We start from the raw sequence: 240,000 nt of genomic DNA, 5'->3' as shown, positions 1-240,000 counted from the left end.
TGTACTAGAACTAGAAAAAGGAGCGAAGGGCCGTCAGAGCAGATGATAGCAGAGTCGGTCTCATTTCTGTCCAGATTGTGTTCCTGTTCGTTGGAAAATCACCATGTTCTGAGTGACGACAGAATGTGGGTCCACATCTCCTCTGGTTCATTATAACACCTCTTCATGGACAAGTGAGCCGCAAAGGCTTCATCTGCAAGTAACTAAGTACTTTCCTTTTGTTAGTAAGCAGTAACTAAGCCTGCAGATACTTAGTGTCATAAAAATGAAGGGATGCTGATCTATGTTTGCATAATCCCATTAGCCGCATCGCTTTGTAATCTTCCACCATTTGAGGAAGATTTCAAGAAGCAGAGCTGTTTCTGTGTGGAAAACCTACACAAACCTTTTGTTGTGGGAAACTGGTTTATTTAAGATGCTAAAACAGCTGACATGTTTTAATCAAGGAAAAAGAAAACAAAAAAAAAACATTCATTGCAGTCCATTGATAAGAATTTTAAAGCATTTATTTCCACTGCAATACTTTAACCCTTTCTTTTTTTCTATTTTTTTTTTTTTTTTGTATTTCACTGATTAATGCTTGATGGTTATGCTTCAAACAATGCTCAAGTTTGCTCAAGTTGAGGTGTGTGTCTTGGAATAATATGTGGTCACAAAGCTCAAGTAATTTTTTTTTATTTTTATTTTTTTATTTAATCAGATAAAATCCCATTGAGATTGAGATCTCTTTTACAAGGGTGACCTGGCAAAGAGGTCAAACAGTACACACCATGCCATAAAAAAACAGGTTCAAAAATTAGTGATAATAATAAAAACTTTAAAAATAAGCAATAATTTAGTGATAACACAAAATAACAAGTGCTGCCAGGTACAACAAACCCCGCCCCTCGCACGTATTACAGCTTCTTTTGGCATCGATCCAGCTGATGTCATCATGTCTATGCATGTGCTGATGTCAGCATATCAATTACCTCTATATATGTGCCAAGTCTGAAGTAAATTTAAGCAAAATTGATGGTTTTATAGACTTTTGAAATTTTACCCATTATTGGTAAATGGGAGAAAAAAAATTTGAAAAATGCATAAAAATTTGAACTTTGACCTACTTTTCCCAAAATGTAACCACATCTATTCTGGATCACTGGCAATGTATAAACATAATTTGGTATGAATTCAACCAATAGTTTTGCCGCTACAGAGGTGACAATTTGGCCATTATAAGTAGGCTAAATGGTGAAAACAAGGATTTTAAAAATTCATAAAAAATTTTAAGTTTGACCTACTTTTCCCAAAATGTAATCAGATCTATTCTGGGTCACTGGCAATCCATAAACCCAGTTTGGATTCAACCAATAGTTTTGCTGCTAGAGTGTTAACAAACAAAAAATAAAACTAACAAACCAAATCAAAAACAAGGCCCTTGCCTCCCCTTCAGGGGGCGGGGTTATAATGACGGTTTGACCAAATTTTCAAAGTGTAGAGTAGTTTAGGTCACCAGCAATTTTTTAAAGTGGAAGATCTGGTTGAGGTCAGCAAATAATTTAAAAACACAGGCACTGTCCACAGAATTCTTACTGTCCAGTCAGTAAAATGGTCCAAAAACCTTGTAGTGAAATGAGCTCTGGTATTTTCAGCTCCGACTCTAGTGTTCCAGGCAGAGGGGGCGGCAAAACTGAAGGCTCGCTTCCCTATTTCAGTTTAAACCCTGTATTTAGCCTGGACCCTCCGACACAGTCCAACCTCTTTAATTTTGTCATAATTTTGTAGTTCTGGCTGAAACATGTAGGCTTGTGAACATTGTCAGGTAACAGTGTGTTCTCTCTAGCACCATACAGTAAAAAATGACCTAAAGGCAGGAAATAGATTTAAACAGAAGTATATGAATAATACACAGGCTTAAACCACCTCCTGTATCATCACAGACTTGAAGATTTAGCAGTGGTTTTATGTATGGTTGGCATAAATCACATCAAACATACTGATATCTACATCCACAGTAAAAGTGGATATTAAATGTTTTTTTTTTTTTTTTCAGTTAGATCCACTTACATTATTGGTGTGTACATTTGTTCTGGTTAGTTTTAGTTTCTTATTCTAATTTTGTTTGTTACACAATGTTGTGTCATCATCAGACTCTAATACCTTAATCTGATGACTGACAGACTGGTAATCACTAGTTTAATTTGATCTTTATTTGGTTTTCTCTATTTTCTTGTGCTGAAGGAGAAATGAAATTCCCTGAAAGTTAAATAAAGTTTATCTGTATTTGTCTTCACCAGTGTGGGTTGTACTTCCCAGTTCTTTACATTGGTTGGTTTGTTGTCAGTTTGGCGAGTAACCTTTCCCCCTGAATTTAGAAAACATTTATTCATTTGACAACCTACAGACAGACAGACAGACAGACAGACAGACAGATAGACTGTTTATTTTTGCATGTGTTCTGGAATGACAAAGTGATCGACTGATTCATTGATCAATCACTTTGTTATTCCAGGACACATTCAAAAATAAACAGTGCACTAGAACAAAATTCCATTGCATGACTCTCGAACACAGTATCAAAAACAAACTGTCAAATATTCAATCACAAATATAAAAATAGGACCAAGGCTCCTGTAGACCAACGGCATACTTAAAGACATTTGTAGAAGCCGATAACGTAATAATGACACATAACGTAATAAGTTTGCCATTTTTAAAATGTAATAGGCCAATAATGTAATAACTGGCCAATAACGTAATAAATAAAAGTTCTGAACCGATAACGTAGTAACTTTTGGCCAATAATGTAATAACTTATTAAGAATTTTTTTTTTACCAGGCCAATAATGTAATAACCAACTGATAATGTAATAAGTTATTATGTTATTGGCCAAAAGTTATTACATTATCAGTTCATAACTTTTATTACGTTTACTGGCCAGTTTTTACGTTATTGGCATATTACATTTTAAAAATTACAAATTTATTACGTTATGGGTCGTTATTACATTACGGGTCGTTATTACGTTATTGGCCTCTACAACATTCAATGACATTCGTTTGACCTTTCAAGGTCACTCAAGGTCAGATGTCATGGCACCAAATGAAAGCCCATATGCAACTTCCTATCTATTGTCAATAGTAATTATATCAATATCTTCAACTGTTTTCAAGTTATAGCACTTTGAAATTTGTCCTATTATAAACCTAACAGGATTTTTTTAAATTTCAAAAATTCATAAAATATTCAGAAATCAATATTTCTCAATTCTTTGAACAAACTTGGGAGACCTTGCACCAAGGAATCTCTTTTATGAATTTCATTTGATTGTGGCTGACGGTTTTGGAGAAGACGTTTCTTGAAAAATTGTTTACGGACAGACAGACAACGGACGACCACTGTTGGCCGTTGGACTAAAAAGTGCTGTGTGCATACTATGAAAAAAAATCTGTTTTAATTTCTATTAACAACCGGTCTCATCCTGTCCATTCGCTTATTTTTCTTTATTCCTCCTGTTTTCTTTCGCCTGCTGCAACTTCCTGACTTTGCTCCCAAATTCTGAAGCATCCCAAAAACAGTTTCCACACTAGAAACACACATGGTTCACTTAGGAGTGTTAATGAGTGCATAACACAGTGATATGGTACATTAATGGGGAGTTTGTTAAACGCTGTAAAGCTCATTGTGAAGATCTGCACACCCATATCATGTAACCTTGTGATGGAAATACTCAGCGCAGTCTCCTGTCTATGGTCGGCCTTTAAGTCTGTGAATAAATCTATGTCATCCCCTCTTCAACACAACACTGATGCTCTGGAAGATACTTTTTTTCTTCATGAAGACAGCAATGATGAATGGCAATCATTCACGTGCTACTGATTAATGGCCTTGTGATATTTGTTAGCATTTTAATTAAAGTACCGATGTGTCGTACTAAAGCCTCACAGAGCTCATAGTGTGGTTAGACTTTATTTGTACATAATCTAAAGAATCTCAATGTTTGAAGGATGTCATTGCTAATACCACAAATTTGTTTAGGCATATGCTCCATATGTTAGGAAACTGACAATTAATGCACACATCTGACAAAAATAAGATCAACTGAAATATAATCCCAATTTGCTAATGCAATAGGATATTTATTGGCACTGTTGCTAAAACTGACCCCCAAGGGTATAACACACACAGCTAATGAGCATTAACAGAGACAGGCTCCTAATCCAGAAATATTACACAGACAACAGCAACTCATGAAACAAGTGGTTCCAGGCACAACAAACTCCGCCCTCACACATATTGTAGCTTATTTTGGTATCGATCCAGCTGATGTCATCATGTCTATGCATGTGCTGATGTCAGCATATCAAGTGCCTCTATATACACTATATTGCCAAAAGTATTTGCTCACCTGCCTTGACTCGCATATGAATTTAAGTGCCATCCCATTCCTAGTCTATGGGGTTCAATATGACGTGGGTCCACCCTTTGCAGCCATAACAGCTTCAACTCTTCTGGGAAGGCTGTCCACAAGGTTTAGGAGTGTGTTCATGGGAATTTTGGACCGTTCTTCCAGAAGCACATTTGTGAGGTCACACACTGATGTTGGACAGAAGGCCTGGCTCTCAGTCTCCACTCTAATTCATCCCAAAGGTGTTCTATGGGGTTGAGGTCAGGACTCTGTGCAGGCCAGTCCAGTTCATCCACACCAGACTCTGTCATCCATGTCTTTATGGACCTTGCTTTGTGCACAGTCATGTTGGAAGAGGAAGGGGCCAGCTCCAAACTGTTCCCACAAAGTTGGGAGCATGGAATTGTCCAAAATGTCTTGGTATGCTGAAGCATTCACAGTTCCTTTCACTGGGACTAAGGGGCCAAGCCCAGCTCCTGAAAAACAACCCCACACCATAATCCCCCCTCCACCAAACTTTACACTTGGCACAATGCGGTCCGACAAGTATCGTTCTCCTGGCAACCGCCAAACCCAGACCCGTCCATCAGATTGCCAGATGGAGAAGCGCAATTCATCACTCCAGAGAAGGCGCCTCCACTGCTCTAGAGTCCAGTGGTGGCGTGCTTTACACCACTGCATCCGGCGCTTTGCATTGCACTTGGTGATGTATGGCTTGGATGCAGCTGCTCGGCCATGGAAACCCATTCCTGAAGTTTGGAGGTCTGTAGCGATTGACTCGGCAGACAGCTGGCGACCTCTTCGCACTATGCGCCTCAGCATCCACTGACCCCGCTCCGTCAGTTTACGTGGCCTACCACTTCGTGGCTGAGTTGCTGTCGTTCCCAAACACTTCCACTTTCTTATAATACAGTTGACAGTTGACTGTGGAATATTTAGGAGCGAGGAAATTTCACGACTGGATTTGTTGCACAGGTGGCGTCCTATCACAGTTCCACGCTGGAATTCACTGAGCTCCTGAGAGTGACCCATTCTGTCACAAATGTTTGTAAAAGCAGTCTGCATGTCTAGGTGCTGGATTTTAAACACCTGTGGCCATGGAAGTGATTGGAACACCTGATTCTGATTATTTGGATGGGTGAGCGAAAACTTTCGGCAATATAGTGCATCTGCCAAGTTTGAAGTAAATTGAAATAAAACTGAAGTTTTTATAGACATTTGAAATTTCACCCATTATTAGTAAATGGGAGAAAAAAGATTTGAAAAATGCATAAAAATTTGAACTTTGACCTACTTTTCCCAAAATGTAATCACATCTATTCTGGGTCACTGGCAATCTATAAACCAAATTTGGTATGAATTCAACCAATAGTTTTCCTGCTACAGACATTTGAGATTTCGCCCATTATAAGTAAATAGGAATTAAAAAAAAAAAAAAAAATCATTACACAGCAAATTTTTGGAGTAAAATAATCTGGAGTTAGGTAAAAAAGAGTGAAAGACTTTAATTTCTGGAGTTCATTCTGTAAGTTTAACTCCAGCTTGTGTCTTTGATGGTGTCATTTTTCGGGGTAGATTTACCAGGTGTTGAGGAGCATGACTGAACACCATAATGGGTGTTGATTTCTGAACAGAGCAACAGAGAAGACCAGTGTGCTCATGGACGTCATATGAGGCGTCGTATAAGTACCATTTTACTTCTGAAACAAGGCTATTTATTAGGCTGGAAGGAACTTTTCTGTCAGCTCTGTCAGTATCGTAATGTGTATATTTCTGTTCAGACCAACTTGCTAACCAGCTGCTAAAATTAGCTCTTACTACAAACTTAGAATGTCGAACATGCTAATTTTAGCTCAACGGCTTCTTGCATTGTAGTCTTAGGTAATTCATACAAGAGTTGAGAGCAAAGCTATTGAACAAATCATAAGTGTCATGGTGCAGTCCTGCGTTGCCACAGACCCCTCCCTCAGACTCATTATCACCTTCACCTGCTGGCACCTGTCACACCTGGAGCAGATCTGCATTAGGAGCTCCTAGAAGCAGCTCCTCTGCTCTGCAGCAGATCATTGCTGCTGCTGTCACTGCTTCATGCTTCCATAGACGTTCATCCCATTTCACTTCAGAGCTATAACCCAGACACCTGGAAAGCATTTCATGCAAGAGCATGTTATAAGCATCTATACAGCATGTGTTTGAGCACACTTTAAAAAAAAACAAACAAACAAAAAACAAAACAACTATTCATTATATGGTGTTTTTTGAGAGTTTCAGAGTTCACATAAAATGAATTCCAGGCGAGTGTTGTGTTTTAGTCTACATGAGATTAGTTTTTGTAACTCCCAGAAGAGTTAAATTTTAACTCCTGAAAAGATCAACTCTCTGAAAAGAGTTACTTTAACCCTGCTCTAGAGTGTTTTTAATGGTCTCACATGTACACTTAAATCGAGTTGATTTTAACTCGCATGGAGTTTATTCCAAAGACCAGAATTTGCTGTGTTAGAAATTTGAACTTTGACCTACTCTCCCCAAAATGTAATGACGTCTATTCTGGGTCACTGGCAATCTATAAACCAAATTTGGTATGAATTCAACTTTTTCAACGTTTTGCTGCTAGAGTGTTAACAAACTTGCCTCCCCATTGGGGTCGGGGTAATAATGAAAGCAGAGCTTTGATGAGCCATGTGATCCACATAGTTCCCTTATAAACCCCTTAAATGTATTAATACAGTATTGCTACAAATGAACAGTTTCATTATGTACACTGTTGTGTGTTTGTTACTGTTGAGTCTGAAACTAAGAGCTAAAGCTAAAGCTAAGACCACTTCAAGGACTACAGTTACATCCCAGACCTGCTGAGTGGCATCCTGAGTGGGCCGATGACATGGAGGTGTCTAGAAAGAGAATGACATGTTCCCGGCTCAGTTAGGTCTTCAGAGATGGCGACAGGTGTCCAGGTTTTCAGCGACAGCCCATTAGCAAGGTAAGATGAGAATAGACTTCTGTAAGGAGAGTCTATACAAAGTGAAAAAATATCCTGCCATAAATGTGAACCCGGTGTGTAGGGTTGATTTTTCTGAAACTACTGTAATGCAGAATAAAGTACCAGTTTGGCAGTAAATCTTAACTGAAGCTTCAAATGTGAGGCTTTTTGTTAATTGCTTTCAAGGAGATGTTAATTGAAGCGTATAGTTGTTTTGGAGGCAGTTGTTTGAACAATATAAAGCAGTTTTGGGCAAACACAGAGAAGTAAACTTCCACTCACTCTATATGAAACAAAACCTCACAAAAGAAATATGACCATCTAAGATACACCATCACAGAGAAAGTAATTTCATTGGGACATAGGAAGTTATACACTCCTGATCTGTGGATTCTCCTTTTTTATTTCAGACTTTATTTCAGTACAAAGCTCTGCTGTGCTTTGAGCTTCACAAATTAAACACGTAGCTGGTGTGGACTCACAACTTGATCAATAACAGAGATTTAGCACTGAGAAGCGGTTCTGATCCAGAAAACAGTGAAGAATAATGGAACAAAAACTGAAACAAAGCACAACTATGGGTAAAACCATGTCAGAGTTTTTATGAACCCATTTGTAGTATAGATTTATTTGATTTTAATTTCTACTTTCTACTCAAGGTCTTTAACCTTTATAGGGCACTCATAGAAATACTCTGAAATTCAACATTTCAACCTTACTGTGTTGTTGGAGGAGCTAACAAAAAGATCTGAGCTTTAACCCATAAAGAACCAGAGCTACTTTTGTGACAGTTCACAAATGAATTTTTTTTTTCTTTATTTAACCTTTCTTAAATGACTTAACCCCATTTATTATATTGTTCTGTTTGACTACCTGATGAAATGCATTTAAGTGTTTTTTAAGGTCTATACATGACCATGCTGTGAGAATAAAGGCATTTTAATGCTTAAAGAGAGTGCCTTGGAGTTTTCTTCCTGTTCATCTACTTCATGAATCTCTTTCTCCAAAGAGCACCTCAAACAAACTCTTGTTTGGGTCCTAGAAGCATTCCTTCCCATGAATTTTTTTTTTTTTTTTTTTACAATTTATTATATACGACGGCATATTAGGGCAAAATAAGAAAAAAAAAAAAAAAACGCTTGTCACCACAAGAATAAAGTTGTTATTTAACGAGAATAAAGTTGTAGTTCTAAAAAAAAAAAGTAATTATTTAATGAGAATAAAGTTGCTAATTAATGAGAATAAAGTCATTAATTAATGAGAATAAAGTCATTGATTAACGAGAATAAAGTCGTACTTTTATGAGATTAAACTCGTAATATTTTGAAAATTCGACAGAGTTTCTGGCTTTACGGCGAAGGCAATAAGCAAAGCAGCAACTTTCCCTTCTGTTGGACTGAAAAACTCACAGGAGAATCCCCACAGTTTGTTCAGAAACACCAAACCCTCTCTGTATAGTTCCCTGGTGTTTCCACTGATAACCCTACAGCTGACCACTTCACCAGTTTCTCCTCCACAAAAGAGGCAATTTGCTACAAATCAGTTCGGTTCTTACAACAAACCCAAATGTGTGCAAACTCACTTCAAAGTCCTTAGACTAATGTGCTGATAGAGGATAGACTAATGAAAGCAGAACTTCACAAAATATTCCAAGTTCTACATCAATGATTAGATACAACTTCTCATTATATTATGACTTTATTCTCGAAATATAACGACTTTATTCTCGTTAAATAATGACTTTATTCTTGTAGTGACAGCAGTTTTTTTTTTCTTATGTGGCCCTAAAACACCGTCGTAATTATACATTATCGTCTGTATTTTGTTTTTTTTTAAATGAAAATCTGGTATTTTATTATATTGAATCACTGATCCTGTAGATGTTCATAAAAACTGAGATTAAAGTTGAGGGTTATTAAATCAAAAATGGAGAAAATTGAAGAAAAACAGACTTATTCAGTAAAATATACTATTGTTGTCAGTCTTTTTATTCAAGACTTTGTCACAAAAACATCCATTATTACAATTTGTCCTTATTTTGAAAAATAAACAGAGTGAACAAACTAAAACTACAACAGAGGAGAGAAAACATAACACACATTTTAACAACCCTCATCCACCCCCCCCTCCTTATAGATAGCCCCTCCCACCCCTCAGTCCCAGGATTTATGGCGTATCACACCAAGGGAGTCCACATAAATTCTAATTATATTCAGGTTGAGTTATCAATATATTGTTAAAGAGGATGCCAAACCTGAATAAACTGGTGTAGTTTATTTAATTATAAGAACTGGATTCTCTCCAGGTAAGACAGTTTAACCATTTCTTCCAGCCATACTTAATCCTTTGATGCATGAATTATGAGAACCTTAGTCAAGAGTTTTTTTTCTGAGTTTTTTTATACCTCTTTTGGCATGAAATTTGATTTAAATTTTGTTAATAAATCTATTTTTTATGGAGTTGCAAAAATGTCCTCTCAGCTGGACACCATGCGTTTAATTTTTGAAGCAAAGAATCATGCATTCACTGATATACTGTGTGAAAACTATGAAATAAAAATATTTTTTATGCCACTAATCTGATGTTTTCTCACATTTTAGCATACTCTAATACAAGTTATTACTCACTCCATGGAAATAATACGCAAAAAACCCTTTTGTTTTAGAAAAATGTTAATCACAGTCTAATGACAACTAGCAATTAATTTACACTCAAACACGTTCCTGCAGATCAGGTTTATCAAGAAGAGCAAAGTTACAGTAATGGTATGAATTGCAGTGTGTGAGATGGAGCATTAGTGTCCATTGTTTTGGCTGATATGGAACTAAAACAACAAAACCCATGAATTTACAAGTGAACAGATGTAGAATAACTGTCCACTGTAGTGACCACTATGCATGACAGGGTTAATTTAACCGAAGGAACTTCTGATTTTTTCCAGAACAAAGAAACAAGCTTTTTTGCTACGATAAGTGCATAAAATAGCAGTTGACGGTGGTGTTTTTTAAGTTGCGAAAACTGATTGGAGGCTCTGAGTACAACCATTAAAAGCAGATCAGCTTTCAATTCTATATGAAGCATATCTGTTAAAGTTTTAAATGTTAGTCCAGTATGGAATTAATTTAGGACTCAAAACATAACTATGGAGAAGAGTGGCTTCTTCAATAAGGCATTTGTCACATAATGGGGAAACAGTTGGAAAGAGTTTGTGTAACTTTGTCTTTGAGTAATGTAGTCTGTGGATGATCTTAAACTGGATAAGATGGTGCCTTGAATTAACAGAGCACTAGTGAATATTTTCTAAAACATTATCCCAAAGGTTGCATCTAACTCCATATTCAGATCCTGTTCCCAGCACGTTTTTATACCTTGCACAGAGGGTGATATTCTGGGTAATAGTGACTTGTAGAGTTGAGATTGTAAGTGCTCTTCTTGCCTCCCAACTTAAAAAATTACACACAAACAATAACACAAACAAGTGTGTCCATCCACTGTCATTGATCCAACTCCATTGGCTTTACTGGTGAATCAATGTTGTCAACGATGCCAGTGTTTCCACGGTAACTACACAGCCTCTGAACGTCCAAATGGGTCATATCTGATGACCATGAAAAGATGACAAACTGTATTTTACACCAATTATTTACATGTATTGATATGACTAGCGGCATTGTACCCGTGGTGCCATTGTACGATAGCACCCTCCCGTGGTGCAACAGTGGCATTGCACCCGTACGCCCTCCCGTGCTGCAATATCTGGACATCGATCGGACACGTGTCGGACACAGAACGCCCATTATAGTAGGATTAGTGGATCAACAGGTATTAAACAGTTTAGATGTAGTGGATGTTAGGGTCTTTATGGGTTAATGAACATCAACATGATCAGTAAATTAAATATAGGAAAATAGATGATTTTTAATTTCAAAATGCAACATACAGAGGATAATATTACAATAAATGGTAATAAAACACTTGAGAAAAGTTGAATATAGGGAAAATAAAGTATTTTGGAACTGCTGCAAATGAAACACAAGGTCTTTATGGGTTAATCGGTGCAACCAGCTCCTTCCAGACCTTCTGTTCTGCTCAATAAAACGTCGAAATAAGGTTCACATTTTACGTCAAGTGTTGAAGCAGGTCTCATAAATAGAACTTGTGTAATTCTGAGAGAATCTCTGCTAGATGACTAAATCCTTAAAGGGATGAAGATGATCCTCCTTACATATAATGGAAATGTGGAAGAACAAGTCAATCATATTCAGCAACAGCAGCTCCTGCTATGAATCCGTTGCGATGAATTACTGCAATGTGCTTTCACTCTCACATCTCCCTCTGAACGTCCCACTGTTAATACCGTTTATCTATATTTATATTACACTGAGCTCCATCTGTTCATTCTGTGTTTGCACTTTCACATATGTAGTGTAGATTTAGGTTGTTTTGATAGAATAAGGCAGAGTATAGTTTAATTCGTGAACGTCTTGTGTACTTAAACACATCGCTCGGCTTAATTCTCTGGTTCACGTCGGAGAACTCTTGTGTGCTTCATCACACTGTTGTTCTAAAGGTATGTGTGTAACCAAGTGTGAAATTAGGTTCCATAGACTTTTAATGGCGCCTGTGTACTTCAAGTCTATTTTTAAGTTGAAAAATGGACCCGAAGCATAAAAAGGTGAAAGAGGTCGGAGTGCTGAGTTTGTGACTGCGCAGTGGCTGCAGAGTTTTATAATTTGAAGAAACGCTAAGAATATGGAAGGATTTACGTGTGTTTTCATCATATGTGACAGGAAGCACTAGTTTATCATAGCCAGTCAACAAAAAAATAACATTCAAGCTGTTTATTGCAAAAAACTTTTGCAACACTGAACATTTGTTTTCATTTCTCTTGAGTAATTATCAAACTGCAGTTTAACATTATCGAGTTTACAATGCACATTTCCAACAGTTTCCCCAGCAGCAACGTTCAGCCAAAGACGGGGTATTTTTAGAATAGCACTGCTGACGGGATGGCAGTGTTGGATGTTTGGCCCGTTTTGTTTGCAAACAGAAATCTCTTATTAACTATGGATTCATAACTGGTTAAGATCCAAATTACAAAGACTTTGTCTCTTTGTCCATTATTTTCTAAACATTTGGAGCTTCTTCTAAAATACTGTGTCAAGAAAAACGATTTTTGCAATTCTTAAAACATGGCTGTTCACAATACTCAGACAGGAATATTACTTCTATCTAAATCAGTGTTTCTCAAGGGGGGTGTTGGGACACCGTCAGGGGCTGTTTGGAAGGAGAAAGCTGAGAAGGGGGCGCTGAGACTGAAATGTGGGCGTTAGTCTCTATAAGTGTTTATATCAAGCTGCATGTTATGGCAGTGGCGAATTTTTGTGCCCCCCCCCCGTCCTCTGCAATAAGGTACATCATGGTACTCCCCCCAGTGGCCCGTAATTGTCAGAGGGAGGGGGATAGCGGATCATGAGCCCCCTGGGAATGCTGGGCCCCATGAATTTGTCATGTTTAACCCCCCCTAACGGCGCCCTAGGCAACATATATGAGCTGGATCAGAACACAAACCCTCCCCCAACAATTAGTTATGTAGTGCTATAGCCCGCCCCCCCCACGGCAGTTTTTTCGGGGGGGGGGGGCGGGGGGGGTAGCAGGGTCATGATAACGTAAAGGGCTGTTTGCTCAAAAAAGGTTGACAAACACTGATCTAAACAAGAAAAGCACTCAGAGAGCACAGACCTCTGCCAAGACAGATCTGCCCCCCCACCCCCCAATCACCACCAAAATGTAATCATTTCTTCCTTGTGCCAGTATCAACATTTCCTGAATATTTCATGAAAATCCGTCCATAACTTTTTGAGTTATCTTAAACAAACAAGCGCGCAAACACGCACGCATGCACGCAAACACACAAAGCAAAGTGATCACAATACGAATACGGTGGAGGTAATGAATGAAATACAATGTTTATTCCAAATGCTACTCTGTTTTGTAATTGAAAAGACTTTATGCTTCTATAATTTTGACAATTCTTAGCATATTCTTCAAAGATCTGATGTGTTTGGCCCTTTAAACCTTCTAGTATAGATATGAGGGAAATTACCATAATGACCCAATAAAACCTAAAAAGTGCAACATCTCAGGTTTCAGACACCATTGGAACTTTTCCAATCGCACAAACAGTTAAACAGTTACAGCCATCCAAACTGCGTATGAACAGGGTGTGTCAGCGATGACACGTCAAGTTTTAAAGAGTTAGTTAATATTTAGGAGACTGACAAAGAATGAAATATAACATTTACAATTACATTTTCATTGGTTTCATTGTTATCATGTGATAAGTCATTTATATCAACAGAGGGAGGGGTGGATGCCTCTAAGGAGTCTGGGACATTTTACTGCCAGTACTTAAGAATATGGGTTTCCTCTTGTTTTCTATATTTATGCTGGGTTCTGTTCAGTGTCCATTCTCTAATTTTAAAAATAGAATAAACAACCCAAACACTAATTCTCATGAGGGTTTCTTTCTTTGGGACCACCTTTTGGGAAGGTTGGCTATTTATTCAGTTCATTCCAGCCTGCAACTTCACCATAAAAGATACCCTTTACCTTTTTTTGTATTCAGCCATCATCATGCATTAGCTTTGTGTGAACTATATTTGACACCGACATGACTAATAACACTGTAAATCTGCATTTAGCAGGAATTAATGATATGTTTTATATGTATACATATCAAAATAGTATACCCAATGAGGACTTTGTGTTGCAGATCACTGGAAAAGGGTATTGGACGAGTATAACCTGGGGACCTTCAACAACTTAGAAATTAACTGTCCATATCTGTGCCCTCACATAAGACGTACAAAGTCTTTTTACTTGAATTTATTGACATCATTCCCTTGTTCTGACGTCAAGGGCAGGTTTACCACTTACAGACAAGTGTTGAAAGACAGAAAAATGTTCCTTATTGTAGCTGTCACGCATGTCATTCATCTCATTATCCTTTGAGATGTTGCTCTTCTGAAGGATTTAAGAGTTAAGTTTGCTCTTTAATTGAATATCCATGTTCTATCACGACAATAGCCTCCTCAGATTCAACACAGAGCACTTTGAAAACTATTGTCATCATCAGTGCAGCCTTCGTAGTCCTTGACCAGGAAATAGGCTGAATAAATAAAGACAGGAACAAATATGTTAATTTGCATGAGACTAATATTATCTTATGACCTGTGTTTACTGAAATAGGGTAGGTAATTTTACTTTGCTCATTCAGTCAGTCTGCACTAAGACGGCAATTTACTCAACACTCACTGGTTGTATTATTCTGATGTAAATAGAGCTTTTGTCAGTATATGGAATACTGCGGCCCTGTCTTCAGAATGTGACTGTGAGCAGCATTAGGTTCTCATAACATAAGAAAAAAAACATGGCCACGCTCATGTACACTGTTGTGTGAAAGTTTCACATTGCAAGCATCACAGTCCTACCACGCACCAAAAATTTCCTCTCTAGTGAGTCGGCGAGCTTCTGCTTCATATCACATGATTGCACACAGCGTAAATGGGACTGGATTGTTGTGAAGCCATCACTATTCAAGTCACCTCAAGGTTCAGACACAACTTAAAGCTTGTCTCATAAACAATTCAGAAATGTTAAACTCTAAAAATTTGATTGCATTTCATGTTCTAGTTGTGTTCTTAGATCAAAAATAAGACAATATATAACCTTATAGGAACATTGTTTGAAACGATTACCTTTTTGTATTGTTCTTAGATTATAACATTATTTCTTATATCGTGTAACTGTTTCAAGAAATGATTTAGAGCAGGGGTCTCAAACTCATTTTAGTGCAGGGGCTGCACACAGTAAACCAGGACAAGTAAAATAATAACATAATAGCCTATAAATAATGGCAACTCCAAAGTTTTCTCTGTGTTTACAAGTGAAAAATGTACAATTACATTATGAAAATGCTTATACTTACCCATTATCCTTTCACAAAAACTTTGAAAAACCTCAACAAATATGAACAACCTGAAATTTCTTAAGAAAAATAAGTGCAATTTTAACAATATTGTGCTTTAGCTTATTTTTTACACAGGTGCATTACAACTTACAGATCACAGTGGATCTACAAAGGCACAAAACATTTAGAAACAGACATAATATTGTTTAAATTCCACTTGCTTCTCTTAAAGGAATGATATTTTACTTTAACCCTTTCATGGATAGGGGTCACTACAGTGGACAGCTATTTTACAGCTGTTCTCTTGTATATTCATGAGATTTGTTGTTTTAGTTCCATATCAGCCATCACAGCGGATACTTATGCATCATCCCATACGCTCCAGTTCATACCATTACTGTAACTTTGCTGTTCTTAATAAACCTGATCTGCAGTAACATGTTTGAGTGTAAATCAATTGCTTGTGATTATTATTAAACAGTGTTTTGTTCTGTTTTTTTTTTTTGCTAAACATAGGGGTTTTTTTGTGCATATTATCTCCATGAAGTGAGTAATGAGTAGTATTGGAGTATGTTAAAATGTGAGAAAACAGATTAGAAGCAGTATTTTATTTATTTATTTTTTTAAATTTTATCGTTTTCAAGTGATGTATCAGTAAATACGTGTTTTTTTGCTTCAAAAATCAAATGCATGGTGTCAAACTGCATGGACATTTTTGGAACTCCATGCAAAATAGATTCATAACAAAATTTTCAATGGCATTGTTTTTTTCATGCCTAAAGAGGGATAAAAACACTCAAGAAAATAAATCTTGATTAAGGTTCTCACAGTTCATGCATGAAAGGGTTAAAAAAAAAAAATGGAATTATGCATTTTAAAACATTTCCCTGTGGTCTACATTAACTGTAAATGCTATGCTTGGGTCTGAATTGTTCATTAATTCAACTCCACAGGTCCATCTTCAACCCTATTTCTGAGTAATGACACCAGAAAGGTTGTTTTCAGCGCTGGCCCTTTAAATGCAAATGAGCCACTTCATGCCCCGCCCCCTCCAGGTTGTTGGCTGTGCTGCTCTGTCCCGTTCAACCAACAACTGAACATTTTAGGTAATCGGCTCAAAGTTTGGCCATATTTTCAGTACAGACTAGAACCGCTGCTGCTGACAAACAATTATGTCGTACTTGGAGAAATGTTCGATGGGAGTCTGGAAATGTTGTGACGTAACTAGTTATAAATTGTAACAAATTAAGCAAGAATTGAAACAGGTTGTAGAAATCCACAAATTTTTTGTCCAAATGAATATAAAGATAGCTTTGCAGCACCTGGAGGGTTCATATTCAAACTTTAAGAACTATTAGGGTCCACAAATACACAAATAAATGGACCAAAGACTAATAAAAGTGGGTTGAGCAAAATATGAGCCCTTTAACACTGTTCAGGTTGTTCATATTTGTTCAGATTATTCACATTTTTGTGACAGGAACATTTTCCTGTAATCTTACTTTTTTACACTAAAATAAAGAAACATTTGGAGTTGTCATCATTTATAGGTTAATATGTCATTATTTAACTGATCTGATCCACTTCAGATGGAATTGTTCTGTATGTGGCCTCTGAACTACAATGATTTTGACTCCCCTTATAGCTAATATATTCAGTGTCATTTTTGTATTTCACAAATTCATGCCACCGGCCAAATTGGACCCTTTGGCTGGCCGCTTTTGGACAGTGAGCCGTATATTTGACACCTGTGGTTTAGAGGATAAAACATATTATCGCCAAAGGACTTTTTATTGAGCTGGGAATGGGCTTCATTCTTAAAGAAGGAGTGGGAGTGTGAAGACGTGGAATAAAGACTGAAAATGAGTGTGTTCAGCGGTGTCCAAAATACACCTACCTACACCTTTACAGCTCACACACTGCACTTTGTTAAAGCATGAGCCTGGTTTGGATCAGGACCAGGCTGCTTTTAAGAGAAAATATCAACATTATGCATTAGAAAATGATGTGTGAAAGGTTTTGTCCATACATTGGGCCAAGAATGTAGACCAGCAAAGCTTTTGTGCCAATTAAAGACAGAGGTGCTGCTAATTGCTACTTTATGAGAGCTGAGTGGGAGTGAGGTGATCTCGTGGTTGGCACAGACAAGAGAAAGCGGGTGTTAAAAGTCTGAGGAAACCAAGTTAGTCAAGGATGAATTAGAGCTGGCGGAAGATGAATTTAGCATTTCTATTTTTTTTATGCGAGTTTTTCAGCTGCTGCAAACTTTTTAAGGGCAGGAGACAGGATGAAGGAGAACGAGCGAGTTTCCATCTCTAAAAATCATTAGCAGGCCAAGTGACTGTGAGAATCCCCTTTCTTAATTATCCACAAAGATAGGCTGGTGTTTTTGGCCATTAATGAGATGCAAAGCCCTTGTTTTGGAAGTCACAGTTGAGCTGCTTTTACTGAGCTACATGCTACACTGTGGAAAAGAGACAGGAGATGTGATTAGTTTGCCTTTTATTCAGACTTATCAAGTTTACTCATGTGCACTGAAATCAGAAACACAGCATGTGATTTAACTGATATTTCATCAGTGTTCAATACTGGAATGTAGTGTTTCTCAAATAGTGCATCATTAGGCACGGCAGAGTGTCTTGTTTGATTTTATTACAATGATCTGCAATTTTTATCCCGCGCCCCAAAGGGGAGGAACGGGGTATTGTTTTGGGCTCGGTTTGTTTGTTTCTTTGTTTGTTTGTTAACACTCTAGCAGGAAAACTATTGGTTAAATTCAAACTAAATTGGGTTTATAGATTGCCAGTGACCCAGAATAGATTTTGGCAACAGTACATCAAAGTTAAAATTTTTAATGAATTTTTTAATATCTTTTTGAATATTTACATTTTTTCCCCTCCATTTGCTTATGATGGCTGAAATTTCAAATGTCTGTATCAGCAAAACTATTGGGTGAATTCATACCAAATTGGGTTTATAGATTGCCAGTGACCCAGAATAGATGTGGTTATATTTTGGGAAAAGTAGGTCAAAGTTCAAATGTTTTATGAATTTTTAAAATCTTTCTTTCCCTCCCATTAATTTATAATGGGTGAACTTTCAAATGTCTATAAAAACACCAATTTTGTTTCAGTTTACTTCAAACTTGGCACTTATATAGAGGTAATTGATATGCTGACATCAGCACATGCATAGACATGACATCAGCTGGATCGATGCCAAAATAAGCTATAATCACATGCAAGGGGCGGGGTTTGTTGTGCCTGGCACCACGTAGGAATGAAACTTACAATATCAGTAGTTTGTTCACAGAGTCTGAAATTCAGAGAATTAACCTCTATAATTTACCATTTACCATTGATTTAATAGTGTCCTCTGCTTTTTCTGATGCAGTGAGGGACATTCAGATGTTCTGTGTTAAGTCAGAAATCTGTATTATGATGGTGAACACATTTTCACACCCACGTCAGCAGATACCACTGGGCATCCTGTCATCTGTTTTCATGTTCAGCATGTAGGGTAGCAAACAGAGGACTGTGGTGTTTATCTTTGTGTCTTATTTTAGTTCCCCCCCTTGTCCCTTCTCCTATCTCTAACCAAGTTGTTCTTAGGAATAAATCTAATGTAACTGTGGAATTGTCTGGACATCTGCTGGACCACTCTTTTCGCTGCAGTACCGTTAATGTCCACTAGGGGAATTGGCGGCTCTCGGTGATCTACTTATATCTAGTTTTCTTTATTGGCGATAATTTTATCTTCATTTCAGGAGCAGGACCACACCTCTAAACACTCCCCTTCCCGCCAAACACCTAAAAATACTTACTTTCACTTCATCCAGACCACCACCACAGTCATTCATTTCATATGACAAGGTTCAAGGTTGGAGTTGCATTTTAGTGACATTAAGGGCAAAAATTCAAGTTCTTGGTTATGGACTGAAAATATATCAGTTTAGGGTCAACTTTTCTCAGGAATCTGAAATTATTTATGCAAGATCTGTTGTGGTTTTCAAATCACTGAGCCTTTACTGATACAAGGGTGAAACAAAAAAATCATGAAATTTGGCCTATACACTACTGGATTTAACCATTTAATTTCTGTCAAAATCAAACATAACATGCTTTATTCTCTTCGTCTGTGAGCTTTGAATCCTCCCCAGGAGGCCTTCCTTCCTCCACCCCTGGATGGCTTTCATCTTGGCATCTTAGCCCTATTCAGTCAGTCTGAAATTAAAAAAAAAACCAAAACATATCAATTAGGCATTACTCCATAACATGTGTAAGAGTTGTTTTATTAGTTTACGTATAAATTGATATTTAGAGGCCTTCCTAAAGGGATTCTGGCTGCTTAAACTGGCTTCATCATTGACAGAGTAAGTCATAATCTAACAAATTGGTGGGCAGTTTCAAAAACGAATATGACAATTTGGTTGTAAAAAAAAACTTGATCTCACTTTAGGAAAGTAAATGGATAATATAAATAATTTTATAAATAAATAATAAATAATATAAACTAATTGTAGTCCATGTAGGTGGGCATAATTGATTAAATTTTGGAGGCTAGATATTGAAAATTGAATGAGTGCAAGTTTTTTTTTTTTTTTTTTTACAATGGTATGTATGTTTTTCACAAACTAAAAACTGATGGGGGTAGGGTTCGTAAAAGTAATGATTTTACTTGTCTAATATTAGAATATACTTAATTATTGGGTAATGCTTTATTCACAACAGAAAAGAAAGAAAGTGGTGTATAATACACACAGATTTATGATAATATCAACTCTACATAAAGAATTATAAGTCAAATTCTTACCTAGAAGCCAAAAAATCCAAACAAAATTGTCACAGGACGTCTTCTGAGGAACTGGCTGATATGACGTCACTGACTTTAAACTGAAATCACTGAAACTGATACTCATTCAAAAGAGCAGACCATAAGCTCTTCTTCTAAGGTTAAAAGTAAGCAAGTTCAATGAAAATTTGCAAGCAGCAACAGGATTAATATGGGTTTTCAAATTATTTGTCACTGAAAAAGGGTAATTTTTGCCCTTTTTTCAGCAAACATCATGCAAAAAGTCACACAAGGACAAGTGATACACATAACTTAAGGTTGTATTCTGAAACTACACAATTTTTTCAATAAATTCAACACAAGACACTGCATGAAAGGTATACATTTATTTCACAATATTTTTTTTCACAATAATGTCACAATAAGGATACATAGAGTTTCAACCTTGTCATGCTGAAATAAATAGATACTGTAAAATCTTTCTTCCAATTTGAGGTTGTGGTCTTTACTCATGAATACATCCATGATGTCACCCTCTGCTTCTCTCTCTTCTCCATATATGGTCACTTCTGGTTCCATAACACCAAGATGGCAAGAGATAAGGCCTTCTAAATGTGAGTGTACATGGGTGACACCACAGGGGATGTGTCCACTTGTGTACAGTTTTATAATGGTCACCACGTAACTATGGCCTGGTGTCCTCTTTTCCAGAATAAATGACTGTGCTCTTCCACTTACACAGAGGACAGCAGCTCAGTGGGTGGTCTCAGGATACATTTCGGGATACTGCTAAAAGAACATGTCCTTCTGTGGCACTAAGCACCTCTAAATATGGGCTGATTTCATTTACTGGTTTCAGTGCATCCTTGAGCGAGTTCACACTTTAGCATTAGAGCTGTTGTGAATGGATTAAAGAGAAGAAACGTGGGAATGAGACCTGGTTTGTCACTTAAACATACACATGCTTGACGTCACCAAGCAACAGGATGTAGGACATAACGACAGTCTTATTTATGTCTTTGTGCATAAGAAATAAATCTAAGTGAATCCCCAAAGGAACTTTGTGTTGGTAAATGCAAGTTATACAAATTTACAGGATTTCAGTTCTGTTGCAACATGTTGATGGTCATATGAACTATGTTTTCAGGTCAAAAATGTCCAATTTCATCACAATTAATGCTATATTTTCATGTCACAAATGACCAAGTTATATTTTAACTGAATTTACTTGAAAAACAAATATTCTATTCTTTTAGATTCCCCAGTTTTTCTTACAAGATTCTATCCTACATATCACGTTTTATTTTTACAGGTTGCAATATGGAGTATGATGCTGATCCATCCTGTTTATGTTACACCAATACATACATTAAGAATGTCACATGTCACTTTTTAAATCAACAGTTTTCTAATAATAAGCATTTTGATAAAGAAATAACAATTCTATATTGTTATTTACTCTTTAGTATGATGATAAACTATACAATAAATAATTCTGATACTAGTTTTTGCACAGGGATCATTTGTGGAAACGGTGACATGGCTGCCGAGCATCAGTATGATGGGATCTGTAACAACCATGTCACATCCGTCCACTGCCACATTTTGTGTTTTTGTGTCAGCTGTTATTGTTTTAGATCCACAATACTAACATTTATGAATAAGAGGATAGTTAGCAATAGTAAGTATATAAGTTTATTACTAATAAAGTACTGGTACTGACCAGATCATCATGGGTAATGTCACGTCCGTCCACCAGCAAAAGTTTTCACATACATGTGCTATTCAAAATCTAATATTTCTGAAAATATAACTTCCACTGTCAAATAATATCAGTAGTCTGTGCACAAATGTATTAGCATTATTTCAACACAGTTCTATGCATTTCTTACAACTTTTTTGGGACAAAAATGGCCACTCATTTGACCCCTTAAGTAAATTTTAGGCACAATGTATGAGGACGGGCTCTGTGTTTACAAAACCAAATATTTACAGAATATAATAGGAGTCTTTGAGATTGTGTGAGTCTGAGTGAAGTTCAGCACCTGTCGTGATCCTCATGACATGGGGCATTAACCTGCAATGTGTGTGTGTGTGTGTGTGTGTATGTATTTAATATTGTGACCAAAAAGCGATACACCTGCTCAGGGTCCCTGCATCGAAACACCGTTGCATACAAATGATGTAAGGCTGATTTAAGGTGGGAAATATATGCCAAGAAAAACACATTTTCAAATCTCAGATAGCAGATGGTGCAGTTAGTGTATGGCATTTACTTTTGACGCCAGATTCTCTTCCCTCTGAAAGCATGATGAAAGAAGTGAATATGTTTTAGATGAGATTTTTTTTTCTCTCTTCTGTTGCTAAGTTTTGGTGTCTACAGCCTATAGTTATTCCTCTATCATAGTCCCAACATATTTAACATAAGAGGACCATCTCCCTTGGGACCCGAAGAATGAAATACCTTAAGAAAAAAACACCAAAACTAACCAAAGTAAAATTTTTATTTTGCCTGTTTCCTTTCAAAAGAATTCAATATCATTAGTTTATTTTTTACTTAGTTAACCCTTTAACTTCTGATGTGTCTGTGGTGAGCGTTCTGAATGTAGGATGTTTTTTTTTTTTTTATAATATTCATAAAAATTCAACTGTTTGCTCAATAAGAAAAGTTTCAAAACAGGCTGATAGACTAGACCTTGTTCTTTCCATAGACATCTGAGCATGCTCAGTGCACCCCCCCGAACTACCTGTGGAAAGGGGGGCAAAAGACAGAGCAGTGAGTGAGACTGCTATAAAATTGACAATTTGGGCTTTTTTTTTTTTTTTTTTTTTTTTTTTTTTTTTACAATGCTTTTCTGTTTTTTTGTTTCAGCTGTTGTTTTCAGTTGTGATTTTCCTTTATTTATTTATTTATTTATTTATTCATTTATTTATTTATTTACTGTCTTTTGACCATGTAACGAGGAGTGTAAGAAAATATCGGTCCTGCAATATATCATGATATTTCATTTCACAATACTGTATCAATGTTTAAAAAGTACAGTATCAGTATTTTTAGGTATTTATTCAAATGCAGATATTGTGCAGGTTCATTTTTGTTTTTTTTGTTTTACTTTTTTGTTTATATTTTATTTATTATCATTTAACACTCTTTTGTTAAATAATGTTAGTTCCTTTATTGGGATTGCACAAAAATAATGTTATGATGTTAGTTATGAACTAATAGAATATGAACATTTGAACAGGATCTTAAACTGTAATGTCTGTAAAACACAATTTAACAGTTTTAACAATGGAACATTTAGTGATATAGCATTAGATCCTGTTGCGATCAAATAAAAATGTTTAGTATTTGTGCATATTTCTGGTGTAATTCAATTCATCAAGGAAAAAAAATCATTTAAAAAAAAGAAACAAACAAAAAAATGGCCTTTTCAACAGTATCATGACATATCGTTTTATATTGTAGTATGATCCTGTAGTGTGATCCTAGTATTGTGATTTGTATCGTATCGCCAGATTCTTGCCAATACACACCCCTATGTGTAACTGCTTTTAAGAGTTCAACCAGGTGCCAAAAAGCAGCTGGACTGATTTAGAGAAAAAGTGCCCAAAACAAAAACTACTGGGCCCAAATTCAAAACTTGTTCAGTGTGTTCCAGTTCACAGTTCATGTTCAACATCCTAAACCTCTTACTGATGTGTATTCTGAGTGCCTTATTTAGTAAAAACCTGTCAAAATTCAATTCCTCTCTTTGTCTTTTTCTGTTATTCCACCCTGTTTTGACTCTAAAACACACAGTAAAACAAAACCACCGAAGAAAAGGAACACAAACACATCCTCACAGCAGCTTTTATGAAACTGAAACAGACACAAATTCACAGCAGCACATTTACCTGGAATAATGTCTGAGGGGTTAAAGGGTTAATTCTCATACACAAGCGGAAAATCAGCAAAACATCATGTGAATTTAATGTACACGTCAGGAGTTGATACATGAAGTAGTGTTGTAGTCAAGACCGCACCATCCGAGACCAAGACATATCTGAGACCAGAGGGTTTCCAGACCAAGATCAAGACTTTGAAGGGTCGAGACCAAGACAAGACCAAGACCGTACATACAATGAAAAATTATTAGAAGAGTGAAGAAAGTAAGAATTCTCTATTTTAAGATTGATTTACAGTAACAGTGACAAACAGTCTTTGCTCTTTTTTCAAAGCACCACAATGCAGGAAATCTTGATTCTTAGTTTATTTTTTCTGTGTCAGAAATTCAGCATCAACCGAACAGCAGCTGTTTCATTCACAGAATTACAGCATTAAAATGCTGGTAACGTACCAAGCCTGAATAAAATGCAATGACAAAACACTCAAACGTCTTCACCATCCAAAACAACCCCATGTTTAGCTTTATTTTTTGTCACAGTTTTTGGTTCAGTTTGGTTTTGCATGTTGTTTTACAGATGTATTCTTTGTGGTTTTGGAAATCAAACCTTACTTGTAACGAGTTTGCAGACATCACTGCTACCGAACACATTAACACCTTCTCCTGGTCTTCCTTCACTCTCCGGGGGGGTTACTTTAAAATAGATCCCTTTCCGCTCTAATCAGTGGTGTGAGCAAATACCTTAACAGCAGTGGTCTCAACCAATATTGTCTTAAAATCCAGAGTCCGCACAGTACGAGACCATGTCAAGACTGAGTAAAAATGCACCCGAGACAAGACCAAGACGTTAAAAAATCAGTCTGGAGACCAAGATCAATCTGGAGTACTACAACACTAACATGAAGATCAGCAAAAATCATTAGCAACTAGAAGCACTCGGAGAGCGCAGACCTCCGCCAAGGCTGATCAGTGGCGCCCCCCGTGGGCCCCCCCACCCCCGATCACCACCAAAATTTAATCATTTCTTCCTTATCCCAATTCCAACAAACCCTGAAAATTTCCTCCAAATCTGTCCATAACTTTTTGAGTTATGTTGCACACTAACAGACAGACAAACAAACAGACAAACAAACCCTGGCAAAAACATAACCTCCTTGGCAGAGGTAAAGATGGCGACAACCGATAGTTGTAGCTCCTTCCCTTTGACTTATCATTACTTTGATGGAATACACTATACATTGCTCTTATTGTGACTGAAGGTTAGTAGAAACTTTGCTCTGTAGGTGTAGTTTTCATACAATTACATACCCAAGCTGTAGACCACGTGTCAAACATTAGAGATGCGCCTCTGATATCAAATTAATTAAGTATCGGAAAGTATCTGAATATGACATGACGTCGCTGAGCTACCTTCCGATACAATAGTATCGGAATAGTAAAATAATAACTTAGTAGTAGTGAGGCCACGTCCACACATTTGCGGCAACTAGACGGAAGTGACTTCTTCTTCTTTGAGATAGGTGAAAGTCACATCCGCTTAGTTGCCATAAATGTGCAGCGCGCAAAAAAGAAGAAAGCATGTCCTTAATTTGGAGGTACTTTTCGCTTGAGACACAAAAAAGTGCCACGGCAAAGTGCAACATATGTGAAGCCAATGTTCCGAGGGGTGGACTAAAACCTTCAACGTTTAATACCACCAATTTGGCCAAGCATTTACGAAGATGCCATGCAAAAGAACACGAGGAGCTGGAGCAAGCTAAACAGCAACAACAACAAACGCAGCAGAGGATAACCGAGTCATTCAAGGGGCGTGAAAAACTTCCGACAGACAGCCCGAAGGTTCAAAGGATTACAGAGAAGGTGATAAATTTCATTGCACTGGATGATCAGCCTCTCTCTGTTGTTGATAATGTTGGCTTTCGTAGCCTGATAGAACACCTTGAACCAAGGTATTTGATCCCCGGTAGAAAATACCTAACAGACACTGCTTTACCAACACTATACAAAAGAGTGTCATCGCAGCTAATGGTGCAGTTAAACGATGTTAAAGCTATGAGTTTTTATTTATTTTATTTGCTTTATTTGCTATTTTATATGCTTATTTTATTTATTTTGTGTTTAATATAATTTTAAGAAGCAGCTATGCTCATTATTTTATTTATGTAGGTATACTGTTATTGTATTTATTAATATTGTAATTGCACAATATTAAGTAAATAAAAGGAGGCTGCCACTTGTACTGTTGCCTTTTGTACTGACTGCACTCATTATTAGTTCAATTAATAAATGGCTTTAATTGAAAGGTAATGCATTTTTTTTATACTTACATTTTTTGCTGTGTAGTCTACTTAAGTATCAGGAAATAACCAAATTAATACAGTACAGGCCAAAAGTTTGGACACACCTTCTCATTCTTCGCATTTTCTTTATTTTCATGACTATTTCCATTGTAGATTCTCACTGAAGGCATCAAAACTATGAATGAACACATGTGGAATTATGTACTTAACAAAAAAGTGTGAAATAACTGAAAACATCTCTTATATTCTAGTTTCTTCAAAGTAGCCACCCTTAGCTCTGATGACTGCCTTGCACACCCTTGGCATTCTCTTGATGAGCATCAAGAGGTAGTCAGCTGAAATGGTTTTCACTTCATAGCTGTGCCTTGTCAGGGTTACTTCGTGGAATTTCTTGCCTTATTGATGGGGTTGGGACCATCAGTTGTGTTGTGCAGAAGTCAGGTTGATGCACAGCTGACAGCCCTATTGGACAACTGTTAGAATACATATTATGGCGAGAACCAATCAGCTAAGTAAAGACAAACGAGTGGCCATCATTACTTTAAGAAATGAAGGTCAGTCAGTCTAGAAAATTTCAAAAACTTTGAATGTGTCCCCAAGTGCAGTCGCAAAAACCATCAAGCGCTCCAACGAAACTGGCTCACATGAGGACCGCCCCAGGAAAGGAAGACCAAGAGTCACCTCTGATGCTGAAGATAAGTTCATCTGAGTCACCAGCCTCAGAAATCGCAAATTAACAGCAGCTCAGATTAGAGACCAGATGAATACCACACAGAGCTCTAGCAGCAGACACATCTCTACAACAACTGTTAAGAGGAGACTGCGTGAATCAGGCCTTCATGGTCAAATAGCTGCTAGGAAACCACTGCTCAGGAGAGGCAACAAACAGAAGAGATTTATTTGGGCCAAGAAACCCAAGGAATGGACATTAGACCAGTGGAAATCTGTGCTTTGGTCTGATGAGTCCAAATTTGAGATCTTTGGATCCAACCGCCGTGTCTTTGTGCGACGCAGAAAAGGTGAACGGATGGATGCTACATGCCTGGTTCCCACCGTGAAGCATGGAGGCGGAGGTGTGATGGTGTGGGGGTGCTTTGGTGGTGACGCTGTTGGGGATTTATTCAAGATTGAAGGCAACCTGAATCAGCATGGCTACCACAGCATCCTGAAGTGACATGCCATTCCATCCGGTCTGCGTTTAGTTGGACCATCATTTATGTTTCAACAGGACAATGACCCCAAACACACCTCCAGGCTGTGTGAGGGATATTTGACCAAGAAGGAGAGTGATGGAGTGCTGCGCCAGATGACCTGGCCTCCACAGTCACCGGACCTGAACCCAGTCGAGATGGTTTGGGGTGAGCTGGACCGCAGAGTGAAGGCAAAAGGGCCAACAAGTGCTAAGCATCTCTGGGAACTTCTTCAAGACTGTTAGGAAACCATTTCAGGTGACTACCTCTGGAAGCTCATCAAGAGAATGCCAAGAGTGTGCAAAACAGTCATCAGAGCTAAGGGTGGCTACTTTGAAGAAACTAGAATATAAGAGATGTTTTCAGTTATTTCACACTTTTTTGTTAAGTACATAATTCCACATGTGTTCATTCATAGTTTTGATGCCTTCAGTGAGAATCTACAATGTAAATAGTCATGAAAATAAAGAAAATGCAAAGAATGAGAAGGTGTGTCCAAACTTTTGGCCTGTACTGTATATCGGATCGGATCAAAATTGAAAAAAACATAGATCGGAGCATCCCTATCAAACATGTGGCTCGGGGGCCAAAACCGGCCCACCAAAGGTTCCATTCTGGTCCGCAGGATGAAAGTGCAAAAATTTACCTGAACAGTCAAGGTTGTCCAAATCCTTTTATTTCAGGTTCCACATACAGACCAATGTGATCTCAAGTAAAAATAACAACACAATAAACCCATAAATAATGACGACAAAATTTCTTTGTGAAAAATTATGTGTTAAAAAACATAACATTACACTGTGAAAATGTTTACATTTACAAAACTATTCTTTCACAATAACATGTAAATAAATACATAAATAAAAACAAAGATGAACAACCCAAAATGTGCAATTTTAACAATATTCTGCCTGTTACTAAATGTTTGGCGCATTTATGGATCCACTGTGATCTGGAGTTGTGTTAATAATAATAAGAGATGGAATATTGTAGAAACTGTTAAAATTTTAGTTCCAAACTCCAAAATTTTAACAATATTCTGCCTGTTACCAAATGCTTATGTAGCACTGTGTTTAATGTACAAGTATAAATATTAAGTTGAGGCATAACATTGTTAAAATTGCACTGATTTTTCTTATGAAATTTCTGTTTTTTCAGGTTATTCACATCTTTTTTTATTAATGTAAATATTTTCATAATTTAATTGGGGGGGTTTTTGCACTAAAACAAAAAGAAAACTTGGATTTGTCATTATTTATAGGTTATTAAGTCATACTGGTCTGGCTCACTTGAGATCAAACTGGGCTGAATATGGTCCCTGAACCAAAATGAGTTTGACACCTGTGCTGTAGACTGAAGAGTCAGTAAATGCAACCGAAAGTCTGTGACCCAAAGTTTTGTCCAAAAACCTGAGCTCTGGCCTCTGAAACACTCGTAGGCGTCTGAAGTTTCTGACTCATAACTTTGTGCAAATACAAGTGGACAAGTTCAGAGCAGTTTCAATCCCCTTCACTTCTTTGCAGTGTTATATGGCATTTGTTTTTGTTCTTTGGAAGAATTCAGTGAACAACATCCTCTCCTCATCGGTCTGCACTTTAACACACATCATTTATTTGACAAATCTGCATTGTTCCTATTTGCGTTTATCTTTTACCAATAACTTTTCCACCTCTCCCAAGTGTAAAAACATATTTGCACATAAAAAGCCAGATGGTTAATACAAACTGACACTTAAGGAATGTGAGAATTACTTTAACAATGATGTAAAACTACCGTTTTTTTTTTTGTGTGCAAAACTCTGTTGAGAAAGGCCACGTTCCAAGGCTGGATTTCGAATTTACAAAAAGTGCAAACAGGATTTTGAAGTTTGTATTCAATGTACTCCTGTTTCTTGGTTGTTAATATATTCATGTGAAGAAAAAAACAAATACAAGGACATGCCGGTATGATACAGTGCAATAAACATTACACAAAAAGCTGTGGAGATGAAAAGGTAATGCTTGTATCTGTGAGAGCGAGGAAGGCATTTTAATCTCAGTTTTACTTATCGTGGCAAGTGGAAGAAGTGGATCTGCTTCAGCAGGTCACCAACTCACACAAAGAAAAGGTCAGGTAGTGACCATCACACAAGAGTGAAGTGCTGAAAAAGAAATAGAATAAGCTGGGGAGGGATTTTTTTCTTTTTAGATGGGATTATTGAAGTATAGAGGCCACGGACAGACTCGCAGCTTAGCATGCTAATGAATGTTTCTTAAACCTTCCTCTAGATTGTCGAGAGAGCAGAGAGTGGCCCAAATCCCAAACAGCAGCCCCTGAAAAGTCCTGTTATCAGCCTCCTGCTTCACAGGCAGCGGAGGAGCAGTGATGAGATGAAGCATCTGTTTCATCTCCTGCTGAATGACTTTCTTCAATTTTGCATAGGGAGCGAGGAGCTACTGCCCCGCTGCGAGTGGGAGGTGAGTGGAAAGGTGTCCGGGTCAAACATTTATCTGCAGGACAGGAACCTGGCCTCTAGCATCTACACACACACACACACACACACACACACACACACACACACACACACACACACAGATGTGTTCAGTATAACTTATATCCTTCATTTTCCACTAAACTTCTCTGCTGCTGTTTTCATGTTTATCCATTTAACATTTTCCTGTGAGACGTATCTTAAGTTAAATGAAGTTCAGTGTGTGACTTTGAATCTTGCTTTAAAATGTCAGATAACCATCGTACATCAGGGTTGTTTCAGGTTCATGTGTGCTGAACGTGGAGAAAAGGTCAGATTCTAAGAAAAAGATCTTATCTTGCAGCTTTGTGGTAAAAGCAAGCTGAGTTAATCTTGATTATGAACTTAGGGACTTTCTGTGGTCAAGAATTGCGCAAGTGTTAAGTGTAAGGGGCGGCTGTGGCTCAGGTGGTAGAGCGGGTCGTCCAATAACCAGAGGGTTGGCGGTTCGAATCCTGTTCTGTCCTAGTCAGTCTGTTGTGTCCTTGGGCAAGACACTTCACCCTCCCTGCCTCCAGTGCCACCCACACTGGTGTATGAATGTTTGATGGTGGTCAGAGGGGCTGTAGGCGCAAACTGGCAACCACGCTTCTTTCAGTCTGTCCCAGGGCAGCTGTGGCTACAGATGTAGTTTACCACCACCAGAGTGTGAATGTGAGAGCGAATGAATAATGGGTCAATGATGTAAAGCACTTTGGGTGTCTAGAAAAGTGCTATATAAATCCAATCCATTATTATTATTATTATTATTATTATAAGTGTTAGAACTAGACGTACTTACGGAAACTCTTTGTGGTTTAACTATGCAGTGTAAGCTAAATTGTTGGTGCACATGTCAAATCAAGGTGTGATTAACTCAAGTGGACTTTCAAATGTGGTTTTTGTCAGAATTAGCTTACGTGGAGTTATTGACGTAAGCTGTGACATGTTTTACCCAGCAACAACTGTCAAACCAATTATATGTGACTGTTGAGATTATGAACCAAATATGGAAGTCCTCCAAGTGACTGAAGACTATAAAATGTAATGAAGAAGATTTTCATGTAGATGAGACAAAGTCAGAGACGAATAGTGTGTTTGATGCTAGACTAACTGATAATTGACTTCTTTCTTATTTTTGTAACTTTTTCTATTTTTGCCTGAAGCAATAAATCAAGTTTTGGTTTACCTTCTTAAAACCTCAACCCTTTCTTTTTTGGTGAATTCTTCATTTCTCCTGGGTTGATCCTTCCATCTAAAACATAATTGGTGAGTTAATTTAAATTATGCGACCACCCCCCCCTCTGGGGCAGCCCGGATTTAACCAGACAGCTGTTTTTACGGAAGTATTGGAATAAGGTGGAGAAACACCGGCGGTCATGTATTTCACATGGGCACACAGTTTAAGTCAGAGCAAAGCGAAAATAGTTAGCTGGTGCATAAATTATAAAGATATCTGACGCGGTAAATTCATTAACCGAAATTAATTGTGGTTTTTGAGATTTACTGTTACTGGCGTGTTCAATATACCCTTTCCATTGAACTTACACTTCGGGACAGGGTTAGTGATGTTTGATACCAAATTTCCTTTTCTATCCAAGACCGAGTAAAATTCAGGCTGGTATTGGCGATACCAGTCCAATACTGATACGTTGTACAAATACACTTAATGTCTGAAAAATTTAAAAAAATAAAATAAAATAAAAAGTGTATTTCAAATCATAACTTCATAAAGAATACAAGACATGAGAGTGATTATTGTTTAATTATTTAGAAGTATTATACAAATGAAAACTTGCATATTGAATGAATGAATGAATGAATGAATTAATTAATTATTTATTTTTGCTTTTACATCAATCATTGTATTCAGTACATTAATCGTAATAAACATAAAAACCAAAAAAGGAATAGGCTAGAAGCAAAAGCTTATTTTTTTGCCTATCCGTTTCAACTCATACACTGCTTACATCAGCTTAAATGTGTACAGCATTGAGCATTCACACCATAATAATAAAAAAAAAAAAAAAAAATTAAAATCAACAACAAAAACATATGTACCATCTCAATTCAATATTTCTGAATAATTTTAAACTGAAGGTACTTTTTTTTTTTTTTTTTTTTTTTTAACTTCGCCAAATATTAATTCACGTGACATCAGTACCTTTCAATCTTTTTCTCTCAGACCCTCCTTTGGTGGACGAAAAATCTACAGGTCCCCCTCACCCCCAACAACATTATAACAGTGGTGTAATTATTACTTTTATTGAAAGAAACATCAGTATCGTAACAATACTTGATTTGTTGTGCAAATTGAAAATAACTTAGATTTTTGCTTCAATAATATAAATAAGCTCAACCAGACTGCTCCCTGAGACAATATGTTTCCAAATAAAAATAGGAAATGCACAATTATCTTACAACTATGACAATAAAGTTACTTTTTTTCAGAACAACAACCACATTTTGGTAACAAAGATGAACATTTTAACAATATCAGTGGCTGCAATGAGCCCGTTTACGTTGCACATCTCAGAACATTAAAGTGTAAACTGTAGAAACTGTGCAAAAACAGAAACATTGCACATGTTTCTTTTCCAGTCCAGTCCTTGTCCATTCTCCAAACCTAAACTCTTTGTTTAGTCTAGTGACAGATCACCATGGCAGTAGACGGGTTTGTTGTACGTCCCTAAAATGAGTCCAGGGTGCTCCAACATTAAAACATTAGTTCCACCTGCTCCATGTTCTAACCTGAAGAAAAAAGAAAAACACCCAGGAGTGATCCCATGACCCCCCTGGCAAGCCTTTGTGCTCCATCCCCTGGGGGGCCGCCCCACAGTTTGAGAAACACTGTGTTACATGAACGTGTTAACATGAAACATGAAAACACTGAACATGTAGCACTTCAACAAAAGCATCCAACACTGACACTTTCCCTCATTCACAAAGATTTTACCAAGGAACAATAGCATATTTACTGTTTTCCTCTTTAACCTGCTCTGTTTTTTGCTCAGTATAGACTGAGTCAGAGTTGACTGACTGAGAAGCATGACATAGTACACACTTACCCAGGTGGAAGAAGAAGTAGTTCCCACCAATCGCATATCATTTGGACCAGATCCCAATAGTTTAACTACTGTCCACTGTGTTCCTGATATACATTACCTCAAATGACTGAAGTCCGTGCAAGCTCTCATTTGCTCAGGTCATTGTTCTTCTTGGTAGTTCTTCTCGGTTCAGCTGGATGGGTTTAGCTGTTTGGAAAACGTTTTGTCTCTCATCCAAGAGACCAAGAGAACTAAAGAAGTTTATTGGATGAGAGATGAAACGTTTTCCAAACAGCTAAACCAGGCCAATTGAACTGAGAAGAACTACCAAGATCAAATGACCGAAGTATCAAAAGTTTCGATATTCTGATTGTGAATTGATTTTGGAGTGTAAAGATCTGGTATTGGAGATATTGATATTTCAGTATCAATCCGCACATCACTCAATAGGGTTACAACAGAAGAAGTGTGAGGCCTAAATGCCAGTACTGGGCTCCACTTAAAAGAAGACGTCCTCTAGTTTCTGTGTTTCGAAGGTTTAGTGAGTAGCCGATGTAACCTCCTCCAAGCTTTTCCCACCAATCAACACAAAACTGTCAAAACCAGTTACAGTCGATCTATATTTCATGTCAGTCAGCTACATTCTGCAGTTCTTCTCAGTGAACCGTCTCCTGCTCCTTCTGTCTGTGTCGCAGTTTGACAAACCCAGACATAGACCTGTCACAGTTATCACATAATACTCATATTGCAATTTTCGGAGATTACTGCCGTTACTTTGCCTTCAGTGACAATCACCATAAGTCACCTGTATAAACACAGCTGAAAAAACTAAAAGAAATGCAAAATTTCATCACTATTTCCTCATTATTTTCAGTATCAGTTATTTGAATATTTAATTAATAGGCTCAGTACACATATATATATATATATATATATATATATATATTCATGCTCAGTATATGTTAAATGTTGTCTGCAATTTTTGTTAACAAAACCTAAAGAAAAGCATTTTTTTGATTTTTTTTCCTCAGCATTAAATGTCAGTAAAAGGCTCTAAGTCTTCATTGTGACTGTGGTGTAATGTGTATATGTACAGGATATATATTTACACACAGAGTAATGGCCTTCATAATGCATTCAGGTGAATCTCAAAAACATGATAATTGACTTGACTTGTATGGTATTTACGGCATACCTTATCCTTCTGAAACATGATGGCTGAATTTTTTTTTTTTTTTTTTTTTCTTTTCTTTTTTTTCACTGCATCAGATCATCAATTAAATATTGAATTTTGTTGTCAGCCCAGTGCCAAAGACACAGAACCTGACTGGTCCTCATGTGTACATTTAACAGGGTGCTTGCACAGGTCTTGAAAGTCCAAAAAAAGTACGGAATTTTGAAATGCTGTTTTTCAGACCTTGAAAAGTTTGGAATTTTGTTTTAATAAAGTATGGAAAAAAAGTTTCTGTCATTGTCGAATTTTAGAGTATGCTCAAAGGCACATAATCTTGATAATAAGAAATACATGAGGAATGTATAAAACGCATGGGTCCGAATAATATGTATATTTGGAGATACATTAAATTAATTGGTTAGGGGTTACCTTCATATTAAAGAGGGAAGCATTGGTCATTAGAGAATGAACTGTGGACAAATTGTGATCAACTTAACATGTTTATTCAGTCACTGAATCCATCCATCCATCCATCCATCCATCCATCCATCCATCCATCCATTATCTTCGGCTTCTTCCGGGGCCAGGTCTCGCGGGGGTAACAGTCTAAGCAGGGATGCCCAGACTTCCCTCTCCCCAGACTCCTCCTCCAGCTCTTCCGGGGGGACCCAGAGGCGTTCCCAGGCCAGCCAAGAGACATAGTCTCTCCAACGTGTCCTGGGTCTTCCCCGAGGTCTCCTCCCGGCAGGACATGCCCGGAACACTGCTCCAGGGAGGCGTCCAGGAGACATTCGAAACAGATGCCCGAGCCACCTCAGCTGGCCCCTCTGGATGCGGAGGAGCAGCGGCTCTACTCTGAGCTCCTCCCTGGTGGCTGAGCTCCTCACCCTATCCCTAAGGGTGCGCCCAGCCACCCTGCGGAGGAAACTCATTTCGACCGCTTGTATCCGGGATCTTGTCCTTTCGGTCATGACCCAAAGCTCATGACCATAGCTGAAGGTAGGAACGTAGACTGACCGGTAAATCGAGAGCTTCGCCTCTCGGCTCAGCTCCTTCTTCACCACAACAGACCGGTACAGCGACTGCATCACTGCAGACACTGCACCGATCCGTCTGTCAATCTCACGCTCCATCCTTCCCTCACTCGTGAACAAGACCCCAAGATACTTGAACTCCTCCACTTGGGGCAAAGACTCCTCACTGACCCGGAGAGGGCAGACCACCTTTTTCCAGTCGAGAACCATGGCCTCGGATTTGGAGGTGCTGATCCTCATCCCGCTCGCTTCACACTTGGCTGCAAACCGCCCCAGGGCACGCTGAAGGTCCAGGTTCGATGAGGCCAAAAGGACAACGTCATTTGCAAAAAGCAGAGATGAAATCCTGTGGTCCCCAAACCGGACCCCCTCCGGCCCCTGGCTGCGCCTAGAAATTCTGTTCATAAAAATAATGAACAGAACCGGTGACAAAGGGCAGCCCTGCCGGAGTCCAACATGCACCTGGAACAGGTCTGACTTACTGCCGGCAATGCGAACCATACTCCTGCTTCGGTCATACAAGGACCGGACTGCCCTTAGCAAAAGGCCCCGGACCCCATGCTCTCGAAGCACCCCCCACAGGATACCACGAAGGACACGGCTGAATGCCTTCTCCAGATCCACAAAACACATGTGGACCGGTCGGACAAACTCCCATGAACCCTCGAGCACCCGATGGAGAGTATAGAGCTGGTCCAGTGTTCCGCAACTGGGACGAAAACTGCATTGTTCCTCCTGGATCCGAGGTTCAACAATCGGTTGGATCCTCCTCTCCAGTACCCTGGAATAAACTGTCCCTGAAAGGCTGAGGAGTGTGATCCCCCTGCAGTTGGAGCACATCCTCCGGTCCCCCTTCTTAAAAAGGGGGACCACCACCCCGGTCTGCCAATCCAGAGGTACTGTCCCCGACTGCCACGCGATATTACAGAGACGTGTCAACCAAGACAGTCCCTGCACATCCAGAGACTTAAGGTACTCAGGGCAAATCTCATCCACCCCCGGAGCCCTGCCACCGAGGAGCTTGCCAACCACCTCGGTGACTTCAGCTTGGGTGATGGACAAGTGCACCTCTGAGACCTCAGCCTCTGCTTCACTGAATACAGGTACTCAAAAATTGAAAGTGTCATCATTCAGTATTGGTTGTGTCTACCTCTGGATTCCAAACAAGCTGTTCAGCGACGATGCATGGAACTAAGTCTCATGATCCTGAGGGATCCCATTGCTCAGACGACTGACTGTACTGCGATGACAGCGCAGATGGTGAGTGACTTCACCAAGGCTCAGACCTGCTCGTAACATGCCAGTGGCATGTTCTCTCTGTTGTATCGTAAGTCGTGGCATTTTGAGCAAAAACATTTCAGTGTTTTCTTTGCTGCCTTTATATCAGCTGTTGACCACAGCTACAGTTACCAGTCAAATGTGACTCTGTACAAGACATTCAACTCAGTGTCCAACATTAAGGGATCAGTCCAAACGCCAACGTCACATGCGTCGGTTATGAAAAAAATACAGTAGTTAACTGTACAAAATAGGCACCTGAGCAAATAATTTTCTGGAAATTACAGCTCATGTTTGGACTATGCGTTTTTAATGGCGTTAAGTATTCAAACTTGAAATAATTTTGTTTACTGGTCGGTACTAGAATGATATGACACAAAGCTTGTGTCGCCTACGTGTTCATCTTGAGGAGGTCGTCATTCTTTATGTGTCTGACCGCTGGAAGTAAACATTACACTTGTGGGAAGCAAACCACCATGCACTCCATGAGAAGATGTGACATTCATCCATCTGTACATTCATGCTTTTATACCTCTGGTTGTGCTCTAGTGAAACTTGTTTGTGTGATATCCATACACTCCATGTTTTGAATAATGTTTTTGTCAGTAAAACATAATTTCCTGTGAATTATGCACTTTTTCATTCATACATTGATTAAAATGAACTTTTCTACAACACACAACAGGTACGGTCTCAACCAAAAAAGTAGGCACACAAGGATAAAAGTACAGAAAGTCAAATTATTGGGGGAAAAGATAGCAGTTTTGAAAAAGTCTGGCATTTTTATTTGGATAAATAACAAGCACCCTGATCCAAGGCCCCATTATCTGTTCCCTTTAAGCTTTGTTTGATTTGGTTGAATGTCACTGTAAGTCAGTAAAACCTACTTAGTACTATATTGGAGTAAAATGAAAAGGTCACATTTCATTTTGGCACCATTTCATTACCACTGCCATCCCATAAGGTCAGCAATCCATAAAATTGTAAAAATAAATAAATAAATAAATAAAACCTTTCTTTACAAGTGGTCTATGCATCAGTTGTGTTTTAGAGGTTGTTGAACCACAGTTTGGTGTCTTTTTAATTGCTAAAGTGTTGTATTTGTGTACTATCAGCTGTGTGCTGGTCATGTATTAGTACAGTGAAAATATGGATGCAGTATGTTTTTCTGGTTTCCAGTAGATCAGACTTATATTTCAGTTGGTATGTGATCTGTCTTCATCTAAACCCAGTGCATTTTATTTTATTGTGACATTTCGTGGTATTCTCAGGTGATTTATCTGGCTGTGATTATAAAAGTTGTTTTTTTTTATCCTGTTAAGTCCAATGTGTATTAGCGAGATGAGTGTTATCAAAAGGCAACATGATATCATGAATTTCGTACAGATAACACGCCACTTTTAATTGGCGTATTATCTGTACGCATTATAAGCTTTCTGCATGTATGTTCACACCGTGTAAAATAAACCATGATTAGCAGTTAGGGTTAGGGTTAGGGTTAGGGTTAGCAGTTAGCGTGATTAGCGGTTAGGGTTAGGCTTAGGGTTAGCGGTTACGAATATATAAACTGGAGATCTTAGCGTACATTGACACGCGATCAAATGGCGCTGAATAACACGCAAAAGGATGAAAATGCGCACGTATCAAGGTTATTATCTTTAACGAAAACTAAAGAAATGACAAAAACTGGAATTGAAAAAAACATTTTCGTTAACTGAAAAAAATAAAAACTATAGTTAAAAGAAAAAAACAATAACTAACTGAAACTGTATTGTGTCCTGACAAAACTAACTAAAACATATAAAAATTACGGCTAAAATTTCCTTAGTTTTTGTCTTTGTCAGCGTCGGATTGATACGAAATTGATTAATTTAACTCGAGCAATTTTAGTCAGCGGCCCCATACGCCACTTCACTGTCCATCACTTCTTGTTTAGAGTCATCTTCTCGTCCCCACACTTGCTGAAAACATGGAGACTAAAGTTGGGAGAAAGCAGCAGAATCTTGTCTGGGATTTATTTGAATATGACGGCGAAGAAGATGAAAGATAAAACTAAAATTTATACTAAGACGAAACTAAAACTAAGCATTTACAAGAAAACCTATAACTAATAAAAACTAGCAAACCCGCTCTAAAAACTAATTAAAACTAACTGAATTGGAGAAAAAAAGTCAAAACTACACTGAACTAAAATATAAACGCACCACTTTTGTTTTTGCTCCCATTTTTCATGAGCTGAACTCAAAGATCTAAAACTTTTTCTGTGTACACACAAGGTTTATTTCTCTCAAATATTGCTCACAAATCTGTCTAAATTTGTGTTAGTGAACACTTCTTCTTTGCTGAGATAATCCATCCACCTCACAGGTGTGGCAGATCAAGATGCTGATTAGACAGCAGGATTATTGCACAGGTGTGCCTTAGGCTGGCCACAATAAAAGGCCACTCCAAAATGTGCAGTTTTATCACACAGCACAATACCACCGATGTCACAAGTTTTGAGGGAATATGCAATTGGCATGCTGACTTCAGGAATGTCCAGCAGAGCTTTTGCCTGTGAATTGAATGTTCATTTCTCTACCATAAGCCATCTCCAAAGCTGTTTCAGAGAATTCATGAAGAAGACTGCGCGAGGAAAATGGTCACACCAAATACTGACTGGTTTTCTGACCCCCCTGGACCACCCAATACAGTGAAAGTGCACATTTTAGAGTGGCCTTTTATTGTGGCCAGCCTAAGTCACACCTGTGCAATAATCCTGCTGTCTAATCAGCATCTTGATATGCCACACCTGTGAGGTGGATGGATTATCTCAGCAAAGGACAAAGGAGAAGTGCTCACTAACACAGATTTAGACAAATTTATGAACAATATTTGAGAGAAATAGGCCTTTTGTGTACATAGAAAAAGTTTTAGATCTTTGAGTTCAGCTCATGAAAAATGGGAGCAAAAACAAAAGTGGTGCGTTTATATTTTTGTTCAGTGTAAATCAAACTAAACTATAATGAAAAATCCAAAACTATTATAATCTTGGTACGTATAGCATGCCAAATGCCATAAGAACTGGTGCGACATACAACGCGATTTAATGAGATCAGTCTGTAGAAGGCGATAAAGTAACGATGAGCTTTCAGCCACAACTTGGGACTGACTCTTTCCATGAGTGTGGTACCTCTTTAGGGTTATTACAAACTTATACATAGACATTTCATATTTCACAAGAGACTCAAGTGCAGAGCTCCAGTGCTTTTCTGCAACAACCACGCCCACTTCGAAATTCTAACCGATCACACGAGAAAAAAAGTCCGGCCCAGGTGATCTGTTGATAGCAAGCTGTGAGATAAAGAAAAAAACTAATAAAAAATACGTAAAGTTTTCTCACAGCCCTGAGCAAGAGGAGACATTTCTGTGTTCTTGCAGAGTACGTAATAACCTTGAGTCGCCCTGTATCGCACCAGATCACTCCACACATCAAACAAGCACAGTGCAAAATACCAGTGTGTGCTGCAAGGCCGCCAAGGACGACAACACAGCAGGGGTCGGGTTTCATCACAATGAAATAATAAAATAAAAGAAGGTACAGGTGGTTCTGCATTTTCAGGCTTGATTCATGGTTTTTACACTGGAACTAATGCAAGTATTATCTGTAGTTGTTTTCAACGCTGAAAACAACAGCAGTGGAAGTCTTTAGGATGAAAGACGACACAATATTCTTCCAAAAGCCCACACTGTCTTTGGTCAGAATTCCTTTCATTTTGCTGCAGAAATCCCTTGAAAACTCCTTTAAAGTTTCAGCTCTCCCATCACTCCGTATATTTTAAACCAGGGGTGTCAAACTCATGTTAGTTCAGGGACCACATAAATGACCTGCAGTGGGCCGGATCATTCAAATTATAACATAATAATACATCAATAATATCAATTCCAAAATTTGTATGTCTAATTTCTATGTTTTAGAGTGAAAAAAGTAAGATTATATTATCAAAATTTCTACATCTACAAACTATCTTTCAAAAAAAATATATGGAAAAACATGAACCATGACCAAAATGAAATTTATTAAGAAAAAAGGTGAAATTTTAACAATTTATGCCATTATTTGGCGTCAGCTTGTCGGTTTGACATGTTCATGACAACGTACAGATCACAGTGGATCTCCAAATGCACAAAACATTTAATAACAGACAGAATATTGGTAAAAGTACTCTTAAATCTCTTAAGACATTTCAGGTTGTTCATATTTGTTCAGGTTTTTCCACATTTTTTGTAAAAGGCTAGTCTGTAAATGTTAACATTTTTGTGTAATTTTACTTTTTTTACATTAAGACAAAGAGAAAAATATGTGGTTTTTGTTATTTATACTTCATTATGATAGTATTTTACTGGTCTGACCCACTTTAGATGAAATTGAACTAAATTTATTTTGACATCCTTGATTATTATCTTTAGTGTAATTTTTGTATTTCACTAATTCATCCCGCGGGCTGGATTGGACCCTTTGGCGGGCCGGTTTTGGCCCCTGGGCCGCATGTTTGACACCCCTGGTTTAAACAGAAACTACAACATTCCCTAGTTGACGGTTGCACATGTTGACTCCCCTTGTGCTCTCTCCCCATACACTCCAGTAGTTATTTATGTTGTTTTAACTTCAGTCTCTTCACCATTGGTTCTGAGTCTTGGATTCATCTGTAGTGTTTCCTTTTATCTGTTTTTCTTTTGTTTTGTTTTGTTTTGTTTTTTCTTCGTCTGTTGGGGCTTCTTGCCAGGTTATCATTGTAAATGAGAAGCTGTTCTCAATTGATTTTACCTGGTAAAATAAAGTACTGAGATTGTCAAGAACAAAATCAGTCCAATTGAACTTTGAAAACAACTGAGAATGAAAAATAAACTGGACAAAAAAGAACTCCCATAGACATACCCTTATATACCCTTTATTGGGAACTCAATGAAATACCCTGAAATTCAAAATATCAACCTTAGTGTGTTATTGGAGGACCTAACAAGACTTTACTACTTTGGTGAAATTTTTCAGTTTTTTTTTTTTACTGTTACATAGAAAATTAAACATGAAGTTACCATATTTGGTTCCTTGCCTGTAAGTGGCAAAAAACACAAGAAGTAAATATAAGAAATATAAGAAGAACACATGTTAGGTGAAAGGAACATGTGTTTTAGAACATTAGAATATTACTTTTTTGCAAATTTTTAGTTTTTTTTTTTTTTTACTGTCATGTAGAAAATCATGGTCAATAAAGTCACCATATTTGGTTCCTTGCCCATAAGTAGCAAAAAATCCAAGAAGTATATATAAAAAATACAAGAAAAACACATGTAAAGTGAAAGGAACATGTATTTTAGGACATTAGAACATCACTTTTTTTGCCAAATTTTTTTATTGTCATGGAGAAAATCAAGGTCAATAAAATTACCATATTTGGTTCCTTGCCTGTGAGTGGCAAAAAAAATAAAAATAAAATAAAAAATCCAAGAAGTATATATAAAAATACAAGAAAAAAACACATGTAAGGGGAAAGGAAAATGTATTTTAGAGCATTAGAACATCGCTTTTTTTTTCAAAATTTTTTACTGTCACGTAGAAAATCAAGGTCAGTGAAGTTACCATATTTGGTTCCTTGCCTGTGAGTGGCAAAAAAAAAATAATAATAATCCAAGAAGTATATATAAAAATACAAGAAAAACACGTTAAGTGGAAGGAACATGTATTTTAGAACATTAGAATATCACTTTTTTTTCTCCAAATTTTTTTACTGTAATGTAGAAAATCAAGGTCAGTGAAGTTACCATATTTGGTTTGCTGCCTGTGAGTGGTGAACAAAGAAAAAAATCCAAGAAGTTTATATAAAAATACAAGAAAAACACATGTAAGGGGAAAGGAACATGTATTTTAGAGCATTAGAACATCCCTTTTTTGCAAACTTTTTCAAAATTTTTTACTGTCATGTAGAATTAAAAGGTAAATGAAATTACCATATTTGGTTTCTTGCTCATGAGGGGTGAAAAAATCCCAAAAACTTGACCTGGAAAAGAAGAATATTTACTGTGGGGTAAAGACAATGTGAATTAGTATGCACATCATTACTCTTGACATTTGTTTGGTCATGAAAAGATCCCAAATCCCTCTGTTTCCCACAATAATATCTCAACAGATGTTAATTAAGTTACTCAGGCTTTTTCTCGGGCACGTAGATACGTTCTGAAACCAGCGGATCAAGAAAAGGTCAAAGACTTTCAATAAAAGAATGACAGAAGGAGCCGGCAGTAAATGCAGGGAAACAGTATAAAGCAGAGAAACTATGAGCCGGCTGCACAGTAATCATCCCAGTGTTTACATTCCATCTCAGCCGACTGTGACAGTGGAGCTGAGAACTTACAAGCATCAATTGATCATTACACCACTTTACAAAAGCTGGAAGAGCCGGTGATGTTATGGACCCTGAAGGAGACGACAGTGCAGTATCATCAGAAAATTTAACAAGGTAGCTGCCTTCTTTACAGCTCCTGCAGCTGTCACGCTACATAATAACAAGTAAAGGAAGTAAAATATCCCCCGAAGGGAAACCTGTGACTGTCACTGCAACACTCTGCTGTTTGTCAGTTCAAATAAATCCCAACCGTTAGAACATGTTAATGAGGTTTAGTGGTGAGCACAGACGTTGGAGGGGGTGTTTGGAGGAAATGTTTTCTCACAGCATTGAAACTTTTTTCATCCACTGCACCAACTTACTGAAAGATTCACCTGTATTAGAGTGTAGGGGCAGTGTACTGTCAAAAGTTACAGCTACAGTACTTTCATTTTGGTCACTTATGGGTCGAGACTATTTTGCGTCGAGTTAAAAACATTGGGTACGGTTACATGATGTTTTTTAAATCCGATTTATTTTTCCAGAAGAAATTAACCCTTTCATGCATGAATTATGAGAACCTTAATCAAGATTTTTTTCCTGAGTGTTTTTATTCCTCTTTAGGCATGAAAAAAATAATGTGATTGAAATTTTTGTTTTTATGAATCTATTTTTCATGGAGTTACAAAAATGTCCACTCAGCTGGACACCATGTGTTTAATTTTTGAAGCAAAAAAACATGCATTTACTGTCATACTGTGTGAAAACGATGAAATAAATGTTTTTTTAATGATGCTAATCTGATGTTTTCTCACATTTTAACATACTATAATAGTAGTTATTACCCACTCAAATAATATGCAAAAAACAACAAAACACAACAACTTAAAAAAACAAACAAACTGCTAATTACAGTCTAATAACAATTAGCAATTGCTTTACACGCAAATACGTTGCTGGAGGTCAGGCTTATCAAGAACAGGAACAGTCATGGTATGAATTGCAGTGTATTATGGGATGGTGCATAAGTATCCACTGTGTTGGTTGATATGCAAGTAAAACAACAAAACCCATGAATATACAAGAGAACAGCTGTAGAATAACTGTCCACTGGAGTGACCACTGTGCATGAAAGGGTTAATTCGGAACTAAAGTATTTTCTCTTCTGTTTACATGGAAATGTTAAACCCAAATAAAGGTTTACATGAGGTATTAATGAGGTAGATAAGTGAGCAAAAGGGTTTACGCTGCAGTGCTCACGTTGCCTTGTTCTCACAGCCCTTCTGTTAGCTTAGCTTAGCATAGTCACTGCATTTCCATGGTCACATATAGCCAGTTTTTTTAAAGGTGATTTATTGTCTTTTGATAGTGATTTTGTGAAATCCGATTCTCCCTAATTATTTCTTTAGATTTGCGACTTACTGCACTCATACAATCTTGGGACTGTTGTGTTGACGGAAGTTGGAAAATCTTTTTGTAGGAAGGGATGCATGCGCTAAATTAGCTTTGCTTTACCATTTTAGCTTTGCATTAGTTTTTATTTCCCAAGATTTTATTAGTGCAGTAAGTCACATCACCATGATTTGAGCCTCAATTTGTGATCATATTGACCCCACCGGACTAAAGTAATGATTAGGGAGAACTGAATTTCACTCATAAAATACTCCAAATCACCTATAAAAGCCTGGCTACGTCTGACCATAGGAATGAAGCGATTATGCTAAGCTAGGCTAACCTAAGCTAATGGAAGGGCTGCGCTACAAGAACAAGGCAGTCGGTGCACTGCAGTGCAAACTGTTTTGCCCACTTATCGAACTCATTAGTTCATGACAAATGAATGAATAAAAAACAAGCGATGAACTATTCCTTCAGGGTTTTCCAGGCTGGTAGATCCCATCAGAATAGCCCACTGGAACAGTTTGGATTGACTAGACTGCATTGAATATTCTTCCGCCAGCGCAGAATGTGTGCGTCATTGCGACAGGACAAGACAACGAGCATGTGCAGAATGGCAGGAATAAAGTACAAACGGAATAAAGGGTTTACATGTCCGAGGAATAATTTAGTTCGGAATTAAAAGGGCATTAAACCAGTGACTTTATTCAGGTTTAAATTTAATCCAAACTTTTCTTTTTCAACTGGAATAAGGTGTTTACATGGGCATCTGAAATAGGATCTAACCTTTAATCAGATTAAACTAGGAATAAAAGTTGTCATGTAAATGCATGGATTGTCATTTTGTCAAAGTTCGCAAGAAACTGAACACTGACCAGCTTATTAACATGGTTTGGACTTTTAATAGGGTATACGTAGACCATCCTCAAAAAGTAGTCACATATGATGAAATAAATAGAATATGCTACAAGGAGACTACTTATTGATTGATGGATTTACTCAGGATTCCAGAGTGTTATTACCACCACAGTAACAACTCATCTTCCTGGTATTCACACAGAAAACGATAAGAAGAGAAGGTATTTCATTGTTGGCAAACTGTCATTCTTGACAATAATTATAATAATAGTATTTAGTTCATATCCAACTTAGTCTCACGTCAAAACTAACTAAAAAAACAAAAACAAAAAACAAAACATGTTAAAGGTAATATTTGTAATATGGAAAATTCATATTTTTTTTTAACTCTTGCCAGCAGGGGGCAGTAGTAACCCAACATCTTCTCACCAAAACTACTCTAAGACTTATCAAGATAAAAGAAGAAGCCGGACAAGATGTATAACATAATGATGACACTATGATATAATACCTACAGTCGCAGAAAAAATGAATAGACCACCCTTGTTTTCTTCAGTTTCTTGTTCCTTTTCATGCCTGGTACAACTAAAGGTACATTTGTTTGGACAAATATAATGATAACAACAAAAATAGCTCGTAAGAGTTTAAAATCAGTCAGTTGAGAACTCAACAGTCAAAACTGGTCTTTCATGTGAGTTTATTGCTTCCTGCAGGAAGGACTCCCCCCGAACGAGTCATAGGAGAGAGTAAGTGAGATTGGAGCAGTGAGTATTATATACAGAAGAAGATAGGACAATGAAAAAAGCAAGATTACAGTCATAGTCAGCTGACAAGTGGTCTAAGTCATGAGGTAATCAAGGGTTCTGTGGCAGGGTCAGGATAGGTTCAGAGGCCCTTCATGTGGAGGAAAACAGTGATGGGGTGATTTGGCGCTGCTCATGTACATCAGCGTGAGATGCTTTGTGTTCTCTGAGACACATGGCGTCTGCTGTGCTCGATAACAGAATGTGTTGTGCAGTTAGATACAGATAGTGTAGAATGTTCTGTATGCTGTGACTGTGCGAGTACAGTAAGACCAGAGGTGTGAAGTTAGCTAAGAATTATACAAGTGATATAAGCTAGCCTAGTTAGATAGGAATTACACAAATGGTGCATGAGTGATATGGTTTCGACAGTTACCCAAGTACAGCCGCACAATATTGGAAAAAACTGGCACTGTGATTTTTTTAAACCTGCGATATATATTGCGATATGAAAAAATACTCAGGAGGATATAATAAGTGTGCGATGCCGATGTAAATGGTCAAACAAATTAGTTGTGGCAACACAGAACACGTGTTTCAATACCATCCTTGTAGCTGAAATAATTCCAGATAACTGAAGTTGCTTTTCTTTTTGGCACCAAGTCTTCATTTTCAGTGATTTTCTCTTTGTTCATTGCTCATTTTTAGCTTACCGGCCAACAGGCCGTAAGCTGTTGTCGTCATGCGGCGTCTGGTGATGTCGTCTGTCGTGATCAGTTCAACAGTTCAACACAAGGCTGACATACAAACAAGTGCCTGCAGAGAACCCACACTGACACAGGGAGAACATGCAAACTGAAAGGTCCATGACGAATGGAATTGAACCAGTGTTTTTCAACCTTGGGTTTGGGACCCTACATGGGGTCACCTGGAATTTCTAGCAACTGATAAAAATTAAAATTAAAATTAAAACTTACTAATAAAAAATATATGGTGAGTTGAGAGAGACAATCGCAATCCATTAAAGACAAACTGTGAAGCTGAAACTGAAGCACTGTGGTACTGTTTATCTTTCAAATGTTCATTGTGGTCGGTTTCAGATGCTGCAGCTCTTTCATAATTCATAGTTTGAGTTATTTGTTCAGTATTAATTGTCAGCCTTGTAAATCCAAGCTGGACTGACTGTACATATCCTGACCAAGGAAAATAAAATCCTCACTTTGTGCAGTAATCTACACCTGGCTTTTCTGCCTCCGTCCATAATAATATACATTATATAGACTAAATGTTGTCTAAAATGAACGTTTATTTACAACATAATATAGCAAACTATTACATGATCAAAAACAAATTTTAGAAAAAAAAAACAAAAGTCTCCGTTTTAAATGTCTGGGAATTTGTGATGTTAAAACGGGGTCATGAGCTGTAATGTAGCAAGTCCATTACAGAATAAGAAGACACGCACATTATGTTTGAAAGTGTTTATTGTTTGTGGTGTCGCTCTTGGTGGCGATATGTTCTGAAAATGGAGGAAAAAGACTTGGTAAATTTGTAGATGGATGGGGTAATTGTGTGAATTAACTTACCTGTGTCTTTTGTGTCAGGTCCCAGGTGTTCCGGCCAAAAGAGTCCCCAGGGAGCCGGAGCACCTTTAAGAAAGTTCTGGGAGGGACCACTGGTTCTGGATTTGCAGGGGTGTTTTAATTGAACCACTTATTAAAATTATCTTATAGATATTTTAAAAATGTTCATTGTTGATTTAATAAAGTATATATTTTTATTTGTTGTTAGTGTTGTACATGGGGAAACTTTTGGGGAATTTTTAATCTTTAAATAATTAATGGGGGGGATGAGAAACCTACTTGTATTGCCAGATTAGGATAGGCTGGGGGATAGGGCAGTTTATAAAAGGCTGCTCTTTTTCATTGTGTGGGGAATGCTGCCTGGACGGGACGTGAAAGACACTTTACACTGACAGCATATTTTAACTTCTTATGGGTGTCTTTTTTTGTAAATATCTTTTTCCCTGCATGTTGGGCAAAAATGAATAAAAGAAACTTTGGTCTGCACCTGGACATGGTGCCTCAGCTCTGCTCTGTTCCTGCGTGCCACTAACCAATAGGCCCACCGATGACACGACCCAAAACAGGTTGGGAACTATTAAACTGAGCCCTTTTGGTATAAAGATAAATATTTTCTTTGTGCCGCAGCAGCAGTAGTAAGACTGTCTTTCTCATTCTCTATGTTATATGTGTGATACACCTTTGAACACTCTGAAAATGACAAGTTTTGACAAAGACATTTTTTTTTTATGCACTTTCTTTTGTAGAAATGTTGTCATTTTAATACCTGGATGCACGTCCTCATGTACTTATGCTCCAGCAAAACAGCCTCTGTACAGATGCTATTTTTCTAAATGCACTGTCACAGCATACACTCAAAGAGCCCAGGTAACATTAACCCCTATTACAGAACAACAGAGGAGTGCCAGACCTATCTACATCTGTGAAGATAGGTCTGGCTCTGCAAGAATAGCCTTAGATATTAGACTAAAATTGACATTGGTGTGTGAATATTATGATAACTTTTATGATATGGTCACTAAAGCACATTCCATTTGAACATGAATAACATTACTGCTTGTAGCTACAGCGGCTGCTCGGTTACATGCATTATCCTCCTGAAAACGCAGGTAAACAATGAAGTCTAACATGATATCACATTAATCTGGGCAACTGCATAAACACACAGAAGAATAATTCCAGTTTTACTTCTCATAATGGTCAAAATGCTGTTTCAGTGAGAGCAGTCTGTGAACCACACTCCGGGGAAATCACATTTTGGATGTTTAGACGAACAGAAAGCTGAGAGATATTGAGCCGCAGTGGAAAGTTGCAATGATCGGCAGTTTCTATTGAGAGGAAGCGGAATTTGTAAAAACCCCCCTACAATACATCAGTGTGGGAAAGAAAAGGAGAAGACGGAGGCTTGTACAGGAAATAAAGAAAATACGTCATGTAATTCATTTAAAACCAGGATATCAGTTAGAGAAGCAGCAGAGGGACACAGCTCATTTGACAGTTAATAACCCGAGTATTACCGCTCGCATTTTAAAGACCAAGCTCCCAAATTCCTCCTTGTTCTGACAAAAGATGTTAAATATCATATGAAAAAAAAAAAAGCTCGCCAGATGTTTCACTAATCGATGGCAACATCTGTTTTTATCAGCTCATATCAATCAAAGTTTTTACACACACACACACACACACACACACACACACACACACACACACACACACATGTACAAGTAGCCAAGAGAGGAAGACAGCAATAGAGAAAAGAGAGGATTAAGATAGGAGCTGTGTTGTACGTTTATCCCCTGAGGAGTTCATTCTGTTGGGTTTTCTCAGCCAAAGCTCAGAGCTGAGAGGTTTATTTGGAGCCTATCTATTCTGCAACACCTTCAGCTGCTATTGACATGGGAAATGCAAACAGCAGGCAGGGAGATGTTACATATCATACTGCAAGGACATCACCTCATTAGCTTAAATATTTGTAAATACTCGCTCGGGAATGTGAGATTAAAAATGGAGATGAATCTGAGCTATTTTCCTATAAAAACTGAGCTGTTAATGAGTGTAAATTGGATTTGTAATTTTTATTTTATTTTATTTATTTATTTATTTTTTTCCCCAACTAAACATACTGTGGTTTCAGCTGGAGAAACTGAATTCTTAAAAAAAAAAAAAAAAAAAAACAATTAAAGGATAAGGCTGTATATATCCTGAAAGACAAAACCTGGGGTAAAGAAAGATTGCAAAGCACGCATTGCCGGCTGACAAGATTAATTGCTGTAGGTGCATAATAAGATGAGCGAAGCAACATTTTTATCAGTTCTAAGTTTCTCTCATTTGAATTATGGTGGCTGCAAATGAGAGACAGTTTACAGGGATTTTATGGGGTAAATCAAAGTACAACTGTAAAAGCAGAGTTGACAAAAATGAGGGGGCACGACTCTGGATCTACACGAGAAAAAAAAGAAAAAAGTTGTGTTTCTCAGTTTAGAAATCAGTTTGCGTCTGTCTGTCATTTCTTACCTGTTTGTTGTAATCAAATCATAGTCTGTCATTATTAGTGGAAGTATGAACACATTATTTGCCATTTGGTTCTATCCATGAAACTGGGTTTATTTTAGTATCTTTGCCAGCTTTTTACACCCAATAATAAAAGAGAAATGTAGACATGTAGACATTTACTGCTGTTTAAAATAAGCTTATTTCTTTTTTATTCTAACTAATTCAGATATCATGGCCCTTAGTGCACACTACCTCTTTGCTCTTCTACAGTCGCAGCAGTATTCGACCTAACACCCACTACTGTTTGTAAATGGGTACTTCTATGAAACTGGGTTCATTTTGGTACCTGCCAGCTTTTTAGACCCAATAATAAAAGAACAATTTAGACACATTTCCTCTCAGGATGTACCTAATGATGACCTCAGATAAAGGCTAAAAAATTATACTCTTGCTCTGAACCATCCCAAAATTAATTAATGTTTAATAAAATATTGGGGCCCAAAATAGGACCATTTGATCTCGAAAACATGGCTTGAAATAGTCTTATATACCACTATAAATAAAAACACTGTGTTAAATTTGATGATCCAAGTGGTTTTTCTAATCCAGACATGTGGGTTTTTCATGAATCTCAGTCTCATTCCAGGTTTTGTGTGTAACCCATCGTGTCCACTGGCGTTACATGCAGAACTTGCCCATTTAAACACAAATAAATCGCCAGTGATTTTGCAACAGCGGCCATTTTTGTGAAACACTGCACTTGCATATTTACTTCGATTCCCAAAATGTACCTGTGAGAGAGTAAATAGATATTCAAAAAAATAGTAGAGCGTAATTTTCGTGTCCTGTTTATCATGTTACATGCGGATTTTTTGTATAAAAATAATATGAAAATGTTTTATCTGAAAAACTGTTTCTTTTATCTCAGTAAATATTTGTTTGTAAAACAGACCCAAAGTGCTTCCAAACTTGCTTCCTAACATTAGTCTACATCTTATTTGAATTGTTCACCCCTCTGTTCTGTTTTTACGTACCAGTTTAATAGAAGGACCCATTTGTGAACGTGCAAAACAAAAGCCATCAAGAAAAACTATAGCTGCAAATGGCAATATTCTGTTTTAGCAGAATTCACAGAGGTTTTCAGTCAAAATGAAATGTAGTTTTTCCTGGCCTTGCCTAAATTAATTAGAAATGATGCCAATCTCAGAATTTCCTATCTTTTCTTTCAGTTGGCTCAGGCTTTGTTGGACAGACCTCCTGCTCTGGCACAACACGGTGTAAAGTGTATTAATTTTGGACAAGTGGAAGGAATGATTGGTTATTTGCATTTATTAAACAAATAGCACACTTCAACAGCAGCACTTCACTGGATATATTAGTTTTTAGAGGAAATTTACTAATGGACTGAGCCCAAGAGTGGTACAGATGGGCCTCTCATACATATATTTTAACCGTCTGATATTTAATTTGCTCATTAATTCATTCATTTTCTCTGAACGCTTAATCCTTTGTAGGGTTATGGGGGAGCTGGAGCCCATTCCAGATGAGGTGAATTTGGGGTACAGCTTAGACAGGTCACCGGTTCATCATAGGGTTGATGTACAGACAAACAACCATTCACTGTCACATTTACACCTATGGGTGAGTTAGACAGAACAATTAACCTGTTAACCCTTTATCGGGAGAGTGACTATTTTTGGTAATTTCCTCAAACATTAAATATGGGGCCAATCCTGTGCCTCAGTAGGGTCAAGAAGCATGTTGGTTTTTATAACATTATACAGTGATTCAGAGAGGTTTTATAGATAGTTTGAAGCTGTAAATAGTGAATAGGAGTGATTTTTGTCAGTTTATGACTTTCTAACTGTTGTTTTTCTTTTTTTCCATGTGTTTACCTTTTTGCAAGTGGTGCTCGGATGTTTTATGGCAAGAGGAGGGAGACTGTTGTCACGCCAACCGACAAGGAGGTAGATGACGACGTGCAATAATACATGAAGGTTGAAGTTTTGAATTTCAGAGTATTTCAATGAGTGCCCTATAAAGCGTTAAGATGCATGTGTTTGGACAGTAGGAGAACCTGAGGACATGAAAAGAACATGTAAAGTCCACAGAGGACAGCCCCTGCCAAAGCAAGGGCATCACTGTGTGTCTAATATTTCCTTTTTTATGAACAAAATATTAGATAATATTATCCAATCTGTCAGTATTTTTTAAAGCACTTTAAAACAAACACAGTGGACCAAAGAGGTGTACAGAAGAAATAAATAGAAATAAAATACAAGAATAGACTTAACGACATAAAACTGTACAAAAAACAAAACAGTGCTGTACAGAAGAATAAATAAAACCAAAATACAAGAATACAATTAGAAGACATAAAAAGCTGCACAAATAAAAACAATAAAAATAAGAACAATTAACAAATACCAAATAAAATAATAGAATAAAAATAATAATAATACAGTCAAAAATCTCACATGGAGTCAAAAGCCAAGGAAAAAAATTTGGGTTTTTAGAAACGATTTAAAAAGGAGACAAGAGGAGCTCTGATATGGAGAGGCAGATGGTTCCATAGTTTAGGAGCAGCTGTAGCAAAGGCACAGTACCCCTGAACTGGTGCTGAGGCTTTTTATTATTTATTTATATTAGACACAAAAAAACACTTTTGTTGGCCTCCCTTGGCGTGATACGTGACAAGTCCTGGGATGGGGGGATGGGAGGATGGGGGGGTGGATGAGGGTTGTTAAAATGTGTGTTTGTTTTGTTTGCTTTCCTCTGTTGTACTTTTGGTTTGTTCACTCTGTGTTTATTTTTCAAGATGTGTACAAATTGTAATAATGGATGTTTTTGAAACTAACTCTTGAAAAAAAAGATTGACAATAAAAAAAAAAATAAAATAAAATAAAAAAACACTTCTGTGCTATGCTAGGCTTAGGACACCATGTGTTACAGTTATAGTACAACTGAACTATGCTAATTCGTGCTCCAAATAAAGGATGAATTCTAGAAAATGTAGTGAAACTTAAATATTAAGTTAAACACTCGTATTTTCCCCATATTAAACAGTGGTGGGCTGTCAGGGCCCACATGGCCTACTCTGCTGGTGTAAACATAATCAGAAACACTGACCTACATTTACAACCTAAATTCTAGTATTTGTTCCATGAAATTGTGTTAATTTATTCCCAATAGACGTTTCTCTTCATTTCTTAGCCTTTCTCTCGGCTGCACTGCCTCCAGTACATGTATGTGGATGTAAGATATTTGGTCCAATCAGATTTCAGTCTGTATGTGTTGCCAGGGTTAATCTAATCTGCCCTGGACCTTCACAATGAACAGTGAAGGCTCATGTAGCTTAAACTGAAAAGCAACAGGACGGTGTCTGTAACCAATCAGATTTCACTTTAACTTCACAGGGCCATAAAATAGGACATATTTATGGAACTGGAATGCACAGGTACTGGGGACAGAGCAGCTCCACGTGTGTTACCATAGTTATGCTACGTGAAGCTTGTAGCAGCATCCACGTAACCAGATGAACATACTCAACAAATCCACTGTTTTATGTTTCACTGAAATGATTCTGACTGGAAACAAATGATTCAGGACTTAACAGTTTAGCAGCGCAGATGAGATTAACCCTGGCAACACATACAGACTGGGGTGACACGGTGGTGCAGTGGTTAGCACTCGTGCCTCACAGCAAGAAGGTCCTGGGTTTGATTCCAACACCGGTTGACCGGGGTGGGACCTTTCTGTGTGGAGTTTACATGTTCTCCCCGTGTCTATGTGGGTTCTCTCCGGGTACTCCAGCTTCCTCCCACCATCCAAACACATGCACTGATAGGTTAATTGCTTAATCTAAATTGCCCATAGGTGTGAATGTGAGAGTGATTGTTTGTCTCTATATGTTCAGCCCTGTGATGAACTGGTGACTTGTCCAGGGTGTACTCCATCTTCGCCCATAAATAGCTGGGATAGGCTCCAAGCGACCCCTGTGACCCTAGTGAGGATAAAGCGGGTTCAGAAAATGAATGAATGAATGAACAACAGCTTAAATGATTTTGTCTTTAGTAGTTTTTTTTTGTAATAATACAGTATGTGGTTGGAGATTTTAACATTTAAAACCTAAACTTGGCCAACACCTGAAATTTTGCAGTAAAATCAGTCAAGAATTAATTGATGTCGCCCTGTAACCTCATGCTAAAAAATAACCAATTACATTTATATTTTTCACACAAGGGCAGTGTTTTTCAACCTTGGGGTCGGGACCCCACATGGGGTCACCTGGAATTCAAATGGGGTCACCTGAAATTTGTAGTAGTTGATAAAAATAAAAATAAAACTTACTAATAAAAATATTTGGTGAGTTGACAGAGACAGTCACATACATAATAGACATGACAAACTGTGAAGCTGAAACTGAAGCACTGTTTATCTTTCAAATGTTCATTGTGGTTGGTTTCAGATGCTGCAGCTCTTTCATAATTCATAGTTTGAGTTATTGTTGGTTCAGTATTAATTGTCAGCCTTGTAAATCCAAGCTGGACTGACTGTACATATCCTGACCAAGGAAAATAAAATTCTCACTTTGTGCAGTAATCTACACCTGGCTTTTCTGCCTCCGTCCATAATAACATACATTATATAGACTAAATGTAGTCTAAAATTCACATTTATTCGCAACATAATATAGCAAACAATTACATGATCAAAAACAAATTAGTTTTAGCAAAAAAAAAAAAAAAAAGTCTCCGTTTTGAATGTCTGGGGTCACCACAAATTTGTGATGTTAAAATGGGGTCATGAGCCAAAAACTGTTGGGAACCACTGCACTAGGGGAATTCCAAATAAGGACCTGCACCTTAAACAAGTCTTCTTCAAATAAAAAGTGTTACCTTCTGCAGTCGAGGTAAATAAAGGCCTCGGCCACTATCTGAGGAAAAATGGTCTGTTCTTATTTATTGAGGCGTTATACTGCTGCAGTGTTTAGTGTTGTCGTCCCCTGACAGCAACAAGGATTTGGGCTATTGTAAAAATAATGCAGATACCTTTTAATACCTTTTTTCTTTTTGAAAACACTGCTTTTTAATTCTCAGGCTCATGCGTCTAAGCCACACTTATTGCTAACAGGTGCATTAAACCCAAACACTCAGCCAAGAACACTTCAGTGACAAATATTTACAGTGAGTCATACTAAAGTGCTGAATGAAAAACGCAGCATGTAAATAAAGACGCAATCATGTCAGCTTAACAAAGACCAAAACCACAGTGTGTTACTTTGTTGTTTATCTTTCTAGCGATGATTTATTACACTGACTGCACTGTGTGTTCTGTGATGGTCAAGACAATGTGGCACCAGGACACAGTGTCCTAAATTCAGTCTGACTGATCACATGTGATATGCCTTCTCTGTTTAGATACATACATGCATCCCAAAGTGATGAAACTGTCCGAAAGAAACCACAAAAATAAACACTGACACAACACTGACATACAAAACAAGACCGTGAGATGCATCCATTCATTTTTCTGAGAACGTTTGTCACTACGTTTAAAAACACAGTATCTCAGGAAACATCTTAGAAACATGTCATAAAATAGTTCCAACAGATCTGATGCCTTGTCCTCGAGAATATATAGAGAGAAGATATTTTACATGACATCTATCTGTGCATTTGGGCCTCTTACCCCAGTGTAAATAGTATTTTAGGTCCTTAAATGGAGATTTTTAAAAACACCTTCCAAAGTAAAGATTTGTAAATACTCGAGTATATATCTGTACATTTTGATAAGAAAAATGAAGAGTGTTGATGTGATTTTCCTGAATTTTTCTGAGTGTGACTCTGCAGCTTACACTACTGGTCAAAAGTTTTAGAACACTCCAATTTTTCCAGTTTTGTATTGATATTCTAGCAGTTCAAGTCCAAGGAACAGCTTGAAATGGTACAAAGGTAAACGGTGAACGGCCAGAGGTAAAAAAACAAAAAAAAAAAAAGGTAAGGTTAAACAAAAGTGAAAAATAATGTACATTTCAGAATTATACAAAAAGGCGAACAAGAAATGGGTTAACAACTTAAAGCAGTTCTGCAGCAATGGAGGCTGATCAAACCTCGAAAGTTGGTGCTACCAATTCCTACAGGTGTCCCAACATTTGTGAAATCCTTCCAGAGCAGAGCCAAAGACACAACAGAATCAGAAGACAAGTTTATGACATTCAACAGCTGGAGTGAGAGGAGACTCACAGGACAACAGCTTCAAGCACAGTGAAGATAGTGGTCGTAGTAAGCAAGTCTCAGTTTCAACTGTGAAGAGAAGACTTCCAGTTGCAGGTTTGATGGGTCGAGTTGCAGCTAAAGCCATTGCTGAGACTTCAGAATAAGAAAAAGAGGCTTGTCTGGGCCATGAAACACCACCAGTGGACTACTGAAGACTGGAAGAAGGTGTTATGGACTGATCAAACCTGCAACTGGAAGTCTTCTCTTCACAGTTGAAACTCAGACTTCCTTACTACGACCACTATTGAGCTGTTCCTGAAGCTGTTGTCCTGTGAGTCTCCTCTCACTCCAGCTGTTGACTGTCATAAACTTGTCTTCTGATTCTGTTGTGTCTTTGGCTCTGTCAGACCTCTTCCTGTCAGCATTTCCACCAGTTTCTGAGTGCCTTTGGATGGTGAAGGAAACTGAACTTACTGACACCTGGACTTTCTTGGACATTTCTCTGTAGGACAGACCTACATTTTTAAGTGTTCTGATGGTCTGTCTCTCTTCTACCGTTAATTGCCTTTTCCTCTTTTCCATTTCTATAGTAACACACTACTTTCTGCAGTACAGTACTGTTCAAATAATGCTCACAACGGTATGGTAACAAAGTGTGTCCTAACACTACTTTTATGCAGACACAGGGGGCTGGAAGGAATTCACAAACATTGGGACACTTGTAGGAATGGGTAGCACCAACTTTCGAGGCTTGATCAACCTCCATTGCTGCAGAACTGCTTTAAGTTGTTAACCCATTTCTTGTTCGCCTTTTTGTATAATTCTGAAATGTACATTATTTTTCAGTTTTATTTAACCTTACCTTTTTTTTTTTTTTTTTTTTATCTCTGGCAGTTCACCACTTACCTTTGTACCATTTCAAGCTGTTCATTGGACTTGAACTGCTTGAATTTCAATACAAAACTGGAAAAATTGGGGTGTTCGAAAACTTTTGACTGGTAGTGTATATTAATTTTAAGGTGGATGTCACTGCCCAGTTTTCATCAGGCAAAATGTCCAAAAATCAAAGGGTTGGCAATTCAAATCCTGCCTGGTTCTAGTCATGTCTTGGGCTGTTGTGTCCTTGGGCAAGACACTTGATCCACCTTGCCTCCAGTGCTGCTACTCACACTGGTGTAGGAATGTGTTTGGTGGTGGTTGGAGGGGACAACATAGTGGTAGCCACACTTCCCCTACAAATGGAGTTTACCACCACCAGAGTGTGCATGTGACAATGAAAGAATGATGGCTCCACTGTACGCACTTTGAGTATGTGTTAATAGAAAAGCACTATATAAATATCATCCATTATTATTATTATTATTATTATTATTATTATTATTATTATTATTATATAAACCTTAAAACGCAATAGAGGTGCAGTTAATAATATGGGGCCTTTAAATGTATGTAACTTGTCATTGCTGCTCAACTTCAAAACAGACAAAATCCTATGAATCTGCTACATCCAATATTATCTGAAGTCCACATTTAACACAGTTTAACATCTGTTGTACCTGTTTTGTATTCATATCAGTGTAGATAGGGTGTAAATGTTCTCAAGGATGAACTGATGAGACTTAGGTCAAAGGTCAAGGTCGCTGTGAACTTGCTCAGCACGTTTTGGGCCATAATTCATGAATTTATACTCAAATTACGGCAAAAAATTCATAGACACATATACTGGAATGGCATTTTAATATCCAGAGGGTCAAAGGTCAACTCCTTGTGGCATTGTAAAGTTGTGTAAAAACACCTTTCGGTCCATTTTTCAACACTGGACTCCTCTGTATTTTATTCTTGGGCTTGATATCGTCATGTTGTGGGGATGTTTTTCCCTTCTTACACTGCTCCATGCAGGACAATACTGGCCTATATCAGAAATGTTGACATTATGCAAAAGTTGCTAGAAAAATTTCATAGTAGTAGCTGAGTTGTAGTTGCCACTTATCAGGTTTCTCTTACTAAAAAGTCTGTCACTAATTGCCATTTGCTGTTATCTGTAAGAACTGCATGAACAGATTACAGAGAGTGGACACATCTGATTGAAGTTCCGCTTCTTGCCTCTTTCCTCTGCTGTCATCTCTCCTCTGCCGCAGTCTATTAAAGGCATAAAATGTATACATAATGAAAAAAGTGGTCTTCTTCAATCTACCGTACCCAACGCCATGTAATGAATTTAAATATAGCACACAGGCTGAAGTTTTTACATCAAGTACAGTATATGATATAGCCGGTGGAGAAAACGGCTGCCGTGCATCTCCAGCACTTGGACTCGAACAGCCCTATGTAATATCATAGATGGAGCAATATTCCTCACAGCCTAATAACTTTACAACATAATGTAAAACTATTCTATTAAACTCTATTACACCCGTAGATTTGGACATAAAAAGACACCCGTGAACCTTTGCTTCGGTTCAGATAATGAAGTTGGAGGCCAGTTATTACATCCATAGTGACAAGCTTTACATTTTCAGATTGATGTCCGCAGCTGTGTGTGATAAACACCTTATTCTCAGTGCTCATCTCATAGTGACTAATACCATCATTAGTCACATTTAGATGTCTTACTAATTAGATGACAATGGCTTGTGCGTACTGTAAGGATGTGCTCTCAATGTGTTAAAGGGTGGTTTTACACGTTTAATAAATGCTACAATGATACTTTGTCCATTATAGAATGTTTACTATATAGTCAGTGAAGGTCTGACTGTGAAATGCCTTACACTGAAGCATGGCCTTTTCTTTTATATTATACCCGATGAACACAGTATACTGAGCTCCTGATGACTCAACCGCTGATACAATGTGCCATATTTCTGCAGGCTTCCATGCTTCTGTTTTCAGGCCCCAGAGAGAATGTGCATTGGAGACCTCCTGACTGCTCTCTGCAATGGCATAAAATAATTAACTCATGTGGCTTTTCAAGTATTTCCAAATGTTACTGAATAAAATGAATGAATTCTTCATGTAGAGGCACTGATAGTGGCAACTGATGCTCAAAAATGTAGTTTAAAGACATGATATATGGGTTAATTCTCCTGTTAGTGCTCTTGACCATGGTGCTGGTTAGGGATGGGAATTGATAAGAATTTAACAATTCCGATTCCATTATCGATTTTGCTTATCAATCTGATTCCTTATCGATTCTCTTATCGATTCTCATTGGGTGAGGGAACAAAAGAGTACAAACGGGTGTGTTTGCATTAACTGTCTTTTATATTTCCATCTCTGCACAGAAAATATAACATATACCATATACAGCATGTACAAATAATAATAACAGATGATGCCATGCTTGGTTTGTGGGGGGGGGGGGGGGGGGGGGGCGCGTACAGTGAAAGTGAAACCAAAGACGCTTTACTAATTCCTCTATTGCCGCATTTCCACTACATGGAACTGGTTCGACTCTGCCCGTCTCCTGTTGTTGTGCACCTCATTTCCTCTCCCCTACCTTTGGAAACTCGTATTAGAGGGGGTATGAAATTTGTTGCCCGCACCGGAACCGGAACTGGACCCAGAGGACAGTCTGGTGTTCATTCTGCCGCTAGATTCACAAGCGCCGCTAAGTAGCATATCAAATGATTCACATGCTGTGGCCAAATGTTTGAGCAGATTGGAGGGATTCCACTCTTTAGGAGAAACGGAAGCTTTACAAGTGTTCCAGTGGACCTGGTGTCGTCTTTTTAGACCGTCTCTGCCCCAACACCATGTTGGCTACGTTCTGACCAAAACAATGGAGCATACGTGTGACATCATCGCACAGAATCGCTAAGCAGAATCATTAAGTCGGCAAGCAAATGATTCCAAGGAATCGAGCTCCTGGGATCCGGTTCTCAAAAAGAACCGGTTCTCGATTCTCATCCCTAGTGCTGATAAACATCTAGTGTTGGTCCCTCAGTAACTTCAACGGCAGCTCACTGCTCCTAATATATGCCAATGCTATTGCTAATGCTAATGCTACGTATTGTGAGTGAGTGAGTGTGTGTGTGTGTGTGTGTGTGTGTGTGTGTGTGTGTGTGTACAGACCATTTTGATGTTGGTAAACAGTGATGACATATTTTGTGGGCGGGGCCTAATGGCAGAAAGTGACATTTGTGGTGTCAACAGTACATTTAAGCCAGTGTCAGGAGAAAAAAAAACAAAAATCAGGAGAGAAACAGAGTAATAGAAGATACAGAGGCCTTCTCCGATTATCGGCTTCTACAGTGTCTTCCAAAGATAAGTTGACCATTCACAGCGGTGTGAGGTTTCCTGATCCATACTCACTGTCGGCTCAGTGGGTCACGGAGTCAACGAAATGGACCAAACTACAGTGGAGGGACATATTTTTAAATCTTGTTGAAAAACCCAGTGTTTACACAAAAGAAAAGCTCAAGGAAGACAAATCCCTCCATGTCTATAACTTTGTTGCACCGGACATTTTAAGGGTAGGAATACCGTGGTAACTCGCAAAATTCATAGGAGAAAAATCACATACACTTGTCACTTTTGATTAGTGAATATCCTGTTTGACCCTTCAGAGTAAGAGCACAAAGAGCACAGAACAGGTTGGAATATAAAACAAACTTTGTATTTTGCGGTCATGTCCAGGATATTGAATACCGAGATTTGTCTGATGGTTCTGTGTATTGAGAACCATCGTGCTGCCTAGTCAGTGACAAGGACATAAAATACAGTTTTACAAGATGTGGGCGATCATGGACAAGTGGACCAACTCTGTACTGACAGACCATCTGCGCTTCATGGCTGGGTCAGTGTTGTTTAATGTACATTAAAACAATGTCAGTCACTGCTGATTCAGTCAGTTTCATCAGTCCATTCAGTCCATTTAACGGCTTCAACCATAAGTGTCTACAGTTTGCCTCAAAGGGCGTCTTTAATGACGACATTCTGTAAAAGTGAAGGTTGCTTTATTTTAGTGTTTCGATTCTGACGACCTACAGCACAACAAGACATTTTCCTTCCTCTTTTCTCTCTTTTCTCTCTATTCTCTCCGATATCTCAATTCACCTCTGTTGATATAAAGTGTTTTTCTGCCACCAGATTTCGTGTACAACTGTGGTGACGTAGGCTGTGACCTCGACTACAAAGTGGTCTATATTAGAATGGACAGAATGGAATTTTTCAATAGGATAATAAAGGAAGTTAACCTTTAGCCATAACCTTAATAATTGTGGAAAAATGAATTGGGGTCACAATTATGAAAAATAATCAACATTATCACTTGTACTTGCCATTATGATATTTTGATCAATTTCCCTTATAACTAAGATTGCTGTATTGTAATATATTAACTTGTGTTTAATTAAATGTCTATTATGTTACGTACATTTTCAGCATAGATATATAGTTATGGAGTGCTTTTGGTTATCGCTCACAATTTTATTGCAAACAAAATGTGAGAGAAAGCTTCATACATTTTTCAACAATTCACCAAATATTATTCATGCTGACATATATATTTATAGAACAAGCATACTTAGTTATCAAGTGTTCTGTTTTTTGTATATTGTTGAGTTATTAGGGCTGGTGAACAATGCTGTGTCAACAACCTATAGCTAAACCACAGTGTCTTTCTCCCACTGTTACTGGGTTTGATGCTTTACAGTGAACATGCAATGACATTTTTCAAGTTTTGATTGTTATGGTGGTCTTGGTATTATTTGTAAATGTCAGTTATTACAGATGTGATTTGAGAGGAAGTTGTGTTTGTGCATCTTTCAACAATTTGTCCTTCTGAACTACTACATCTCAATTTTTATTTTGTGTAAAAGAAAGGACCTTTAAAGGCGATGAGACATACATGTATTAAAAACACAGTATCTGTTTTCAGGGTCATAACAGTCAGAGTCTGATTTCTATGGAGAGATTTCATGTCAGTTTTCTCTACATCTAGTGGTCTTCCTTCTGTTCAAATGACGCCATATGAGCTGTAGGTACACTAACATAAGTCTGACAAGAGGTGTAATCTGGTTAAATAACACTGTCTGATCATGTTCATGTGCTGCATCAGCTGATAGTTTATATTATAGCTCTGTTAGCTTAGCTCTGTTTTAGAAAGAAAGAAAAGAACAGCACAGTAAAACCACAAATCACCTGTTTTTTTTGTTTTGTTTTTTTTATTTTTATTTGTGTTGTCAGTAGTTGCTCTAATGATCTGTTTGGAATCATATAAATAACATCAGGACTATGACAGTTTAGTCTGAACCGTGGATCAATGAATAGTGAACTTAGCAAATATAATAACATCACATATACCGTCATAAGCCTCATAATCAAACTCACCCATGTGAACAAAACACTGTCATTTTAGCATCAAACTCCATTTTTTTCATTTAGAGCTGTGTCCACTGGTGAAAACAACAACAATGTTTCTAACTTGTATCACTTTGTTCCTTTCTTTGACTGTAAAAGTTATTTCTCATGAGCTCTCATCCCATTTAGTCACTTTCATATGCTCTGTGGCGTTTGTTTTCAACACCATGGGAGTATATAGGAGTAGTAATAGCTTCAGTTTATATAGTACCTCTACACTCCAGTACATTGGTGTCTGTGGAATAACTTCTGTGCGCTTTATTCTCACCACTATAACGAAAGTTTTAGGTTATTTTTAAAAGTAGAAACACCAGATATGAATAATTTACTATGAACTATGAATTTACTGCTGTTTAAAATAAACTTGTTAGCTTTTTATTCAAACTAATTTGAATATTATGGCCCATTGTGCACACTGCCTCTTTGCTCTTCTACAGTCGCAGCAGTATTCGACCTAAACTTAACACCCACTACTATTTGTATTTGGGTGCTTCTATGAAACTGGGTTCATTCTGGTACCTGGCACTTTGCTAGCTCTTTAAACCCAATAATAAGAGAGAAATTTAGAAATATTTCTCCCCAGGATGTACCTAATGATGACCTCAGACAAATGGGAAAAAAATGTATATATATATATATATATATATATATATATATATATATATATATATATATATATATATATATATATATATATATATATATACTCTTGCTCTGAGCCATCCATTAATGAATTTTTAATAAAATATTGGGGCCAAAAATAGGACCAAAATTTGGACATGAAAAGCTACCCAGGTGTCACTGCATTTGATCTGGAAAACATGGCTGGAAATGGTCTTATATACTGCTATAATTAAAGACATTGTGTTAAATTTGAGGATCCTAGTGGTTTTTCTAATCCAGACATGTGGGTTTTTCTTGAATCTCAGTCTCATACCAGGTTTTGTATGTAACCCATTGTGTCCACTGGTGTTATATGCAGAACCTGCCCATTTAAACACAAATAAATCATGAGTGATTTTGCAACAGCAGTCGTTTTTGTGAAACACTCTGCCTTGCATAATTAGTTTGATTCCTAAAATGTACCTGTGAGAGGAAAAAAAAGATATTCAAAAAAATAATTTTGTCTAATTTTCATGTTCTTTTTTACTGTGTTACATGCAGATTTTTGTATAAAAAACAATATTAAAAAAAATATAAAAATGTGTTTTATCTGAAAAATAGTTTCTCTTTTATCTCAGTAAATATTTCTTTTTAAAATAGACCCAAAGTGCTTCCAAACTTGCTTCATAACATTAGTCTACTTCTGGTTTGAATTTTTAGCCCCTCTGTCCTGTTATTAGGGACCAGCTTCATAGAAACACCCAAATGGATTGTGCTCAAAGAAACAAACAAGTTCTAACAGAATAATTTTTCTGACTGTTACAAACTACACTAGAGTGAAATTTTGAGGTTTTGGCCATTCTTTAGCTCCATGCTGTACAGTTTTGTGATGTTGATTTCAAACCTCTTCACACTTTCAGACAAACAGTGTGAACATACAGTCAGCGGTGTAGCAGGCGGAATGTGTTTGTCTAATTGTGTGTGATCTCAGGAGAGGGGCTTGGGTTTTTTTCCCCTGTTTTCTCTACATTTGTTGCTGCTCTTCTGCCTGTGTGGATGGCTGGCTGCTGGGGAAAGATACTGCTGACGTGCCCTTGGGCCTGGAAACTGCAGACACTCTGTGTGTTTCATGTTGAGTTGGAGATAAAAAGCTGGAGGAGGAAGAGGAGGATTTTAAGCTGCCACAGAGAAGTCAGATGAAGCTGAGGACTAGACTAGGACAGACGTACTGAATACCAATGCTGGGATATGTGTCGGTCTTCAGCTTGTTCCAGGGTTATCTCAAGAGCTGGTTTTAGCCCGTTCATAATCTGCCTTCGGTGTGATTCAATCACTTAAACCATTTCATTCTTACCCAGGCATTAGGTGATCTGCAGCCCATCATGCACTGACTGAGAGACGGGCTTTAGTCTGGACAGTCAATCACAGCGCTGACGTACAGACACCGCAGGCATTCGGAGATGTGTCCTAATTTTAGGCAGGATGTGGGTCACAGAGAACCTGAAGGCTGGATCAGAACCTCCTCCAAACACTGAGAAGTCCATTCTCCAAGAGACCCCAACCTGAAATTTAAAATAGCTTTTTCAGTTGACTGTAGCCTACATTAGATATGGTAACCTGCCAAACCATGGCATGATGTCTGTCTGTGTTTTACTGAAGATGACACTGGTGGTCCTATGATGACCCGCTACACACACACACACACACACACACACACACACACACACAAAGGCATTGGACTGCCTTTAGTCTTGATCATGGGGTGCATTTGTGGTGACATCATTTATGCAACACAATGCTAAGGCAACATCACAAAGACTGTGGGTACTTCTATGAAACTGGCTTTTTAGACCCAATAATAAAAAAGAAATGTAGACATATTTCCCCCCAGGATGTACCTAATGATGACCTCAGATAAATGCAAAAAAATATATACTCTTGCTCTGAGCCATCCTAAAACTAATGAATTTTTAATCAGATATTGGGGCCAAAAACAGGACCAAAATTGGGACATGAAAAGCTACCTGGGTGTCACTGCATTTGATCTGGAAAACATCAATTAAAATGGTCTTATATACCACCATAAATAAAGACACTGTTAAATTTGAGGATCCTAGTGGTTTTTCTAATCCAGACATGGAGGTTTTTCATGAATCTCAGTCTCATTCCAGGTTTTGTATGTAACCCATCGTGTCCACTGGTGTTACATGCAGAACCTGCCCATTTAAACACAAATAAATTGCGAGTGATTTTGCAACAGCGGTCACTTTTGTGAAACACTCTGCCTTGCATAATTAGTTCAATTCCCAAAATGTACCTGTGAGAGAATAAAGAGATATTCGAAAAAATAGTAGTGTGTAATTTCTTGTCCTTTTCACCGTGTTACATGCAGATTTTTGTATAAAAATAATACAAAAATGTGTTTTATCTGAAAAATAGCTTCTCTTTTATCTCAGTAAATATTTCTTTTTAAAATAGACCCAAAGTGCTTCCAAACTTGCTTCATAACATTAGTCTACAACTGTTTGAATTTTTAGCCCCTGTGTCCTGTTTTTGGAACCAGTTTCATAGAAGCACTGGTCAAAACATTAATTCCATCCATTAGTTTCTTCAGGATCTTCTATTGATGAGGGTAAAGTCATCATGAAAATGTCATCACATGCTCCCTGACCCGCTCTTTAACAATTTGAGCCAAGTAAATCCTGGTGCTGTCATCTTGAAATACACTGGTATCATCAGCAAAGAAAATATCCACTGATGTTCAGACCTGGTCATTCAGTATATTCAGGTCATTTTTTGGATGCGTAACCTAGACCTGATCGATTGAATCAACCCCAGATCATAACACCGCCCTCACAGACTTGTGCTTTAGGCACTAGGCATGATGGGTAATCACTTTCTCAATCGGTATGGAACAGAGTCAATTTGGACTCATCAGACCACATGATCTTTTGCTATTGAAATACAGTCCAGTCTTTATGCTCTCTATCAAACTGATGGTTGTTTAAGAAATGACAAAATACTCACTGCATCAGTTAAAGAACTTGTTGCAGCTGAAAAATATCAATCACTGCAGGAAATATCTTACCGATTTCCTGAGTTTGCAGAGTTAAATCCAGCTGGCTGTTCTATTTACATCTGCAGTAGAATGCTAAGATGAATCAAGTTATTTAGTAAAATGCAATAGAAAAGTACCAGTTCATGACATCTTTATTATACTGTATGTGTGGTAAAGTGGAGGTGGAAGTGTCTGAGACCACCTTGGTTGATGTGGTTTGTGTGATTGATTCACAGCGCTGGCTGCTTGTAATAACAAACACATAACAAAGATATATTTAACTTTCCGAACACTATGACCTCAGTTTCATTTAACCCATAAAGACCCAGTGCTACTTTTGTGACAATTCCCAAATGAATTTCTCTCTATGCAAGTTTTCTTAAGTGATTTATCTTCATTTATTATGATATTATCCTCTGTATTTTAAATTTTTTCAGTGAAAATTTGATATTTTCCTGTATTTAATTCACTGATCATGTAGATGTTCATTAAAGCTCAGACTAAAGTTGAAGGTTATTGAATTAAAAACAGAGAAAACTGAAGAAAAAGTGACTTTTTTTCAGCAAAATACATCAGTAACTAAATATAAATCAAGTGTGTCCATGTGGTGAATCAATGTTTTAGAAGATGACGGTGTTTCCATGTTCAGTACGGAACCTCTGAACATCCAAATGGGTCATATCTGATGACCATGAAAAGACGATATTTATTAGATAGATAGATAGATAGATAGATAGATAGATAGATAGATAGATAGATAGATAGATAGATAGATAGATAGATAGATAGATAGATAGATAGAGGGTGGGGAAGCAAAATTTACAATATTTTGAGGCAGGGATTGAAAGACAGTGTATGACCAATTAGTTTATTGAAAGTCATGAGAATTTATTTGCCACAAGAAAATTTACATAACAGAAAATGTTTTTATTCTATGTGTCCTCCTTCTTTCTCAATAACTGCCTTCACACGCTTCCTGAAACTTACGCAGGTGTTCCTCAAATATTCGGGTGACAACTTCTCCCATTCTTCTTTAATAGTATCTTCCAGACTTTCTCGTAATAGTTTTGCTCATACTCATTCTCTTCTTTCCATTATAAACAGTCTTTATGGACTCTCCAACTATTTTTGAAATCTCCTTTGGTGTGACGAGTGCATTCAGCAAATCACACACTCTTTGACGTTTGCTTTCCTGATTACTCATATGGGCAAAAGTTTCTGAAAAGGTATGGATAATAGTGTTAGGTATGATTATGACATCAATATATGTTTGGTTTCAAAACAATTGACGTAGTGCCTGCTGAGAAAAAACTAAATGTTCATTGTAAATTTTGCTTCCCCACCCTGTAGATAGATAGATAGATAGATAGATAGATAGATAGATAGATAGATAGATAGATAGATAGATAGATAGATAGATAGATAGATATTGTCTGTCTTTTTTTTAATGAACTGGAATGTGTATGGACTATGGAAGTCTCATAACTTTTATAATGTTAATGTATTTATAAGTATTTGTATTTACTGTCACCAATCACAAGTGTTTGCTCCTGGAGGATTCTGTTGGGTTTCTGTAAATTTGATTTGATTTTGATTTGATTTGATAAAGCACTTTGTGACTCTGTCTGTGAAAAGTGCTCTATAAATAAAATGTACTTACTTACTTATAAGGTGGAGCCATTTTAGACTTTCTACCTCTCCCTGCACCTTTACTGTTTAATTATGTCTTTGATCAATGTTATGTATGTGCAAAATAAATCAATAAAATCAATGACAAACTGTATTTTACATCAGTTATTTACATGTATTGATAGGATTAGTGGATCAACAGGTATTAACCAGTTTAGGTCAGTAGATGCTTTTGTTCGCCAGCAGCTGTTTGGGTCTTTATGGGTTAACGGCCACATGTGGAATAAGGTGAACACACCAACCCGATTTTCTGCAGTTGGACGTCGTCGGGCAGTCTGGCGAGGTCGGTGACATGAGTTTGTTTGGTGTTCCATGCGATCAGCTGTTGTTAATGCTGTCGCCAGTCTTTTTGGCCGATTTAACATGCGTAGTCGGCCACTTCTCGTTGTTCAGTCGGACCAGTCTGATTGGTGGAGGGATAGCCCTAGACTAGTGAATCAGTGTAGGAGAAGTTTCCATGTGAACACAGCTATGCCAAAGTACTTCACACTATTACTGTCTTCTGTACTAGTCCATTCATTGCTTGTATTGTATTTGAATGAATGCCAGTCAGTGTTTACTATGGACTTCATTCACTCCATGAAGTGAAGGCTCTTAGCTGTTAGTTTTCACCTGCGACATCTTTCTTCTTCCACAAGAAGAAGCCTGAGAGCTGACAGCGCCGGTATCTTCTTATTACTATCCATCCATTCAACAAGTACAACAACAACAACAACCCTTCTGGACTACTCAACACTGCTGACAACTATGACTGACGACAGCGAGCTCTGGGTTTAGAGAGATGTTCTGTCATTTCTGGTTTTACGTCTCGCGCAAGTGCGTAACTTAGGCTGAAGTCGGTAGTTGATTTGGTGAATTCTTGACGCTTTAAGGGAGACGGGAGCCGACTGATCCATGGGGCTACCTTTTCTGGCCACGACTGGCAGTCGGGTTGGTGTGTTTCCACCCATAAGAGGAGTACTGATGACACATGCACTAAAGAGTAAAATGAACACGTTGTCTTCTAAACCTCTCATTGAGTACGGTTACATGTTTTTTTAAATCTGATTTATTTTTCCAGAAGAAATTAATCTGGAACTAAAGTACTTTCTCCTCTGTTTACATGGAAATGTTACACCCAAATAAAGGTTTACATGAGAAACGTTTATTCAGTTCTCGCAGCCCTTCTGTTAGCTTAGCTTAGTATAGTCACTGCATTTCCATGGTCACACGTAGCCAGTTTTTTAAAGGTGATTTGTTGTCTTTTGTTAGTGATTTTGTGAAATCCAAGTCTCCCTAATTATTTCTTTAGATCCGCGACTTACTGCACTCATACTATCTTGGGACTGTTGTGTTGACGGAAGTTGGAAAATCTTTTTGTTGGAAGGGATGCATGCGCTAAATTAGCTTTGCTTTACCATTTTAGCTTTGCATTAGTTTTTATTTCCCAAGATTTTCTTACTGCAGTAAGTCACATCGCCATGATTTGAGCCTCAATTTGTGATCATATTGACCCCAGCGGACTAAAGTAATGATTAGGGAGAAGTGCATTTCACAAAATCACTCATAAAATACTACGGATCACCTATAAAAGCCTGGCTACGTCTGACCATATGAATGAAGCGATTATGCTAAGCTAGGCTAAGCTAAGCTAACAGAAGGGCTGCGACAACAAGGCAATCGGTGCACTGCAGCGCAAACTGTTTTGCCCACTTATCGAACTCATTAGTGCATGACAAATGAATGAATAAAAAACAGGTGGTGAACTCTTCCTTCAGGGTTTTCCAGGCTGGTAGATCCCATCAGAATAGCCCACTGGAACGGTTTGGGTTGACTAGACTGCATTACATATTCTTCCGCCAGCGCAGAATGTGTGCGTTATCGCGACAGGACTAGACAACGAGCATGTGCAGAATGGAAGGAATAAAGTCCAAACGGAATAAAGGGTTTACATGTCCGAGGAATAATTTAGTTCGGAATTAAAAGGGGATTAAACCAGTGACTTTAATCAGGTTTAAATTTAATCCCAACTTTTCTTTTTCAACTGGAATAAGGTGTTTACATGGGCGTCTGAAATAGGATCTAACCTTTAATCAGTTTAAACCAGGAATAAAAGTTGTCATGTAAACGCAAAGATTGTGTTCACGTCTTCTCATTCCATATCAGCTTTGCTCCCTGTTCTTAAACCAAATCTTCATAATCACACTTATTTCTGCTTCTCAAGGTGGGATTGAATGGAGGAACGTTACACCTGCTTGCAACATGCCAGTTTTCTCATTGTTATAATGTGTGCATGCTGATGTTAGCATTTATATCTAACCACTGCTCTGCCAAAGCACAACCCCCCAGGGCCGTTAGCATTGCTGTCGTCTGTTCGTCTTGTGAAAAACTCCATTCATCTTTTATACCATTGAAGTACATTTTGGATGAGGACCGAGCCATCTCTTTGAGCTTTGAATGCTGTCTTAGCCACAGCTGAGGACTGCTTGTACGAGTGTGCCTGTGCAGCCGACATTATGTGCAAAAGATCTGAAAAATACTGTTTTCCCATAATGAAAAGATAAAAACATGCAAAATTTTTTAATTTGTAATCCAAATTACACATATACAAGGATTCAGGATATTAGCATAGACCACAGCCAAAAGAACAACAAGAGAAAAAATACAATCTGTACATATTTCAGTTTACAGTGAGTAGCCAGTTGGAGAGTACCAGAGAACACTAAGGCAAATCATCAGCAGACAGAAGAACATTGCCTTTTTTGTATGTAATCCACCACAGCAGAGTATCAAGAAGTACCTTTGCTACAAAAACAAGGACTGGTGACTCCCTTTATTAGCAATCAGCTGCATAAGTTACATTGTGATAAAAGCAAAAACAAAGAACAAAAGGTATCTATCTAAAGTCTAGCATTCTAGCATTACTGTACATGTCTTCTCACTAGCTTTGGAAACCACACAAGCAAAAATATGCAGCTCTTTTGTACAGCTCTGGGTTTTCGCCACCGCCTGCTCCTCTCTAACAATAATAATAACACAGGGTTTGACTCAACGGGAAAAATATGCTATTCATACAGGGCTACCAGTCTGCAACACTGGACCTGAGAATGCCGCTGGGGTCGTTAAAATAAAAAAAAAGGATTCATCAGTTTAGAAGCAAACACAGATCAGAATAATAGAATAATATATGTAATTAAATCAGCAAGCAGCAATGATCGGGCCCTCACACCTAGAGGGGTTTTATTACAGGCATGCTGGAATTTTCAGCTCTGGTGTTCTGTTAAATGTTATACAAAGGAGCTACATTTTTACCTTGGAAATGATAATAAGGAGGAAAATGAATAATCAAACTAAAATGATGGACTTCCTGGGGGGGAATAGAATGTGGGTTCAAGAGGCTTTTGAAATCTGATATGTCTCAGTAACAATGTGGGGCTTTTTTTTTTTTTTTTTTTTTTTTTTTTTTTTTTTAATTTGTGGCCATTTTGCTGCTTCTGTGTCTATTTTTTCGGCCAATTCTTATGCATCCATGAGTGCTTTGTAAGAATAACATAACATTTTCCATTGACCATCTTAATATTCATACAGGCCCTTGTGGAAAGTTTTCATATAAACTCATTTTGGCCCAAACTGCTGCTTAGACAATTTTTGCTAATGTGACAATTAGAGCATTTTTGTTAATGTGGCAAAAAGTATCCCCAGATGGTCTAAAAATAAGAAAGCACAGTTACAACATATGCAATTGTTCCACTGCAATGAGCAAAATTAGTGATGTTACATGAAACAAAATTCCCAATGTAGTGTTTGTCAGACTTAGTGCTTTAAAATGATGCATCGGCAGAGGAGAGGAGTATCTTTCTTGTGCAAACTTTCCTTCTCCCCTCTGATTTTACATTCCGGTCTTCCACCTTTGCACCATTTTGCAGGCAGACGATCCAGACATTACAGAGGAAAGGTGGGCTGCATATTAGTCACCACTCCCTCACTTTATATTCTGTTTACAGCATATGTTTTCATCAAACATAAATATTCATCTGTAAATACAACATTCATCCAGAATGAGTCGGCCGAACCCACACTGGGAATAAATTCACTCTCCCTGTCACATTCATTAAATATTTCATTAGTCATTTTGCTTTCTTCATGATTGGAACATTAATTTGCCATTTCATAAATCACACAGTTTGCCACTAAAGTGCTTCCAATATTGTTTAGATTGGCTGCTATGTTTTTTTTTTTTTTTACTCTCCGGTTTCCTCTTCTGTCCAAACACTAAATAGAAATTATTTTCCTTCCCTACGTCTTTGACCATCCAGCTTCTCTACTTTGTCATTCAGCAAATTAGCAAAGCATTCCCTTTAAAGTTTTTTATTTGAAAGCACAGTAATGACATAACTGTAATGTTTAAAGTGAAGCAAAAATAATATTTCCGCTTGTAAAAACCTTTTGGATTCAGAAACGTTATTTAAATTAACTGTCAGTCTAAATGGCCTTGACTATCCAAGATAGTTGAAAGCCAGGGGAGGAGGCCATTATTTATAGCAATTCAATCAAAGCCTTAACGTGATGTGATGTTGAATGATCAGAGTTTGCGCAGAGAAACTGTTGAGAGACAGCAGAGAGGAAATTAAAACTTCTGATCTCCTCGGGCTTTGTTAATACAGACAGTCATTCTCATTAATATTTGCTTCGAAACATTTCAAAAAGCCATGGAAACAATGTGACAAATATATCCACAGCTTTGCACAAAAGATGGCCTTTCAATGTGTTTTACGTTCTAACAGCCACGAGAGGAACCTTTAGTTAAAAGAGGAGTTTCAGCTCGTAATCTGTGGGATGTTACTTATTAAAAGAGATACTTGTTCACATCTGATGAGGGACTGGAACTGTATTGGTTCTGCTGTGATTTTTATTCTTCTGGTAAAAAAGTATTTGTGGGAATTTAATTAAATGTGATTTAGAGAGATACATTTTAATAGAACATATAAAAAAGTGGGGGAAAAAAATCTTGAACCACAAGGGGGCAGTAGAAAAGGCTTTTTTTTTGTTGAACAATTCCCATACCGGGGTTAGGACTTGCTTGTTTTTCTTTTATTTCTCAACTGTCATTTTTAGGTGAAATACCTGCTTTGCCATACAACCTCCAAATGACATAAGATTCAACTAAAAATGGAGCAAACACACCTGTACAAGCCCCTGTAGAAGCAGTAAATAGGTCCTTTTTTTTAGTCATTTTCTTTACAGTATGTGCAGCTCAAAGATATAACAATAGAAATTGATGGATTTCATTTTTGCAAAATTGTGAATTGTCTTGAAAAACTTAACGAAGAAAACATGATCTCAGTTGCATTGCCGTGCTTAATTTATTTTGTCATGGCTTTGAGTCTAAATTAGATGGAAGTGCTTGGCCGCTGTTATACTCTAATTTGTTGGTTACTTTTCTATTTTTGACTGCTAACTGAACTGATCTACTGTAAGTACACTGCAGTACATTAGGAGTATAGCTGTCATTTTCTGACTGAGTCAGAGGTACAACAGAAAACCCTCTAACACCCAGAGCTGTACAGATAAGCCGTGTTTTTGCTGGTAGGATCATCCAAGGCTTCACATAGTAGGCATTGCCCTTTAGAGTGTCCATCCAGTGTGTCTCTGTGGAAATTACTCACACACTCTGTCACACACATACCGATAATGAAGTGGAACTCAAGCGCACACACATACATACTCATTATCATGGCGAAGCGCTCCTCCAGTTGCCGTTGCAAAACACTGGGAGCTTTAAAGCAACGTACAGAATCAAGACTGGGAGCTTTAAAGCAACGTACAGAATCAAGACTGAACACAATCAAAAAGAATGTACAAAAAGGCACATTTGACCCCAGTGCTCCTGTACTGTGAGATTCAAGTGTAAATGAGCGTCTGTAGCATGGCTGTCGTAGCTCTTAACCATCGTAGTGACAACATCCCGTCTGAGTGCACTGTTCTGGTTGCTCACATTTGTTAGCATGGGGGCTAACGTCCAATGATAATGTTCTTTAGCCTGAATGCTAGCCCAGCCCAGTCAGGCCAGGAGTCAGCATGGTCCCAAGAGTAATCAACCGTCCTCAAGAGGCAGCAGGTCTCTTTACAAGCTGTCCCGTGGTAATACACAAGTGCCGCTTCCAACCCCATAATGTTTAACCCTATATCCTCTCTCTATCACCACCCACCACCTGAGTATCGGAGCATCGGTGGGGTGGGGGTGTGGTCGTTGTTGTTAGGGGGGTCGAGGGCACTAATCATCCCCTCCGCCGTACAGGTCGGCCAGCTTGCGGAAGCGTGGCCCCCAGTCACCGAGGTAGTCGTAGTCCTGGTCTCCGCAGCTTGAGGACGAGTGCAGGGAGCTGAGGGAGCCGGCGGTGGAGCCGCTGCCCTCGTAGTCAAACACCAGCAGGGAGTCGTAGGGGGGGGCGGTGGGGTCGTTGTCCGCTGCCTTTAGGCCCTGGAGGGGAAAACGGAGGAGAAAGGAAGGTGAGTGCAGAGTATGGCAAAGGCAAATTATACAGAGAACCCCCGGTCTTATTCTGTGGTGGAAATTTAATTTATTACTTGAGAGGCTGGAGTTGAAGGTGTGAACTTTATAAATTAGGCATCTAAAATTCACTTTCTGGACGTTGTTTGACTGGAAAAAGCCCGTCAGGTGGAAATTACACTCACAGAACAGAAAAGACTTTTTATTGTCATTGTACATAACATTGTACAATGACATTTAACCTTCATCCTACCAACATATTTCATATCCTAATCCTACCAACCAGGGTCCATGTGGACCCCGCTGTGATATATGGTGATATCACATCTTAGTAACAGACAGAAAACGTCATTTCATTTTGGAATGTTTTTATTACGTATGAAAACAGTTTGTATCGTAAACACCGTCACAATAACTAATTGTGTAAGAATGAGGGTGATACAAATTATCAAATCACCCTGATTTTTAACAATCGGATGTCTGGGAACGTTCAGCCTCAGAGCTGTCCTCTGCCTCTAACATAGACCTAAGGGCTTGTGCAGCAGTGGACCTCGCTCTTCTATTTCTATTCGCCATCACTTACTGAAACAACAAGTTGAATACAGTACCCATTATGTCAGATTGTTTTTGGAACTAATATAAGCAATCGAACATGGACATACAGACAGACAAACTCCAAGCATAAAGTGATCATTCAATGAATGATACAGCAAAGACATATAAAAATCATGTCCTGGGGTCCAGTTGGACCCCAACTGGTGGGATGAGGGTTAAATATGGAATCATTTTTATGGTGCAATGTTGGAGGAGAAAAAGCATTCATACAGTTGTGGAAAAACACCCCATGCATTTGTGATATATTACATTAAGAATCACTTTTAAGTCATTGAACTCTTGGAACAGTGTTGATTGTCCATTGTTGAATTCCTGGATTGCTGAACTCTCATCCTGCATAGCTATTGAAAGGCTCACATACAAAATTAAATGGAAAACTCATATCTTCCACAAGATATGGAATTCATTTCTAAAATTTTTAGAATCAAGACCTGATATCTCATCATCATAACCTAGAAAGTGAGACCATACCCCTTTTTTTGTTAAATGATGTTTGATTATGTATCAAATATTTAAAAAAACAGTGGATGTTGAGAAGTATTCAAGTCAATATAACTTATATTGTCTGTCAATTATTATTTTATGTTATTTACTTTCACAGCTGTTTCAAAATTCAGAGGTGGTCTTTGGGGGGGGGGTTCTGGGGATTTATGCTCAAGGAAGACCCACACAATATTTTCCATTTCATGTCAGAAAATATATGTAATATGTTAAAACCTTAATAAGGATATGTGTTTAAAAAAAAAAAAAAGTCATTGAACTCTGCCAAGTTCCATTCCATTGTTCCATTCTTTAAACCCACATGCTCCCTTCTGCACATGCTCTGTCCCATCGAGGTCAAAACTGAACGTTTCTCCAAGATAATGAAACACATCCACGGCCTGACTGTCAAGGATTTAGTTTTGTTATTTTTTCTTGTTAACAATAAGCAAAAAAATAAATAAATAAAAATAAAATTAAAAAAACCATTTGTTATTGTCTGTCTGATGCAGCCTCAGCTTTTGAAACACACACAAAAAAATCAGTAAATATTCCATGATAATATTTGAGATTGTGTAAAATTTTGAGGGTGTCTAAAAACTTTTTTTTCCATTGCTGTCATAAGAGTATACACTACCCCCACATACTATGAACACATTCACACACATGAAGAAAACATGAAAATGCTGTCTTTAAATGTGTTTGTCTGTGTTCATTGTTCTGAAACACATTCCTGCCAGACTGGGACAAACCTTGGAGGACTAATTTAAGATTAAAAACAAACAAACCAAAAAAACACTTCATAACAAAATCAGGACTGGTTTTATTTTGTGGTAATGAAACATAATTAGTATTTTTCAGTCATAGTAAGGAGGTGGGTGGTATGGGTGGCATATAGGTCTTGCATACTGAGACTAATAGGTTTTAAGATTTGAACAGAAAGGCTCTGGGGTTAGGTTTAGGAAAAGGTTGTGGTTTGGATTAAACCTCATGTTATTCATGTTCTGTGGTCAGACTATAACACCTGACTATCACATAGCCAGTTTTGGTGTAGCACCCCCAGGCTGAAAAGTCTCAAACTTACAAACACTTCAGCCTTTGCTTCCCTGCTTGTACGCAGACTCATACTTTTTAACTGGAAATCAAATTCAACCCCATCATTTCTGCAGTGGTTGAGGGATGTACTACCTTTCCTACCTTTAGAGAAGCTGAGATAAAAGATATGTAAAGGCCGCAAAACTTCACCCTGACCTGGAGTCCCTTCATAGAATTTGTAGAAGATTTTCCTTTTCAATGGAAAATCTTCTACATCTCGATGGTTATAACTCCTTACAACATGTTCAAAACATCAGTTCACCCATGACATGATGAAAAGTTCCTGTCTATTTTTTGTATTTGTTCTTGTATTTTTTGTTTATTTATTTCTTATTTAAGAGCCTTGGGGATGGGGGGGGGGGGTATATATTTTTTGTGTCTATGTTTGTAAGTTGTATGCTTGTTAATGAAAAACTGCAAAATGAAGTAAAAAACCAAACCAAAAAAACCCCTCATGTTATGTTCTGAGAAACTTCCCATGTGAAAATAGTACATTTCATATCTTTACAACACCCCCCTTCCTTTTAATATGACAGATTATGATCAGATCAGTGTGACTCTCATCAACCACAGACATGTTACAGTGTTTAACTGCAAATGGGTCAAAAATGTCCTCTGTATTTCCAATGTTCATTAAAAAGAGTGAACAAATGTTAAAAAAAAAACCACTGAATCATCCTCACAGAACCATGATCTGTGAAAGATGAATAACATCACTGCACTAAATATAGACTGACTTGTTATTAATGAAGTGATGTACAAATAATGTTCACGAGGATTTCTTTTTTTTTTTTTTTTTGTTTCTGACGACCTTTGGATTATTTAACAAACTGATATGAAAATATCATCAAAATTACTTGGAAATAAACATAACAGGAGGTTTAAATATTTACTCAACTTAAAACTAAGTAATATGCACTGTTATTTCTATTTATTTGTATTTATTGTATATTACACATTAGGTTAGATTAGGCTTGAGTTTTGGTTACTTTAGTTAGTTTTAGTTGTCTTAACTTGCAGTAACATTATGTCAAAAATATTACCATGTACAATGTATGTATATATATTTGTGTTAGTAAACATAGATTTTACCATAAATTGTAAATATTGTCTCCTTAGTTCCTATGACCTTTATGTTAAGTTCCACAAATATACATACTATACCACCGATCTCCTTAACATATGTTTTTGTATCTTATTGTGCATGAATTATAATTGATTCTGACTAAAATGAATTGGGATGCACTATGACTTGTTTACTCAGGTTGTTATTTATTAAACCGAGCTCTGACATCTTTTCTGAACTAACCATGAAACACTTGACAGAACTGGTTTTCATCACTGCCACTTTATTTGTAAATTGACTTGGTGGTTTTATCGGTGGAAAACAAACAAAATACATTGCTGAACAATTTTCATGATCAATGTTTTTGCCGCTGGAAATTATATTCATTAACAATGTTTAATTATTCTGTTGACAAAATGCAGGTGGTGTTATGTTCACAACAAAATCTATTTTCAGTTGCAATTCTGGGAGACGAGGTGGGACTGGATGTAAATGTAGAAGGTGTGGAGGATAAAAAGACAAAAACATTACACATCAATATCCGTATACTTTGAGTGCAGGTTGCTCTACACACTGATTGAACATATATATATATATATATATATATATATATATATATATATATATATATATATATATATATATATATATATATACCTTTGAATTACTAGATTGTTTTTTGTGTTTTACATAGTCTTTAAAGAAATGCAATAAAAAGTAATATAAGTAAATGTAAGTAAATGTGAATCTGCATATTTTTCTTGTTTCATGTTGTTACATGATGCAATGATTTACTTGATTTAATTATTCCAAGATGTATTTTATTACCCCTTGCCCCCCTAAGGGAAGGCAAGGGGTATTGTTTTTGGTTCGGTGTGTTTGTTTGTTAACACTCTAGCAGCAAAACTACTGGTTGAATTCATACCAGATTGGGTTTATAGACTGCCAGTGACCCAGAACAGATCTGATTACATTTTGGGAAAAGTAGGTCAAAGTTTAAATTTTTTATGAATTTATAAAATCTTTTTTCTTCTCCTATTTACTTATAATGGGCAGCATTTCAAATGTCTATAAAAAACATAAATTTTGTTTCAACTTATTTCAAACTTACCATATATATAGTGGCAACTGATATGCTGACATCAGCACAAGCATATACATGATGACATCAGCTGGATTGATGCCAATATAAGCTACAATACATGTGAGGGGCGGGGTTTGTTGTGTCTGGCAGCACTTGTTTTATTTTACTTTACTTTGGTTTATTCTATTTCCCTTTTTTCGTTTCTTCTTTTTTTTTTTTTTTTTTACATGTACCTATCTATTTTCTTTTGCCACTTACTCAGCCATATTTAGGCAGCTCAGGCACATGACCAACCTCACTCGTATCCCATGATGCACTGAGGTTTTAAAGTTGAGCACATGTCTGACAGTAAGACAAGACTGTAATCAAAGTGAGCTGGCACTGGTGTTCCTGTAGGTAATAAATGACTTCTTTTTTGTATCAGAGTGCCTTCAACATGTTTCTGGCTGCTACTACTAACGTCCATGATTGATTTCTTTGCCCTTTTGTTGGTCACTTATATTGGATGGCACTTAAGGCAGGGGAGTAATATTACTGGCGGAACTTTCCTGCACAAAGCCAAGTCTGATCTGGGAGAATGAGCATGCACACCCACACCGGCCTCATGTCATAAGTTAATCCCCGAAGTTCCATGCTCATCACTTCCAACCTACAGAACATTGTATTAAAATATTTGCGAAGCAGAGCTGTTAACCTTGAGTTCATTATAAATGGACACTGCCGTATTTGCACCGGAGATTTTCCAACCTCCCGTACACCCAAGTATCTCTGAGAAAAGCAGAATTTATGGTTGAGGGAGCTGCAAGACTGACAATATCTAGCGCAGGATTACAGTAATCCTACAATGTTTCTATAGTAACAGAATAGTAATCCTATATGCTCTCACACAAAAACAGACTGATGTTAACTGCCTGAAACCACACCCGGTGACCCATGTTGACCCATTCGGTCCAGTCCTGAAACAAGTTTCACAAGTGGAATTCAAAATGTCAACCCTCCAATGATGATCCAGCATCTCCGACCTCTACATTACCCCCTCCCCTTTTACTACAGCCCCTAGAGAGCAGGCTGTGGATGAGATCAGAGGAAAAGAAAGAGGTTGGATGGATTGGCTCCAGGGAGTGAAGGGGGAGACGGAGGGAAGGAGGGATTATGGACGAGTGGAGAAGAGACAAGGATTTGGGTCAGGCTGGACAGATGCTGCCTCTATCTCTAGGAGGAGATTCTGCAGATTACTGAGCGTTGCCTGAAGTTAAAACCCCCACTAACGTAGTTCCATGCGCCGACACTCAGTTTTTAGAAATTCCCTCAAATAAATACTACCTGGCGGAATAAAAGTCCCATCTAAAATTAACATCTAAAATTGTTTTTCCCAAAATAACTGTCCGAAAAAACGTCGGGTTTTGCCTCTCGCTCTCATCCTGCCTGTTGGAAATGAAAGCGGTAAATCTGATAAGCTGTGGAAATATTTTGTGGGCCACGTCTGTCGTCTGACTGAAGACGGTCCCGTCATTCTGGGCCTCAACGGCAGGACAGAATTAACGCCGAGAGAGCACGAGGCACAGGCAGGGTGAGAGGCATCGGCTTGTCATGTCTGCAGGATTAAGATGTCTAGATCAGCTTGCCATGTCTGACAGCTCCTGCTCATTATTCAGAGCTCTGTTTGGCAGATGTCTTTATGCAGCCTGACCAAAAAAGACACACACTCACCGGCGTGCGCAAACAATAAGGAAGCAGCAAGCACACGGAGAACAACGGGCTCCACAATGATGACTCTCCATGCCCGAGATGCCCCTCTGTTTGAGCACCGTGCACTCAAGACGTGGAGACAGTTATCAAGTCTGTCTTCAGGAAGCCTATCTGATTAACTCTGAGAGTCGTGTTAATCCATCTGAAAGAGTGCGTCTCTTTTCAGGGTGCTTTAACCGACGCAGACCAACAGCACACTCCTGCTGAAATGAACTGCTCAGAATGCAATTCAAATAACCCTGACACCTTTTATCTTTACAATCAGTACTGGGTATGCTTTCGAGGGGCTGAAAATGTGCTCCATTATTCTCGTTTTTAAGAGTCATCATGTCAGGACTACAAAGACACAGTGGTCTTGGGTGGCAGCTGGATGCAGTCACCCTGCCTTCAACATCGCCTTTCGCTGAGGTTTAAACTCTTTGGCCTTTCTGAAGGGCTACAATGGCTTTACCTCTTTTTTTTTCCTTTTATCTCTAGTCTCTAAAGGGACAATCAAAAGTGTTTTCTTTCATTTCATCTTTATCTTGTTTGTAATGAAATACACCAGATTTGGAATGTGCAAGACACCAGTGTGGGTTAGCCACGGAGTAACTCACAATAGACCAGTAGTTCGCAAACCTTTTTGGTTCGTGACCCCATTTTAACATCACAAATTTCTGGTGACCCCTAGACATTCAAAACAGAGACATTTCTTTTGCTAAAATTAATTTGTTTCTGATCATGTAGTAGTTTGCTATACTATGTTGAAAATAAACATTACTTTTAGTCTATATAATGTATATTATTATGGACGGAGGCAGAAAAGCCAGGTGTAGATTACTGCACAAAGTGAGAATTTTATTTTCCTTGGTCAGGATATGTACAATCAGTCCAGCTTGTATTTACAAGGCTGACAATTAATACTGAACAAACAAGAACTCAAACTATGAATTATGAAAGAGCCGCAGCATCTGAAACCGACCACAATGAACATTTGAAAGATAAACAGTACCACAGTGCTTCAGTTTCAGACTCACAGTTTGTCATGTCTTTTATGGATACGAGGGCCGTTCAATAAGTTCATGGCCTCACCCAGAACAGAACAACATAGACTGATAATTTATATTTTATTTTTCAACATAATCTCCATTTACAGCAATGCACTTGGTCCATCGATGTTCAAGCATCACTATCCCATCACGAAAGAATGTAACACCCTGTATTATAACAACCAGTATTTCTGGGTGAGGCCATGAACTTATTGAACAGCCCTCGTAGGTATTGTCTCTCTCAACTCACCATATATTTTTTATTTACAAGTTTTTGTTTTTTAATTTTTATCAATTACTAGAAATTTCAGGCGACCCCATTTGAATTCCAGGTGACCCCATGTGGAGTCCAGACCCCAAGGTTGAAAAACACGGCTCTAGACTTTGCTGGTATTTCACAAATAATATAATATTCCATAAAGTAGGGCATTAACAGAAAACTGGTTTGTCGATGCGGTGAATTCTGTGGCACAAGTCGACGTTACTTTGGAGGAGTTGACTCGTCGTGTGTTATTCTCTCTCTTCCCTCCATCACCTGACAGCGCATGAGCCTTCATTCAGCTCATGTCGATACTCTCATCTTTCTACATGAAAATATGGAGCGCAAGGTAGTGATGTGTGGATCAGCGGACCTGGGTCGATCTAAAAAATGTCACTTTATTTGCGCGGCAGGTGAAATAAAAAGCGGGTTAAAAAAAAAAAAAACAGCTGTGCATCACTAGCGCAAGGCCAAAACTGAAGGAAGAAGACGACTCAGTAGGATTACTAAACTGACTGTGATCTAGAAAAACTCTGGTCTCAGTAATGTTCTGTCAACCATACAAGCACGACCAATACTGAATAATAATTTGGACAGACTGTGTTTGGATTATTCTGTTCATTTATTTCATTCAGACAATGCATTCTTTTCTCTGACATGCTGTGTGTCTTGGCTGCTTCCCACTTTATGTTGTTCACTTCAATTTAATAGAAAATTCAAGGCTTTAGTCTATGTTTTGTTTGGTTAAATGTCTGAGAAGGACTGCTGATGCTTGTGTCTTGCAAGTTTTTTATTCTCCCCTTTATTGTATGTTGTTAATGTTACAGTGAAGATTAGTTCAAGTTGCTCATTGTTGATCCGCTGCGTGTCTGTGTTGTTCTACCGCTGTCAGTGTGATGACGTCATCACACGACTATTCGACTCGACTTTGACTTTATTGACAAATAAGTCGATCTGAAAAAAATCTGAAGTTACTAATGCCCTACCACAAAACACCTACAACGTGTTAGAAAAGGGGAACAAATACCCTTCCAAAGGCATAAAATGGGAATTATTTATGTATTTATTCACCGTGTTGAGGTGTCAGTCTGCTGTCATTCCAAGAATTAGTGACACAGGTATGTGAAATTGGCAACGAAATCCATTTGTTGCACCCACATGTGTAATCAGCAGATAACAGATTGCAGACCTGTATCCCCCTAAATCATACCCACTGTGCTGAATAATACTACTATACTGTGAACACACCAAAACAAACATGCACTATATATGTTACAAATCAATTCCTTAAAGGAGTTATATGTAGTACTGATGTTTCCAACTCAACAGCAGGGGGAAGTCGAGTATCAGAACACACCCAAACCACCAACGAATCAAAACTATGTATCCTTTTTGCCAACTGTCTTTCTTGTCACCTGCCTAGGAACTACAGATGGAAATCAGCACTGCTGCTACAATCTGGCATATTTACAGCTGCAATTGTTGTAGATGTTCATTAATATGCACTGTCCCAAATAAATAAATAAATAAATAAATAAATAAATAAATAAAAATAAAATCCACAGACCTTATCACTCACTGAATAAAGAATAAAGCTCATTGTTTACACACACCTGTATTATGGTATCACCAAATTTATTTCTTCGCACAAAAAGTCATCATTCTGTCAAAATACCAGTGGTTTGACACCTTTCACATGATGCAACAGCTGAAAGTTTACATTACAGCTCTGTTAGCTTAGACAGAAAACAGCCACAGTTAAACCACTAATCTTATCACCATTTATTATAACATTATTCTCTGTATTTTATTCACTGATCATGTAGATGTTCATAAATGCTCAGATTACAGTTGAGGGTTATTATATCAAAAACAGAGAAAACTGCAGAAAAAGTGACCTTGTCAGTAAAATATATCATTAAATGAACATAAACTAAGCATTTCCAACCACTGGAATTGATCCAACTCCATAGGTTTTACTGGTGAATCGATGTTGTAGAAGATAACGGTGTTTGCACGTTCATTACGGAGCCTCTGAACGTCCAAATGGGTCATATCTTATGACCATGAAAAGATGACAAACTGTACTTTACCCCAATTATTTACATGGATTGACAGGGTTAGTGGTTGATTAGTGCCCTTTTCAGGCATATAAACAGAACTATTGTGCTGTTCTTCTGCATAAAATTGTTATGATTGTTGATATTTATATTATTATGTATGCTTTGCTTGTTCGCATATATGTTAATTTTCATTGCTTGTTCGGAATAAATCACTAAGTCAAAATCACTCAAATGAAACGGGTATTGAATAGTTAAGATCAGTCGACGCTTTTGGTCGATGATGGTTGGATCTTTATGGGTTAATGTTCCTATTATTCATTCATTCTTCATATAACACCTGTTCAAACTCAGTAAAGGCACTGAAATCAAAGCCAAAAATGAGTCATTACTCTTATCATCTTGAGCAGTAAAATACAGCATAAACATTCCCGTTTTTACAGTATGAAAGAATGAGTCTGTTCCAAATGATAAATATTGGTCACCTTATGAACCTTATTTACTATATCTGAATCAATAAAATCAATCAGTCAGCCTCTATAACACATGGAATAGACTAACTTTATTGTTCCATAATTGCTCAAAGGGCAATATTTTCGCAATCGGCCACATATCTCAACATTAATTATTGTATATATCTGCATTTATTTTTGCTGCTTGCACGACTGCTTCTTAAAAGTTTCTTGCAGCAGTGCAGCAAAACCCTCTCAGAACTGCCAGAAGTCTTTTTGCTCATGATGACACCCTCACTGATACACTTCTATTTGATACTTAAAACACTCTTACTTTAGACTGTAGTACCTGGAGATGATGAGAAACCACTTACAGTCTGTGCCCACATTTTTTTTCCCCCTTCAATATACCCATTCTGATCATGTTTAACACAAAGTGCATTCAGTCTGTTCCACACATTTGATTGTATTGTTAATGGCACAATGTGAAGGCTGAGAAAGTGCAAAAAAGTTTGAATAACGAAGCAGCACAGGCTTCTAAAAGTAAGAAATGAACTTCTAAAAGCTTTCCTCACTTTCTTTTACAAATATATCAGAGTATGTCAAATCTTTGTGTGTCAACTGATGCTCGGTTATATCACTTAGAACAATGTAATAAGCAAAAAATACTTTATTTGATGGATTTGTACTTTTAGAAGAACATTTGTCTGCATTCAATACACACTATCAGGTTCATTCTGATTTGGAACAAGCCCCCAAAAAATCATGGAAAAATCAAGTAGAGTGTAAGGATTCTAGTCTTTATATTGTCCTGATGTTGCCACACGTTTTCTCAAAGTTTTTTTTAATTTTTTTAATTTAATACTCACACTGGCAGTTGATGACTACAGTAACTATGGATACTAAACACACATTCACAGCTCACATTTTCTATTTTTATGTATTGTAATGACTTTTTTAAAATCTATTTGTTTACTTCTTTGTATTTTATGCACTGCCTGTTTTATTCTCTGCTGTACAGTGTCCTTGGGTGTCCTGAAAGGCGCTTATAAAAAAAAAAAAAAAATGTATTATTATTATTATTATTATTATTATTGTTATAATTATAGACAGGCCCCATCACTTCTCATGTTCAAACTAGATTACAGCCTGAGTGAAAGGACTATACAGAGCTATCCTTCTGCTCACAAACAAGTTGTTTTTTTGTTTTTTTCTCGACAAATTGATCAGGAGTCAATAATCAAGAATCATACTGAAAAACTGATAAGGCAGCTGGGATCAATGCAGTCTTATCAATCAGGGTTTCAGCCATATTTGAATGTGTTTTAGACACAGACACTAGAAGACATAGAATACATACATTTTAGCCATATACTGTTGCAGTTATGGTGCTTGATCCATGCAAAATGCAGTTGTTAAATGTGAATTTCCTAATATACATGATTTACACAGCAGTAAATCTTGATAGTGCACTGTGCAGCTTCTTTTTGCTATGCTATACTGTGTATGTATATGTATGCTGTGTGTACTGTAAAGCTGTAGCACTGCATCTTTGAAATGACCTGCCTTTACACCTACGGTCCATGGACGCTGTAGAGAGTTTTAAAAAACATCTTAAGACACTCCTGTTCGAGCAGGCTTTTTAATTTCCTAACTGACCCAGGGCTGCTACAAACTGATTGCACTTTACGTATTTATCATATTTAAATTGTATTTTATTGTATTTTTAATGGTATTTTAAATTATTTTATTTGTATTTCGCACTGTAAAGCACTTTGTGACTATGAAAAGTGTTCTATAAATAAAATTTATTACTTACTTATTTTGTAGTTGTTTTGTTGTCTGTTGTGTATCATGTATGTGTTTTATATCCTTTTGACTTTGTATGCCTGCTACCTTGGCCAGATCTCCCTTGCAAAAGAGATTTCTAATCTCAAAAGGACTTCCCGGTTGAGTAAAGGTAAAATAAAATAAAATACATTTCCTGACAACAACTGACAATTACCTCTACTGCAAATAATTAGAAACAAACTTCCTAAAACTTCAAACTGTCCCTTTAAGGAGCTGAGGATGGCCTGCAGCCAGTCTGTGGGATTAACTAAACTCAATGGATTTACCTCCAATTAGGTAGCCAGGCGGTGACTACGTCTGAGGCCAACTAATCCTGACCATTAGCAAAGCTAATTAAGAATTACAGACACTGTACTCTGTGTTTTCCTGCATTTCTTTTGCTATGGTGTGCCAGTTTCTTAAACAAACTAGGGTTGGCTGATCTTCATGTGATCTTCAGCCGATGCGCATTTTCCTGCCAGCTGGCCATCCCAAATATCACACATATGTTATGTGATCCTTAGGTGTGCTATCAAACCGCGAGAGCAGACGCAGTTTGAAAGTCAGACTTCGATGTTTAGCATGCATGTCTTTACTGCAGTGGAGGCTGTACACTCTGTTTAGCAGTAATCACATTATTTTGTGGCTTCGGTGGAATAGTTTCTATACTGGTGGATGCAAAAGGAATGTGTCTGAATCCCTAAATCCTCCAATGTGATGAGGTAACCTGCTCACACCCCGGACGGTCTTTGATGCTTTATACCAAAGGATAGAAAAGAGATGAGAGAAGCAAAAGATCTAACGTTGGCAAATCCAGCTTTTTCCTGGACACTGAGTTCGCTTACTGCTGTCGAACAGTTTGTATTTCACTCAAAATGTGATTCATCACTTCCTGTGTGCTGAGAGGTGCATGTGGCCGACACCACGATCTAATTAGAGTGAACAGACTGAATTGGAGGTGTCTCAGTGAGTGTGGATGTGACATGGTCCTCTAGACTTTCTGTGTGTGTTGGCGTACCTCGTGGATGAAGTCTCCAATGTCTCCTGGGTGGGGGGCAGCAGAGCGCATAGGGTACTGGTGGTCATGATGGAGCGGCCTCTCATCCAGACGTCTGATCCCCACTTTGACACACTCAGGCTCCAGGGCATCAGGCTGCTGCAGCTGACTCAAATCGTAGTCCTGAACACACACACACACACACACACACACACACACGCACACACAAAGACACAAGGTCATGTTTGTATCACAGCAACTATGGAGACATTGACTGCACCGATCTAAAATACTGCATCACTAACACCACTCTACTATCAATATGATCATACACTTCATTTTAAACCAGGCATTTTCACCAAACATACAAAATGTAAAGCGCTTTGGGTACCTTGAAAAGCACTATAGAAATGTAATCCATTACTATTATTATCATTATTATTATTATTAGTTTGGAACTCTAAAGGTTCTCCGCTGAAACAGTTGTGGACAGGTCATATTACATAAGTTGAAAGAGTGGATGGCAAAGACAAAGACAATGGAGAAGTCTGATGAAACCTTGGGCTTGGTAGCATTTAGTCATCTACTGAGTTTCTCCAAATTATAGTGAGAGTAAACTGTAAGACAGACTGTAACAGCTGTTCCATTAAACACTGAATTTACTGACGCAAAACAAGTGTTTTATTAAGGAAAGAAGAAGCCAAGACTATTTGCAGAACACCTTGTAGATGACCATATTCCTACTCTTCCCCATTTGGCTGAGATTTCTAACTGCCAGGGAGTTCTGCTGTGGTTCATTGTGAAATGACATAAAAGTGTGGTTTATTATGTATGCAGACGTGGCGACCTCTGGGCTGTTCGGAAATGTCAAGTCAATCACTCACACTTAAGAGGAGACACTGTTTGCCCAAAGGCAAACTATTAATTCACACTTAAAACAAAGGCATACAGAATATAAATGGGTTTCTCAACAAAAGCTGGATTCAGCTGCATAACCAAGCACATCAACATATGATTATATGACAACAGAAGCCCTGTAGACCTCATCATTGTAAATATATGGAACACAACACTTTTAGAGACAATATAATATATAATGTAATATAGAGAAAGAAAATTCATAGTTTGTGTAATCCAGTTGAAATGATCAGGTATCAAAGATGATAAGGTAGCAAATCACACATGTATTTACAAAAAGACCAACACTGAACACTGTAATGGCCTTGTGACTACCTCTGTGGACAATGGGGGCTGCCCTCACCTATACACCTGGTACTCCCTGTTCTCCCACCAGCATCACTGTCACTTCATCTGTTATAGCTTCTCCTATCTGCCCCCATGACCATCCACTGACCCAGAAAGACCACAAAAATGTAGGTCAATACTGTGTCCAAATGTGATGCATCCACCCTGATTTAACCTTGAAAATGAAGGTCAAGGTCAGTGCACAAAGAGCTCATCCCAGAGCTTCCTACATTGCACCTAAATACCAAAACATGAAGGAGATCAGTTGATTTGGTGAAGAGTAACCGTGCTGGCACTCATGTTAAACCTTGACAGTTTGTGTTGTATCCAAAATATGTAAGTGCAGGAAATCAGACTGTGAGCTTTGAAGTGACTAATAGAATAGAACAGAGTAGGCTTTACTGTCATTGTGTGTACAATGAATTTAGGAGTACAGCTCCAGTCAGTGCAGTGGTATTTACAAACACCAGCACTACAGAAATAAGAATAGAGCAAATATAAAATTACAAAAACAAAAAAATAAGATGAGAAAATATAATTAAGTTAAAAAAATTAAAATTTTAAAAAGTAACATTAGAATAGATCTTTGTAAAATAAAAAAATAAGGCAATGGCTACTGCCACAGTACTGTGGCATGAAATATTGGTTTATCTTTTACCACAGAGCCACTCAAATGTTAGCGTTTGTACTGTGACAAGAAGCAGTAATGACATTTTGTTGCCACAGAGTTCCATGAACTCATTAGCCTCTTGTTGCCACAGAACTCTGGTGATATATGACATATACGCCCCAACAACACACAACAACAAAATTAGCAACCGCTGCTGCTGACAAAAAATTATGGCGTACTTGGAGAAATATTCATTGGAAGTCTTGACCTTATATGTGCAAATGTTGTGACGCAACTAGTTATAAAATGTAACAAATTAAGCAGGAATTAAAACAGGTTGCAGAAATCCACTCGATTTTTGCCAGAATGAATATAAAGATAGCTCTGCAGCACCTGGAGGGTTCAAGTTTAAACTTAATGAACTATTAGGGTCCAAATACACAAATAAATGTACCAAAGACAAATAAAAGTGGGTTTAGCAAAAATATGACCTCTTTAAAATGACTTTGAATGTTTTTAAAGAGACCAGTTCCTTCAGTTTAATCTCCTTCTGTAAGTTGTTCCAGGCAGCGGGAGCAGAACATTTACTGTAAAAGCTTTCTTTCCCAGTTCTGTTCTGACTTTTGGAACTCGTAGAGATAACAGATCCTGTTATCTCTGCTGCACCCCCGTTCATTATCCCACCATGACTTGCTTAATTAGCATTTGTTTTTTTTTTTAGAGTGGAATAAGAAAAGCATAAACACACTGACTTGCACTAAATGAACCTAAGTCTTAACTAGCTCTATTTAACAGTGTCTGTGGTGAGAACTTCAGTGACTCCAATGAACACAACAAACCCCTGTGATGCAACGTCCTCCTACATCATCTGTCCTGAGGGAGGCCTGAACCAGACTCTAATGCTATCTAATTATCCTCCACTTACTCGTACAGAGTGTCTTTCACCTTCCCTTAGAAAGAGGCCTGCGGTCAGTGGGCAGGGGTGAAGTGTGTGTCACGGCCTATGATCTGCTCCAGCTGAATGGTTGTGTTTGAGTCACTGCAGCAACCATGCAGAAACCATTCGGCACTCTCTGGTCTCCGGGGAAATCGACTAAAGCAGCCTTTTCAGGACAATAGCAGCATGCTGGGGACTGACCTTGGGTTTTGTTCACAATAATGGCTGACCAACGAAATACTGTTCAGTGAAGAGCTGCTGACAGTCATGCAATAACCTAACCGGAAGAAAGGAAACGCTGCATGTTTGATGTGGAGCGTCTACATTCACAAAGACCAGATACAAGCCTGTCCTCTCAAGGACACTTTACCTGCTCTCAACTCCTTTAAGTTTCCAATTCACAGAAGTAAACAAGCATTTATGTATGAGCTATATAAATGTAACAACCTTCCTACGCAACAACAATAAAGGTAGACGGTAGCCACTAGAAGCTGGTTTCATACAAACTCAGCTCAATTCAGAAATAGCATCTTTGCAATAAAAATTATTCTATTTATTTAAAACTGAAGATTATTGAGGGTTGATGACATATGACATAACACACACGTAAGAAGTACAAGATAAAAATAAAATAATTAAAATAAAATAAATGAAATTAAAATGGATATGACAGATTAAAAAAAAAAACAAAAAAAACAATTAACCCACAAAGACCCAGAGCTACATTTGTGGTACTTTCCAAATACATTTTTCTTTATATATAACCTTTCTTAACCCATATTGACCCAGTGTGACTTTTGTGTCCTTTCCCAAATTAATTTTTCTCTCTATTTAACCTTTCCTAAGAGATTTATCACCATATATTATAATATTATGATTTTTTCCAGTGAAAATCATGTATTTTCCTCTGTTTAATTCACTGATCACGTAGATCAGTGTTTCTCAACCTTTTTTGAACAAATGCCCCTTTTCGTCATCATGGGCCTCCTGCCACCCCCCACCACCCAAAAGAATTTGTAGCTAATAAAACAGTTGTAACGCTGTTATAAGTTGTGATGGGGGGGGGGGGGGCATGGAAATTCGCCATTGACATAACATACTGCTTGATATTGATACTTATACAGAATAACGCCCCCCATTTTGGTCTCAGCGCCCCCTCTCAGCTTTCTCCTTAAGGCGGCCTTACACTGTGCGAGTTTAGAGACGATTTCTCACTTGTGCGACTCTTTCTGGGATCGGGCCAGATGTGCCTCTAATCGTGTGTCGTGCTTCGTGCAGTGTACATGGGGTAAAGAGAAGCGATTAGCACCTCACGACCACCTCACGACCAGCAATTGTGTGTTCGCAAGGAAAACGGAGCTGTTTGAAATCCTGCTCGCTCCTCGTGAGCGTATCGTACTGTCAAAGCAGTGCCACGAACCGATGTGCCTCAAATTCTCACACTGTGCATGCGCGAACACAGACGCGTACAGTAGCGTACAAGCTAACAGTAGCTGGCTATTGTCCTAGTGCAGTTTAGCTGTTGCAGCTTACCTCTAGTTCCTGGATGACAGCCCATACTGTCCACGTCTGGACAACCAATGCCTGCACCAAACACATCGTTGTCTTTTCTTCTTTTTTGATTCCTCACAGATAATGGTACATATTACCAAAGCAGCTCGTTGGTTTTTGTTTAGCACTACCATTTCGTGACTCACGCCAATGCACAATCGTCTGTATGCACTTTTACGGATTCCTTGGTATTTTAACGTTGTATTTCCGGATACAACACTCAAACGTGTGGTGCGTCCTGTGGTGTATGGTCCTACAGTGTGAGCAGTCAGGTCGCATACGAGCGTCGGTCCGTACAGTGTGAGAACAGGAATCGTGAGCCTGACCGTACGACTGATTCGCACAGTTTGAGATGGAGCTGCGTGCAACGATCAAAATAATCGCACAGTGTATGGCCGCCTTTACAAACACCCCCTGATGGTGTCCCAACACCCCTTGGGGGGTGGTATCACCCCTGTTGAGAAACACTGATATAGATGTTCATAAAAGCTCAGAGTAAAGTCAAAACAGAAAAAAAACCTGAAGAAAAAGTGACTTAAAAGTAAAATTTATCATTGACTGAACATGAACCCAGTGTCTCCATCCACTGTCATTGATCCAACTCCATGGGTTTTACTGGTGAATCAATGTTGTAGAAGATGACTGTGTTTTCATGTTCACTACGGAGCCTCTGAACGTCCAAATGGGTCATATCTGACGACCATGAAAAGATGACAAACTGTATTTTACACCAATTATTTACATGAACTGATAGGATAAGTGGATCAACAGTTTAGATCAGTAGAGGCTTTTGGTTGACAGTGGATCTTTGGGTCTTTATAGGTTAAGTGATTTATCACCATTCACTATAGTATAATCCTCTGTATTTTGTGTTTTGTCAGTAAAAAATATGTATTTTCCTATATTTAATTTACTGATCATGTAAATGTTCATAAAAAGCTCAGTTTAAAGTTGAAGTTTATTATATCAAAAACAGAGAAAAAACAGAGAAAAGATATCATAAACTGAATGTAAATACAAGCATCTCCATCTACTGTCACTGATCAAACTCCATGGGTTTTACTGGTGAATCAATGTTGTAGAAGATGACGGTGTTTTCATGTTTGCTACGGAGCCTCCGAAAGTCCAAATGGCTGATATCTGATGACCATGAAAAGATGACAAACTGCATTTTACACCAGTTATTTCCAAATATTAATAATATTTCAATGCATTAAAAGTTAACAGTGTCTCAGAAGTTATTAAACATTTTAGATCAGTAGATGATGCTGGTTGGTCAGTGGTTGCTTGGGTCTTTATGGGTTAACACACACACACGGAGAAGATAAGTGACTTCTGACTACGAATTTAATTCCTCTAAATTTCAATGAATTTAAAGACTCTTGGTACTGATCGCTCTTTTGTAAATGATTCCTCCAATAATAACATTTCAGGGAAAGTAGACAGTTTTGACGTCTACTGTGTGGGCAGTGATTGGCATATGTGATAGGCAGTTTGCTCTCTCGAGTGGAACATATAGAACAAGTTCCATTCTCCTAACAGATGGCTCTACTGTAGTTCTGTGCCTATATTAAACACACATGTCAACACATTCATATATGTGTATGACTGTAAAGACATTCACAGTAGCCATGACGACTTATGTTCGTAATGCATTTGGGGAATTCTCTTCTACTGCGCTGTTTGGAGTCTGGGCTTGGAAATACCCCATTTGAAGGACCGTTTGGAGGGTCAGGTGACCACTACCCCTTGACACTTGGAAAAAAAAAAGGGGTCAGGACTAAGTGGGGGAAATGAGCGCTCGACTAAAGCACCAATAAATCACTGCTACCGAATGTGTAATCTCATACAGTATTATTACATCTGCTTTGAATGTGTTATTTAATTTTTCACACAGTAATGACTGAAGTCACTGGAAACTACTACTGCGCTGTTATTGCAGTGTGTAGGCACATCTGCACAAGCACCGTTATGATCTGAAGTGCAGCTCAAACTTTTCCACCACTACTTTATTCTCTATCAATTATAAACCTGGGCTGATATTTATAGGCCACAGTGTGGTCTGTAAAAGCAGATATATACAATCCTCTGCATTATGCAAGCTTTAATAAGATTGTAAGGTTAAAGTAATATTCGTTATGAGTGCAGATTAGAGGTGAGGGAACAGTAACAGTGACTGAGGGTCTAATAATACCTGTGTGTATGGGTATTTCTCCTGCTTAGCATACTTAAAGCATGTGTGTGTTCCTGGAATCAGAGTCTGCTTTTTATCCACAGCTTAAACCCAGACAAATAAAGACCCAGCCTGCCTGAAGGAGAAAAAAAAAAAAAAAATCATAAAATCTAATCAAATGAAATCGAGCCTGGACACTATCCAAGGCTGTGAATTGTGTTTCAACTGTAGCAGTAATAAAGAAGAAGCAAACCCAGAGTTTGTTTCATTAGCTATGGAGTTTGTTTTTACTGCTGTGAGATTAAACCCAGCCTGATTCCTGGGATTCTCTTCCAGGTATTGAACCATGTAGTGAGATGAGCTCCGATGGTTTCGCAGACGAAGGTCAAACATTACGTCATATTCTCACCACTTCATCAAGCATTACTCTAGAAGGGGCTTCACTTGTTCTCTCATGATATTTCTCAGAAACAGTAATCACACATGCTACTCTGGGTTAAGATCCAAATAGTGACTATAATCCTGGTTATGTTAGGTTTTAAAGCTATTTTTCAATTCCGTCTAAGGTCGGTTTGTGTTTCTTTTATATTGTATAAAGTGAATGTCATCCTTTAAGCTGGGCAAACATCTGCAAACTAGCTAAAAACATTCTGAGGAGGCCAAAGCTGTGACATTTTAGAGTCATTTCTAAACAAAGAAAAACATGAATGTTGCACTTGAAGTGGAGTCAAGGATATGATCATGTCAGTATTTGATGAGTCTAAAAGGGCTGATGTTGTAATCTGTCACAAAACAAAGGCTTGTATAATCGAGGATGCTGCTTTTTTTTTTTGTCAGAGGAAGACGTTATGAACCTAGACATAGCCCTGACATGGTATGATTGCGATTTATAGTTTAGAACAGACTCTGAACTTGGGAAAAATCCATTAGGCTAATACAAAGAAAACCTGGCTCACAATAATAGGGGTCAAAATAATAATTAATACGGCTGCACATTAACAAGTATCTTTTAATATATACTATATCACAATGCAGAGGCTTTTGCTCTGTACAGTAAGACAATATACTGTGAGTCATGATATGTTGTATAAATCACCATTTAAGAATAAAATCCTGCTGTTTGACTGGTTTACATGACTGAAAGGCCTGGACACATAATGAACGACAATAAAATACTGATTTAGGTGTTTTTGATGATTGATACACTGTAACAAATTTCTTTCATTTCTACAGTAAAAAAATCTTGTTCTAACAATTTACAAAGGTGTAACTGTATATTGCAATGCATTATAGGTAAAAAAAAAAATTTACAGTAACTTCAAGCATTTGTTCACAGTATCACATTGTAAAATTACAGGGTGGTTGTGTTTTCACTTGGTCTTGACTGTAAACGATACGAATTACAATTACACACTGTTAGCATTAGAAGGCACCAAAGAGGACATGAAGGCCGACACGGGGGAGCGAACCCCACGTCCATCCACTCAATAAAGTGTAAGTAAGACATTAGCCCATTAAATTAAAATGTGATTCAAGTAGTAACTTCATGCAAAGTAATTTGACCGTGTAGATGTCTATTTTAACTCGAAGTGTAGTGCAGACATGTCAAAACCAGCGTTATAGTTAGAATAATGTTTTATTATTTGTGCGAGTGACTGTATTTCACATTGTTTTATTTATCTTAGTCGTGTTTCACACAGAAGTTACAGGGTGTTGGACTCAGAATGCACCATTTTTGCAAATGTTAGCTGGTGAAAGACTGGTTAAGTTAAGCTAATGCTAGCTGCGTGCATTAGCCCCATTCAGAAATACCAATAGCAGAGTTTCTGCAGGAATCAGGAAACCTAATTTAATGCTGTTTAATACCCTTTTTAATGCCACTTTAAACACATTTAACACCCACATCCAACTGCAGATACAGTTTTATATATAGTTTTACGACAGTTTACCGTTGACAGGCTTTAAGTAGGTTCTGAATAGTTCCTCCTTCAACCACTTCTGCTGAAACTTGCATTTTCCCATTTTTCCAACATTTGCTAATTTTCCCTCTGCTGTTTCGCTACGGCAAAAGCACGCTCACAGCACGTTGTATTCCAAGCATCCGGTGTTGTGACTTCGTGTATCGGACGTAAACAATAGCCAATTAAAGGGTTCCGCCTGTCAATCACACTAAACTTCCGATCAAAGTTATTAAATGTTTATATAATCAAAATAAATCGTGAATAACGAGGCTTTTTTTCCCATCAAGTGTATTTAATTTTTTAATGCCTCTGGACATCTAATTTAATTCTTTTTAATGCCATTTAAGGCCTTAATTTTCACAAAATCTATTTAATGACTTTTAATGCTTTTTAATGAAACACATAAACCCTGCATAGTCTAGGCTCCGTTAGCGCCGTTAGCATGGCTACAGTTAAACTGGAGCAGTCAAAACTAAAAAAAATAAAATACAATTAATGGTCGTTTCTAATATAAAACAACAATATAATGCTGTGATTTACATACAGCAAAAACCTGTAAAAAGTATCCAGTAATATATTGTATTTTACAGTTATTAGCAAATAATTTTACAGCACTTTATTGCCAACTTTTTTGCCTGGGATTTACTGTAAATTATACAGGAAATTTGTTGTAAATAGTGTACACACACCCAAATAATATTTCAATAAACAAATGTGTCCATATTTACCTCCTCCAAGGAGGTTATGTTTTTGCCGGCATTGGTCTGTCTGTTTGTCTGTCTGTCCGTGTGCAAGATAACTCAAAAAGTTGTGGACGGATTTGGATGAAAATTTCAGGAAATGTTGATACTGGCACAAGGAACAAATGATTAAATTTTGGTGGTGATCGGGGGGTGGGGGGGTGCACTGATCTGCCTTGGCAGAGGTCTGCGCTCTCCGAGTGCTTTTCTAGTGCTTTATGCATTTATCTACACCATGAATAGCATCTTTTGTTTGTTATAAGGGTTGTGCTACATAGTTCTCTGTGCGTTCATCGAACAGATATTTTTAGGTTTTTATTTAAAATGGGGAGATGCAGCTGAAACCAGAGGAAAACTGGCTAGAGTTCAAGAGCAGGAAATTACATTCGACAGTCTATAGGGGAAGGTTGTTTGGTGGGAGGTATATTCTATATACTGAGGATAATAAGCAGCAGGGGTGTGGAGAAATGGGAAAACTATGGGCAGGTGGAGAAGCAGAAAACTAACAAGTGACTGAGAGTGTGATAGAGCAAGAGAGTCCACGAAGTCAACAAACACTCAATTACTCTTAAACAAAGTCCTTTCCTGTCATCTAATCGCCTTTTTAGAAGAGAAACCAACAGAAAGTCTGATATCAGCCAAGTCTAGTGCTATCTTGTAAGTTCAATGAAGAACTGCCTGTCCGCAAAAACAGTTTTAAATACAAAAACAACTCCAAAAGAAAAAGAAAGGTACATGAAGCAGACTGTTGTTGTGGGTGTAGATTAACTCCAACACAATATCTCTGACACACTAGAGGTGACCTGCAGTGATCTCACAGATGTTCCAGTCAGTCTGCTCATGTAGAGGGAAACCGATCAAAAGCACAGTTGTCGTTTCTAATGTTGATCAGTTATAAGGTTTGACCCCGGATGCTCCAACCGACGCACCTTATCTCTGTCACATCTGCACTGTTACTAACTACTGCGACAAACATCAGGCACGCCATTACAGTGAAGAAGAAAAGAAAGACGGAGAAATCGTACACTCAGATACTCAAAGTGATTTGAATTCTGTGGTCTCGCTGTTACAAACCGTTCATATATTACATTTATGACCACATCAGACAGGAATCCACTGTCTGATTTATGTGCTGCCATTAATGTGGTGACCACTGCTGAACTCTTTTCTCTGTGAACAATGGCTTCCACTGATGGAAAAAAGTAGTGTTTGCCCATCAGTGGAATTTAATTTAAGAATGCTATTTCCTCTCCTTATTTACAGTCACTTCATGTCTAAACCAGGCCTCGCACATATTGTTTTCAGAATATGTTGCACGCTCAAACATGCCACTGCATTTCACACCCTATATGAGAGTACTTTCATTGTGTGCAGAGGGAATAGTGTCCTCCTACATGAGATTTGATAAGCAGAAGGACAATTTTTGCTAAAAATTTTCTAGTCTTTGCAATTTTTAAATTGTGCTTTTGTGTCACACTGAATTTTTCAGATAAGTTTTGACCAATATATGAACTGGTAGATCTCTAAGGTAGCGTGGATTGGCTGCATGCCACTCAAAACAATGTTTTAGCTGTTCATTTGTCGTCTATCCTACCTCTGGTGTTTGTCAGTTGATTGATGTACAGTGTTCCAAGTGATCAATGGCATGAACTGCTGCAAAACTAACTAGCCAAGTGACCTACTTTACCCACTAATTTATAAGTACTAAAGAAGGGCTATATTAGCACGAGAGCTGAACCATGTAAGAAACTATGAACTTACTTTGCAAATGTTACTTGAACTGTTACTTTGCAACTGTTCATGAAAACTACGACACTGACTTCCATCCAAACAGTGAGCTGAGAAAGAGAAAGGTGACGGAACTAAAGTTACAGTTTATTGGACAGCAGTCATTTTTCTCACATCAAGATTTTAACCCTTTAACAACAACAATCTCTCTAGCGCTGCATTTTGGACTTCACAACACTCAGATTACTGTAACTCCTGGACCGTTTACGTTATCCACAAAATTCAAATGGCATCGGAAAGCTGAGATTCTAAGCTTTACACTATGTAACACTTTACGACAGCAATGTCGGACTCTAAGAGCGTTTCTCAATATCAAGAACGCAGAGTACGGTCTTATAAACTCGGCGAGTACGGTCCCAGAGAACGGACTTCCTAAGAAGGCAAGTCTATTTGTAATTGGAACGGCTGCGTACTTGTGAACTTTCCTCCCTGTCTCTGCTGTATTTCTGCCATCAGCTCCCGAAAATATTTCCCTCAAATCACCATAATGTCACTTGATTTGATTTAAATACATTTGCACTAGTATTTACATGTCATTTATACATTTTGTATATTTTTCAAAACTGTAATACATTTTGTCGGTTCAGCCAGGCAAAGTTGCTCGGTGGGCTCATGGCCGGGCCAGCATGAACTGCATCTTGGGAATTATTTCTCAGCCAAGTCTACACAAGTCACCAACCAGTGCATCCTTGTTTTAAGCTAGCAGACTAGAACAACATCCAGATATTTCATGAGTTCTTGATTTATGCGAACTTGCAAATGGAACAGTACTTGGGTCGCGACTGATGATGTGTCATGAGAACAGAAGAACAGACAAGAACGCGTATCGAGAAAGAGCCAATTACAAGTAGAAGGGAACTGTTTCAGAGACTCCCACACAGGCTAAAAAATGCCTGGAAATAACAAAAAATATGAAGCCATAATATGGATACTGAATGTTCAAGACCATGTTCAGGCAGGTGTAAAATTGTTGAAAGTGTATTTCTGCAATCTCAAAAAGTTTTGTTATGGACATTTACAGTTGTTTCTGATAATAAATACGTTAAAAACTTCAAGTTAATTTTTTTCTTTTTTACTAAAACACTGTTTAAAGCATTTATTATGTATAATAAGGATAATTAATGGACAGTTATTGAAAGTTAAGTTCTTCCTGAAAACGGAGGTGTAAAAGAATTGGCAAAAAAGACATTTTCTGACACTTTTACTACAAAGAAAACATGAAGACACCTAGGCAGCCTGTTATTAAAGCAGTCTTAAAAGGGTTCAATCGAAATTGCATTCGACCATGACTGATGATCATGAAGCTTGGCCTCCCCTGCTTTAGATACCGAGGAAAATGTAATAATTGTGTGAATTGTCCTGCAGTTTTTACATTCATTAGGTCCAGAAACACAGTTAAATGAATGCTTGGGTGTTTCATATTTGTTCAAACAGAAAAGCAGCAGATGTGTCATATATTCTGCAAATGCCATTGATTAAGCACAAAGAGTTACTGTTAGATTTATACTGAGAATGTTTCTGAAAAGAAAAATGACATCAAATGGCTGACCTTCTCCACAGGATAGAACTGAACTGAAAGTACTTTCTATTATTGTAGATAAAATCTGTAAATCTTAAGAATTTATGATTACCAACAAAGCTGCAAACTGAGATGAAATATTCATTTCAACAAGCCTGAAATCATTAATCACAGATCTGCTCTCACTTTGCTAAGTTCATTTTCAATTTTAGAGAGAACATAAAGATTTAATTAACTGAAAACAAATTAAATAAAACGCAGCTAAGGCTTGTGCTCTCCATTTTAAAGTTTCTGTGATGATTTTAATGTTAAGTTGACTTTTTAGCACCTCTTGCATAATTATTTCAATACAATTCTTTTATTCATTTATTTATTCTTAGCAAACAAGAAAGAACGTTAAAATCTTCCACTTCCACTTGATGACGATGGCAGACAGTCAGTAAAAGAAGCCAAAACTAAATCCAAACATGTTATATTCAGCATAGTTTAACTCTTTCATCAAAACTACTGTAGGATTGGGTGAGACCGAATAATTATAATTTGCATTTATCTTTTTAGATGATGTGTAAAATGTCGTGACTGCCAGACGAAGACAAAACCTGGAGTTATATTTGTTCGTGTACTTCATTTTGCTTAAATTCAAATGAGCCGCTGCAGTACAGAACGACACTCGTAGCTGAGTGCCGGTAAAACGAGGGTTAAACATTCTTCCCGCAGAAGAGTGTAGCAGCTTATGTGCTTGGCACCGACAGAGCCGTTGTGTGGAGGGACACAGGAAATTGTTCTCCAACAGAAAGCAATTAATCCTGTTTCGAGGTCTTCTTTTGTAGTGCACTTAATCTTAGCTGGAGGATAGATGATTGAAAACTGTACAGAAACAGTGTGTGTGTCTGTGTGGCAACATTACATGTCTTATGGTTTGTTTTTGGGGGGATGTGTGCGAGTGAATGTGTGCGAGGGTGTGTGTGTATGTGAAAGGCGGAGGCAAGTGTTAGTGTGAATTGTTAAGAGGATGTGTGTATTTTCAGCACTGATAAATGTAAGGGGAACTGGAGGCCAATTTCTGTCACAGGCGTCAGTGGTAGTGAAGGTAAAACAACCAATCAGAGGTAACCTTACACTAACCTGGAAGAAATAACTACAACTACAGAGACAGGAAGGCAAACGTATTGAGTGCGTACTATGGATAGTGTCTTATTTTTTTTTTTTATATCTATTTATTATTTTACGTGCATACCTGGTCCTCCTCTCCGCCTCCCTCCTCGTCGTATTTAAGGATATTGTCTCGGACGTCATCCTCCGGGTCAATGAGGAGCTGCTTGGCCTGGCGCTCCTTATCCCTCCTCTTCATCCACATCACAAACAGCAGCACCAGCACTGTAGTATGGAAAAAGAAGATAAAGACAGAACTTAATATGTGAGACACAACGGGACATGGGAAGGGTTTGTTTCCGAAAATACGATACTGTATGGGATGCTCTAGTATCGCAGTGTAAGGTTGCTGGGTCACATTAGCCACAGTAAAGCAAAGGCTCAGTGTTTGTTTATTGTGCTGTGGTAGATACCGGGTGTGGTACATATATTTACTGTTGGTCTAAATACGACTGATATTCTGTGCTGATTATAGAGTAGTCATCATGGGTTGTGTAAAAGAGGTGGATGCTGATACATTATACATTTCGCTGACAGGAAACTAAAAGATAGAATGTCGTGCGGAGAAGGGGTGGGATTAAATAAGTTATACTCCCTCCTACTCCTTTTCAAATATGCGAATGAAGTCATATTTTGTTTCATGTATCTGTATAGGTTTTTCATGTTTTCTTGCAATCTGTTTTATTTATAAGGACTAAAGTAGGGTTACTTTCTTTGTTTTGTTACATATTTAAACTGAATTGAATTGATGTAGTTACCATGACGTCACCCATTGGGTTGTGGCAAATGACAACAGCCTACAAAATGAAGCCAATGCTGAAGTACGTTAAAGTTGTAAAACCACTGACTGCTGCACGGGTTGGTTCCAAAAAGCCCCTGCTCTCATTTGCTTACACTTATTATTATTTACTTTTTCTGTGACCCATTCCAGTCTCATTCTAACACTATAATAAGGGATCAGGTGGTCCATCTATATGTTTATCATCTGTTAATAAGATTTCAGGTTAGATAGAGGCTTTCGTGTCTGACATGTCTGGATTTTTACTGACTACCTCTATGACAGCTCATGGACTTGCTGAAACGGGTTTTGATTGATTTAATAAAACACATTCTTTCTTGACAGTTAGATGTTCTGCAGTTGTGCTCAATAGGTTCAACTAACAAGACTATACATTGATTTTGTTACACAATGCTTGATGTTTACCATTTTACAGAGTCACTAAGGTAATTCTTAGCACCTATAGTAGTGCCCTTTGTGTCCAAATATGGTCACTTCTGGCTCCAAAAAAGTTAACTACTGGTACCTACATTTATCCAACCAGTCATTATCTATAATCTATGATTTATAGTTTGTGTCACCTTGAAACCTCTATGTTATTTATATGAAACCACAAGTCAACACATTTAGACAGGAAGGTCAAATCCACAAAGTTAATATTAAATGTACTGCAACCACTGAGCAAACTGGTAACAGTACAAACAGCTTAGTGAGTTTGATTCGTGGTTCAAACAAGGAATTTACATTTTCTATCATGCACGTTTCATCTGGTTTGTGCCACCATTAAAACACATATGCTATGTTAAGTCATTAGTGTCCTTGATCAAGGTGCTATTTAGATCTGGAGTTGGTGCTGTGTCCCTTCAGTGGCAGCCTGCTACTCCTAATGATGTAGAAAAGATTAAATGCAATGGGGTAAATGGGGTAAACATGACAAATTCACTGCCCCCCCCCCCCCCACCACACACACACACACACACACAGTTGTTTCCACTGACTCTCTTGTAGCAAGGGCCTAACATTATTATGTTTCAGGGAGCCCAAAATTGATAGCGGCACCCCAGTATGTTGCATGTACAACCAAGGGGGGGGGGGGGGGGGGGGGGGGGGGTGGACTTTACCACCAAAGATGGGGGGAGGTACCATGACGTACCTTATTGTGAGAACTGGAAAGGGGGTAGAGGCACGGAAATTCACCATTGATATAACATGCAGCTTGATACTGATACTTATACAGACTACCGCTCCCATTTCGGTCTCAGCGCCCCCTTATCAGCTTTCTCCTTCCAAACGCCCCCCGACCGTGTCCCAATGCCCCCGTTGACAAACACTGTCCTTGTGTTTCTTAGCAACTGTCATCGATCAAATACACATCTAATAAACAATGTGATATTTTTTTTATTGTAATCAATATCAAATTATTAATCTAGAACAATATTATGAATGGTATATACTCTTAAATCTAAAGTTCAAAAATAAAAAGTTGACCTAACCCAACTCTTACCTAACTACTCCAGACTTTCTGAAGTACAACAGAACATAATGCCTGAATGTTGTGTCTTATAGGCTGAGCACGTCTCACACTTTTATACTCAAGTTAATGGATGACTCTTGTCATTAATTTGGGCATATAATTTCAGATAGACTTTGCTTTCGGGGATAAAGAGTAAAAAACTTTGTAACTATTGAGACGTTTACTGTATAAAAGTCAATAAATCCATGCATTACTTAATTTCTGCCTCATCAAATCAGGCTGTTGCTAACTTTAACACCTACACTTCTTCAATTCTCCTTTGAATACACAATCTGCTTTGTCTGAGTTGTTTCTACATTAAGACCACATACACTAGCTTAAGTAGACCTGGTTCATTATTATTAAGATTTGTATCAGAATCGCAAAGCTTCTGTTATCTCCTCAAGTACTTTGCAGTCTGTCACAGCTCAATAACAAGCTGAAATCCTCTCAGATGGGACGGAGTATTTCAGGCATTGACTTCGAAACAAACAGCTCTCGTTTTGAGATGACTTCTGCTTTTTAAAACGCGAAGTGAATCTCTGTGCTTTTGATCGTATTAATCTGAGTGGATTTACGAGGCAGCCGAGATTCGGGTGTGCGTGTGCATGTGTTTGTAAACTGCCATTGCTTTACCTGTAAGGGACAAAATACATTAGGAAGCTGAGAGAAAGTCTAAGTGAGGACAATTTAAACCCCAGAGAGGCGATGTGAAAAATGGCTTGTCACCATTAGTAACATTTCTCTGTGAAGCCAACGGGGAAGGCTGGCTTCTAGCAGCCTCGCAGCCTTTCAGTGAGACAACAGATCTAGTCGATTTAAAATAACAAGACTGCTGCTTGTGCCTGATTCAAAGAACTGGCCCTGTTTCAGCATGTTCAATGTGCCACATACCTCTTCTGTCTTCAGGACCAGGCCTACGGCTCGGTAGTCGGTGTTTGTCTTTTTTTTCTTTGTTCGTTTTTCTCTGTTCATTCCTTTGTATCTGCGATCTCATGAAATAAAAGGCATCGATGCATGGATTTCTACAGCTTTCAATAGTAGAGCAATATGTATCAGCAATTCTCTTTTAACATGATCTGCAAATGTGGGCCTTTCCATCAAAAGTCAGTACATGCATAGACTTCGGAGACAGATGATTTTCTTTTTATTTCTTACATTCCTAATCTTTGTTCTTTGTCATAAATGGATGACTTGAGTATTTCCTTAGAATATTACCCTCATCTCCAGGCTCTGCATTACTGATTTATTTGACCAAGAGTGGTTGTAATACAGTGTTTTGTGTTTTAATTACATTTGTCTTAAATTTTTATTTTAACCTTTATTTTGCCTGGCAAGACATTAAGAACAGTATTTGCCAAAATCACTTAAAGGGGGCAGTAAAAAGAAGAGAGGGGTCAAAAATAAACCAAGAATAAATGATCAACAGACAGAACTGAGGCAGAAACTAAAGTAAATAATGTGATGACATCATAAAACTGTTCATCAGAAATTAAGCATTTACAGGTATCATTGAAAAGGCCCTTAAGTAGGTGCTTAAAGGAGTGACATTTTGCTTTTTTAAATGGAAATATGCATTTTAAAATATTTCCCTGTGGTCTACACAAACTGTAAATGCTATGCTTGGGTCTGAATTCTACGTTAATTCAACTCCACAGGTCCATCTTCAACCCTATTTCTGAGTAATGACACAAGAAAGGTAGTTTTGAGTGCTGGCCCTTTAAATGCAAATGAGCCACTTCACGCCCCACCCCCTCAAGGTTGTTGACCGTGCTCTCTGTCCAGTTCAGCCACTTGTGCTCCTTAATGCAACCAACAACTGAACATTTTAGGTAATCGGCTCAAAGTTTGGACATATTTTCAGTATGGACTACAACCGCTGCTGCTGAGAAAGAATGATGTCATACTTGAGAAATGTTCATCGGAAATCTTGATCTTATATGTGCAAATGTTGTGACGTAACTAGTTATAGATGTAACAAATTAAGCAGGAATTAAATCAAGTTGTACAAATCCACTCGATTTTTGCTGGAATTAATATAAAGACAGCTTTGTAGCACCTGGAGGGTTCAAATTCAAACTTTATGAACTATTAGGGTCCCCAAATACCCCCCAAAATACACAAATAAATGTACCAAAGACTAATAAAAGTGGGTTTAGCAAAATATGACCCCTTTAAAAGCTGAGACAGAGGCAAACTTATCAAGTGTTTTTTCCTCTGATGTGTCGTTTATCACAGCTTTGATATGTTTCCTTCTCCATCACCATCCATTTTTCCCTGTACTCAAAACTGATCATCAAAATCAATGAGAAAGACGACGTGAATGATTGGTACACCTTCACTGTAGAACATCTAGTGTCGTCTCAATTTCCAATGAAGCTGGTGAGGATTAAAATGTGACGTTTTCATCAAGACGTCTCTATTGCCAAACGTCTCCCACCACATTGATAATCCAACTGTAGCTCACGGCAGTCGTAGATGTCAGTCAGTTTCACTAAATCCAGTTGGCCAAAGTGCTCTGATTTCAACTGTCAAATCAAAAATTTCTTATTGTATCTCAAACAGCACAAATCAGCTGAAACCACGTGTAAGTCAGATCACAGTCTGATTGCCCTCCCTAGAAATGTGATGCAACCATTGCATTTCTATAGCATCAACGCCGGAGCTGGTAGTTTTGTAAGCGCTGAGCAGTAAGCCTTTGAAAAAATGTGTTTTCTTTTATCACTGATGCACCTGTCGTGGAAAAACTGCCTGTAACTGTTAAATGTAAAAGCACATAAAACACTTGCAGGTCGTTGGTAAAAGAAGTACAGTGTATTATGCAATATGAAGACAGAAAATCCTTCAGCTAGCTTTTTTTTTTCTATAACACAGATGAATATGAAGAAGAAGATTATCAAACAATCATTCATGTGGATAAATGAATTAAATACGAATAAACTGCAGCTAAAATTTACTTAGGGGGTCAAATGAGTGGCCATTTTTGTCAAAAAAAAAAGTTGTAAGAAATGCATAGAACTGTGTTGAAATAATGCTAATACATTTGTGCACAGACTACTGATATTATTTGACAGTGGAAGCTATATTTTCAGAAATATTGGATTTTGAATAGCACGTGTATGTGAAAACTTTTGCTGGTGGACGGACGTGACATTACCCAAGATGACCTGGTCAGTACCAGTACTTTATTAGTAATAAACTTATATACTTTCTATTGCTAATTATCCTCTTTTTCATAAATGTTAGTATTGTGGATCTAAAACAATAGCAGCTTAACAAAAACACAAAATGTGGCAGTGGACGGATGTGACATGGTTGTTACGGATCCCATCATATTGATGCTCGGCAGCCATGTCACCGTTTCCACAAATGATCCCTGTGCAAAAACTAGGATCAGAATTATTTATTGTATAGTTTATCATCATACTAAAGAGTAAATAACAATATAGAATTGTTATTTCTTTATAAAAAAGCTTATTATTAGAAAACTGTTGATTTAAAAAGTGACGTGTGACATTCTTAATGTATGTATTTGCGTAACATAAGCAGGATGGATCAGCACCATACTCCATTTTGCAACCTGTAAAAATAAAACATGTGATATGTAGTATATAATCTTGTAAGAAAAATTGGGGAATCTAAAAGAATAGAATATTTGTTTTTCAGGTAAATTCAGTTAAAATATAACTTGGCCATTTGTGACATGAAAATATAGCATTAATTGTGACGAAATTGGACATTTTTGAGCTGAAAACATAGTTCATATGACCATCAACATGTTGCAACAGAACTGAAATCCTGTAAATTTGCTTAACTTGCATTTACCAACACAAAGTTCCTTTGGGGATTCACTTATATTAATTTCTTATGCACAAAGACATAAATAAGACCTCTAAGCAAATTTTAACTGATAAATTATTCAAATTAATTTAAAGTTCTCCAGTTCACTAATGCCAGTAAACAGAACGTAGACATAGCATCACTTGATCATTCTCCTGTATTACTGGTCAGTAATGGCTGAGTTCCGTTTGTTTTATTCTTTTCACTCCTGGGATTCATTCTCACCTTGCAGCATTATGATGAGAATGCAGTTTAAAGGACTGTACGCAGTGTCCAAGCCTATGAAGTGCTACTCGTTAACAAGCACATAATTCATGAAAAACGGCAATCAGCTTGACACTCACACTTGGGATTAGAGGCTGGGATTTCTGCCATGGCAAACCTATGCTTTACCAAACAAGCCACTCTCTCAATGACTGATGCTGCCTCCGCATGCTAATGGGAACAAGTGGCCATTCCTGTCTGCACATATAGAAATGATGCATAGCTATTTCAAGAGAGGTTCATGGTTCATTCCCCGGCTCGTCCTTTTCATATGTCTGAAGCCGGGCTCATCCCAACTGATGCTGAAACTGGGTTGCAGCACAAACATATCACATGTTCTCATAACGGAATATGTAACAGAATCTCATTGGTGATGTGCGTTCAGGCTATGCTTCAGCTTCAGGATAGAAAACAGGTCAGGTTACTTTCATGAACATTAACAGAATAGTGATTACCTTGGGGTTAAGATGGGACAGGAACACTGGTCTCTTGTGTTTTAAGTCCAAAGACTGATGGGCTTTTTTAGACGCATCCACAGTGCATCTTTGTAAGAACATCTGTCTGCGAAAGTCCCCAGTGATGTCTAAAATGTGACATCTCAGGAATAGTTTAATACAACGTCGCAAAATTTGGCACAGACATTCGCTTTGACTCAAGTATGAAGTCTTTAGAGCTTTATGATAAAAGGTCAAAGGTATAGATTGCTAATTAAACACAAATAAGTGGCACAACAAACCCCGCCCTTCGCACATATTGTAGCTTATTTTGGCATCGATCCAGGTGATGTCATCATGTCTGTGCGTGTGCTGATGTCAGCATATCAATTGCCTCTATATATGTGCCAAGTTTAAAATAAACTGAAGCAAAAGGGATGTTTTATAGACATTCGAATGTCACCCATTGTAAGTAAATGGGAGTAGAAAAAATATTTAAAAAATTTGAACTTTGACCTACAGGGTGGGGAAGCAAAATTTACAATATTTTGAGGCAGGGATTGAAAGACAGTGTATGACCAATTAGTTTATTGAAAGTCATGAGAATTTATTTGCCACAAGAAAATTTACATAATAGAAAATGTTTTTATTCTATGTGTCCTCATTCTTTCTCAATAACTGCCTTCACACGCTTCCTGAAACTTTTGCAAGTGTTCCTCAAATATTTGGGTGACAACTTCGCCCATTCTTCTTTAATAGTATCTTCCAGACTTTCTCGTAATAGTTTTGCTCATAGTCATTCTCTTCTTTCCATTATAAACAGTCTTTATGGACTCTCCAACTATTTTTGAAATCTCCTTTGGTGTGACGAGTGCATTCAGCAAATCACACACTCTTTGACGTTTGCTTTCCTGATTACTCACATGGGCAAAAGTTTCTGAAAAGGTATGGATAATAGTGTTAGGTATGATTATGACATCAATATATGTTTGGTTTCAAAACAATTGACGTAGTGCCTGCTGAGAAAAAACTACTAAATGTTCATTGTACATTTTGCTTCCCCACCCTGTACTTTCCCAAAATGTGCCCACATCTATTCTGTGTCACTGGCAATCTATAAAGTCAATTTGGTATGAATTTAACCAATAGTCTTGCTGCTATAGACATGTGAAATTTCACCCATTATAAGTAAATCGGGAGAAAAAAAAGTTAAGAAATTCATAAAAAAATTTAAGTTTGACCTACCAAAATGTAAACTCAATTTGGTATGAATTTAGCCAATACTTTAGCTGCTAGAGTGTTAACAAACAATGAAACATATACACAGAACCAACAACAATACCCCTTGCCTCCCCTTCAGGGGGCAGGGTAAAAAGGTTGCTAAAATAAAAAGTACGAGGGCCGTTCAATAAGTTCATGGCCTCACCCAGAACAGAACAACACAGACTGATAATTTATATTTTATTTTTCAACATAATCTCCATTTACAGCAATGCACTTGGTCCATCGATGTTCAAGCATCACTATCCCATCACGAAAGAATGTAACATCCTGTATTATAACAACCAGTATTTCTGGGTGAGGCCATGAACTTACTGAACAGCCCTCGTACATCACTAATTGTAGGTTGCTGATCATTGAGGGAACGGCATAAATACATTATGATACAAGGATAACAGATAAAACAGACTTAATATTTCTTGTTTTTACACACTTATTCATACAACCAACAGATGTGACCAAACAGTCAGGAGAGATCTGTAAATACTATTGGTTTTCAGCTGCTTTAGAAATCAAACATTATTGTTGTTTTTTTTTTAGGTAAGGTCAGAGTAGAGACATGAGAAGAATCTTCATTTATATTCTCTCTAATCTCAAAAATAAATACATAACAAGATATGAAAATAAAGGTGCATCACACACAGGATGTTGACTCGCAGATATCAAAGTCTGTGAGTACTCAGGGAAGTTTAGGACTTAGATCTGTTGACCGCTCACATGAACATATAATCTGTGCAGAATATAGGTACCAACCAAGATCCCAGACCAGATCGACCTGGTGCAAATCAGCCAGAAACTACTAGAATCTGCCATTAGCTTAAGTGTCCTTGAGCAAGACACTGAACCCATAGTTGCTCCCAGACTACCACCTTTAATCGGCAGCTCTGTTTGTGCATGATTGGTAGGTAAACTGTGAAATGATATGTCCAGAAAGTTAGAAACACACCTTGTGAATGCTAATATGTGAGTGTGAGTGCAATAAAAATAGAGAGGTTAAAAGAAAACTGTGAATTCTTACATCTTTAGTTGTAATTTTCATAGCTCGAGCTCAAGTTAAGTTATTAAACTTCACACGTAGTGAACCTGAAGCTGTCGGGGCCACAGGGGATCTAGGGCCTTGGGCAGTTAGCACAGGGTTGATTTTGAACTTAAGAAAACTGAATTCCACTGAACTCCAACCAAACTCACCTTATCTTTTTGTTTGTCCTTCTTCGGTAACAAAAATGCTCTTCTGAGTAAATCTCAGTGTGCACAGATCGATATGGGCAGGTGCTGAGGTCAGATGGGTAAGATGCCCTGGATGTGGATCCATATGGAGTAAACTATATTCCAAGCTCTGGGAGGGTATATTTGTTTGATTTTGGTTGGACATAGAAATAAGTTTTTCTGCAACAACCAGACTTGTTTTAAAGCTGTAGAGGACTTGGCCTGACATACATAGCTCTACTAGTCCTTGCTTTCTCCTTCCCCTGAAACGTTATATCAAAGGTGAAAAGTGCAAAGTCAGTGCCGAAATAGATACTTTTATAGAAAATGCACACGGGTTTTCTTTAACAGCTATAGCTATCTGAGATTTTGAACACTCCAGCTGCATTGGGCTTCTAAAATAACAATAGCATATACTGTTTAAAAATGTTCATAGTCCTAGTTTTTCACATTTTGCAGTATTTATTTATCTATGTATGTTTCTTATGTACGTATATATTTCTGGCCTTAAAAGTATTTTCATACCTTTAAAAACAGAAACATGTTCATGCCTCTTTATCCTTTTCTTATCTACATAACTTAAAATTAGGGCTGTCAAAATTAATGTGTTAACACGGAATAATCCATCGCCGTGATCAATTTGATTAAAAATTTTGACACAATTAACCCATCTGCAGCATAGAATGACTCTGAACATCTCTGGCAACGCATTTCAGGCAGTTTGTAGAGTTAGAGTAGAGTTAGCGTCGCGCATGTGCAAATGGGCAGTTGATCCGGTAGTGACAGGCAGCAGAACCAACCCATAAAGATGGAAGACACTTACCAGCCCTCTGAATGGAAATTTGAGTAAAAAAAAAATCAAGACGGCACAGTCGACTGACAAAGTATTATACACACTCTGCAAGAAGGAGTTTTTTCACCGAAGCACTTACATCTTAAAATACCACATTAATGCAAAGCATACACTAGGCAGGGATTCTGCTAGCACTTCAGCTAACACGTTTCCCAGCTTGTGACGAACAGGTTAAGTGCATATATATTCCCTTCTTTCTTGAGTCCGTTTACTCATGCAAAATGAAACGCAATTAAAATAGCATATAGAAGATATTAAAAATGAATATTTAAACATGATTAATCAAAATTAATCCACAGCAACCCTGTGATTAATATGATTTAAAATTTTAATATTTTGACAGCACTACTTAAAATACCATGCTTGCAGATCAAAATGCAACAACCAGAGTTTGAAATATAAGCCAGTGCTAAAGTATTAGCAAAGGTAGTAAAATGGGCTGACAACTCTACTGTGGTTGGGGTTCAAGAATTAAACTAGGACAGCTGGATTTTGTTGGATTAAATTTGGTGTTTTTAAAATATCAGTTAGAGACACTGTAATGCGAACTCATTTATTTTCCCAAGTCAATACTCACTCTTTTTCATTTACATATCATTATTGAAACACTAAAAAGATTTTAACGATTACAAAGCAAACTTTGAAGCAAAATGGCAGTTATTGTGTCCTCCAGTAGTGACTGTATTTGTGGGTTTATGCATGTGTAGAGCTCACCTAGCAGTATAATGATACAGATCAGGATGGCAATGATGGCTCCAGTGCCCAGTCCAGCAGCGATGATCCGCTCCATATCCACACAGTCGCCATGGTGATCACACTGGCAGACCTTGACCCTCAGGTAGGATGTGTTGGACATCGGCAGGTTGCCTGAATCTGTGATCATGATGGGAACCTCGTAGATCCCGCTGGGCAGTGAACCGATCCTCAAACGAAGCTGGGCATACTCGCCTAGCAGGACATGAAGATGATTGGCAGGTGAATGGATGAGGGGAGGTTCCACTGCATGATGCCACCTACACCCTCCATCATATTCATGCACTTCTTCAGCTCTAACTCCTCTTTAATTCAGCTCATTGGTAGAGTAAGACTGACCATAAAATGCAAGTTTTCCTCAGACAGTCGACTCCAACCAGCTACAGTTTATACTGTTATTTAGTACTAAACAGATAGGAGAAGGGTAATTTCACCTTCTTGTATAGTGTCACGAATGGAAACAAAGAAAGTGGCCTGAAAACAACATTCAGTGAATAGAGGACGTTGTTTCCTCTGTAAAGTTTGAAGAATAAAAAGACTTAAATGAACCTTGACATTTTCACTGAGGCCAACAAAATACTGGTTAACAACCAAAACGTGTCTGGTGTCTTACATTCCTAGGATATTCTCTCATTTTATTCTTTTAAAGAAAACTCCCATCTCAATAGGGAGTCACATCTCAGCCATTGGAGTCATTGTACCATCACACAAGAGTCTTTAGAGGAGTTACCGCAAACAGTTTGACACATTAAAATCTGTATTTACTCTAATAACAGGATATTTTTATGCATTAACATGGGTCCTTATAACAACAGCTAATACATGAATTACACTTATCTTGTACTGACCAGTAAGGCGACTGAGTGTCCAGTTGCGGCGTACATCTGAGGGACGACTGGCCAGTTCAAAGGCAAAGGGTCCAGCATTGGGGCTGAGGTCACTGTCACTGGCGGTGATGTTGATACCATTGGGGTCTGGCCTCTCACACATTTCCACCTCCGGGGGAAAGACGTGTGGTGCATTGTCGTTTATGTCCAGCAGGTACATCTGAAGGGTGCCTGTACCACTGGCAGGGGGGATACCTGGGAACAAAATGGATCCATGATTGGTGGATTCCACACCACACCAAAGCCTCTTGGCTATCTCCCATTTTTTAAAGGTTCAGTAACATCAAGTAGTTTAACTGCAACCCGCAACAAACCGAATACCCAATTCACTTGCCCTTACAGTGGCCACTAGTGCTGCAACAATGAATTGAGTAAATTGATCCAAATCGATTCTTAAAACAGTTGGCAACGAATTCAGCAGTTGATTCGTTGGGTCTTGAGCATGTTAGTATTGAGGCATGTCCGCACGCTGTGTAGTGTAACAGAGGAAAACAAAAAGCAACATGGCTGAGGCTTTGGATGCCAGATTTTTAAAGCTCGGTTTACATTTTGTTGTTCTCGTTGTTCCCATTATGCTGTTCCCATTGTTCCCGGTGGCCACAGCAGCCCCGTTTGGCCCGAATGTAGTGCACTATTTATGTAACAAAACTTGAATACGGAGAAAAAAATGGCCGAAATCCCACGGCGCACTACATTTTGGGCAAATGGGGCTGCCGTGGCCTCCAGTAACATGATATGAACCTTGCTTAAGATAACCTATGTGTCGTGATTACTTTAACCTGCTAGCTAGTAAGACGTTTTCATCCATCTCCGTTTATCAGGCCACCAGACTAACATTACCTATCACTGACTGGAACTAATACATACAACGGTAGTTTGATGGACTATAACCGGAGCTGGTTGAAGACTATATCTTGCTAGTCTCTAGCCATAACCAGTCTGGGTAGTAGGCTAGTGCTCACTAACTATACCTGAAGCAATTACAGGGACGTAATCATTAGTGACTTCTCTGCAGCTTAAACTGCTTTGGGTAAAATAACAATCTTTGAGAACTGAGTCTTTTGTGCTTATCCAATGAATCGATTAGTTATTAGAAAAATGTACAGATTAATCGATTGTTAACAGTATTGTTAGTTGCAGCCCTAGTGGCCACAAAAACACAGGTGGTCACACAGACATAGTAGATGAGAATAAAGCATCTAAACACTGGATGACGCTCCCCATAAAACTGTAGAAACAACATGACAGAATCTGTGGAAACAACATGCTCCCGCTGTAAATATAAAAAAAAGTTCATTCTAGGATAAGAAAAACAAAATGATTCTTAGTTTTGTATGTTTATACACTAATGAAAACATAATTATATTCTGTTTATTTCAATTAGATCCTCCTAAATCTCTCTAAATCTTACTCGTTGGACAATATTTGCCTTTACTGAAGTAGAAAATCATAGTGAATGTCATTCCAAGCAGAATGCGCAACCTAGAAATCTAAATCCCTATTTGTTTTCTGTATATGGTAAATAGAGTTTAATGAACAATGCAGTTATTGAAAAATAATGGATGCAAGCTGCAGACTGTGCATAGCCTTCCAGCTATGCATATCATGTTCAACAGTGACCAGTGACCAGTGACCAGTGACCAGCGCTGCATCAGAGCTGTGCCCTTATCTGTCTTTAATGCACACCCTCTAGAAATATATTCATCATGGTCACACAATCAGCGGCAGTATGTTCAGTGATAGATGGTCACTTGTGAACATATGGTGAATATAAAAAGCTGCAGACACTGGACATGTCCATGTGTCTCCTTGTGCTTTAATGTGGTTTGCTAACAGTAAGAGCCTTGCATGCTGCGGTGCAGTGTGTGTGCGCTGGACAAGAGCAGGGAATTTGCTAAGACAGTCATTTAGCAGGAAGCCAGGAGCACAGCAGGGTCTCTGTGTGGATGCAGGGTGAAGTGGAGGGATGGAGCTGCGCCTGCTGCTGAATAACATTCCTCTTGAACAATTTTCCACTTTGAACAGAGAATCCTCTTTTCCTGTGCCTATAAAGCACATTTGTGATCAGAACAAGAAGACGACTTTGGGAATGCTGCACTAATAGGCAGAAAAACATGTAGTGTGCAGTCCTTATAAACAGGAGCACTGTGTGGTAGGAACATCCCTGATCAGGACATTCGGTCAAGAGTATAGTTAATTCAAATGTCATTAAAGGTGAACAGCACTAACTTTTGTCTTCAGGAAGACGTCGTCTCCCTTTCATTAGGTGTAATAGGAGCTTGACTTTGACTTCTGGAAGTACCCAAATTACGTCAAAGCTTCTTAAGTTAAGCATGAACTTAATACTATTATGAAGCTGTACAGATGTGTTCTATTACATCATGGATACAGAACTGATATGAACTTTTTTTCACAAATTCTCCATTCACCGTGGCACTGGCTTGTATATAGCCTTAAAGAGGTCATATTTTGCTAAACCCACTTTTATTAGTCTTTGGTACATTTATTTGTGTATTTGGACCCTAATACTGTACTTTCCGGACTATAAGCCACTACTTTTTTTCTCGTTTTGAACCCTGCGGCTTATACAGCGATGCAGCTCGAGTATAGATTTATACGGGCTAACGGCCACCAGGGGGCGCTCTAGCAGGAAGCGCAAAACTGACACAGACAGGTGGAAGAGGTGATGCGGAGAGGAGAAGTTTTAGTCTTAACTTTTAACAATCATTTTGCGTGTCATGCACAAACCCTCATCATGGAAAACACACAAAGAAATGCATATTTTGCAGCTTTTAAGTTAAAAGCAATCGATGTGTCTGTCTAAGAAGGAAATAGAGCTGCAGCACGGAAGTGCCATTGAGCAACAACGGAGGAGAGACATAGAAAGTGTGTGACAGAGCCTTTCTGAGGATGTTCAGCTCCAACACTGAAGATGATGACTGCAGTGGTTTCAGTGACAAAAGGAGGATGAAGATAGAGATCAATGATTTTTCTGGGTTTTTGAACCAGCCGTGTTCCTGCCATTTTACTGCCGTGTTACAGGCACTGCTTGGAAAAAAGCAGTTAAGGTGTGGAAATAAATATTTAAATAATCTTTCTGTTTACCATCTTTCTGTGTAAATATATCATGTCACAACGTGGACACCTGCGGCTTATAGTCAGGTGCGACTTAAAGTCAGCCGCGGCTTATAGTCAAGTGTGGCTTATATTCCGGGGCGCCTTATAGCCCGGAAAGTACGGTAGTTCAAAAAGTTTACATTTGAATCCTCCAGGTGCTGCAAAGCTATTTTTAGATTAATTTTGGCAAAAATTGAGTGCATTTCTGAAACTCGTTTTAATTCCTGCTTAATTTGTTACGTCTATAACTAGTTATGTCACGACATTTGCACTTTTAAGGTCAAGACTTACGACGAACATTTCTCCATGTACGACATAATTGTTTGTCAGCAGCAGCGGTTGTAGTCCATACTGAAAATATTTCCAAACTTGGGGCTGATTACCTAAAATATTCAGTTGTTGGTTATATTAATGAAAACAAGTGGCTGATGGGACAGAGCAGCACAGTCAACAGCCTGCAGGGGGTGGGGCATGAAGTGGCTCATTTACATTTAAAGGGTCAGCGCTCAAAACGACCTTTCTGGTGTCATTATTCAGAAATAGGGCTGAAGATGAACCAGTGGAGTTGAATCAATGAAGAATTCAGACCCAAGCATAGCATTTACAGTTTATGTAGACCACAGGGAAATGTTTTAAAATGCATATTTCCGTTTAAAAAAGCAAAATATGACCCCTTTAACACATGATTGTGATTGGTTCAGCAGCTGCTACTATACTGTCATACATTACTTAAAGGTAAATGTCTAAAAGACTTAATGATCATCATTTAAAGGTCAATGCAATGTAAGCATACACTTGCTATATAGGCTTAGCTGATTGTTAAATATTATATCAAATTGTAAATAGGCTTTAGGAACCTACGAAGCCATGATTGATGGCAAAAAAAATTAGTTAAACCTTTATCATAATAATTTCTATTTAGATAAGTAGCTGCATCTGAATATGGATGTTGAAGCTGTATTCTTTGTGTGATCCAGGTAAATATAGCGAAAAGTGTAACAACCAGTCACAGTGTGTAACAGTGTAAAAGCCAAACGTGTACTAGATCAAGTTGAAAGTAACTACAAATCCTACAAGTCAGAGGTGTGAATGGAATCACACCTAGACTGAGTGCAATACCCAATAGCTCTACCAGTTGTAGCCAGATTATCTATTTATAGCAATGTAGCTATCATTTTTTGCTATCTGGATATGGAACTTCACCTCTGTTTCTGTCATATTTATTATTATATTGTATTATTGTGTGAGACTGCATACATGATGTTGTTTTACTGCTGCTTTTCACAACCAATTGCCTAAATAAAACTCTTCTTACTGTATTTTGCAGATAGAAACATTTCCTTAGAAGTCACTTTTCTGTTGACCCTCAAATTGTGCAAATATAACTTGCACATAAAAATTTACCTAATGGAAAAACGACAGTTTTGCCAAAAGTCTCATTTTTCCCTTAAAAGTTTTTGTGCTGGCAAGAGGTGGTTTTTCAGGTGTAGCGCAAATGGTATATCACGCAAAACTGTAATGGAAAGACCTTTTTTTGCAACTAGAGTCAAGTGAATTAAAAAAACGGATGTTGACGTATGTTACAACAAGCAAAGAAGAAGAAGAAACATGTTGCGGTATATGTGGACACACCAAGAAACCCAATATTTTTTAAATTTAATACGATAGAGGGGTAATATATAATAATTATGAATATATCTGTAAATCAACGCTATATTTACGTTTGTCGTCATGTTTATAGAATGACTTCTAATGTCATCTTGCGATAATAAATAAACAAATCATGTCATTTGTGATTTAATGGAAAAACTGCCATTACACACTTCTGTTTTTTTTGACATTTAGTAAATATCAGTAAAGTTTTGCCCAAATGTCCAATGGAAAAGCAACTACATACAGTTTGGAAAACCAGTGTGTAACAGGACACAAGTGAAACATATGGGTGCAGTATATTGTATTTTGAAGTCAAGATTGTACAGTTTGGTCCGACTATGTGACATCCTGGGTCATTCTAGTTAAGATTTCCAACTGGGAGGTCAGAAATTCCAAATTCCCAGTTCAAAAGGGTTCACACCAATACTCTGCAGAAGACAGAATACAGCACTGACTCTACAGTGAACCAAGCACTACAGCAATTATCGAAGAAACACCGAGGCACCGTGAACAGAATCCACCTCTGTATGCGAAAGGGAGGTTACTACAGGACACCAGAGCAGCCCTCATGTCTCACCGTTATCAGACGCCATGAAGGTAACATTGTAGAGGTTGTTCTTGACGTAGGGAGACTCTCTGTCAAGGATAGCGATGGTGGAAATGCGACCGTTAACCGGGTCAATCTCCAGCCAGTTGGCAGGGTCATACATCTTGGAGTACCTGGATTTAGACAGAGAGAGAGAGACTCCATGAGAAACCACCACAGAGAGGCTTCTTTATCTGCTTCCCTGGCTGCGGCCCAAATACTGTAGCTACAGGGAAGCTGATATATGGAGGCTGCAGCACTCTCACAAGGCAGCCACAAAACATTCATTTACATCCATCCTCACTGGAAATGATTTGAAAATTATACGAAAAATATTTTTGATGGTGAAAAGACGTTAAAAAATATCTCTCCTTATTTATTTTCCAGACTTGGAAACGTGCCCATTAACACAGTCAGGCTTAGCAAATCACGGTGACTTGCCAATAAAACGTATTTATCTGACAGAACCATCTGCAATGCTGCAACATTAGAGAAAACCATGCATCAAACGGCTAACACAAACAGAAAAAGCCTCCAACAAAAATGAGCCCAGGTGACCGAAAGCCTCCACGAACTGCGCATGAATAAGAAGAATTGTCAGTTTTGTATGTTTTTAATTGGTGAGATAAAGACTAGAAAAACACAGTTATGAATAAATGTACGAGCGGCACCAACAACAGAATACAAAGCAACAAAGAAGACAAATCACAAACCAAAAATGCTCTCCCTGGCCTGCTCTATAGTGCAAAATACACTATGCTTTATGTGTGTGAGTATGTGTGTGCGTGAGCTTGCATGTTTTTTTGTGAACACAGTGTGCGTCCACCATTGGCTGTTGCTAGGTTACAAAGACTTCAGCACTACATTTAGAAACAAATAGTGGGAAGTAAAAGAAAAGAATGGTGGGGACAAAAAGCAGCAGTCCTGCAGGCTTTCTGCGCTCTGGTTGGGTTGTGTTTGAGCTGTTAGCTCAGTGCTGCAGGATCTCTAAAGACATACGTTCACTTCTGACAAGATCTATTAAGGAAAATTAAAGAAAACAGCAGCAATCTTATCAGCTTTTATCTCAGAATGGCGCTGCGACAGAACAGAACAGCATGCTGTCCTCACTAACTGAGAAGGAAAACATTCACACTATTGCCAAAATTAAATCATGTTGAGATTATTCATCTGGGGCAAACCTCAACAAAGAAAAGGAAAAAAACAACAACCCAGTCTAGTTTTTGAGTCCAATATCGTATCGTCATATAAGGTCTTTATGGAATGTATTGTCTTCATATAATGCACAGGAAGTGAGCGATATATTCAGGGTTCCCACTCTTTCCCGGAAATTATTTTCTAGACATTTTCAGCCGCTACGGAGACAAGGTATCACGTTATACACTAATACATTTGCCCTCATTCTTTGGAAGTGTTCTTTTCTTCAGTTGTAACTTACATTTACCCAGATTGTTTCTATGTTTATTACTCAGACATTTGATGTGCAGTCTATGGCTATAATTTATCTGTGAAAAATAATTATGACAAATGTATCATAGAATAATGCAAACATTCCCACAGATTACAGCATAGCACTTCATTAACCTGACAAACTGGAGTTACAATGTTCAACTGGACAATTCCCAGCTCAACTTTCTCTTCTCTCTTAGTTTCTCTCCTGCACTTCCTCTAAAAATATTTGTATATTTTCAGTAAATCACTGAAAAACTATTTCCTTTGTTTCATCTCAGTTTAGGCAAACAAGGTCACAAGGCAGGGGTAGGATAAATAATTTTCCAGGATAACGTAACCATTTCCAGGACATTTTACCTTTTTTCTCATTTTCCTTATGTTTTCCATGACTGGAAAGTTGGTCAGTCAGGTTTTCCAGGACACGTAGGAACCCTGACGTTTCATTTCAGTGCAGTGAGTTTGAAATAATTAAAATTGCAAGCAATGACAGTGATTAAAAAGGTATTTTTTTCTAGAGTGAAACCTTTGCCTCTACTCTTTAGACCTCCTCTTTAGCTTTTTGCGGCAGACACATCCTGTGACATAACAACCATGTCCGATTGTTGTTCTCGTCCACTTAATTAATAACATCTTATTGAGTCATCATATTGACATTATTTGACCAGTTTTATACAAGATGAACAAAAACAACAGTAAGTCAAACATCCTGGATATATCGCTCCTTGCATTTTTAAATCCTCAGTGCAAGAAGGAGAGATACCGCAGGTCATTCCTCCCCACAGCCATCAGACTATAACAGTTAATAAAATAATAATAATAATAATAATAATAATAATAATAATAATAATAATAATAATAATAATAATAATGATAATAATAATACATTTTATTTGTAACACACTTTACATTTGACACCAAATCTCAAAGTGCACAATACAAAAAGAAAAACACAGAAACAGCAACAATATACAATAAAAAAGAAATAAAATCAGATGAAAGCAGTTCACAGTATACCCCCCAAATCACACCACGGACATGTGCAACCACAGTGTTAATATGTTAACTTGTTAATAATATTCCATTCTAATTTTAATTCAATTCTATATTTATATAAATATTCATATAAATACCAAGTTTCTTATTTTTCTCTTATATTTATTTTTCACACATTAGTGTTTTTTTTCTGCACTGGCTTATTGTATGTTGCTTCTGTTAACTGTTAAATTTCCCCATGGTGGGATGAATAAAGTCTTACCTTATTTATCTTATTTTATTGACTCCTGGGTCGATTTTTATGCACTTTTATTGGTTTGAATGCACTTATATATATATATATATATATATATATATATATATATATATATATATATATAGAGAGAGAGAGAGAGAGAGAGAGAGAGAGAGAGAGAGCAAGAGATAGATAGATAGATAGATAGATAGATAGATAGATAGATAGATAGATAGATGTACGTGGCTTTTTTAAATAGAATTAGGTGTTTTTTCTTGTATTTTTAATCTGACTCTGAATGACCGCACAAGAATTCCTATGTGTGTGTGTGTATGCACAAATGGTAAATAAACTTTAGAATCTCAATCTTTGAATCTTATCTTATTTTAATCCTTTTTTTTAATGGTAAATGGAGGTGAACGAAATTAGCAAATGTAGCCTCATACAAACACCATGTGGATATAAAGTATAGTAACATAAATGTGTTTATGAGTTATTCAACAAACACACTAAGTTTGACTTGTTGACATGATGTGATTTTTTTCCTGAGAAAATGTTTCAGGCACTACTTTGTCCTTTTAAAATACAAGATTAACACCTTCAGTTCAGTCTTCACAACCACGCAACCAGCTTTACTGTCAGAAAAAAAAAGTCCAGGTTCAACTTTGTCCTAGCTTTTTCATAAAATTAATTACAGTAAGCAAGAGAATAAATCTGAGCTCTGTATAAATAATTTTAAATTACAATGCTGGAGTCTAAGGTTGCAAAGAGTGATTCAGTTTCCTTTTACCATCTAACCTTGACAATGACAAACACTGACAATCAATACAGAAATCTTTAATTAAAGGTTTAAAAAATGAAGAGCATATACAGGTAGTCAAATGTTGTTTGTATGGAGACATTGTTATGTGTTGATTGAATTAAACATGTAATTTTGATGGTGGTTTTCTATTTCGACTTATGTCATGATATATAATTTTCTGCAGTAAAAATCCATGGAAGTGTTGGCCGCTAAGGTTCAGCGGCTATCTTACCGGACTGTTTGTCTCATGAAGCGGTCTGGATCCTGGGCAGTGAAGGTGGTGAGCAGTGAGCCGGCAGGCAGACCCTCCTCCAGTTTGATTGACTTGGGGTTGGGGCTGAATTCGGGGCTTTCGTTGATGTCTAGGATTCGAACAGACACGGTGGCGGTGGACTGGCGAGGCAGGTGGATGCCGCGGGCCAGTGGGACTTCATTCTCCGCCTCCACGGTCAGCATGAAAGAGCGAGTCAGTTCAAAATCTATGGGCTGGAGAAGGAAAGGTACAGGTGAACGGATGGTGAGACGTTAGTGGAAATAGTACCTTTTATTTATAGGGCATTTTTCAAAACATCTCACAAGGCTTTTACACATAAAACGTCTGAAAGAAAAAAAAGGTTTATTGTGGATATGTTGACTCAGACAGGATCTAATCTAAACCCGAAGTGATGAATGTGTTCATTATTGTGTGTAGATTGTTGGTGGATAAAAACCTGACCTGATTCTGACTTTTCTTTATTGGCTGGACAACAGATGTAATATAATAGCAAATAACAGCAACGGTTAAACCACAGTTGGTGATATTAGAAGAGAGGGGGTCAAGATGAGTGGAAAAAAGATTCTATGTGGAGTGTGGACCAGAAACAATCATCTAGGACTTCTCTGTGAATATTTGATGCTATACATTTTAACTGCTTAATGACAATGGCGTCCTGGTGGTGCATTGTAACTACGTCACAGAAAGAAACTTAAGTTCTAGTCCCAGCTGGACCATGCACTTTCTATACAGAGTTTGTATCTTCTCCTGATGCCATGTGGATTTCACCTGATATCAAGGATTACTAAATTCATTCTCCTTTCAGTGCCTTTGATCAAAGTGCTGGGAAAAATCTGGAGTTGGATTCCAGGAGCCTTGTACCACACCATGTACATGTGCAACCACAATGTAAATAATGTACATATGTAAATACCATTTCAATTTAATTCGAATTCTGTATTTATATAAATATTTATATAAATACCAAATGTCTTATTTTCCTTTGCATTTCACTCTCACTTGTGTTTTTTTTTCTACCTGTCTTTCTCTTTTACTGGTGCGTTGTATGTTGCTGTTGTCAACTGTGAAATTTCCCCATGGTGGGATCAATAAAATCTTGTCTTATCTTTTGTTAAGTGGTAGCACATTACTGTTTATTTGTGGTGTTGTGTGTGCTCAATGATTCAATATCTGTACAGTAACAATAAAAGTGAACTTCATTATTGACAAAAGATAAATAAAATGTTGTATTATGAGTCTAGACAAGATAATTGGCATTGGGGATAATTTCATATTTCCAGACAGAATAACCTCCCTGAAAAACATGAATAAAACCAAACATTACATTCCACCCACTTTTATTCACAGCCAAAATCATGGCGACATTAAGGACAACACAAAACATTTCAGTAGGCTGTGATTTTAGTAAAAAAAAACAAAAAACCACTCACTTAAGATAACTCTACATTTTCATGAGTTGATAATTGTATTTTCTAATATTCTTTTATCATCCAATATGGTACATTTTAATATCTGATATGTTTTTTGTGCATACAGTTGTTGGATCTAAGGTTCCGGGTTCCAAACTCACTTCTATGAAACTACAGTTATATCTTAACAAGACGTTTTTACCTCGAAAGCAGTGCTGGAAAACTTTTGTCTTTTGAACACAAGTTAACTCTGGTAGCTACTAAAGATGACAGGAAGCCAGTTGTGACATTTGGTTCAAACCACATGCAAATCTTTTGATCATGTCTGAATACTTTAATGCACTAAACTGTTGCAATATAATGAGGTAGACGAGGAAAAAAACAGATTGTGGACAGCATATTTTATAAAACTGAGTCTATAGCAAGAGATTCTATTTCAATTCTCCTCCTTTCATAACTCAGTCTCACAGAAAACATTGTGTCTTTCTCCCAAATTTATCAAATAAAATCTACCAGAAAAAAAGGTTCCTTTCTAAAGCAGAGTTTTTCATCATCCAGCCAAAAGAAATCAACATAAATGGAGGACGTTTTACACATACTACATCCACCTAGACAAGACAAGACAACACAACAAAAACTATCCCTTCTACTGATTTCTCTTTCTCTGGAGTGGCATTAAACAATGACTAATGACACTGGGATTTTTGTCTTTTGTTTAAATTCTACTTTCATAGATTAGACAGTAACTTTATGAGATCTACATGGCAATTTTTATTATATAATAATATCAAAACATATTTTGCCATAAATCTTCTGATCTCCTACTTTGATCACAAAATAAACTGTTATGGAAAATTAATGCGCATATAATGAAATTCCTAGAAAAATTACACTGTTAGTAAAAAAAGGATTTAAACTCATTAGTCCAAGGCTATTCATGTGAAATACCCCAATTAAATATCTTTTTAATAAGTATGAGAAATCATTACAAGTCTTTTCCAAAGTTGAAGCATCTGACATTCATCTCTGATGTTTGAGGGGATAAGTCTTTCTCTATATTATGGTTTGAAACCCTAGTGATCATGGTTTGATTGATTCGTTGAGTGATTTATTCCGAACATGCAATGAAATTTAACAGATACGTGAACAAGTAAAACATAAAAAATAATACAAAAATCAACAATTAAGAGAATCTTTGAAAGAAGAACAGCACCATAGTTTCATTTGCACGCCCGAAAAGGAAGGAAGTGCAACTTACTTAATCCTACCATTTCTCCATAAAATATGAATAATATATATTTGTCTCCCTCTTCCTTTTACATTACTCTTTTATATTTATTCACACACATACACGCACATCCGCATACACACACATATATTTATACATATACAGACATCATGGGGCGCCGATAAGGGAGGGTAAACATGACAAATTCGTGGGGCCCAGTGTTTGTGTGTATGTGTGTGTGTGTGTGTGGGGGGGGGGGGCATAGAGCACTGGAGGGGGCCCAGTGGATATAGAAGTTGTGAAAATTTCGTGTCAGATCTGCCATAGAAGAGAGGTGTAGAAGTCGGGAGGCGAACGGTGAATGAATGTTAAGTTTTGTTTTCACAGTATAATAAGTGACGTTGTTTATGGAGCGCACCCCCACATACAACCCCCCCCAATCCTGATAGATTGAGAAGATAGGCAATTTATGTAGGGTCCACAACAATTATGCTTTCATGGGACCCATAATTGGTAGCGGCGCCCCTGCATACATCATATAAGTACACATACACACATACTCATATAGTCTTTTACCATCGCATTTCTTAATTGTGCTGGGAGAAAATAAATAAATAATAAATAATAAATAACTCAAAGAAAGCAATATCATGGTAATGCCCTGTCCAGTTTTTCTGATTGTTACTGTATTTCAGCTGATATAGAAACTCTGAGTGGGGTGAGAGGGTTAGAACTCCGACAAAAACTACAAATATCTCTAGAAGTATTCGTATATAGTGCATTTTCCACATTTACTGAGATGCACTAATCAGTCGTTGATCAGAATTGGACTGTTTTCAGTTTGTTCGGCCATGACCGGTCGATAAACCTCAGAAAGAAACATCAAACACACATAACTGTCGGAGTAAAGGCTCTTCACTCACAATTTCTATGTGAATTGGCACTGTCATATACAATACCAGGCAGCTAAACTGGGCTATGAGTAATCATTCATATGCTTCTTAGATAACATGAAACATACTGCAATTTATTTCTGGCTGGAATATGGAAAAGCTCAGTGCTTTATTTTGATATTATGAATGACAGCGAGTCCTGTAACCTAGTATAGTAAGAGAGAAAATTGTACTGTAAAATATAATGCATTGGACTCAGCAGGTCAGAATTTAAAACACTGAAACTGGCCGAGAAAACTGCAACTGGAGCATCTTTCTACACATGCATTATAAACCTCCCTCTATTAAATCTTGCTGACTATTTCAGAGATTAATAAATGGTTGGTTGCCTCAAAAAAAAAAAAAAATGAATAAGAGTGTTTATTTTAAGTATTTGCTTGCATATGTGTTCACTTTCTGTTATCTACTCATGCCCACCTTGACCACAGTCAGCAGGCCCTCATTGGTAGTAGGATCAGTGGGGATGGAAAAGCGTCCAGTGGGATCTCCTGCTATGATGCGGTACACAGCGCTCCAGGCTGCAGTGTGAGGCTGGTCTTTATCAGTCACAGTCAGGTTAGCAACGATCACATTCACCCTGTTCTCGTGGACCTCACCGTAGAACTGACAGAGACAGACACAAGAACAGGCAGCATTTTAGCGTCAATACGTCACCGAAAAAATAACAGCAATTCATTAACAGAGATGTGTGTCGAGGATCGTCTCAGCGTTACTGCCTCTCAAAATAAAGATCACATTTCCCACGTACAACTGCTGCTTCCTGTCCAACTTGTTAGACTTTACAGAGGGAGATAAACATACTGGACGTTTCATTGGCTTTTCACTCCTCCGCCATCTGCCGCTGCCAATAAAACCTCTTAGAGCTTTAGTGCTGTTTAGAGAACAGTGCCTCGCCCCTGTCTGCTGTTTTAGAGTCGTTTGGTTTCTTTAGTGCGTGCGGACATACTGTGTCTGTTGTGAATTCAGGTGGATTGTCATTGACGTCGGTGATCCTGATGACAGTCGTGGCTGTGTTGGACAGCCCATAAGTCGGGTTTCCCTCCATATCTGTGGCCTGGATGATCAGGGTATACTGGGTGACTTTCTGCAAACACAAACAGAAACATAATATTACTCAACCTTTCAAAACATCTCATATTTTCTTGGAACCTTAATCATAAGTGGAGTTTCATTGGATTAAGTAACAGGGATTTGCTTTTAGCAGACAGCTGACAATGCATGTATTATGCTGCATTCCAAAGTGCTGGGAGATGGGAAGTTTCTGACGTCCAACTCGGTAAAATGCATTGGAATGCTTGTCCAAGCCGGAGGTCCTTGTTGCAAAGTGAGGCCAGATAGAAGTGCCCTGACCTCACCATGAACTACAATGTGACGTCAACACAACAATGGTGGCACACTGTGTGCAAGTTCGCAATGAAAAAAACTTCACAATGTATAATTACACTGCAAAAATCAAAATCTTAATCACATGGAGATCGCAAATCTAACCTCCTATGTGCTTTGTTACTGAAGAGGCATTTTGACTGTCGACACTAGAGTGTTCTCATACAAGATGGAAGAAGCAAAATGACGAATGAGGTACACTGCAAAAATCAAAATCTTACCAATGGTATTTTTCTCATTTCTTGTCAGAATATCTCGTCACACTTAAAATAAGACATAATGACCTAAAGAGCAACTTTTCAGTGAGATATAAGTACTTATTTTTAGACAATAGATCTTGAAAATTTTATTTCAAGAAATTTTACCAAAATAATTTTCACTTGTTTCATTGGCAGATTTATTTTGCTTGAATTAAGAAAAAAAAAAAATCTTGAATTAATCTTAAAAAATCTATGTGCTATAGGAGCTTAGATTTGCGATCTCCATGTGTCTTGTTTATGTTAAACATGGATCACCTGGAATACTTCGAGGTGGGATGTGGTAAACTCCAAGTAAGATATATTCTACCTCCCAGCACTCTGGAATGCAGCATTAGACCACAAGTCAGACGACATGAAGAAGACTTCAAAAACACTACTTAACCTTCAACAGTTCATACATGGCTCAAAATAACCCTAATTTTAACTCTACATGATGATCTGCTGAATGTCAAGAGGTTTTAATCTAAAATCATATTGAGTAAAAGGCCTCATTTACAATATAATAAAAAGAGTTGAAATCTTAAAAGACTAGTGGAGATCAAAACAACAAGCCATTTTTCCAAGGTCAGCCAAATCAGACAGTTCTTGCAATATAATGAAATAATTTGAGTGTGCTCTGTGGTGCCGCATGTTAAAGTATAACAATGCAGAAATATAATGGGGTAAAAGACTGACAACTTCCTTATAAAGTGTCTGTCATGTCTTAAAAGATCCCTTAAATCCCAGGATTTAATAGTGGAATGTAAAGCATCAGATACAAAGAAGACAATGTCATCAGCATATATATATATATGCACATTATACCATATTACACCCTGTTACAGCGGACACATAAGAAACCTTTTTGCAATTTTCACAAACTCAGATTTAACATTTATATCTCCACATTACGACCTGTCCTTTAATGAAACAATGGAGCTGTTTCATCAAATCAAATACTAATTAATTTATCACTGGTAGTTTCAAATGTCTTCAAGTTTGATAAAACGATCTGCGATGTGTTTCTACCAATGAAACATATCATACCAAGCAATTATTGTGCTGTCTTTTGTCACTATAATCCAATGGTAGGCCATATCTTTTGAGGTCACATATTCTATCACCTTAAATCTTTGGAAACAGATAAAACAGGTACTTTCTTTTTCACATGTCACAAAACATTTGTGGGTGTTAAAGCAGTGCAATTTAATTGTTGGGTAGATATGACATTTGTATCAAAATTAATTCTTGTAACAAAGATCATATTAAGATATAAATCTAATTAAAGTCATTTGGCACTTTCAGGAGGTCTTTCTGTCAAAACACCATTAAAGCTGGTGACTCAATCGGTATTGCTCAATAGAACTTAGAGAGCTAATGACTACATTCAATAAAAGTTTTGCACATTTCCCTCACACAATTTAATTACCTTTTTAAGACCTCAAAACGAGAAATATCATTTAAATGCATGAAAGGGATTTCTTTCAGCTTATGACAAGCAGAAATATATACTTATTCAGTCTGTCCAAGGGCACATTAAATGACTCTCCATCTGAAATTAAAAATACATTAAAGATACAAGGATCATTGACTATAGTTTTAACTAGAAGTAGGAAAAGTTGTATTATTACTGTAATCCTAAATCCCGGATGGGTGGTGGGTTGTGGTCTGGTATGTACCAATGATCAATGACAACATCATCTGCAGTTCCATTGTTTTGCTTGGTAAACGTTGTCATTTATTTTCCTCTCTTCTCATTTTCTAACTTTTCTCTGCTTACAGGAGTTAACTATGACACAGAAAAGCCACTAAACATACCTTAAAAAACCTCATTCCTGTTCATTTAGTCTTGGCCCCAGAAACAACAGTCTGCAACAGGCAAATGGGTGTTTATGTCCACTTTCTTGCTTGTTTTACACATTTTTTAGTGTGTCATATGACAATGACTCCATTACTTTTTCAGCACAAACTATGTGAACTCCAAAATTAACTATAATATGTAACTTTTAGGCTAATATGTTGTTAACCTAACAAGCTAGAAAAGTAGAATTTCTGCTGTGACACCGTTTTTCAGTACAATAGAATATTATAATCACTGGTTTCTTTTAAATTCAGTTTTATGTTAAAGTTTAGATTCTCTGGATACTGTACAGCAGTGAGCCTGCCAGTTTTCTATCTGCTCCACAGATTATTAATACCTTTAGAAAGTGTGAAAAAGAAGAAAATGTATTTAGAGGATGTAGCAATTTGTCTTCCCATACTGCAGCGACTCTAAAATCAGTTGAGATGGAAATTATTATTATATTGAGGAGAGAAGTAGATGCTAAAGATATTATAAATACATTTGTCAGGTTATTATCAGAGAGCAGCCAATACAACTCCCTGCAAGCATTTTTCACCAAACAGGACACAGAAATACAGTGTCAAAAGCAGTTAAACATTTCCTCTCACTAAGGAATGCTTTTTGGAGCATATGTCTGGAACTTCAAAGTTTTCCCATCACTCCTCAGTGAACAGCGTCCTTGGTGAAGATCTGAGAGCATTTTCTATTTAGGCCTAAGTACCATCCTATCATTATATTCCCTCATGTTCCCCTCAGTTTCTGCTTAAAAACATTTAGGCCCTTGGACAAGGGTAGTTGAAGACCCTTGTTTGTTTCCAGTTGTATGTACGTGATTGCTCATAGTCTTTCTATTTTCAAAATTAGGCAGTCCAGTAAATAATATTTAATAGAATTGAAAATGAAAAGTGGGAAAACTCATTCTGCATCTTGAAAACTAGTTTTACCATATCATTTAAACTTAGCATCAATTTGTAAGCTTTTTTTTTTCAGAGCTAACACGTAACCCATGTCCATCCACTTAATAATAAAAATAATGATTAGATTTCTATAGTGCTTTTCAAGGTACCCAAAGCGCTTTTACATTATTGATCCATTATTCATTCACTCTCACATTCTGGTGATGGTAAACTGACCGAAGCGTGGCTGCCAATTCGCGCCAACCGGCCACTCTGACCACCACCAAACATTCACCAGTGTGAGTGCAAGTGAAGTGTCTTGCCCAAGGATGTAAGAGACTGAATAGGACAGAGCGGGATTTGAACTGCCAACCCTTCGGCTATTGGACAACCCATTGTACCTCCTGAGCCATGGCCAACCCTGACTGATTTAATGCATAAAGACCCAAAAAGCAACTGTCAACCAAAACCATCTTCTGACCTAAACTGTTTAATCCCTGTTGATCCATTAATCCTATCCATACATGTAAATAATTGGTGTAAAATACAGTTTGTCATCTTTTCATGGTCATCAGATATGACCCATGTGGGCGTTTAGAGGCTCCATAATTACCATGGAAACATCGTCATCTTCTACAACACTGATTCACCAGTAAAACCCATGGAATTGGATCACAAACAGTGGATGGAGACACTGGGTTTATGTTCAGTTAATGACAAATTTTGTTGAAAAAGTCATATTTTCTTCATTTTTCTCTGTGTCTGATATGATGACAATCAACTTTAAGCTGAGCTTTTATGAACATACATGATCAGTAAATTAACGATGGGAAAATACCTGATTTTCATTGACAAAGCACAAAATACAGAGGATAATATTATAATTAATGGTGGTAAATCACTTCAGAAAGGATAAATAGAGAAAAAATCATTTAGGTACTGCCCTAAAAGTAGCACTGGGTTTTTATGGGTTAATTCAGTATACCACTTGTTTAGTTTTGTCATCTGTGAAACACTGAACTGCACAAACTTATACAAAGGTACTAAACAAAGTAAGTTTGACTGAGTAATGAACATATTTTGGCCAGGACATCACAACAACAGAGCAAAATCCATCTGCTAATTAAAACAGCTAGTACTTGAAATTCTGCGAAAAAGCTTGTACATGAACCTTGGCTTGATGATGTTGTTAAAGAAAAAAAAGCCCATAATGACCCTTTTACAATTAGTGAGAACCATATTTGATGAAAGTACGTAATGTGTTTAATGTGTTGAGTCTTTCGTCTTACTGCTCGAAAAAGATTAATCTCCTTGGCATGCAGCAAATGCATGCATAGTTTTGGACAGTATATGGCGTTTTAACTATTGGCTGCAGGATGCTGTGACCTAAGAACAGAAACCAAATCTTTTCTCTGACGTAAGAACATTAGTCAAAAAAAGCTACAAGCTGTCTTTCCTCTGCAGGGGACACTGGAGGCGAGACAGACACTCAGAGCAGCTGCTCCATATGGGTTTGAAGATGAGCCTTACAAAATGTCCAACCAAACACACACACACCTCCCGATCAAGTCCTGCTGCCACCGTGATGATGTCACCCGTTTTGTTGTTAATGGTGAACATGTTGGAGGAGGGGCTCTGGGGATTCTGGGAAAGGATCTTGTAACGCAGCATCCCATTGGCTGTTTTTGGATCATCCTTGTCCACCGCTGTCACTGTCATGACAAAGGATCCTGCAGGGGAAACACAGCAGCACAAGTCAGTGCAGATATATCAGTGAAACGAGGATTAAATCGCCCAGTTAGGAAGTTAGAAATGTGTGTGGGTGGACATGGACGTCTTTTGTTATAGGGATATTTAGAGCCACTTGTAGAAACCTAAACCTAATCCTTCCTTAGGGGAAGGGGGGGGGATGCAGGTCTGCATGATGTGACTCATTAAACTTATGGGGTAAGAACTGTTTGAAGGATAGTGTGTGTGTGTGTGTGTGTGTGTGTGTGTGTGTGTGTGTGTGGGTGTGTGTGTGTGTGTGTGTGTGTGTGTGTGTGTGTGCATGCGTGTGCGTGTGCATGTGCATGTACCTGGCTTGGATCCTTCAGGCACAGAGCCGTTAAAGATGGTGTGTGTGAACTCTGGTCTGTTGTCGTTCTGGTCAATGACATTGATGACAATGTCGATTGGGTTTTCCACCTGATTCCCATTCAGGTCCACAGCGTGTGCTCGCAACTGTGGACAAACACAAATACACACAACCAGAATTTGTGTTAGCGCAGGTGGGTCCTAGTTGTTGGGATGTACTACTTACTTAAGTATTCTTTCAACCTGTGTTAGAGTTAGCATGCTAACAGATTTATGGGTGAATGAAGGTCATTAGTCGCTTTTCCACTGACCCTCAAATTATGCGAATATAATTTGTACATAAAAATTTGCCTAATGGGAAACGACAATTTCGCTAAAACTCTTGTTTTTGATGAAAAGTTTTTGCACTGGCAAGAGGCATTTTTTTGGGTGTAGTGAAATTGTTAGATAATGCAAAACTGCAATGGAAAGACCTTTTTCCGCAACTAGAGTCACATGAATAAAAAAAAAAAAAAAGAAGAGGATGTTGACGGATGTTACAACAAGCAAAGAAGAAGAGTTTTAAAAGAAACATGGCGTGGTATGTATGGATACACCAGGAAACTGAATCATTTTTTAATTTATTATGGGATAGAGGAGTAATATATAACAAGAAAAAGCACTCGGAGAGCACAGACCACCGCCAAGAGAGACCTGTGCCCCCCCTCCCCTCCGATCACCACCAAAATTGAATAATTTCTTCCTTGTGCCAGTATCAACATTTCCTGAAAATTTCATGAAAATCCGTCCATAACTTTTTGAGATATCCTGCTAACAAACAAACATGTAAACACACAAACAAACATGCAAACACACAAAGCAAAGCGATCACAATACTTCCTGGTGGAGGTAATAATGAATATATGTGTAAGTCAACACGATATTTATGTTCGTCACCATGTTTATGGAATGACTTCTCGTGTCATCTCGCGATAATAAATAAACAAATCATCGCATTTGTGATTTAATGGAAAACCGACATTACACAGTCCTGTTTTTTTAGACATTTAGTAAATATAAAGTTTTGCACTGATGTCCAATGGAAAAGCCACAAGTGAGACCTTTCATGACTGTTACTTGGGCTGAAAATACAAGACTCAAAAAATACTTGAATGTCTCTCCTTCAAGTTAAAGGTTTTTGTTTTTGTTTCTTTTATGATCACTTATTTTATTCTTTGAGTTCCACTGTACAGAATGATGTGTGTGTAGAGTTTGATAGTTTGAGGACCTTCAGACATTTCTTTGATATGGATAAACTATTTGTCAGTGCTTACAAACATCTGATTCTAAGGGGTGGATCTCTTTGGAGTTAAAAAGTGACAGCGGACCTTACACAAAGTTTTCACTGGGCCCCATGAATTTGTTATGTTTACCCCCCCTTACCAGCACCCCAGAGTAGTAGCACAAAAACAAACTCAATGCATATGTTTATGACAAAAAAGCTAATCTGTGCATAGTGTTGTAGGAAACACTCATGGTAGATAGAGTTAAAAGTATTTTAAAAATAGGTGAAACTCTTTATCCATCTGTTTTCTAAACTGCTTAGTCCTTGTGAAAGTCATTTTGAACTGGGGCCTTTCCTGGTTACCAACAGGTGAATGCGGAGTACAACACGAACGCATCACCTGTTCATCACAGGAAAGTCTTGATTTAGCTTTCTTTTAGTTTGATATTTAAGTTCTAGGGGGCGGTTGTGCTTTGGAGATTGGTCATCTACCTGTGATTGGTTGAAACTCCCTGCAGAGTATATGTTATGGCTGTGAAACAGTAAGAATCTGGAAATATACATATTATGATACAGCGGTTACAATTCAGTTTAGAGGTGAAATAAAGGGTCGTCAAGTGTTCAACTACAAAGCCAATGATTACAAATCAAGTCTAATTATACCATTCCATGAACACAGTCTTTTGTATTTAAGTAATATAATGAATGGGCACTTGAGCTGAAATGTGGAAAAACAGAGTGGTTATGAACCATGAATAGAGTGTGCCCCCAGCAGTGGCCATTAGTATTAGCTTTCAGATCAGTTTAAATATGGAATAGTGTATTAATAGAAGCTACTGAAGAAATGCAGCCTCTATATAAATAAACACACATTTAAGAACACACTTCCGATGCTGATATATCCTCAGTGTACACAGCGTCACTTTGAAAACCAACAATCTGCTGTGTTTTATAACTGTCTTTGATGTTCCCAATTAAAACAGCAGACGTAAGAGATTTCTGTATTTAGCATAAAATGGTCAAAGCTGCTGAATATAGGTATTGATTGGTCCAATAAGTCATTCCTTTACAGCCTATGTAGCATCTGTATGAGGCTCTCAGAGAGCCAAAACCTCCCTCATGAATAAACATGCTGGCCAATCCCAGCTTCTAGCTCTGACAACTACATCCAATCACATGAATATTCATCAGACGGCTTAAATGCAAATCACCCTGCTGCGACTCCAGATTTCCACTCCCCTGTGTGAGCTGTGTGTGTGCATGCCTACAGATCAAAAAGGTTAGACTGTGCTCTCTGAGGTGTATGTGACTGTATTAGATATAGTAAGCAAACACCAAGAGCATTTTTTTTAAAGAAATTTCTTCTTCATCTATGTGCTTAAGAGAGAATATATCCAGGAGAGGGTGACAGTGAAGATGAAAATATAAACAAGAGGATAACATATTGCCCAGGAGGAGATTGGGAAAGGAATTACAAATGAAGCAGGAAGTGAATCATCTGAACTCTCCTTCAGTCTCTTCTTGGAAAAACATTGAAAGTGTTATACTTAGTTTTGTAATCTAAATCTTTTAATTTGACTGGATGTAATTCGCAACCAACATCATATTGTATCCTCAGCTTTCCTGCTGTTAGAAAGTTTAGTTAAAGGCATAAAGTTGGGCAGCTTTTACAGTTAAAAACAAACAGTCATTACTCAGTGTCACTGTGTGGGGAGCTGCATTATAACTCAGAACTGAGAGTGAAGTGGGAGGTCACACCTTAGAGGGCCATTTTCCCACACAAGGAGTTGGAAAACAAAAGGTAAGTCAATATCAGGTCTAACTGACTCACACAATCACTAGCAATTTAGTCGATTCTAATCTATTACGAGTGTTTGGCAGATACAAACAGCACAGAAGACCACAGACACAAGTGGGACAGTGCTGGGTGGATAACGTGTTCAGGGCTAATTAATAATTTATTGATACTTCCATCACTACTGTTGTTGCAGCCATCTTGAATTTTGAAATCAGAGTTGATTAAATTCTTCCAACTCTTTTCTTTTTCCTCAATTTCGTTGTACTTGTACAATGACAATAAAGGGATTCTGATTTTCTCGCTTCCAACCCTTGAAATGTGGGAAATTTCTACTTCAAGTTCCAAATCAATGCTCCACTTCTATTATGTAGCCTAAATATCTTGCTAGCACTAAATAAAGCTGATTTAGCAATGAAGCTTAACTTCATTCACAACACTTGCCATTATTTGCTGTTAAACCTACCTGAAACACACATACCTATATACATAAGTTACTTATGTTGTCATACTGTAGTTCAGGGGTCACCAACCCTGGTCCTTGAGAGCTACTATCCTGCATGCTTTAAATGTATCCCTCTTCCAACACACCTGATTGAAACGATAAGCCTATCATTAAGCTCTGCAGAAGCCTGATAATGACTGTCAGGTGTGCTGTAGTTAGAGGTGGCATTAAATTAACTTTTACATTTAACAAGGTAGTGCCCGATAGATTTTTGGTCACTTTATTATCTGTCTATTATCTTTATTATCTATTATCAATTAATAATTTAGTACGGAAATTCAATCTCTAATACACTAATACACACATATCTTGCATTAGCAATTAGCTAAAGTCAGCTTATTGTCAGTTTTGCCATTTGTATATTGTGTATAGAAAACTGAAATTACAAAACTCTAAGGCCTCACAGTGCAAAATGAACATAGTAGAAAGAATACAAACAAGTGGTGACAGGCACAACAAACCCCGCCCCTCACACATATTGTTTTGGCATCGATCCAGCTGATGTCATCATGTCTATGCGTGTGCTAATATCTGCATATCAACTGCCTCTACATATGTGCCAAGTTTGAAGTAAATTGAAACAAAATTGCTGTTTTTATAGACATTTGAAATGTGGCCCATTATAAGTAAATGGGAGAAAAAAAAGATTTGAAAAATTCATTAAAAATTTGAACTTTGACCTGCTTTTCCAAAAATATAACCACATCTATTCTGGATCAATGACAATCTGTAAACCAAATTTGTTATGAATTCAACCAAAAGTTTTGCTGCTACAGACATTTGAAATTTTGACTATTATAAATGAATGGGGGAAAAAAAAAGATTTTAAAAATGCATAAAACATTTGAACTTTGACCTACTTTTCCCAAAATATTACAGATTTATTCTGGGTTACTGGCATTCTATAAACCCAATTTGGTATCACTTCAACCAATAGTTTTGCTGTTACAGTGTTAACAAACTAACAAATAAACAAAAAACCGAACCAAAAACAATGCCCCTTGCCTTCCCTTCGGGGGGCGGGGTAAAAATAGAAAAAAAAAGAATAGAATATAACTATGCTATAAACAACAAATAATATAACTATAAACATAGAATATAACAATAAGCAGCAGGAGGTTGAGGAGACAATAAAAAGACAATAAAGGTGCAACAGTGAAGTTAAACAGATGAGGTATGGGTAATAAAAGTTATTGAATTAGCATTAGCATGTAGCACACATTAGGTGCAGTGAGCTGTGACCAAGTCCAGATCTTCATCATCTCTCTGGTCAGGGGTGCTGACAGGTAAAGTCAAGACAGAAAGTGTCAAGAGCACAGGTGTCAAACATGCAGCCCGGGGGCCAAAACTGGCCCACCAAAGGGTGCAGTCTGGCCCGACGGATGAATTTGTAAAATACAAAAAATACACTGAAGATATTAACAATCAAGGATGTTCAAATCAGTTTAGGTCGATTCAATCTAATGTGGGTCAGACCAGTAAAATACTGTTATAATAAACTATAAATAATGAAAAATGCAAACTTTTTTCTTGGTTTTAGTGTAAAAAAAAAAAAAAAGTTAAATTACACAAAAATGTTGAGATTTACAAACAAGCCTTTTACAAAAAATGTGAAAAACCTGAACAAATATGAACAACCTGAAATGTCTTAAGAAAAGTATATGGAATTTTAACAATATTCTGCCTGTTATTAAATGTTTTGTGTATTTTTAGATCCACTGTGATCTGCAAGTTGTGATGCATATATCTAAATGATAAACTAAGGCGTAACATTGTTAAAATTGCACTTATTTTTCTTCAGAATTTTCAGGTTGTTCATATTTGTTCATGTTATGTTCAAGTACAGTTCATAGATGTAAACATTTCCATTACAGAATTTTACTTTTTTCACTCAAAAACAGAGAAAAAAACTTAGGAGTTGACATTGTTTATCAGTTCTTATCCTATTATTTATATTATTTTATTGGTCTGGCCCACTTTATATCATATTAAGCTGCATGTGGCCCCTGAACTAAAATGAGTTTGACATCCCTGGTCTAGAGCGACTGTGAAACTAACCCAGACCCTTCTATCTAACCCCTACACCACCAATTTTAATACACTACAGTCTGAGAGTATGTCAGACTTCTGCATCTGATCTGTGCTTGTGTTTTTGGGCTGTAACAAATCTAACCCATGATGCTCAGAAATTGGGTAGGAGGTTAAATACATAATTTCAGATCTTTAATTACCATTTGCTGAGCAGAATCCATGATGTAATTCTACTGATTTACATGGAAGCTTACAAAAGTGTCATAACTCAACCACAATGGCATCAAACAGTGTCAGGTTCATTTCTATTCTATGTAGTCTTTTGGACTGAGAGGAGAAAGCTGCAGAAGAACATTATGGAAAAAGCAACAACAATAGAAGCGAGCCACATTTTCTATATGGTTCAAATGTTCAATGGTCTTGATAGAAGACGATCATCTGGGAGCCAGAATAAATCTGAGAGCCCATGTTTTATTTGCTCTGGCAGCTTTCATCTGGTACCCCTCCTGCTCAAACAGATTTCCACCCAACCAAGCCTGTAGCAGTCCAATCACAACCGTTTATGATATTTGGCGGGTATGATACAATGGCTGACAGGGGAGCGGAGCGTTGTCGACTTCTGCAAACAACTAAGATGGCTGCGGCTGATGGCAGCGGAGAGAAAACAGGCTCTCGACGTTAAAATGTAATAGTAGGAGCAAGTCAGAATGGATGCTCAATCTGTCGAAACATTAGCGATGATAGTCTCACAATAGCTCTATTAATGAAGCTGATGATGAAGTTTGTTCATAGAGATATATGTGTGCAAGGTGGATGTGGCTTTAGAGATTGTTGTTTTTTTCTATTCTTTTTTATGTTTATGTGAGAAACAGATTATTAAATTCACTGATCTGGATGGTGGAATTGCTCTAAACCAAGAAACAGCTGATCTTATAGGCTTTGTTGAGAATGAAGATGCATTTGCTGTACTTTTAACAGGATTTTAGAAGTTACCAAATGCTCAAATGTCACATACCTGGAGAAAATACTCAATGGAAATGAAAAAATAATTGATATATACTTATTCTTATTTAAATAAAGTTCTGTAAATGCCAGGTTAGTCAACTCTGGAATTCTATACTGACAAGAATTGACATCGTTCAGCTAAGACAGTGTACCCACTGTTTGTCTGTGCAAACATATAATCTAGCTGTACTCCTCACTTCTCTCTATAACTACTGTGTTTTATTACAGACTGGTGGATGTTTCGTTTTCCGCGGAACCCTTCTGCCACCATTCTACATGGAAAAAGTGAGGCCACCTAACTGAATTCATTCTGCAGAATCCTCTTTCTTCAAAAATCTCTCGAGTGAATTGTGTAACTCTCCTCAGAGCGCCTAATATGCTCTCTCTCTATCTTTCAATTTAAATTTTTTCCAGCTTTTTCAACTTTCTTTGAGTTCCTCACTTATGTATAACTTCATGGACATGACCAAGTGTGAAAAGGGAAAGCGTCAGGAAAATGAATGAATGGAAATGTAATCTACGAGAAGTATTTCTATAGCTGACTGGCCCGGATTAAGTGTTCACCTTTGCTTGATCCAGGATGAATTTTAATGATATAGTGGCTTATTCTATTTTCCACTTTCTTATAGTTTGATCATTGAACCGTTTGAGTGGTTGGCTGCTATTTGCTCTTATCATTGATTAATTATTTACAGAATAAAACTACTTGAACTTTTCTCCCACATAAACCAGGCCTTTTAGGCTTCAATTAAAGTCATGTTTTTACTGATTTACTTAAAGTTTTGCGTCTCCCATATGTGGAAAAAAAATACTGTCAACAACTACAATCCAGTTGCTTTTAAGGGATTCTGTTTAAGATAATGTAATTCCTAAATGGTCCATGCTTCATTTCAAGTCAACTGTGGCAGTTTACAGAGCAAAATTACAACTTTTGCGTTCCTTTCCAAATACTTATGGACCTGAGTGTAGATGTTTCCAATCAAAATTAAATCTAATGTATGCATATTGGCCTGTTCTTCACTTAAAACCCAGACACTAAACAAGCCCTGTCCCTCATATGAAATGGATGGATGTTAAAAAAAAAAAAAATAATAATAATAATAATAATATTTTTTTTATTTGTTAGCGCTTTTCACAAAACCCAAGGACACTGTAAAGCAAAGGATAAAATAAATATAAAGGAAAAACTAGTGCAAGAAATGTAGTATGTGGTAGATGTAAGGGAGTTATTAGGAAATCTTGAACAGATAAGTCTCAAGTCTGGACTTGAGATGGAAAGAGAGTCACTATTATGGATGGATGGTGACAGAGAGTTCCAGATAAGTGGAACAGAGCGACTGAAGGCTCTGCTTCCCATGGTGCTGAGGGGGGCAGGGGGCACAGTGAGGTGGATGGAGGAGGAGGACCACAGGGAACGGGCTGGAGTGGCGATATGGAGGAGATGTGACAGGTGTTGAGGAGCGAAATTGTGGATGGTTTTGAAAGTAAACAGGAGTATAAATTTAATTCTTTGTTTTATCGGGAGTTCCTGGAGCATGGGGGTGACGTGGTGGAAGGGGGGGGTTTGGTGATGATACGGGCGGCAGAGTGGTGAACCAGTTTGAAAAGGTTATAAACAATTTAACATTACTTTTTGACTTGTATGCACCACTTTTACACTCGAATGCTACATATTTGCTGTGATGTTCACTGCAGAGGCTTACGTGAAAATTGGAGATGTGCTCTCGGTCCAGAGGCTTGGTGACAGACAACTGGCCAGAGATGGGATTGATGATGAAGATACCAGTTGGAGGCTGGTCGGCGCCGGGGCCTGTCACACTGTAACGCAGCATCCGGTTCTTATCCCGGTCCGAGCGGATCTGAAAGACGAAGGGGAGGGAAGAAAATAAAAGGCGTTTTATAGTTAAATTAGAATAAACAGCAAAACTGAAACATCACAAAAACTCTGTTATCAATTTGCGTCCTAATCTTTTCCTTCACTGCAATTCTAAGGGCAGGTTTGGAGTCTAATCTTGAACAATGTGCCAGGAAAAACAGTTCCAAAATGGCACCAACATTTCACTCGCCTACAAACAAGAACCATTTACATAAGGAGCTGGAGACAGGACTACCATGACAAAGGTTGAACAATGGTGGCTCTGGCTTATGGAGAAGCATTTTTTATAAGGTCTGTGAGTTGAATCAAGTCCAACCCAGAACAAGCACCTGGTTTGCATAGTTGTAAAAGGTCAGGGTTCCTACACATTTGAAATTTCAAAATTCCGTATTTTTTCCAGACCCTAATTTCCAGATGTCTTGGAATAAAAATTCCAACCAGCCAATGAGTCTTTATATTTGGGATTTATGAGCCAGTCATCAGAGAATTTACATCTACCCATTATGAGTTCTGCCAATGCTCATCCAAGGTATGTTGAATAGCTCACTCACTAACAGTGTGTGGACATCACCCGTCCGTCAAAGAAGCAGTGACACTTGACGACACCTGGGCAGGCCTTAAAATGGGTTGGAGGAGGATGAGAGCAGAAGGATGGGCATTCAACCTGTCAATCTGCCCAAATGTTTTCTGGGACGTGTAGCCTACTGTATGTGCTCTCACACAAACATTTTAGGTGCGCTAGCAAGCGCCTTAAAAAAACAGATCTATCAATTTCAAGAATAATTATAGAAAAATTACAGTATTGCTCTGAACTGCTCTAAAATATCACAGTAACCTCATGTATTTCTCTACTGATGAAGCTTGTCTCCCAGTAAACCTATGGACACCAGTACTGATAAGATTCTGGGTCAGTTCTGCTCACTGCAGAAGATCTTGTGGCTACAGAAACTCAGACCTTCCACTCCAATAGATATGCGTCTAAAACAACAGTCATGACACTTTGCGTAGCACATCCCAGCGACAAGATGTGGACTGATGGTTGGCAAGCCACGTCAATAGATGAGGTCCAATCAGAAGACGGAGTCAGATGATGTTGCAAAAAGTCCAACCTATTGTTCGGGGTGGAGTCCAAGAAGATAATTGTCAATCGGACCCGGAATTCAGGGCTCCTTGACTTGAGTTCCTGAGGGAGCTCTTGTCCAGAGAGAGCAGTGCTGGCTTTTGTATTTCACATGTGATTAGTTCTTAAACTGAGACCAAGTGCATCCTGAACTTGTCTTTGGAGCTTCCAATCAACAAACACGAAAAATCCTTTTTTTGATATTCATAATTTTATGTTTTGGAAAATAGAACAGTCTTGCAAACATGAATATTTTTCCATACATTTGTTTCCATTTTCCATACTTTTCCAGACCTGGAAATGTATAAAATCAAACTCCATACTTCCGATGCGTTCCATACTTGTGTAGGAACCCTGGTATATGTCACTTCCAGCATTTTGGAGATATTTCCTGCCATTGCAAATGACGATCTATTTAAAGGTAAAAGTCTGAAAAAATCCAGCCAAACTTTCTGGGTTTGACCTGGATGTGTCTGGCATGTCAGTAAGACTTTACGCTCATACAGACACCACTAAGCAAATGCTTGAGGCTGCTGCTGTGTAACTACAGAACATCTGATTTGAGCTGAAGTTGAAATAAGCTGTGATATCTGGTACACCATTAATATCCTCCACGCTGTCCATGTGATCAAAACAAAGAAAACAAAAAAGGTAGCGTTCGGAAGACAGGTCTCGACACCCACATGGACGTGTTTACAAACCACAAGAAAGACAGCATGGAAAACAGAGGCGCAAAATGCAAATCAGACACCTTTAACAACACATGTCGAGTCTGAACACCTCTTGTATCAACCTACGTAAAATGGAATTGAATAGGATACTATATGTGGAAGTGTTTATGCCTTTGTTCATGCGAATAGACGTACTTACATTTCAAAATTAATAAAAAGACTTCCAGAAGAGAAACTGAAATTAGGTAGATTAAGTGCTAAGAAAATCAATAGATTCTGAATGTATGTTCGTGTCATTTCTAAAGCCTCAATTTCATGGTAATTTTTTCTTTTTTTTTCTTTTTTAATAACAGAGGAACCAACATCAGTTTATTTTCTTATCAAAGTAATCAAAGGTTTTGTGTGTTACTAATGTGCTGATCATGGAAAATTTCAGTTTCACACAAAGGCTTGTGATCTGAAGTAAGTAAAACTAACTTAAAAAAAAAAAAAAAATAGAGAAGTATATATTTTTAGCAGGGCTAAATAAAACTGTTTCCTCATATCAGTATTTCTGTACCTACTTATTAAATTTAACAAATGAAAAATTTAATTAAACTTCATCTAGACTGCTTGCCTGCACTTACTTATGTTCTTTTTTAAGTGAAAGCCAGAAGAGCCTCAAAAGTTTTATTATCAAATAGTTTTAATTATTAGTGTTTCCCAATAATTTTAGTGTAGAACACATTTTCAGAGGCCGGTGCAGCCTCCAGGGACAGCAAAAAATCATGATCACTATTCGACTTTGCAGTTTTTTCCTATTTGCTGACAGTGAGAGATGATGTCCATGTCGAGTGTTTTTCTGACCAACATTTTTATTTATTTATTTTTTTCAGTTCCCATTAAGGAGGGAGTGTATGTGCAATATGATGTGGGAAAAAATGTTTAGCTGGGAGTCTTTTTTTTCACAAGCAGTCCATCTCTTGGCACGGCTACTCTGAGTGCTTCCCAGAAAAATGCTAGTTTAGTCACTGTCAGTCCTTTTCAAGCGACCAATTAGATGAGGCGCCGCTGGTCACCCTAGTAACAAGAGAAACTGAGTAGATGCTTGTCCTGGCCGTATCCATCTATCCGGAACATAGAAATGATCACAACAGAGACAGAGGAACCCATTTGTGGGAGCAGATAGCCACTGAATACTGCTTTTGAGTGTTTTGTTGTGTTTTTGTCGACCTATGCATTTGTATGCTAGTCTATCGCACAACAGTGGTCAAAATGGCTACATGTTGTCATAGAAACAATGCCTAAGAGCAGTGTGGTTATTTTTTCAATTTAGGCTTTATGTCAATTGGCCTGACAGCACTTTTCTGCTAGAAAAAAACAAAAACAAAACACACACAATGTGGATATAGGCCCTTAGAAAAGCATAGAAAAATCAGTTGACTGAAGCTTTAATGCTGTTAAAAGCTTTTTATCAAAAGTAAAAGCTCAAAAACCTGCTCATGCATCTACCTCTAGACAGTTTGCCTACTCTCCTTGCTGGTCCACTGGTCTAAACTACAATTCACTCAAAGCTGAGATTTATACTTCACCCACCAATTAAAAAGGAGAAAAAGAAGAAGAAGATGAATTTGGAAAAAAAAAAAAACTTTACATTTTCTCTATGGTCGTGCATGGTTTGCTCCCTGACAGGCTTCTCAGACCTCTCAGGTCATCTGGTTCTGGCCTTTTGGTTGACGTTAAGGTTAAATGCACACTTGATGAAGTTGCCACTAGTTGTTCTGCTCCCAATGGCTGGAATTACAGTAAAGGCCGACTGATTAATCTGCACTGACAGATGCTTTACAACCTATCAGTATCTGTAGAAATAGAGAGCTGAAGTCCAGCTCCTTCCAATGTGTCCTATGGGATCTGACTTTGGAAAAGTATAAGTGAATATTTCACCTCAAACTTCAAAAGTAAGGTTAACCCATAAAGACCCAAACAGCCACTGGTGACCAAAACCATCTACTGATATAAAATGTTTAATACCTATTGATCTACTATCCACTATACCAAGACATGTTAATAATTGGTGTAAAATGCAGTTTATCATCTTTTCGTGGTCATCAGATATGACCCATTTGGACGCTCAGAGGCTCCATAGTGATCGTGGAAACACCGTCATCTTCTACAACACTGATTCACCAGTAAAGCCTATGGGGTTATATCAATAGCTGGGTTTCCATTACAGTTTTCCGCAAAATCAAAGCAATATTTCTACAATTTTAACAAGGTATAATTGCTACTTGTAGGTGTTTCCATTGAAGAGGGTTTGGGTTCTGATGTGTGATTCTAGATGACAGTTTCCATGTTCACTACGAAGCCTCTGAACGTCCAAATGGGTCATATCTAATGACCATGAAAAGATGACAAACTGCATTTTACATCAATTATTTACATGTATTGATAGGATTAGTCGATCAGCAGGTATTAAACAGTTTAGATAACTATGCTTTTGACCACCAGTGGATACTTTGGGTCTTTATTGGTTAATAATTAGTACAACGTGTCCAGTTTCTTATAAAGTTCATCTCTGCATTTACCCTGTTTTCATCACCATATATGCATTTATGTGAATTTTGCATTTTGGCAGTAGAAAAACAACAGATTGATTGAAATAAGAATAGATTGGCCACAGGGATGCTCTACTCTATCATTGACCCATTAGTCGTTACTATACTGAAATGTGCCAATACGGCTTGTGTGCAAATATGCTAATCACGATCAATATCTCATTTTAACACTTAGTATCTTGATGATACGAATACTAAACTATACACATGGATCACAGCGGACCCTCCAGTTGATCCATAATGTAGCCCGTACAGCAGACTTCTGATGGCCCTACACAATTTGTCTAATTTGTTCACTCTAAGCTAGTTAACTGACATAATTCGGAGATCTTTTTTGCGACATTTCAAAAGTTTGTTTCGAAGTTGATTGACAATGCTATGGAACAATGGGAGCTACTGCAGTCTAAAAATGTGAGGACTGATGAGGAGATCGAATTAATCTTGATTTCTGTGACCTCTCCTTCTATTCTGTTTATTCCAAACACATGTAACATAGCCTACAATGACAGTTTGACAACAGCACAGTTTATTGTTTCTTAATCAGTTGATGGCAACATGCCTAATTCACTTTTCCTTTAATTGTCTGCAGCCTTTAAAAAAGTTTCTTTAAAATTCGCCTGAGAATGATAATGAAACACAGCTCATATGTCTCAGTGTTTAGATGTAAAAACAGCACAAAACTATTACTTTCTCTATGCATAATTACTTCCCTTTTAAATTACATCTGATTGTTTTAATTATATGGTGGCGTTGTCTTTGTCTGTGCCTGTTTTATTTGTTCTGCTGTGGACCAGATGAAAGATTTCATCTGAATGTGTGTTTTCTTTCTGGTGAGTAAAGGCTCTCAGCTACAGTGAGGATGCTTCAGTGTGTGTGTTGTCTTACTCTGACGAGGTCCTCGGGGAACTGTCCTCGTGAGTTTTCAGGGACGTTGATAGGCGGAATGACCCAGTCCCTCTTCACTCGCCTCAGAGAGCCATCACCCCTGACAACCACGCTGCGCCATGGAAACAAGATTTCTGGTACCCGCTGAGTCAGTGTTGCATCACTGGGCTTTACCTGCAGAGACAGTAAACAAGCAGTGTGTACTGGGCCAACTCACAGACTTTCACACAGTCGCAACACAAAGACCCACACACAGGCGGCATGCTGGGAAGGCCTGGTGACTCAGGGTATTTCTGACCTCATTCCAGTGGCCAGGATTAATGCTCTCATTATAGTCCGTCTGATAAATGACCACCACCTGTCACTGTGTGTGTGGTTGTGTATCGCTGCGGATCTGCATGACTGGTCACTGAGCAAACAGCGCAGCACTCAATGGGAGACGCTGATGGGAAAGAAGAGGAGTTTGTCATTCTTTCTGCCATCCCACAATTCCCTGCTGCCTGATCCGCTCCTGACCTAAGAGCTGGGATGAGAGTGTTAAGCTGTAAATACGACCTTAATGTTTAATATTCAGTAAAACTACATCTATGAAAGAAGCAAAGCGCTCAAAGGAGGCTAAGATTCTGTTAGAGTTTGTGTGTCTTTCAGCAGGATTACACAAAAACTACAGCACTGATTTCAATGAAACTGAAAACTCATTTAGTTGAAGCTATTGCGCTGTGGAGCGGATCCAGAAACAGCAGATTCGAATTTTTCCAACGTTGCAAGGTAGACTGTTTTGTTAAATTACATGATTGTGGCGCCTTGGTGGAGGTAAACGCTCTACTGAGTTCACCTCTGGTTTATTCAGTAAAAGCATGTAATGAATACAGTGTAATTTATGCAAAAATTAAAATGTTAGGAAGGTTCAGCATCAACTTTAAATGAGTGAAATAAAATCAAATGTGCGAAATTGCTTGATTACTGGGTGACTGTTATAATAATGTATTATTTGTTTCAGTCAATTTTTGAGCAAAAATTTAACCAGTTCCAGCTTCTGAAATGTGAGGCATTTCTGTGTGACTTGTTTTATTCATTAGATTATTTTTATTTATTTATTTAATTTATTTATTAATTTTTCTCTTTAAAGCATACATTAACCTTCAGTTTTGACTCGTTTTTCTCTTATGAACACCATAAATAGAAAAAATTTGAATAAAACCCGAATTAAAAATGAAGTTCATGTCCATCATGAGTCTGATGGGATGTGCATCTTAAAGCATTTCCAATGATCTAATACATTAAAGACACACATGAAACAACTACCACTGTAATATGATTCAGTCCTATTATGATTCAATATAATGCAATTTAATGCAATACAATCCAATACAAAGAATACGATGCTGTGTAATTAAATATAACACAGATGGTTTGATTGGATTACTCTGGTGCCTCCTAAGCAGACAGCAATCCATAAATTAGTTAAAAACTTCAAATATTTCTGCAAACTTACTGCAACTCAGTAAGAATGTCATTCCTGCTGTTGTAATAAAAACAGCCCTCAGTTGAAAGCTGTATTAGTCAAGTGAAATTTAATACCTGAAATTATCCCAAATTAAAGTCACATTTCAAGATAACAGAGGGATATGACCCTTATTTCTAGTGTGGAAAACAGTCTAAATTCACCTGTGGATAAGAAGAGGGAAAAAAGCAGCAGCACAATATTAATACTAACCTATAGTTATTACAATTCCAATTTTTATTCACTTTTCAAAGCAGAGCAGCATGCATAGAGCAGATACAGTACACAACTTTTACAAGGAACAGTAGACAGCCATCCCTTAACACTAAAATAAGACAAAACAATGGACATGAAAGATAAGAAAAATAAAAGTCAGTCAATTTTTTCCATCCTAGTTTAAATATAAATGAACGTGTAACCAAAACTGATTAAATGCTTGGGCTGCACAATATTGGAAAAAACTGACCTTGCGATTTTTTTTAACCCTGCGATATATATTGCGATATGAAAAAATACCCAGGAGGATATAATAGCTGTGTGGTCCCGACGTAAATGGTCAAACTAATTAGTTGTGTTTCCTCTCGTTGTAGCGACAGGTAGAAGGCACCATCAACACAGAATACGTTTCAATATCATCCTTCTTTTAGCCGAAGTAATTCCAGATAACTGATGTTGCTTTTCTTTCTTTTCTTTGTTTTTGGTGATTTTTTCTTGTTCTTTGCTCATTTTTCTATGTTGATACCAGCGACTCACTGCATGTGCAGGGGGCGTGGCCTGCTTGGACAAACTGATTAAGAACAATTGTGATTGGTGGATTGCTGTGCCTAGTGTGTGTCATGTACCCAGGTTGAAATTAGATGAGAACACATTTAGTTCATTTGCCTCCTACATTGCAGGACCTGCGATGTGACTATTGTGCACACGTACATTGCATTGATGATGCTCCAACGATATATTGTGCAGCTCTATCCCACACCCCATACGCTTTCTCTTTACAGTCAATTCTCAATACTACCCTACAGTTTATATTATTGAGTCACAACTCAAACTCTTTACAGATATATAAATATATATTTACTTTCTTAGTTTTGTTTTGTTTGGGGTTTGTGTTTTTGTTTTCAATTTACACATTTTGCTGGTTCACAGGGCAAAGATGCAGCCAAATTCACATCAAAATAATACAAACAAATGTAAAGAGAGTGAAAGTGACAGAGCAGGGCATTCTGAAGAGGAGTAGTTTGTATGGAAGTGTAAAATAAAATAAGAAAAAAAAAGACATTTACAGCGACAGGTTTTGACAGTACTTTTATAGTATCTTTACTGATACAAAACCAGTCAAATTGCTGTGATAGCTAACTACTGAATACTCTGTTGTATAGCCTGATATTTAAGAATGCATCCTGTTGTGAAATCATCTAAATTAGCTGATTTCCACCACTGAAGTCTGTTTGAGAAAAGGTTTGATTTTCTCTGTGTCTGTGCTTTATCCACTTGATTATTTCTTGTTTATTTCACAAAACGTGAATGAGTCAGATGATGAGTCAACAAAGACACTTCCTGTTCTGTAAAAGAGGTGTTCTTGTAAGGTGACCCTTTGTGATCTGTCATCCAAAGAGTGATTTTACTGACGTTTTTTGGAGCTTGGTGGGCTGTAAATGTGACGCCTGTTTGTCTCGCTCTTCGGTTTCATTTGATAACAGGCGTCGTCGTGCCTCTCCTCTCAGCTGAAGGGCACAGTGCTGACACTGCTCCCCTGGCAAATGACTGGCTGTTAACTGCCACGGCTTCTCCTCTAGAGTTTTCCTTATGAAGGATTGTTGACAGCTTCTTTCACTTGCTGTGATTCTCCTCCTCGCCAATTGCAGTGAGCGATGCTGATAGCAGCTAAAGCATATGGCAGCCGGCTATTTCTGGTCTGTGTTTAGAAGAACAGCCAATCAAGGCCACTGTCTCGTCTAAATACATGCAGAGGGCCTTATTATCGCTGTTGTACATGAAAGAAACTAACAGATGGCTGTTTGACTCGCTTTGTCTCTGCAATCAGCACTTGGCCAACCTCAGACGCCTGCTGGGCTGCAAAAGCTGTGATTTTATATGTGCACATAGTTCATCCAACATTACACAAACTCAGAGAGAGATATTACGGCTCGTCATGCTCATGCCGTTTCATGATTCCGGTTGTCAAAAATTACAGTTCTCTGTCAGCGCATCTTCATACAAGATGCCAGTCTGATCCAGGTGTTCGTGTTAACGGGATGTAGTGGTGTTAATGAATTTATGTCCAAAATTTTTAACAACTCAGAGGCGGCAGGTTTGTGTGCGCTCCAAAATCACTCCAACAGATTTAAGAGAAGACTCAATGCTAATAAAGTAATAATAAATAATAATGAACAGCTTGATGAACATGATCTTTTGCATATTGTTGATATATCAGTAGGTTTGTCTTGTACACTATGAATTCACTGGTGAGTAAATTGTGGCTGAAAATTATAAAGAATACTATACATAATATATATTTCTTTTTTATTTTTTCAATGTTTTTTTTTTTTGGAAATAATAAGAACTGATATCTAACCATTTTCCATGTTTTCTTGATAATAACCAAAATCACTTCAGTTCTTACATCAATAGCTATGGCATTGTACTGACAAAAACACTGCTTTTAGGCATTCCATGGTTTCTTTTCTGACTGTTTTTGTCACATGATACACACAGGAGTTAATATTCGATTGCATAACTATTGTTTTTGATGATTTTTGATGGTCTAATCATTTTTTCCGCGACTATAGATCACCCAAATTGGGTGGGAAAAAAAATTCAAGGTGCATGGCAAGGAAATGAATGCTGGATGAACCCCAAAGTGTCAATTCTAAAGAGCTGATCTTTGAGGGGAATATGGGGGGAAATTCCATCTTTCAGCTTTTCATCACATTGGACTGCACCACAGGTATTAAAAACCATCTGAATGTTGATAACTTGGCGTGACATGCTCCTGCTGAAAAACACTGATTTGTGCATAAATCAAAATCCAGACCTATACCAGACATGGTAAATATAGGAAATTCTACATCTCTTACAATGCATTGAGATGCACGACTGGTAGTTTGATTATTTGTGGTACTTATCTGGATTTTTTGATTTGGTAGAAACCAGGACACACACCTACCACCTATCTATTAGACTCACACCCTCTCCTTCATCTAATGGTCAGTGGTTGTTGCATCATGCTGAGCCTCAGTCCTTTCATACTCAATCAAATAACCTAATAAAACACACTGAAAGATGAACACTTAACTGAAAATATGCCTGAGGAAATCTGCCTAAAGGCATAAGTTACCTTTAGGGAAAAATGTCAACAAGTATTTTAGTATTTTCAACATAATGTGACCTCTGTACAATCTATTTGTGGTGCCCACAGCATTATTAAGCTTTTGATGGTTATAGTGAAGCACTGGCAGCACTTTGATAAGATTAAAGAAAATAGTGGTCTTGTTTAATAAAGAAAAAAAAAAATCCAGTGACTCATTTCCTCTCCATTTGTCCAACTCAGGATGTGAACTCTACCCTTGCAGTCTTTACCAAGCCACCACCACCATCACCACATCAAGGCTTTCCACTGCTGTTAATAAAAGTAGTGTATGATTTATTCCAAAATTGCATTGCCTCTGAACCAGGCAGTCACTGATTACAATTGCTGTTTCAAAAAGCTCACTTTACTGCAGTTAATTTCTTCACCCGGGTGATGTTTCACTGTGGAAATCAAACTCTAAGTGACTACCGGAACAAACTCAGGTGGCGCTCTCTCCATCCCCCTTTCCCTAACTGCAAGACGCATGGTATATTTTTCATGAATTGGGCATTCAAAAGCATAAAACCACAATAAACCACAATCAGAAAGCTTGTTTTCTGCTTCAGTCCATGTGGTATTCAGTGTCGACTGTATGCTTTACAGTGAAAGTACAATATGATTGGACATAACATCAGCCGCAGAGCGACTATGGGTTTAACTGTCAGAAGATAATTATAACTTACAGATATTATCCTTTAAAGCATCCTTTTACCCTACTGCATGCTTACAGACTGGAATTACATCAGCAAATGGATGACTGTCAGTCCTGGTCACATCTACTGCCTGTCCGTCCATGGGAGTGGATCTCTCCTTCACTGTGGTTCTCGCCGAGGTTTCTCTTTTCCCACTGGGTTTTTTTGGAGTTTTTCCTAGCCAAGAAGGAGGGTCTAAGGATGGGGGATTCCATTTGCTTTACTGACTGTTTATTAACTGACTACTTGACTGTTTGTTTACTTGTTTGTTTAATTTTTTTTTTTTTTTTATTAATTTTTTTTTAAATCAATTCAAAAATTTCTGTAAAGCCCCGTGAGGCAACTTGGTAGTGATATTGAGCTCTATAAATAAAATTTAATTGAATTGAAACATGCCCTGCTTTGACACAAATGCATTGTCACTGTATCAGTGGTGTAGCGTAAGCAGAGAGGGAGACTCAACTATATCACAGGAACAGAAGAAGCCATTGTTTGGTGAGCTGCCACTTTGCAATCTTGACTTCAAAGTGGTAGCCATCTTGGTTTAATGGAACCAAAGGTACCAAATGATAAGAAATGTCCTTGGCTCTTAACCCTATAACGCCAAATGTTTTATATTTGATACATGAGTTTTGAAGTCCTCTACATGATCAGTGTGATATTTTTTTTCTTGAAAAACCTGATGTATACAATTATATACATGCAATAGACGGATAATCCACAGGGGCCTCGGAGAAATTCATTCACCAGAGGCCTTTCCAGTGACACTACAACATTGTCATTAATGAGGAAGGAGGAGGAACTTTGCCAATTTTGAAAAGGAATTACCAATTTGTTAGACATGTTTGTGTTATATTATGTTTTTGTTTGTTCAAAAATAATAATATTTGAGCTTTGAGACCCAATGTATCAAATATGATACAAAACTGAAACTCATACATGGAAATTGATATTTGAAAAAAAAAAAGGGGGGTTATTCGGAAGGACCAATAAAGGCTTCAGTTTCAAAGAAGTGGAATTTTCCATCAATGATTTAATGGTTCAGGCTTTACAGGGTTAAATGAAGCCAATGTGGAAGCATCTCAAAGTTGTAATACCACTGATGGCTACTGGGTTTGAGTCCTAAAACCCCTGGCTACCATAGATATGCTCTTTAAAAAATAATAAGTCGATAAGTTGGTCATAAGGAGTCATTCTGGTCTCATTTGTTTCACGTGGAACCTCTAATAAGTGATCTGCTGTTCAATCCTTAAATAATTGCTCCTTTTATCAGCTCTAAGGTTTGATGCCTGCCGCGTCAGGCTTTGGTTGACAGGTTACATGACAGCTTCCCAGTCGGACAATGTGAGATTCTTTTTACTGAATAAAGTGCATTTTTTTAAGCTCAGTTATAGTTGGGGTTGGTAACACAGTTACACAGTTGTTGATGAAGGTTACAGTTTTACTGAGTCAGTAAGCTAGAAAGCTAGAATGGGGCATTTAGCACACATGACTTCTTTTGTCCAGATAGTGTCACTTCTAGCTCCAAAAAAACAGTATGTTTTTGGCCAAATTGCAAACTATTGGCTTCACAATGACAGTTCAGAAAAAAGTGGGTGATGTTACTGTTCTTGACTACATTTGGACAGAAGGATGAAGCTGAGGTGAAACACTCCAAATTAGCTTTAAAGCTAACTTATTGAAAACCCCAACAACATTATCGACGATCAATGATAAGTGTCACCAAGTAATATGAACTACTTGCCAAATCTTTGCACATACTTGTTTGTAGTAACAGAAATATCAACTTTTTCTAATGTAAAAATAAACTAATAAGTGCTAACATCCATATGTCATGTATTCCAATACTGATTTAATACTAAGATTAGTTTAGTATTGTAATGAGGAAACATTTGTGTTAAACACTCCTTATTAAACAACGGTAGATACAGAAGTTGAAACTATATCTACTGCTTATTTGTGAAAATAAATCCTACACAAGCTCTTCTTCATGTGTACTTAGCTGTTGCGTTGCCCAGTGAATTTGTTTTCAGTCCAAAGTGATTTATTTCAGTTTTTCTTTGCCAGAAAAAAACATTAAAAAAACGGACTAGGCAGTTTATAAAACATGACATAAGGTGGCTTAAAATTAATAAAATGATCAAATGAAAATGAAGGTATGAATGTTGATACAATAGTAAATTCAGCTGCATTGGATGTTTATTCTGGACTTCACAGAGCTGTTGTGCCAACAGCTGTTTAACCCCCTGACCATCAGATGATGAATGTAATAGCTGTGTTGATTATATGACAGAATACACGTTTTCACACTGATTTGTGATTTTGGTTTCTGTTTTATGATGTGTACAATCTCTTACTGAGTCCGAGTTGAAGGGCTTGACTGTCTGGTTGTCCGTGTTACGTAGCCTCATAGCTCATACTAGGTAGCTGTTTTCGTACATGAACAGCAGTACAGTTGCATGAGAGTAGAGACTGTACAGTTATCTCTGCTCAAATAGAATGACGACTTACACGGTGGAGTATTGTAAGTTGAAGCATCAAACACTGACAGTGTGTAGCTCTGGGGAATCGGGAGCCTATATCTGATGCATATAAATGACAATCCTGCATGCGGTGAAGGTATTTGCGAATTCATAAAATACGGGTTTGGTTTTGATTGCGTCATATAGATTTTATGTCACTTTTGTTTAATGCAAAGTCTACTATCTCTATTCTGCATTCATATTACAGTAGGTTTGTCAGTGTAAGTGTAAATGTATGTACTCTTCAGGCAGGGAAGCAATGAAAGAAATAGGTGCGCAAAAGTAATTAGTTCTACATTATCACAATGAATGAAAAGATGGGTGCACTTTCTATGAGGCTTCTGGAAAATGTGTTACAATAATAATAACTGTGTGTTTTGAACATCATAATATTATTTGTTAATGGAGGATAAAAATACTACACATTTCTCTGTCAGCATATGTTTGGGGTGTTTTCAGAAAAATAATGTGTCTACTCGTATGGTAAATTGAGCAGAACTTAATTGAATTGCATTGTTGCGCCAACAGTCTATCTTTTATAGTTTTAATCAGTAATTGTTGAAATGCTTCTGCTGCACTGGTTATGACTGCTTCAACGCCTCCTGCAGATGTTTCACAGTTAAATTATTATTCCTTGTAAGCCACTACACATTATAGTTGAGCTCTTTCTGTTACAAGTAAATTTTTTACAATAAGTCTGCCAAGAAAACACAAGCTTTTTTTTTATTAAAATATAATAAAACAGACCAAAATCGAAATATGTGCCTCAGTTCTATGCCTCTGCCAAACAGTAAAGTTTCAATTTACATCCCTGAATGTAAAATTCTTGAAATGTACTGCAGGTAGAGAGGACTTGTAGGGAAGTGAATAAAATGTACGGGAGTATGTTTGGTGAAATGGAAGTGTTCAGTGAAAGGGACCTTTGACCTGTTGGGTATAAAAAGTGTGCCTTGACCTTTGACCTTTGAATACAGTGTTCAGATATGTTCAACCATGTGTCCAAATGAGCTTTTGCACCAAATTTGAAGAAGTTCCCTGTAGTTATTCCTCAGATTTAGTGTTCATGAGGACAAACGGAGAACCAAAAAAACACAATGCCAAGAAAGAAATTCAAGTGATCACTGTGACACTGAAAACTGACAGTGTGTGCACAGCTCTGTTAAACCACCTCTGTTTTACCTGTTCAGGTGCTGCTCTATTGCCATTTGGACGGGTGATGAAGTGAATCCTGGTCTTCCAGACCTGTTTGGACTGCAGGTCTCGGGCATAGACCACAAGCACAGGTACTTCCTTCCCTGCCGGGCTGATGCGCCGCAGGGTGTACACGACGCCATCCTCCTTCACCCTGAAGTCAGAGGCATCACCAACGTCAAACCACACCTTCCCTCCGCCGCAATCTGTGAAGCTCACTGTGGATGACACAGAGACGGAGACAAATGTCAGACAGAGTGGAAAAAGCCATCAATCACCTGCATGATGTGCTGCGTGTGTGCTGTATTGTTATAAGGTTAGATGTCTAAATACACCCAGAGGCCAGTTTAACTCAGTGGGCTCCATCCCGCTGAACCCAGAGGTGGTCTACGTTTACAGGAGTGTATTCTATTTCCAAATGTTCCAAGACAACATGATCAAGATCCATTTCAGAAGCACCAGACAGGAAAAGAATCCCCATCTGTGCCACAGAGGACAACTTTATTTAACTCTGTAGTTTGCAATGGGTTGGGCAAATAATAGGGCAGCACAATGGTGCAGTGGTTAACACTGTCGCCTCACAGCAAGAAGGTCCTGGGTTCGATGTGTGGAGTTTGCACGTTCTCCCCGTGTTTGTGTGGGTTCTCTCTTGGTACTCCAGCTTCCTCCCACTGTCCAAAGACATGCACTTAATAGGTTAATTGGTTACGCTAAATTGCCCATAGGTGTGAATGTGAGAGTGATTGGTTGTTCGTCTCATGGTGAACCCCACCTTCACCCATGGGTAGCTGGGATAGGCTACAGCCTCTCAAGGATCAAAGTGGTTTAGAAGATAGACAGATGGTTGGGCAAATAACATACCATAAACAAGTAGTGCCAGGCACAACAAACCCTGCCTCTCACACATATTGTAGCTAATTTTGGCATCAATCCAGCTGATGTCATCATGTCTATGCGTGTGGTGATGTCAGCATGTGAACTGCCTCTATATATGTGGCAAGTTTAAGTAAATTGAAACAAAATTTATGTTTTTATAAACATTTAAAATTTCACCCATTATAAGTAAATGTGAGAAGAAAAAACACTTTAAAAATTCATTAAAAAATTGAATTTTGACCAACTTTTCCCAAAATGTAACCACATCTATTAACCCTATATATACTATAATATAACATATCTATATAACCCTAACCTTAACACAATTTATTATGAGATTATCCTTTGTATTTTGCATTTTTTCAGTGAAAATCAGGTATTTTCTTATATTTAATTTACTGATCATGTAAATGTTCATTAAAGCTCAGATTACATTTGCGGGTCATTATATCAGAAACAGAGAAAACTGAAGAAAAAGTGTCTTTTTCAGTCCAATCTATCATTAACTGAACATAAACCCAGTGTGTCCATCCACTGTCATTGAGCCAACTCCATGGGTTTTACTGGTGAATCAATGTTGTAGAAGATGACGGTGTTTCCACAGTAACTACGGAGCCTCTGAACATCCAAATGGGTCATATCTGATGACCATGAAAAGATGACAAACTGTATTTTACACCAATCATTGGCATGGATTGATAGGATTAATGGATCAACAGGTATTAAACAGTTTAGATCAGTAGATGGTTTTGGTTGTCGGTGGCTGTTTGAGTCTTTATGGGTTAAAAACATGCCGACAATCAACCATGTACCATCAAGTACAGAGACATGAACTCTACAGGTGAGGATGATAAAACGTGGTAGGTCTTTAATGTGTTCACAAAACTGAAATGTGAAAAAATAATTGACTGGAACAACTGTACAAACAAGCATCAAAAACTTACTTTATTTTGGACATTCAGGTGTGAAAGGAATCTAAACTGTGAGTCTTTCCTCCTGGTCATGTAGTTAGTCCACTTCAAGTGAATCCTTATGTTTGGTTTTACTTTGTGTGGGTTGTTTGGGTGTCTGGACTTCTCACCCTATCTTCAACCTCACCCTATCCTCCTGTGACAAAATTCAATTACCTAAATAATGCCCTGGTACTCACGAAACAGGCTGAGTTGCAAAAAAATCAACAATTCAGATGTCCCGGAGACAAAAGATTGTGCTTTGATTTCCTCGGAGAACAGAAACGCTGGAGTTTGAGCTCCACTTCACCATGTACATATAAAGCACCTCCAATAAAACAGAAGAGAAGCATATATTTACTCTGAGTAGTTTATGGTTATTAACTATCAGTTTTAATATCCAGTACATCCACCATCGGTAGATCATTTAAGGGTTAGAGTTAGGGTTACGATAGTATAATATGATCAACACAGGAACCAGGACATGTTCCTGTTTATATGAACACACTTGTGCTATTATTACAGGAACTGTAACTCTGAGAGGAAGTTACTTGAACAGGGTGGACATTAAAATGTGAATAAGCAAATAAATAAAATAAATGTGGATAAATCAAGAAAACAGTGCCATCCCAAAAATGTCCAATCAGAGTCAAGTATTAAAGGGGTTGTATGTAGTATTGATATTCCAGACTATCAACAGTGGTCCAGAAGACACCTATAACAAACAAACCACCAACAAATAAATGAATTTTTAATAAAATATTGGGGCCCAAAACAGGACCAAAATTGGGACATGAAAAGCCACCTAGGTGTCAGTGCATTTGATCTGGAAAACATGGCTTGAAATGGCCTAATATAAATAAAGACACTGTGTTAACTTTCATAATCCTAGTGGTTTTTCTAATCCAGACGTGGGTTTTCATGAATCTTAGTCTCATTCCAGGTTTTGTGTGTTACCCATTGTGTCCACTGGTGTTACATGCAGAACCTGCCCATTTAAACACATATAAATTGCGAGTGATTTTGCAACAGCGGCCATTTTTGTGAAACACTCTGCCTTGCATAATTAGTTTGATTCCCAAAATGTACCTGTGAGACACTAAAAACATATTCAAAAAAATAATAGTGCGTAATTTTCGTGTCCTTTTGACCGTGCTACATGTGGATTCTTGTATAAAAATAATATAAAGACTTATTTTATCTGAAAAACAGTTTCTCTTTTATCTCAGTAAATATTTATTTTTAAAATAGACTCAAACTTGCTTCATAACATTAGTCTACATCTGGTTTGAATTTTTAGCCCCCATATCTTGTTTTTAGGGACCAGTTTCATAGAAGCACCCAAATGTAAAGATCTGTTAGGAATTGTCTAAACAAGGTCACAAATGTCATAGTTTAATCTGAACCATGGATCAACAAATGGTAAAGTTAGCAAAAGGTAATAACATATAATACCTTTATAAGCCTCATAAGCAGAAGAAACACTGTGATTTCAGCATCAAACTCCATTCTTTTCATTTAGAGCCATGTTCAGTGGTGAAAAAAAGTACTTACAGCTGTTATCACTTTGTCACTTTCTTTGACTCTAATAGTTGTTTCTTTGTGGTTTTCATCCCATTTGGCCACTTTCTGACACTTTCGGTATATTACTGCACCTCTATTATCCAATACACTGGAGTCTTTCAGAACTCTTTATTCTAAACACCTCATGCACATATATCGGCCCTGAGACTATAAAGAAAACCCGACACTTGAAGTTTCGAAGTGCTTATCGGAGGTAAATCTGTCACTCTGTGGGGTTTTCCCAACCATGATAAGCACTTAGGTGTTTGTTTTTCACAGGACCTTGGTCAAATGAAGAGAAAAATCATGCTGAGAGTTCTCTACCATGTTTTTCCGTCATGGATGGTCAGGCTAAATTGAAGTTCCGACCATCTGAATTATGTTTAATGAGTGTTATTTAGTGATTATATTTGTGGCAGAAATGTGAAGGGTTACCTCAGGACATGATGTTTACCTCACCAATGTGGCTAATGTCTGACTGTAATGTGAAAATCAACAATCTGTGTTTGCAACTGCATCGCCAAAGCCTCCGTCTTCTAACAGCATGTTACACATCTAGAACATTTAGTCTGACCTGCAACATTTTTCTGTGTTTCAGTTATATATACATCATACAACAGGCATGTGATGATGTCAACCAGTGAAGAATTTTTTTTTTTTTTTCTTGAAAGCTGCTTAAGGGTAAATTTTAAGGGATAACTAAGGTTTTAAGAGGCTAAAAGAGAAAAAAAAGAGACAGAATGAAGAAAAAGTCATGTAAGACCTGCCTTGCTTTTAGATGAGCTTTAGGGAAAAGATCGATGGACCTGGCCAAAGAGAGTTTAGCCTGTCTGTAAATCCCAAAGCCGAAGACGGGATTTGCAGAAGTAAAACCACGAATGGGCAGAAATGTGAGCAGCTTTCAGTGGGAGCAACGGGGTTGTTCTTTTCCCTGCAATTTTCCCTCTTTATTTGTTTGCCAAGTATAGCCTACCTTAGTGGGGAAATGGTTTTTGTAATGGCTGGAAGAGGAGGGGTGGAGGTGGACGCAGAGCTGTGACTGCATTTTGCTAGAAATCATCACAAGTTAGTGCGCAGGGTGATTTGAGCAGACACAGTACCGTCATGCAGAACAAAGCTGTCAACGGCAAATGTCAGCTCATCACAGTCGCACATTAACAAGTCAGTGCATCTACAATGGCTTCCTCCCTCCTCGACTGAGGAGCAGAGAGGACCTGCAGTCTGGCTCATGTCCAGATATATTCTGTAAAAAGTGATGGAGAATCAATTCACAAAAGAAAAATGTAAACAAGACACAAGGTAAGGTTCACACAGGAGAAATGGACAGGAGGAAACTTTTATGTAATGCAGGTTTCATCTAAAAAAACTTTTATATATGCAGGAAAAATATACAGGAAATAATGATAAGAGCACCCCTTGTTTTCTTCAATTTCTTATTCATTTTAATGTCTGGTAAAATTAAAGGTACAAATATAATAACAACAAAAGTAGCTCATAATAGTTTAATTTCAGAGCTGATATCTAGCCATTTTCCATGGTTTTGTTGATAATAACCAAAATCACTTCAGTTCTTACATCAATAGCTATGGCACTGTACTGACAAAAACAGTGCTTTTAGACATTCCATGTTTACTTTTCTGTCTGTTTTAGCCACATGATAAGCACAGGAGTTAGTACTTGATTGCATAACCATTGTTTTTGACAACTTTTGATGGTCTAATAATTTTTTCCACAACTGTGTGTGTGTTTATATATATATATATATATATATATATATATATATATATATATATATATATATATATATATATGTGTTTGTTTGTTTTCCTTCATTTCAATTCTATATAATTCAGTTCATTTCAACTCTGCAATGCCAATATGATCTGTAGTGTCCACAAATTTGTATTCTAATTGTTTGTCCCTACATTTGTATTAGTTTGCAGTTGTTTTTGTGTTGTAATTCTGAAAGATTTTGGACCACCAAGGGTATGTGCGTGTGCTTATCTATAATTTATTTATTTTACCGAGGAGAAACATACCCATTTTAAAAAAATCTATATTTGTATTTGTGTATACGAGACCTAACGGTTCAGGAAAGAAAAGCACAGAAATACAAGACATTATTTCTGTCCATCACATCTTTTCTTTTTCCTTTAAGATGCTATTGCCAGATTTTCTAGTGCAAGGCCACAGAAACAGCACACACTCAGAAAACAGGAAAATGTGTATAAACCAATAAATAAAATGTAACCTGCTATACGACTTTATTTGCTTTACACTAAATATTTTATTTACATTTTAATTTTGACATGAACAGTATGCATGTTTTTTTCCCCTTTTCTTTATTTTAATGAACTGTTATAAGGGAAACTGAATTCTGGTATACAGGAACTTTTTAAAGTGTTCACTGTAATGAGTCTTTTTTAGCCTGAAGTCTGCAAGATAATACAAGTTAGAATTTATCTCTTCTTTATAAATGCACATCATGCCTGTTTTCACTTTTTCAGTTTTCTTGTGAAATATTAAAGAGTTTTCAGCCCCCAGGCTTCCTGTGATGATGAATCAAATCAAACAAGCTGAAAAGGCAAAATCATTTTCCGGTTGAGCCGTTCACCATATGCACGTCCTGACAGGGTGGAAATCACTTTGTTTTAAGGCGTCATGAGCCAAAAAAGTTCTTGGGAGAATCACTGACATTGCAGAGTTGGATTTCCTATTCATCAAAACAAAGTGCAGTAGACCTTGTGTAATAACAGGGTCATGTTGGACTTGATCTCACAGCAGTAACTTTTTTAACATAGATGTGTGTGGTCATGAGGACGGTTGTCATTTGGAAGTGAAGATTTTCAGAAGAAAACATTCATGCTTGTAAGCTTTAATACATACAGTATTTAAGCATTTCTAAAAAAAAAAAAAAACAAGCTTAGCAGTTCTTGTTTTGGTTTTTTTTCTTTTCTTTTTTTGGCCAATTTATCCTCAGCTTTTCAAACATATCCAGCCAAATGGATGGTTCTGGTAAAATATACATATACTGGAACTTTCATTTCCAATAATATAAATACCTTTTCTTTAAACCACTCCTACTAGTAAATAATGCTGCTATATAATTGATTTCACCATTGATAGTTTGTTATTAATAACTCTGATGAACTGTGAGGTTGACTTTATCTTTTGGCCAGAAGTGACCATATTTGGACAAGAGGGAGGAGTTAGGGGTGAAACTATACTGCTAATTAAGAGTGGCGTTAATTACTCCACTATTATCCCAAATATGACAATATTCAGACTTTAAAGGGATCGTATTTTGCTAAACCCACTTTTATTAGTCTTTGGTACATTTATTTGTGTATTTGGGGGCTCTAAAAATTTTGAATTTGAACCCTCCAGGTGCTGCAAAGCTATCTTTATATTCATTCTAGCAAAAATTGAGTGGATTTCTACCTGTTTTAATTCCTGCTTAATTTGTTACATCTATAACTAGTTTTGTCACGACATTTGCACATATAAGGTCATGACTTCCAACAAACATTTCTCTGCGTACAACATAATTGTTTGTCAGCAACAGCAGTTGTAGTCCATACTGAAAATATGTCCAAACTTTGAGCCGATTACCTAAAATGTTCAGTTGTTGGTTGAATGGGACAGAGCAGCACAGTCAACAACTTGGAAGGGGGTGGGGCATAAAGTGGCTCATTTGCATTTAAAGGGCCAGCGTTCAAAACAACCTTCAGAAATAAGGTTGAAGGTGGACCTGTGGAGTTGAATTAATGAAGAATTCACACTCAAGCACAGCATTTACAGTTTATGTATACCACAGAGAAATGTTTCAAAATGCATAATTCCATTTTAAAAAAGAAAAATATTACTCCTTTAACAGGTATCATGTAAAAAGCATATTCTGTTTGGATATTGGGAAAAAGGGGGCCAGACCCAATCTGCAGAGGAAAATTTGGCTACATAACTGTCATAAACACTAAATATATATATATAGGGCATCTCTGTAGAGAAGATAGATAGACAACAAGACTACAGTAAAGTTAGTACTAATTTGGTAATAGGCTAAGCATTCTGTCATTTAGCCTGTTAATTAGTGCAGCTAGCAGTGTTAGCATGTTTTTACATGGCACCGTTGACATTAGTCTTATCAAAATGTATGTGTATGTGTGTGTTAGCAATTATTCAGTAACTGATATTACTCCGCTATTAATCCTGCTCACATACAGCCATGCAAACTCCATTAAAAATTGTGTTTTTTTCCCCCACTAATGGCAGTGGAAATCCTCTCTCTTTTTCCTTTAACCTCCTTCTGGAAATCAGATTGCTGATACTGTATATGCTCATGCCCATAAACCTGTTGATATCTTATAATTTTTAACTGTAACATCTTTCTCCTCATGACCACAAACGTGGGCTTTTCTCTGGAGTGTCCCTCTCTATCAGAGAGAATCTCTGTCTTTGCTTCAGCTGAGTGTAAAAAAGGGGCCACAGGCAATAAAATAAACAGATTAGATTCATTTTCTGGATGCACTGTATACACGTCCACAGAATCCTCATAAAACCAGAATAATATCAGCATATCTCACATTTGTTAATCAGAAAATGCACCATTCAGAAAAATCTGTATATATTCTTTTTGTGCTTTTTTTTTGTGGAGATCTGCATTAGAGTGCATCCTGAAAACATGTCTCTTTCACATGATGTAAATATTTATATATCATTGGCTTCTTTATGTCTCTCTAGAAGTCTGATGATGAGCATTGTTGCTGAAAACATCACAGCTGAAATAAAACCTAAAACAGGAGCTACACTGGTGTGTTACTAACTTCTTCTACTTTTGCTACACAATTATCTGAAACTGTAATATTATTCACCAGGCAGTGCAGACAGGCTACAAGTGAACTTCATTAAACATTAAACATTATTGTTATTATAAACTGTACTGTAAGCATGTTTATCAGCTGTAACATGTGGATCTATGGAGACTGACTGGCTTTTGGAGCCACCTGTGGTTACTGAAGGAACTGCAGGTTTTGGCACCTATGCACGAGCTTCACCTTTCAGTTCCAGGGGTTGCTGTTTGATTCTAACCCACACCCTGTCTGCATATCAAACAACCCACTAACAGTGTGTTCTTGATAAAGGACAACCACCTCTCTCTACCCCCCACTATCCAGCGCTTGTTTCTCGTCTGTGCTTTAACGTCCTCCACTCACTCTGATGGCCTCCACCAGCTCACTGTAACTGCTCATACATTATCCATGATCATGTACAAAAACACTTACCCTGCTACATGATGTTGAAGCAGTCTGATTTAACACCCCCCCACACACACCCAGGAACTGGGGCAGAACTAAGCATAGGGCTTTCAGATGTTGCTGGGCAGCAGTGGCCAGTTCATAATTCAACATCTCTCAGTTCACCAGTCAGAACAGCACACACCGAGATAAACATACAACAACAAAAACATCGACAGCCACAGAACACATGCATGGCATTTACCCTCTCTTACAAAAGCATTCATCATCATGCCAATACTGATATTTAATTCATATAAATACAAACATGTGCATCTCCACAGGATAGAATCTGTATCAGTGCATTAGGTTACATTCAGACTGCTGGAAAATGTGGCCCGAATCTGATTTTTTTTGCCCATATGTGACCTGTATCCAATCTGTTAAAGACAGTTTGAACAGCACAAATTAGATGTTTTTAAATCCGACCCAGGCCACTTTCATATGTGGTCCCAAATCCGATAGGTATCTGATATTTTCATTCATTTTCATTTTATTTTATTTTGCTCATCACAAAATACATGGAATGGAGAACAAACACCATGTTTTAACAGAAAAAAACAATATACATTCAACAATAACAAAATTAATTGAAAAAGAGGTAAAAACCCTTTTAAAAGAAGAAACATTACAAGTTTATACATTGATGGATGCTTTGAGTAGTATTTTGGCAAATACTTTTGCCTAAATTCAACAACCATTAGTACATTAGTACATTCAAATAAAATGTGTAATGCAATGCGACATCAGTCTGAACAGCCAGGTTGCATTTATCCAGAGTTCCTACATATTTGAAATTTCAAAATTCCATATTTTTTTCCAGACCCTCATTTCCAGGTGTCTTGGTGAAAAATTTCCAACCAGCCAACCAGTCTTTATATTTAGGATTTATGAGCCACAGAATTTACATCTACCCATTATGAGTTCTGCCAACGATCATACAAGGCATGTTGAATAGCTTGCTCACGAACAGTGTGTGGACATCACCTGTCTGTCAAAGCAGCACTGAAACTTGATGACACCTGGGCGGGCCTTAAAATGGGTTGGAGGAGGATAAGAGCAGATGGCTGGGCAGTCAACTTGTCAATCTGCCCAAATGTTTTCTGGGATGTGCAACCGACTGTATGTGCTCTCACACAAACATTTTAGCTATGCTGGCAAGTGCCTTAAAAAAACAGATTGATCCATTTCTTTTTTAAGATATTCATAATTTTATGTTTTAGAAAATAGAACAGTGGTAACAGGCTTGGAAACATGAATATTTTTCCCTACATTTGTTCCCATTTTCCATATTTTTCCAGACATGGAAATTTATAAAATCAAATTCCTTACCTTTCCATACTTTCCATACTTGCATAGGAACCCTGTTTATTCAACCTTTATGTCACTGAAATACGACAAACGTCACAATTCTGTGTTCCACGAGGAGCAGCAGGAAAAACACCAACACGCCGAGATGAGATGCCTCTATATTTACTTCCGTAAACACAGCGTGCGCCTGTGTGGTCATGTATTACATCAGGACCTCTTTTACGCATGCGGGTCACTTCAGGGTCACATTCAGTTCATACTTAAAACTGAGAGAAGTCGCATTTAATGTGTAATATGAATGAGTACAAAAAAAAAAAAAAAAAAAAATTGGATTTCACTAAAAAAAATCCAAATTGTGTCTTAAAACCTGCTGTCTGAACGTAGTGTTATTGGTCCGCTAAGCATACTGAGGTGAATGGAGGACAAATACACAAAAACAAATGCACCACATGATGTAGGCATCACCATTAAGGGTGTGTGATTTTGATTCAATTCCAAGGTATAATATGATAATAATAATACAATACAGATACAGATACCAGTGCAACTCATAAAAACATCTTGTATCATGCAGGACAGATCCATGTGTCATACACAATGTAACTGCATAATTAACATGCCACTTCCAAATGCATTGTGTTCCTTCCAAATGATTTGTCGAACATGAAACCAGTCTGGTATAAACAAAGGAGGCGTACAATGCGTATGTTAGGAATCATCTAGTTAACCATAATGTACGTTTTTACAATTTCAACACTTTGCTGTTCTAAATTAATCATCTAAAGTGTTACTGTCTGAAGATATGAAGCTTATTTTTGTGGAGAAACAGACCTGAGTCCTGTATATGGAAATCTGCACACAGGCTGTTTTCATGGATTCAGGCAAACAAGACTGCTGTTAGTAGGGATGTCCCGATCCGATCTAAAGGTCAGTATCGGCTGCCAATCTGGCATTTTTTAGAAGATAGGATCGGATTTAGTCACGAGATCCAGACCTGGTTCTGAGGGGTGGGGTTAACAAACTGAACAGGCCATACCTATTGACGTGCTACAGCAGTGGTAAATATAAGGCCCATGGGCCAAAAGCAGCCTGCCAAGGGTTCTAATTTATCTTACAGTATGAATTTGGAAAGCGCAAAAATTATATTACATTACATTAAGTGGGGACCGCAGAGCACTGATGCTAACTCCGGCATATTTACATGTTTATACTGAAATGGAATGTATAAATCTGTTCATTAATGCGCACTGTCCCCCCTAGATAAAGATACATACATACTAAAGTTATTACGAGTCAAAGGTGTCATATTTGTTTTAGTTCAGGTTCCACATTCAGCCCAACTGTGATCTCAAGTAAAATAACAGCATAATAACCTATAAATTATGATTCCAAATTTAACTCAAAATGTCACTGCAAAAAGTCGGTATCGGCAAAACTAATCTTTAAAAAAATCGAATTGGAAGCAAAAAAATCCAGATCGGGACATCACTATTTGTTAGCCTGGGAATGGACTAATATCACCAAAATAAACTCCATTACAAACTTCACATTCAAGCTCATGAGCATTCAGTAGTACTAGTAATAGAACTAATTTCTGCCTTATACTGATAGTTAATAGGAAATATATATTGTGAATAGTGTGGGGATACACAGTGTTTTCTGCTTGCAGTGGAAAAGCCATGAGATGAATTGTTGTAATCAAGTGAATAAATCCCCCTTGTACAAAATGAAGCAGTAATGGTATAAATGTTTTTTTTTTTGTTTTTGTTTTTTTCCCCAAGAACCCTTTCCAATTATGAATATGCCACACAAGAGCGGCTTGATCAATGCACTAGCGGGATCTGATCAATATCACCGCGCGAAATAAAAAAACAGCTCACAACAGGTCCTTTCTGATTCTCACACACACACATTCACAGGTGGTGTTTTCACTTGTTACGGAGTTAAGGCATAGACGTAGATTCACTTCCTAGAGACTTATTCACCTTAACCATAACCACAACTGGCCTACAGCTTGAAGCACCTCTTAACCATGACATGTAATGAATTACGTTCTGGAAACCTGAAATGTATCCTCATAAGCATGCAGAGAACCCACTCTATAAACACATTCAGGTCCCTAAAAGAATGAAAATGCATGTCCACCCACACTGCAGGCTTTTACATCAAGATAAAGAGGATGGAAGAACAAATACAAGCACACAAAAGATAAAAAATATTTGTTTAAAACTGAGAATTGATTGGACCGCGGCTACAAATCATCATAGATAAGAGCTCTGTTTTCCTCAAACCGTTATTCATGTTGGGTTGGAGGCCTCAGAAATCACATTTAGACCACAATCAGACACTAAAACTCCACTGAGGCCAGTACAGTCATTACTTTGATGGCAAGAAGAGAACAAAGAGGCAGAACATTAGACAAGACTTATTTTCTGGGGCCTCATTTTATAGAATCTCAGCTAAACCATTACCCCGAGCTTTCAGAGAGCTGGTTAATACATGAAGAGATCTTAGAAATTATAAACAGAATTTGACCCTAGTAATTAAAGTTAAATCATCATCATATAACAAAAAAACATTATAATAAAGCTTACTTTACAGAATTATCATTAAAACAGTTAGAACCATAGGAGCTGTGTTTGACTGTAGCTTGTAGATTTGAGTCAGTATGCTAACATTCTCAAATTAAAGTTCCACTTTAAAAATGACTGTTCTATTGAAAATTTTTCCCCCAACATATTTTGTCATTTTATTAGTATTATAGTAGCACTGTAGTAGTTAATCCTATATTAGAAAAGGTAAATGGACTCTGTGTGTCTTGGGCATCACAAAAAATCTGGAAAGAGCTGACTGTTGCAGTTTGGCATACTTATGTATTTTTGGTCAAGGAAGAGACTAGCAAAAACGGCAAGTTGATAGGACCAATATTTTGGGAGATATAGCCTTACAATAGCCTTGCCCAAAATCACAGAATTGTAGAATATAAGTGGGTTACTTAACAACAGATAAACAATAGGGCCGCATTGCCATGGTGTCAAATTTCATGTGCAGAAACAGGCATGCCAGCTGAGAGGTTACTACCAGTGGTATTTACCGAGAAAGGAAAGGAATGAACTGTATCAGAGGTACGTTTATTACTTACCACAACTAGAACCCGTGGTTCATCACAAATTATATAAGTACAAGACCGCATTCATCAGACTGAAAGGAATCATTCTGAGTAGTTCAAAGAGTTCTGATTTGAACCAAAACAGTCAACAAAACAAGAGGCGATCTCAGTCACGAGCTCAAAGTTCCTTGGTGAGATTTTAGTGGTGAAATATTATTTTAGAAAGTGTGTTTTTTTTAACCAAATATAGGAAGTTATGACAAGGAAATTGCCAATAGGTTCTCATTTTAACACACCACCTGTGAAGATCAGTATACCCTAACTGTAAAAGAGTTCATGCAAGCATATGTGAAAAGTAAACACAAGTTAAGCCAGCCACTTCTGTAACAATTGATCTTTGATATTATTGGCTTCAAATGCTTAAAAACCATAACACTTCAAAATTGTCAGACAGCAGCAAGCCGACTCTGTTACAGCAGGTTATAGTTAGCCATAAGACAAAATAAGAAGAAAATGAGCTGCATATGGAACATGTACTGAGTCACCATGAACCAAAACCCAAATACTTTGGCCCTCAAGGCTGTGCTTGTATGAATGAAACTCCAATCGCTAGCTTATCTAATTCAATTTTGCATAAACAATAAGTATACTGGTTTAAGTTATGCAGTTCTAAGCTAATGGTAGCCAATGTTGCTGCTGTAGATGAGCAGAAGAGAGGCAATGAAGAAGTTAGAAATGAGCCTAAGGAGTTTCACTTAATAACCTGATTCAACTATACAGCAATCAGTTGGTAGAAATGTATGTAGGTGACTTTAAGAAATAAGTACCTCTCAGGATGAAACAGACTTCAACACAAACAAGCAAATAAGCATGTGTGAGACTTTCATATTGAACCCTCAACCTTCATCAACATGTTAACCAGAGATGTACCCTGTCCTTTGTGTACGCAGAGAAAGTGACAAAATCCAGCAAGCAGTAAGTCAATATTGTATCTACAGGACAGTGTGAGGGTCAGCTTGATGTGATTAAATTGGGGTGGACATAGACCTGAGGGGATTTAACCCATCAAATCTGATGTAGTATGCTGACTGCTTATCAGGAAAAACATCCACTGTGCAAAAATGTACATTTCTGGACACTTGACATACCTGTTCGCAAGCAGAAATACAGCATAGCGTGGTAATACACTGAGAATATTCCTAGGCGTGTTTCTGAATGTGAACATGCATTTGTGGTGTCTGCAGGTGTACATTTTCACCTGGTGATCATTCAGTGTAATGCACTTTAATCTGTTATCTTTACGTGCATTTATTGCAGGCCCATTTAATGTTCATCTGAAGATTAACCCTTTATAGGGCACGCATTTAAATACTCTGAAATTCAAAATTTCAACCATAGTGTGTTATTGCAGGACATAACAAGACTTTACATTTGTGAAATTTTTGAAGTTACTATATTTGGTTCCTTGCCCATATAAAAAGAACAAGAAAAATGCATGTGAGCTGAAAAGAACATCACTTGTAGAGCATTTGACCATCATAAGTGCTGATCCAGACCCCTGTCCACATCCACATTATCCCTTTGAACATCATTCCTTACTTTAGTACCATTACTTTATGGTACCTGACAAAACAGGTCCACTCACTGTTCATGCAGAGATGGACCTTACAGACCCTGTAGACCACACTGGACCTGAGATTGTTGACTCACTGTCCTCACTGTAACTGTTCCTGTCACTAGTCGCTTTTCCCTTGGACATATGCGCAAAACTTTACCGATATTCACTAAATGTCGAAAAAACAGAAGTGTGTAATGTTGGTTTTTCCATTAAAGCTATACCTACCGATGTGGCATTTCTCACAGCACTTAGTAAAAGTTTGAACATGAACAACCCGCCTCCATCCAAAGCCCCGCCCCCTTCCCTCTGCCTGAGCACTGAGGCTCCTCCTCCTCTCTCCTCCTCTCACCTGATGGAAACGGAGGAGGAAGCAGAGGTGGAGGTCCGGTCCGTTTTGGCGTGTCCGCGGACCCCTCCCTCGGTAATGAGATGTATCATCCGCCTGCCGCGGGCCCGCGGCCCCTGTTCCATCAGTAGACCTGGTCTGTGCAGTACTGGGTCAGTGTCTTCACTGCAGTGCCCAGGGGATGGGCGCGCGCACTGTGAATGCGCGTCCTCCGCGAATTTTCCGTGGACATTTGAAGTTTCATAGTCCATACAATTATCATCCTACATCATCTTACATTGTGTGACACCATGTACATGTACCTGTATGAGTCCCACCGTCATAAAAGCTGACCTTTATGCAGACCTGTTTAGTCCTGTACAGCTGACTTCCGGACTTTTATCTCCATCCTTCATTCATCAGACTCCCGTTTGTTCTCCTCAGTTGTCGTTTCTGTTCATAAATCCGTTTAATCCCTTCCACATGTGCATGTCAGTTCTATCCAAACACATCCTAGACAGTAGACTGTGGTCAGTGACAGGAGAAGCAGCGCCAGTGACGTGTCAGATTCAGAGGGACACATATCGGATGCGCAGACGGCGATAATGGATCGGATGCTGGACAGCCGTAATGGATGATTGACAGGAGGCTCAGTCAGGTTCGGCCAATTATTTCATTCGGACCGACTAAAATGATTGGTCAGATTTTTCTTAGAAATATATGAGAATTAAACATTTTTGAGTTTCAATACCTGGTGGATTTCTTTTACATTTTAGTTTGACACACACTTATTAGGAGCATTTTAAGATGACAAAAGAAAAGTGTAAAAATGCCACATCATACGGTATAGCTTTAAATCACAAATGTGATGATTTGTTTATTTATTATTGTGAGATGACAGAAGAAGTCATTCCATAAACATGGCCATGAACATAAATATCATGCTGATTTACAGATATATTCATTATTATTATATATTATCCCTCTGTCCTGTACTAAATTAAAAAGTCATTCAGTTTCCTGGTGTGTCCACACATACCGTGCCATGTTTCTTTTAAAACTCTTCTTCTTTGCTTGTTGTAACGTTCGTCAACATCCGTTTGTTTTATTCACTCTCATTCACTTGACTCTAGTTGCGGAGGAAGGTCTTTCCATTGCAGTTTTGCATGATTTACCATTTGCGCTGCATCCGAAAACCACCTCTTGCCAGCGCAAAAACTTTTAATCAAAAAATTATAGTTTTGGCAAATATTTATGCGCAAGTTATATTTGCACAATTTGAGGGTCAATGGAAAAGCGACTACTGACTTGTAACGTGTGGAAATTACCAAAAATAGTCACTTGCCCTACGAAAGGTTAAGAAAGGTGCAATACGACAAAGACAGGAAAATGTACACCAGTGCTGTATGGTGTGGAGGCCTGGCTGCAGCAGGGATATGGCTCAACACACATGGAGATGAAGGGATGCACGTATTTACATAAATAAACACGCACACAAATGAGGGCACACGCTCATACACATTCTCAAGCAAAGATTAGAAGACAACAAAGAGAACCAAACAGGATTAAAGCCTCACTACTGGATCTTCCAAAACAATTTTCTCTGTGCTAAATACTCACAAACACTGCTGAACTTTGAAGCATTCTTAATATGTGTGTGTCTGTGTGTCGTTGTGACAGCTGGGTGTTGCTAGATAAACTCTGTCTAGGAGCAAAGCCAGAGGCCAACTTCCTTCTTCTCACTTTCCTCCCCATCCAACCCTCACATTCACACACACACACAGAGTATATATATATATATATATATATATATATATATATATATATATATATATATATAATATAATATTTCCTGAATTTACAATTAAATTAACTGGCTCTTGCAGGTTGTGTCATTAATAACAATGACTTATCTGAAGCATTAGAGGCTGACAGTTCGTGGTGCATGTTGTTTCTCTCTCAGCAGAGATAAGCATTGCCGTCTGAGGGGATAGAACCTGTCAAAATACACTGCACGGCTAGATGGACACAGGAAAAATCTAAAACATGGGTTGTCCTGCTACATGTCCCGGTGCTTTCATAATGCGTCAGCGAGATTGCTGGGTGGAAACGTGCATATTTGCGTTGTACAAACGTTCATGCCTTTGGACAGCTCACGATGTTGGTGATGCGAAGGTTAAAATAGAGTATGGCTTTCAGGAAGACTTCCTAAACTGTAATTGCAAGTTGTGTTTGAAATGAACACTGTTTACAAGTAAGAAACAGGTGATTATTCTGGGGGAGAAAAAAAAAAGTTTCAAGCGTTGGAAAAAAAAAAAAACAACTTAGTGTTTACTGCAAAAACCCACATTCAAACAGAATTCGTAAGATTTAATACTAGTTTCAGTTCAGAGGAAGAAAGAGCTAAGAATGGATACTGATAGACTGTCTTTGGCTCATGTCTACATAGGTCTGCAAAGATCTATTTTAGGGGTAGTCATCAGAAAAGTAACTCATAATGTACCATATACTAAGGGTGTAACGGGACAGAAAAATTTATTTTCGGTACGTTTTTGGTACAGGGGTTGTCGGTTTGATACATTAGTAATATGTTTTCAGTACAGTGAAGGGGGGGTATGGGGGGGTGTGCTCCATAATTACCGAAAACCGACAGTGAAACTTAACATGCTTTGAACGTCTGACCTGGCTTCTGTGCCTCTGTTATACTCTCTGTTGTCATGTTAACCCCCCCCCTTATCTGTACCCCAGCCTCAGAATAAAGTGTTGTTGTTTTTTTTGCAGTGGCGCCACTGCTGAATGTATGTAGGGGAAACCCTGCGCATGGTTCTGCTTGCAGCCACCCTGCTTCCTGAGTGTTTGAATTCTTCACATTGGCTAAATTGATTCATTCGGACCACATCAGTATTATAGAGAAGGCCCTGATCCGAAACAGTCCAGTACAAACGAGTGCACCATTACGCCCCTACCACATACAATCACAATACTTTGACCATGAGGGGGCAGCCATGGCCTAGAGGGCTGGAGAGGTGGCTTGTGACTGAAGGGTCGCCAGTTTGATTCCACGGACTGGCAGAAAAAGTTGCTGGCTTATGTGCCCTTGAGCAAGGCACTTACACCCCCCCTGCCCCCCCCCCCCCCCCCCCCCCCCAATTTGCACCCACTATGGCAAGCCTGCTGCTTGTAGTTTGTGGTGTGTTCCTGCATGTTTTCATGTTTTAGAGATGAGTTTAGTGTGTGGTAAAAATAAATAAATTCACTATATACTGACAATAAAGGATCTTAATTTAAAAAATAAATTAATGATACATACACTGCCTCCATACATATCTATATATTCTGCAGTACTTGAGACAATGCAAAACAATAATCTCCAGTACTCCCGTCTGTAGGTTAGTATTTCATAACGAAAGTCATCATTTCATAAATTCTGTTTTCCTTTTTGTTGTCTTTCCTTCATCCACTGAGTCACAGGTGACCCATTTAAGGGTTTGGGTTAGGTTGACATTTGAGTCATGTTCCAATTGATGTAGTTTATGTTGTGTGTTAAACAAACCAGACAATGATCATATGCAAATGAAGTCCAATACACACAGTTTGGCCTTACTGAGCTTCATTCTAACTCTTGAATAGGGTAAGTTAAATAGGTTTTGATAGTGAAAAACCACCACACAGCACCTCTGAAATGTGTTTATTCCAAAAGAAATGACCTAAAAGATGAACTATGTGATGTTCTCCGCCCTGAATTTAAAACCTCTCAGTCAAAAACAATACTCCCTCACTGGTGGAATGCAAATGACTTCTTAGCGCCACCCTGCTCCGGCGTCCCCTAGCAACTAACCCTGGCTCAGAAAAGCCAGTGTTTCCGTGTGGCCTGGGTGGGCGGGGCAGCATCCCTATACTCCGGCCCTCCTGAGAGAGATAACTCAGGAAGGCATGTAGAATCAATCAGCCACGGCTCTGAAAGGCCAATATGTCGCTAATAAACACAAATAGGCCGAGTGAATGCTGAGCTGGTAGTCAGACAAAAAGAGTCAGAGCCTGGCTGTTCTATACCTGCATTACACACTCTGTCAGGGTATTACCATGTGAAGAGAGCACGACGCTGATAGATGAATCACAGGCAATAAGAGCGAGCAGGCTCTGAGAGGCCACGGCTCGACTGCTATCATCACCTGCTGTTCACAGGTCCATCCATTTACTGACCCACCAGGCTTTCCTGCTGAACAGCTGGCAGCCTTAATGCATTTGGATATGTGTTGAAGGGAAAAAATCTATCCTTAAACACTCTTCGCATATGGCAGCAGTCCAGCAGAAAGGCAGCTTTACACAGAAACTGGGCTGTTTTCTACTGGTGGCATTCATGCATTTTTTATATTCATAGAAGCAGGAAAATGACTGGAGGAATAGTTTAAATTAATAAAACAGTGGATACAGGTTTTGCTTTCTGACAGAAACATTTAAATATTTATATTTGATATTGAAAGCAATCAGACAAATGTCCACTGATAGCTACTAAGTGAAAAATGTGGCATGACATTTGGGTGTGTGTGTGTCTAAAATGTCAATTTTCTGCTTTCTTTTATGGTTGACGGTGGAATTTCTGTTCCTTAGAGTTAAAGTTCTGCATGTGCTTGTATGTGTGTGTATTGAAGTGTTTTTGAAGAGTCTGTTCTGAGCTTGTCTGTTGTTGACATGTTAACCCTATAGGCTCTTCTCAATAGTCTGTCTTTCACCTTCTCCGTTCTGCGATGCTCAATTGTGACTAGGAACTTAGATGTCTCAATTACATAAAATGCAAATCAAGTACAGAGGAAACCGGCAGGAGGAGCTTTGTAGAAGCCTTTTCAGAGAGCTGACATGTGACGTGTAAAAGAGGCATGACACACATCTTGGTTAATGGCCTGGCCAAGCAAAAGTGAACATCAGAGTCAATGTCTTTTTTCTCCAAAACTATATTTTTGTTTACTCAGCATGAAAGATATACAGTGGTGGAAAAAAATTATTAGACCATCAAAAGTCATCAAAAACAATGGTTATGCAATCAAGTACTAACTCCTGTGTGTGTCATGTGACTAAAAAAACAGAAAAGAAAACAGGGAATGCCTAAAAGCACTGTTTTTGGCAGTACAATGCCATAGCTACGGATGTAAGAACTAAAGTGATTTTGGTTATTCAGAAAACCATGGAGAATGACTAGATATCAGCTCTGAAATTAAACTCTTACGAGCTATTTTTGTTCTTATCATTATTTTTGTCCAAATAAATGTACCTTTAGTTTTACCAGGCATAAAAATGTATAAGAAATTGAAGAAAACAAGGGTGGTCTAATAGTTTTTATCATGACTGTATGTCTGTAGTTTCTGAAACTGTGTTTATTTAATTTGTACCTGAATTACAACTGGATATAAGAAAATATATGAGAATACAGTGTAAACTAACAGTAAAGGTTGTAAATGAATGTATACAGCAAAAATTCAGAATGGAAATAGCAATGTGTAAATAAATATGTTAAAAATGTATGCCCGTGTCTAATCTTATATTTCATAATAATTAAATATTATAATGATTTTGACTGTTACTTATTATTTACAAAAAAACAGCAGAAAGTTGTGTATTAAATATAGTAATGAAACATATGCCACCAAAGACCGGTAATTTGATCAATATCTTAATAAAATCTTTTATTATTATTACGGTGTATCTCACTGAACAAACACCTCGCTCTGTTACTTTTTTGGATTCTCATTCCATTACCATGAATTAATTTGTTTTAAAACTAAAATGAAAATGATATCAGTTTCATTTTTGGATATAACGTACCCTCATATTTTAAGAAAAGTGTGGTATGCTACATGTTTGCACTTTCCTCAGCGCACAGCACTTTTTGGTATTTTTTCCAAACCTTGAATAACCAATGTATAGTTTTCCTCACTCTGTTACTTTGTCAGTGATGATAAGTTCATGTCTGTAAATATTTTAAATATTTGGTTATTATTCCTTAATATCATGTTAAAGTACTTGCTTAGACCTGCAATTTGAGCTATTATGGTTGCTGCTAAATTAATTTTTAAAAACAGATATGGAATGATTCATATTCCTGACTCAACCCCTCCAACTGCACCTCCAATGGGAAGGGGGGGTTCCCCTTGGTGATGAGAGAAGTTTTTCTAAGCTAACCGCTATCCAGTAATGATAAAAATGTCCTTTTTTAATAGGCTTTTTCTTCAGTTTCATTAACCAGTTTAAAAGTGTACTCTGTGGTTTCTCATACACTTGTGTACTTGCGTCAGTTTCATGTTGGAGTCTGTGTTGTGCTAAGAGTCAGCTGTGTGTTGAAGTTAGCTAACTCCATTACCAAGCTAACAACCACCTATGTACCTACATCATGGCAACAGCTTATTCACTCATAAAGGTTGTTTTTCTCATGCTCACACTCAAGGACTTTATTACATGTTATGTTTAGTTTTTTATGTACTGTGACAACACTGATATAACACTTGCTACTGTTAGCTTAGGAATGGAGTCAGCTAACATCAATAATTAAATGACTCGAACACTGACTACAACACAAACGTCAAGTAAACATGTAAGCATGTACAAATCTTACATCTTACATGTTGAACAGCTTTATAAGATTAATATTTAATGTAACAGAATACTTTATATCAGCAGACTCCCTTGACAAAAGCAGAGGTAGGCTTATTACTTCAGAGAACTCCCATGTTAGCTATCGGAAGTAAAACCTACATTGATCAATTACTTGTTATTGTGTTATTGATTTACTTCTGTGTTTTAATATGTTAGTTAGTTGTTGATCAAACTAAAAGAAGCTCACTTAGCAAGTTTTTAGAAAGAAAATAGCCACAGACATTAGACATTAGCAAGGTGTTTTTCAACCTTGGGGACAGGACCCCACTTGCGGTCATCTGGAATTCAAACGGGGTCACCTGACATTTCTAGTAATTGAAAATAAATAAATAAATAAAAATACATTACTAATAAAAAATTTATGGTGAGTTAAGAGAGACAATTATAATTCATAAAAGACATAACGAACTCCGAAGCTGAAACTGAAGCTCTGTGGTACTGTTTATCTTTCAAATGTTCATTGTGGTCAGTTTCAGATGCTGCAGCTCTTTCATAATTCATAGTTTGAATTATTGTTTGTTCAGTATTAATTGTCAGCCTTGTAAATACAAACTGGACTGACTGTACATATCCTGCAGTAATCTACACCTGGCTTTTCTGCCCCGTCCATATTAATATACATTATATAGACTAAATGTCATCTAAAATTAACGTTTATTTGCAACATAGTATAGCAAACTATTACATGATCAAAAACAAATACATTTTTAACAAAAAAAAAAAGTCTTTGTTTTGAATGTCTGGGGTCGCCAGAAATTTGTGATGTTAAAATGGGGTCACCAGCTAAAAAAGGTTGGGAACCACTGCATTAGCAATATGTTGCAATAGGTAAAGCTTCATAGGGATCGCTACATCAGTTTGAATTGGTGTCCAACTGTCATCTGTGTAACTGATATTTTTATTGTACTATACTCAATATGTTAATGTGTAATAAACTGTTCCAAACTCTTCCATGTATCGTAAGGGGGGATAATTTCATTCTGTCATAACCTACAGCCATATATAATGAAATGGCCACTTGAGAGATACAAGAGGATATTTAAAGAGAGCTTCAGCTGACAATGCCTTTCATTATCAATTAATTTGTACATTTTAGTGTTTTAAAATGTGCTGTTTTGTATTTCAGCCAAAAGGAAGACATCAGCAGAGTAATCCACTTAAATGTTGCTATCTGATTTTTATTTTCTGAGTCAGCTCATCTGTAAATCCTAATTATTTCAGCTCCAGACTGAAAGAATCTTGTCTCATTTTCTAAACAATACACGTTGTAATCAACCGCATTGTGTCGTAATGTACATAAAATATGACACAAAAGCCTATCCAAACAAATTCAACCCAGTACATCATATGTGCTTAAGGTTTTATATTACTGACAGCGATTCCACAGTTAATGCTAGTGTTGTTCTTTCCTCCCGGGGGCTCATTGGTTTCACTTCATTTCAGCTCACCATCAGATTCAACTCACAGAGGCTGGAAGTGGATCAGCAGCACTAAAGCTCCAGAATAAAACACATGTTCACAGTGCTTTGTCTTAAGTATATCTTAAAGTTTTTTGGCCAAATCAGGGATATTGTGAGTTTAGATACGTCTGCTACATATTACAAAAAACTAAATAAACTGCTGTACTTTTTGGGAACGGCTGAACTAATAGAGGACGGAAGTTATTTGGCTGGAGGTGATGGTCAAATTAATTTTATAAAAACAAGACAGACTTGATCCAGGGTGCAGAGGGAAACACCTTACAGATCTACACACTCATGAACCTCTGTTCAAGGTTTGTTTTTTTCAAGGTTTGTTCATTTTTAAGCTAAATTTGAAGGATTTTTCAGGGCTGACACTGAAACCTACGATGTATTAAATAATATAAGCACTTAGAACTGATATACTGTCAAATCTTGCCAAGTCCAGTAGATGCAGGAAATGAATCCATGTTGTTTTCTCATTTCAGTGTTTACATGCTATTACATATGCATCTAACTACAGTGGTGATTATAAACAGCAAGAGGCAGTCACATCATAACACATTTATAAATGTATCATTTTATAATATATATCAGACAATAAATAATGATAATGAATGTAAAAATGCTCAATGAGATCTAATAAGCAGACAAGCTGATAATTGGGAATCACTTGTGTAAATATATTACATTAATTCATAAAATGTTGCTATGTTGTTATTTTACTTAATTTTACTCATGCATAACTTGATGTTAAAGATTTTTATCATTACTATTTTACATATGCAAATGTGTGAAAGGTTCCGCTATCTGCCGACTGCTTGTGATGTGCTGATCATATAACACACATAAACATGTGGTTTAGTCGGTTTTTACTCAAGACCAAAAGTTAACTGGAAAGAAATAATGCCTTGACCCAAAAATTGATCACAAATAATACACAGGGTTCCTACAGGTTTCTACAAGTTAAATTTAAGACTTTTTAAGACCTTTTTATGACTACTAAGACTGAATTTAATGCCCATTTCACGGCCAAAAATTTCAAAGCGAAAATTTATGACTCCTTGAATTTAGGAAAATGTATTTATTTACTCCAACACCTTGATTCCCACTGTTCCGAGTCATTTCTCACTAAGGGCTGGGAAATTAGCAATAATCGGTTCCTAATTTCAATATAAATTGTTAGGTTGGAATGGGTGGAACTGAGTCGACTAATGTTACTTTCTTTGCAGCTTGGACATTTAACAGACACATCTAAACACAGCGAACAAGTTTATGACAACATAACTTAAGACTTATCATATCAAATTTAATACCTTTTAAAGACTTTTTTAAGGTATTAAAAGCAGATTTGTAAATTTAAGATTTTTAAGACTTTTTAAGACCCTATGGGAACCCTGAATATAACATTTTGGGCCATATTCCTACTTGTAACGTCATGGCTGTTTTATTCCTTTTACCTTAATCGAATAAAACTGTGCTTATGTGGTATATAATCCTTTATCACCCCACCCCCCGAAGGGGAGGCACGGGGTATTGTTTTTCATTCAGTTTGTTTGTCTGTTAACACTCCAGCAACAAAACTATTGGTTGAATTCATATTAAATTGGGTTTATAGATTGCCAGTGACCCAGAATAAATGTCATTGTATTTTGGGAAAAGTAGGTCAAAGTTAAAATTTTTATTAATTTTTTACATCTTTTTTTTCTCCCATTTACTTATAATGGGCAAAATTTCACATGTCTATAAAAAGATCAATTTTGTTTCAATTTACTTCAAACTTGGCACATATATAGAGGCAATTGATATGCTGACATCAGCACATGCATCGACATGATGACATCCGCTGGATCGATGCCAAAATAAGCTACAATACGTGTGAGGGGCGGGGTTCATTGTGCCTGGAACCACTTGTTATTTTTGTGTTTCTGTGTCTTGGAATATATTTATGTGTGCTTGTGTGTAGTCATCACATACACACATCTTGGGCCAAATCTTCTGTATATTTTAAATAGAGCAGATCAGTCATGGTGGATGTTGAGGGTGGCTGACACCAGGTTTTTGCCCCCAGGGCCCTCTAACAGGTTAATGCAGCCATGTGCATTATGTTATCTTCCACTGTCTTCTGTAACGGCGTACTCTATTACATGATGCGCTGTTTTGTATCGTAGTGTATTGTGTCTGACTGCGTCGTGTTGTTCTGCGTCAGCATAAATTAACGCAATCACCACGAATCGCTGACTTGCTCCACGATATAAATCAGCTTTATGAATGTAATATAAATCTGCTTTACAGTGGATTTTCAATTTAACTCACACACAGAGTCAGATCAGGAGAAGGCAGTGAGGTGGTTTAAGGAAAGCCTCATCTTAAACAGAGCTCCCATCTGTTATTCCAACAGTGTTGGACAGACAATCAATATGTGTAGCACAGATCTGCGACAACTGCTGATTGTCTTGGTGGACTCTCTCACAGCTAAATGAGATTTACTTCATTATAGTGCTTTATTTAATTGTAGCAGCACCAGTATGGAACCGCGAAATAGCCCCAGGAGAAATCTGACCGGCCACTGAGCTTGTGGTCACAAAGTATGTTTTCCAATTCATTTTTAATGGAGCCAATTCCAGAAACAGTCCATTTATGACAGCACAATGGAAGTAGCTCAATTAGACTCAAGATGAATAATGTCTGTAATCTACTGCGGGTGTATTTTCACTGGTTTCAATTGAGATTTTACATGTTTCAGACTTCAGAGCAGTTATTTAGATAAAGGAGGCCGCAGCAGCAGCAGCAGCAGCAGGAGCAGGAGCTGTCAGAACTAAAAAATAAATAAATAAATTTAAAAACCCTTCGACAATCTCAGCTCAAATCCAGTCTTTATCAATTCTTAATGTTACGTTTGTTAAAGCTCTGATCAATCCTCGCATTGATCTTCCTCTAATCGCAGTACACACACGCATTAGACATGCAAACAGGCTGGACGATTAGCTGAGTGGCTTAAAGGAGCGCACAGCGGCCATGTTGAGGCTGATCCACCCACCGAACCTCTCGTCGTTGATAAGGCTGAGCTTGGATAAGAGAGTGCTGGGAGCAAACATTAGAGGCCCGTAGGGAACAGCGCCGACACGGAATGCACACGCTTACACACATACATCATTGTACTGCACCACTAAAGGACTGCAGTACTGTCACTGCATGCATCAGCCCCCGTCTTGGCTTTGTTTGCCCCATGTATATGTAACATACAGCACATACACCTGCTTACAATGCACTATAGAGTTATTTTTTACCATCAGTGATTAGGTAGCTGAGTGACTGTAAATGCAAACTATATTGTATTATAGCAGTGTGAGGGGGAGTTGAAGCCGACCGGGACTTCCATGACAACCAGTGAGTCTAATCAGTGCTTTATGTCGAAGCTGCAAATATCCTAACATATATAATAACACAAACAAATTATATTATGTTGATTTCTTGCTGGCAAAACAACCTGTGTTTGAATTAGCTAACATGGTTGTGAATGGAATATGAATAAAAATTGTAAAATTAAATTATCATGTCAAAAAAAAATAAAATAAATGCACATTTTTTTCCATTCAAAACCCACTGGACTATCAGGAAATCTACATACAATGAAAATGTGTAAAATATCATATGGGTGCTTCTATGAAACTGGTCCCTAAAAACAGGACATGGGGGCTAAAAATTCAAACCAGATGTAGACTAATGTTATGAAGCAAGTTTGGAAGCACTTTGGGTCTATTTTAAAAATAAATATTTACTAAGATAAATTAAACTGTTTTTCAGATAAAACACATTTTATATTATTTTTATACAATAATCTGCGTGTAACATGGTAAAAAGGGTGCTTAATTACACACCACTCTTTTTTCAAATATCTTTTTAGTCTCTCACAGACACATTCTGGGAATCAAACTAATTATGCAAGGCAGAGTGTTTCACAAAAATGACCGCTGCTGCAACATCACTCGCAATTTATATGTGTTTGAATGGGCAGGTTCCACATGTAACGCAAGTGGACACGATGGGTTACATACAAAACCTGGAATGAGACTGCCGATTCATGAAAAACCTGCATGTCTGGGTTAGAAAAAGCACTAGGATCATCAAATTTAACACAGTGTCTTTATTTATAGCAGTATATAAGACCATTTAAAGTCATGTGTTCCAGATCAAATGCACTGACACCTAGGTAGCTTTTCCTGTCCCAATTCTGGTCCTATTTTTGGCCCCAATATTTTATTAAAAATTCATTAATTTTGGGATGGCTCATAGTAAGAGTATACATATATTTTTGCGATTATTTGAGGTCATCATTAGGTACAACCTGGGGGGAAATATATCTAAATTTCTCTTTTATTATTGGGTCTAAAAAGCTTTCAAACTGACAGATACCAAAATGAACCCAGTTTCATAGAAGCACCCATATATACATGTGTCTCAATTACTGGTTTTCAAATAAACACACAAAATCTTATATATATTTAACTTCATTTAGTGGTAAGGTCGGGAAGCTTTTTGCTGGAGATGCAGTGTGTAGCTAAACTAACATACACACGAAAGACTACTGTGGTGAATCTTATGTGATGTGACACGTACAACTCTTTCACACTAGACGAGTGACACACTAATATCTGTCTTTGGTCTTCAGAATGATCGATAACAATCAGCATTCATTCTTGGGTCAAACACGCCTGCAGGATCACAGGTATTTATCATTTCCAGCTCTACGACGGAGACACGTCCGGGTACACTTATTACTTTTCACCACATATGATTCTGTGATGTGCATCGAATTTCCAGACATAAATACTAAGGCAAGAAAAATACAATTTTATTCACAGTTGATAACAATGTGCTACTGCAATTTAGTTTTTTTGTGAAAGATGCAACACTCATTAGACAAAGAGATGAGAGAGCTCCTGATTGCCAGTGCATTGGTGATGTTGATTGTGACAAAAAAATAAAAGTTTACTCATCTGCTGTATTTTGAAATAAGTCAGATGTCTTTTTTGTTTGTTGTTTACTCACAAATGAAAAAACCAGCCCAAGCTCAATAGTTTGTGTAAAAAGTATGTTAACATGTATATTCTAATACATTTAAAAAGCCTTAATTATTAAACAACACTGCAAAACTTGAAGATATTCAGAGAAAGAATCATTAGCAGATCATAAAAACAGTCCTGAATTCAGTGTGTGTCAGTAGACTAACCAATATGTCAAATGAAAATGATGTACAGGTGTTGATAAGACAAATGATAGTGGGTCTTTTGTCCAAAATGAAAAGGGTATAAGTCAGTAATAAGCTTTTTACAAGTGTCAGTCATTTAATCTTGCACAATTTCATTATTTACAGTCATCATTTAATTTTAAATGAGTGCAATGTGAGTTTGAAGGCTAGTATTTTACAGTGAAACATTAGATTACAGGTTGTTTATAGAGTTCATGCTCCTTAATCACATTTGCAAAATTAAAAACAAAAAAAACAAAAAAGCCATAAAGCATTAATTCACCCGCTATAAAACAATAATGTTTAATTTCTTGATTAATCTGCCAGTCATTTCTGCATTGTTGTGGAGTACATGCTGCTGGCCCGGTTTATTTTACAGCAGAAGTGGGGGTTTTTTGTTTTTTTTTTCCATTTCTGAACAACCACACCACTTAAAAATCGGCACACAAGTCTGTGTCGGCCCCATCAGAGGGAAGAAAGCCGGCTGGACACAGGAGAACAACAGAGAAAGAGAGGGGGAGAAAAAAGGCAAGACAAAATGAAAGGAAAAAGAGAAGAGGCAGAGACACACACAGACAGCCATGGGGAATGTGGGATCTCAAAGCCAATGAGACAGTGAAGATCTCCACTTTTAGATCTATGCCTGAGCAAACATGAGACTACTACCAATTATCACCTCCTGCACCTGCCAACACACACACACACAGACACACACGTAGCCACACTTTGTTCCTCCCCAGTCTACCAGTGGGGCTCTCGTTTTCGGCAGAGCTGCTGGGTGTTAATGAACCCATCTCCACTGCCTTAATGAAGCCATTCACAGGTCTGCTCTGCTTCCTCCTCCCCTCCAAACGCTCCACAAAACCGTCTCCTGAACAGTTTTGGGAATGTTACTTTTAATCGCTAGCAAGCTACATTTTTCTACTCACACTGATTAAAATGTAGTAACTAATGCAACTATTTGAAGTCATGCAATGAATTATATTTAAGGGTTGGGGCCACAAGAAATTGAACAAAAAATAACCGGCAAAACTCCAGACTTAACCAGTCTACTGGATGTGCATGCTCTTCCAGTTAGCAAAAGAGAAGAAACGAGACTACCAAAGCTCAAACCTTTGGCTCATAGTGAAGTAAAGCACCTCTAGTCTGGTTTGAGAGCTGCCAATAAATGAAGAAACAAGAGTGAAGCAGCGTCGTCTCCACCACTGTCTAGCTAGGGCTGTCAAAAAGAGGCTAAAGTACCATTATACTCAAGTTTACCATGATTTGTTTTTCATGCTGCATCCTCTATACTTTTCAGTTCCATACTTTCATCAACTTCAAATCTGAACTTTGGCCATATATTCACATGACGTTATGTGAATTTTGTTTGTGTTGCATGGGGGCCAGTCATTTGTTGACATTACCTCCATTTCTAAGCCTACACCCTCGCAGGATGGTGTGCTTTTGAAATTGCACTGTCAGAACTAACTGCACCAAATACATACAATGCAACAAAAACATGAACCTCGGTCACAGGTGGAAAAGGCCTTTAGTGGGTCATCTGAAGAACAACAGTGCCAAAGCCACTGTGTACTGCTGCTCAAAATCTAATTGCTGGCCTATCATTAATTCATTTGCATAAAGTTACATAGCTAACCACAAAGGTTTATTAATCTTTTTATTATTAATAATATTTAACATTCATAAATGCTTATGTGTGTTGTGCTAATATTAGCTAATGCTATGCATTATTTCCGCCATGGCACACTAGACATGAGAGATTTAAAGGGTCATATTTTGCTAAACCCACTTTTATTAGTCTTTGGTACATTTATCTGTGTATTTGGACCCTAATAGTTCAAAAAGTTTGAATTTGAACCCTCCAGGTGCTGCAAAGTAATCTTTATATTCATTTTGGCAAAATCAAGTGGATTTCTACAACCTGTTTTGATTCCTGCTCAATTTGTTACGTCTATTACTAGTTACGTCACAACATTTGCACATATAAGGTCAAGACTTCCGACGAACATTTCTCTGAGTACAAAAATAATTGTTTGTCAGCTGCAGCAGTTGTAGTCCATACTGAAAATATGTCCAAACTTTGACCCGATTACCTAAAATGTTCAGTTGTTGGTTGAACGGAACAGAGCAGCACAGCCAACAACCTGGAGGGGGTGGGGCGTGAAGTGGCTCATGTGCATTTAAAGGGCCAGCGCTCAAAGTGGCCTTTCTGGTGTCATTACTCTGAAATAAGGTTGAAAATGGACCTGTGGAGTTGAATTAATGAACAATTCAGACCCAAGCATAGCATTTACAGTTTATGTAGACCACAGGGAAATGTTTTAAAATGCATAATTCTGTTTAAAAAGCAAAATATCACTCCTTTAAGAATGTAGAAGCAGAAAAAAATAACCCCATTCCTCTACACAGAACAGAAGAATGCATGAGTGGATTCAAATCGTATATATTGAACCTATAAAAGGGGCAACACCTTCCTCTCCACTCCACTTCCTTTGGGCTCGAGCCACACCGTAAACATGCACTAAAGACGTCCCCGAGGAAAATGCTGCAGGGAAGTCTTTGAGGTTTGAAATCTGAGATGTTTAGGCAGTGTGGTATCAGGTTATATGATATCAAGCACTGTGACGGTTGGCTTTTCATGCACTGGGTATGACCTGGGCGTAAATGACATACTGTAAGTCGACTTTCTGGAGGGAATTGATTGTGAATGCAGGAGGCGGCTGAGACCCCAGGATTCATCACAGTGATAAACAGAGCATGTCAGCACCAGAGGGTCTCAGGTCCTTCAGGCACAGGATGTTACAGCTGCAGGATTGGACCTGAAATCCATACCACCATTAACTTTCACATTTACAGCAGGAATAACAAATAATGTATGTTCTTTAGTTTTACTGATGAACGACTGTCCTCTTCATAAGAGTCAACATCTCGTCTTCTTTATCTCTATTGAACAATTAACTCGTAGTTTTATACAGCTATTTTTCATTTGTCTCTGTTTAATAATCATATTTTAATTACTGTTTTATTATATGGTTCATTTACATTTACTTTGTATATACAAGAAATTGCACGCTCAATAGTCAAATAACAGTCAAATGTCGAATAAGCCTATTTCTGATTTGGTTTTCTGTAGTTAAAGCTGCATTTATTAATTTTTGGCCACTAGGGGGAAGTGCAGTAAACTCCATTTACACCACTTAGTATTTCTATTCACAAAGTCCCAATGACAAACAGCTCACATTTACCCACGATGTAAAACTATGTTGATTAATTGATTTGACAATTGTCAAATATGTACTGTTATTTTCATCTGATTCTACTAGAACCAGTCTATGTTAAAGCTCTCCAAACTGCAGTTAATACCAAAAAATAAGATATTTAATATAGGAATTGATCCAAGCGATAAACACTAATCATGTCCTATTAAAAAGAGACAAAAATCTGGTGAAATAGTAGCACTTACATTAATGTACATGCATTGTTATTTGAACCTATTCTGACTTTTCAAATGTAAATTAATGCAAAATAAACTGTAAAGCCATTGAACATCATTCTATATACCTTTAGTCTTAGTACTCAGTAGCTCCCATTAATCCAGTTGGGGTTCATGGATGTGTGGTCCAGTTTCTACAGCTTCTTTTGTTTATTGATAATCCAACAAAAACATCTACTTCACTATATCATCCGGAATAATATTCAGGTATTCACCTCATTAACTTGTTTTTTTTTTTTTTTTTTTTTTTTTTCTACATCACATTTCCATTCATAAATATAATCCCTAATCCATTATAATCCATGCTTAAATTTTTAGACTCTTACTAAAACGAGTATTGTTTTGCACAGTTATGTATTCACCGACATGACTATCAGGTCATTGCTAAATTTGCAAACACAATTCAAAGAAAAGTATCAGGACTGAAACCGTATACCCAGGATTTATAAGATGTGGTCCTCCCCGGCCAATCTACAAATCTGTGATTTGATATAATTGATGCTACGCACTGTGGTTTTTTGCCAACTGGAATCGTCAGCTAATGCAGATTTATACCCAAATGTAGGTTAGTGTGACATCTTCAGTTGTAATATAGTCCACAAATCTGGGGCTGCAGAAGCGGCAAATGAGTAAGTAACATCAATAACCTGGTCCCTGCGCAAACTCCATATAAGCACACATTGATTCCTAAATGATATACAGTATTTTGGACCTTTAAAGAGGTTTGTGATGTGGTTTTTTATGTATATCCATTAAAAGGTAAATAATTGAATAATCTATCAATCTCTTCTCTGTTCTCAGCTGCATTTGAGTAGAGTTTTTATTCATCAGTTCAGATCTGCACTGTTTCTTTTAATCTTAAAGTTTTTATCTGTTTTATCTGTTTATCTGTCTTATCTATTTATCTGTTTTTTTGTTATTGTTTTTTTCTCATGCCTATACTTTTTAATGCTTCTGTGCTGTAATGCTTTTAATATTGTATGTAAAGCCCTTTGAATTGTCATGTACATGAAATGTGCTATATAAATAAACCTGTCTTGCCTATCTATCTATCTATCTGTCTGTCTGTCTGTCTGTCTGTCTGTCTGTCTGTCTGTCTGTCTGTCTGTCTATCTATCTATCTATCTATCTATCTATCTATCTATCTATCTATCTATCTATCTATCTATCTATCTATCTATCTATCTATCTATCTATCTATCTATCTATCTATCTAATAAATAGATATACTGGTATATACACACACTGTTTTTGGGAAGTGCTGGCTTTCTGTTGTTTTTTGCACTTAATCTTCCAGGCTTTATACACAGAGGAAGACAGACATCAAACATAAAGAACTGAAAAGCTCAGTCCACAAACTGTGAGTGATGCTTCTTGAAAAGAGTGTCAAGGAAATGCTTGAGAGAAAAACACTGCAGTCAACCTCATCTTTCAACCGCCTAAACACCAGTAAACATGCATCTAGGACCTCTCCACCTCAGTAAAAATACACTGTCTTCATGTTTTTATTGGAAGTTCTTTCTATGTTTAGAGGTATAGTTTTGCTTTAATGACAGGTTGTGAGTCACACTTTATAGCTGCACTTGAGACTGTAAGACTGAAGGTTGAGGGTAAACATTTGAGTAAGGGCATGTAAGTAATTATGACTGAAATCTGGAGGCCAAGATTACAGAGTCAGCCTGTTGCTCTGTTTGTCTGAATACGAAGAGCAGACTAAACTCAAAACGACAACGTGCGCACACACTATAGGCACATGGCTAATCCTCATAGGACAGCTGTCGCCCTGTCCTGATTGATCTGATACACACACATACACAGACATCACACAAACAATGTGGATGAGGCCTGTTTCCAGCCATATACCACTCAGCTGGATTATGGATGTAATGAATCCTGGCTTTGAAATTGCATCATCTTAAAATCAACAAGCCTCCCACCCCAGCCCCCATGTCCACTCCCACCCTCATCCTCCTCCTCCTCACGCACAATCCCATAATCCTCCCTGAGCCAAGCCTTCCCCTAGAGATGTGACCACACCCCGCTGCTTTGGACACTGGGACAAAATATTTGGGTATTTGATACTTTGCAATATGAAAACCTCCACCATCATGTCAAATCATATCAGAACAGTTCAACTCATTCAATCCAGTTCAATTCTGTTTACGGTGTTCTGTGCCAAATTACAACAAAAATCACCTCAAGGTCTTTAACATAGAAAAGTGAAGACCTTACAGTATTATAGACAGAAATCAAACAAACCTCCCTTGAGCAAACACTTGGCAACTGAAGGAAGGAAAACCTCACTTCAACATAATAAACCTCGGATAGAACCGGACTAAGGGTGGGCGGCCATCTGGCTCCGCCGGTTGGGGTGAGCAGTGTGGCTTCATTTGCTTTAGGCAGCAATGAGCTGATCTGATTTTTTCAGTGTACACCAAGATAAACTTTTAGCTTTGGGTACCTGCCAAATCCTGAGTACCAATGCGATACCACGGATTAATTAACAGACTGTACCATGGGGATCGTTCATGGGTCCAATCAAGCGGTAACACGTCTCTGTCATGTAAGCAGAGTAACTTATATGCATGTATTATACATATTTGAGTAGGTATTTATAAGCACTTTAACATTATGTATATCAAAATTTGGGGAGATAAAATTTTTAGGTGAAAAATGTCAAATCACTGCTCGGTAACACGTGGACTTTATGCAAACATTCAAAACATGTACAGTGGTTCTTGACAGAAATTGATATCAAATAGGACAAAATCTTTTAGATATTGTGTTCAACTATGCTGAAAATAAATTTCGGAGAAAATATTGAAAAGTCTCAGTTTTATTGACACGAGAATGTGGTAACACGTGGACAGGTTGCCATAGTAACACTCTTTACCATTGTCTGCATCACCCAAAATGTTGACTTATTTTTTAAAACAATATGCCAGATATAATTACAATGCTGTATTTAATGTATTTAAAACTAACACAGTGTTATTTACAACTTGTGGTGGTCCATACTGATATAGGTAAATTACAAATAAAGAGTAATTTCTCTGTAACAGTTCACAGATAGTCTTTTTAAATGTGACCTGTGTATGAATTCACAAACTTCATCCTTCAGAATTTTAATTTCTCAAAGTAATGGACAGTCTTTTGCATGTCTTTTTGTTAATCTAATGCAGCCTAGCAGAAGGTTCGGAACTTCTCCTGTACTGTGTAAGTGGTATTTTAAAAAAGATAACAGTTCCATAAAATAGAGATCTTTAGCTAAAAAAATGTGCAAATTTACTTTTTCATGTTGATGTTCATTTTCACTTGATCGGACCCCTTTATAATCCTATCATTTCTACCAATATTCTATAGATGGGAAAATCCATAAATGTTACTTGTTAAAGGTCAAGTTGGACGCACTATGACAGGTTTATCCATGTCCATGACCATACATAGATGAAAGATAAGGGGTGACCAGTACCATTTTCACACCAATCTTGCAACAGTTGTAATGACAGTGTGATACTTCGCAAATCCTTGAGTGTGTAAGGAACTGCTGGGGCTTCAGTGACTTATATTTAGTCATAACAGTGTGTTCAAGGTTGACAGAGGTACACAGCACAGCCACTATGACACTTAGCATGTTGGAAAGCCAAGAAAGGCTCTATGAAGAGGTCTGTAAGAGCAAATATCTTGCTTTTACAATCAGAAACCTAAGAATTCAAGGAGGGAAAATACCTATGATTCAGGAAAATGAATGGGTAAATTTTCAGTTTTTGTCCCTTAACTCTCCTCCTATAATCATGGGCTCTTCTAGCATAGTCTTGGTTGAAAAGCACTGGAAATTACCTAGCGTCACACTGTTATTCGCGGTAAATAACAGAAGGATGCCCAATCACACATGTTGAGAGAAAGGTTTCAGGTTAAAACGGAACAAATAAGAAGTAGCTACAGGAGGCCAATGGAAAACCTAGCCAGTGCATGCGTGGGACTACAAACAGACTAGAAAGCAGCATAATAAATGCACCTACATGTCCACGGTATCTGTAGATATCTGAGTGAACATCAATAAGGGAGTCTAACCGAGCCTTAAAGATTCATGCGGCATCCATTTAACTGTACAGAGCTCTTGAAGCGCGGTCCCAGTGTCAAAAACAACTATCTATGCACTTCAGAGGGATTACGGGTCAGACCTCCTCCCACAAAACCAGACCAGCACATATATCAAGAACTCCTTGCAAAAATGAGGAAAGCAAGCCCGGAAAATCACATATCTCCCAAATCTGCAAGACCTTCAAAAAGCATTGAGGAGCCATCTGGCAAACCATGCAGGATAACTGATTTTGATATTTCAATAGTACTTAGCCACCTGGACACCAGCCTGGCAAAACTGAAATGAGATCAAGAGTCTACAGCCAAGACAATGAATGAAGTCATTCAGCTGTCTAAGAACAAGAAAATCCAGAGATGGGCTTCATGCAAACTTGGAATCTTATATGTGGAACACAGAAGTAGTTTGCATTACGTAATTGTATTGTTTAGCTCAAACCACTGCGCCATTACATGCTTGACAAATAAAACAAGAGAGTTTCTTTGCAAAGTTGTGACAAAGTGAAGGTACAGTAAGTAATTCAAAAATGACCAACATCTGTACATAATGAAAAAGACCTTCCACTTAGTATAATCTTATTACCCGTCTTGCTTTTGGATGTTGTTCAACATTGCTGTGCTCCGAAACAGTATCTAAAAGGTACCAATTACTAAACCGCTGCAATTTTAAGCTATTTTGGTCAGAGACACTCATTTCCATGCACAAATTACGACTAACTTAACTCAACTGTTCAGTATTAAGTTCAACATGCCTGTCTACTTTAGGTGCCGCTTCTCCATTAATGAACTGAGACAAGAGTTTCAAATCAGTCTGAACATAAAAAACCTCAAGCCACGTGATGATGTGTTGCAAATCAAACACACGACCACCCACACACTGACCAACCCGCCCGCAACACACACCCACACAGAAAACAGCCTGTCCCTGGCTGGGACTGTGTTTTGGTCGAGAGCCTGAGGAATCTGTCATCCCAGATTAAAGAAAACTCTCTGTGGGCCTCGGCTGTAGTTACGACCTCTGACCTAGCAGCTCTCCCACTCCCACCATCGGCCAATGTGCCATGGGTGAAATGCCCTCCTGTTAGTGTGACTTCTCAACTTCTTTGCATCTCCACAGGTACATGGTCAAACAAAAACACTATAAACATTGAACAGTCTTTGAATGTCCAAGGTTACAAATGACACTTATTAGAGAAACTGTGGCTTTTGCTTATGTTTTTTTTATGAGACAAACTCCTTGATTTCTACCCTCAAATATGATCCCATGTCAGCTTTTTCAAATTTGTGCCTCTATTGGCTTCGGTTATGATTCGGTAATTAACTTTTGTGATATTTTAATGCTGTGGCAAGCAAATTAAGTCAAATTTGGTTAGGTTTAAGGACATGACCATGGTTGGGATTCTAAAAAGTACTTTATGGTTTGACTTCATCATTATGGTTAGACTCTGGTTCGAATCAATGGTGAAAAGTAAGTACTTTCTTCTTAAGATTTGCTCTTCATACTTCACTGCATTTGTCTGACGGCTTCACTTCCTCCTCCAAATGGAGATTCCAACCAGCTTTTAACATGCAATCCATTGTTAAAGATTAAAGCAGTGGTTTCCAACAGTTTTGTCTTGTGACTTCTTACAAAAAGGTTTTTTTTTCCCCCTCTCTCTTTCACTCTACATTTCTCACTGGACTTGTTTCAATAAATGCTCAAATCATCCAATATGTCAGCAAAAATCAAACTGAAAACAGATTTGTGTTAAGTTTTTTTTTTTCTCCTCTGCTGTTAATGATGTGACAAGTCTTCAGATTTATCAGATCAGCCTTTGTAGAGAACATCGATTGTTTTGTTGACCCATCTAGCCACCTCGACTTCTCTGTGCTGACGGTGCCAATAATATCAATAATACCATCAGTCCGTCTTTGTCTTATAATTGCTACTGCTAAAGAGATTTGTCATGTAAATGTGTCATGATGGGACATTTGAAATATTGACACATTACACAAACATACTACGTAATAATAAAATGCAACTCTACAATACAGTCTTGGATGTAAAGGAGAAGATGCATGGATGATAGTTGCACAAATTTGCATCCATTGGAAAGAAGTGGACCACTGGAAGACTGAAAGTTTAAGTAAAATCAAGAGAGCAATAACACAGTTGGGCACGCAAAATATTTACTAATCACACAGACTTACAAGTAATAATAAAATTTAACTGTAGAATAAAGTTTTTGATGTACAAACTTCAGTTTTGTACAAATTGGGTACATTTTTAACAAAGAAAACTGAACTCCAAAACCTTTATTTAACCCTGTAAAGCTTGAACCATTAAATCGGTAGAAAATTCCAGTTCTTTGAAACTGGAGCCTTTATTGGTCCTTCTGAACAACCCCAGATTTTTTTTTTTTTTTTCAAATATCAATTTCCATTTATGAGTTTCAATTTTCTATCACATTTGCTACATTGGGTCTCAATGCTCAGATAATATTTTTAAACAAACAAAAACATAATATAACAGAAACATGTCTAACAAATTGGTAATTCCTTTTCAAAACTGGTAAAGTTCTGCCTCCTTCCTCATTAATGACAATCTTGTAGTGTCACTGGAAAGGCCTCTGGTGAACGAATTCCTCCCCTCGGTGGATTATCCATCTTTTGCATGTATCTTATTGTATACATCAAGTTGAATAAATAAATAAATAATCATATAGAGGGCTTTAAAAGTCATGTATCAAATATGATGCTTTGGCGTTATAGGGTTAAGGAACGTGATTTTTCCTGACTTCTTGGTCCAGCTAATAAGTTCGTGTTTGCCTACAAAAGTGGCTCAACTATACATGTGTTCCATGATTTTATCCTGTTTTTCTTATGGCATCACCATCTGGGGCCGGGCAACCCAAACTACAAAATGAAACCTATAGAGTCACTATAATAAATTGAAATCAATAATTGAATTAAATAAACTTAATTCAAGATTTTTTTTGTTTAATTCAGGCAAAAATATCTGCCAAAGGAACAAGTGAAAATTATCTCGTAAGATTTCTTGAAATAAGATTTTTAAGATCTATTGTCAAAAAATAAGTTCTTATATCTCACTGAAAGGTTACTCTTTAGGTGATTGTCTTATTTTAAGTGTGATGAGATATTTTGACTAGAAATAAGAAAAATGCACTTGGTAAGATTTAGATTTTTGCAGTGCAACTTCTTTTTTGTCGTGAGTCAAAGTCAGTTCCGAGTCCTCAAATCTCTTTCCAACTGGTGTCGGTTTTTCTATCCAAAAATAAGAATTGAATTACAGATTACATCCTTTATTCTTAAATTTCTCTGACAAATGTGTCACGTCCATCTTAACTGTGATTGGTTTACTCGGCGCCAGTTAGTCCCGCCTTCATATTTGGATTCAAGGCCCGTGATTCCAGACAGGTTTCTTATTGAGAAAGAAGGATGGCTGGCTAGGCTAAAAAATTCCATTGTACAGTGCATCAGTTGCACACATATGTAATAGTGCGTACAGGTACGGTCCCTGTCAAATAAACTTTAAATGAAAATAATAACAAAAACATACACAACAGTACTTCTAAGCGACAGTATTAATCTTCTGTATCTCTTATATACATTCACTGTGTATCATGCATGTCTTTGTGAAGGAATGTTCTTGCTTAATTCTTACGGAGGCGGGCAATGACTATGACGGCAGCAGATCCCTAATAGACCATGACAGGCCCTACTGATTATATTACCACTATTAGACAAAATTACACACACACACACACACACACTGGCAGCTAGAGTTGTCTGTAGCTTGGAGGGGAGCACACAATGCAGTACACATGTGGGGGAATGGTATTATGAGCCCTGAGGCCAGTGAGTTCAGACAGACTGAGCGGCTGTCAGTCACAGACAGAGACGGATCTGTCTGCAACAAACCACATCAACACTAAAATAAACACGTCACAGGAACGGATGGACCCTGTCTCTGTCTGTTCTCCTCACACCACAACACATGAGAGCATGGCTAAGTATGATGCTCAGGTTAGTTCACAGATTCAGCCATCGCCTTCATCTTGCTCAGTCAGGGCCGTGCGACGTAAATGTCAGACTTAGGATTTTAATGTCTGTCTTTTTTCACGGACCCCAACTCTAAACAAATGCTCCATGAACTTTTGCTCTTATATAATACATAGGACAGTGATGTAAAGGACTTTAGGGAGGCCAGTTTTAAGATTCATTGCAATTGTTCAACTAGAATTTTGTTCATATAATACATTCAAATAAGATTTAACATGATTTAATGTGGATTTTAAATATTTCCTATGGCATGCAATGCAATTAAAACTTATCGTAAAATCATATAATTTCCTTAATACGCTTGACAGTCAGATAAAGTCTTTGTTTAAAAAAGGTGATTTCATTTCTGTTGGTTTCTGTGAATAACCTTGTTTTTTTTCTCTATAATTGCACCATCACATTCTAAAGCTGTTAATGGATTTATTTTTCCTGTAACTGACATAAAGCTGAAACAAATGCTTAAAAATAACATTCACTTAAGGAATATTAAGTCAGAGATGATTCCAGCCACAGAAAATAGATATTTATCTTGAACTTAATTCAGTTATTGCTGTCATTGGTTATATCACATAACATTTCATAAAGTCAAAGCTTGTTTGTAATGATGTTGATATAATTGCAAATGCTTTGCAGTTGGCTACAAGACTATAAAACAACACAATAAATATGAAAAGATTTGTAGCAATTTCAAAGAAGATGTAATTGCTGGATGATTGCACTACATGGTATTTTAACATAATTACAAATAACTCCAATGATCTACAAGCAAAATGCTTCCGTATTAAAAGTAGTGACACTTTACCAAATCTGGTTCAATAATAAAGACAAAAAAAATCCCAAGCGACACATTTTTGGGTCAAAATCCTTGTGGTGTTCAATATATAAATTCAAAATACATCTGTATAAATGTACATAAAGCTATGTATATCTATGTTGTAACAGTTAATCATATATTGTAAAAACCCTCACAAACCAACACTTTTGTTGTTTGTTGTCAGTTCACTGTACCGCAGTAAGATTTATCACAATTTATCTCTGACACAGGTACAAAAAACTATACCAGTGCTATTGGTTGTTGAAACTGTAAAGTCAGTACATGTACAGGGCTGATATTCCATGTCTATAGTATCTTTTTATGGATCTACAGTCTTTTTAATTGATGAAATTGCCACTGAACAGTAATTACCCTTTTCTGGATAGTAATGAATTTCCTTCTGAGATGAAAAATCATCTATTTAATCTAATCTAATGATCTTTTTATTTTTTTCCTTTAATTAATGAATAAATTTTTTTTCGCAGAAACCTAACCCTAACTAAAAACAGTTATGGTTATGTTTAGTGTAAGGTAGGGGTGGGCAATATGGCAAAAAATATCACATCATGATTTTTAAAAAAGAAAATCTTGATTTTATCACAATTCTTTACGCTGATCTTTGAGACTAATTTGCAAGTTTCTAAACAGTGCAACCAAACAATTTCCCTATGTAAAACACAGCCCTAAAAGAAAACAATAGTTTAGCCCAAAGAACCTTCCAGAACATTTTTAATTTAGTTTAATTTTGCCAACATGTGCCAAAAACATAAACATACTAAAATATAAACAACACTCTGACTAAGTGCACTGTTGAACATAAAAACTAACTTGGTTTTTGAGGTAGCTTTCAATAAACATGAAAAGTAGAAAAAAAAAATAATACAGAAAATACAGAATATATAATAATAATATATAATAATATAATATATAAATGAAAAAATGCCCGTTTCAAATTATCCTTCAGGCTTACAGAACAGGTGGCTGGTAGCTCTGGTTCTGGCTTCTGGCTTTGTCGGATCGTCGATACGTTCTAACCCTTCACGATCTAATATCGTCATATTGCATACCCCTAGTATAAGGTTAAAATGCATGTATTAGACTTCAATAGAAGGAGACCATCTTTTAATTCCTGTCTGTAACTAAATGTAAACCTGAACAGGTGTGGATAGAGTTAAAATACATGATATACTGTACGTTTCCATTTCAATACTGGAATGAACACTTCTTCCGATTCTCTCTGAAGTGTAAACAGGAATAGTTTTAAACCCCATGTTGAACATCCTAAACTCCTCTGAATATTTCTCCTCCTCCAGTGTTCGACCTTTGCTGTGCAGACTGATGTCTCTGCAGAGTTTGATCCTGTCAGCCTGTTTTCACCATTGTCTGTTTCTCTGAGCTTGTCTTAAATCTCAGTTTTAAATCGTGTACCCAGCAGCAGCCTTTCTGAGATCCAGTCATGGTCCAGTAGATGTGAAACACAGTGTGAGCCTCCCGTACTTCAACACTGAGAAAATACTTCACACTGAAGTTGAAACATCTGGTTCCCAGCTGTTAAATATTACTATATATTTATAATTCTGGGATTTTTGGTGGATTTTTTTGGGTATGTTTTACAATAGAGTGGATAAGATCTACGACATTTGTGTCAAAATATCTTTTAACACATTTAACTTGGGCAAAATTTGATGACTTGTCCTTAAATCAAACACAAACAGCGATGGTTCAAGCATAAAAATAATTAAAAAAGAAACTTTCTGTACATTCCAAATTTTCATACATTACAGTTTAATGGTTGTAAATGTTATAATCCTCCACAGAAAACTCTTCATATCTGTTGTGTTTAAATGTCTTTGGTACAATAGGACATGAAATTATGTAACCGTCGATGTTTTTTTCCATACATACTGAAATAAAATATTCAAATTTAACTGACTGAGGGTCATCCACCTATTTATTAATGTCAAACAGAATACCATACATGTTAAATTAACCCATAAAGACCCAGCACTACTTTTATATTAGTTCCCAAATGAAACTTTCTCTATATCTAACCTCTCTTAAGTGATTTATCACCATTTATTTATAATATTATCCTCTGTATTCTGTATTTTATCAGTATTCATCATGTATTTTCCTTTATTTAATTTACTGATCATGAAGATTTCCATAAAAGCTCAGATTAAGGTTGAGGGTTATAATATCAAAAGCAGAGAAAACTGCAGAAAAAGTGACTTTTTTTTAGTAAAATATATCATTAAATGAAAAGAAAACAAATGTGTCCATCCACTGTCACTGATCCAACTCCATGGCTTTTACTTGTGAATCTATGTTGTAGAAGATTATGGTATTTCCACGGTAACTACGGAGCCTCTGAACGTCCAAATGGGTCACATCTGATGACCATGAAAATATGAAAAACTGCATTTTACACCAATTAATTAATTTCTTATTTTAAGTGTTCATACATCTGTAGACATGCTTATTTCTAGATTTAACCATCTTCATTCAAGAAATCTTGTCAAGTGAAATTATCTTGCTGCATGGACAGATATATCACTTGTTTTGAGTACCTTTTTTGCAGTGAAACTGTGGACTTGTGGTTACAGTGAAGCGGTGATGCTACAGAAAACAACACACATCAAGCACCAAAGAAGGCCAGGTCAGAACCTCAAGAGTTTCACCATTATATGGAGGATACGGAAGCTAGAGTTGGGGGTACTTGGCTAAAAAATATATTTCAAGGGGTACTCAACTGTAAAACTGTTGAGAACCACTGGTATAGACAATTCAAAATAGATCTGAAGTAGTCGTTCGGATGGCGGAGCAGCAGTCTAAGGCGCCAGACTCTAGGATTATCACCTTCCAAACCTGTGGGACTTCTGGTCTCCCAGTGGAGGTGTGGGTTCAAATCCCACTTCTGACATACCCTTCTTTTCTCCCTGACGAACCCTGCCAAAGGGATCAACAAAGTTCTACCTAATCTAATCAAACAGCAGAGGAGTATTTAGGGCAGTGTTGTTCAACCTTGGGGTCGGGTCACCTGGAATTCAAATGGGGTCACCTGAAATTTCTAGTAATTGGTATAAAAAAAACAAAAAACAAACTTACTAATAATAAATATATGGTGAGTTGAGAGAGACAATCCCAATACATAAATGACATGAAAAACTGTGAAGCTGAAGCTGAAGCACTGTGGTACTGTTTATCTTTCAAATGTTCATTGTGGTCGGTTTCAGATGCTGCAGCTCTTTCATAATTCATAGTTTGAGTTATTGTTTGTTCAGTATTAATTGTCAGCCTTGTAAGTACAAACTGGACTGACTGCACGTATCCTGACCAAGGAAAATAAAATTCTCACTTTGTGCAGTAATCTACACCTGGCTTTTCTGCCTCCGTCCATAATAATATACATTATAAAGACTAAATGTCACCTAAAATTGTTTATTTGCAACATAGTATAGCAAACTATTACATGATCAAAAATAAATTAATTTTAGCAAAAAAAAAAATGTCTGGGGTCGCAAGAAATGTGTGATGTTAACCCTTAGGGGTCTGAACCTATTTTGGCTGTTTTTGAGTACTTTTGATTTTGCCTTTATATACTATATAAAGAAATGTTTACTATACCCATGTTTGGTATCTTTTTTTCGGCACAACTTCATCTATCTCATCTTTCTATTATTTTTTCACTTTAGCCTACTGTATAACAACAAAAGGCCAAAAAACACACAAAAAAGATAGAATCCAATTTGAAAAATTTATATCATTTATTCCATAAATAACAAAGACGCCTAACAAACCTTTTCAAAGACTTTAAAAGTATTGATTCCAAACACTGGGTATATAAAATCAAAATTGTAATAAACTAAAACTATACTCAAATATTTGACAAAAGCATATCTTTATATACGCATTTTCTCCGGTTTTCTCCCCCCCCACCCCCACCCCCACCCCCTCACCCCTGGTCCTCTTGCTTTCCGCATCCGGTTCAGGTGGGGGTCATTCTCACCCTTACCTGTAGTGCTAATGCATTCTGTGGATTAGAATCCACAGATTCTGAAAGTTTTTTTCCGTTTTGATAAAGGACAAAAAATGACAAAGATATGGTAAGAAATCTAACGCCCCCCCACCTCATTTTCATACTTTTACTCACGTTTGTTTGCTCCGGTTTCAAAACGTCATATCCCCGGTTGTATTTGCTCTGTCAACATCAAATAAGAAGTGGGAGAGTATTTCAAGTCCACACTTTGGAATGCAGTTGTCCCTAGTGGTCTATGTGACCGACTTCCGATGCTAAAACGTGTTGAAAATGTCATGTGACTGAGTCACGGGGCCATGACTGTGGACCCCTAAGGGTTAAAATGGGGTCATGAGCCAAAAAAGGTTGGGAACCACTGATTTAGGGGGTAACATCTGCTGTGTCATCAGCACCTTTAAGTCATGTCTGAATTAATATGGTTCAGGTTGTGTTTTCCCCACATTCTAAACACTGAAACATGACAATATTCACTTTAAAAAATGTCAAATACATGACTTTTGGCCTTGCAGTTCTTATGTTACAAGCCTAAAGCTGAAGTTCCAGGAAAATGGTGGATAAGAGGTTAACAGTATTTGACAGTATAAACACAAAAGAGCAAGTCCATGAGATTAGCAGAGCCACTATAGTTTTCCATGGTACTTGAACTGAAAAACATGCACATGCAGTTTGAATATGACACGAAATACTATGCGACACATCTAAAAAATATTCTAGAAAACTGTGAGGCTTCAAGAGGAAAGCCGTGAGCTGTAACCATGAATATTTTCTGTCACCTGTCAAAATGATTTAATTCGCTTTCCTGTTTTTTAGCCTCAGGTTAAGGATGTGTTTGTAAGTGCGGCTGTATTATATAAGGAAAAAATAAATAAAATACATGTATTTCAAAAGTATTTTTATCAGGCTCTGTATCTGCGGGTAGTAAACATTAAACAGCGAACACTGGGAAACTAGAGGCAGCAAGTAACGTCTGGGCATTTGTTCAGGATGAAACTATCTGTTAAGTTTACCGTCAGAGCAGCTTCAGACGAATAATTATTCTGACTAAGCAGTATCATTTGTTCTGTTAGCTGCAGATGAAATACACATCTGAATCTGTCTGACATCTTTATCAAGCTGGTTAGAAAAACCTGTTCTGAGTCTGATAACTCCTGCCGGGATGCAACATAGCAGAAATGTAAACAACAATGCGTTATGATGGGGAGTGTTGGCAGAGTCAGTGAAGCATTAAAGTGTGTGTCTATATATGTGTGTGTGTGTGTGTGTGTGTGTGTGTGTGTGTGCAGTTTTGCAGTTAGGCTTCAGGAAGAATAATGATTTTCTTCACAAACCACCACGAAAATAAGTGGCACATCCAGCGTAGAAGCTTTGAAACAAGTGTAATGAACTGTGGGAATTTAAGTCTGTTTTAAAACCGCAACTAATGTTCTTTTCCATTATTGATTAACCAGCAGTTAGTTTTGCAATTAGTCATTTACACTACAGAAAGTAAAAGTAGTGAAAAAGGTACTTTCCTACAGCTCAGAGGATTTTACACCAAACAGCTCTCTTAAACTCTCCATAACCTTTTTTTTTTTTTTTTTTTTTTTTTTTTTAATTTCAAAGTATTGCATCAGAAAACAGTTAAAAGAAACAAAAAACATTTGAAAAAAGTTTCCTCTTATTCTCAAAAGGTTTTAAATTTGTTGAGTTTTTGGCTTTTTTCGAAAAACCATACTGTAACTTCTAATGGCACAATGCAGTTGAAATGTGCCTGATTCATATTTTCTGTTTTTGCCACATTTCACTTCGGATTTGCTTGACTCTTGTACAGAGATTTTGACTGCTAACTATCAGGAGGACAAAAAAAATGAGAAAGTTGGTCAATTCTCCACATTGGAGTAATAACGCAAGCAATTTGTAAAGTTATCTTAACTGTGATATCAACATACACATTACAAAAGCCTGCCTCATCACAATATGAAAACTTATTTGGCCAATCAGACAAAATGGTCGACCATCACAGCATTAACTACTATTAATATTAAAGTGGTATTAACAGATTTTTCCTATCTTTTCCAGATCTTTCTCGGCATCCTGGGTCATTGGCTCCATGTTTCTCTAAAAACCACTGAAACACATTTTTACAATTTCTTAATGTTTTTTCTTTTGACTGAATAATAAATACATTTGATTAATGGGTGAGGTCAAGGGTGTAACGGATGGACAGCCCACTATTTTTTGATCTATAACTTTGGAACCAGACAAGTTTAAGACAAATATTACACATAATTGGAAAGGTCTAAACGCCATCTTAAACATACTCAAAGGACAAAATTTAGTTTCAAATATTTTTAAATGAAAAATACCAAAAACTACTGCATCACAGATGGACATAAAATTACCGTCTATTTTTTGCAAGAATTACAAAGTTCTCAAAAGTGAAGTTCCTATAACATTTTCATCCTAAAAGTTATTCATTGTATACCTTAAACCCTCTATTTTACAACCTAATAATTGGTTAGAGGAACAAAATATTTTGTCATTCCTACATAGCAAGAATTTTGAAAAATGGCAACTTTACTGATGGACAAAAAAGTAAATATCAAATTAAACATTTTGTATTTCAATTATCAATATCATGTACATTTTTTCCCAATATTTACAACATACAAATAATGTTAATATTATATTCAAAAGTATTTTACATAGATAATTTTAAACACTGTGTTTAGAAAATGACGTAAATAATATAATAGTCAAATATCAATGTATTTGGAATATTTTTTTTCTCATTTCACAATAAATTTTCCTGAAAATATAAGTAATTACCAACCCAAAAGTATAAGTTTGGTGTAGATTATTGTAATTAAATTCTTTTGACCAGATTTTAACCTTCCCTTGACTTTGCCCTACTGTATGTTTTACATCATAGTGTTGGAAGTATTGGCAGTGAACACAACACTTAACCCTGTAAAGACTGAACCATTAAATCATTGACAGAAAATTCCACTTCTTTGAAACTCAACCCTTTATTGGTCGTTCTGAACAACCCAATTTTTTTTTTTTTTTTTAAATATCAATTTCCATGTAGGATTTTCAATTTTGTATCATATTTGATACATCGGGTTTCAATGCTCAAATATCATTATTTTTGAACAAACAAAAGCATAATATAACGCAAACATGTCTAACAAATTGGTAATTCCTTTTCAAAATTGGCAAAGTTCTACCTCCTTCCTCACTAATGACAATCCTGTAGTATCCCTGGAAAGGCCTCTCATGAACGAATTCCTCCCCCCTGGAGGATTATCTGTGTATTGCATGTATCTAATTGTATAAGTCAGGTTTTTCAAGAAAAAAAAAAATCACACCTATCATGTAGAGGGCTTCAAAACTCATGTATCAAATTACGTTCGGCATTTGAGGGATAAGGTGTAGATTCTATGTTTGTAATAGTATTTATTTACTAATTTCATGTACTACTACACTTTTGTACATTTTGTGCGTCCTTTCTGCTTCTGTACCAACAAGTGCTTTCAACGGATTTAAAATGCGGTTGTCAGGGAAGATTTTTTTTTTTTCCTGACTGGTTGGCTCCAGTGATGGTAAATGGCACAGCGGGAGACTACAGTAATTTAAATCAGACATCTGATAGACATGCTAATGGCTCCTGTTCATCCGTAAAAGCTCCAATCATGGGTTTCATCTTATATATCATCCTGGAAGCCTGAAAGAAGGAGTAAATGAAACATGACCTAGTGGAGGCTTCACCACAGTCACTGGATTATTCCTCTGGGTGCCATCAATATTTGTCATAGGGTGCGAGTAGCGACGAAATTGGAGTTTGTAGCGTCGCTGTTCCAACGGCTACTGTTGCTGACGATATCAGAAAAATCCCCTCTTACGTTTTACAGTAATTCCATAATTCCATTCAACATCTGTTAAAAGTGTTAGAGAAAGCAAATGCACAATATAAGACGTTTTCCGCTTACACACAAACACAATATACACACATATACGCACACATTCAACACGTACAGTGCACTCATTAGTCAGATGTGAGGTCAGGCATGCCGCCATCATTCATTTAACAGAAAATGGCTGAGAGACAGAGAAGGCGATGGGAGGGAAGCAGAGAAAGACAAATGGGAGGACAGGACTTAGTGGAACATGAACAACCACAACTGGAAGAGCGCCCATGGGAGTACACACACTTACTCACACACACACACACTCACACATACACACACCTCCTCCACAGGCATACACACACTGCACAAATTCCATCCATATCTGCGGACTGAGGAATGACGCTGCCTGGGCTTTGTCAGTCTAACATACAGACATTATAATGATAACCAGACCCGGAATCGACTCCTCCAAACACACAAATAAAGTACATAAACACATACACACACACATACACACACAATGAGTTTGGGAGAAAGTGGGCCTCATGCTGTCTACACTGTCTGGTTAGTCTGTGGTCCATAACTGTCTCCAGTCGGGTTTTGAGTATTTTTATGCGGGTTATGATGAATAGAATTAGAAAAGCAGAGTGAAAAATGCTCTGGTTTCTTTTAACCTCAGCAAAAAAAAAAAAAAAAAAAGGAGGGGGGGGGGTATCACTGAGGAAATCTATGAATACATGTTTTTTTTGTGAAATAGATAATGACAGATGTGTTTTTGTGTCATGGGAAAAAGTTCAAGAGTAACTTGAGGCTGTCTGAAATGTCAGTTAAAACAAATGAGCTGCAGAAATATCACATTTGTAAGTTTCCAACATGGTTGTTTAGCTAATGGTTAGCATTAACGTGACACTAAAACATGTTTAAGCTCTAAACAGAAACATATGAACAAATGTGTAAAATGCACCATTTTTTGGATGAATATATCTTAAAGGAGTGATATTTACCTTTTTTTTAAATGGAATTATGCATTTTAAAACATTTCCCTGTGGTCTACATAAACTGTAAATGCAATGCTTGGGTCTGAATTCTTCATTAATTAAACTTCACAGGTCCATCTTCAACCAGAAAGGTTGTTTTGAGTGCCGGCACATGAGCCACTTCACACCCCACCCCCTCCAGGTTGTTGGCTGTGCTGCTCTGTCCCGTTCAACCAACAACTGAACATTTTAGGTAATCAGCTCCAAGTTTGGACATATTTTCAGTATGGACTACAATTGCTGCTGCTGAACTTTTTTTTAAGAAATAGATCTTGAAAATCTTTTCAAGAAATCTTACCAAGATAATTTTCACTTGTTCCATTGGCAGATTTTTTTGCTTGAATTTAAGCAAAATAATCTTGAATTAAGGAGAAAAATCTTTTTTTTTCCTAAATACCAAACATATAGCTTTTTATGTCATTTATAATGTAGATTGTTAATAACATCAATCACTATTGTTTTGCTAATTTTTTTGCAAACCAATAATAGCTTCATATCATGAGAGAAAGCTTTATCATACAAAATTTTATTAAGTTATTCTTGCAAACACTTTTTTTGTTTCAATCCCTATTCACAGAAACTTCATCACTGGCCTGTGTTAGTAGACATGTTTATTTGCCTACAGTGAGATGTGCAGGCATTAGCTGAAAACTAATTATTTTACTCACAGATACGAGCTCGAAACTAGTTATCCAACTTCCAAAACTTGCTTTTTTTGTTCCCTTACATTCATAAACTAGAGTCATGGGGACTATTTTTTTTTTTTTTAATCATATCACGTAACAGAACTACAATTAGGCAGAAAGCAAAATTACTTCCAACTTTCAACATGCTCATCCTATTTTCTCTAATAACTTCCTTTGTGTATCAGTTAATTTGACAGTCACATACTGGCGCATTAAAATTATAAACAGAAGTAAAACCTAAAACAGTTGCATGGCAACAGGGTTGACACCTCCCCTGCTTTAGCACACACATACTGTATACACACACACACACACACACACACACACACTCCTTCAGCTTCAACACGTACTGATCCTGCTTCATTGACCTTGAGTGACTCCTCATTCTCTCCTCACACTGCGGTTTTTAAGAGCTAAATTCAGCCAGAGAATTCAGGAGGGAGACATTTTACCCATTTAGTGCTGGTGTCTGTAATTTTGAATAAGCTTCGGCACAAGTCATTTATTGTTGCATCGTAAATCCACATTTTAGCTGTGATTTTAATCTCTCACCCCCGTCACTAGGAAGTGAATTAAGAAAGTGAGGGGATGTGTATAAAACAAGATAAACTATGGCTGTTGTTGACTGAAATGTAGATGACAGTAACTCTCTGCGAGGCTTTAATTACCATCTTTGAATTCTACTGGTGCTACTACACTATGCAGAGTATTATAACCCTAAAGGAAAATGATTCTCCCACTATTACATTATATTTGATCATGTCAGTGTCCACTATTTACTAAGATATGGAAATACATGACTGACACATGAATGACTCAGGTTATTGTTAATACCAATCTCATTTTCTTTTGCATGGTGTTCACTGTGATACAGTGCAATATAAAACCTGCAGTAACACCATTATCTTTCGAAGTTATAGGTTATTCAACAGTTTAATCTTGCATAACCGCAATGCAGCCTCATTATCGCCTCCTTATCAAGATTGTCCATGACACTGCCTTAATAACATGTAAGGTTTGTCTGGAGGTTGATGGACGTCAGTTAAATCTGTTGAATTATGATTTGCTTCATGATATCAGTAGCTGTGACCCGCTAATTAATTGGACATTTTCAGTCTAGTCTGCCAGCTTTGTGCTTGATCTTTACACCTGCAGTATGCTTTTTCACACCTTCGTGAAACTAATAAGGGCCACAATAACAATGAAATATCTCTGTATTTTTAAAACACAATCCACACACAAAACACATTATTAGGTTTTTTTTTTTCCTACTGTGTCAAATTCACTTTGTAGGTATGTGTAGGCAAATCATAGTACTTGGTTAAACCTCTGCAATACCCACAAGGTCACAGAAGAACCATCTAAGGGTTAGGCTTAAAGTAAAGCTGGGCGATATGGGCAAAAATTAAATATTGATTTCTTTTCCAATGTTATGGAAAATTTACGATTTTAATCGATTGCTTCCTGGCTACACGAACTGAAAGCAAAACAGGATTCATAAATAGTCTTTGTTTGCCACAGCTATACACCATATACAACTGGAGAAACGCATCCACAATTACATATACTTTTATCTTACAGGTTGTATTTTCCCTCCAGGGGACTACACAAGCTTTAGTGATTGTTTTTTTTCCCCACAATTTTCATAAAGCAAAACCTACATTAAACTAATTAACCCATTAAGACCCAGTGCTACATTTGTGACTGCTCCCAAATCAAACTGTCTCTCTATTTAACCTTTTTTTTCCCTCGTATTTTGTATTTTTTTCTGTCAAAATCAGGTATTTTCCATTATTTCTGTTGAGCATGTAGATGTTCATAAAAGCTCAGAATAAAGGGTTATTATATATATATATATTTTTTTTTTTTTTTAAATGAGAAAACTGAAGAAAAAGTGACTTTTTCAATAAAATCTATCATTACCTGAACATGAACCCAGTGTCTCCATCCACTGTCACTGATCCAACTCCATGGGTTTTACTGATGAATCAATGTTGTAGAAGATGATGGTGTTTCCACGGTAACTACAGAGCCTCTGATCGTTCAAATGGGTCATATCTGATGACCATGAAAAGGCGACAAACTGTATTAACGGATGTACAGGTATTAAACATTTAAGGTCAGTAGTGATGGCTGTTTGGGTCTTTATGGGTTAATATATACAGTGGGGCAAAAAAGTATTTAGTCAGCCACTGATTTTGCAAGTTCTCCTACTTAGAAAGATGAGAGAGGTCTGTAATTTTCATCAGAGGTACACTTCAACTATGAGAGACAAAATGAGAAAAAAAAAAAATCCAGGAAATCACATTGTAGGATGTTTAAGGAATTTATTTGTAAATTATGGTGGAAAATAAGTAATTGGTCACCCACAAACAAGTAAGATTTCTGGCTCTCACAGACCTGTAACTTCTTCTTTAAGAAGCTCTTCTGTCTTCCACTCGTTACCTGCATTAATGGCACCAGTTTGAACTGGTTATCTGTATAAAAGACACCTGTCCAAAGCCTCAAACAGTCAGACTGCAAACTCAACCATGGCCAAGACCAAACAGCTGTTGAAAGACACCAGGAAGAAAATTGTAGACCTGCACCAGGCTGGGAAGAGTGAATCTACAATAGGCAAGCAGGTTGGTGTGAAGAAATCAACTGTGGGACAACTGTAAGAAAATGGAAGACATACAAGACCATTGATAGTCTCCCTCGATCTGGGGCCCCACGCAAGATCTCATCCCGTGGGGTCAAAATGATCATGAGAACGGTGAACAAAAATCCCAGAACTACACGGAGAGACCTGATGAATGACCTGCAGAGAGCTGGGACCAAAGTGACAAAGACTACCATCAGTAACACAGTAACATCAGTAACTCAAATCCTGCAGCGCCAGGCATGTCCCCCTGCTTAAGCCAGTACATGTCCAGGCCCGTCTGAAGTTTGCCAGAGAGCATATGGATGATCCACAAGAGGACTGGGAGAATATCATTTGGTCAGATGAAACCACAATAGAACTTTTTGGTAAAAACTCAACTTGTCGTGTTTGGAGGAAGAAGAATGCTGAGTTGCATCCCAAGAACACCATACCTACTGTGAAGCATGGGGGTGGAAACCTCATGCTTTGGGGCTGTTTTTCTGCAAAGGGGACAGGACGACTGATGACAATGTGTCTGAGGGTTGGAGTTTTTTGTGCCTGGCACCACTTGTTAAGAAAACTCATCATTTTTATAGCATGAATGATGCAATATTATACATTGTATAAATAGTTTACCACAATCTTAAGGTCATATCTAGACTGTGACATACGGAGAAGTTAGTCTTTATTAAACATTTGAGTTATGTCTTTCTAAAACCCTTCACTTAAAATATGTTACAATAAAAATTTTCTGTATTACCACCTGTGGAGTGAAATTGTGCTTCAAATTGTGTGTGGAGATAAAACAAATATCAAACATAATTCAGTTTAAAAAAAGATATAAAGAATTGATTCTTGTGAGGTACAGTATTTAATAATGACAATGAGGGCTGTTTGTTTATGGACAATTGTTGTATTGATAAATATAATGTAATAATTGAAGAAAATTGTTGAGTCTGTTTGTATGACTGTACTGCCATGATCATATTGTTGCGTATAATTCAATTATTACATTATATATTAGTTGTGGGTAAAATGCAAAAATTAGGAAAAATGTATTGTTTGATTCTTGTATTAAGTTAACGTGAGGGGTAGGATTAAATAAGTTTATAGTTCTTCCTACTCCCTTTTGACCATGCAAAATTCAGACTTGCATGTACTTGAAGATAGATTCTGTTCATTTCAATGTTATTTTGTTTTTGTCTTATTTTGCTTTGTTTTGTTTTGTTTCTTTGCATGTTCGAAATAAATAAATAAAATAATAAGAACCACATAAGAAACCACATGTTGTTTAGACTTGTCCGTAATGGTGTCCTTAGAAATTCCCAGCTGTCTTAACATCTGAGCCTGTGAAATCAAATTCACAAGTGAAAAGGTTATAGCAGTTCCTCCCACTTATCACTATTCTACCATTAGTCACGAATAATAGCGATAATGATGACATTTTTTCTTTTTTCTTCAACTCATAATTGAACCTCTTATTGGTCATGACAGCAGTTGCCCTCCTACTTCTTTGCTGACCACTGGCAGTGAACTCAATGGCCGCTGCTCCTGATTGGTGCTGACAGAAGCCTCCCACCTCCCTGTCAGCCGTCGCCTTCACTGCACTTTGTAATTTAACTCACTCTCTGATCCAGGAGAATTTTTCAACCAGTGTACCAGAAAAAAAAAATCTTTACCTCCAAGATCAGTTAATATCGAAAGATGAGGTCATTTAAAAGTCACATGCTATTCCCAGATTGAAGATGTTTATATCACTAAATGTAATAAACCAATCAATGTATACAAGACAGAAAGATAGTTTGTACTCACTTTACAGCAGCAATGTACAGCTCTTATTGTGTTACAGCTACAACAACAAATCCATATACTATATTTAATTATGAGCAACATCTCCTCTGCAACCTGACAACATTTGATGCAATAACAACAGAGAGGACACAAAACAATTAAGCAAATGACTTGAACTGGAGAAGAACCAAGCCCATTCAGAATGGTGATATTATTGTAGGCATTTATTATATAGGGCTGTGCTTTATATACATTGTTTCTCTAGAAGCAAATAATGAAGGGATGAGGAAAGAGCCTTGTGGTACTCCCTTAGTTATTATCTACTATTTAATCTTTGACCAAGTACTTGGATTGGGGAAAAAAAAATGTTGTCGGAATTAGTCAACTGATCCAAATGTGTGGCTTTTTTAAGAGTCAGTACCTTTTTAAGTGTTTTAAGTGTTATTATTATTATTATTATTATTATTATTATTATTATTATTATTATTATTATTATTATTATTATTATTATTATTATTATTATTAGTAGTAGTAGTAGTATTGCTATTGCTACTATGGGTTGGATGTTAAAAATGACATGATCACTTAAATTAGTTTCATTATTCAGCGTGAAAAAGTAATTAAAATGCCTGTACCTACTATTTTTGTCTACTGTTTGTGTGTCATGAGATGTTTGTCTAGTCTTAACTGCAAATCTGTTTTTCCTATGAGTACAAATAAACAATAGTAACACCCTGAACCTTGATCCACAATGACAAGTACAGTACACTTGGGGGGATTAAAGCAATTTGCAATCTGCTTTGTGGTTCCTTAACATAGTAACCCTTTATTATTCATTTATTATGCCGGGAATTGTCAAGGTGAGTATGTCATACATCCGTGCAACATTGCATTGCGTTGTGAAGCAAAGTGAATTGCATCTGGGAAGCTAATTCATTAACTTGTTTTGTGAATTAAACTGACCACAGGATCAGATGTGTTTTTATTAATAGTCGCGATAGTGTATGAGCTATGGAGAGGTCAACTGAGGGACAATGGTGAATAAATAAATAAATAAATAAATAAATAAAAATGCTAAAATAAGTCACCCATTATAATGTAGTGGCTACCAACCTGTGCTGTGCTTAACAAATAGTATAAATAACAGGACAAATAAGGAAGCCTGTTGTCTTCAACAGAATGATGAAATATTCTCCAAAACAACTAGTATTCAGATTAATGAATTTCACTATAGTGATTTGACTTTTAATGCACAGTTCTAGGGCTTATACATATGTTTTCATTGTCTGACTTTAGTGAATCAAAGTACATATTTATTTTAGAGTGCTAAGTGAATTTCCTTTCAAAGATATTCTTGCAAGTAAGATTAAACATAACCCAGAGGGCAACATATACCATATGGCTTTAAACAGTGCCCATGAGGTCAGTAATAGCAGAGCAGCATAGAAATCCGGATCAATTTTAACAGTATTGTTGCTGGCAATAGGCATTGCAATATTTGCTGTGAGACAACAGGAATCTGTTGATTTAAACTATTTCTGCAAAGGGAGCTCATACTGTTTAATACCTATTTGGCCCTTTTAAGCTGTGTCACAAATCAAAGAATGGGACAGTTTTATGGCACTGGATTTAGAGCATAAGTGTGAGGAGGCACCTTGATTTATTAGATGCATTAGCCAAAAGCTGGATATTTTATGTATAAAATGCTTCTCTGTTGAATTTACCACGTGTCAATACGTCATGTAGCTAATGATGTATGGATATATATGGATAAATACATATTTTATCTGTCTCCTACCATGTATTTGGTCATTGCTGAGATATTTTGGTGCTGACGTGGCCTAGTGGATGAATACTCTCCACCCAGCTCTTCCTCAAAATGCAATGAATTATTTATATCTTAAAGCTGTACAAATTAAATAAATTCGTCCCAAAATTTGGGTAACAGACACTACGTTCCATCAGACAGAGAAATAAAAACATATAAGAGCAGTGAACATCCCACTGCTAAGATGTTAACAAGCCCCTTGGAGAAAAAAACAATGGCAGGAGCAGAAATCAATGAGAGGGAGAAAAAAGAAGACTGGGACCGATGCAGATAGAGTGGAAAAAAGAGAGAAAGCTCTCATTCTGGGTATCACGGCCGCCCTTTCCGAATCCGGCTGCGAGGGGAGACAGTGATATATGAGGCTGGAATAAAGTAGGGCAATCCCCTGCTTGACAAGAGAAGAGAAAGAAATAGGGAAATAAAAGGGAGAGAGATGGGAAAGAGAGGAGGATTTAGAGGGAGGATGCAGGGAGATGAATGTGCTCAGTGTCTGCTGGCCTGTGGGATGGGGGTTTCCACGGCTGTGTATGGCAGCGCTGACCAGCATCAGGCGGCTATGTGAGGCCGTATCGCTGACTAACACTCGCTGCCTTAATAGGAAGGATGGATGGGAAAAAACGGGAAGGTCAGAGCAGTCCGACCTGCTGCGTTGCAGAGGAAGTACAGGATAACCACTGACCTCGCTTTGACTCATACACACAGATACTCTGCACACATGCAACCACAGCATATGCAAGAACAGCTAAATGTGCTGTACACACACTGCAGTGAAAAACACACACAAATAGGTTCAAATACACATGACAAACAGGAAGAGGACCCACACAAGCACCCCCACTATGTCAGTAAAAGCTAACCGAAACCACCGCAACTACGCCTTTACAGACAGATTGTCACTACAAAAACACACACACATCCGTGCACATATGGACTGTCCAGTGACTAAAACATTGGTCTGGCAGCAGCTGAATCAACTTTCCATTCCTCTATTTATTTTTGTTTCCTTCGAACAGAAACAGAAACCTGAGTCAGCCGGACTTCTTCATGCATTGTACAGTAACAGTTGAGTTTGAGTTTGAACTGGTTTTACTGCTTGGGTTCACAGTACAGTGTTAGCTTTAAAAACCTCTTACCAAAGCATAAAGGGCAGGGTAGTATTTGAGCCAGGATGGGACTGGATGTAGTTTAGGCTGTGTTTCATCTAGACAGAAACTGGAAAAAGTTCCCTGTCAAATTCTGTCTAATATAGCAGAATCAGAATACTTCATTAAACCCAGGGGGAAATTATTGTCACTCCATTCATGTAAAATAAAAAGTAGCAGGAAAGAAATTATCTATACGACAAAAAAAGATTGATTGATTGATTTATACGATATATACTTTTCTGAATATACACACATATATACTGCTCTGAATATATTATACCAAATATACATATTAAAGCACTCTATTAAGACACAAAATTACAATAGCAATTTGCACTAGAATATGGATTTTGACCAAGCAGTTTTACAACCCATGAATTTTCACTTATGATTAGGGTTGATACAACCCCCACTTGGCTAATATGACTAATGCTAACAAGGACTCAAAGCTAGTGTGACCGTTGCTACCCGATCCTTACCCAGAAACCGGATCGGTATCCCACATGCGCGAATTCAGTGTTATCATTTATGGCTGATAACAATAATATATAAAAATAACATGCCGGGACTGCATGAAATTCATGGTAGTTTCTGTAGGTTCACACATTACATCCATTAGTTTTAAGTTAAGAACTTGAGTGACGATTTCTTTTCATTTTATTCTGAACAGCTGAGAAACTATAAAACAAGTTGAATGAAGTTGTCAGTTAATAATTTCTGCCCTAAGATATTAATGTGATTCATTGATACTCTTACTTTTTAGTGGATCGCTGTATCTTGGTACAATTGCAAAATTAATAAAAAAAAACAAAACAAAACACTGAACCATTTTATTTTTGTTCTTTTTTGTTATCCATTTGTGTTTAAATAATCAATGTATGTAGATGCCTTTCTCTCTGCTTCATGCATGCAGGGGGCGTGAAGAGGCTCATTTGTATTTAAAGGGCCAGCGCTCAAAACGACTGTTCTTGAGTCATTACTTAGAAATAGGTTTGAAAATGGGTTTGTGGAGTTTAATTAATAAATAATTCAGACCCAAGCAGAGCATTTACAGTTTATGTAGACCACAGGGAAATGTTTTAAAATGCATAATTTCATTTAAAAAAGCAAAATGTCACTCCTTTAAAAGGTGAATATTTTACCATTAATGAAAATGCAATAGCTAACCAACAGCTAACTCTGGTCCCATTCTGTACATAACTATGAACCAATAGTTCTGTAATGTCACCCAGTATTGTCCTGCTGTTTATGTTTTGTGGTACAGCAGAGGAAATGCCTCAGCTGTAAAGATTCCTCATGTACCTTGTGAGTTCAGGAGCTTTAATGGATTAAAGAAGCAAAGAGATTAGAGTGCATGTGTGTTTGGGTACATAACAGACTGTAGAGCTGCAATCAGTGGGCCTTGTCTATCAACTGGATTTATGATTTGCTAATCTATGCATGTGATGCTAATGATTGTCACAGAGGTTTTTCTGATTGTTATAAACAATAGAGCCACTGGTCTCTCTTTGAAAACTCCAAGGCAGTGACATGTTCCTTTAGTTCATCTTGACTACTAGCAACTTGGAAAATAAATTGTTATGTGACTTATGTTTCATGCATGAAGAACAACATGAGTAATGCCAACCTGAGAACTAATAAGCCAATGTGATTAACAGTAACCTAATAACCTGTTAATATTTGATTAATTATTAAACTTACTTAGAATAATTTAGGTAGAAAGTGAGATTGTAATTGGCTGCTGTTCATGAAATAGGTTAAAGCTTATTTTGGAAGAAAACCAGAGGGCATCCACTGCAGCAGCTGTAAAACATGACTCAATAATAAATTAAAAGCAAGTACATTTACATTTTTATTCTGTAAAGTACTTATTGTTTATTTTAACATGGATTATTTTTACAAAGTGGCTACTGACACAGTACTATGGCACGAAATATCAGTTTGTCTTTTACCACAGAGCCAATCAGCACCCTCATTATATCATGTCTAGACTGTAATGTACATCCCGAAAATTCCCTAGGCAATCATATGGTGAATAGGTTGACGGTGACAGCAACGCAGAAGACGGGGGTTCAATTCCCGATCAGAGTGCCTTTTTTTTTCCTAAAGATTTTCAAATGGGGGGAGGGGCATGGCACCAGTAGGCAAATCTGACATTGATATAAATCAGCCACTGGGACAACGTTCAGAGTGCAGAATTCCACAGGACCACAGCACTGAACTGACACTGAACTGAAGTCACACTGCACACTACCACATCTACCTAACATGTAGCTCCGCCCAGCTTCTCCAGCCGCCAGAACAAAGAGCACCATAAAACAACATTTAGAGTATTTAGAACAATAATTCCTATTCTATACTCTTTATTATCACTAATTTGTCATTTCTTTCATCAGTTGTCACAGTACTGTGTAGCAAAATACACAAGAGAATGCATTGAAGTATACACCATATATCACCACAGTACTGTGGCAACAAGAGGATAATGAGTAAAAAAAAAAAAAAAAAAAAAGAGGATAATGAGTTCATATAACAGCATCCCTGATTCGCTCTAGTACAAATGCTAACATCTGATTGGTTTGTGGTAACAGACAAACCCATATTTTGTGCCACAGTACTGTGGCAGTAGCTATTGCCTTATTTTTAAGGTTAATTCATCCTTTTCAATATAGTGAAAATACCACAATAAAATACAGACAGAAAAGAAAATCTAGATGCTATTTACACCTGAGTATCAGTGGCCAAAACTGCTATTTACAGTGGGAGTGGGACAGCCCATGTGGCCATTTACACCCACTCAGGTGTAAACAGTCACAGAGGTGATTTGTATCCATGTATCTGTAGCCAACCGTACTATTTACACAAGGGTGTTGTATACCCTTGCATGATATTTTTACCCCAGTGCAAACCCTTCTGGCAGAAAGGCTTTTTGGTAGAGTAGCTGCTTCAACTTAACCAATCTCCACCTGAAGAAAAAATACATTTAGATAAACGTTTCTGTGGGTATTATCTTCCAGGTGCACACTACAACTCCATAAAAAAGAATAAAAGTCAATTCAATAACACAATAAAACCTTAGAATATTTCCAGTCATTAAAATATAAAAGAAACGAATCAACTACAAGAGCAGGTAGAAGTAAAATATGAAGAATTAAAGATTAAAAATGCCTTAAGGATAAAAAATGATGTATTTAAAATGGATCTACAATTTGTTACAAGTTGTGGGAGCATAATGACTAAAATTGTCAGAAGTAAAATAAAGTAACAGATAAAATACAAAAGAATCATGTGGGTCACCAAATCTAACATACAATCCACAGTGATGAGCATTAACGATGGTAAAGACCCAAAAGCATCTACTGATGAAAAATATTTAAAACCTGTTCATCCACTAATTCTATCAATACATGTAAATAACTGAAGTAAAATACAGTTTGTCATCTTTTCATGGTCATCAGATATGACCCGTTTGGACGTTCACAGGCTCCATAGTTACTGTGAAAACAGTCATCTTCACCAACATTGATTCACCAGAAAACCCCATGGAGTTAGATCAATGACAGTGGATGGAGACACTTGTTTTATGTTCAGTTAATGATAGGTTTTGCTGGAAAAGTCACTTTTTCCTTAGTTTTCTCTGTTTTGTTATAATAACCTTTAAATTTACTCTGAGCTTTCCTGAACATCTACATGACCAATTAATTAAATATAGGGAAAATACATGATTTACACTGAAAAATGCAAAATACAGAGGATAACAATATAATAAATGGTGATAAATCACTTAAGAAAGGTTAAATAGAGTGAAAAATTGATTTGGGAACTGCCACAAAAGCACCACTGGGTCTTTATGGGTTAAGACAATCTATGTAATTCAAGGGTTAAACAGGAGTAAGACAAAAACAGGATTTCAATCTCAGAAACTGAAGTCTTGCAAAAACAAGAATATGTCTCAGTCAGTTCCTCACATCCTGACGACAGACTGAAAAACAACTGACTGTATCACATAACCCTGAGTATTAGCCTACTTCCTATTTCCTACTGTCTGTCTCCGTCAGTCTGACCCTTTTCCCCGCTGCTGATCTGCACCTCTTAACCTCTTTTTCCTTCCAATCCCTCTGTTTATAATGATGTCGTATGCCCCCCACCCCACCCCCATTTCCATCCTCTCATGAATAATTCAGTCATCCTCTGCTCCAATTAAATAATTAACAACACTCAGAGCCATCAGATTGTAACCCAGCAAAGACACCCTTAGCTGGTCCCCAAATTATCTTCAAAAGCCTCAGTGAGTCCTTCACATGCTGAAAAAGAGCCAAATGATCAAAATACTCAGCTGATTAGTTGCATTTTGCATATCATTTCATTTAAGACAAGTGTAAAAGGTTGACCTGCAAAGATTATGAATTATAAGAGAATCTACACTTACATTTGTGACAAAATTGATGACTTAATTTCGTTTTCTGGCCTGAGTGTTCGGAGCTGTACTGCAGAAGATTTCATGTTTAACCCTGAATAATTCTCCTCATTGACTGGTTTGCTGTTACATAAAGGAATGTCAGCAAAAGACGCCAGTAATGTAATGTACCTTCAGTAAATGGATGTTTTCCTGTCAGCGAACGGAGCCAAGACCAGTCAGAGGTGGTTTATGTCAAAGATGGGTAAACATCTTGAGTTATAGACAATTCATGTGGATAACCTTGGCTCTGGAATAATGTGGTGAAGGACCTGACAAATACTATCTACTGAATGTTCTACAGTAACTCCAACCCAAACCCTTATTTCCTTGTGCAATTCTCACATTGTTATTCAATGTGTAGGCAAGACTTTTTTTTTTTTTAGTCTAACACACACAAACGTTTATTGATGAAGACGTATGTGGGCTCTGATGGTTAATCCTCAACTGTCTTGGGAGTAACATGTCACAAAAGTAATGCATTACAGTAACAGATTACTTTTTGCTGTAACGCAGTAGCGTAAGGCATTACTAATCAATTTTCAGTAATAGTTTACGCTGTACATGTTCAATAGCGCTTGTGTTACAACACACTTTTCACCCATAATTTAATTGATCAAATGAAAAAAAAAAAAAAAAAGCAAGACTGTGAGACCTTAAGGAATCAAAAATGCATCTGTAAAGTTCTATTTCCTGTTGGTGTTCAGCCAATGGGTGAAGATGGCAGAAGACAGTACATTGGCCACATGGACGTATGCTCATTACTAACCCTAACCCTGCTTTACAGAAGCTAGTTAGCATGAGCCCTGTGATCAGCAATGACAAAGTAAGCTAACATTTCTATGAGTTTGAATTCTTCATCAGTTGTGGATTTATCTACCGGTGTCCTCAGCCTCACGCCCCCTGTTTGAACATGTAAAATGTTGAAAAAAAATGCAAGAGTTCCTGCTGGAATTCAAACTTCGTAGACTGTAGCGGTGGGTGGGGGTGGGGGAGCTTTTACATACTTTTAACGTACAACTCCTGGGTTCTATTCCTCTAATTATAAAGCAGATCTTACATGAAATTTTCAAAACTTTTAATCAGTATCCACTGGACACACAAATACTGGGCCCCATGAATTTGTCATGTTTACCCACCCCTCCTACCCCTTTACGACACCCCAGTACATTGGTACACTCGCAAGGATGAAATTCATTGAGCAGAAGTAGGAATGTAAAAACCAGAGGGGATCCCCCCACCCCCACCCCCACCCCCAAGAAATCACACCCAGACTACTACTACTACTACTACTAATCAAAATAATAATAAAAATAATAATAAAGGTTAATTGTAGACAATAATTTACCAAAATAGTTCAAAGTCTTTAATTGTTAATCGTCCCAACTAAAGCAGCCATCAGCAATGTAATCGGTTTTGACTTTAATTGTACATTTTAAACCTCTTTTTGCTCAGTCAAAACCAGATGATTTTGTTAAATATACCAATGTCAGCCTTGAGGCATGGAGCTAAAAGGCTAACGTGACCCGCGCTAACACAAAAACGCAAAGCCACAGTGGAATTAAAAGCTGACGTGACTAACAATAAACTTAAAGCCATGAGTAATGCTGATGTGAGACCAAATTAGCCAATGCTCATTTTTCGTAACATGAAAACCCATTATATTTTATTAATTTTTAACATGACTTTACCATGCAACTGTTGGAGCCTCCACTGAGAGGTAATGAGACGTATATGAGTACAACAAGAGGAGACAGGCTCTATCGGCACACAAATCTTTCACTGAATATACTTTCACAATTAGTGTTTCTTACACTGCGTAAACAACATGGCCTTGCAGTGTGTTGCCGAACTCCCTCACCTACACGCACCAACCCAACCGCCATCACCCGACAAACACACTGAAACACTCTCTCTTCTTGTTGCTCTTGCCGCTCTGTCAGCTTTAGTCACTGTTGCCTTGTTACACTTCACAGAACCCATACAAGTCCAGTGAAGCACACAAACATGTGATCACACACTCACACAATCCAACTCACACACACACACATTACCTTAACATTGTGTTATTGCAGCGTTTTCTTCATGATCCTTCGAGTACACACAATGAAAGTGGATGAAACCTGGTCAGGATTGTTTCACACAATCCTTAGGAGTAAAAACTTCACAAAAACTTGAAATTCCTTTCGGAGGAAAAAAAATCTGCAGCTTTCCAACAGCGGTACCTGCCCTGTACAACCTGACTCCTGTTAAACTGAAAAAGATGTCAGAATTTGACAGCGGAGGGATTTAAATGTGCATAATTCTTGTCCAAAAAAGCCCTAAGAGAAACTAAGAAACCTCTGCTTGGTGCTGCAGCAACTCCAGTAGCAAACACAATACCCACAATTCCCATTCCCAGATAAGGCAGAAAAAGGAACATCAGAATGGAACATATTAATATACAGACATCAAACGCTGTGTTGTGCAGAGATTTAACAAAAGCCAGTGCATTTGTATAGAGACGTGTACTATCAGCAGACATATCGCCCAGCACAGACACATGTAGACACAGGGCTGAAAAACACTGCCAAAGGGCAACAAGTTTTACCCTAGTTACCGATTGGACTCTGTTGCACATATTGTAACACTTATTCAAGGCGGTTTTAGAAAATTTGTCTTTCATTTATCATCAAAAGTCAGCACAGGAAGATAGATTTCATGGGAGTGACAGCGTATAAGATGAAAAGTTTATCCCATGAAATATTAAAAACACCACGGGGTCATTGAAAAGGCTTGGCTATCAAAACACAGCTCGGCATTCACAGTCAGCATAGCTCACACACACATGCCACGTGAAAAAAAAAAAAAAAAAAAAAAAAATGCACTGCCTATTGATCCGTCTGCTGCTGATACCCCGAGGTTGGGTCAATAATACTGATCACTCCAACCCCTGTGATATGCACTGACATATTAGCACAAGTCCTCCAAAAGTCAGGATAATGTGCAAGGGTCAGCTGAAAAGCAGAGGCGGGACAGGAAGTGACAAACTACAAATAAATCGTTTTTGCACTTGAGTAGAGTTTTCATGTATTTTTTTTATTTTCCTGAGATCGTTATAGTTTCCATCCTCATATTTTAACATAAATAAGTACTTTGTATACTTAAGAACTGAGTAATATGGCCAGGATGGTTATATATAATTCACCTATTGATTGTGTTTTTGCTGAAAGAGCTGACGACAAAGTACGGTACAAAAATAGTTTAGAACCGTGGAAAAAAACATTGGACCTCTTGTTTTCTTCATTTTGTTGTTCATTTTAATGCCTGGTACAACTAAAGGTACATTTGTTTGGACAAATATAATGATAACAACAAAAATAGCTCAAAAGAGTTTCATTTCAGAGCTGATATCTATCCATTTTCCATGTTTTCTTGATAATAACCAAAATCACTTCAGTTCTTCTTACATCAATATCTATGGCATTGTACTGACAAAAACAGTGCTTTTAGGCATTCCATGTTTTCTTTTCTGTCTGTTTTAGTCACATGATACACACAGGAGTTAGTACTTGATTGCATAACCACTGTTTTTGATGACTTTTGATGGTCTAATAATTTTTTCCGCGACTGTATATGTCATGTATACGTAATATAAGAAGCAAACGGGATGCATTGTGAATATTTGATGTGCGAGAAAGGTCTCTAGAGGAAGAATTTTAATTTTGAGGTTTCTGCATTTTTCATGACCTCAGTTAATGGAGGTAATTCGATAATTTCATGATCTTTAGTTTTAATGTATTTGAGGTTAATTATCTATTCTATTTTGCATCATTGTATGCTCTCACAACATCAACAGCGAATTTCAACATTAATACATGGGGCAGTAACATGGCAGATAGGACCATTTGGTTTATCAATCAGTGCATAAAGCGGACAATAAATGCAGTAAGATGAATACAGTATGAAAAAGGATGTAAAAGCCGATTGTGGAGAAAATCTGTCATGATGTTTACATTTCTGATGCGAGAGGGAGATTGAAAACTGATTTGCACTTTAGAGCAAGGTTTCTACTCATTATTTTCACTGAATATGCATATGTTTTTATCTTATTTTTATTAAGAAGTGAAGGTCAGACTACAGAATACAGAAAAAATGTCCTTCAAATGGGAATTTTTTACTTTCATACCATATTTGAGTATGTTTCAGAGCTTTAGGAACTATTTCTGCTTTTACCAAACCACAGGCACATTCACTTCTCTAAAAGTAAAGAGTGAATGAAACTTAGCCTTCATTTAATTCATCCTTTTCCATTTACTCTCTGTTTGGACTGAGGGTATATTTGGTGGCTATTGGGTTGTCTTTAATCATTAATGGTGGGAAAACACTCAGGCTCACAAGTCAGCGGTTACCATGGCAGCTGTACTTGACTGTGCTCTGAACCAGTTGACCACCCATTTAATCACTTGACTCAGCATCATGTGACCTCCTACAGCTGACCCTAACCCTAACCCAAAAGTGAAAAAACATGACTAGAAAGACATATAGTCAGTCTTTAACCCTAAAAGACCTAAAGAGTCACCGACGTCCAAAAGCATCTACTGATCTAAAATGTTTAAAATCTGTTGATTCACTAATACTATCAATATATTGAAATGATTGAGGTAAAATGCAGTTTGCCATCTTTTCATGGTCATCAGACATGATCCATTTGGACGTTCAGAGGCTCTGTAGTGAACGTGGAAACACCATAATTTTCTACAACATTGATTCACCAGTAAAAAAAAAATGTAGTTTGATAAATGACAGTGGTTGTAGACACTTTTATGTTCAACTAATGATACATTTTACTGAAAAAGTCATTTTACAATCAACTTTATATCTGAGCTTTTATTAACATCTACATGGTAACTGAAAAAAATATTTAAAAAAATACCTGATTATCACTGAAAAATGTAAAATACAGAGGATAATATTATAATAAATGGTAATAAACCGCTTAAGAAAGGTTAAATAGACAGGAAAAAATGCATTTGGAAAGAGCAGCAAAAGTAGCACTAGGTCTTTATGGGTTAAACTGCACAGTCTTCTCTGGTACTGACATGTTTTCAAAGGCCTGGAGTCATATTTACAGTTTAGAGATAATGCACATACTTCATTTACCCTGGGGTTTATACAGTACACTGTAAAACATGACTGTAGAATTAACACCAAAAAGTTGCAAAATTGCAACATAAAAAACTAAGTGAAAATACAATGCAAATTTGTTTTTGTTTTTTTTGTTTGCTTTTTTTTTAATATTTTTGTGTTAACAATTAAGTCAAATACTAATAGTAGTTTTTACAGGAAGAGTATGTTAACAAAACCAGATTTGTATGTAGAAATTATGTTTCTATTGTTTTGAGAAAATAAAACTGTAAATTGAAAAATAATGTGACGCTGTTTAAATCGCAAACCGTAATGTTCAAATAACAGTCTATTCTCATGCTTTTTTTTTTTTTTAGATAAACATATACATATCAGAGAAATCAATTGTTGAATATCCATGTTTAAAATGTTAAATCTACATGTTACTCCACAAATATGTTTACAGTTAGATGTATTTTTTACAGTGTTGTTCTGGTAACCACAGCTGCCAGTTTTTTTCCATAAAAACAAAGGGATTTTATTTTTATTTTTTTACAGTGTAGGTGTACATAAGACAAATTTTAGGTTGTTAACCCCTTCATACATGAATTGTTAACAAACTAGTTGCATTTTTGACATAAAACTTTCTTCAATATTTTATTTCTTCATCATAATACCCAGCGATTCATTGTAGTGGATTTCATGCATCAACAGCTTAATATGTAATAGTTAATAGTGAAGCATAAACACATCCATAAAGCTCTTTCCACAATTTAAGAAAACATATAATTTCATCTTAAAATGTTACTGTCCACTATGGTGAATGTCATGAATCAGTGATTATAATGTGGGAAACTTCAGTCCATAAGGATTAACCTGTGAAAAAACTATTCTCCAAACTGGCAATTATTAGAGAATTTCTTTGGAACCACCTGTTTTGGACACATCAGGATAAGATAAGACTTTATTTAACCCACAGTGGGGAAATCCAAGTCTCATAGAAGCATTTACAGTAAAGTGAGTCTAACAAATATTAGAAAACACAACAATTACGGCAAATAATGTAGCTTTAATGAAACACTGAATAACAGTCCACTGCAGTAAAGTCAAGCATAAAAGGGTTAATGTATCATCCACTCTAGTATTAGTATTATGATGGAAATATTGTCGAGACATATTATTTATCTGTCTTAATAGACATGTAAGTGCTCGTTTTGTGTCACTGAAAATTGTTTCAGGGCGTTGCTTTAGAAAACCAAGACAGGCCTGACTGGCTGTTTTCTGACCTTTTACAGATGGATCTTTTAATTAGAGATGGCCAGATTGATGAATATTAAATGTGGTTTTAATTGGTTACCTGACTGGTAAGGTGTTTGCCCATTCTTGAGAATCATCATGAAAAATGGATGCTTTTAATACAAGTTATGATAGAGCACAGATATATGCTGTGTGTGCTATTTCATTACTGTACTGTCTATGATTCCCAGTGTCACCTTAGGAATTTATAACTGTTATGAATTCAACCTGCTGCCATTAAGACCTTCAGAAATAGATTAATATTAAAAGTATAGATGCTTTAAATGGAATTTTAATGTAATATTTATGCATTTCAAAAGCAGGTGGCAGAAATTGATGTCTAGAGGTAAAAGTAGTCTTTTATCATTTTCATAATCATTTTCTTAATTTATTAATGAATTGCTTATTCTGTAAAATATCTGAATGTTTTTTTTTTCCACCAATCAACAGCCAAAATCATTATAAGTCTCACAGATTTTTATATTAGAGAAAATGGGGGCCATTCTAAACATACTGGCAGCTTCGCTTGAAAAGAAAAAAGAAAGAAAAAAAAAACTAGTATCTAATATTAACTGGTCGATTATCAATTTCATTGTATAAAAAAAAAAAATACAATTAATCTCACACAGACTTATAATATATGAGTCTATATCTATCTAGTTATTGACCCAAATTATAGATATTGGCCCGTATTATAAATGTGGGTCTATATCTGTATTTGTATCTATTTCATTAACTCTTCTTTAGTTCATTTACAGTTTTACGTGAGTGTGAAGCTAATGTAACAGCAAAGCAGGTGAATTACAAAGGCAAATGACAGCCTTATCTTGATGCAATAATTCTTCAATTGCAGGGCTGAAATGGCGGAATAATATGTTCTTATTTTGCAGCCATTTGTAACCATTCAGCATGACCTGCTAATTTCCTCTATTTTGCATTAAGAGAAGAATAGCACAGTTTATTGTCATGCAATAAATCAGATGGACAGTGGAATATAAGACCCATTATAGACTGAATACTTCATTTTTCCCATCCTCTATAAGTACTTAAAATTGGAATGAAATATTATTAAAGCCACTCTAACTCCTCAAATGTCACTAGCTTCTATGGGACACATCCACAGACACTTCGTTATCGATGCTTGAAGTGACAGATGTTGCTTTTCTGTGCTTATGATGATATAACAACACTCATACAGCACCCGGACCTCCAAAAATACACATACACAGGTAAAGGATGAGGCAGTTCCTACATATTCCCCTCTTTTTATCACAACACAGACTGGACCCTACTTATCTTAACAGGAGGCCAGTATGGGCTCAGTCTATCCATCTAATCCTGCTCCTCACTCAGTCTGCAAAGGTCAGTCCTCTCGAAGCTCCATTATGGTTTAAATATCAGCAGGACTCTTAAACAACCCCCACCCAGCAGCAGGGGATTATTAGTTGTCCTCGCTCCAAGCCCCAGTGTGTGTGTGTGTGTGTGTGTGTGTGTGTGTGTGTGTGTGTGTGTGTGTGTGTGTGTGTGTGTGTACACTGACCGTTAAAGACAGCCTGTCCCTTTGCCAGTTCTTGGTCCATTTCGATGATGTATTCCTCCTGTGTAAAGCCCCTTGTGCACAGCGACGACCCCTGCTTGCTTGACAACGACCCCTCAGCCTCTCCACCCAGAACAATAACCTGAGAGAGAGAGAGAGTGAAGAGAGAGACAGATGAATAAAAGCAATATCCCTATACTTGTACGAACTATAAATTACATCACAATGCCCTTAAAATCACTCAAATGCACCTAATTTAAATGCTCTCTGTCGTCTGGAAACCATCACAATCCCATTCAAAACTCAGTTTGTGAATATTAACATAAATTCAGTAAATTCAGAGATTTGTTTTGCAGAAAACACTGTACATTTTACAAAATCGCTTCTGAAAGCATGTAAAGAGACTATGAATTACTGTATGTAAAGCTGAGTTTTGTCTCCCGGTTTCACTCCTGTTTCTATTACTTTATATTCAGTATGTTGCAGTGCTATTTCAACAAGTCTATATTAACATCTGGTTGTTTTTCTACCATTTTCTATGTAATGATAAGAACAGAGGACGTGGATGACGTTCATAAGTGACAATTCTTGTATGAATGATTAAAAGTTTGGTGCTTTGGTGCCAGCGTGAGTTCACTAACACTACTGCAGCTGTAAAACTGGATCATTATGGATTCCCCTTATATAGGACATGGCTGATCACACTATGTATTGTGTTTATTAACTCTTTATCTGTGCTGTCAAGTTCAGGGGAAGGCAAATAAAAAACTTAGCATGAAATGAAGCAATGCACTGTTGTAAACAGACCAGGACCTGAAAAAGTACTTATACTTAAAATGCAGGTAATTGTACTTATTTACAAAATAGAATAGAATAGAATAGAATAGAATAGAATAGAATAGAATAGAATAGAATAGAATAGAATAGAATAGAATAGAATAGCCTTTATTGTCATTTGACAGCACAGAGTACATCAAAAAAAATTGAAATCAATGATTAGGGACATCGGGCCACTGCTCCTAACTGGTGCGCCACCACAGAACCCTTTTCTTCAAAATTTGCAGTGAAGAACAGAGGATAAGACAATGCAAGCACATACATCACATACACACATACAAATTAACTGACATAAAAGTTTTCAGCTTTCTTCTATAAATGAAACAGAACATCATTTTAGCCACATAGCCACCAAAAACACCTGTTCAGCTTAATTGCATGGTCGTGTATGTATTTTTACAGCTTAAAGTCGCTAGCAAACAAACTTCTGACAAAACTGAAGCAATTACATGACTCCCTGCACTGCTTTGTAAAAAAAAATAAATAAATAAAAATAATGATCAATTAGCCTACATCTTCAAGAAAAAATTATACAATTGCTTCAGCTGACTAGCATTACTGGTATTGTTTGAGTTTTGACAATTAACAAATTACTTAGTGTCAAAACATGTAACATTTAACCATACTTACTCAGTTTCTGTTGAAATATATTTTGTGCTGAGAGCTAGTTATTTTTTGTCAGCCACCTGTTTCTAAGCTAACAGCAGCTAGCTAACGGAAGCTAATTTTAGCCATCTCTATTTTTAAGCTAACAGCAGGTAGCTAACGGTAGCTAATTTTAGCCAGCTCTATTTTTAAGCTAACAGTAGCTAGTTAACAGTAGCAAGCTGCTAGTGATTTGCAATGTGGTGGTAAGACTTTTCACACAGAAGATAAAATAAATAAATGAATAAAAATAAAATAAAACATACCTAAACACTGAACACACTGTACAGGGTGATGCCATGGATGCAGAAAAGTGACACAGATGGTTCAGAAATGAGTTAACGCTAGCTAATGTTAGCATGTAGCCAGCTTCCAACACAATCTTCACCTAACTATGCTATTGTTATATCAGACTCTGTTCAAACCAAAGACTAAACCTAAACAGATATACTTTTGCAGGGTGTTTTTTTTTTTTTAGGTTACTAATACATGAATCTGTTGTCTCTTTCCACAGAAGTAGGCTACGTTGTTTAGTTTCCACTTCTCCTGTCAACATCTCCTGTGTTTCAGGGGAAACAATTTGGTCATGATTTCACAACCTAATTTAATCATTCATGACCGGGTGGTTAATAACTCATTTTCCCGTGCTGTGACAAACTCAGTGCGCGTATTTATTACTGCTACATGAATTTAGATGGTTCTTCTGACACAACCACATTCAATTTGCAAGTTGCCTGTAGAAAAAATTTATTAATTAATTAACCAAGTCTGCAGATATTAAATTCCTGTCTTTGTGAAACTGAGTTATCTGACTGTACAGTTATCAGCGGACTGACACTGCTCTTGTTTACCGCCATTGTCACAGACAAAAAAGAAGAATCTGGAGAAAAGCAATTAGCACAGAACAAATGTTGAATTGCTCTACATTTTCGACGTATTGTTTGTCGTCCTATCTTGTAGAAACGAAGCAGAAGAAAAATGCACCGCGTCAAAAGGGAAAATATAGTTTAGCTCAGAGTCCCAACAAATAGACCATTATTAATGTCCATGAAGAGCAGCACACAACTGGGTCAATTAATTTTGATGATAATTAGCGTCTAGACTTTTGTCTCTGCTGTTGTTGGAGTCTTGGCCCGACACGAACCTCAACCCCCCCCCCATCACCCGACCACCTCCTGTCCCACATTCACAAACACACACTGTGTATTTGCGCTCCTGAGCAACAGAAAAGCATCTGTTGGAGTGTGTTGGAGTGTGGGGGTGTTCCTCTGTGATTAAGAAGCCAAGAGGGGTGCAGCAATTTGCTTCCACTTAACCCAAAAACTTTAAACCGGTATGCCCTCGCTGCCCGTCCTGACATATTTGTACGAGGTGGGGGAGACTGGGGGGTGTTTTTTTTTTTTTTCTTTCATCTCTTCTGCCATTAGCGTGAGGAAGAAGGGAGTAAATACATCAAGACTGTCGTGTGATGTCTGAGTTTCTTCTTAACGCTCCGCAGGCTGCAGTGATGACAGTTAGAGGGCGTTCAAAGGCCTGGGGAGGAAGCACTGAGGAAGACGACCCAGGGGTCAGAGGTCAACACAGTGATGAGGTCGACCCTGACTGGAAACTAGAATTAATTAAACAGTGAGGACTTGACAACGACAATAAAAAAAATATAGCTATAGAAAAAAAATAAGCTAATGCAAGGCACCATTTGGAGCTCTGTGAAGCTGCAATGCACATTTAACTACGGCCTGTTAAAACACTTTTACTGCCTGACAGACTAAATTAAGCCATTTAATGCATTTTCCTTTTGCAGTGCTTTTTGCATAGACATCAGGGTGTTTTTGAGTCAGGTGGTGCATTTTAACACTATTAGAGCTGCAGACATCAATTATTTTTGTAACTGATTAATTAAAAGATTATTTTCTTCAACTTGAATCAATTTAATGATTATTTGAATTTGCTAAAAACTAATAAAAATGTGATAATGACAAACAAGTTGTCCTTTATTCCAGAACCAGCTGAAACAACTACAAAAAGTATAAAAGTAAAAGGATATATAAAAATATCTATACAGAAATAATAGCAATAAGATAAAAGTATAGAAAAATATCTATACATCTATATTAGGGCTGTCAAAATGTACGCATCACCACAGATTAATCCATCATCATGATTAATCTGATTAAAAATTTTAACGCAATTAACCCATCTGCAACACAGAATGACTCTGAACGTCTCTGCATTTGGATCAGTTTGTCCAAGTAGAGTTACATTTACAGTTATGCATGAACAAATGAGAAGTTGATCCGGTAGTGACAGGCAGCAGAACCGACACATAAATATGGAAGACACTAAACAGTACGTTGGCCCTCTGGATGAAATATGAGGACAAAAAAAGTTGTTTTGTTTCGAGGTTTTTTGATGAAACTGTTGAAGGATTTTAAGAAACACATTAAGTGCATATATATTCCCTTCTTTCTTCAGTCTGTATGTTCATGCAAAATGAAACACGATTAATATAGATTAAAAATGAATGATATTTAATCATGATTAATTGAAATTAACCCAGAGCAACCCTGTGATTAATCTGATTAAATATTTTAGTTGTTTGAGAGCACTAATCTATACATATAGAAACAACGAACGAGTCAAACGACATCTACAAACAATATGTGCACTGCAGTCTACAACATGTTTACAACTTACTAACAACTTAAGATGTAACTAACGTTTGACTATGTGGGGATCCTGGCGTCATGTGCGTCACAATAAGCGTCAGTGTGAGACAACAGCAAAACCAATGATTAGCTGCAGTGAAATTAAGGAAACGAAGCTTTGATTCAGGAAAATTGTGATCGAATACTTTTGTAATTGATTTGGGTTGGGTCAGCTTTAATTTAACTACTACCTGGATTGTTTTTTTTTTATTTGTTTTTTTTAGTTTAATTTTTAGGACAGTTTCATTTTGTATGATGAGGGTTAAATGGCTCATTTTAACACAGTACTTGAGGACTATACCAATGTCTTTTGAAAAAAAAAAAAAAAAAGATACATTTCAGTGGATTTTCACATTACCCTAAGACTTGAGCAACAAAAAAGTAAAAAAAAAAAAAAAAAAAAAAGGAACAAAACATGCTCATAGATGAAGCAAACACAATATCCTGACAGAATCTTGCATTTTTTTGTGTACCATAAAAAATAAAAATCCCACAATTACACTGGTTAAACAATAGAGAGGGGGAAGATAAGCTCGACTCTAAACGATGGAAAAATGTACGTCTTATTTGGTGTAGGAGCCAGGAAAGAACAACTGGGTGCTGTGCCTGATGATGTTATAATGAAAACCCTGGGCACAGTACAAGAAAGTAAGTGAGCCAGAATGCATCCCAAAAAAACACGAAACAGCATTTTTCATCCTATCGTCTTACATCTATTGCTGGCAAACAAAGTCATAACAAAAATAGCACGCAGTATGTGAAAAAACGCCAAATCTCACATATGCCAAGGACACCTGACAGTATCTCGTTATTCAAATTCATATTTATTTTATATTATTCAATTGTGAGCCAAAACCATACAAAATGTCATAAAACACAAGCCAAGATATAGTGGAGTGACTAAAGACTTGAGCTGACTATAAAGAGCTACTGTAAATAGACTTAAATACAGTTTCCAGCCAAGCAACATTAATGCTACAAATGGCCCATGATGCACTGCTCTCCATAAAATGCTGCTTTTAATGTTTAATATAATGAATGTGTGTGAGAGCGGGAGATCCATAGAGGACAGTGAGAGAAGCCAAAGCATTCCCAACCAAGAAACGCTGCAAATTCACAGTTGAGAAGATATATGGTATATAAAAGCGATGGTTTATACACAGTGTAAAATTATAGAAGGTCTCTGAGTACTACCAGATGTGCAGTGTGTTTTTTGTTTTGTTTGTCTTGTTTTTTTTCACTTTATTTAATTTATTGTGTTATTTATTAATTGTGTTTGTGTCAAAAATGTACTTTTTTTAAAGATATTTTTGTTTGTCTATATAGGTATGTATACGTGTGTGTGTATGTGTGTGTATGTAAGTGTGTGTGTAATTAAAAAAAAAAAAAAAAACCCTAAAAGAATTCATTTTTCATGCAGCCCTATACTGATCGGAAGCTAAATGATTGACTGTTCTGTGGAGGAGGAGTGTGATACGCAAATATACAAATGTTCAAATATCCAAAATCAAGTCATTATGTCAATTTGCATATTTCTTTTCTTTTTTTCTTTCTGCATTTGGCAGACACTTTTTTCCAAAGCGACTTACAGGAGAAAACCAATCAAATCACTAAATCAATCAAATTTTATTTATATAGCGCCAGATCACAACAAAAAAGTTATCTCATGACACTTTATTTATAGAGTTGGTCAAAACCAGACTCTAAGCCAGTTTACAGAAACCCAACAGAATATTTGACATAAACTGAACTGAACAATAAAGGCTTTCAAGAGACTTCATTCAGGTTGATTTCACATGAACACGACTATTGCACTTGCCACTTCTATTATCGTAACTGTTTAATTCCTGCATAAAATGGAACCTTATTGATTGATGCATTTATTTCGAATATGACTGTCAAAACAGAAGAAAAATAAATAAACAAAACATTTAAACATAAAACATATAATACATATTCAAAAAGGAGTGAGAAGAAGCATAACTTATAAATTCCCACCCCTTCTCCTTAAATGATTAATAACAATAATATGATTCCTAGTCTAAACAAATTTATACTCTAATATATCTATACTATAATGTGCCTGATACTTACTAAATAATTTTCTTAGCATGTAAAAAATAAAGAGTGGTTGTTGATTTTCATCAATAAAATTGCATCTGTATTAGCCTCATAAAAATGAGTATGTCACTGTGTTACATTGCATTTAAGTGTTCACAAAATGGGATCATATGGGCCTCCCTTGGTCTCTAAGGCACAGACTCACTTCCACTTTAGTGGCATTATATGTAATGGACTGCACTGATGCACAAACTTTATAGCAGGCCCTTGGTTTGACAAGGAGGATTTTGACCATTTGTCAGATCATGAAACACCATCTGAGACTGAATTTCAAGTGCATATTTGGCAGTTTTTCAATCCACCAGCTAATTAAAATGAAAACCCATCCTGTGCAGCTGGACAGCACAGTGGACCCTCCTCAGTTGACCCTGGCATGCTAAAAGGAAATAGGTAGAATGTAGAATCAACAAACAGGCGGAATCAGATGGAATTGGCCCAGGTGCATTGCTGTGCTTTCACTGTGCATCTGTGTCCACTGGGATTCAACTTTTAGCATCAACTTTTTTGAAGTGTTAGGCTTAACCCATGACGACCCAAACAGCCACTGGTGACCAAAACCATCTACTGATCTAAAATGTTCAATAACTTCTGAACACGCTGAAATAATTAGTGTAAAATACAGTTTGTCATCTTTTCATGGTCATCGGATATGACCCATTTGGACGTTCAGAGGCTCCGTAGTTACCGTGGAAACACCGTCATCTTCTACAACATGGATTCATCAGTAAAACCCATGGAGTTGGATCAATGACAGTGGATGGACACGCTTGTTTTTACTTTCAGTTATTGATATCTTTGCTAAAAATAATTTTTTCATCAGTTTTCTCTATTTTTGATACAATAAACCTCAACTTTAAACTGAGCTTTTATGTACATCTACACGATCAATAAATCAAATATAGGAAAATACATGATTTTCACTGAAATAACACAAAATACAGAAGATAATACGAAATCACATACCCTTAAAGACCCAAACCACCACCAGCGACCAAAACCATCTACTGATCTAAACTGTTTAATATCTGTTGATCCACTAATCCTATCAATACATGTAAATAATTGGTGTAAAATACAGTTTGTCATCTTTTCATGGTCATCAGATATGACCCGTTTGGACGTTCAGAGGCTTTGTAGTTACCGCGGAAACACTGTCATCTTCTACAACATTGATTCACCAGTAAAACCCACGGAGTTGGATCAACGACAGTGGATGGAGACACTTGTTTTATGTTCAGTTAATGAAAGATTTGCTGAAAAAGCCACTTTTTCTTCAGTTTTCTCCGTTTTGATATAACCTTTGAATTTACTCTGAGTTTTCATGAACATCTAAATCAAATATATGAAATTAAATACAGGAAAATACATGATTTACAGTGAAAAATGCAAAATACGGAGGATAATACTTTAATATATTGTGATAAATCACTTAAGAAAGGTTAACTACAGAGAAAAATTCATTTGGGAACTGCCACAAAAGTAGCTCTGGGTCTTCATGGGTTAAACAAAAGACACCCTTACTTCATCAGTAATGTCACCCTAATTTCAACCATAAACCTAAAATTGAGCACTAATGACCTGGTGGATGTTAAAAAACACAGCACCTAAATTTGTACATAAAATATACTATATATTGATCACGGTGTTCCCTTGGGTTCTGTACTTGGAACAATTCTTTTTACTCTATACACTATTTTTCATTGGGCAATAATTCACCACTGTCTGATCATGAACCCAATGTCATTCTGCATTTAAATGTTATCTATCTATACATGCAGCCATTAGTCAATATCATTAAGAAACAAAGTCTATATTTCCATTTTTACAGATGCGCTACACAGCAGTGTGTATCCAACTGGACAAAGAAGGACATTTACTCAAAGATATATTGGTCAGGATGACATATAACTTCCTCCTCCTAAGGTCTGAGAAAACTGAAGTTATCATATTTGGCCCAAAAAACCTAATAAATGTAAGGTTTGAGTGATTTTTATAGACATTTTTATGACTAGGACAGCCTGCAAATTCTGCAATATGCTGTTGAGTAAAGTCTTTTTTCTTTGCTCTATGACTGGTTACAACATTACTATGTATTTCAACATAATTTTTAGATATCAAAATGTCAACATTAATCCTACCCATGGTTTATAGTCATTAGAAAATGTTAGTCTTTAATCTGGTGCCTGGGTTTTTTTTCTCCTTTTAACAAGGTTTTGATGATGCTGATTAGTGAACACAAAGATTTAGTGCCATTTTGGAAATTTCATTGCTAATAACATGCACATATCAAACCATTCACAATTTCCAATAACCATTTCTTCGTTTTAATATATTTCAAGCTCTCAGTGATTGCTTTTTGTAGTTTTATCAACAGGTCTGTGACTAAGGGATATTATGTGTAATTTAACCACACCACTAGAGTGAAAATGCAAAAGGGCGTTCTTCATGTACACTTAAATCAAATCTGCATTTAATTGAGGTACAACCATAGAAAACAATACCAATTCTAGTTAAAGAAATAACAAAAGCAAAAAAGCTTTAAGAGGATTTACGGTTTAAGCCTTTGACAGTGCTGATCCGGCTGTTTTGGAAGGATAGCATTATTTTGGGCGCTGACCTTTGACCCTCTGACAGAATGCTGTCGTCCAGTATTGATTTGTCCACAGTGTGGATCATGTCTCTGCCTCCATTAAAAAATCATGCTTGAGATGTATTTATAGGCTTTGTTTAACCTTCACAGCTCATAAATGACCACAAACACTGACAGTGCTTTGTCTGTAGAGCAGCGTCATCAGTGTCATAATAACGTCAGTTATTTGAGATAGATTTAATATTCCTGGTGACTCAGGCTGTTACTGTTTCAATTTGGAGCTTATTATTAGCAGGAATAGCTCACTAAAACAAAGTTACAACTTACAACTAGATAACATTGACAAGACTGTTTTTTTTGTTTCTTTGTTTTTTTTCCACAAAATTACAGGCTTGATTACTTTCTTGAAATTCCCTTTTTGCAGTGCAGCTCATGTATAATGCACCAGTTTTTCAGGGTTCTATACCAACAGGCAACCCTGAGACCAAATCGGACAAAAAAATTGTGATTTGATATCAAAAATTTTGAAATATTTAATAGGTCCAATATGAGCCGTGCATGTTTGTGGGCTTAAATGTCAAGTTTGTGCCAAAATTTGTTTTACACTTACAGATCATTCTTTCTTGATCAAGATCTTTTTACTGAAGTTTTCTCAGTATAATACAAGTGCAGTGCTGAATGGTCATAAAAAAAACCAAACAAAGCAGAGCAAACAACAAACTGCATAAAATAATCCCTCCTCAGTCATTGCCAGTGCACTAGAAATAATAATAAGGGGTCACTATCATGACAATAACCTACGCTAGGAGTAAGTATGGAGTAAGCAGCATTATTAAACTGCACTTAAAAGTCAAGCATTTACAGGGTCTGGAATGTTTTCAGGAAGATCATTCTTTTTTAACACAAAAATTGAAACTCAGTTTGCACATTCTTCAACTTATCCAATCTTTTTAAGCAGATTCCACGTGACTGATTTGTTTTCTAACTGTCACTGCTAATCAATGTATTTCTCATATCTTATTTGATGTCATTAAAAGAGCTGATTGATGACATAATGATCTATCACATGACCAGCCTGGAACCAATCGGATGTGGTATTTGGTTGTGTTTACTGCACGGCCTGGCTTCAAACTGTGCCATACAAACAACATGGTAGCCCAGATGACTGCAGTATAACACAGTGTTTTTCAACCCACGTGGGGTCGCCTGGACTTCAAATGGGGTCTCCTGAAATTTGTAGTAATTAATAAAAACAATTTAAAAAATTACTAATAAAAAATATATGGTGATTTGAGAGACACAATCCCAATACATAAAAGACATGTCAAACTCTGAAGCTGAAGCTGAAGCACTGTGGTGCTGTTTATCTTTCAAATGTTCATTGTAGTCAGTTTCAGATGCTGCAGCTCTTTCATAATTCATAGTTTGAGTTATTGTTTGTTCAGTATTAATTAGTGATGTGACGTTCACGAACGAATCGAATCTTTTGAACGGCTCTTTGAAATGAATGATGGGAACCGAGTCTTTGTAAAGAGCCATTTTTTGTTTTTTTAAAGGAGGGAGTGTCCGATTGCCTGTCAATTTAGCGTCACTGGGGAGGCATTGGGCAGGAGGAGAATGTTTGAGCAGAAAAAAAGAGTGCTTGCGCACTGCGCATGTCTCATGGCAAGAAGTTAGCAAAAAAACAACAGTTTCACTTCTGTGCAATTTTTTCTGCATGTTTACACACATTTATTGTTCTTGTTCTGAGAGAAAATGCACTACAGTTGTTAAGGTATTTAAGTGATTGCAATGATAAATCGCTTTTGTATTTTGTGCATTTTTCTGTATGTTTACCAGCATACTGTTCTTGTTCTGAGAATTGCACAATAGTTCAGGTATTTAAGTAAATGCAGTGATTAATCACTGTTGTGTTTTGTGCAATTTTTTCCGTATGTTTACACACATTTATTGTTGTTGTTTTGAGGAGAATAAAATGATATTTCAAAAGAAAATGTTTTATTTTCTTCTTCATTTTTAGGCTACAGACTAGTCCACATAATGTACCATGATGTTTTTTGTCAAATTCCAGCACTGGCCTAATGTCACCTCTCATGTCATGTATTTAGCCCACACATTTGAACTAACTATTCTTTTTTATGGTAAGATAATATTTACTGCCGTGCCAATTAAACACCTTTAAAATGTAATGTCAATCATCACATGTAGCCTATTTAATCATTAAAACATTGATGTTTCAAAATAATGCAAAAAACATAAAAGAGCCAGTCTTTTGGACGGCTCTTTAAGTGAACGGCTCCTGATTGAACGGCTCCTTTCAAAGAGCCAAAAGTCCCATCACTAGTATTAATTGTCAGCCTTGTAAATCCAAGCTGGACTGACTGTACATATCCTGACCAAGGAAAATAAAATTCTCACTTTGTGCAGTAATCTACACCTGGCTTTTCTGCCTCCGTCCATAATAATATACATTACGTAGACTAAATGTCATCTAAAATTAACATTTATTTGCAACATAGTATAGCAAAATATTACATGATCAAAAACAAATTAATTTTAGAAAAAAAAAAAGTCTCTGTTTTGAACGTCTGGGGTCAGCAGAAATTTGTGATGCTAAAATGTGGTCACGAGCCAAAAAAGGTTGGGAACCACTGGTATAACAAATGGAAACATCCATCTTTATATACAGTCTAAGGCTAATACAGGTCAAGATTGATTTAGCTTCAACTGAAAAGTTTCAGCAAGCCTTAACATCATGAAATAAAGACTGAGAAGTAACTTGATTTGCTACAAAAAAAAAAAAAAGTAAGTAAAATTGTTCTTTTACTGTGTGGGTAGGCTTTTACACATATATATTTAGCAATATATTGAGCAGGAACTTGCCAGCGTATGCTAATGTTAAGGGGTATGTTCACTCAGTAGTATATATTATAGTTACAGCTATGTTGCATTCAATGTGCTACCGAAATTATTGGAAATGCATGAGGAAATAAAACACAAGCTGCATGTATGTTTCGTCAACTTATGCAGCAGAGTAATAGGCAGCTGCACACCAAACAGCTCCCACTGAGGGCTTTTATCTGTTGTGTACGACTAAAGCACAGCCTTTAAAGCAGCTATTTCATGTGTAGCTGTATTTTCTTCGCAACTACATGATTGTGATCCTGTTGCAGTGATAACAAGCTGTAAGAAAAGGTCGGTATGGTCCTTTAAAAGTTATGATCTCACTTCTGGAGATGGGGCTGGACAGCAGGTGGTCCAGAGAACATGCTGAGCCCCCCTCACTCAGCCTGCATGCCAAAGTGGAGTAAAAAAGAAAAAAAGAAAAAAAAAAGAAGAAGAAGAAAATGATCAAATTTTTAGAGAGCAGGTGCATCTGAATCTGTAGTGATTTACTTTCTCACAAGACCTGAGATATTTTTCAAGTGGCCCTGAAGAAATACAGTCGGACTTCATATAAAATAGGACAACATTTTTGCATTTATAGTGGAAATGGTTAAATATTAAAGCAGTTTGTGGAATTGCACAGACTGGAGAACAGACAGGACTCAGTAGGCTTGTTAAACCTCCATCCACCTCATACTGTATATATGCCCGCTTCTAAGTGAACCCATAAAACTGCCATCTTTTGAAATGGAGATCGGTGCAGAGAAATAAAAAGCCCTTCTAAGCGTCTTGGGGGTTTGATTCACTGAGACTCAACTGAATTACAGCTAAAAAAAAAAAAAAAAAAAAAAAAAGTGGCACCATCTGATTTGACCAGAAAGCGACTTGCACAGGGGCAGAAATGAGATGCTGAAACAGGGACAGCAGCAGCCTGTCATCCGAGAATGCATGCATGGATGGATGGATGGATGGATGGATGGATGGATGCGTGTGTTTAATCACACACCTCGCACATGCATTGAACTCAGATGCTCGGGCAGAGGAGGAGGCTGCACATGCACCACATTGGAAAGAGCGGATCCGGAGTATAAGGGGTATGAGGACACAGGCTGCTATTGTCGGCCCTTATTTAGCCCCAAACATGTTATCTTTCTTTCAAACATGAACTAATACAAAGCGCTCAGACCGACAGAGAGGACACTGTTATTATTTCATTGTCCTCCGTTTCCCCGCAAAGCGCTCGTGCATTCACGCTCCCGGTGTGTTTGTTCCGAACCCACTGCAGCCTCCGCCAATCGCAGCTCACGCGGTGTTTAAAAAAAAAAAAAATTGGGAATATTTTTACCTGCAAAGCCGCCATCAGTATCCAAATCCCCAAAAGACGCATTTTGTTAGTGTTATAATTCCTCCTTCCAAAAACAGACCAGAGTCCGACAGATGGATGGACGTCAGCTTTGTGTTCTTGTTCTTTCTTGTGTTCTTTTTTTCGGTCTTTAAATCCCGGTAAACCCCGGCGGCATCAGGCAGCCAGCTCTTCCAGCTCTTCCAGCTCTTCCTCCCTCCACCAGCCCTCCTCTGTGTCTGTCTTAGCTCTGCCCGGCTCAGCGGCACTCCAGCCCTGCCTGGGACTGACTGACTGACTCAACGCCGCCTCTCTCTCTCTCTCTCTCTCTCTCTCTCTCGCTCTCTCTCCCCCCCTCCCCTTCTCATCCTCCTTCTCCTCCCCGGCACAGTGTCTCCCTCTAACGGACACCGGGGACACTAAACCCGGTTCACAGACACGAGGAGACACGGATACTTCCAGCGGTTAAAGGACAGACGGCTGGTTATGATGATGAGACAGGGTGGAGGATGGATGGAGGACAGGGCAGGGGCGACTCTAGAGTCTGCAGGGGCTTTTGGGGGGGACGGGGGTGGAGGGGGGTTCCAATCACAGTTCAACCCAGCAAGAATAGAATAGAATAGAATAGAATAGAATAGAATAGAATAGAATAGAATAGAATAGAGCGGAGTAGAATAGAATAAAATACAACACAATAGTATAGAATAGAGAAGAATAGAGTAGTATAGGATAGAGTAGAATAAAATAGAATAGAATAAAATAGAGTAAAATAGAATAGAGTAGAATAGAATAAAATACAACAGAATAGTATAGAATAGAATAGAGTAAAATAGAATAGAATAACATAGAATAGAGTAGAATAGAGTACTATACATAGAGTAGAAGAGAGAGTATAGAACAGAGAAGAATAAAGTAGTATAGAATAGAGTAGAATAAAATAGAATAGAGTAAAATAGAGTAAAATAGAATAGAATGAAATACAATAGAGTAGTACAGAATAAAATAGAGCGGAGTAGAATAGAATAAAATACAACATAATAGTATAGAATAGAATAGAGTAAAATAGAAAAGAATAACAGAATAGAGTAGAATAGAGTAGTATATAGCAGAGTTGAATAGAGAGCATAGAATAGAGAAGAATAGAGTAGTATAGAATAGAGTACAATAGAATAAAGAATAATAGAATAAAATAGAATAGAGTAGTATGGAATAGAATAGACTAGAGTAGTATAGAATAGAATAGAATAGAATAGAATAGAATAGAATAGAATAGAATAGAGTAATAGAGAATAGAACAGAGTAATAGAGAATAGAATAATATAGAATAGAGTAAAATAGAATAGAATACAGCAGAATAGAGAGTATAGAATAGAGAAGAATAGAGTAGTACAGAATAGAGTAGAATAGAATAAATTAGAATAGAGTAGTATGGAATAGAGTAGAGTAGTATAGAATAGAGTAGTAAAGAATAAGAGTAAAATAGAATAGAGTAGAATAGAATAAAATACAACAGAATAGTATAGAATATAGTAGAATAGAATAACAGAATAGAGTAGAATAGAGAGTGTAGAATAGAGAAGAATAGAGTAGTATAGATAGAGTAGAGTAGAATAGAATAAAATAGAACAGAGTAGTATGGAATAGAATAGAATAGAATAGAATAGAATAGAATAGAATAGAATAGAATAGAATAGAATAGAATAGAATAGAATAGAATAGAACAGGCTTTACAGTCTTAACACCAGTTGTGCAACTAAATTGCAGGTGGTCTCTGCTAGCGACAGTGCATTTACATCTAAATGACAACACAAAAGATACAGACATGTATTTTTATT

The 240,000-nt window shown here is 37.3% G+C and overlaps 1 protein-coding gene across 1 annotated transcript; it reads right to left on the bottom strand.

Moving 5' to 3' along the window:
* Nucleotides 1-70,434: 70,434 nt before the first annotated feature.
* LOC115418697 (cadherin-2-like) lies at nucleotides 70,435-238,435 on the bottom strand. Its single transcript, XM_030133247.1, has 16 exons — nucleotides 238,169-238,435; nucleotides 225,043-225,181; nucleotides 154,716-154,945; nucleotides 145,470-145,643; nucleotides 140,027-140,182; nucleotides 131,726-131,870; nucleotides 131,205-131,377; nucleotides 126,233-126,370; nucleotides 125,704-125,889; nucleotides 121,655-121,908; nucleotides 117,932-118,074; nucleotides 112,546-112,779; nucleotides 111,659-111,892; nucleotides 100,861-101,000; nucleotides 87,121-87,282; nucleotides 70,435-74,354 (listed from the first exon to the last, which is right to left on the bottom strand). The coding sequence occupies exons 1-16, from the start codon at nucleotides 238,208-238,210 to the stop codon at nucleotides 74,148-74,150; spliced, it is 2,757 nt and encodes a 918-aa protein (XP_029989107.1). The 5' UTR covers nucleotides 238,211-238,435; the 3' UTR covers nucleotides 70,435-74,147.
* Nucleotides 238,436-240,000: the final 1,565 nt, after the last annotated feature.

Source organism: Sphaeramia orbicularis, chromosome 4 (assembly GCF_902148855.1).
Source record: "Sphaeramia orbicularis chromosome 4, fSphaOr1.1, whole genome shotgun sequence".
NCBI classification, from domain to species: Eukaryota; Metazoa; Chordata; class Actinopteri; order Kurtiformes; family Apogonidae; genus Sphaeramia; species Sphaeramia orbicularis.
The sequence above is the reverse complement of the archived record's forward strand: the minus strand, read 5'-3'. Positions and strand labels throughout refer to the sequence as shown.

What these genes read in the sequence shown, in the direction of transcription:
- LOC115418697 (XM_030133247.1), bottom strand. Translation starts at nt 238,210, where the DNA reads ATGCGTCTTTTGGGGATTTGGATACTGATGGCGGCTTTGCAG. An exon ending in ATAGAGCAGCACCTGAACAG is followed by an intron (nt 145,644 to 154,715) that starts GTAAAACAGAGG and finishes CTGTCTCTGCAG; the next exon opens with GTAAAGCCCAGTGATGCAAC. An exon ending in CAGCAGGACTTGATCGGGAG is followed by an intron (nt 126,371 to 131,204) that starts GTGTGTGTGTGT and finishes TTGTGTTTGCAG; the next exon opens with AAAGTCACCCAGTATACCCT.